This window comes from Mixophyes fleayi, chromosome 2, assembly GCF_038048845.1.
Source record: "Mixophyes fleayi isolate aMixFle1 chromosome 2, aMixFle1.hap1, whole genome shotgun sequence".
Lineage (NCBI taxonomy): Eukaryota > Metazoa > Chordata > Amphibia > Anura > Limnodynastidae > Mixophyes > Mixophyes fleayi.
In genome coordinates this window covers 70,978,964-71,267,321 of record NC_134403.1, presented here as the reverse complement: position 1 = coordinate 71,267,321, position 288,358 = coordinate 70,978,964, and the positions used below count along the sequence as shown (strand labels likewise).

General features: G+C 41.3%; 2 protein-coding genes across 3 annotated transcripts; one reads left to right on the top strand and one right to left on the bottom strand.

The window, feature by feature from the left end:
• Window positions 1–96,708: 96,708 nt before the first annotated feature.
• NCKAP1L (NCK associated protein 1 like) lies at window positions 96,709–259,915 on the bottom strand. The gene is made up of 31 exons (XM_075199242.1): window positions 259,605–259,915; window positions 235,008–235,118; window positions 233,471–233,563; window positions 212,795–212,851; window positions 211,434–211,576; window positions 206,873–206,963; window positions 204,900–205,037; window positions 204,077–204,125; window positions 201,226–201,382; window positions 200,107–200,163; window positions 197,839–197,935; window positions 197,645–197,754; window positions 195,717–195,849; window positions 194,826–194,907; window positions 188,547–188,605; window positions 187,090–187,235; window positions 185,631–185,763; window positions 183,920–184,039; window positions 182,387–182,526; window positions 178,054–178,185; window positions 177,046–177,264; window positions 175,311–175,447; window positions 168,077–168,174; window positions 160,870–160,963; window positions 158,938–159,020; window positions 158,030–158,110; window positions 132,175–132,268; window positions 130,878–130,994; window positions 129,057–129,166; window positions 117,773–117,862; window positions 96,709–97,501 (listed from the first exon to the last, which is right to left on the bottom strand). The coding sequence occupies exons 1-31, from the start codon at window positions 259,704–259,706 to the stop codon at window positions 97,382–97,384; spliced, it is 3,393 nt and encodes a 1,130-aa protein (XP_075055343.1). The 5' UTR covers window positions 259,707–259,915; the 3' UTR covers window positions 96,709–97,381.
• A 6,038-nt stretch (window positions 259,916–265,953) lies between these two features.
• Window positions 265,954–279,635, top strand: LOC142140146 (protein D7-like). Of its 2 annotated transcripts, none has more exons than XM_075198000.1 (9): window positions 265,954–266,041; window positions 267,541–267,648; window positions 270,337–270,463; window positions 270,919–270,990; window positions 272,670–272,769; window positions 274,419–274,477; window positions 274,875–274,935; window positions 277,858–277,922; window positions 279,467–279,635. In XM_075198000.1, the coding sequence occupies exons 1-8, from the start codon at window positions 266,033–266,035 to the stop codon at window positions 277,901–277,903; spliced, it is 582 nt and encodes a 193-aa protein (XP_075054101.1). In that variant the 5' UTR covers window positions 265,954–266,032; the 3' UTR covers window positions 277,904–277,922; window positions 279,467–279,635. The 2 variants fall into 2 exon arrangements, with proteins under 2 accessions (XP_075054101.1, XP_075054102.1); XM_075198001.1 differs by lacking the exon at window positions 265,954–266,041 and adding an exon at window positions 266,049–266,155.
• The last annotated feature ends 8,723 nt before the right edge of the window (window positions 279,636–288,358 follow it).

Here is a 288,358-nt window from a genome sequence, read left to right as displayed (position 1 = left end):
TGGATCTTACCTTTCTACTTCCTTCCTCTGCAGTTTGGCAGCTTGCTCTCCAATTGTCTCCAACAATCAGAATGTTTATTAGGAGAGGAACAGGCAGTCAGCACAGTGACTACAGGGGCGCATGCAGGATTTTTAAGGGGGCCCCCCCATCCAAAAAAAAAAGCGATTTCAGCAGCACTGTACTATACAGCAGCCGCGGCGCTGTCAAAGAGGCGTACAGCACCGCCGCAAATTCTTCTTTGACAGCGCCGCGGCTGCTGTATAGTACAGTGCCGCTATGTTGGGGAACTTCTTTAGCAGAGGGGAGGGGTTTTCTGGAGACCCAGAAACCCCCCTGCAGTGCGTCCCTGGACTAGTAGGAATAATTTGTGTCTGTCCTCTGATGCTGGCCACACACACTGCAGTATCTGTAACAATATAAGGCAACTTGCAATCGGGTCATTATTGGGCATGTCAGAAGAGGACCATAGATGCCCTCTATTGGCTGTGGGTACTTTCATGTTACAACAGCACTAAGAGGACTTAGGGCTAGATTTACTAAGCTGCGGGTTTGAAAAAGTGGGATGTTGCCAATAGCAACCAATCAGATTCTAGCTGTCTTTATGTGAAGGTACTAAATAAAAGAAAGTTAGAATCTGATTGGTTGCTATAGGCAACATCCCCACTTTTTCAAACCCGCAGCTTAGTAAATCTAGCCCTTAGTCATCATCCTCTGTGTTTATTTATAGGGCTCACAGGCAATCATCGTAAGATATAAATATATAAATACAATAACCATAATAACAGATATATGATACAAGTAAGCATCATAACACAAACATGGATAAGCTAACAATTGCACCTAGCATGGATAGAGGTACGAATTCCATGTGTGTCAGGAAACAAGCAGCAAAAAACTCAGCATTACACATGACATCAGGGACATATGAGATAGACGAACATGAGACATAGTGCAGAGTGGACCCTGCCTGTCAGAAGACAGCCAGCTGCTGGGCCATCCATGTGGAGATAGCAGAAAGACAGTTGGTTACACAAGATAGTACAAAAGTTGAGAGGTCAAGGGAAGAGATATAAATTCACTTAACTAGCTTAAATATGCAAATATATGTAGAATATACTATAGGAAAGTGGAACCGCTTTGCAGTTATGCCATATCTGTCAACATTTTAAAGTTTACATGGTTACAGAACTGTGGACGTGTGAGGACCTGACCATCCGGTGATCATGCCAAATAGGCAGCGAATTATGCTTCAACCCTGTAACACATTCCTCTTCTCTCACCTCTGTAGTATCACATTTCCCCCTGACTACTGTAATAACAATTCCCTTGCCCCCTTCACTTTTACCACCCCTCCCCTGTATCACATTTCCCCCTCACCGCTGTATTTAAACACCACAGCACCTCTGCAGTGACATATTTTCCTTTTACTTCACCTATTAAGTAACACATCATCTCTGCATTTCCACAATATACCCATCACTGCTGTAATAACACACTAACCTGTAACACAACCCCCTCACCTCTGTAGTAAGACATCCCCTCCATCACCTCTATATTAACAAAGACTCCCCACATTATCCCCCTCACCTCTACAGTAACACATGCTCCTCACCACCTCTGTAGTAACACATCCTCCCCATCTCCTCTGTAGTTACACATTCCCTCTACCCCCCTGTAGCAACACCCATTCTCTCTATATAGCAGTATTTGCTACCCCCCCCCCCCCCCCCATGACAACACATTCTCCCAGTCCACCCTGTAGCATCCCCTGTATATCATCTCACTCTCCTCCCAGGTTCCCTTTTTACTAATATGCTGCAATAAGGCTGATTTTTTTTTTTTCACCTAACGCCAACATTTTATCTATTAAAAATCACTGGGGCTGCTGAGTGTCAACTCAGAGTAAACATGCAGCTGCATCAAGAGACACTCAGGGCCTGAGTCATTAAGGAGAGCAAAGGGGAAAATAAGGAGTAACTTTGCACCTTGGCAAAACAATGTTGCATTGGAGAGTGAGGTAGATTTAAATTGAGGGGACAGAATTATAGTTGGGGTTGGACCGGTCCTAGATTAACTTTACATTTCAGTCTAAAAATAAAGCTGTCAAGTATTTGTGTAAATTAATTTGCACCCCTTGCCGGGTAACATGGTTTGTCCATGATCAAATTTACCCCTTTTTTTCCCCTAATGACTCAGGCCAGAGACCCCAACACAATGTGCATGCTTAGTAAAACAAGGCAGATTTTTGTGGCCCGCAGTTGATTTTACTTTACAAGTGGTTTTATTCTTTGTGAAAAAAACTAATTCATTCATGTACTATGTTTAGTGAACTGAGCTGCCACGGGGATCATTGATGAATGACTTTACCTCTTCTTGGTTCTCTTTTTACCCTCATTTTATTGTCTAATAACACTGACACTCATTTCAGGAAATCTCATTATTCTTCATATTTGCCACCCTTCAGGCTTCATAATTCTCCAATGGAAGATATGGTTTGCCACCTTATAGCCCCCCGATTACAAGGTTAAACAGCAAGCCGAGAAATCACATATGGATTATACACTTGTCACGCTCAGGAAAGCATGAGGTATTATTTAACCACGTTTGTACTATATAGACTGATTGTTTGCTAACTAATCCCTCTCTGTTACCTGTTTTATTCAAGCTGGGAAGCTAATCCAGGATTATCTGTCATTAGCGCAACTCCTTGTTCCCTATTAAAACAATATTAAGATAAACAGTTTATTTAGATTATCCTAAATGTATCATATATCATATCATTTTTTTTACAGTATATGTGAAAACAAAAGCAATAAAATATACATAAAGTGGATTGTGTGTGGACCCCACAAACACATTGGGGAGTGATAACTTTAAACTAATGGGTTCCTAATCAAAATAATTTTTTACACTGTCCCTCATTATAGTCACCTCAAAATAACTAAAATGATTTTAATTATTCAGACAGTTAACTGGCGATTCAAGTAAAGACCATACGGTTTGTTTTTTCAGCACGTAGTATTTTTCCTTGAGGCCTTCCATGCAGACACAGTCAGGTTCTGGTTTTAGAATTCAAAGATGCAGTGTATATCACTATGACAATTGTAACAGTATAGTACAGTTGACCAGAGGCGTCCAGCATCCATTGACTAGCGGCCACTTGCATCCATTGACTAGTGGTGCCCAGCACCCTTGGATCTTACCTTCCTACTTCCTTCCTCTGCAGTTGGGCAGTCTGCTCTCCAATTGTCTCCAACAATCAGAATGTTGCTTAGGAGAGGACAGGGAGTCAGTGACTAATAGGAATAGTTTGTGTCTGTCCTCTGATGCTGGCCACACACACTGCAGTATCTGTAACAATATAAGGCAACTTGCAATCGGGTCATTATTGGGCATGTCAGGAGAGGACCATAGATGCCCTCTGTTGGCTGTGGGTACTTTCATCTTACAACAGCACTAAGTGGACTTAGTCATCATCCTCTGTGTTTATTTATAGGGCCTCACAGGCAATCATCGGCCTCACAGGCAATCACAGGCAATCATCGTAATATATGACATATATGAATACAATAAACATAATAACAGATATATGATGCAATTAAGCATCATAACACAAACATGGATAAGCTAACAATTGCAGCTAGCATGGATAGAGGTACGAATTCCATGTGTGTCAGGAAACAAGCAACAAAAAAATCAGCATTACATGACATCAGGGACATATGAGGGAGACGAACATGAGACATAGTGCAGAGTGGACCCTGCCTGTCAGAAGACAGCCAGCTGCTGGCCCAGTGTCTCATCAAAATGTGCTCATTTACATGTCCACTTACTTGGGCTGAGTAGTAGGATATTACTGTGGTGGCAGCAAAACATCCCATTAGCTGCATTTGGCCACATTCTTAGCATTAAGTTTTTAGCCAAAATGAACACTCATTAATTTTTGCTGATAAATTCCGAGTAGTTTATATGACATATTTGTTAGCTACAATGTAAAAACTACAAAGTGACCTGCTTGACTGGTCATATAATAAACTGATCTTCCTAAAGCTATAACTGATGGCAAAGAAAATGACATAATATCATTGGATTAAAGGTCTCACTTTGCAATCTATTCATTTTCAACGGTTAGATTTTCTGAAATACCATGTGTGAAATTGTGCAGGGTTTCCAGACACAAGGGAACTCACAAGAGCTACAAATGTTATTACTTAATCTATTTAGTACAAGCATAATTCTATATTTCTGTATTTCTAAATGCTCACAGGAGGTCCACAATTTATTGGTCATGACATAATGATATATATTATAGCCGTAATGATGTTGAAGGTTCCTGTAGTGACATGGCTACCTTACTGCAAGCTTGTCTATAGGGATCCATTAACAGGTATATAGCTTTCTGAGTAGCTTGCAACATGTTAAGTGACACTAAAGTATAATTAAAAGCCTCTTCATTTTCTGCATGAGTCCATGTTGAAGTCTTATTTTCTGTCAGCGGACAGTAATTCAAACCATAGTGAGGCCTATATAATTAACACTCCGCAAAGTATTGTCAAGAGCTTTGTATCTTGAAGTAAAGTTGTTGTCTTTTTTAATAATAAAATTAGCTATCATTCATTACAGCTATCATTTTCCTCATTATTAAAGTGGGTGGAAAAAAATTGCATAAATTCAAATTTAAAGCAAGTGATTTCACAACTCACAAGCAAAGCAAAGTTTAAGATATGCTTAGAAAATATATATTTTAGAAAGAGTTATAAAATGTATATAATAGTAATTTAATCTTAAACAGAAAACAGAAAAACTATTTGTATATAGGGATATTTCAATTGCACCTTTTACAATAGCTACAGTTCCATAGTTTGGAGTTTGGAGTTCCATAGCTCCAAACAAAACTAGATTCACATAACCACACCCACAATCATGTGATGCCACTATCCACATAGGCCCCATTCCATTCAGGAGCTGCAAATCGGGACAGTCCTGACAAAGTTGTAACTATTGGGGTGTTTGATATATTGTATATAATCCTGTTGCTAAAGTGTTACAATGGTGTCACTTTGCAGGGAGATAAATCAATCTTTGTTATTTTGGTTTTATTTTACTCATATACTTTATATTAAGCCAATATTTTTGCTTTTGTTGGTTTGTAAAGTTTAAAATGCTATACGTTGCTATATTTATAGTTTTAAAGAAGGTTTTTCAAAATTGACATATTAAACTAGCAAACTTCTTGTGTTGGTGTAAGACTTGGCTCAAGAATTTCCTTGAAGTGGGCAAATTTCTGGCATATTACAAACTACGTAGAGTTGTTCGACCAATCTATAGGGTTGAGGAAAGAGTCAAGAATTGGCTTGCACATGGCAGGGGCGCACGCAAGATTTAAAAAAACAAACAAAGAGAGAGCTGCTGCGCACTTGGCCGCGCTTGCGCAGCAGCTCCATTTCAGCGGCACTACACTGAACGGCAGCCGCGGCACTGTCAAAGAAGCGTCCGCGGTGGTGCCGTATTGTAATACAATAATGCAACAATAATACAATACAGTGTCGCTATGTAGGGACACTGTTCTTCGCGGAGGGGAGGGATTTCTGGAGAACCAGAAACCCCCCCTGCGTGCGCCCCTTCTTGGGGAGCTATTCGTCTTACAGCTTAAATTTTATTTAACAATTGTCTGACACAAAGTGTGAATCAGGGTCTAGACAGATTATACTGATTACAGGACAATTTGGTAAAAGATGAAAATACAGTCAGCTTTTGAACACTTCACTTTCTCTGACTTACTGATTTAAGACTATAAATATATTGAGCATCTATAAGTTTGTAGGCCTTTACCTTATACTCTTGTTTGGTGATGGTTTAATCTTAGGAAGAGTGAGCAGTCAGGGAGAAAACAAAGCAGGGGATAAGTGTAGCCCCTTGTCCATCTTTGGGTGTGGTAAGTGAATACACTCAGGTGCCTACTTCTAGACATCCTCATACTTACCAATGTTAAACTCAATCTTATACTCCATGGTTACAGCAGGTAGTTAACCGGACAGATGCCCCTGCACCTGCAGATTTTGTAATAAGCAAGACTTAATTGTGAAACTGAAGCAGGCATGGCACAATAACAGTTATCAATCAGAAACACAGAAAATTCCCAATCAAATTATTTTTATTAATAACAAACACCAAAATATGTAAAATATGCAGTTAAAAATAATGCAGTACAATATATATAGGACATTTGTAAGGCAGTTCACCTCCACAAGAGACAGATCCCGGTTAAACAGAGAAGAAGTGACCCTATTTTCTACAAGTTTACAGGTAATCTCCTCTTTTAAAGGCTTAGGGCTACATTTACTTAACTGCAGGTTTGATAAAGTGGAGATGTTGCCTATAGCAACCAATCAGCTTCTAGATATCATTTGTTTAGTACATATTACAAAATAACAGCTAGAATCTGATTGGTTGCTATGGACAACATCTCCACTTCTGCAAACCTGCAGTTTAGAAAATATATCCCTTAGACTCGAAAGTAAAAGTGTGAGAACACCCCAGTATAAATAGGTCATCTAATTCACAGATTAAATGGACATGTTAAAACACTATAACATACAAATCATTAAAATCATAAAATCAGTAAAATCATAATTGTCATTATACCCAAAGAGGACTATGGTATTGAGATTATAAATCCAAAATGTCTCACTTTTTCTTAAGAGGGAAAGTTGATCTCCACCTCTGTAATAATAATAAATTTGTTAAATGCTAAGCATTTTAGGTAAGTAGGATAGCTATTATGATGTAAAGAGCTGGTATATTTTATGTGTGTCAGCATTAGATTTTATGGGGCATATTCAATTCTCGCCGGAAACGCTGAAAATCTCGCGGTTCGCGCACGATTACCGTTATTGCGATAATCGTGCGTGGAAAAAATGTTAACACGGTAATTTTCTCGCTGGATTTCAGCTCGCAGCTCCCTGAGCTGAAATCCAGCTACATATTACCGTATTAACGGAACTAGTTTTTCCGCGGCGCGGAAAACTAACAATTGAATATGCCCCTATGTGCTTTTGAAGCTCATATAATATGTGCTGTAACCTTCTGTTTGTTCTACCAACATATTGTATACCATATATACAGACAAAACAATAAATGTGCAACGTATGTGAATAATCAAGTAAGAGCTCTATAAATTTTAAATATGTTTTTCCCATTACTATGTAATATAAAATCAATTAACATATTAAAACAGAACTTACATTTTTTTTTATTACATGCAGATATTAGAGATATTATTATTAATATGCTTTAGAGATGATGCTAGCTTGACTTTAAAGTTAGAAGATTTGCTAGAAATAGATACAGGTGTTTTATTAATTATAGCATATAATAATAATAATAATAATAATAATAATAATAATAATAATATTAATAATAATCTATTTATATAAAAGACCAACACTGCTCCTCACTTTTATAAATACACACACAAAACACACAAACAAATTTTGTAAAATGCTTGGAATGACTCTTTTGTGTACTTGCGTATTCCTACTGACTAGATTTTCGTCATTTCTTGGGCTTTTTTTGTTTGGTTTATTTAGGTTTTTTGGGTGGGAGTTACCATTTATAACGACCTTTGCTATTTCAATTCGATTTTCTATCCATTCATTTTATTTGCACTTAGTGTTAAATTAATAGGAATATACTAATTAATTTAAGCAGTAAAGTGTAACTGTGAGGCCACCTAAAAGGTAAATGTCTGCTGTGGGAGTAACTGCACAGCAAGAAGCAGCAAAAAGACGAAGGGCGGAGCGGCATAAAGCCCGACGACAAACTATGAAGAGAACACGAAACGTGATCGTCATCACCATGCAAATCTGATTCCTCAACAAATTGCCCCCGCAGAGAAAACAATCCAAGAGCGAACAAGACAGAGGTAATATCGCGTCAACACCTACAAAGTCAGTGAAGAAGATGCCACGCCATTCTTGATATCGGTAACTTGGATGAAACAAATAATAATGCTCATAACTGTGGTCCCATGAATTGTATTTGTGAATTTTGACACACTAAGCAAACTATTCAATCAATGCAGCCACAAGGGTAAAGTTAAATTGGGTGCAATAAGCTTTGTCACTATTATTGAGCACTTAATAAAAAGACAGCATGAACATTCAAATAACACTCTTATTTTTTTCTGTCATTTTGACAGGCTTTTAACGAGTAATAATAATAATAATAATAATAATAATAATAATAATAATACTCATAAGGATTTTCCCAATGTTTTCTAATTATAGCCTCTATTTTTAAAGCTTCTTGTTAATCTCAGAAATAAAACTTTATGTTTCACTAATAAATTTATTGCAATCAATCTTATCTAAAATTTGTTTAATCTGTGTTAGTTTATATAAGTTATAATAACCCTTTACAACCAATCTATTATATAAACGTTGGGCTGGCTTACTGGAGCTCAGACATTTTGTATCCTGAGCAAATTATGGAAAATGGGAACTTTCGGTTTTCTTATATGTGAAAAAACAAATTTGCAAATGTAGTTTTCACAGAATTCGACAAAGCATGTCCCAGTATCAGACAGAATTACTTATTACACTCTAAGGTAGAATAATTGTTCATCTTTACATAATAATAAGTGTCACTTAATAATTATGAATATTCTTTGTAATAAGCTACACGGGTTAAAATTACAATACCCTCACCTTTACTTCTTTTATAATAAGACTTTGTTAGCGTATAATTGTTTTTCAGCTTGTCTCTATGGTTTAGATCGGTTCCCAAACTGTGCGCCGCGGCTCCCAGGGGTGCCGCGGCGCTGTCACTGGGGTGCCGTGGGCCAGACATAAAAACAAAACACAGAAACTTACCAATCCGCCGGACGCCGGGACCCAGCAGCCTCCTCTCTCCTGCAGCTGTCACTGAATATCGACGTCAGTAACAAGCTGCAGGAGAGAGGAGGTTGCTGGGTCCCGGCGCCCGACGGATTGGTAAGTTTATGTGTTTTGGTTTTTTTTATGGCTGGCGCCTGGCGCGTGGCAGAGTAAGAGGGATCATGGCAGAGGAGGGGGACAGAGGATGGTGACAGCGGGACAGAGGAGGAGAGCAGAGGATGGTGACAGCGGGACAGAGGTTGGTGACAGGATGGTGACAGCGGGACAGAGGAGGAGAGCAGAGGATGGTGACAGTGGGACAGAGGATGGTGACAGCGGGACAGAGGAGGAGAGCAGAGGATGGTGACAGCGGGACAGAGGAGGAGAGCAGAGGATGGTGACAGCGGGACAGAGGTTGGTGACAGGATGGTGACAGCGGGACAGAGGAGGAGAGCAGAGGATGGTGACAGCGGGACAGAGGAGGAGAGCAGAGGATGGTGACAGAGGTTGGTGACAGGATGGTGACAGCGGGACAGAGGAGGAGAGCAGAGGATGGTGACAGAGGTTGGTGACAGCGGGACAGAGGAGGAGAGCAGAGGATGGTGACAGTGGGACAGAGGAGGGGGACAGAGGATGGTGACAGCGGGACAGAGGAGGGGACAGAGGGTGGTGACAGCGGGACAGAGGAGGGGGACAGAGGATGGTGACAGCGGGGCAGAGGATGGTGACAGCGGGGCAGAGGAAGGGGTCAGAGAGCAGAGGATGGTGACAGCAGGGCAGAGAAGGGGGACAGAGAGCAGAGGAGGGGCACAGTGGGGCAGAGGAGAGGCACAGCGGGGCAGAGGAGGGGGACACAGCGTGAGAGGGGCAGTGGAGTGGGACACAGCGTGAGAGGGCAGAGGAGGGGACATTGTGAGAGAGGGCAGAGGAGGGGGGACAGCGTGACAGAGCAGAGGAGGGGGGACAGCGTGACAGAGGGGGCAGTGTGAGAGAGGGCAGTGTGTCTGGATGCAGAGGGGGCAGTGTGTCTGGATGCAGAGGGGGCAGAGTGCCTGAGGGCAGAGTGTCTGGATGCAGAGGGGGCATTTTTGTATACAACTAAATAAGTATTTCTGTCCTGACCTAAATACTTATTACAATTTTTTGACCCAACTACTTCTAAAACAGGACTGCTCAATAATTATTTTGGAGGGGTGCCTTGAAAAAATTTGGAGACTCTAAGGGTGCCGCGAACTGCAAAAGTTTGGGAACCACTGGTTTAGATGATCCTTTTTTATTTATTTTTATACTGGTGATTTATTTATATCTTATTTGTGAGTTCTAGAACATTTCTGTATAGGGACCTTTAGCATAAGATTGCTAAAACATTTATGGTATTCTAAAGAGGTTTTTTACACTTCAGTATTTCTGGATCTGATCCTATAGTATTTTCAGCAGGAGGGGCGTGTCCAGCACTGCATAAGGTGTGAGGGTGTCTAGAAATACAGCCAGTTCATATTATACCAAAACAGAAGTGCCCCAGTTCATATTATGCCAAAAAATAGTGTCCCGAGATCATATTATGCCAGATAGAAGCGCCCCCAGCTCCTATTATGTTACACAGTAGTGCCCCCAGCTCCTATTATGTTACACAGTAGTGCCCCCAGATCATATTATGTTACACAGTAGTGCCCCCAGATCATATTATGTTACACAGTAGTGCCCCCAGCTCATATTATGTTACACAGTAGTGCCCCCAGATCATATTATGTTACACAATAGTGACCCCCAGATCATATTATGTTACACAGTAGTGCCCCCAGATCATAATATGTTACACAGTAGTGCCCCAGATCATATTATGTTACACAGTAGTGCCCCCAGATCATATTATGTTACACAGTAGTGTCCCCAGCTCATATTATGTTGCATAGTAGTGCTCGCAGCTCATATTATGTTACACAGTAGTGCCCCCAGATCATATTATGTTACACAGTAGTGCCCCCAGATCATATTATGTTACACAGTAGTGCCCCCAGATCATATTATGTTACACAGTAGTGCCCCCAGATCATATTATGTTACACAGTAGTGCCCCCAGATCATATTATGTTACACAGTAGTGCCCCCAGCTCATATTATGTTACACAGTAGTGCCCCCAGATCATATTATGTTACACAGTAGTGCCCCCAGATCATATTATGTTACACAGTAGTGCCCCCAGAACATATTATGTTACACAATAGTGCCCCCAGATCATATTATGTTAGACAGTAGTGCCCCCAGATCATATTATGTTACACAGTAGTGCCCCCAGATCATATTATGTTACACAGTAGTGCCCACAGATCATTTTATGTTACACAATAGTGACCCCAAATCATATTATGTTACACAATAGTGCCCCCAGCTCCTATTATCTTACACAGTAGTGCCCCCAGATCATATTATGTTACACAGTAGTGCCCCCAGATCATATTATGTTACACAGTAGTGCCCCCAGATCATATTATGTTATACAATAGTGCCCCCAGATCATATTATGTTAGACAGTAGTGCCCCCAGCTCCTATTATGTTGCATAGTAGTGCTCGCAGCTCATATTATGTTACACAGTAGTGCCCCCAGATCATATTATGTTACACAGTAGTGCCCCCAGATCATATTATATTACACAATAGTGCCCACAGATCATTTTATGTTACACAATAGTGACCCCAGATCATATTATGTTAGACAGTAGTGCCCCCAGCTCCTATTATCTTACACAGTAGTGCCCCCAGATCATATTATGTTACACAGTAGTGCCCCCAGATCATATTATGTTACACAGTAGTGCCCCCAGATCATATTATGTTACACAATAGTGCCCCCAGATCATATTATGTTAGACAGTAGTGCCCCCAGCTCCTATTATGTTGCATAGTAGTGCTCGCAGCTCATATTATGTTACACAGTAGTGCCCCCAGATCATATTATGTTACACAGTAGTGCCCCCAGATCATATTATGTTACACAATAGTGCCCCCAGATCATATTATGTTACACAATAGTGCCCCCAGATCATATTATGTTACACAGTAGTGCCCCCAGCTCCTATTATCTTACACAGTAGTGCCCCCAGCTCCTATTATGTTACACAGTAGTGCCCCCAGCTCCTATTATGTTACACAGTAGTGCCCCCAGATCATATTATGTTACACAATAGTGCCCCCAGATCATATTATGTTAGACAGTAGTGCCCCCAGCTCCTATTATCTTACACAGTAGTGCCCCCAGCTCCTATTATGTTACACAGTAGTGCCCCCAGCTCCTATTATGTTACACAGTAGTGCCCCCAGATCATATTATGTTACACAATAGTGCCCCCAGATCATATTATGTTAGACAGTAGTGCCCCCAGCTCCTATTATGTTGCATAGTAGTGCTCGCAGCTCATATTATGTTAGACAGTAGTGCCCCCAGCTCCTATTATGTTGCATAGTAGTGCTCGCAGCTCATATTATGTTACACAGTAGTGCCCCCAGATCATATTATGTTACACAATAGTGCCCCCAGATCATATTATGTTACACAATAGTGCCCCCAGATCATATTATGTTACACAGTAGTGCCCCCAGCTCCTATTATCTTACACAGTAGTGCCCCCAGCTCCTATTATGTTACACAGTAGTGCCCCCAGCTCCTATTATGTTACACAGTAGTGCCCCCAGATCATATTATGTTACACAGTAGTGCCCCCAGATCATATTATGTTACACAGTAGTGCCCCCAGATCATATTATGTTACACAGTAGTGCCCCCAGATCATATTATGTTACTCAGTAGTGCCCCCAGATCATTTTATGCCAAACAGAAGTGGCTCCAGGTCATATTATGCCATTATAGCTTATTGTAATTTGTGCATTTGTCAACATACATTATTATATTCCATGCGTATTTATGTTATTGGTTATATGGTAGACAGATTTCTTCTTAAATGTCACTAGGTAGAATAGTAACTCGAGGATAAGACAGAACAAGAGGTCTGGGCTGAAGAATGAGTGCATACAAATACCATATCAACTTTGTCATCTGGCCAACAAGGTCATTGAATAATACTACCCTGGGACAGACTCCTAGGCACTCTCTCCCCAGGGAACCAATGGTCCCCAGCCAGCAGGAGGAAGACACTCTGGGGTTAGCACTATCATCTTGCTACCTATTAGAATATAGCTATTACCCTAGTCTGCCCTATTACTTCCATCCAGGGCTGCCGAGAGGGGGGGGGAGCGGGTAATAATTACCCAGGCCCGGGCATGTCAGGGGACCCGGCCCGGGCCCTCGCGCCAACCATTTTTTATTTTATTTTTTTCCAAAACTAATTTTGTTTTTTATTTTTTTGTTTTTTCGGCGGGGGGGGGTTTGGTCGTTGGTGGGTAGTTAAAAAAAAAACAAAACCATACTCACGTGATTGCGGCACCGGTGTCCATCCTCTATGCTGCTCTGTGCTCCATTGCTCCAGACTGACTGAATGACATCATCATGTCACGCCTAGCATTCAGTCAGTCTGGAGCAATGGAGCACAGAGCAGCAGAGAAGACAAGAAGTAAGAGAGAAGTAAAGGTAAGTGAAGGGATGAAAACGGGGGGGGGGGGGTTAAAAAATGGGGGGGGGGAGCATGACACAGACGGGTTAAAGAAAGGAGGGACAGTAGCAGCATGACACAGAGGGGTTAAAGAAAGGAGGGACAATAGCAGCATGACACAGAGGGGTTAAAGAAAGGAGGGACAATAGCAGTATGACACAGAGGGGTTAAAAAAGAGGGACAATAGCAGCATGACACAGAGGGGTTAAAAAAAGAGGGACAAGCAGCATGACACAGAGGGGTTAAAGAAAGGAGGGACAATAACAGCATGACACAGAGGGGTTAAAAAAGAGGGACAAGCAGCATGACACAGAGGGGTTAAAGAAAGGAGGGACAGTAGCAGCATGACACAGAGGGGTTAAAGAAAGGAGGGACAATAGCAGCATGACACAGAGGGGTTAAAGAAAGGAGGGACAATAGCAGTATGACACAGAGGGGTTAAAAAAAGAGGGACAATAGCAGCATGACACAGAGGGGTTAAAAAAAGAGGGACAAGCAGCATGACACAGAGGGGTTAAAAAAAGAGGGACAAGCAGCATGACACAGAGGGGTTAAAGAAAGGAGGGACAATAGCAGCATGACACAGAGGGGTTAAAAAAGAGGGACAATAGTAGCATGACACAGAGGGGTTAAAAAAAAGAGGGACAAGCAGCATGACACAGAGGGGTTAAAAAAAGAGGGACAAGCAGCATGACACAGAAGGGTTAAAGAAAGGAGGGACAATAGCAGCATGACACAGAGGGGTTAAAAAAAAGAGGGACAAGCAGCATGGCACGGGGTTAAAGAAAGGAAGGAGAAACTCAGAGGCACAGGGGGTTAAAGAAAAGAGGAACAAGCAGCATGGCACAGGGGATAAAAAAAAGAGGGGCAAGCAGCATGGCACTGGGGTTAAAGAAAAGAGAGACAAAAGCAGTATGACACAGAGGGGTTAAAAAAGAGGGACAATAGCAGCATGACACAGAGGGGTTAAAAAAAAGAGGGACAAGCAGCATGACACAGAGGGGTTAAAGAAAGGAGGGACAATAACAGTATGACACAGAGGGGTTAAAAAAAGAGGGACAAGCAGCATGACACAGAAGGGTTAAAGAAAAGAGGAACAAGCAGCATGGCACAGGGGATAAAAAAAAGAGGGGCAAGCAGCATGGCACTGGGGTTAAAGAAAAGAGAGACAAAAGCAGTATGACACAGAGGGGTTAAAAAAGAGGGACAATAGCAGCATGACACAGAGGGGTTAAAAAAAAGAGGGACAAGCAGCATGACACAGAGGGGTTAAAGAAAGGAGGGACAATAACAGCATGACACAGAGGGGTTAAAAAGAGAGGGACAAGCAGCATGACACAGAGGGGTTAAAGAAAGGAGGGACAATAGCAGCATGACACAGAGGGGTTAAAAAAAGAGGGACAATAGCAGCATGACACAGAGGGGTTAAAAAAGAGGGACAAGCAGCATGACACAGAGGGGTTAAAAAAAGGGACAAGCAGCATGACACAGAAGGGTTAAAGAAAGGAGGGACAATAGCAGCATGACACAGAGGGGTTAAAGAAAAGAGGGACAAGCAGCATGGCACAGGGGTTAAAAAAAAGAGGGGCAAGCAGCATGGCACTGGGGTTAAAGAAAAGAGAGACAAAAGCAGCATGGCACAGGGGGTTAAAGAAAAGAGGGACAAAAGCAGCATGGCACAGGGGGTTAAAGAAAAGAGGGACAAGCAGCATGGCACAGGGGGTTAAAGAAAGGGGCAAAGGCAGCATGGAGGGTGCAGTGTGATCATAAGGGGGCATAGCGTGGTGATGATAACGGGGCACAGTAATGTGTGTGTGATGGCACGGAGCTTTTGGCAATGTAGTGTGTGTGAGGTAGATGGTGGCTAATTAATGGCTGCTATTTTGTTTGCGGGGTAATGGGAATACTATTTTAATGTTGGGGCTGGAGGAAGGCCTAATTATTAATCATGGATGTTATTGATTTAACGGTGGGGCTGGCTGTAATTTTCTAAATGTAGCCATTTTTTTCCCAAATAGGTCCTCCAACATTCCATGATCCAGACAAGCCGCAACTAAAGAAACCAGCAGCCACATGTGGTAAAAGTGAGAAGAACAGGTAGGACAGAGCAGCATAGTGTGTGAAATGTTGTGATTCTAGTAGGGACAATGTCAATGTTTGGTGAGCCCAGTGGGCACAGGCCAAGACTGAACTCTTTCTGTACACACTGCATTCTTCCTATACTACACAAGGGTGCTAGGTGTCCTGAAAGTCAGGAGTGCTTGGACAAATGTCACGCTCCACGGAATTCAGGACCTAGTGATTTTATTGTGCTAGCCACGCCCCAACGGCGCATTGCCACGCCCCCAATTGTGTGACCATACCCATGAAAAATTTTGCACCAAAATTTTCTTGCTTACTCAACTATAAGGGGGGGCCCTATGAATTTGTTATACCGGGGCCCTGAATTCCTCTTGGCAGCCCTGCCTCCATCACCGTGGGAACAATGAAGAGTATATAACCTGAGCCTTTGGCCTGTATGGGGGTGATTGAGTGACTAGGAACTGTGCTTCCGTCCCATGATTACGCTGTGCTTGTAAGACATTTATCTGCTTGGTAACTCACCTGTGTTGTCGTCTACTGAATAAATTGTGATTTGGTTGCAACAATCTGCCTAGGTGAATTTCAAAGACCCCACCAGTACGTACGGTCTTCACATGCATTGTAAGTGCATATGTTGTTGATACATTTTGTTTATTAAGAAAACAGTACAAAATGATTTTCCTTTTTATAGAGTAAAGATAGTGTAACGCCCCCTAGTGGCGTTTTAGTAAACGCTGCACCCCAGTGAATACAGGAGGGGTCACCTATAGGGCAAGTTAGGTGTTTGTGAAAAGTGACACAAACTGGTTTATATGGTGATAACCCAGCCCAGCCTGTGAGAGACTGAGTGAGAGGATAGAGGGGCTGTCAGCAAGGGGGGAGAGAGACACCTCAGGAGAGAGACACCCAAGAGACAGACAGAGATAGGGGCAGGACCAGCAGAGATGATGTGACAGCTGGGGACTTTGGACAGTGGAGTTGGGTGTTCCAGGGTCCCCTGGCATTGCCCAGGAGCGGGTGAGTGGTGGCTGCTGCCTAGAGACAATCACTACTGTGCCCATGAGTGGGTGAGCCTATAAGGGGAAGGACCCCAAAAGAGAAATGGGGATTACTGCATGCAGTAGCGGGGCTGCATATACAAATGGCAGTAGTCCCTAATTCCAGAGAGGGGGAGAATCCCATATCACTAAAGAGAAACACAAGAGAGAGCGAGGAAAAGACCCTGGAGTGGTGGTTCCTGCAAAAGGTATGGTAGCTGAAGTGTCAGAGCCAGAGGCTGTGCATACACAGAGAGAAGTGTCAGAGCCAGAGGCTGTGCGTACACAGAGAGAAGTGTCAGAGCCCAAAGGAGAAATCATCCCCACAGAGGAGGTTTAAAGTTACACAGCGTGTGTCAGAGCTGCATTGAGAAGCTGCCTGCTTGTTATCATCCATGTGAATGCTCCTGCAAAGAAGGGGTGAACTGTAGTGAAGTATGGAGTACTGGAGTGTAAGAGACCTGTGAACTATGTTATATAACATCTAGATAACATTAAGAACTGTGCAGGAGGAGTAAGGAGCGGTATATATATTTCTTTATTGCTGTAACCATTATGATAATCGTGCTGGAGGAAGAGGAGTGTAAATAAAGAGCTCAGTTTATCATAGAGATGGTCTGGCGCCAAAATTATTGTGACTTTTATTGCACTGCTCCACAAAGTGACATCACCTGTGTCCCACTACTTACAAAGAAACACCTGCATGTGCAGGGACCCCCTGGTCATTTACACCCATACACCTCAGCTAAACAGGGCTTGAGAAGGAGGTGCATTGTGTATCCTTTGCACCCCACACTACACACAGTGACAGGGGGTTACAATGTTTTAAATACTATCTGACAGCAGCGAATATCACACCTTTTTACACAGTGTTTAAGGTTCTTTCAACTCATCTTTATATTGAGTGTTTTCTCATTTATTACACCTATTATTATTTAATTTATACAGAGAGCATTATATGTATACTTTTATTTCAATCACTTTCTGGAATAATATACAAGAGGAGAATTATATAACGCCTTATCTTATATTTAAATAGGTGAGTGTAATATTGTATTTTTGGAATTGTATGTGAGAAATACTCTTCAGCCAACATAGAGAAAAAAATCCTTTATTTCTTAAGGCACATTTCTCTCCTAAAATAAGGTAAATGTTGCATACCTTGGGAACACTGATATCTAAATTGTATACTACACTTTATATTTCTTACTTCTTTTCAGGGATCCATCTATACTGCGGGGACTTGTACCATGTAACCACCCACTGATTCCAAACCTATTTTTGTTTTGTGTTTTTATTTTTTTTTGGAAGTGTTTCAATTTCAAGAGCTATTTTCATCATTAGAGGTTAGTCCACTACAGGGCATATATATTGTAACATGTCCATTTAATCTCTTAATGATGATTTATTTCTATCTGGCTGTTCCCACAAGTAGCACACAAGTAGCATAAAGGCTTACTTCCCTGGTTAACAAGATTCTTTCTCTCTGTGTTTATTATACATTCCTAAAAATGTTCTACTTGTGACTTATATTGTATCATTTTATGCAGTGTACTACATGGTCTTTCCGATTCAGAGTCGAGTCTTAGCTGACCTGTTTGTAGGAGCTGTGGACTTCAAGAAATTTCTATCACTTATATGACTTTGACTACTGAACCTATACATTGGCCACTGGCCTTTTTCTCACACTTGTGAGTAGTGGTCCTGTTTTATCTCTTTTTATTCAGTATACAAAATAAATGTGCACCAGATGCTTTGATGACATGAAGCATGACATTTATTGCATCTTTTCCTCCTGCATAGCACTTAGATGCACAAGTCATAATTGCAGAACTTCACATGATGATCCCAGAGCTAACTAACCCCCTGGGATTGTCACTCTGCCTCTCATTCTTTCAGTGCCTGTGTTATTAAGGTTTCTTGTCTCACCTTTATCTTACCTCATTCATCATCATCATCATCATCATTTATTTATATAGCGCCAGCAAATTCCGTAGCGCTTTACAATTGGGAACAAACATTGATAAGACAATACTGGGTAATACATACAGACAGAGAGGTAAGAGAACCCTGCTCGCAAGCTTACAATCTATAGGACAATGGGAGTTAGAAACACAAGGGCACGTGCTACATCATATTGCACAATGGACCAGCTAGAACGCAAAGGTAAAAGTACTGAGTGGGCTGTGTGTGGCAATGTTGGTCAGAGGGTTGTTGTCTTGCGTTAGCAGTGTAGAGAATGGTAATAGGGTAATCTAGGGAAATTAAGATGGTGGTTGAGGAATATCATAACCTTGTCTGAAGAGGTGGGTTTTCAGTGAACGCGTGAAGGTTTGAAGACTAGAGGAAAGTCTTACTGTGCGAGGGAGGGAATTCTACAAAGTGGGTGCAGCCCGAAAAAAGTCCTGTAACCGAGATTGGGAGGATGTGATGAGAGTGGAAGAGAGACGCAGATCTTGTGCAGAACGTAGGTGTCGAGTTGGGAGATATTTCGAGACAAGTGAGGAAATGTTGGTATCTTATCTCCTGTTCTGCCCTCTGCCTCACTTGGCACTTACAGGTGGATAGGTCTAATACAGGGTCCTCACAGAATGTCTCTTAGAGGGGAGATGCATGTTGCTGCACACTCGGCATCCTGATGAACATGTGGAGTAGCTTTACCCCCCAAACTCTCACTGCTATTACTAGCAGCATAACAGACTAAATTCACGGTGGCATAGTGGTTAGCACGTCTGCCTTACAGCACTGGGGTCATGAGTTCAAATCCCGACCATGGCCTTATCTGTGAGGAGTTTGTATGTTCTCCCCGTGTTTGCGTGGGTTTCCTTCGGGTGCTCCGGTTTCCTCCCTACATACTGGTAGGTTAATTGACTGCTAACAAATTGACCCTAGTCTCTGTCTGTGTGTGTGTGTGTGTGTGTGTGTGTGTGTGTTAGGGAATTTAGACTGTTAGCCCCAATGGGACAGGGACTGATGTGAATGAGTTCTCTGTACAGCGCTGCGGAATTAGTGGCGCTATATATAAATAAATGGTGATGATGATGATGAACTCTGTGGCAAACTGGGTTGCGAGCCTCACACTTGGAACTCAGGCTCTCTTTTACACTTGAATGCATAATGCTGAGCTCAGCTAAGTCCTTGAGTCTCCCTCTGGGAAATCTTGCTGACACACATTTATCACACTATGTCTATCACTATCCACAGTCAATGCTGCATGTCAGAAACATACTGAGTTAGGAAGCGCTCTAACCATGAACCAAGTGTTTGGACGTAGATGCAAAGTGTTTGAACTTAAAGTTGAGTTACAACATACTCTCAAAGTTTTACTGTTAAACAGAGTTTTTACCCAGGCACTGTAGGGTACATCTAAATGCTCCAATCCCACCACCACACAGCTGACCCAGATGTGGCCCCACACATGCCAATAAACCAGGGGGAGATACAAAGGTACCAGGGGTGAAGGGGATTTGCATAAAAAACATAGCATGCTGGAAACATAAGGCTAGAAATAGTAGAGCAGCATTATGTATACGTATACACATACAATACTGTGCAAAAGTTTTAGGCAGGTGTGGAAAAAAATGTTGCACTACTACTTACTCCGCTTTCACAAGGGTAATTAAACTTTCTAATAATGCCTCTATCCAGTTACACTCCATAAAAATTGTACACATTTGTTTTTCTGGCTCATCCAGAGGTAAAACGGTACAGGGTAACCTGGTAAAGAAAGACATTCTGCAATATTCAAAGCATCACATTGCATAGGTTCTTGCATAACTGGACAATTAGCAATAACATGTCCTGGTATACCACACCTAAAACGTTTAAGCACATTATTGTCAAGTCTTTTGTGTGGCCGGGATCTTCCTGGCCTCCCTAGTCAGTCTCCAGGCCCGATGCAAACAGTCTCTTCATTTTTACCTCCTCTTAACTGCCCAGCACCCGTTTCCCACGGAACAGTCTTACTAGATGTTACTGAAGTCCGCTATCATGGATCTAAGGGGCGCTTTAGTGCAGCCAGTAGTTCCTCTGCCACCGGATACCTCTCCACCAACTTGTCTGTGGGTCCCCGTGGCTTTACTATTTGCACAAAACCTTGAGCAAGGACCTCAAGTAATGGTCCATGACAACTCTTTTCACCATCTGCAGATCAGTAATGTATTGGGCTCTAACCATTTCTTGGTCTGCTGGATAAGGTCATGCATTTGTGAGCAAGGAGGCTTGTCGATGGAGTAAACCCAGCGGTGCATAACTGGCAATCGGGGCAGGATTTTCATTTTTAGCAGTCCCTTCCCCCAGTCAGAGCAGCAACTCAGACTGAGACTGACATCCATTAAACACCTCTCACAAGTGCAACCATTAACCAATCTGCTGTCAAACTGGCCAAACAGAAGACCCAAAGTGGGCTTGTAAATGGAGCCCATCCTTCTCTTTCCACTTACACTCCAGGGATCCTTACCAGCTTTTCCCTAAAATTGAACACACACTTTGGGAAGCTCCTTTCCACACAAAACAATCTCCCTGGGATTTTTAAAATATGTAGGTCATATATCTGGGATAAACATATCTTCCTAGAAACACTATTCCAGATAGATAGATAGTGTCACAACTAAGTGTGAGGAGAACCTACTAATGCTGACGCAGTTCAAGTAGAAGGTGCGGAGTCCAACGCGCTCCCAGGTTTTCTCCAGGAACCGCGCAAGGAGGTTTGGGTTTTGCTGCAGATGACGTGCAGGTCGTGGTCCTTTACTGCGCCGTATATCGAGGTACAAGGTGGAGAGTGGTCAGGTAAGCTGGTTCGGTAACGTACTAGCAGCGAGGTACACAAGGAGGAGTCCAGAAGGATGGTCAAACAAGCCGAGTCGGTAACTTCAGAAAGTATCAATGCACAGGGACAATCCAATAGAGTGGTCAGACAAGCCGTGGTCAAATAGGAACACTGGAGAGCAAGAGAATAGTCAGAACTAGCCAAGATACACAGGAACGCAGGAGCAAGAATGACCCAATACTCTGGCACTAGCATGGTGTCAGGGTCTTTAAATAGTGTCAGGATCCAACGGGGAATGCCGGTGGCGTGATGTAATCAGCCGGAGCCAGGAATCCGAGTAGCATCTCGTTGCAGCACGGTGGCTAAGTGGTTAGCACTTCTGCCTAACAGAGTTCAATTCCCGACCATGGCCTTATCTGTGTGGAGTTTGTATGTTCTCACCGTGTTTTCGTAGGTTGCCTCCAGGTGCTCCGGTTTCCTCCCACACTCCAAAAACATACTAGTAGGTTAATTGGCTGCTATCAAAATTGACCCTAGTCTGTCTCTGTGTGTGTGTGTGTGTTAGGGAATTTAGACTGTAAGCTCCAATGGGGCAGGGAGTGATGTGAGTAAGTTCTCTGTACAGCGCTGTAGAATCAGTCACGCTATATAAATAAATGATGATGATGATGATGATGCCTTGCGCCACAGAGCCAACGATCCAGCCAGAAGTATCACGTCTGGTTGCCAGACACAGCGGGGGGAACTGACAGGCGGCCGTCCAAAAGAAGAAGAGGGACGGCGCCTGACAGTATACCCTCCTCTCTTCTCAGTCCATTGTTTACAAAATTCTTTGAGTAGATGAGAGGCGTGTAAGTCCTGTTTGTCCACCCAGGACCTCTTCTCAGGACCGAAACCCCTCCAATGAAACAGGAATTGCTGGCTACCATGCAGAGTGTGAGAGTCCAAGATCCGACTGATCTCATATTTTCACCAGAGGAAGACTGAATTGGTACAGGTCGAGATGAAGGCTGAAAGAATTTGTTGAGCACCAACAGTCGTAACAAGGAGACATGAAAGGGGTTGTGGCACTTAAGAGAAGGAGGTAATTTTAACTTGTAACAAACAGAATTTATGACCTGTGAAATGGGGTATGGTCCAATAAAGCGAGGTACCAGCTTCATGGAAGGTACTCTGAGTCTCAAATTTGTAGTGGATAGCCAGGCAACCAGACGCGGCGGGGAAAGTGACAGGTGGCCTTCTCGAAGGAGCGAAGGGAACGGTGCCTGACAGATAGATTGTAGAAGCTATGGATTTTTTTTCTGTTGTCCCCCAGAAAATGTATGTAATTTTCAATGAAAATTATAGGCTGAGTTTCAATTACCATGCAGTCACACACATGTTATGGCCATGGTTTTTGTACACTATGTCATGTCTCTTGAATAATCTATGGTTAGCAAATAGAGAACTAATACAAAATGTTATGTTAATCTGTTGACAGCCTTTATTGTATGCTTTTGTAATACCAGAATATAGTGTGAAAACAGCACAACAGTGTATTGGGATACAAATTTTAGGAAAAGTAACAGTAGAGAAGTCAGAAATGTGATAATATGGATAGCATCATTCATGAGGTTGAGATATTCTCCTTTATTATTTTCTGGGACTGATGTTTCAGAATTATTTTTGTTCTATGCTACTGCCATGACAGTCAATCACTCACACATGTACTCTCCACTAAGACATTTAATTAACACTGCTAAACCTTGCTTTATATACTGTATATATATTTAATATATATTTATAAGCATAGCAGGTTCACCATCTCCTGGGGCAGTCCAGTAGTTAAGGTTAGCTAGCTTACAGCTAGTTTTAATAATAGGTGATAATAGATGATGATGATGACTGGAAATAAGTTTTATGTTTGCATCCCCTCTGAGAGGGAGAATCTGCACTTAAGACAAAATGCTTGGCTGCCATCTCTTATTAATGAGCATTTCTCATGCCGTGAACAGGTCTCCTTTGCAAACAAATGCATCTTTTACTCACCACTCACTCACTGTGGTTGCATTATTAAGCCAGCATTGCCTCTAATCCTTGGCCTGAGCACAAAGTGTATGCTAACAGCCTCAATTTGTGTGCACTGGTAGCTGCATGGAGATACATTGGGATGGTACAGCCAGCAAGATGTGTAGTTCCAGCAAACAAACACAAAAAAAGGATTTCCAATTTCTCGTGGGAGGAAACCGGAGCACCCGGAGGAAACCCATGCAAACACAGGGAGAACATACAAACTCCACACAGATAAGGCCATGAGTTGCGGGAATTGCTGTACACAGAAGTGCTAACTACTTTGCCACTGTGCAATCTAAATGTGATTAGGGTCACTGTCAAGGATTCAAGCTGTTTTAGATAACTTGTGAGCTCACTGTGTAAATAAGATTAGCTTGTCTAAACAAAACCTGTGTACAAGTTTCTAACCAGTGGAACCAGCCACATGACATATGTCATCAATAGATACCAGTCCATAAGGAAGCTATAGAGCAGGAGTGCACTTAGGGGGCTGTGCAGTTACCAAGAAACCCCCCTTTCTCTAGTCATGGAACCTCCCAGTTAGTATGTATATTAAATTTATAATAGCACATTTACAAAAACCAAAGGTTAGTGAATATCTGTTCTAGTGTAAAAACACAAAATATGCAAAGTATATACAAAAAATTGCAAAGAATATACAAAAACAGTAAGAATGAAAAACAGAGAGTCCAAAAGTATAGTCCTTAAATAGAATATGTAGAGATGATTCTTCTTAACTCCGTTGTTAACGTATGAATAAAAGAGGAAACAAAAACAACATAGTGTAACCTATATCACTAAATATATTATCCTCCACAATGTTATTTAATTTACATGTGAATAAAACACTCTGCTAATTAGACTAAAATGAAAGAAAAAGGAAACCAAACAAATATTTTTTAGATCTCCCAAGAATCATGCTCAGTCCTTCACATATGCAAACCTTAGACCAACATATTGAGCCACAAGTTCTGTTAGTAATTAAAATGATATCTGGACATCCTTAAGGTGAAATTACATCCAACTGCAGGAATGATCCAAACAATGTATAAACAAACTAGAGATGCTTACTGACCCCCGTGAAGTGGTTTTGGTTTTGGATCTGGATTAGCTCGTGTTTTGGTTTTGGTTTTGGCAAAACCACCCTCGTGTGTTTTGGTTTTGGTTTTGTATTTTTTTTAGAAAAATTGCTAAATATGCTAAAATCACATAATTTTGCTCTTTTTTTGATCCTACATTATTATTAACCTCAATAACACTAATTTCAAGTCATTTTCAGTTAATTTTGACTTCCTCACTGGTCACAATATTATTTTCATACACTTTTGGACAAATACTGCAGCAACCTGGCTGGATGCTAAGCGACAGAGCAATGACTCAAACACACGGCAGTTCCTAGCACATCTAGGACACATTGGCACACAGCAGTGGCAGAAAAGAAAAGTCAGAAGAAAAGCCTACAATGCCTAGTATTTGTATTTCAGCAATGACAATTAGCAATGGAGCAATGGAGCTCTTCTCTTTGGGTCAATATAACACCATACACTTTTAGTGCAAATTTAGAAGAAAAGCCTACAAGGACTAGTAGTTGTATTTCTGCAATGAGAATTACCAATGGAGCTCTCCTTTCTGTGTGTTACCTATATAACACTGTAGAATTGGACTGCAGAATTAAATCAACCCTGTAAGCACTATTTGTATTTTTCTGCAATGAGATTTAACACTGGAGCTATGGAGCTCTCCTGAATGTCACTGATTACTTAGTTTAACACTGGTTTCACCCTCCTCTTTCAATTCTCTAACTTTGCCTGCCCAACTGCTCTACACTCTATGCCACCCCTTCTGTGTCCTTCTAACAAATGGAGCTAGATCGCCATGGAGGGCGGTATTTATAGATTCCAAAACTCGCGAGATCCGAGATCCGACAACGTCACGATAACGTTTTGCCTCGTTTTCGATTCCAAAAAAGCAGGAAGCTACCGAGCCAACTCTGCTCGGTACTCGGATCCCCAAAGTTCGGGTGGGTTCGGTTTTCAGGAAACAGAGCCCGCCCATCTCTAAAACAAACACACCTAAAAAATTTAAAAATGTGTTTAATATTTATATTATGGATAGTTGCTTTTCACTATTAATTACTCCCCAATAGGAAATAGAAGAGTCTTATAAATATCACTTGCTCGTTTGCATGAAAAAATATAAATTTTTATTACCAGACACATGCTGGAACGTGTTCCTATTAAGATAAAAACATAACAAACAAATTTCTCCATATGAAGTCCAGTATTAGTAGCGATGTCCGCTTACCACGTTTGATGAAACAAGGGCATGTATACGAACTGACGAATCTGAGGTATTAAACGGCCGGTCACCGCAGCTTTTTCTAGACCTCTGATCATCAGACGTTATGGGCAGAGCAACTGGACACGGGTCCCCACTTCCACCAAAGACTTTCAAATTCAATTCTTGTAAAGGTCTGGGGAACTTTGTTTAGGATTCAGTTTTAAATACCCCAGAACCAATCAAATATGCATCGATTTGTAGTTAAAATATATTCATATTTATACAACACACTGTATCGAATACTTTAGTACTAAACAATCAATGTCTAAATGTACATAATATACCAGAAAACATCTAAAAAAACAAACCTAGTTCAACATTACTTCAGCTGTTCGCTATATGCTAATTAGCAGCTAAAAAGCAAAACTTCATAAAACCTACATACAGAGTCATAGCAATAAGTATATTTATCAAAGGCTGTTATCGATAAAAAAAAATAGAAATATCAATTTATGCAAACATCATATTTATTACTTATACATTAATAAGAAAAAATTAAGATAAAATAAATTCAAACACAATTTTTATTTTTGGATAACTTAGGATTTGAACTCAGTCATTTATATATGCTAACCTTAGACCAACAAGTTGAGCCATAAGCACTATCAGTACTTGACATGATAGCTAGACATACATGAATAATTGAACAAACCCAGAAGTGTTTCTTCTTATATATGGGACAATTAATATAAAAACAATCATGTATCATCATGTAAAAAGCCTAATAAAAGTGGTCTTTAGTATGATCATAAAAATACCTGGACTCCTATGAGTAACCTAAAATACAATTTAACTAAAACACATACAGTATAAATGAAACTATTATATTGCATATGGACCAGATCATGAGTATCTACATAGGTTTTCATAAAAAGTCATATTTGTCAGCAGTCTCTATTTAATACAATACTTTGCACTACAAGTGCTTTGGGGTGTCCAATATTCCCCAGTGTGAAACATTAATTTTTCTGGCTGTCAAAAGTCATATCCGAGTACTCTTCCATGGTTGTTTAAGGTCCCTAAGATAAGTCACCCTACGATTGGGCCCACTCTGACTGTGTGGAATAAACTTCGCACCTGGAGTAGTGTGGCAGCCTTTCCCTCCCCTTTGACTCCTATTCTGGGCAATCCAGATTTTCCTCCTGGCTTGTCCAGAATTTCATTTGAGAAGTGGTCTAGAGCTGGAATTATCAACCTCGGCCAGCTGGTGGTCAAAGGGAAACTCTGTTCCTTTCGGGAACTCCAGTCTAAATACTCGCTACCCTCAAACGAGTACTGGAAATATTTTCAGGTGATGCACTATGTCAAGTCAGTGGGAGGGTGCAAATCTCTGGCTAGGGAACCTTCTCCCTTTGAGGCTCTGTGTCTATCTAAAAATACACCCTCTCATACCATTTCAGGTATTTACAAAATCCTAATGAATGATATATTTCAAGTGGCTCCATCGTATACAGGTCCATGGGAGCGTGACCTAGCACCTTATATATCACAAACCTCTTGGCCCCAGATTTATCAAAACACACATACCGTATTTCCCCATGTATAAGATGCACCTTTTTTCAAAAAATGTAGGGTCTAAAAACGGGGTGCGTCTTATACAGGGGAAGTGGGGGACCCAGAGAGGGGGGGTGCAATTGGCAGGTCCGTTCAGCTTTAGTGTGCTAAATGGCTTGCTGTCGGCGGCTGCACACTCTCCCTGCCTGTATCTGCGGAACGGACCTGCAGGGAGAGTGTGCAGTCGCCAGCTGCTCACACGGAATCATCCAGCAATACACCAGGGGAGGGAGAGATGGTTCCAGCGGTGTAGAGGGTTGGCTGTCTTACCGACTCTCCATAGCGCAGAGCAGCACAACCTCTGTCTCTTTCCTCCGGTGACTTGTGCCAATTGATTACAATCAGAGCAGCCAGCCGCAACATTCTCCCTGGCTGTCTCTGCCAAATGGACCTGCAGGGAGAGTGTGCAGTCGCCACCTGCTCACACAGAATCATCCAGCAAATCATAACAGCAAATATTTTTTTTTTGAGTTTCAGAGAAAAAATTGGAGGTGCGTCTTATACAATGGAGCGTCCTATACATGGGGAAATACGGTAGTTGCTCTGTAAGTGCCTCGGTTGTGGAAACTCATTATAAACTTCTGACAAGATGGTATAGATGCCCCTCCACACTACATAAATTTCACCCTCAGATGTCCTCATTATGCTGGAGATGTAATGGAGCTTTTGGTTCTTTGGTGCATATATGGTGGCAATGTCCTCGTATTACTCCCTTTTGGGATGAAGTTATTAGGCTCTCTAAGACTATTGTTGGTCACGAAGTTCCTGTTGATCCGGGTTTTTGGCTACTATCTCTTTCCAATATTCCCTCATCTAAATACAAGAATTCACTTTTAAAACACTTAAACAATGCAGCTAGAGCAGTTATTCCGATGCACTGGAGATCTCGATCCCCCCCTTCAATTAAGGATTGGTTCAACAGAGTGGAATTTTACATGTCAATGGATGATATTATTCTTTCTGTAAATGACAAATACTCAGATTTCACGGCCATCTGGTTTAGCTGGTTGGAGTTTAAGGAAACAGAAGAATTTAAGACCCTTCTTTGTACTCCAACCTCGACCGATTGAGGGATACACATTTAAAAATGTACCCCCTTTAATTCCTATACAAGGCAATTTAAATAGGTAGACCCCTCACCTTTCCAGGGATATGATCTGACAGTTACCAACATTCACCGTGAGAATATTTGAAGATAATTCGAAGAGCTTCTCATATTCTTCCCCCCTTCCTGCCCCTTACCTTCTTTTCTCCTGTTTTTCCCCTATTCCTATCTTTGTCAGCCCCCCTTCTTTTTCTTTTCTTCACCTGTGTCAAATTGTGTTCATTTTGATTCATACAAAAAAAAAAAAAAGAGAAAGAGGAAACAGAGTTGGTTTGCTTGCTTTATTGTATTTATTGACAGATGGACCTCTATCATCTAGACCTTGCATATGTTACGCTGACAACATATTACTGTACTAAATGTAACTATATGCATATTTATGTTGCTTCATCGATAAGGTGCATTGTTGTTTTTTTCTCTTCCTGATAAATAAAGAATTTATAAAAAAAAAAAAAAGTCATATCTGTCAGCAGTATCTACCAAATAATTTTTAGCACTCCCCAGTGCTTTTGGGGTGTCCCTCATAATTGTGCATAAATATTTATGGCTGTCAAAAGTCATATCTGTCAGCAGTATCTACCAAATAATTTTTAGCACTCCCCAGTGCTTTTGGGGTGTTCCCCATAATTGTGCATAAATATTTCTGGCTGTATCTTACCAAATAATTTTTACCACTACAAGTGCTTTGTGCTCAGAATGGATTCAAAGCAGTCCACATATGATCAGAATGAGCAACCAGGTTCTGTCACCAGTCCTGATGTTAGTGTTCCCAGTACGTCATCTGGGCAAGGCGATGTCAAACTACACAGTGTTTCGAAATCAGTCCAAAAAACAAAACCCCCCAAAAAATTTACTGTGTTGAAGCGAAAAAGAAGTGTTACTGAGCAAAAGTTAAGTGCCGATAAAAAAAAAATTGCCAACATGCCATTCTACACACGCAGTGGCAAAGAGAGAATGAGGCCTTCACCTTTGCCTATTAGTGGCAGATCCCAAAAAGTTACCGAGCCTACAAGTGGTGCACAACTACTGTTACGCGTCAAAGCCGAGCTGCAAGATAACAGTAAGGCATTAGAGGATAATGTTTGCTCTGATTCACAAATGACACCAATCCCTGTGGAGAGTCCATCCAACAGTGGTATGTCTAATCGTGAGCATTCTGTTAGTGTACCCATAAAGAAGGGCCCTTTCAGCTGTTCTGCTGATGTATACCTGAACAGCCCGAGTGTAGTCGCTGATACACAAATTGAGGATGCCACTTTGGAAATAGAAGAGGATGAGGGGGAGATTTGTGGAGGTGACGAGGGCGCTAATGAGGATGTTGATGATTATGATGCAGACAGATACCAATTTGCCTTTCTCAATTTCTATTTATATTCTAGATCATATAACGGCACATATTTTACTCCTAGTGGAGAGGGGATCTGATGCAGACAGATACCAAACTACCTTTGTCCATTTCTTTGTATATTCTAATTTCTAGTTCCACAGTCTATGCAGGCTGCTTTTTTTTCTATTTTACTACAAGTAGATGGAGGGGGGGGGTCTGATGCAGACAGATACCAAGCTGCCTTTGTCCATTTCTTTGTATATTCGAATTTCTAAGTTCCACAGTCTGTGCAGGCTGCTTTTTTTATATTCAACTACAAGTGGAGGGCGGGGGGGGCATGGGTAGCCACCAAACTACCATGGTCCATTTAATTTTACTTTCTAGTTCCACAGTCTGTGCAGGCTGCTTTTTTTAATATTCAACTACAAGTGTAGGGTGTAATATACACCCAAAGACGATGACTACATTGCCAATAATCAAAGATGAAGGAGGTAGACAACCAGGTTTGTCTGTATAATTTGCAGACAAGTGTTCGAATTAAGGACGGCCTACCAGGGATTAAACAGTTTTTTTCATAATTTATTAGCTTTAGAATTACCTCACTTATCTAAGAAACTGGTGGAGCACTAAATTAGGTTATTTTAGACCAAAAAAATTGTATTTTTTTCGAAAAAAGCAAAACAAAACCAAAACCAAAACACGCAAGGGCGGTTTTGCAAAACCAAAACCAAAACCAAAACACGAAGGTAATCCAGATCCAAAACCAAAACACGGGGGTCAGTGACCATCTCTACTAAAAACACAGCGGGTATCATGTAATTAGCTACTGTGCACGTGTCAATTGGCACATGCACAATCTGTGTTAAAGACGTGCCAATTCACACCACACTGCAATGACATCATCGCTGGTGACGCATTCGGGAGTGATCGCTTCTTTACAGAGGCACGCATACAATACAGGGAGGACCAGAGACACACACAAAGGGGGGAACAGAGATGCACACACATAATAAAGTGAGGAACAGAGATGCACACACAAAAAGGGGCAAATAGAGAGGCACACAAACAAAGGAAGGAACAGAGATGCACACACAAAAAGGGGCAAATAGAGAGGCACACACACAAAGGGAGTGACAGAGATGCGTACACACAAAGGGGCTAATAGAGAGGCACACACACAAAAGGAGGGACAGAGATGCGTACCCACAAAGGGGCTAATAGAGAGGGACACACACAAAGGGAGGGACAGAGATGCATATATACCAAGTGGCTACTAAAGAGGCACATACAAAGAGGGGGGCAGAGATGCATACACTCAATGGGGCTTATAGAGAGGCACACATACAAAGGAGGGGACAGAGATGCGTACACACAAAGGGGCTAATAGGGAGGCACACACACAAAGGGGGAAACAGAGACGCACACACACAATAAAGGGAGGAACAGAGTCACACACAAACAAAGGGGGGAACAGAGACACACACAAAAGGGGGACAGACTCACAGACTCAAAAGGGGGAACAGACTCACACACAAAAAGGGGAATAGAGGCAAACACACACATAAGGGGATCAGAGGTGTGCACACAAAGGGGGAACAGACTCACAGACTCAAAAGGGGAATAGAGGCTCACACAGAAGGGATCAGAGCCGCACACACACAAAGGGGGAACAAAGCCGCTCACACATAAATATGCACTCAGATGGCATAAATATTCAATTAGAGGGGTTTTATTGAAAGTAATTGCTGTCACCCAATCACAAGAAATTCAAATGATGAACAAAAATCAAATTGTGTATTACAAGTTGAGAGCATCACACACATTTAAAGCAAACTATCAACAACATAAAAGGCTGTGTGTGCCAAGTGAATCTTCTTTGTGTTTTCTTACAATCAGGGGAGGGCACAGGCGGATAGGTAAACAGGTCAGTGGAGGGCACAGCTGTGCTTATCTGTTACAGCCCATGCACAGAGCCTGCAATTATATAAGAGGTATAGGAACTAATTTTAAGTGCCCCAAATCACACAATGCAGACGAATGTTACAACTGTGTTCTGCACCCTCAATTACACCTCACGTGCAATACATGAACACAGCAGCTCTTTATTCTGACCCCCACCTGTGCACCGCAGTATATTTATAGCATGGCAATGCAGTACCTATTTTCCTGTGGACAGCCATCACACACCCTAGTAAACCAAACACCCACTTTCACCTGAGCCTGTTAATGTGGAGGGCACTGTTGGAATTGATACATTTGCTGTATCACATGAAATAAATATTTTCCGATGCAATCATTGTGGTTTCAAAGCACAAGGGTTTTATTTGCAAAATAGATTACCGGTCAAAATATTGCATGCATACGCCTGCGTGTTTGGCACCCAACAAGCTCCAATGAGAATGCTCTGGTTTCCAAAGCTAGAGGTGAGCAATTTATATACTGTACAATCATAAAAAGTAGTGACATCACAAAAATACACAGATACAGTATTAAGGTCCACATCTATAGGTCAATGGGTCATGACCTCCCAAGAACTCGACATCCCATTGGCTGATTCCTATGGGCATTGTTACTTGAGGTGGGAGTAATCTTTCCATGTGTGTCCAGATGTCCTTCCTCAGGCCTCTGCCTCTAAACCTGTATAAAATGGTTCTTTTATGGCATCTCTGGAGTTTTTCTTTGGTGTATGAAAAGTAATATTATTTATAACTAGCGCTTGGAACGTGCAAACGCTTCAAAAATACTACTGGAAACGTTCCCATGTGATTACGAACAGAATGAATGTTGGAAACATTAATTATCATCTTCACTATATTATATTTTATATAGCTGAAATAAATAGATTTAACTTATTTTCAAGTTGTAATTTGTAAAAGATAATTGTTCAATTGCAGACTAATCGCATTGCAACCGATATTAGTGTACAGATATTGCTGATTATCACTTTCATCCAATTATTAAACTTCAATCTCCTCAGTCTTCCATCATTGGGGACCTTTACATCCAGCTCCATTTTCTCCTGAGCAATTAAGTTAGAGATGTGCCCCATAAGTTCTCAGTTTAATCTGCATAGACAGAGCGGACGGGTATCTGCCCAAGTAAAGTACAATCAACACAGCCTTGGATAGACTGAACGAGTCCTTAGTGTTTAGTAAACTGCAAGGGCTGAAGGAATATATGTGACTGCAGATGAACAGCAGCATCTCCCTCTCACCAAATAAAAACATTATCATGCCAATAACAAAATATAATAGAATCCCACTATAAATAAGTCAGGTCTTTGACAACCTGAAATTTAAATACGATTGCCAATCCTATCAGACGCTGCTTCACTGCGGCACATGGCGTCCCCCTTGTGAACAAGCCTCCTAAATACCAGAGCAACAGCCCTAAACACTCCTGATTATTACAATATCCACCACATGCAACATCAAGCTTTGCTATAAATTCTATACTGTATAATGCCCTGCAGTGACTGCCCCACTGCTGACCCTATCTCCGTCAAGCCATCCATTGGGAACATTTCGGACAGTGCCTTGACCAAGTCATCTGGCTATTTACCATTTACTATTTGCCTTGAATGTATGCCCCAAACCACACTGCTCCTGATGCGTCCGTAAACAAGTATAGCTCCCTATATCCACACTTCAGCTTACCATATTATTTCCATCCAAAAAAGTCATTCATATCCCCAGGTCTTCTCTTATCTCCTCATTCACTTTAATAAAATAATAAGAGGACCACACACAACTCATCATTTACTTCCCTGTCTCCTTCCTTAGGACCAATTATAAGAAGGAGGTGAAAGCCTCAAACAGGGTACAATATATTGAACCTCCTGTAAGTATATCTTTATCTACATAGTGTTACAATGCAGGCAGATCCCTTGAAAGAACCACTTGGCTGGGGTAGCTATCAGAGAAACACCACTTCCGCCAGAGCTGCTTAGTCCTGAGAAGACTGGTAGAGAGTTACAAACTGAAGTAAAAGGATTGCAGAAGGTAGAATAGTGGGAAACAAAGCCAAGGTCGTCGTATTGGAGAAGGTAGAATAGCGGGGAACAAAGCCAAGGTCGTCGTATTGGAGAAGGTAGAATAGTGGGGAACAAAGCCAAGGTTGAAGTACTGGAGAAGGTAGAATTGTGATATAATCAAATAAAGCAAGTTTTCTTCAAAACACAACCAGAGAAATTCAAAACAAAACTCTGCTCCTGCAAAGGTTTGGAAGAACTGAGGGACTTTAAAAGGGTTACAAACAGGTGAGATAAATGTTCTAATTTGACCTTTTCACTGAAGGGCTAATTGCAGAGCAAGGAAAGCAGTGCAGTAGTCCAGGTGAGGTGACTAGCTAGATTACTGTTCTTAGCAGGGTGCTGATTACAGGAATTGAGAGAAGGTGTTTGTAGCTGTCATTCTGAACTTCTATCTGACAGTCGTCATATGGAGCTAGTGATGAATCCTCACTTAAAGATTATTTTTTTAAACACACTACTGCAAATAAAAACACTTCGGATGATCTAGGACCAAACAAAATGCAGATTCCATCTTTGTTAACAGCACTTCATGTTTCAAACTTCTCAGCCACTGCATTGCTGCATCAAAAGATATGTGTGACACTGACTACCCCGCCTCACTAATCCAATGATTCATTAAATGTCCCTCAGGGTAGGTGCAAACTTTCCAAGCTCCTTCTTTGGAACCACACCTAGTGGAGAGATCTGTAACCCTTCAATTGGTGGTTCCTCAAAAGGGCCATTCATTCTCCTCGATTTCACTTTGTTCTATATTTTTTCCCTAGCCAATGAAAGGATTCAAATACCCCCTCAAACCCAGTAAGTACAGTAATTTTTTTCATTTTTGTATGTTGTTTCTGTGTGCAAGCATTATAATTCTTTATGGCTTTGCTGTCAGTGAATGCACTATATTGTATCTGGTACTGTACGGAAGATTTCCTAGGTATATGGTTATATTTCCTTCTTGCACTGGGCAGTACTATGTTGTCCTAAATCAATTCATGTCAAATAACATGTTTTAATGTCTTTATCTAAATCCTTGTATACACAGGCATTATTTTAAATACTTTAATATGCATTGCCGCAGCATATTAAACAAGCTATGGTGATGTAAATACACACTTTATGACAAGTGTTTGCTTTGCACCAATTTCAATGACACCTGCAGCATTCACACGTTTCGATGCTCTGTAAAACATAATTGAGTTTTATGGGAAAGATCATTGAGTATATTGTACACTATGCTGCAGAGAAGCTTTGAGACACATTAATAAATACTCTGTTAAGGATTACACATGATTTTCTCCATGCTTTAACGGTATAACTTTTTATTACTTCAAAGTTGAGATAGTTGTCTGTATTAAATCAGTAAGTTAATATTGTAATACATTTCTTTCCAAACACAAATGATCACACACTAGAGAAATAGCCACAATTCTTCCTCATACATGCCTAACGATAGTCCCGCCTGTCATTCCCTATGTGCTCCAGGACATATAGACAGAATTAATGCAAGTACTTGGCAGCAGCAAGACAGGCTAGTCTACGTAGCTATATCCCCATAGTAAACCTGCTTCAAGTTTAAAGTTAACAGCGCATGAAAAATCTTTTTTCTTTGCTATTACACCTGAGACAAATGTCTGACAGTGCTTTTGTCCCAAGAATAAAAATGACCGGCCATATCTCTGGAGAGATTTCCATTATTGTCACAGGTACACGAAGCATGTCTATGGGAATCTTTATTTTTGTTTACATTTTTAAGTATTTCAAACAATCTACTACCCAAAATCTTGGGATTTCTGTTCCATGATTTTGTCGTGATCCAATACACATAAATCAATTGGTAAATAAAAATAAAGTGTTCTAATCAGGGATCCCAATAAATTACCTATTAATTATAGTTAATTAGTTATTAGTCAGTTATATTTATAATCCCTTAAGTTGCTTCAATAAAATATTGTATTAATCGCAATGTTTGATTTACAGTTTTATTGAAGTGCACTGAATATTATGATGTTTGAGTAAGTAAAGCTGCCTGCTGCAGCTGAGAAAGTGTAGTGGTCTGCAGGGAGGAGTACTTGGGGGTCTAGGTAGGCAGACAGCCAGGAGACTGGATCAGACACAGAGGTAGGAGCTGTATTGCTAGTGGTGCAATGGAATACAGACACAGTAAAGCAAGGGGTCAAACAAGCTACGGGTCAAAGCCACACGGTCCACCACGATACCTTGAAGAAGACTAAAGAGAAGTCACAGCAAAGCCGGGTCTGGGTCATAAGATGAGGTGCAAAACAAGGAGCCAAGCAGAGGTTAAAATCAGGAAGTCAATCAAGATTCATACACAGGAAAACCAGCAGCAGTAAAGGCAACAGATGAACTGGTCGAGGCTGCTAGGACAGGCTTGCTTCTATAAGCCAGGTGTTATGGCTAACGGTCTAACCATAAACCAGTAGAACCAGATGGAGAGGTCTTCACCTATAGCAGCCGCCTTTCCCGTAGAGCTCGTTATGCTCACAGGTACTCGGATGTCCCCAGGTCTTATACTCAAAGTAGTACAGAGTTATGAATGTACCGTAGCGCAGAGTAGCGGGGTGTAGAATAAGCTTAGTCAGGAAACAGACCAAGGTTGTAGGTCCGAAGCAGGTAATGTGGTCAGAAACAGGCAAGATGTCAGGGCTGGCAGCGATCAAGGGAGGCCTGGGTCACAAAGCAAAAGGTCAGGGCAACGAGCAATCAATCAAGGTCCAGGTTCAAGGCAGAGGGTCAAAAACACAGCAGTATATCCAGAGATCAGCAAACAGCACAGGAGCAGGCAAGAAGACAGGATACTGAGAGCTATAACCAGCAGAGAGGCTAAGCCCTCCCTGCCTTAAATACTTTGATGAGCAAATCAGAAAAGAGGAGGTCAGGGCTGACAATCAGCCTCAGGAGGCTGCTGATTAATTATTAGGTTAGAACTAGCATAGGTATTATCATAAAGCAGGAACATGTATAAATATATTTATTAACAAATTAAAATCATACAAGCGCTCCCCCTGGAGTTGGAGGATGTCCCTACACACTCCTACTCTATGCCACAAAGACAACCCCAAAAAATAATAACAGTTCATTGTAACTAATGCACGTGCCCGGCTGCTAGATTACGCCAGCTCGTGACACCAGGGACAGGTGCTAAGAATCCCAGCGTAATGAGCTAACTCTGGTAGGTAGGAGAGCAGTCCAAGTACCACAGTGGCCCCTTTGGAGGAAGAGTGGTACTGCAGGCTAGATACATACACATAATGGCAAAATCCAACAAAGTTCTTTGCAAATAGGATCTGCAGGAAGCAAGCAGCATGTCACTCACCGGACTGTGAGTGCTTCTTCCCGGACATTTAGGAACCGTGGCCGTCCTCCATCCTGAGGGACTGCGCATGCGCAGCCCTTTCCATACCTCCAGTGTATGTTCCTTTAACTAAATTGGCAGATCAGGCAACCTCCCTATATTAAGCACCTGTGGTCATCACCACATTGCCTGATCTTGGAGTCTCATTCCCCATGAGTCTCTGAAGGTGTTCCTGTGTTTCCTTGTTTATTCAGCCCTGCTGATTCCTGTGGTTTCCAAACCACCTCTACCTCTGTGGTTTCCAAACCACTTCTGCTACTGTGGTTCCCATACCACTTCTACCATCTACTGTATCATCGTGACTGTGAGCTGATTCCTATCCGCTGCCTCCGTGCACTACAGTCTTCTAATCACTTCAACTCTACCATGTATCATTGGGACTGTTAGCTGATGCCTATCCGCTGCCTCCGTGCATTACAGGCTTCAACCACATCCACTCACCTGTTCATGTTTGTGACTGCCAGCTGATTCCTATCCGCTGCCTCCGTGCACTACAGGCTTCAACCTGCAACTCGCCTGTGTTTCATCATCGTGACTGTTTGGCTGATTCCTATCCGCTGCCTCCGTGCACTACAGTCTTCAACCTGCAACTCGTCTGTGTTTCATCATCGTGACTGCTAGCTGATTCCTATCCGCTGCCTCCGTGCACTACAGTCTTCAACCTGCAACCCGTCTGTGTTTCATCGTGACTGTTTGGCTGATTCCTATCCGCTGCCTCTGTGCGCTTCAGTCTTCAGTCCTTGTCTACTCTCCGTGATCATCTGTTCCAGTTCAACTCTGCTCCGGTGTCCCATCGTTACTGCACCTGCTGGTTGCTATTGGTTACCTCCGTGTTCCCGCAGAGACCCGCTGCTGTTACTTCTCAGCGCTACTCATCCATCTACTGCTGATCCGCTCTCCACGCTTTCCTGTGTTCCCTGCTGGTCTACCTACCTGTGCGCTGCACCTGCTAGACCCCTGCTTCACCCATCCAGGGACTTGTATCCTGCTGGCCTCCTGCCCTTCAGGTATCTCTGCACTCCTGTCTGACTGCCTTCTCCTGAACCACGGTATGCATACTTCCCATTGACTGTGCTGTGTATTGCATACCTTGCTGGACTGTGTTGGTTCTCCTCTGGAGTGTACTATCCGCTGAGTCTATTGCCATCATTGACTGTGTTATCTTATGCCGGATTACTTCAAGAGACTTTCTATATTGGCAGTGTTGTTCAGTCATTTATACATTTATATTGTGCATATTACTGTGGATCAAAGTCAAGGTGCCCGTGTATATATTGTGTTGCAGTCTCTCCCCGGGCACCTCCTCACATATATATTCAGTAGTACAACTTGCTAGTGGCAGACCACTGACTCCTGTTTACAGTTTCACCTGTTCCAGTATCCTCTCACATAGCAGTGGTACAACTTGCTAACGCAGACCACTGACTCCCCGGATACCTCCACTGGGATTCCATTCCTTCACTCTGACAGCGGTACAACTTGCTATCCGCAGACCGCTGACTCTCATCACCTCCTCGTTTCTGTTGGACATTCCTCCTCACTATAGCAGTGGTACAACTTGCTACCGCAGACCACTGACTACCTTCACATGTCCTTTGTCCATACAGTTCCTCGTGTATTACTACCTCCATATTGCCAGTGCTGCTAGTCATAGACTTTCCTGAGCATCTCATCATCTGCTATTTCCTGTTCCGTGATCACCCTGCTACCAGAGTACCATATTACCACCTATACTGCTCTGGTAAGCCTATCACCTGGTGATCCCTGGGTAAAGACTCCTAGTGCCCGTGACAGTAAGATCAGGCCATGACAGACCCAGATACGGAACCTACTGCTAAAGAGATGCTGCAGCATCTGGTCAGCCGTGTGGAGCAACAGGATGCTCGCCAACAGCTGTTACTTCAATGTTACCAATCGTTAACCTCCCAAGGAACATCTGGACAGACTGTTACAGCTAGTATTGAAGCTCCTGTGCTTTCCTCCGTTTCCCCAGTGCCATCCCAGGTGTCTACAGCTCCTACGCTTCACCTGCCTACTCCGTCAAAATATGACGGGGACCCCAAAACTTGTAGAGGTTTCCTTAACCAATGTTCAGTCCATTTTGAACTCCAACCTCAAAATTTTTCTACCCATCGTTCCAGAGTGGCCTATCTTATCTCATTGTTTTCTGGACAAGCCCTGGCTTGGGCCTCCCCTCTGTGGGAAAGAAACGATCCAATTCTACAAGATAGTGCCAAATTCATTTCCACGTTCCGAAGTGTGTTCGATGAACCAGGTCGTGTGACCTCCGCTGCTTCCAGCATTCTTCGTTTGCGACAAGGCTCCCATACAGTAGGACAGTATGTCATTCAATTTAGGATCTTAGCCTCTGAACTTCAGTGGAACACTGAAGCATTAGTTGCCGCCTTCTGGCAGGGGCTCTCCGATAAAATTAAAGATGCACTGACTACCCAAGAGCTTCCTTCGTCACTAGAAGATTTGATCTCTCTTTGCCATCGTGTAGACATGAGATTTCGTGAAAGAGAATCTGAGAAAACAACTTCTGCTAAAGCACCTCTTCGTTTAAACCCTCAATTTCGTCCAGTGTCACCTTCTGTGATTCCCATGGAGATAGGACGTTCCAAATTATCTTTAGAAGAGAGGAAACGAAGAGTAAAGAATAGACTCTGTATCTATTGTGCTGATTCCACACATATGCTCAGTTCTTGCCCTAAGAAATCGGGAAATGCCAGGCCCTAACTAGTTCTGGAGAGGTGAAGTTAGGGTCCCTGGAGTCCTCTCCATTGTCTATGAAATCTAAAGTCTGCGCTTTCGATGTTACGATTTCCTTTGCTACCAAATCCTTTGAGTCACAGGCATTGATTGATTCCGGAGCAGCAGGAAATTTCATTTCTAAATCACTAGTGAATCAATGGTCCCTACCAGTGATCACTTTAAAAACACCCATTACTGTGACGGCTATAGATGGATCACGTCTCATCAATGGTCTCATCACCCAGAGTACGTCTCCAGTAACCCTTCAGATTGGTGTACTACACCATGAAGAAATTTCGTTTTTAATTCTTCCTGTTACGACAAGTCCGATTGTCTTAGGCCTTCCATGGCTTCAATGTCACTCTCCCCAGATTGACTGGCGCACCCCTCAAGTTACGTCTTGGGGGCCTGAATGTCACCATCGTTGTCTCTCTCAAGTTATTCCTCTTAAAGTACAGCAATCTTCCATCTCGTCTTCCTCCCCGGGACTCCCTCCTCAGTATGCTTCATTTGCCGATGTGTTTGATAAAGCTCAGTCTGAACGTCTTCCTCCTCATCGTTCTTGGGATTGTCCGATCGACCTTCTACCTGGCAAGACTCCTCCCAGGGGTCGGGTCTATCCTCTCTCGTTACCTGAAACTCAAGCCACATCTGAGTACATACAGGAGAATCTCCAGCGTGGGTTCATTCGACCTTCCACCTCTCCCGCTGGAGCTGGGTTCTTCTTCGTCAAAAAGAAGGATGGATCATTACGCCCTTGTATAGATTTTCGTGGACTCAACGCCATTACTATCAAGAATCGGTATCCCATTCCGCTGATCACTGAGCTATTTGATCGCATCAAGGGAGCTCGGATATTTACTAAGTTGGATCTTCGTGGTGCCTACAATTTAATTAGAATCCGTTCCGGTGACGAATGGAAGACCGCGTTTAACACCAGAGATGGGCATTACGAATATTTAGTAATGCCCTTCGGGCTGTGTAATGCCCCCGCGGTTTTCCAGGGTTTCATCAATGAGATCTTTCGGGACTTATTATATGTATGTGTCGTTGTCTACCTGGACGACATATTGATCTTCTCACAGGACCTGCCTTCTCATCACCAACATGTGGCAGAGGTCCTCTCCAGACTACGGAAAAACTCATTGTTCTGTAAATTGGAAAAATGTTCATTCGAGTTACCCCAGATTCCATTCTTGGGGTATATAGTTTCCGGAGTTGGCCTGAAGATGGATCCAGACAAAGTAAATGCTGTACTACATTGGCCTCAGCCAACTACTCTTCGTGCCATCCAGCGTTTTTTAGGTTTTGCCAATTACTATAGACGCTTCATTCAAGACTTCTCATCCATTGCATCTCCCATTGTGGCCTTAACTCGGAAAGGGGCTAATACTAAGCAATGGTCATCTGAGGCTCTCCAAGCCTTTCAAATCCTCAAAGAGTCCTTCTCGTCTGCTCCTATTCTGCGACAACCTGATGTGACACTCCCCTTCTTCCTAGAAGTAGATGCCTCTAATGTGGGCTTAGGAGCTGTTCTCTCCCAACGCTCGGAGCAACAAAAATTACATCCTTGTGCCTTCTACTCTCGGGGTCTTCTGCCCGCAGAGAAAAACTATACTATCGGGGACAAGGAGTTGCTGGCCATCAAAGCTGCATTAGAGGAATGGAGATACTTGTTGGAAGGAGCTCGCCATCCGGTGACGATCTTCACGGATCATAAGAACTTGTCATATTTGCAATCTGCTCAATGCTTGAACCCTCGTCAAGCAAGATGGTCTCTTTTCTTTTCCCGTTTTGAATTAATTATAACCTTCAAACCAGCTGCTAAGAACAAGAAAGCTGACGCTCTATCTCGAGCTTTTGTGACGTCCTCTGATGTAGAAGAGGTTCCCAACCATGCTATTCTAGACCCCAAATGTATTTCTCTGGCTGCTTCATCCACCAAAATGCTACCATTTGGGAAGACCCTCGTGCCTCCTACTCTGAGGAAGAAAATCCTTTCGTGGTTCCATGCCTCTCGTTTTTCTGGACACGCCGGTGAACATAAGACCTTTGAGATTCTCTCTCGTAGTTACTGGTGGCCTTCAATGAGGAGAGACGTCAAAGAGTTTATTGCTTCCTGTGATTTATGTTCTCAGTTCAAATCCTCCCGCAGAACTCCAGCAGGGTTGCTGCGACCACTACCCATCCCGTCCAAGCCTTGGACCCATATTAGTATGGATTTCGTTACTGATTTGCCACCAAGTAAGAATCACAATACTATTTGGGTAGTGGTAGACAGATTTTCGAAGATGGCTCATTTCGTCCCTCTGTCCGGTTTACCTTCCTCGTCTACTCTGGCTGAACATTTCATTAAAGAAATCTTCCGCATCCATGGATGTCCGTCTGAGATTGTGTCAGATAGAGGAGTACAATTCGTTTCCAGATTCTGGCGGGCCCTTTGTAAAACCTTGGGCATACGACTAGCACTCTCATCGTCTTACCATCCGCAATCTAACGGACAAACGGAACGAGTCAATCAAGATCTTGAGACTTTTATTAGGATGTTCTCTTCAGCCAACCAAGACAACTGGGTAGAATTGCTCCCTTGGGCTGAATTCGCCCATAACAACATGTACCATGAGTCATCATCCAAAACTCCATTCTTTGTGGTCTACGGTCACCATCCGTCTTTTCCGGAATTTCCTGCCCTCCCGCCCACCCAAGTTCCTGCTGTGGAGACTGCTTGTCAGACCTTCAAAAATATCTGGTCTCAGGTCAAAACCTGTTTAAAGAAGACATCTAACAAATATAAGTCTTTCGCAGATAAGAAGAGGCGGGCTATTCCACCACTAAAAATTGGAGATCGTGTCTGGTTATCTACCAAAAATATTCGTTTGAAGGTTCCATCTATGAAATTCGCCCCTCGTTTTATTGGTCCATATAGGATCATTCAAGTTATCAATCCAGTATGTGTTAAACTTCTTCTTCCTAAGAATCTTCGGATCTCCAATGCCTTCCATGTGTCCTTGCTCAAACCTCTCATCATCAACCGTTTCTCGACTCCTTCCTCAGCACCGCAGCCAGTTCAAGTTCATCAGGAGGAGGATTTCGAGATTACTGAGGTATTGGATGCAAAAATTTCGCGAGGAGTCCTCCGTTTCCTCGTTCATTGGAAGGGCTTTGGTCCTGAAGAGCGTTCATGGATCAAAGCTGAAGATCTTAATGCTCCTGCCCTTCTGAAGAAGTTTTATTCCAAAAATCCGGACAAGCCCGGTTCCAGGCGTTCTGTGCCCACCTTTAAAAGGGGGGGTACTGTCACTCACCGGACTGTGAGTGCTTCTTCCCGGACATTTAGGAACCGTGGCCGTCCTCCATCCTGAGGGACTGCGCATGCGCAGCCCTTTCCATACCTCCAGTGTATGTTCCTTTAACTAAATTGGCAGATCAGGCAACCTCCCTATATTAAGCACCTGTGGTCATCACCACATTGCCTGATCTTGGAGTCTCATTCCCCATGAGTCTCTGAAGGTGTTCCTGTGTTTCCTTGTTTATTCAGCCCTGCTGATTCCTGTGGTTTCCAAACCACCTCTACCTCTGTGGTTTCCAAACCACTTCTGCTACTGTGGTTCCCATACCACTTCTACCATCTACTGTATCATCGTGACTGTGAGCTGATTCCTATCCGCTGCCTCCGTGCACTACAGTCTTCTAATCACTTCAACTCTACCATGTATCATTGGGACTGTTAGCTGATGCCTATCCGCTGCCTCCGTGCATTACAGGCTTCAACCACATCCACTCACCTGTTCATGTTTGTGACTGCCAGCTGATTCCTATCCGCTGCCTCCGTGCACTACAGGCTTCAACCTGCAACTCGCCTGTGTTTCATCATCGTGACTGTTTGGCTGATTCCTATCCGCTGCCTCCGTGCACTACAGTCTTCAACCTGCAACTCGTCTGTGTTTCATCATCGTGACTGCTAGCTGATTCCTATCCGCTGCCTCCGTGCACTACAGTCTTCAACCTGCAACCCGTCTGTGTTTCATCGTGACTGTTTGGCTGATTCCTATCCGCTGCCTCTGTGCGCTTCAGTCTTCAGTCCTTGTCTACTCTCCGTGATCATCTGTTCCAGTTCAACTCTGCTCCGGTGTCCCATCGTTACTGCACCTGCTGGTTGCTATTGGTTACCTCCGTGTTCCCGCAGAGACCCGCTGCTGTTACTTCTCAGCGCTACTCATCCATCTACTGCTGATCCGCTCTCCACGCTTTCCTGTGTTCCCTGCTGGTCTACCTACCTGTGCGCTGCACCTGCTAGACCCCTGCTTCACCCATCCAGGGACTTGTATCCTGCTGGCCTCCTGCCCTTCAGGTATCTCTGCACTCCTGTCTGACTGCCTTCTCCTGAACCACGGTATGCATACTTCCCATTGACTGTGCTGTGTATTGCATACCTTGCTGGACTGTGTTGGTTCTCCTCTGGAGTGTACTATCCGCTGAGTCTATTGCCATCATTGACTGTGTTATCTTATGCCGGATTACTTCAAGAGACTTTCTATATTGGCAGTGTTGTTCAGTCATTTATACATTTATATTGTGCATATTACTGTGGATCAAAGTCAAGGTGCCCGTGTATATATTGTGTTGCAGTCTCTCCCCGGGCACCTCCTCACATATATATTCAGTAGTACAACTTGCTAGTGGCAGACCACTGACTCCTGTTTACAGTTTCACCTGTTCCAGTATCCTCTCACATAGCAGTGGTACAACTTGCTAACGCAGACCACTGACTCCCCGGATACCTCCACTGGGATTCCATTCCTTCACTCTGACAGCGGTACAACTTGCTATCCGCAGACCGCTGACTCTCATCACCTCCTCGTTTCTGTTGGACATTCCTCCTCACTATAGCAGTGGTACAACTTGCTACCGCAGACCACTGACTACCTTCACATGTCCTTTGTCCATACAGTTCCTCGTGTATTACTACCTCCATATTGCCAGTGCTGCTAGTCATAGACTTTCCTGAGCATCTCATCATCTGCTATTTCCTGTTCCGTGATCACCCTGCTACCAGAGTACCATATTACCACCTATACTGCTCTGGTAAGCCTATCACCTGGTGATCCCTGGGTAAAGACTCCTAGTGCCCGTGACACAGCATCTACAAGGGATATGCTGCAGAGCAGCATGAGGCAGAGCATGACAATAAGATAGTAACAAGGAATGTAAGGGGACGAAGAGCTTGAGGTGCTCTTTTGAGAATCGACATGTCACCTGGCACTGTCAGAGCCAGCAATCTGAATAGGCGGAGCAAATAGTCCTCTAATGGGGGGTCCATCAATTGACTTAGGAACATTGCGGATGCTGATGTTGCCTTCCCTGATTTTCTGCATCTTTTTGTTTATCTGCCAGTTGCTGTAGGTTATTTCTCATCTCAGCAAACTAATTTTTGGATAACTGATGAAACTGGATGTTTTCATTGTGTCTATTCTTGAGATAGACCACCCTGTTAATGAGACTAGAGCGGCGGTTCCCAAACTGTGCGCCGCGGCTCCCAGGGGTGCCGCGGCTCTGTCACTGGGGTGCCGCGGGCCAGACCTAGAAAAAAGAAAGAAAACAGGAACTTACCAATCCACCGGGCGCCGGGACCCAGCAGCCTCCTATCTCCCGCAGCTGTCACTGAATATCGACGTCAGTGACAGCTGCAGGAGAGAGGAGGCTGCTGGGTCCCGGCGCCCGGCAGATTGGTAAGTTCCTGTTTTCTTTCTTCTTTCTGTGGCTGACGCCTGGGGCGGGAAAGAGTTTGAGAGAGATCGTAGCAGAGGAGGGGGACAGAATGATGGCAGAGGAGGGGGACAGAATGATGGCAGAGGAGGGGGACAGATGGCAGAGGAGGGGGACAGAATGATGGCAAAGGAGAGAGACAGAATGATGGCAAAGGAGGGAGACAGAATGATGGCAGAGGAGGGGGACAGAATGATGGCAGAGGAGGGGGACAGAATGATGGCAGAGGAGGGGGACAGATGGTGGCAAAGGAGGGGGACAGAATGAAGGCAGAGGAGGGGGACAGATGGATGGCAGAGGAGGGCGACAGATGGATGGCAAAGGAGGGGGACAGATGGATGGCTAAGGAGGGGGACAGAATGATGGCAGAGGAGGAGGACAGAATGATGGCAGAGGAGGGGGACAGAATGATGGCAGAGGAGGGGGACAGAATGATGGCAGAGGAGGGGGACAGATGGCAGAGGAGGGGGACAGAATAATGGCAGAGGAGGGGGACAGATTGATGGCAGAGGAGGGGGACAGATTGATGGCAGAGGAGGGGGCCAGAATGATGGCAGAGGAGGGGGACAGAATGATGGCAGAGGAGGGGGACAGAATGATGGCAGAGGAGGGGGACAGATGGTGGCAAAGGAGGGGGACAGAATGATGGCAGAGGAGGGGGACAGATGGATGGCAGAGGAGGGGGACAGATGGATGGCAAAGGAGGGGGACAGAATGATGGCAGAGGAGGGGGACAGAATGATGGCAGAGGAGGGGGCAGAATGATGGCAGAGGAGGGGGGCAGAATGATGGCAGAGGAGGGGGACAGATGGCAGAGGAGGGGGACAGAATGATGGCAGAGGAGGGGGACAGATGGATGGCAGAGGAGGGGGACAGATGGCTGGCAGAGGAGGGGGACAGATGGATGGCAAAGGAGGGGGACAGAATGATGGCAGAGGAGGGGGACAGAATGATGGCAGAGGAGGGGGGCAGAATGATGGCAGAGGAGGGGGACAGAGTGATGGCAGAGGAGGGGGACAGAGGGCAGAGGAGGGGGACAGAGGAGGGGGACAGAGGGCAGAGGAGGGGGACAGCATGAGAGAGGGAAGAGGAGGGGGACAGCGTGAGAGAGGGCAGAGGAGGGGGACAGCGTGAGAGAGGGCAGAGGAGGGGGACAGAATGATGGCAGATGAGGGGGACAGAGAGCAGAGGAGGGGGACAGAGGACAGAGGAAGGGGACAGCATGAGAGAGGGCAGAGGAGGGGGACAGCGTGAGATGGGCAGAGGAGGGGGACAGAATGATGGCAGAGGAGGGGGACAGAGGGCAGAGGAGGGGGACAGTTGGCAGAGGAGGGGGACAGAATGATGGCAGAGGAAGGGGACAGCATGAGAGAGGGCAGAGGAGGGGGACAGTGTGAGAGATGGCAGAGGAGGGGGACAGAATGATGGCAGAGGAGGGGGACAGATGGCAGAGGAGGGGGACAGATGGCAGAGGAGGGGGACAGAATGATGGCAGAGGAGGGGGACAGAATGATGGCAGAGGAGGGGGACAGAGGGCAGAGGAGGGGGACAGAGGGCAGAGGAGGGGGACAGCGTGAGAGAGGAGGGGGACAGCGTGAGAGAGGAGGGGGACAGCGTGAGAGAGGGCAGAGGAGGAGGACAGCGTGAGAGAGGGCAGAGGGGGCAACATGAGAGAGGGCAGTGTGCCTGGATGCAGAGGGGGCAGTGTGCCTGGATGCAGAGGGGGCAGTGTGCCTGGATGCAGAGTGGGCAGAGTGTCTGGATGCAGAGGGGCATTTTTGCATACAACTAAAATAAGTATTTCTGTCGTGACCTAAATACTTATTACAATTTTTTGACCCAACTTCTTCTAAAACAGGACTGCTCAGTAATTATTTTGAGGGGTGCCTTGAAAAAATTTGGAGGGTGCCGCGAACTGAAAAAGTTTGGGAACCACTGTCATAGAGGTTGGAGCGAGAGGAAGACTAACCTTGTGGTGCAGCACTACATAAATTAGTTTATGATAAACACTGGTACACAAGATAACAAAAGATTTTTTTGAAAGGTTAAGAAAAATTCTTGTTCCACAGACTGTAGTTGCAACCTTTGAAAATGGCCTTAGGCATCTGTCCAGACCCGATTTAAAACTGCTGAGTGTGCTGGCAGGAGATGCAAAATTATGAGATTATAAAAATGTAATGATACCTTTTAATTCTTTCTCCCTAACAGATCAACTGCAGTGGGTCCTGTCACTCTGCCTGAACCTACTATTATTGGACTTATAGCTAATAAACATTTTTCGCTTCTTAGTCCTTCAATGTCTATTAACCTGTTTAGGGAAAGATTTACTGTTTAAACTAGATTGTGCTGTTTATTGTTCCCCTTAAGTATTACACCACTAAAATTAGCAAATTATACTAAGGTTTTCCATACTGATAAGGATAATATTGTATTAGGAGTTTTGAATCAGAAACATAAGAATACACACCAACCTGTATCTTACTACAGCATAATGCTGATCCTGTAAAGCAAGTATCTCCCCTTTTGTGAAAGGTGCAACTGCCGCTGCTATAATAGAAGTCTCTAGTAATAATATTTTAGGATCTACACTCATTGCTGTCCCTCATGTTGTATCCAAGCTTCTCCTAAAAACTTAAACTTGGTTCAATTCGCCCACAATTACTAATCTTACTAAATATGAACCTTCACTTTTCTCTTTATCTAATGATTCTATCTACAAATGAGAGTAGAGTGAACCTTGTGTTGCTAAGCTAAGTGTAATACCACAAATTTGTATATTACAAGTCACACAAAAGAACCAATTTGGGGGGGGGGCATGAAAAATGCAGAAGAATATTAACACTATAGACAGTACAACTCACATACCTAGGCATACATAGGCAGCACAGTGACCTAGTGGTTATCACTTCTGCCTCACAGCACTGGGGTGATGAGTTCAATTCCCGACCATGGTCTTATCTGTGTGGAGATTCTATGTTCTCCCTGTGTTTGCGTGGGTTTCTTACGGATGCTCCGGTTTCCTCCCACACTCCAAAAACATACTAGTTGGTTAATTGACTGCTATCCAATTGGCTGCTATCAAAATTGACCTTAGTCTGTCTGTCTGTGTGTGTGTTAAGGAATTTAGACTGTAAGCTCCATTGGGGCAGGGACTGATGTGAGTTCTCTGTACAGCACTGTGGAATTAGTGGCACTATATAAATAACTGATGATGATGATGATGATGATGATACCTCTAGCTGTGACTCCATGGCACGATCAACCAATGCTGACATTGTGGTTGCCCACCTAGCAATGAAAAATATGAATCAGACTATTAAAGTTGAAGTTGCCAAGACAATGTCTGGCCTTTCGTCGGAAGCCTCTAGTCCAGTGGTTCCCAAACTTTTGCAGTTCGCGGCACCCTTAGAGTCTCCATAATTTTTTCAAGGCACCCCTCCAAAATAATTATCGAGCAGTCCTGTTTTAGAAGTAGTTGGGTCAAAAAAACGTAATAAGTATTTAGGTCAGGACAGAAATACTTATTTAGTTGTATGCAAAAAAAAAACGCATAGATCCAAGGAAAAAATAATATTTTTATATTTTTTTTTCAATTATATTTCTGTCAAATTATAATTGACAACTAACTCACACTGTGACCTCCTTCATCTCCACACACTCTGTCCCCTCTGCATCCAGTCATGCTGCCCCCTCTCACGCTGCCACTCTGCCCCCTCTCACACTGCCCCTGAGCCCCTCTCACGCTGCCCCGTCTGCCCTCTCACTCTGCCCTCTCTCAGCGCTGCCCTCTGCCCTATCTCACGCTGCCCCTCTGCCCCCTCTCACGCTGCCTCCTCTCACTCTGCCCTCTCTCACGCTGCCTCCTCTCTGCCCTCTCTCACGCTGCCTCCTCTCACTCTGCCCCTCTGCCCCCTCTCACGCTGCCTCCTCTCACTCTGCCCTCTCTCACGCTGCCTCCTCTCACTCTGCCCTCTTACGCTGTCCCCTCTGCCCCCTCTCACGCTGTCCCCGCTGCCCCCCTCTCACTTTGCCACTCTCTCTGCCCTTCTCACTCTGCCACTCTGCCTCTGCCACTCTCACTCTGCCACTCTCTGCCTCTCTCTCTCTGCCACCCTCTCTCACTCTGCTGCCACTCTGCCCCCTCTCTCTCTGCCACTCACTCTGCCCCTCTCACTCTGCCCCTCTCACTCTGCCCCTCACTCTCTGCCCGTCACTCTCTGCCCCTCACTCTCTGCCCCTCACTCTCTGCCCCTCACTCTCTGCCCCTCACTCTCTGCCCCTCTCTCTCTCTGCCACTCTCTGCCCCTTTCTCTATGCCCCTCTCTCACTCTGCCCCCCCCCTCCGCCGCAGCCAGCCAGAGGAAAAAACAAAAAAAAGAAATAAAATTACCAATCGAGGCACAGCGCGGGACCCAGCATCCTCCTCTCTCCCGCAGCTTGTCACTGATTGTCGGGCGCGCTGCAGGAGAGAGGAGGATGCTGGGTTCCGGCGCCGCGCGGATTGGTAAGTTTTTTCTTTTTTTTTCTTTTTTCCTCTGGCTGGCCGCGGCACTCCTGTGACAGCGCCGCGGCACTCCTGGGAGCCGTGGCGCACACTTTGGGAACCGATGCATTAGCCTATTCATACAAAATATAATGTAATGAAATGTCATATATACAAGAGAGAATAGTGACTAGGGGCCTGATTCAATAAGGATCTTAACTTAAGAAACTTCTTATTTCAGTCTCCTGAACAAAACCATGTTACAATGCAAGGGGTGCAAATTAGTATTCGGTTTTGCACATAAGTTAAATACTGACTGTTTTTTCCCTAAATGTTCCGGTGGAACGTGCTAGAACAGTGTTGGCTAACCTGTGACACTCCAGGTGTTGTGAAACTACAAGTCCCAGCTTGCTTTACCAACATATAGCAGCTTATTGCTGGAAGGGTATGCTGGGACTTGTAGTTTTATAACACCTGGAGTGTCACAGGTTAGCCAACACTGTGTAAGGAGCACAATATATACCATATTTTAAATGTGTAATGCATTGACTGACCAGTCTGCACCACTTGTCATCAGTAATGTCAGATAATCCTACCTCAAGTGTAGCACTAATTAGCATAGGGTTTATTCCAGCTGGCATTTAAGAGGTAGAGTATGCTGTAAGACATGAGGAATAGTAACCTGTTTATATCATACTTGCCAACTCTCCCGAAATGTCCGGGTGACTCCCGCATTTTGCGAGAGTCTCATTGACTCCCGGGAGAGTGTGGCAATCTCCCGGATCTGCCCACTTCACTAGGAAGTGCCCCACTTCCTAGTGAAGTGGGCAGAATTAGGTCCCAAACACAGCGATTCCCGGTGAATCGCTGTGCTTGGCCCTGTCCCCCGCTGTCAAATGATGCATTTGTGTCATTACGTCACAGGGGCGGGTCCAAAATGACGCGCATTTCGGAGCCCTGTCCCCATCATGCCCACCTCCCCCGGCTGGCTCCCGGAAACCAACTTTCTAAAGTTGATAAGTATGGTTTACATAGAAATTGGAGTGTGAGCTACTGTACGGTGTATATAAGTTTCTATAACATATATTGTACACTAATTTGTGGTTTTCAGTAAATTTTATAGATATCACAAACGATTAATCTACAATAGCAATTCAACTAATAATAAACAAGCTTTTCTATCTAATGGGTGGGTGTTGGTTGATTGTAAATACAATCTGTATTTCCAATTTTAGTTACTGATTAAAGTTGCATTTAATGTTCCCGAGTAGCAATAGTAACTTTATAATGCACTTTTTTCCTGTCCTTGCTATGTTCACGTGTTGATGCTTGGAAAATTGTTTTACTTAATTGAAATATTACTACTTATTAATGCATTAAAGATAGTTAACACCAGCTTATTTTTTGCCAACAAGAGAAACACAGCAGCTGGCTTATGATCAGTTTTACGGGACTTTTATCTATATCATGTTTGGCAAAGGATATTTTCATGAGATAAGGACGGCTGGATCTTGTATGCTGGATTTCAACTTTCTAGCGTGATTGGAGACTAGTGGTAGCGGAGCAGGTGGAGATATTATATATACACATTATTTCCATCTTTAAGCAACATGCAATAATTTGGACTCCCGCATGTTGTCTCCTCCACAGAGATTTGTATATCTAGTTTGCATCTATGTGAAGGGGGACATTATTATATAAGCATCCATTGATTGAGGAATATGTATGTGGATTACATATATCTCATGTTATATTATTATTATTATTCATGTGATCCTAGTACACTTTTTTATACATTATATTTTTGGATTACTGATATATTTGAGATTTGTTTCTTTTTTTGTTTTGATATATATTTTCTGTGTCCTTTTTATGGGGACATTATTAAGCTTATTGTTTTAATATTTTTTAAATATACTGTGTATTTTTAACCATTTCACGAGCTTTTTTATGGTTATTGGGGAGTGGTTCCAGCACTGTTTGCTATTTAACTAAAATTTCATACTGGCCAATTCTACGATGTTTTCAAATAGTGAAAACATGTTGCACTAAAAACAGTTGTGCAGTGTTCTTATTTAAGGTAGAACTAGTGAGTAGAATTAATACTGGTTCTTCCAACTAACACATATACGTAATCTATACCATTTATTTTGCACATCTCTTATTTTGCCTGGTCACCCACTGCTAATTTTTTTGTTTGCTTGTTTTCTTCTGGATCACAACCTCTAGAATTCATAAATAGTTGAACTTAAGGAATATTATCACCTATTACTAATCTGCTCCTTCCCAGCAGCCACAGGCAGCCATTTTCTGCTTAAGTATAATTTTTTTCTATCAAGTTCTAGCTGTCATTTTGTAGAATGCACTAAATAAATGACAGCTAGAATCTGATTGGTTGCTATAGAAAACATCTCCACTTTTTCAAACCTGCAGTTTAGTAAATATACCCCTTAAAGTCTGCAATGAAGAAGATCATGATTTTCCCTTCCACTCAAACCACCCCTCCACAACCCTTATAAAAAGTGGTAAACTTAAATGTTCTGTCACTTAGGTGGTAATGCAGTTTTAATGGATCTTTGTGATTTTTCAAACTCAATAATTATGCCAATGTAACAATTTTATTTTATTTTATTTAACATGATATATTCCATCAGCCCAAGTTCATTACAATACACAACAACCATGTGCCTCTTGTTTGTGAATTACAACACTGAGCAAGACTATTAACCTTATTCCACTCCAAGGACAATCCCTTCCAGAATTTCATTACAATACAGATCTAACATCAAGATTTCTTTTTCACTCTTGTAGGAAGCATTCGAATTTGCACCACTTAAATGGAATGATGCAGCTTTTAGCCCCCAGCACTTTGAATGAATACTGTTGTTCCTTGGGTGAATTGGAAAGGTGTCTCTGCACTTAGAGTCTAGTATTACCATACTGTGTCCGCGCATGCACAGCAGCTTTATTTCGGCGGCACTGTATTGTACAGCAGCCGCGGCGCTATCAAAGAAGCGTCCGCGGTGGTGCTGTATGCCTCGGACGCTTCTTTGACAGCGTCGCGGCTGCTGTACAGTAAAGTGCCGCTATGTAGGGGCACTGTTTAGCCCCCGTTCTTCACGGAGGGGAGGGGTTTCTGGAGAACCAGAAACCCCCCTGCGTGCGCCCCTGCAGCTTGATTATAATTCTGAAAGTTTATAGTGTATCATCACTCACACTCGGGATTCAGCCATTTTGTAGGCAAAACCAACACTCATGAAAATGCAACCTATCATTTTGCTAGGAACTACTGACGTCACTGAGGGATCAATGATAGGCTGAATATCTTTAAATGAACACAACCAACAGTAGACCTTACACCTAGCCTATTAGAGACAAATTCTGATCTATGTAACCAGTACTAAGCACTAAGTTAGTGCTTAGTACGGAGAAATCTATGCTTTCTTGTGTTGTTTGTTAGATAAATTACTCTGATACTTAAAGCTACCATAATCATGTGTAAACAGCTGTTTCTGCATGATTTTGGGAAAACAAATGCTTAATAAAAAAGCCCCCAAATCCTAATTCTTTTTTACATTTGCACTAATCAACCAAATGCAGAACTTACAGGACACAATGTGACAATTTAATAGTATAGCACTCAGTAGCTCCCAATCTAATACATGTAATTATATGTCTAGGGAGTTTATGCTAACATGTAATTCTATGCAAAACATTAATGATTGTAGATGTGATTTAGTGCCGGTCAAAATGAATATTTATAAATAAAGATATTTAGGACTATGGCCTGTTATTTAAAATAAAAACCTACATTTTTCAGTAGTATGAAATAGCTCATAATAACAATCTGTTCTAAAATGCATTAAATCCTTGTTTGTACCGATTCTATTTTTTATATTATCCAAAACTGAATAACATATTGCAAAATATCATTTAGGTGTCGGGGGATCAGAAAAGACAAGGACAAGTTTTGTTTATCGTTTTTATCTAGGTAAAAATTAAGGTAATAATTTCAATGTTTAATGTACTTTTATGTGTATCGTTATTTTACTTACAAGTCAAGCATGCTAGGACATTTACACAAGAGCTGTTAATACACATTTCCTAGCTGCTGTTTACAGTTCTTGGGCTTGGGTCGGTGAAAAGCGCACACTTTTTTTAAATAAACATTTTTTTGAATGGGATGGAGGGTGATGAGTGTGCTTATTAGGGATGTGCACTGGCGACTTTTGGTGTCTCGTGTTTTGTGTTTTGGATTCGGATTTTTGCGATGTTTTTGGTTCAGATTTGTTTCGCAAAACACCTGCCGAAAGGTTTTGGTTCGTATTTAAGGTTTTGGATTCGGATTTTTTTTGAAAAAAGCACAAAAAGTTCAAAAATCAAGTTTTTTTGGCTTATTTTCACTCCTGCGCTATTATTAACCTCAATAACATTCAATAACAAGCATTTCCACTAATTTACAGTGTATTCTGAACACCTCACAATATAGTTATTAGTCCAAAACGTTGCAACGAGGTATCTTTCTGGACTGCGTAGTGGAGTGGTCCCCACAATATAATAAGAAAACCATCAACTGGTCTTAATCGCACCAAAAAATGTACCTGGACTGCGTAGAGGAGTGGGTCACCACAATATAATTTAAAAACCCTGAACTTGTATGAATCGCACCAAAAAATGTACCTGGACTGCGTAGAGGAGTGGGTCACCACAATATAATTTAAAAACCCTGAACTTGTATGAATCGCACCAATAAATGTATCTGGACTGCGAAGAGGAGTGGGTCACCACAATATAATAAGAAAACCATCAACTTGTCTTAATCGCACCAAAAAATGTACCTGGACTGCGTAGAGGAGTGGGTCACCACAATATAATTTAAAAACCCTAAACTTGTATGAATCTCACCAATAAATGTATCTGGACTGCGTAGAGGAGTGGGTCACCACAATATAATAAGAAAACCATCAACTTGTCTTAATCGCACCAAAAAATGTACCTGGACTGCGTAGAGGAGTGGGTCACCACAATATAATTTAAAAACCCTGAACTTGTATGAATCGCACCAATAAATGTATCTGGACTGCGTAGAGGAGTGGGTCACCACAATATAATAAGAAAACCATCAACTGGTCTTAATCGCACCAAAAAATGTACATGGACTGCGTAGAGGAGTGGGTCACCACAATATAATTTAAAAACCCTGAACTTGTATGATTCGCACCAAAAAATGTATCTGGACTGCGTAGAGGAGTGGGTCACCACAATATAATTTAAAAACCCTGAACTTGTATGATTCGCACCAATAAATGTATCTGGACTGCGTAGAGGAGTGGGTCACCACAATATAATAAGAAAACCATCAACTGGTCTTAATCGCACCAAAAAATGTACCTGGACTGCGTAGAGGAGTGGGTCACCACAATATAATTTAAAAACCCTGAACTTGTATGATTCGCAGTCGCACCAATAAATGTATCTGGACTGCGTAGAGGAGTGGGTCACCACAATATAATTTAAAAACCCTGAACTTGTATGATTCGCACCAATAAATGTATCTGGACTGCGTAGAGGAGTGGGTCACCACAATATAATTTAAAAACCCTGAACTTGTATGAATCGCACAAATAAATGTATCTGAACTGCGTAGAGGAGTGGTCACCACAATATAATTAATAAAAAACCCTCCACAGGTCTGAATTTCCCAAAAAAAATAATTCTGGACTGTGTAGTGGGGTGGCCCGGGTACTAAATTTGATACCTGGCCCACAATACCTCCTCCAAGTTCCAAGTGTAGTGTTTATAACATATTAACACTACACTAATTCTAGCATGTCAAACCCTCTTGTTTTAAATAATGATAGGGCATTTAACTTTTGATTAAATTTTTGTAATTTGTTGACATTTTCTTTTACTTTTTGAACATGGCAAACGACTGTTGAATGGTCACATAATGCCAAAAAAATAGTTGCAAGATGGAATTGTTCTTTCACCCTCCCACTCACCCTTATGTTGTTGAAATAGGACATGCACACTTTAACAAACCAATCATTTCAGTGACAGGGCCTAGCAAACAACTGTAACTGAAATGATTGGTTTGTTTGCGCCCCCACACCAAAATAACAATTCATCTCTCCCTGTACAAACTAAACAGGCTCTACTGAGGAAAGATGTCGTCCTCATCCTCAACCTCTGATTCCTCTCCCCCTACAGTGTGTACTTCCTCCTCCTCACACATTATCAATTCGTCCCCGCTGGACTCCACAACCACAGGTCCCTCTGTACTATCTGGAGGTCAGTGCTGTACTTTATTGAGGAATTGATTATTCATTTTTATAAACATCATTTTTTCAACGTTGTGAGGAAGCAACCTCCTTCGCCGCTCACTGACCAGGTTCCCCGCTGCACTAAAAACTCTTTCCGAGTACACACTGGAGGGGGGACAACTCAGGTAAAATAGAGCCAGTTTGTACAGGGGCTTCCAAACTGCCTTTTTTTCCTGCCAGTAACAATATGGACTGTCTGACATGTCTATTTGGATGGTGTCAGCAAAATAATCCTCCACCATTTTTTCAATTGAGACAGCATCCAATGCAGCAACAGTAGACATGTCTGCAATGGTTGGCAGGTCCTTCAGTCCGGACCAGATGTTATCAGCATTCCCGCCAGCGGCTCTTTTAGGAAAACTGAGCTTTTTCCTCGCAGCCATAGATGTGGAAGAAAATGAGGGTGGAGCTGTTGGCATGTCACGGTCCTCTTCAGAGGACAATCTCCTGACCAGAAGGTCTTTGCACCGCTGTAGACTTGTGTCCGCCGGAAACAGAGACACAACATACGCTTTAAACTGAGGATCGAGCACGGTGGCCAGAATGTATTCCTCTGACTTTAAAAGAGTGACCACCCTCGGATCCTGGCAAAGCGTACGAAGGGCTTCATCCACAAGAGCTACATGCTTTGTTGGATCTCAATGCTTTACCAGCTTCTCCCTCACTTTCTCCAGCTGCTTCTGCAACAGCCTGATCAGGGGAATGACCTGACTCAAGCTGGCAGTGTTGGAACTCACTTCTCCTGTGGCAAGTTCAAACGGCTGGAGAACCTTGCACAACACGGAAATCAGTCTCCACTGCGCTTGACTCAGGCGCATCCCCACTCCTTTGCCTATGTCGTAGGTGGCTGTGTAGGCCTGAATGGCCGTTTGCTGCTCCTCCATCCTCTGCAGCATATAGAGGGTGGAGTTCCAGCGCATCACAAGCTCTTGTTTGAGGTGATGGCAGGGCAGGTTCATGCTTTTTTGATGTGCCTCTAGTCTGCGGTAGGCACTGGCTGAATGCCGAAAGTGTCCAGCAATTTTGCGCGCCACCGCAAGCATCTCCTGCACACCCCTGTCACTCTTGAGGTAATGCTGCACCACCAAATTAATGGTGTGTGCAAAACATGGGACGTGCTGGAAATTGCCCATATTTAATGCCCGCACAATGTTACTGGCATTGTCTGACACCACAAATCCCCATGAGAGTCTAAGTGGGGTAAGCCACTGGGAGATAATTTCCCTCAGTTTCTCTAATATGTTGTCAGCATTGTGCCTCTTATTAAAGCCTGTAATACACAATGTTGCCTGCCTTTGCACGAGCAGCCATTTTGTAAATGCTGCTACTGATGCAGCTGTTGCTACGGAAGGCGATGCATCTACCCAGTGGGCTGTCACAGTCATATAGTCCTTTGTTTGCCCAGAACCACTTGTCCACATGTCCGTGGTTAAGTGGACAGTGGGTACAACCGCATTTTTCAGAGCACTGAGGAAACTTGATCGTACTTCTCTGTACATTTTTGGTATCGCCTGCCTAGTGAAGTGGAATCTCGACGGGATTTGGTACCAGGGACACAATACCTCCATCAACCCTCTAAATCCCACTCCACTGATGGCGGACACCGGGCGCACGTCAACATTGCAGTTACAGCTGCAGTTATACGCTTTGCAATAGGGTGACTACTATCGTATTTTGTGGTCATGGCAAACGACTGTTGGACGGTCAATTGTTTTGTGAAAGACTTAGCGGTCTTACGACTTCCCCTCTGGGAAGATGACCGACTAACAGCAGCAACAGCAGCAGTGGCAGTAGTAGGCGTACCGCTGCAGGATTCCTCGGATGAATCCCGTATTGAGGAGGACTCAGTCTGGCTGCTGACTTGGGCTGCAGGACTCAATCTGATGGAGATCGTGGAGGAAGTTGACGAGGAGGGTGTTGCTGGTGTGTATCCAACTGGACCACGGGATTTAGGTGTCCCTGTACCGATGACGGTCCTAGCCCCAGTTCCTGAACTAACCACTGAACTATGAAGGTTATTCAGGTAACGTATAAGGGAGGATGTCCCTAGGTGGGCAAGATCCTTACCCCTGCTTATTTGAGCTTTACATAAGCTACATATGGCCATACATTGGTTGTCCGGATTTGGATAAAAATAACTCCAGACCGAAGAGGTGCATTTTTTGGTCTTCTAACCAGGCATGACGATGGGCTTTTTCATTCCATGGACATCAGCTGTTTCCCCCCCTGGTGCCTCATTTACAATAACCACATCACCATCCTCATCATCAAGTTCCTCCACAGCGCCAGCTACATCATCAATAGCCTCCTCCCGAGCCACCATCTTCCCGTACAGTGATGGGAAGGTTAGGCTTGACAACCACCAACACCCTTGGACTCGCCTTGGGGATTTGTGATAATTTCTCTTTAGAAGGCAGTTTGCTGTTTTGTTGCTGACAGCATAACTCTCTTCAATTTTTTGTAGGGGGGGGGAGGAGGAGGAGGGCTAAGATCCTAGGGTGAAGATGGACCACTAGTCATGAACACGGGCCAAGGTCTAAGCCGTTCCTTGCCACTACGTGTTGTAAATGGCATATTGCCAACTTTACGTTTCTCCTCAGATGATTTTAAGTTTCTCTTTTTGCTTTTTTTTGAGAACTTGGGCTTTTTGGATTTTACATGCCCTGTACTAGGAGATTGGGCATCGGGCTTGGAAGACGACGTTGATGGCATTTCATCGTCTATATCATGACTAGTGGCAGCAGCTTCAGCATTAGGAGGAAGTGGGTCTGGATCTTTCCCTACTTTATCCTCCAAATTTTTGGTCTCCATTATATGTAGCACAAGATACGGCAGAATGTGTGAACCTGGTAATATTGCAGACAGTACCAATGGACTTATACTGCAGGAATGGTTTTGCAAATTTTGTTGTAATACATTTTTTTTTTTTTTTTTATAACTTTTTTTAAATTTTTTAAACACTTGGGAATAATGGGGAAATAACTATGCCCTTAGAAGCACAGGACACAGGACCACTGGACCATTGGACTGAACAGGACACAGCACAGGACCCAGCAGCACCACTGAACTCAAAATTGACAGAGCACAGCACACAGCACCACTGGACTGATACTGCAGAACACAGCACAGCACAGAACTAAACAGCACAGCACAGAACTAAACAGCACAGCACGAGATCTACCAGGACAGAGGACCACCTAACACACCCTCCCTCTACCCTGATCAATGCCCGAGTGAAGATGGCGGCGACTAGCGGGGAATTTATAGGATCCGAGTATCGCGAGATCCAACAGCGGGATTATGACTCAGAGCCTCGGTTTCAAGTTTTCATTTGGCGCCAATACCCGGATCTGTCTCGGATCCGACTCAGATCGGAAAGGTTCGGGTGGGCTCGGATTCACAAAATCCGAGTGCGCTCATCTCTAGTGCTTATCAAATTCAAATTTATTTATCTAAGAGGTGTAGATTTGTTTATTTCTAAATTTCTTTTCAGGTCTAATGGCCAGAAGTGTAAGGGAACCCTTTTCAATGGGCAGGGAATAAACTGGTTTCACTTGGATCCCGTTAGTTAAATCCATACCCCCACAGACCAAAGCTGATAACATCTAAATGGGGCACTTCTTTTTTCACCACCTGTCACGAAATAGTAAGATGGCCACTAGCTGGTATTGGCACAACTGTACAGGGAGGTGCGGAGTCTAATGCACCCCCAGTATTCACCAGGGATAGGAACCACATGTAAGTGCTGTAATATGTAGTGAAACCAATACTCTGGCACCCTAGTGGTCCCTAGGCTTGTATAAATACAGCAAGGTGAGCCCTGACAGGAGGATGCAATTCCGGTGGACAGACACAGCTGACCCTTAACAGGTGATTGAAAATAGAGTCCCTTTGCCTAGTAACGGGACAGAGGTCCTTCAGGCATGCGTGTGCCATGCATACCCTAAAGAACAAGGAAGCATCCCGTTACCTAGCAATGGGACGTGGCTATCAGCAAAAGACAGGAGACCGTCTCCTGCGCCTAGAGTCAGTGCGGAGATAGTGCCTGAAGAAGAAGGATTAGCAGACTGGCTCCTCAAAAAACTGGACAGGAGACGAGCAGCATGGAGATCCTTCTTATCAACCCAGGATCTCTCTTCAGGACGTACCCTTTCCAATGAACTAAAAACGGAACACTGCCTTGAATGGTTCGCGACCCTAAGATGCGCTTCACCTCGTATTCATCATCTAGAACGGACCTGATGGGAGGGGGTGGAGAGAGATTGTTGGAGAACTCGTTAAGAACCAGAGGCTTCAGTAAGGAGATATGAAAAGAGTTATGTACACGGAGGGAAGGAGGCAACCGGAGTCTGTAGGTGACAGCATTGATAACATGGGAGATGAGGAAAGACTAATAAATTGGGCCACAAACTTCATCGATGGTACTTTGAGTTTGAAGTAGCGTGTGGATAACCACACCTTATCCCCTACTTGAAGAACCAGGAGATTTCTGCAGTGACGATCCACCAAACGGTTATACCATTCTGAAGACTGTTGTAGTTTAGTAAGTACTTGGGACCATATACCGATATACTGGGCCCTTTAGAGAAGGTGGACAATACAGGGTGTCTACCCAAAAGAATAAAGTAAGGAGATACTCCAGTAGAATCGTGTTGATGGTTATTGTGTAAAAATTCTGCCCAGGAAAGGTGACTATACCAGTAGGTTTGGTGGTTGGAACGATAACAACTGAGGAAAGTCTCCACATCCTGGTTGACCCGCTCAGTCTGACCATTGGTCTGGGGATGGTATTTTGAAGAGAATTTCAACTTAATCCCAAGATGATTGCCGAAAGACCTCCAGAACTTGGAATTGTACCGCCCGATCAGAAATTATCTCCAGGGGGCAATCATGAATACAAAAAATATTTTCAATGAAGAAGAGAGCAAGATCAGCAACAGATGGTAACTTCTTAAGAGAGACAAAGTGTGCCCATTTAGAGAAACAGTCTACCACGATCCAAATGGTATTATAACCATGGCTGTTGGCAAGATGGTCAGTGATAAAAGCCATGCTAAAGCTGGTCCATGGAGAGTCTGGAACAGGAAGTGGGAGAAGAAGATCGGCCGGAGATCGCCTAGGCTTCTTGTGTCGGGCACATGCTCTGCAGGCCGCGACATATTCGTGGACATTAATACTTAAAGAAGGCCACCAATAATTACGGAATAAGAGAGCAATGGTCTTTTTAACCCTTGCATTTCCGGTGAGATTAGAGTCATGAGCCCAAGCTAACAATTTGGAGCAGAAACGGACCTCCGCAAATGAACGTCCCACAGCAGAAGCCTTGACAGAACACTTGGTCAGAGCCAGAATCTTAAACGGACTTATAATTGGTCTGGTTTCCGGAGGACAAGTATCTGAAGGATCAAAAGACCTGGGAAAAGCATCAGCCCTGGAATTCTTGGTACCTGCACAAAATGTTGAGATTATTTGGAATCTGGAGAAAGAAAGCCTGACTGAAGGTAGGTAAGATTTTTATGATATGACCCTCCAGAATATACCGCCATTCTTCTAGGGCTACCTTGATGGCCAAAAGTTCCTTGTCTCTTATGCTGTAGTTAGCTTCAGAAGATGAAAACTTCCTGGAGAGGAATCCACATGTAGTGAAAGTACCGATTTTTTTTGCGAAAACACTGCCCCAACACCAATGAAGGAAGCATCCACCTCAAGGTAAAACGGCTGATGCTGGTTGGGTTGTCTCAAGTTGGGAGCTACCAAGAAGCTTCTTTTTTAACACCTTGAATGCCACTACCACTTTCTGAAGCCAGTTGTTGACTTGGCCGTCTTTACAGATAAGAGAAGTGATAGTCGCTATAAGGGAAGAAAAGGCTAGGATGGAGCATTTCCCGGCCTCTTGGAACATGAGGAGAGGAGATGGTCAGGTTCCCCACAATAGAGACGGTTCTTGATGCGTTTGTTGAACATGACATGCCGATCTCTCTTGAGAAAGTGAGATTGGCCAATTTGCATCTTTTCCTTCGAAGTAGGTATGGGTGACTGTAACTGAGGTGCCAGCTGAGGAAAAGAATGACAAGACCTGTCCCATTCTTGAGTATGCTCCCTGTGGTGGATATCCACCTCGATGCAAAGAGAAATTAACTCATTGAGGCTTGATGGAAGCTCACGGGAGCCCAGGTCGTCTTTGATAGGCTTGTTTAACCTTTGCCAGAAGGTGGTTATCAGGGCCCAAAGAAGTTCAGTGGCTAGACAAAATTGTACGGCATATTGTCGAGCAATTAGAAACCCTTGACACAGGGCCTATAGATGGGAAGCAGTGGAAGAGACATGTCCTGGTTCATCAAAGGCCTTGCAAAATTTCTCCACGAAGATGGAGGAGTTTTGAAGAATGGGTCATCCCATTTCCAGAGAGGAGAAACCCAGGCCAGGGCCTGACCAGACAGGAGATAAATAGCATATGCCACTTTGTGTCTCTTGGGAACCAAATTTTCAGAAGCTAGTTCAAACTGGATGTCGCATTGGTTAAGAAACCCACGGCATCTCTAAGGGTTTGCATCATATTTTTCAGGAGATGGAATGTGTATCCCTCTGGAAGTAGGTGTACTGACTGTAGAGGTAGTAGTTACAGTAACTGCTAATGCTACTTGGCTTACCAGCAGAGACCCCTGAAGGGTGTCTAAGTGATATACAACCCCCTGGAGACACTGTAGGAGTTGGGCTTGATTGGTCTCCTGTTGATCCACCCTCTGGGCCAAATGAAACAGGAGGTCTCTGGCAGAAGGTTCATCCTGTCCACTCATATTATCACCAAAGTATACTGTCATTGAATAGCAAGGTGGTCACTAGTTAGCATTGGTGCAACTGAACAGGGAGGTGTGGAGTCTAACGTACCCCCAATATTCACCAGGGACCCCCGCAAGGCAGATTGGGCTTAGCTGCAAAGGGTGCTCAGGTCGCAGTTCTCCGAGACAGTCACCAGCATAGTGACAGGAGTAGACAGGTGTAGTCAAACAACCTGGGGCAGAACCAGCCAGGCAGGACAATGCACAGGGAGAATCCAGAGAATAGTCAGAACTAGCCAGGAGTCAAAACCAAACTGAGCAATAAGGCACCAAATCGTAAACCAGGAGAGGATTGTAGAGGAAGCAAGCCAAGTCAGAACTGATGAATGCAGGAGACAGGAACCACAGGTAAGTGCTGGAGCAGGTAATGAAACCAATACTCTGGCACCCTAGTGGTGCCAGAGGCTTGCATAAATACAGCAAGGTGAGCCCTGATAGAAGGAGGCAGTTCCAGTGGTCAGACACAGCTGACCGATAACAGGTGATTGAAAATAGCGTCCCGTTGCCTAGCAATGGGACTCGAGGAACTCCACAAATGGACGCGCCCTGGGTGCCCTAAAGAATAGGGAAGCATCCCGTTGCTAGGGACACAACTATTAGCAAAGGACAGACGGCCATCTCCTGCACCTATAATTAGTGCGGAGACCAGGCCTGACACCACCTTCCTGTAGAGGAACCAACCTTGCATGTGGTGACCTCAGAATACTGGTTTCTGCTATAGAGACAAACAGCCCAGGCTGGATAGCTCTTGGGCTGGTTGTAGAATTTGTTTAGGGGGCCTATTATTATTATTATTAATATTTATTTATAAGGCGCTACAAGGCATCCGCAGCGCCGTACAGAGACAAACAAAATCACAATACAATGGGAGACAGCACAGTACAGTAAACACAGCAACTCAGTACGCTCAATGCACAGCTAGAGAGGGCGGGGAAGGGGGAGGGAGGATCAGAAAGTGACGGGGCCCAAGAAGGGGGGCGTGGAAGACAGGGAGACCCCCAGGGGGGAGGAGGGAGCGAAAGTGGATGTGGGGTGGAGGACCTTTGAGGAGGAGGGCTAAGTAGCTGGAGAGCAGAGTTAGAAGTGGTGGAAACAGGAGGAGAGATGGCCCTGCTCAGAGGAGCGTACAATCTAAGGGGAGGGGTGGACAGACAGAGAGACGCAGGGGAGAGAGGGAGAGTAGGGGGACAGAGGCAGAAGATAAGGTAGGAAGTTAAGTGGGAGACAGAAAGGCTTTAAGAAAAAGGTGGGTTTTTAGGGCCCGTTTGAAGCTGGATAGATTAGGGGAAGTTCTGATGGAGGGAGGGAGCTTGTTCCAGTGGAGGGGGGCAGCGCGGGCGAAGTCTTGGATACGCGCGTGGGAGGAGGTTATAAAGGGGGAAGAGAGGCGACGGTCAGAGGCAGAACGGAGAGGGCGGGATGGAGCATGAATAGAGAGGAGGGTGGAGATGTAGGGTGCAGTGGAGTTGGCGAGGGCCTTGTAGGTGAGTGTGAGGAGCTTAAAGAGGATTCTGAAGGGGAATGGGAGCCAGTGAAGGGCTAGGTAGAGGGGGGAGACAAAAGAGGAGCGGCGAGAGAGGAAAATAAGCCTAGCTGCAGCGTTAAGGACGGATCGAAGGGGATCGAGATGAGAGTGGGGGAGGCCAGTGAGGAGGAGGTTGCAGTAGTCCAGGCGGGAGATGATCAGAGAGTGGATAAGGCATTTGGTGGCATCTTGGGAGAGGAAGGGCCGGATGCGAGCGATGTTGCGCAGCTGGAAGCGGCAGGATTTAGCAAGAGAGAGGATGTGGGGGCCAAAGGAGAGAGAGGAGTCGAGGATGACACCAAGGCAGCGAAGTTGGGGGACAGGGGAGATAGAGGTGTTGTCGACAGTGATGGAGAGGTCAGAAGGGGATGGGGTATGAGAGGGAGGAAAAACTATGAGCTCAGTTTTGGCAAGGTTAAGTTTGAGGAATCGAGAGGACATCCAGGAGGAGATGGCAGAGAGGCAGGCGGACACCCTAGAGAGGAGGGAGGGAGAGAGATCAGGAGAGGAGAGGTATAGTTGAGTGTCGTCAGCGTAAAGGTGGTAGCTGAAGCCGAAGGAGCTGATGAGTTCACCCAGGGAGGATGTGTATAGAGAGAAGAGTAAGGGTCCCAGAACAGAGCCCTGAGGGACCCCGACTGGAAGGGTGGATGGGGGGGAGAGAGACCCAGAGGTGGTGACAGAGAAGGAACGGTGAGTAAGGTAAGAGGTGAACCAGGACAGGACTGGGCCGGAGAGGCCGAAAGACTGGAGGGTGTGAAGGAGGAGGGGGTGGTCAACGGTGTCAAAGGCTGCAGAGAGGTCAAGGAGGATGAGAAGGGAGAAGTGGCCCCTGGCTTTTGCAGAGAGGAGGTCATTGGTGACTTTAGCCAGGGCAGTTTCAGTGGAGTGGAGGGGGCGGAAACCAGACTGGAGAGGATCAAGGAGGGAGTATTCAGAAAGGTAGGAGGTGAGACGGCTGCAGACGAGCCTCTCAAGAATTTTGGAGGCAAATGGGAGAAGAGATATGGGGCGATAGTTCGAGAGAGAAGTGGAGTCGAGATTAGGTTTCTTAAGAATGGGGGATACGAGAGCATGTTTGAAGGAGGAGGGGAAGATGCCAGTGGAGAGGGAGAGATTAAAGAGGTGAGCGAGGTGGGAGCAGGTGGTGGGGGAAAGGGAGCGAAGAAGGTGGGAGGGGATGGGATCCAGGGGGCAGGTAGTGGGGGGGGATGATAAAATGAGAGAGTGGACTTCCTCGCCGGTGGTGGGACGGAAGGAGTGGAGGGGAAGGTGGTTGGGGGGGGAGGACAGAAGAGTGGGAGGGGTGGAAGAGAGAGTGGAGGAGGAGATTTCAAGTCGGATGGCCTCGATTTTAGAGGAGAAGAAGGAGGCGAAATCAGAGGCAGTCAGGGAGGAGGGGGTGGGGGGGAGGGGAGGGGGCCAGGAGAGTGCTAAAGGTGGCAAAGAGGCGGCGGGGGTTAGAGGACTGGGAAGAGATGAGGGATTTAAAGAAAGATTGTTTAGCAAGTGAGAGGGCAGAGCTGTAGGATGAAAGGATGAATTTAAAGTGGAGGAAGTCAGCCAGGGAGCGGGATTTTCTCCAGTGACGTTCGGCAGAACGGGAGCATTTTTGGAGGAAGCGGGTAAATTTGGAGTGCCAGGGTTGGGGTTTGGAGCAGCGGGGGTGGACGGAGTGGGCAGGGGCAACCGCGTCCAGAGCGGAGGTGAGGGTGTGATTGTAGAGGGAGACCGCCTGGTTGGGGCAGGCCTGGGAGGAAAGGGGAGAAAGGAGGGTATCGAGAGAGGAGGACAGAGAGGCAGGGTCAAGAGCATCGAGGTTGCGTATGGACAGAGTAGGTTTGGGCAGGGGGAGGGGAGCAGGAGAAGAGGAGAGAGAGAAGGAGAGGAGATGGTGGTCGGATAGAGGAAAGGGAGAGATGGAGAAGTCGGAGAGATTACATAGGTAGGAGAAGACAAGATCAAGGGAGTGACCAAGGCAGTGGGTAGAGGAGGAGGTCCATTGGGTGAGACCAAGGGAGGAAGAGAGGGTGAGCAGTTTGCTGGAAGCAGGGTAGGTGGGGTTGTCGATGGGGATATTAAAGTCACCGAGAATGATCGAGGGGAGATCGGAGGAGAGGTAGTGAGGAAGCCAGCTAGCAAAGTTGTCAAGGAAGAGGGAGGTGGGGCCAGGGGGGCGGTAGATGACAGTGACGCGGAGATGGATGGGGTAGAAGAGGCGGATGGAGTGAGCTTCAAAAGAGGAGAAGGAGAGGGAGGGTTCAGGGGGAATGACACGAAAAGTACAGGTGGAGGAGAGGAGGAGGCCAACTCCACCGCCAGGGCGGGCACCAGGCCTGGCGGAGTGGGTGAAGGAGAGGCCACCATAGGAGAGGGCAGCGGGGGAAGTAGTATCAGAATCGGAGAGCCAGGTTTCAGTAACGGCAAGAAGGTTAAAGGAGTTGGATAGAAAGAGGTCGTGGATAGCAGTCAGCTTGTTGCGGACGGATCTGGCATTCCAGAGGGCACAGAAGAAAGGGGGAGAGGAGAGGGGGGAAATGGGGATGAGGTTAGCAAGATGAGCAGCGCGCGGGGGATGGCGGGGAGGAACGGGAGAGGTAGGGCGGGGGGAGAGTATGGGTATGGAGTAAGAGCGGGGAGGCATAGTAGGGAGAGAGAGTAACAGAACAGTGAGATAGTGGGGACAGTGAAAAACAGGTAAGAACAAAGGCAGGAAGACAATGAAAAGGTGGAAGATAATAACGAATTAGGGCGTGGAGGGCATGGAACAACAGTACAGTGAGATAATAAGGACAATGAAGACAGGTAAGAATGATAGCAGAACAGTAAGATAATAAGGACAGCGGATAACAGGTAAGAATAAGCAGGGAGACAATAGCAAGATGGAGGACAATAACCAATTAGGGCGTGGAAGGCAAAGAATAATAGAAGGAGAGGTAATAAGGACAATGGAAATAGGCAAGAATAATAACAGGTAAAACTAGTTGCTGGTAAATATAAAATCAGGAAAAACAAGATAAAGGCATATAAATAGTAGAATAATAACAGGTAAAAAGTAGAAACTTGTAAATGTACAATCAGGAAAAACAAAATAATGGCATATAAAATAATGTTTTATATGCAGTTGATGCAGTTAAGCCAGGGATTCAGCAGGAGAAGGGTTAACTGACAAGCCGGGTCGGTACACAGTTGATCAGTTGCTGCAGATAAGCCAGGGATTCAGCAGGAGAAGGGTTAATTGACAAGCCGGGTCGGTACACAGTAGATCAGTTGGTGCAGATAAGCCAGGGATTCAGCAGGAGAAGGGTTAATTGACAAGCCGGGTCGGTACACAGTAGATCAGTTGATGCAGATAAGCCAGGGATTCAGCAGGAGAAGGGTTAATTGACAAGCCGGGTCGGTACACAGTAGATCAGTTGGTGCAGATAAGCCAGGGATTCAGCAGAAGAAGGGTTAACTGACAAGCCGGGTCGGTACACAGTAGATCAGTTGATGCAGATAAGCCAGGGATTCAGCAGGAGAAGGGTTAATTGACAAGCCGGGTCGGTACACAGTAGATCAGTTGGTGCAGATAAGCCAGGGATTCAGCAGGAGAAGGGTTAATTGACAAGCCGGGTCAGTACACAGTAGATCAGTTGATACAGATAAGCCAGGGACTCAGCAGGAGAAGGGTTAATTGACAAGCCGGGTCGGTACACAGTAGGTCAGTTGATGTAGATAAGCCAGGGATTCAGCAGGAGAAGGGTTAACTGAAAAGCCAGGTCGGTACACAGTAGATCAGTTGATGCAGATAAACCAGGGATTCAGCAGGAGAAGGGTTAACTGACAAGCCGGGTCGGTACACAGTAGGTCAGTTGATGCAGATAAACCAGGGATTCAGCAGGAGAAGGGTTAACTGACAAGCCGGGTCGGTACACAGTAGATCAGTTGGTGCAGATAAACCAGGGATTCAGCAGGAGAAGGGTTAACTGACAAGCCGGGTCGGTATACAGTAGATCAGTTGGTGCAGATAAGCCAGGGATTCAGCAGGAGAAGGGTTAATTGATAAGCCGGGTCGGTACACAGTAGATCAGTTGATACAGATAAGCCAGGGACTCAGCAGGAGAAGGGTTAATTGATAAGCCGGGTCGGTACACAGTAGATCAGTTGATGTAGATAAGCCAGGGATTCAGCAGGAGAAGGGTTAACTGACAAGCCGGGTCGGTACACAATAGATCAGTTGGTGCAGATAAGCCAAGGATTCAGCAGGAGAAGGGTTAATTGACAAGCCGGGTCGGTACACAGTAGATCAGTTGATACAGATAAGCCAGGGACTCAGCAGGAGAAGGGTTAACTGACAAGCCGGGTCGGTACACAGTAGATCAGTTGATGTAGATAAGCCAGGGATTCAGCAGGAGAAGGGTTAACTGAAAAGCCGGGTCGGTACACAGTAGATCAGTTGATGCAGATAAGCCAGGGATTCAGCAGGAGAAGGGTTAACTGACAAGCCGGGTCGGTACACAGTAGATCAGTTGATGCAGATAAGCCAGGTATTCAGCAGGAGAAGGGTTAATTGACAAGCCGGGTCGGTACACAGTAGATCAGTTGATGCAGATAAACCAGGGATTCAGCAGGAGAAGGGCCAACTGACAAGCCGGGTCGGTACACAGTAGGTCAGTTCATGCAGATAAGCCAGGGATAGATGGTATGGCCTTGTCTTTGGAGTGATGATGACACTCCTTTGTACCCCCACAATAATTTCCCACTGTCTTCACAAGTTTTTAGATGTTTTATAATTGCCTATGGAGATATTGCAGTCCCTCCTGCCCTGTGGAGGCCAAAGTGATAAATGCATGTATGGGTCCCATTCAGATGGGCAACTTTTGCCACTCTTGCGGTCCATGCATAATGGACAAAGCTCTATAAGACCCCTGTCCACTATATTTAAAAAGTTAGAAATAAACACATCTTAAATAAATACATTTAATTGTACAAAATAATATTTGTGGATTTACCATTAGAAAAGTGATATTTGTACCTCTCATTGAATGCAATTATTCTTTTTTTCTATATGAGTGATGCTTGGTTCTTGTTGGAAATAATTGTCTGGTGCCCAACAGAAGAAAAGTTAGATAACCATCGCTGTACAGGAGAACAGTCACAACAAAGCTAATAACTAGGCATTGCAGTTATTTAGAAAGTAACCATGCATTTTATAGACTCATTTTATTAGGCATCAGTCATTCTGATTTAAAATGTTTCCTGAAACCCTAAGAAACACATAAAAGTTTTCTCTCTCGTCTAAAATTTTTAAAGCATTTTTTCATGCGACAGAATTACAGAGCACTTGTAACTTCATATGTTATATAGAGATGAGCGCACTCGGATTTTGTGAATCCGAGCCCACCCGAACCTTTCCGATCCGAGTCAGATCCGAGACAGATCCGGGTATTGGCGCCAAATGAAAACTTGAAACCGAGGCTCTGAGTCATAATCCCGCTGTCGGATCTCGCGATACTCGGATCCTATAAATTCACCGCTAGTCGCCGCCATCTTCATTCGGGCATTGAACAGGGTAGAGGGAGGGTGTGTTAGGTGGTCCTCTGTCCTTGTAGATCTCGTGCTGTGCTGTTTAGTTCTGTGCTGTGCTGTTTAGTTCTGTTCTGTGCTGTGCTGTGCTGTGCTGTGCTGTGTTCTGCAATATCAGTCCAGTGGTGCTGTGTGCTGTGCTCTGTCAATTTTTAATTCAGTGGTGCTGCTGGGTCCTGTGCTGTGTCCTGTTCAGTCCAGTGGTGCTGTGTCCTGTTCAGTCCAGTGGTGCTGTGTCCTGTGCTCTGTGCTTCTAAGGGCATAGTTATTTCCCCATTATTCCCAAGTGTTTTAAAAAATAAAAAAAAGTTATAAAAAAAATACAAAAAAAAAATTAATTACAACAAAATTTGCAAAACCAATCCTGCAGTATAAGCCCATTAGTACTGCAATATTATATTACCAAGTTCACTGATTCAGCAGTATAAGTCCAGTGGTACTGATATTACAAAGTTCACTGATTCAGCAGTATAAGTCCAGTGGTACTGATATATTACAAAGTTCACTGATTCAGCAGTATAAGTCCAGTGGTACTGCTATTACAAAGTTCACTGATTCAGCAGTGTATAAGTCCAGTGGTACTGCTATTACAAAGTTCACTGATTCAGCAGTATAAGTCCAGTGGTACTGCTATTACAAAGTTCACTGATTCAGCAGTATAAGTCCAGTGGTACTGCTATTACAAAGTTCACTGATTCAGCAGTGTATAAGTCCAGTGGTACTGCTATTACAAAGTTCACTGATTCAGCAGTATAAGTCCAGTGGTACTACTATTACAAAGTTCACTGATTCAGCAGTATATAAGTCCAGTGGTACTGCTATTACAAAGTTCACTGATTCAGCAGTGTATAAGTCCAGTGGTACTGCTATTACAAAGTTCACTGATTCAGCAGTGTATAAGTCCAGTGGTACTGCTATTACAAAGTCCACTGATTCAGCAGTGTATAAGTCCAGTGGTACTGATATTACAAAGTTCACTGATTCAGCAGTGTATAAGTCCAGTGGTACTGCTATTACAAAGTTCACTGATTCAGCAGTATAAGTCCAGTGGTACTGATATTACAAAGTTCACTGATTCAGCAGTATAAGTCCAGTGGTACTGATATATTACAAAGTTCCCTGATTCAGCAGTATAAGTCCAGTGGTACTGCTATTACAAAGTTCACTGATTCAGCAGTGTATAAGTCCAGTGGTACTGCTATTACAAAGTTCACTGATTCAGCAGTATAAGTCCAGTGGTACTGCTATTACAAAGTTCACTGATTCAGCAGTATAAGTCCAGTGGTACTGCTATTACAAAGTTCACTGATTCAGCAGTGTATAAGTCCAGTGGTACTGCTATTACAAAGTTCACTGATTCAGCAGTATAAGTCCAGTGGTACTGCTATTACAAAGTTCACTGATTCAGCAGTATATAAGTCCAGTGGTACTGCTATTACAAAGTTCACTGATTCAGCAGTGTATAAGTCCAGTGGTACTGCTATTACAAAGTTCACTGATTCAGCAGTGTATAAGTCCAGTGGTACTGCTATTACAAAGTTCACTGATTCAGCAGTGTATAAGTCCAGTGGTACTGATATTACAAAGTTCACTGATTCAGCAGTGTATAAGTCCAGTGGTACTGCTATTACAAAGTTCACTGATTCAGCAGTATAAGTCCAGTGGTACTGCTATTACAAAGTTCACTGATTCAGCAGTATAAGTCCAGTGCTACTCTCCTGTGCCGCATATAATTTTTAAAGGCTTTGCCGAGTGTGTGTGGCTTAGGGGTACGCTCTCTTGTGCTACATATAATGGAAAACCAAAATTTGGAGGATAAAGTAGGGAAAGATCAAGACCCACTTCCTCCTAATGCTGAAGCTGCTGCCACTAGTCATGACATAGACGATGAAATGCCATCAATGTCGTCTGGCAAGCCCGATGCCCAATCTCCTAGTACAGGGCATGTAAAATCCAAAAAGCCCAAGTTCTCCAAAAATAGCAAAAAGAGAAACTTAAAATCTTCTGAGGAGAAACGTAAAGTTGGCAATATGCCATTTACGACACGTAGTGGCAAGGAACGGCTTAGGCCCTGGCCCGTGTTCATGACTAGTGGTCCAGCTTCACCCAAGGATCTAAGCCCTCCTCCTCCCCCCCCTACAAAAAATTTAAGAGAGTTATGCTGTCAGCAACAACAACAAAACAGCAAAGAACTCTGCCTTCTAAACAGATGACATCACAAATCCCCAAGGCGAGTCCAAGGGTGTTGTTGGTTGTGAACCCTGACCTTCCCATCACTGTACGGGAATAGGTGACTCCATCCAGCATTTGCAGCACGCCCTCTGCATATGCTGGAAGGATCACCCACAGTCCAGTTACAGATTTGGCTAATGAAGATGTGAATGTTGTACACCGGGAGGAGGATATTGATGTAGCTGGCGCTGAGGAGGATGTTGATGATTATAATGCAGACAGATACCAAATTGCCTTTCTCAATTTCTATTTATATTCTAGATTATATAACGGCTGAATAGTTTTCTATTTTACTCCTAGTGGAAAGGGGATCTGATGCAGACAGATACCAAACTGCTTTTGTCCATTTCTTTGTATATTTGAATTTCTAGTTCTACAGTCTATGCAGGCTGCTTTATTTATATTCAACTACAAGTGTAGGGCGGGGGGGGGGGCATAGATAGCCACCAAAGTAACGTGGTCCATTTAATTTCACTTTCTAGCTCCACAGTCTGTGCAGCCTGCTTTTTTTTATCTTCAAAGTATTTATATTTACAAGCCTTGCAATCTAAATTAACTAGAGGTAGTGACGTGGTAGAACTCCAAAAGGCAGTTTGGAAGCCCCTGTACAAACTGTCTCTATTTTTTAACTGAGTTGTCCCCCCTGCAGTGTGTACTCAGAAAGAGTTTTTAGTGCAGCGGGGAACCTGGTCAGTGAGCGGCGAAGGAGGTTGCTTTGTCTCAACGTTGAAAAAATGATGTTTATAAAAATGAATAATCAGTTCCTCAATGAAGTACAGCACTGCCCTCCAGACAGTACAGAGGGACCTGTGGTTGTGGAGTCCAGCGGGGACGAATTGATAATGTGTGAGGAGGAGGAAGTACACACTGTAGGGGGAGAGGAATCAGAGGTTGAGGATGAGGACGACATCTTTCCTCAGTAGAGCCTGTTTAGTTTGTACAGGGAGAGATGAATTGTTTTATTGGTGTGGGGGCCCAAACAAACCAATCATTTCAGCCACAGCTGTTTGGTAGGCCCTGCCGCTGAAATGATTGGTTTGTTAAAGTGTGCATGTCCTATTTCAACAACATAAGGGTGGGTGGGAGGGCCCAAGGACAATTCCATCTTGCAATTATTTTTTTGGCATTATGTGACCATTCAACAGTCGTTTGCCATGTTCAAAAAGTAAAAGAAAATGCCAACAAATTCAATAAATTAAATCAAAAGTTAAATACCCTGTCATTATTTAAAACAAGAGGTTTTGACGTGCAAGAATTAGTGTAGTGTTAAGATGTTATAAACACTACACTTGGAACTTGGAGGAGGTATTGTGGCCCCGGTATCAAATTAGGTACCGGGGCCACCCCACTACGCAGTCCAGATGCTTGTTTGGTGGAATTCTGACCAGTTGAGGGTGTATTTATTTTATTGTGGCCCCGGTACGAAATTGGGTACCGGGGCCACTCCACTATGCAGTCCAGATAGAGGTGTATCAGATATTAAACAACGTTGACTGTTGCTGCAAAATTTTTAAATAATATTGTGGGGAACACTACACTACGCAGTCCATAAACTTTTAGGGTGGAATTCAGACCCGTGTAGGATTTTTTAATAATATTGTGGCCCCGGTAAAATTTAATTGATATTGTGGTGACCCACTCCTCTACGCAGTCCAGGTACATTATTCGGTGCGATTCATACCACTTGATGGTTTTCTTATTATATATATTGTGGTGACCCACTCCTCTACGCAGTCCAGGTACATTATTGGTGTGAATCATACAAGTTCAGGGTTTTTAATTTATATTGTAGTGACCCACTCCTCTACGCAGTCCAGGTACATTATTCGGTGTGATTCATACCAGTTGATGGTTTTCTTATTATATATATTGTGGTGACCCACTCCTCTACGCAGTCCAGGTACATTATTGGTGCGAATCATACAAGTTCAAGGTTTTTAATTTATATTGTGGTGACCCACTCCTCTACGCAGTCCAGGTACATTATTCGGTGCGATTCATACCAGTTGATGATTTTATTATTATATATATTGTGGTGACCCACTCCTCTACGCAGTCCAGGTACATTATTGGTGCGAATCATACAAGTTCAGGGTTTTTAATTTATATTGTGGTGACCCACTCCTCTACGCAGTCCAGGTACATTATTCGGTGCGATTCATACCAGTTGATGGTTTTCTTATTATATATATTGTGGTGACCCACTCCTCTACGCAGTCCAGGTACATTATTGGTGCGAATCATACAAGTTCAGGGTTTTTAATTTATATTGTGGTGACCCACTCCTCTACGCAGTCCAGGTACATTTTTTGGTGCGATTAAGACCAGTTGATGGTTTTCTTATTATATTGTGGGGACCACTCCACTACGCAGTCCAGAAAGATACCTCGTTGCAACGTTTTGGACTAATAACTATATTGTGAGGTGTTCAGAATACACGGTAAATTAGTGCAAATGCTTGTTATTGAATGGGTTTGAGGTTAATAATAGCGTAGGAGTGAAAAAAAGCCCAAAAACTTGATTTTTAAACTTTTTATGCTTTTTTCAAAAAAAATGCGAATCCAAAACCTTAAATCCGAACCAAAACCTTTCGGCAGGTGTTTTGCGAAACAAATCCGAACCCAAAACATCGCGGAAATCCGAATCCAAAACACAAAACACGAGACACCAAAAGTCGCCGGTGCACATCTCTAATGTTATATTATATTATTATTATATGAAAGCGTTAAAACATCAGTTATGTTTCTGTTATTGTTTGTTTTTTCTTGCAGCCTGTATGGTTTTAATCAGTGCTTAATTGCTCTTAAAAAGAGAAACTCAGATAAGGAAAAAATGGAGCATATGCTTGGAAGACATTAAATATATATTCAAATATTAAAATAATTTTTTTAACCGTCGACTACTTCAAAATGTAAATTTAAAAAAAAAACCTGTTCAAGTTAGCTCCCTAGGGACTAGACTTCACGGCTTGACACAATTTGATTGACAAGTTGTGTCAATCAATTGTGATTTTTCATGTGCAAAAGTGTGTCCTTGTTGACCTGTGCTCCAAACTAACGATGAGCGGGCTCGGATTATCGCAATCCGAGCCCACCCGAACAGGGCGGATCCGAGGGCGATCCGAGCACTGTTCGGGTATTTTCGGCGGGGAGAAACAGTGAAAACGAGGCTCTGACTCCAAATCCCGCCGTCGGATCTCGCGATACTCGGATTCTATAAATTCCCCGCTTGCCGCCGCCATCTTCAGTCGGGCATTGATCAGGGTAGCGTGAGGTTGGGTTTTTAGTGGTGCTGTGTCCTTCTCCTCTGTTCTGCTGAGTCCAGTGGCGTTTTGTCCTGTGCTCTGTCCTGCTGAGTCCAGTGGTGCTTTGTCCTGTGCTCTGTCCTGCCGAGTCCAGTGGTGCTTTGTCCAGTGCTCTGTCCTGCTGAGTCCAGTGGTGCTGTGTCCTGTGCTCTGTCCTGCTGAGTCCAGTGGTGCTTTGTCCTGTGCTCTGTCCTGCTGAGTCCAGTGGTGCTTTGTCCTGTGCTCTGTCCTGCTGAGTCCAGTGGTGCTGTGTCCTGTGGTCTGTCCTGCTAATGTTTTTTATTTAAAACTTGCAACATAACATTACATATGAAACAATAAAACCAATAAACTTTACTGAAGGTGGCACCAACCTATATTAAAAAAGACCAACTGAAAACAAAGGCTGATTTGCCTAACTTAACCGAAAGTCCAGAAGGGCTATTTGCCCAATTCATAAGTCCAGTAAATATAAAAGGATAAAATCACATAAAACAAGAAGGTGCCACCATACAAACAACAAACCCAACTCATATACATCACCGTATCCCACTAAGAAGCAAGTTGTAGGTGCATGTAAGCCATACTTGAAAAATTTTTCCACCACACAAAATCTAATGGGGTGAAAGGACAGCAAGAGAAGCCACTTAGAAAGGAGAGGCACCAGACTTTGACCCCCTAAGGAGGTCTCAGACTCTGCCACAGCCTGAGCCAGTTAGCATTGGACATCCGGCGACCCTCCATGCCCCTCAATTTCCCCACCTCGTGGAGAATATCTTCCACCACTACCTCACAGGGAAGGACATTCTGCCAGATGGTGACCTGACACCGTGCGTTCCATGTGAAATACCTGACCACTAAACTGACTAAAAAAAGTGTACAGAAATCAAAAGCCCTCCACCTTGCCTTGAATGCCCCGTAGACCCATTCAGGGTAACTAAGCCCCGAAAGGCAGGGGATCCCCAGCGACCTGGAGACTCTTTTATAAACCTTTACATTAAAGGGACACTCGAGCAAGAAATGGTCCATAGTCTCCTCCACCCCTAGACACTCCTCCCGTGGGCAGCCACGATCATCAGCATTTCTGTGCTTGAGGTTCCCTCTTACATAAAGTCTCCCGTGAAAAGAGAGCCAGGCAATGTCCTGAAGCTTCAACGGGATTCTCTCTGAATTAATCAAGGAAAGCCCCACCGAACTCACATCACCTGGGCAGTCTCTCAGTGACAGTGGAACCCAAAAGTGGGAGTGCAGGACTCTCTTCTCCAACTCCCTTCTAGAAGAGCTCCCAAATTCCCCCGCCCCTAAGCCCCAACGCCTTGTCACCTTCAATCCCAAGGAAACGTAGGTCGGGAGATACCCATGCCGGACCCGGAAACTCTTAACGGTGCCTCCCCCATACCATGCGCTGAGGAAGGGATCCACCCATACCCTGAAGCCTCCCACCCACTGAGGAGGGGTCTCAACTAGGAGACTACTAAGGTGCAACTTCAGAAAGGTTGACATAAAGAACAGCACAGGGTTAATCATACCCAGGCCCCCATCCTTCCTCAGTCGGTAGGTCACAGCCCGCTTGACCAGATTCAGCCTATTCCCCCAGAGTAACTGGAAGAAAACTGCATAAACCCTAGACCATAAAGACTCCGGCAAAAGGCACACATAGCTGATGTACAGGAATACCGGGATCATGAAGGTCTTGATCAGGTCCACCCTTTCCCGGAGAGAGTGTTTCCACCTCTTCCAGCTCACTACCTTCCGGGAAGCTTCCTCCAGCCTTAACTCCCAATCTTGCTTGGCATAATCACCAGGGCCGAAATGAATCCCTAAAATTTTGATCTTCTCACTCGCCCGGGGAGGACTGTCTGGAAGGTTGAATTCACAACCCTTCTCCCCCATCCAGAAAACTTTACTCTTTTCCTGGTTTACTAATGAGCCACTGGCCTCAGAATACCCACGGACCAGAGTCGTTACCTCCTCAGCTTCCGCGGAACTCGACAAGACAACAGTAACATCATCAGCGTAGGCCACTACCTTCAAGGGACACTCCGGACCCAACAGCAAACCTCCCAACGAGCTACCACCAACCCTTCTGACGAAGGGATCTATGGCAAACACATACAGGAGGGGGCTCAGGGGACAACCTTGTCTTACTCCAGAGCTGACCTCAAAGGACTGACCCACCCAACCATTCACAAGAGGGAAGCTCTCGGCTTGTCTATAAATGGTACGGAGCCAATTCACCACCCGCACTGGAAGACCATACCACAGAAGTAGAGCCCAAAGGTACTCATGATTTACCCTATCAAAAGCCTTCGACTGATTTAAGGCTAAAAGGTACTTCCCCCACTTCTCCGCACGGCACCGCTCAAAGGCCTCCCGCACCGTCAGGACAGCACTGAAAGTGCTACGGCCCTTCACAGTGCAGTGCTGAGAAGGAGAGAGCAACTGGCCGGAAACCTGCATCACTCTATTAAAAAGCACCTTCGCCAGAATCTTCCTGTCAGTATTGAGAAGAGCGATGGGGCGCCAGTTCTCAATACATGACTGATCTTTCCCCTTGGACAGTAAAATAAGGGCAGAGACCCTCATGGAGGGAGGCAATAAACCTCTGCCCAGGCTCTCATTAAAAACCTCCACGAGACGCGGAGCCAGGATGTCCCCAAAGATTTTAAAGAACTCAGATGTAAGACCATCTGGGCCTGGGGCTTTCTTGACAGATAAACCATCTATCGCCATCCTGACCTCGTCCACCGTTATTTCATCGCCCAAGGACTCAAGCAGGCCGCTAAAATCACCAAGGCCAGCAGTTTCCCTCAAAAACTGGTCCATCCTCTCTTTGTCAAGTGACTTCTCCGATAAGAGATCGGAATAGAAGGACCGCACAACACCAAGAATGCCCTCCTTCTCCTCCCTAAGGACACCCTCAGCATCGCGCAAGCCCCTCACCTCCTTAGCATCTACCGAGTTCCTACAGCTCTGGAAAGGATCGGGCGAATGGTACCTCCCATAATCCCTCTCCAGAACCAAGGATGCATACCGGTCATACTGTATCTCTCTCATCTGAGCCTTCACCCGGGGGATCTCCCCACTATCCCCCTGGCCAGAGATCAAGAACCCAAGTTTTTTCCTCAGGGCCATGTAGGTGCTCTCTTTTAACAAGTTATTTCTGGCTACAAGGCCCCGAAAAAAGCTCCGGGTCCTTTTCTTCAGCATCTCCCACCATTCAGACCTACTCCAACCTGCCTCCAAAAGTGATTCCTGGGATTCAAAGAAGTCCCTAAAAGACTGTCTTATCAACTCCTCCTCTAGGAGCTTAGAGTTCAGGCGCCAAAGACCCCTACCCTTCCGAAGAGTCTCCGAAGCATTCAAGGACATAGATAGGTAAACGTGGTCAGAGAACTCTACCGGCCTCAGCTCTGGAGCCAAGGTTTTCGAGCTCTCCTTAACAAAAAACCTATCTATCCTAGACCTACAACTACCTCTATAAAAAGTGAAACCCGTGTGGTCTGGAAAATGACGAATGTGTGCATCCACCAGACCAGCCTGCCTGACCATACTTACTAAAAAAAAAGGGAATCATAGCCCAGAGAAGTCCTTGAACCTCCCCTGTCTTTTGTCCTAGTGACGGTGTTAAAATCACCACCAAAGACTATCTGCCGGGCTGTAAAAAGGTATGGCTTTATGGCGCTGAAGAGGCATTTCCGACCCCACTTTGTCTGGGGTCCATAAATATTAATCAGCCTTAAGTCATGCCCCCTCAGTTTGACATCTATCACCATGCACCTACCTACCTCAAGCTCAATGACTCGCTGGATGGTTATCATGCCGGTAAAAAGCACCGCCACCCCACCGTACGGCTCGGCCGCAAGAGACCAGTAGGAGGGCCCACGCCTCCACTCTCTTTTGGCTTTATGTAGGTCGGCTAGTTGACCTAATCTGGTCTCCTGCAAAAATAAAAAATCAGCCTCAACCGTGCTGAAAAAATCAAAGGCCAGATAACGAGCTCGTTCGTAAAGAATAGATGCCACGTTAATAGTGGCAAATCTAATGGGCTGGGAAGCCATCCTTCAGAGCTTTAGACAGTAGTAACAACTCACTTCTTTTTTATTTTCCTCCCTGAATCCTCATCAGAGGAGCCAAACCTTTTATAACTAAAGCCTGCCTGCAAAGACTCCTCCCCCCTGAGGACAAATTCTTCCCCCAAGGGAGGGACTCCGCCTGACCCTAGCATCCTACCCGTTGATCCACCAGGATCACCGCCACCCAGGGGCCCTGCTCCCAACAACTTAACCGGATCATGAGGCAAACCAGAGGGTTTGCTATGGGGGACCTCAAGGGGTTTCTGATTAGGAGGTACAGGACACACGGGAGGATCCTGACTCTGAGGAACAAGGACCGGGTCACTCCCTGAAGACCGATCTCTCACCACCGGGGATTCTGGCACCCCACTAGGGTGGCCGGCTTCTATGGGATGGGGGGGATCCTGTATCAAGGGGGGAACTAGGTCTTCTACGGAAGGAGGCCCAGATGGGGTTGTCACCTTATCCTTCAAATAGTGCCTAGCAGTTTTCCTGACACTGGTCTTTCTCATTATTGTTGCTATCTCCCCTAAAGGCAGGTCCCTTGACTTTTGTGATTTCCTATTTTGCCTGGTTACTTGGACTAAAGCACCTTCCCTATTCACCCTAATCTCCCCCTCCTCCATACTTTCTTCCTCGCTTGACAAGAACTGGAACCTGTTTGATAGAACTAACCCTTCCTTCCCCGTACCCTTCTTCTTGCTTTTGCTCTTTTGCCTGGACCATTCATTTGTCTGAACTTTGGCCATCGAAGGTACTGATAACTTAGTTACAAGGGGCGGGGGATTTGGCGGAGGAGCAGGACTTTCCATGGGTTCTTCCGGTTTCTCCACTGGTTCCACATTTTCTACCACCTCGACTGCCCTCATTATTTCTTCATCTGTAACCGCGGCGTTATGAGCCGCATGGGGGCACTTACTGAAGGGGTGGCCTATTGTGCCACATAAATTGCACCTGATTTGGTTGCATGTCCTGGTTTCGTGGCCCATGCCCCCACAATGCCCACACTTTTGTTGGGGACAGTTGGCACTGAGGTGGCGGAAGTCCCCACATCTGTGGCACATCCTCGGCTGGCCCGGGTAGAAACATTGGATCCTATCGCGACCAATGAAAGCCGCGGACGGCAAGTGTACTAGGCCAGCCTCCGTGCATTTTAGATCTACTGTGGTGGACCATCCGCCACCCCCAGACGCCATGACTTGGGTCTGGCACTTTGACCAGAGGCGAAACCATCTTTGCAAATCTCCCCACCCAAAACCCAAGGTCCGCTGCTGGTATAGACTCGTTTCTTACCAATATAGTAATTTTAAGTAGCTCCTGGCGAGTTATGGCGATAGCCTTATAATTAACCCATGGATCTCTTGACCTGCACCCACCCCACCTGCTCCAGAAAGTCTGCAGGCCCTGATATGACACGAAGCTTACATCATACTCCGCAGTGTTAACAGGGTGGATGCAGGCAAAGAGATCCGCTGGGACAAACTTAAATGACTCTAGGAAAATTTTTAAAAAATCTGGTCTGTTAGGGGGGTCTTTCCCCATATATTTTAGTTGTACAACGTTGCGACGCCTGAAGGGCTGAGCCGCCGTTGGGCCAGGCCCTATATTCTGGGTATTCATACTGGGCCTTAAACCTAAGTTAGATACTGCACCCGCATATGACATCAGCCCTGGGTGAATACTTGGCCCCGGGAGAGGACTCTTAGGACTTGTATTTGGCCCCGGGAGGGAACTTGGATCTACCTGGCCTGACCCCGGGAGAGAACTTGTACTTGGCCCCGGGAGAGGATCTTTTGACCTCATAATCGAGCCCTGGACAACAATATCTCCCTGTACCCTAAGACTGCTACCCCCCCCACAAGTTTTGACTTGATGAAGGGCCTGCCTCTTCTGAGGCTGTCATACAGACTCCAGAACTGCTCACTAGTACATCACCACCAACCAACATGTTAGGCATAGTCTTAGACGCACTTTCTATTAAAGCAGCCGCTTTCCTGGCTCTGTCTGTTATGCATAAGGGACCATATGTAGTATCAATGATTTTGGCCTGAGTCGGGCTGAGTTCACTCCTCAAATTACCCCCCCGCTCCTTATGCTCAATCGCAACCACCCTCTCATCTGTACACACCGAGACAGCATTTTTAACTACTCCAACCGTATCAGTAGCATTAGCATTATCGGTAACATTAACATTATCTGCGACATTAGCATTATCAGCAATATTAGCATTGTCAGTAACATTAATAGCTACGTTAGCATTATCAGTAACATCAACATTATCTGCGACATTAGCATTATCAGCAATTTTAGCATTGTCAGTAACATTGATAACTACACCAGCATTGTCAATAATATTAGCATTATCAGTAACGCAAGCATTACCAGTGACATTAGCATTGTCAGTAATATTAGCATTATCAGCTACATTAGCACAATCAATAATATTAGCATTATCAGTAGCATTAGCATTGTCAGCAACGGATGTACTGATCGGGATCGCTGGGTCAGGCCAACAGCGAGACTGCGCCACGGAGGACAGCACAGCTGCTGTGTCACAGGCTACCACCCTGGTACTCCCTGGATCAGACCCCGCCTCAGCTGCTGCCACATTACCGCTATGTATTGCTTTTATTACATTAATCTTAACATTCTTTGAGTCCGAAGGGATCATGGAGCTTACCGGTCTCTGGGCCGATTTGTCACTTCCGGTATCTTCCGGAAAAGCCGCGGGCGGCTGGGAATACAATACGGTCCCCCCTACAGAAGCCCGCACTGTACACCCACCGGGGACACCTTCGGTTCCTACCTGGCCCTTCACCGACCTTTGCTCACCCTCCAACACACGGATCTCGCTGTAGAGACCGCCATCTTCGGTTACCTCCTGCGACCCGGCCGCCATGTTTGGAGGCAGCGGCGCTGAGTCTTCTAGGAGCGTTGCCTGTTTAATCACTTTTAATTTAACCAGCAATTCTTCCTTTTCTTTCAGGGTTTCGGCTAGCTCTTCAATCTCCGTCGAGTACATCGCTCTGTCGCGGCTAAAAGCGCGATTCCTTTTCTTTCTCTTTTTAGTGATAAGTCTGTCAAGACCGCTGATTTCCAGTTCCAGTGTCTTGATCTGAGCACCAATCTCCATCTCATCTGGCTCACTGTCCTCCGAATCGGGCAGACACACTGTTGCCGGATCCACCGCCATATTAGGCCCGTCCTCCACCTCACCCGATCCCGACTCCTGTTGCATCACAGAGTCAGATGCCTGGATCTCCCGGGCCCCTCCAGACCCCATCCTGGGTCCCGTACGGGAGGATCCTCCCCTAGCCTGTTGTATCAGCACAGGCTGCAGGGTTTCCAGGTCCACACATGGCTGCATGTTCAACCCCGCTGACGGTTTCACCCCGGGCCCCAGTTGCCTCACTGGAGTCAGGGTACACATCTCCACCTCCTGCCCCCCCATATTAGACTTCATACGGGATAGCTTAGGCCTGGTAAGTTCACTAGGCCCTGGGTGTACGTCCATCTCCTCCATCATGCTTAGGGAAAACACATCCACAGATCCCGGGGAAACCCCTTCAGTTGGAGGGACCAGATCCGTGGCCCGGTTGATATCAGGCCGGCTGGTAGTATTATTCTCCATACATAACTCCATAGGCCCAGAAGCCTGGGGGCTCTCCTCCACTCCCCCCCCCAGGATCCTCCATCAAGGCTGGGCTAGGCACAGAACTTTACCCTGCAGGCTTCTGGAAGTCAGAGCTGCAACAAAACACCTCCTCTCTCTGTCCTGCTGAATCCAGTGATGCCCCGCCCCGTGCTCTGTCCTGCTCAGTCCAGTGGTGCTTTTGCCAGTGCTCTGTCCTGCTGAGTCCAGTGGTGCTGTGTCCTGTGCTCTGTCCTGCTAAGTCCATTGTTATAAAAAAAATTATAAAAAAATTATACAAAAATTATACAAAAATAATAAAAAAAAAAATTGTAAAAAAAGTATAAAACAAATTTTACTGCAATATCTAACTACGTTCACTATTCCTGCAGTCCAGAAATATTATTACTGCAATAATTAACTACGTTCACTGTTCCCGCAGTCCAGAAATATTATTACTTCAATATTAAACTACGTTCACTGTTCCTGCAGTCCAGAAATATTATTACTTCAATATTAAACTACGTTCACTGTTCCTGCAGTCCAGAAATATTATTACTTCAATATCTAACTACGTTCACTGTTCCTGCAGTCAAGAAATATTAGTACTGCAATATTTAACTACGTTCACTGTTCCTGCAGTCAAGAAATATTAGTACTGCAATATTAAACTACGTTCACTGTTCCTGCAGTCCAGAAATATTAGTACTGCAATATTTAACTACGTTCACTGTTCCTGCAGTCCAGAAATTTTTGGCATTATGTGCTCTTTGGGGCCTAGTTTTTCAAACTGCCATCCTGTCTGCCACTGCAGTGCCACTACTAGATGGGCCACGTGTTTGTGCCGCCCACTTGTGTCGCTTAGCTTAGACATCCAGCTACCTCGGTGCAACCTTTTGGCCTAAAAACAATATTGTGAGGTGTTCAGAATAGACTGGAAATTAGTGGAAATGATTGTTATTGAATGTTATTGAGGTTAATAATAGCGTAGGAGTGGAAAAAAAAAAAAAAAAAAACTGTTTTTTAGAACTTTTTATGCTTTTTAAAAAAAAAATCAGAACCCAAAACCCTAAAAAAGAACCAAAACCTTGAGTGGGGTGTTTTGGCAAAACCAATCAGAACCCAAAACCTCAAGCTAATCAGAACCCAAAACCCAAAACACTAAAAGTGGCCGGTGCACACCCCTACTCCAAACGCTTGCTCACTTTATGGTCCATGGAAATGCCTTTGTTAAATCCATCTGCACCTACTTTTGCGGGCTGGAAAATGTGCAAGGTGGAACCAGTGAAAATGTCAAATCAAAGACCAAAAGGTTAAGCCCGCTTGATAACCCTCTCGCCTGCTTGGGACCAAGAGATATATTATATTGTATGTATTTTATATTTTATACACAGTGTTCTTAAATTTTGCCAGGTGTGTCCATTATGCTCTAGTTTAACATTTCCCCTAAATAAGTTACTGTCACCTGTGAACCTCAGAGCCCCAGTCGACCAGAGACACCCAAAGAGCTGCACAGAACACTGGCACTGAGACTTGATGGGACAGAAGTGCCAGTCAGCCCAGGACCATTCTCCCTGAAAAAGACTATGGGCCTGATTCATTAAGGAAAGAAAAGGGGAAAAAAATGAGTAATTTGAACCTTGGCAAAACTATGTTGCATTGGAGGGAAGGTAAATTTAAATTATGAGGACAGATTTATAATTGGGGTAAAGTATGTCCTAGATCAACTTTAAATTTCAGTGTACTAATAAGCTATCAAGTATTTGTGTGCTACATGAAAAACAGACAATATTCAGCTTAAGTGCAAAACAAAAAAACTAATTTGCACCCCTTGCATTGTAACATGGTTTTGTCCAGGAGAAAAACTTCATTTTTTTTGCCTTACTTTCCTTAATGTATCAGGCCCTATATGGTTAAGTATGGTGGACTGGAGGCTGCCTAGGGGCTAAGGTGATTTATGCTCCCTGTCATGATGATGTGGATTCTATGAGCATTATTTTCCTGTACACTGAGACTGCCTAGAGCCGCTCACCATGGGGAGTCTGCTGTTACCTGAGAACTGGGGGATTCTAGGGATCAGCCCATCCAATAAACAGATTCTAATCCAAAGCAGGTGAGTTATCTAAGGGTTGACCTGCTAAAGCCACATCACTATGGGAACAGAGTGGGCATAAAAAAGAAGGTATCGCATGAGCAACTCGCTATCTCTTGCTTGGACAGTCTGACTAAGGATTATAGCTCCTGTTGGACTGTTCGGAGCATCATTTTTACTTTACTCATGGAAGCCTTCGTCATCACTTTGTAGATAATTGGACTCAGTGGCGGATCCAGGGGGGGGGCGATCGGGGCGATCGCCCCCCCCTAGCAGGGGCTTGCTGCCGGCGGCTGCACACTGTGCAGGTCCGTTAAGCAGTGACAGTGTGCTGCCCGGCTGCTCTGATTGTGTTTTAAACACAATCAGAGCAGCGGGGCAGCACACTGTCACTGCCGAGCGGACCTGCACATACTGTGCAGCCGCCAGCAGCCTTAGAAATTAGAAAGGGGGCGGGGCCTAAATTGCCCCCCCTAAAATCGCCCGGGGTATAGCAAAAGTCTGGATCTGCCCCTGATTGGACTTGTCCACTACCTCGCGAGTAGAGGTGCATAAAAACTAGAGATGGTCACTGACCCCCGTGTTTTGGTTTTGGATTCGGTTTTGGATCTGGATTACCGTCGTGTTTTGGTTTTGGTTTTGGTTTTGCAAAACCGCCATTGCGTGTTTTGGTTTTGGTTTTGGTTTTGGTTTTGTTTGGTTTTGTTTTGCTATTTTGTTGGAAAATACATGTTTTTGTGCCTAAAATAACCCAATTAAGTGCTCCAACTGTTTTAGAGATAAGTAATCTAATTGTTGAGGTAATAAATCATCCAAAAAATTAATTCTTCGTTGGTAGGCCTTCATTTATTCTACACACAAAACAGATTATCTTCCTCTCCATCTATGCATATTGGCAATGCAGCCATCGTCTTTGAATCTATATTACACCCTACACTTATAGTTAAATATGTAAAGAAATGGAAAAAGACAGTTTGCTTTCTGTCTCTATAGGCCCCCTCCACTTTTTTAAAAAAACAAAAAATTCAGCCATTATAGACTGTACAATATTAATTGACATGGAGAAAGCCAGTTTGGTTTCTGTCTCTCTAGGCCCCCCTCCACTTGTATAAAATACCAAAAAATCCAGCCGTTATAGACTGTACAATATTAATTGACATGGAGAAAGCCAGTTTGGTTTCTGTCTCTCTAGGCCCCCCTCCACTTGTATAAAATACTAATAAATTCAGCCGTTATATACTGTACAATATAAATTGAAATGGACAAAGGCAGTTTGGTATCTGTCTGCATCAGATCCTCTCTCCACTAGGAGTAAAATAGAAAACTATTCAGCCGTTATATAATCTAGAATATAAATAAAATTGAGAAAGGCAATTTGGTATCTGTCTGCATCATAATCATCAACATCATCATTAGCGCCCTCGTCGCCTACACAAATCTCCCCCTCATCCTCTTCTAATTCCAAAGTGGCATCCTCAATTTGGGTATCACCGGCTACACTCGGGCTATTAAGGCACACATCAGCAGAATGCTCACGATTAGACATCCCACTGTTGGATGGACTCTCCACAGGGATTGTTGTCATTTGTGAATCAGAGCAAATATTCTCCTGTAATGCCTCACTGTTATCTTGCAGCTCGGGTTTGACGCGTAACAGTAGTTGTGCACCAATTGTAGGCTGGGTAACTTTTTGGGATCTGCCACTAATAGCCAAAGGTGAAGGCCTCATTCTCTCTTTGCCACTGCGTGTGTAGAATAGCATGCTTGCAATTTTTTTTTTATCGTCACTTAACTTTTGCTCAGTTACACTTCTTTTTCGCTTCAATACAGTAAATTTTTTGGGGGTTTTTGTTTTTTGCACTAATTTGAAAACACTCTGTTGTTTGACATCGCCTTGGCCAGATGACGTACTGGGAACACTAACATCAGGACTGGTGACAGAACCTGGTTGCTCATTCAGATCATATGTGGACTGCTTTGAATCCATTCTGAGCGCAAACCACTGGGGAGTGCTAAAAATTATTTAGTAGATACTGCTGACAGATATGACTTTTGACAGCCAGAAATATTAATGCACAATTAGGGAGGACACCCCAAAAGCACTGAGGAGTGCTAAAAATTATTTAGTAGATACTGCTGACAGAAATGACTTTTGACAGCCAGAAATATTAATGCACAATTAGGGAGGACACCCCAAAAGCACTGAGGAGTGCTAAAAATTATTTAGTAGATACTGCTGACAGATATGACTTTTGACAGCCAGAAATATTAATGCACAATTAGGGAGGACACCCCAAAAGCACTGAGGAGTGCTAAAAATTATTTAGTAGATACTGCTGACAGAAATGACTTTTGACAGCCAGAAATATTAATGCACAATTAGGGAGGACACCCCAAAAGCACTGAGGAGTGCTAAAAATTATTTAGTAGATACTGCTGACAGATATGACTTTTGACAGCCAGAAATATTAATGCACAATTCGGGAGGACACCCCAAAAGCACTGAGGTGTGCTAAAAATTATTTAGTAGATACTGCTGACAGAAATGACTTTTGACAGCCAGAAATATTAATGCACAATTAGGGAGGACACCCCAAAAGCACTGAGGAGTGCTAAAAATTATTTAGTAGATACTGCTGACAGAAATGACTTTTGACAGCCAGAAATATTAATGCACAATTAGGGAGGACACCCCAAAAGCACTGAGGAGTGCTAAAAATTATTTGGTAGATACTGCTGACAGATATGACTTTTGACAGCCAGAAATATTAATGCACAATTAGGGAGGACACCCCAAAAGCACTGAGGAGTGCTAAAAATTATTTAGTAGATACTGCTGACAGATATGACTTTTGACAGCCAGAAATATTAATGCACAATTAGGGAGGACACCCCAAAAGCACTGAGGAGTGCTAAAAATTATTTAGTAGATACTGCTGACAGATATGACTTTTGACAGCCAGAAATATTAATGCACAATTAGGGAGGACACCCCAAAAGCACTGAGGTGTGCTAAAAATTATTTAGTAGATACTGCTGACAGAAATTACTTTTGACAGCCAGAAATATTAATGCACAATTAGGGAGGACACCCCAAAAGCACTGAGGAGTGCTAAAAATTATTTAGTAGATACTGCTGACAGATATGACTTTTGACAGCCAGAAATATTAATGCACAAATATGGGGGACACCCCAAAAGCGCTGGGGAGTGCCAAATATGAAGAAAAAATAATAAACCTCTATCCTCCTCTCTGCACTATCGATTTTGGTTAGAGCAATTGCAAGAACAATATTGTATTCTCTGTCCCTGCTCTAATTAGCCTATGACTACACCCTGCTCTCTCCCTCTGTCAAATGGCGATGGATTGCTGTGGAGGCGTGTATTTATTAGAGATGGGCGGGTCCGGTTCTCCGAGAACCGAACCCACCCGATCTTTGGGTATCCGAGTACCGAGCTGAGCAGCTCGGTACTCTCCCGCCCATTCCGTATCCAAATCGAGGCCGAACGTCATTGTGACGTCGTCGGATCTCGGGACTCGGTTCTCGCGATACTTCAACTTTATAAATACACGCCTCCACAGCAATCCATCGCCATTTGACAGAGGGAGAGAGCAGGGTGTAGTCATAGGCTAATTAGAGCAGGGACAGAGAATACAATATTGTTCTTGCAATTGCTCTAACCAAAATCGCTAGTGCAGAGAGGAGGATAGAGGTTTATTATTTTTTCTTCATATTTGGCACTCCCCAGCGCTTTTGGGGTGTCCCCCATAATTGTGCATTAATATTTCTGGCTGTCAAAAGTCATATCTGTCAGCAGTATCTACTAAATAATTTTTAGCACTCCTCAGTGTTTTTGGGGTGTCCTCCCTCATTGTGCATTAATATTTCTGGCTGTCCAAAGTCATATCTGTCAGCAGTATCTACTAAATAATTTTTAGCACTCCTCAGTGTTTTTGGGGTGTCCTCCCTAATTGTGCATTAATATTTCTGGCTGTCAAAAGTCATATCTGTCAGCAGTATCTACTAAATAATTTTTAGCACTCCTCAGTGTTTTTGGGGTGTCCTCCCTAATTGCAGAGCCGTAACTAGGGTGGTGCGGGCGGTGCCGTCGCCCAGGGCGCAAGCCCAAAGAGGGCGCAGCAGCCGCCCGCTACCTAGCTCTGTTGCCAGTGATAAGAACGGCAGACCTGGAGGAGAGTGCAGACACGACGCAGCGGTGCACGGCAGCAGAGCCTTTCATTCAAGATGTGCCTTTGACTTCCGCAGTGGAACGCATGTGCGTTCCACAGACAGGAAGTTAGGTATTTGGAACGCAAATGCCGAACTTCCTGTCTGTGGAACGCACATGCGTTCCACTGCGGAAGTCAAAGGCACATCTTGAATGAAAGGCTCCGCTGCCGTGCACCGCTGCGTCGTGTCTGCACTCTCCTCCAGGTCTGCCGTTTGTCCCCTCCCGTGTCTGCAGGTCCTCACATGTAGGAGTATTTACAGTGTGTGGATCCAGCTTCCCTGGTGTAAAAATGCCTTTCTCTACCACACACCAAGGGGAAGAGGTTTACCTGTACTCTGCTTTCGATAAAGATTTAATGTGATGCTAATTATTCATGACAGAAGTAGACATAGTGTCTCTCTTGCTGTTGAACTGATTTACAAATATAGAATAATAATACATGCTGGGATTTGTAGTTCCATAATAACATGAGAGCCACAGTGGGCTGCCTCTGTTCTGCAGACTTGCCATTGTGTGTGATAACACCATTAAAATGTTCTTTAGCTACCATAGTACTTGGTTAATTATTAGCCTTAGTATTTAATATTTATTTCCATGTATAATGTTGTTGCAGTAAAATACTTTTCTTGGTGTTCAATTCCCATTGATTAGGTTTTCAAAATTACTTGAAGTGACAATTTACATATAAATTCATAAGCTCTTATATACAAGACAATTTTGTAAAAATTTTTACACACACAATACCACCTCATAATACCTATCACTATATATTTTTAGCATGCTTTAAATAGTCATTAGGGCAGAGAACCGGTTGTTAATTTATTGGAATCCCACCACTGTGTATATATATGTATATATATATATATATATATATATATATATATATATATATACACAAATTCTTTCAGTAAACTGCTGGACACACCCACATTAGGTTGGCCACACCCACTTGTCAAATGCCATTCCCACTTAGATGGGGGGCACCGGTGTCCTGTCTCGCCCAGGGCACCAAAATGTCTAGTTACGGCACTGCCTAATTGTACATTAATATTTCTGGCTGTCAAAAGTCATATCTGTCAGCAGTATCTACTAAATAATTTTTAGCACTCCTCAGTGCTTTTGGGGTGTCCTCCCTAATTGTGCATTAATATTTCTGGCTGTCAAAAGTCATATCTGTCAGCAGTATCTACTAAATAATTTTTAGCACTCCTCAGTGCTTTTGGGGTGTCCTCCCTAATTGTGCATTAATATTTCTGGCTGTCAAAAGTCATAACTGTCAGCAGAATCTACTAAATAATTTTTAGCACTCCTCAGTGCTTTTGGGGTGTCCTCCCTAATTGTGCATTAATATTTCTGGCTGTCAAAAGTCATAACTGTCAGCAGAATCTACTAAATAATTTTTAGCACTCCTCAGTGCTTTTGGGGTGTCCTCCCTAATTGTGCATTAATATTTCTGGCTGTCAAAAGTCATAACTGTCAGCAGAATCTACTAAATAATTTTTAGCACTCCTCAGTGCTTTTGGGGTGTCCTCCCTAATTGTGCATTAATATTTCTGGCTGTCAAAAGTCATAACTGTCAGCAGAATCTACTAAATAATTTTTAGCACTCCTCAGTGCTTTTGGGGTGTCCTCCCTAATTGTGCATTAATATTTCTGGCTGTCAAAAGTCATAACTGTCAGCAGAATCTACTAAATAATTTTTAGCACTCCCCAGTGGTTTGCGCTCAGAATGGATTCAAAGCAGTCCACATATGATCTAAATGAGCAACCAGGTTCTGTCACCAGTCCTGATGTTAGTGTTCCCAGTACGTCATCTGGCCAAGGCGATGTCAAACAACAGAGTGTTTTCAAATTAGTGCAAAAAACAAAAACCAAAAAAAAATTTACTGTATTGAAGCGAAAAAGAAGTGTAACTGAGCAAAAGTTAAGTGACGATAAAAAAAAATTGCAAGCATGCCATTCTACACACGCAGTGGCAAAGAGAGAATGAGGCCTTCACCTTTGGCTATTAGTGGCAGATCCCAAAAAGTTACCCAGCCTACAATTGGTGCACAACTACTGTTACGCGTCAAAGCCGAGCTGCAAGATAACAGTGAGGCATTACAGGAGAATATTTGCTCTGATTCACAAATGACAACAATCCCTGTGGAGAGTCCATCCAATAGTGGGATGTCTAATCGTGAGCATTCTGCTGATGTGTGCCTTAATAGCCCGAGTGTAGCCGGTGATACCCAAATTGAGGATGCCACTTTGGAATTAGAAGAGGATGAGGGGGAGATTTGTGTAGGCGACGAGGGCACTAATGATGATGTTGATGATTATGATGCAGACAGATACCAAATTGCCTTTCTCAATTTCTATTTATATTCTAGATTATATAACGGCTGAATAGTTTTCTATTTTACTCCTAGTGGAGAGAGGATCTGATGCAGACAGATACCAAACTGCCTTTGTCCATTTCAATTTATATTGAACAGTATATAACGGCTGAATTTATTAGTATTTTATACAAGTGGAGGGGGGCCTAGAGAGACAGAAACCAAACTGGCTTTCTCCATGTCAATTAATATTGTACAGTCTATAACGGCTGGATTTTTTGGTATTTTATACAAGTGGAGGGGGGCCTAGAGAGACAGAAACCAAACTGGCTTTCTCCATGTCAATTAATATTGTACAGTCTATAATGGCTGAATTTTTTGTTTTTTTAAAAAAGTGGAGGGGGGCCTATAGAGACAGAAAGCAAACTGTCTTTTTCCATTTCTTTACATATTTAACTATAAGTGTAGGGTGTAATATACATCCAAAGACGATGGCTGCATTGCCAATATGCATAGATGGAGAGGAAGACAATCTGTTTTGTGTGTAGAATAAATGAAGGCCTACCAACGAAGAATTAAACAGTTTTTTTGGATGATTTATTACCTCAACAATTAGATTACTTATCTCTAAAACAGTTGGAGCACTAAATTGGGTTATTTTAGGCACAAAAACATGTATTTTCCAACAAAATAGCAAAACAAAACCAAACAAAACCAAAACCAAAACCAAAACACGCAATGGCGGTTTTGCAAAACCAAAACCAAAACACGACGGTAATCCAGATCCAAAACCGAATCCAAAACCAAAACACGGGGGTCAGTGACCATCTCTAGTATTTATAAAGTTGAAGTATCGCGAGAACCGAGCCCCGAGATCCGACGACGTCACAATGACGTTCGTCCTCGATTTGGATTCGGAACGGGCGGGAGAGTACCGAGCTGCTCAGCTCGGTACTCGGATACCCAAAGTTCGGGTGGGTTCGGTTCTCGGAGAACCGGACCCGCCCATCTCTAATAAAAACATGGTTCGGCAGCTTGGACAGCAACTATAGCTCCCTTTAGATAGAGTTGTATGCTAGGTTTTGTGCAGGTATTTGTTCATTGTAAATCGGTATTTGTTCATTGTAAATTGTCCTAATGCTGTATGTTGTGTTTTACAATAAAGACCCATTGCTTTACACACTGATTGCCTAGGTGATTTTGTACACACTTAGGAAGTACCAGGAAAACCAGTCTGACACATACAGCTGCCTTTGGGCAAACCAGTGAGCTGGAAAGCAAAATAGCTCCTCACTATTATCCCTAGTATATTTACAGCATTTTCCCACAGAAGTGCATCTGAAGGGTGCAAAATGCTTCCCAATATAGGAAATAGGCATAGGGAAAAAAATTATTTTGCCAAAAGAAAAAGGCTTAGTGCCCTCATGCAAAGCAGGGAAAGCCACTGTGTCTTCTCCATTCTTTATTTAATTAAAATTATTTTAAAAAATGAAAAAAAATAATTGTTTCTGCACTCATTACAAAACTAGGTGCACACAGACACCTATTCTGTACTTAGAATGGAGCATCCTCAATCTTTCCAACCGCACCCATCACATGGAACAATCTTTTGCATTCCCATAGCCACTGTTATTTTTGCACACCAAATGAATATCCCTCTCCATAAGACATGTGATGCCACAAATGAAAAGCTGCACTGCAGTCTGGTTTATAAATTAATTTATTCTTCAGTAGTTGTGTATAAAAAAATGTAATGTGTACTAAAATTGCTGGTACCAAAAACTTAATGAAAAAAAGTTCCATTTTGTTCTAATTAGATTACATGGGTCACAGAAGTTCCCATATGGCGAACAGCTATTGGAGGCATGAGTTTCTTTAGACTCATTTGTTACTTAAAAGTGAATCTGTGTGTCAACGTGTATTCTTTATTTGTATACTAAAAGCATAGCCAAAAAGACTGATACCCTGAAAACTTTGTAGCAGCCAAAAAATGTCTCCTGTCAGGTCCAGATTTGTGCCAAGACCAATTAGGCCTTGGTTTATGGCAGCAGAATTACATTGGTGACATGTATATATACACATACACCAATTAGCCACAGCATTAAAATCACTGACAAGTGATTATCTCGTCAAGGGGTGGGATATATTAGGCAGCAAGTGAACAGTCAGTTTTGAAACTGATGTGTTCTTTTACATCATGTGGATGGCTGGGTGCATATGCATCATCTACCTGGGGAAGAGATGGCCCCTGATGCACTATGGGAAGAAGGCAATCCAGCGGAGGCAGTGTGATGCTCTGGGTAGTGTTCTGCTCAGAAACCTTGGGTCCTGGCATTCATGTGGATGTTTCTTTGACACGTACCACCTACCTAAACATTGTTGCATGCTAAGTACACTGCTTAATGGCAATGGTATTCCCTGACGACAGTGGACTCTTTCAGCAGGATAATGCGCCCTGCCGAATTGCAAAAATTGCTCAGGAATGGTTTGAGGAACATAACAAAAAGTTCTAGGTGTTGACTTGGCCTCCAAATTCCCCAGATCTCAATACGATCGTTCTGTGGTATGTGCTGAAAAAACAAGTCAGAGCCATGGAGGCCCCACCTCACAACTTACAGGACTTAAAGGATGTGCTACTAATGTCTTGGTGCCAGATACCTCAGGACTCCTTCAGAGGTCTTGTGGAGCCCATTCTCTATGGGGCAGAACTGTTTTGGCAGCATGAGGGGGACCTACACAATATGTGGAAGGTGGTTTTGATGGCTGACTGGTATATATATATATATATATATATATATATATATATATATATATATATATATATCTACTATATAAATGCCTAGTGGCGTGTGTGAAAAAAAAACCAAGCTGCAGCGCCACCTGCTGGGCAGAGTTATACACTGACCTATATATTTCTTGAAGGAGAAGTGACAGTTGGGAGTGGTTGGTGGTTGCTGGGGGTGACAGTGGGGAGTTTTTAACACCTTAAGTAGCTTGATGAAGGATGTGGCGATGAAGATGAAGGATGAAGTGATGGAGAAAAATGATGAGGTGGTGACATGTGGACAAAACCATGTTAAAAAAGGGCGCTTGCGTCGGGAAGTAACGCTCTTCCACTGAGGAGGCCTGGGCTAGGCCCAAATGCATGACAAGAACCTTTTTAACACCTTAAGTAGCTTGATTTGACTAGAATGCATGAGTATCATGCACGGGTTAACTTGTGTAATATATATATATATATATATATATATATATATATATATATATATATATTAGAGAAAAATAGTGTTCCAATCATGCAAAATAACTAAGGGGGAGGCTATTATAACGATAATGAACATATAACATTCTCCTATACACAGGAGGCCTGAGTCATTAAGGAGAGTAATGCAAACAAAGGAGTAAATGTTCTCTGGGACAAACTATGTTACAATGCAAGGGGTGCAAATTAGTTTGTTATTTTGCGCATAAGTTAAATACTGGCTATTTTTTCATCTAGCACACAAATACTTGATCGTTTTATTTTTACACTGAAATTTACAGTTGATCTAGGACATGCCCTATCCCAACTATAAACCTGTTCCGAACATTTTAAGTTTACCTCCCACTCCAATGCAACATGATTTTGCCCAGGTGCAAAGTTACTCCTTTTTTATGCTTTGCTCTCCTTAATGACCCAGGCCCAGGATATAGAGTTACCACATATCCCAGCATACACAACAAAAGAAGTGACAGTCATCAAAAACAATAATGACATGGGCTGTCTCAACAAAATGTTGGTTTCTTATGCATCTTACGTTAGTGATCGGTCTTTGTACTAGAGTTTAGGCATGGCTCAATTTATCCACTGTCTGTAGACCTGTGACTATACAGCATCATTATCATTTATTTATATAGCACCACCAATTCTGCATTGCTGTACAGAGAATATATGTCATTCATATCAGTCCCTGCTCAGTTGGAGCTTAGTTTCTATTTTCCTATAACTAACACATAGGGCTAGATTTACTAAGCTGCGGGTTTGGGAAAGTGGGGATGTTGCCTATGGCAACCAATCAGATTCTAGCTGTCATTTTGTAGAAGGTACTAAATAAATGAAAGCTAGAATCTGATTGGTTGCTATAGGCAACATCCCCACTTTTTCAAACCCGCAGCTTAGTAAATCTAGCCCATAGACTAGTGGTAATTTTGTTTTCCAACCACTGATTACTGTTTAAAGCATAATTGTATATTTCATATTCATTTCTATACCTCTTAAAATCGTATTCACTTGTGACCAAGCACAACAGAAAAATATATTGTTCAATGCCCATTATATGTTGTACATATACAGTATAGGCATGAATGTTGTATCATGCAGAGCTGCAAAATATGTCAGAACTTTATTTATAAATTGAGGTTACTTATATCTACAGCTACTAAAATGAGAAAAAAAAACACATGATAACTTGAACATTGAAGCTTTATTTATAGGAAGATTGTACAAGACACTCACTGCACTCATCTGTACAAATGATGTATGCAACCAAATTACAAAATACCAATAACATGAGAACAGTAACAAGATTCCTGCCTTCTCGGCACGTTACAGTTCATCAAATCATTGATGTCTGTGGTACAATTTTTGTGCAGTTACAAATTATATCATTTAGTAAATGCGGCTCAGCGTAATAGATTTCAATGCAGTGTCCAGAAAAACAAATGAGAATACAAAAAAACAATGACCACTTTGGCATTTTAAAAGCAATGCAGCATGAGACTTACTGTGGCTCAAGTCAACTCTAATTGGCAGCAAAATGTTCTGATGTTGTTATTTTGCCTTAGCTCTCGCTGAAAACACTCGTTTAGCTGCCTTATTATTAAAAGTGATATAGAAAAAACATGCTAGTTGTTACACATTGGGAGTTATTAAAGAATATGATCACAATATTCTTCACACTCGCAACAGAGGATCCAGAAGTTGGCCCTAAGGCACTGTTGTTCCCATTTACCAGAATGGAAGGTTCTTTTCGCAAGTGTTAGAATTCTATACATTATTCACTTTATCTGGTGCCTGTGTGGGAAGGGGTATAGGCTGGCAATATAGTAATACTGAAAAAGACCATAGTACGTTATAATCAAGATGATATCATAGTGTGAAAGGTCCGGTGGACTTCATGGTAGGCATTTCGGAGAAGCACATAGGGAAAGCAAGATTCCAACATGTCTACAGTAAGGAACGGGGACTCCTCGACAATCTGAAAGAAACCAAAACACACAATCAATTAACAAGATTGACAGGAAACTAAGAAGACATCTGCAGCATCATTGTAAGGTCAGGAACATGTTATATTAAGGATCCATTCTTCTCCTTGTGCCGAGTTTATAGATCGGTCATGGGCATGGCTTAGAGGGCAGTGACTGAAATACTTGTCACGATTCAAAATACATATTTGTCTCTAATATTAAATATTGACTAGTAAAATATTTTCTCTCACAAAATCTAGTGACTGGGGTTTTTCTCACTAGTACTTGGGGAGGAGGGCTCAGAATGGGGGACTTTCTCACTACTACTACTACTTTCTAGTTTTCTGACTTTTTTAGATAACTTATTTCTGGAAACGAGATCCCTATTGTTTTAGTTATCATCATCATCATCATTTGTTTATATAGCGCCACTAATTTTGCAACGCTGTGCAGAGAACTCACACACATCAGTCCCTGCTCCATTGGAGATTACAGTCTAGTCTAAATTTCCTAACATACACATACACAGAGTGATAGAAACTAGGGTCAATTTGATAGTAGCCAATTAACCTACTAGTATGTTTTTGGAGTGTGGGAGGAAACCGGAGAATCCGGAGGAAACCCACGCAAACACGGGGAGAACATACAACTCCACACAGATTAGGCCATAGTTATAAACCATTGTATTGATAATAATAACTCACAGCAACAAACGCACTTTAATTTCCCTGTGCTTGTTATTACATCCATATACTGTACACCCGGCCGGTGAGCATACATTGACTTGGAGACCTGATTTTTAAATAACTTGCATAGTATTATTTAGGTTTTTCAATAGGAATAATATACTACAATAGAAATATTGTATATATGCTGTTTGCAGAACAGGCCTATCCCATTCAGGTGTTATTTGTCTGCTCCCAAGATTAGAACTAACTGTTTTCCTTCAATCAACTTGGGCTAACTAACCAAGTCCCTTGAACCATGGCGGTGCAAGTAAAATACAATGAGGCTCATGTAGAGTTGGATGCATTTGTTCCCTGAACTTAATCAAGATGCATCCAGCTATACATCACTAGCACAATCTCCAGGCATATGTCCAGGAGTAACAAATGTGTATACTTCCATCCCACAATACTGGGAAAAAGCAATTCAATTCAATTCAATTCAATTCAATACAAACCCTGTTGCTTTCCCCTTTAAGATTCAAATGGGAATTTACTTTCCTGCAAGTGAATAGAGGGCCCGACTTAATATATCATAGCCATAACCTTAATGATTTAAGTACTATCAATTAGAGGAGTCAGTCTGCAATCGGCCCATCACAGGCGGCTAGCTAGCGCTGCCAATCGCCAGCATCGTCAATGCGTCTCACTACATCAGTCCGCCAACACCCGCGTCCTGACACGCAATATGTGTCTGCGTCTAGGTCTTTTTCAGTCCCAATTACTAGAACATACTTTTACTGTACTTGTCCTATCCCCTCTTACAACTTTTTTCATATTTTATGCACAATAAAACAGACGTATGTCCAGCTCTAGATAAAGCCAAATTTGAATAGATGTAAAATATATTAAATAAATGGAAATTAACATATTTGTCATTTAAAATGAAGCCAGCCCCGATGTTCCCTTGCTATCAGGAATAACATGAAAATGAATGAGGGTTAAATGAGCAGTATGTTGGAAGGATGACGTGAGTTGTTCTTAATGGTGGGGTGGGTGAAATGTGATAGAAAGGTGGACTTAGTAGTGTGAATTTCACTTGCGCTAATGATCATATGAGCAGATGGACTTTGACTATGCTCAATGTGGGCATATGTAAATGTTCCCACTGACTTCAAATGGAGGCGCTATTGTCCATATGTAATATCAACACACTGTGACATGAAAGTCTTTTGTTTAATAAATGTGTATAATATTTTATTTGGCACGGTGTGATATTTTGCAGATAATCTAATTTCTTCAGCCTGGAACAGAAGGTTATTTTAGAAACATTATACAAGTTTAACATGTGCTGGGAATACTGAGCAATGGAACAATGATCATAACCTCTGCTGTGCATTGATGACAAGTTGCTATATTTCCCTCCGGACCATGTTTATTCCTCAGTAAATGGGTAATAAGAATTATCATGTGTCTACATAGACAGAGCAATGAAGTGAGCTTTGGTAAATACATGTATTGATTTAGACAGCTTTGGTCATTTTCATCCCCACTGTGATAATATAGAGCTGCTCAGAAACAGGCCTAAACTTCATTATGTCTGTCACAGCGAGTACACATCAGTGCGCAGTGCAGGAAAGAAGCCTCACGGAATTAGCAATGTAATTGGCTTTGCTGAGCAAATCTAATGAAGCAAACAGAAAATATTTAAATTATTTACCTTTATTGGAAACTAATTATCTGTATTATTTTCTTACGCCTTGGTATAAAGAAGATTTTGTCCCAGAGAAAACTGCTGTTATGTAGCTGTGGTAGATCTGTCTAATGATCAAATAATGAAGTGTGCTTGATTAGCAGAAAGTGGCTCAAATTACCTTCTTCATGGACGTGGACACACAAAACGTGAACTTACGTTTCCACACTTGGCTTCTTTATGTCGGCTTATTTTTTGTTGAATAAATAATGACAAGGTAAAATCTGTTGTGTTATTTCTAACATGAGATTAGATTATTCATATTTCATTATTTGTCGAGGACTACATGACTGCTAATTCTGTCACGATATATAAAAAAGCAAACTTCATAGAACCATAGAACCTCTGTTATTAGATACCACACCTCCTGCTCCTTACTAGAGGGTGCAAAACCGTCTGGAACTTCTTCACTCAGATGTTTGCGATATCAAAGGAACAAACACATCCAGGATGCACACGTCATTGTTAAATAGATGGCTCACATGTGAGCTGCTTTATTGTCCTCCATGGTGAGACAAGTACATAGCGCCACATTTCAGAGTCCATACTGCCCCCCGTAGTCAAATGCTCATGCTATGAATGAAATATATATATGTAAAACATACTTTCCTACTATTTAAACTTAAACTCTGGGAGATTCTGGAGGAGAAGTCAAATGACGGGGTGGGAGGGAACATCATTGCGTCACCATAGCCCCGCCCCATGTTAGGAAATGCCGAAACTCACGGCATTTCATAGCAGGGGCAGGGCTTAGTGATGCGAATTTGCGTCATTAATCTCCGCCTCCACCACCTCTGAGTGGATGCCTTGCCTACTCTTCCAGGAGTAAAAACACATATTTGAAAGAGGCTATATTTTTGACAGGACTGTATGTCAAGGCATTCTAGATAGGTCACCTCTTTATCACCTTAAACAAGTCAAGACTATCTAACCCGAGGCTTCAGAGCTCCTTCATTATTTCTGCTGAAATAATGTGCCCCCCCCCCCCCCATATTTGAGATGTGGTGTAACTAGTGATCAATATATCAGTAAAACTATGCTTGGACCACATAGTGACATATAAATAACTGATCATGATGATGATGATATTCTATTAAATGTCAATATCATTTTGGCAATTTTCCAAAGTTTGCAGCTTTGCTGCTATTGTAGTTTCTCTACATTCTTGATCAATTTCTTTTACTTTCTTGCCAATCTGTAAGTAGGATAATATGATTAATTATGCCATGACTATTCTAGATTTGAGCAACAAGGCACTCCAGTCTTACTGCTGCTAGTTTAGAGTGAAGAGTTTTCAGACAGGAGCAGGTTAAAAAATCATCTTGGCATTGAAGATGATTCAGATATATGGAAATACTCAGACATTTCTTCCAGAGTATCCAAGATGCTGCTAGGAGACAGAAGGAAAATGTGCTGAAGGAAATAACATGCACATTTAATTATCAGCAGAGTATTATATACTATAATTAGGAATGCGCATTACATAATAACACAAAGAACACTTTAAGACACTGTTTTTCCACATGATTGAGATAGGATAGCCAGGACACACACAGACCAGTGCACATGCCTCAATGATTCATGTACAAATGCACCTATTTCTTCTATACATGCACAGACTGGAGTATGCTCTACCAGGTCTGTCTTTATTTCATTTTAGATTTTTGTTTTTCTATTATATTGGATCATCTGCCCATTGTTAAAATGAATTAATTGGATGAAGGAGGTAATTGATATTTTCTGTACACTACAATCAGTAGCGATGTGATCTATACGCAACATAATGATTTTCATAACAACCTTTTATTAAGCTTAACAATTACTAATCTTTTATATAAAATAAAGAGGCTAAATATGTTTCCAACTTACTAATTGCGTCGGGTTTGTTTTCTGTTAGCAATCTGTTTACAATTGCATAAGAACGTTTCCGGTATTATTTGTGTAGCGTTCGCACTTTGCGAATGCTAGTTATAAATAAACTCTTTTTCATACACAAAAAATCCAGCTTACAGGGATCATAAAAACAGTTTATACAGGTCTAGTGGTGGGAAACTAAAGGACACCCAGCAGTTTCAAGGAACAATGACCAGAGGAACCCACCAATGCCACTTCGAGTTCTTGGGTAGTCATGACCCGGCAACCTATAAATGAAGACCTTGACACTGTAACTGTGTATCTTTGTGATGTCACTGCTTTTTACAACTGTTCAGTGTATAAATTGTTAAGCTCTGGCTTTCTAAACCAAAGTGTTCTGATAGAAGCTTGTGCTAGGGCTAGCAGGTACATGCTTACACATACCAAAATTTGCCTTGTATTCTATTTGTGAATAGAACTTTTTGTGCTTTGGAACCACAGCAATCGCATCGGAGAAGCTTTATTTTAGACAATAGTTATGAACATAACATATTCACAATTCTATGAAGGATTGCACACAAGCAAAAAGTGTCCCACTGAATGTATTGGTAGACACCTCTAAGCTGATGGTAATTCTGCAGCCTATTAGAGCTTCTCAAATGTGTAGTCTCCATCCCTTGCAGTGAATGATTATATCCATCCAACAGAACAAAATCTCTTTTGCAAATAAATCTGCTTTTTAGTGTCTATTTTGCCTTTCACATTAGAGATCATATGGGAAGGACAGAGCCATAGTTACGGAAAAGCCATCATGAACATCTCCACACGTTGTCACACCTAGTGCTAAATGGTGAGCAACCTTCTTAAATTAAAGCAGTTCAATGTGAATTGGTTTGCTTACTAACTTTCTTCTAGTGTCTCAACTCTAAGGAGTATATCCACATCTTAAGTTAGAAAGATATTGGGGCTTATAGATAATGTTATGTTTTCATGTGCTGTATTCACTGGGAGGTTATACCAGAATTAGCGGTCCTGAAAATGACACAATATTAAAGGGAAGAAAGTAGTATGATGGCAACCTCCCCCTGCACTCCATGTGATCATCTATTGTGGCACACAGAACCACAATGTGATGTTTACACTACTTTTTCTATTGCATTTATTAAATGTACAACATATTTTGCCAAATATTCTGAGAATAACCACAGCAGCACAAATTATTTCAGGAGTAACTGTGCTGATCTCCCGGGAAGCAGTGACCTGGGTAATTATGTTAGTAAGAACAGATATTATTTTTCTCCAATTCCTCCTCGAACCTTAAGGTTCTTTAAAGGACACTATAATTTGTCATATACAAAAGGCAAAGGGTCCACTCTGCAGTACAAATATAGGTTTGGACCCGCTGTACACCTCAATTTGCACGCATGCCCCTATATTGTCCTGGGGTACATATGATTACAACACAAAATAGCTACATTTGCAGAGATACAAAGGTTTGCATAGGGATATAGGAGGAGTGAAGGAGTTCCCACTGAAATATGGAACATGCACACCAGTGTTAGGGTGTTATGTGTTAGAGTGCAGAAACCAGAATATATGGAGCAAAATTATTGTAATGAGATAAAGGGTTACAGAAGGCACATATTCAGAGTGATTCCCCTTCACAAAATTACTTGAATTCTTACTTAATCATTTCTTGAGAGACCGTGATTCAGTGCCCTGCAACAACACCCCCCATCCCATTATTATTATTATTATTATTATTGTTACTATTATGTATTATTTATAAGGCACCACAAAGGGTCCGCAGCGCCGTACATGACATATACAGAAAGCAGTGATCCATTACACATAACATGATACATGAAGAACAAAATACAAAGATCAGACATACTGAATGAATAAATATATAGGTAACACGGTAATGTAGATCAAATTATATGAGGGACAGTGAGTGAGAGTGATGGTAGTAATCAGCGGGAAGTAGGCCTAAGCTTAAGAAAACAGGGCTAGGGCAGCAGGCCAAGAGGTACAGAGGGTGATGGAATATTAGAAGGAGAACGCAAGGAAAGAGGGCCCTGCTCATGAGAGCTTACATCCCATGTAAGAATATAAAGTAATATAATTTAAAAGAGGGAAAAAAACCCGTACAAATATTACACGTCTCCCAATCACTCTCCCCAAATCACTAAGGCTGTGTCACTTATTCTGTGTGACTTTGCCAAATATTGTATATATGTGAACAATCTTGCAGAATGAATTTGACTCCAAATTCAGAGATAATGTTATTCCCCCACTTTATTTATTCCACCTCTGCCGCCTTTATTTCCAACCAGTATTTGCTCACACTAGTGCTATGTATCCCTGGGTAGTTACTGGCTGCCATTAAGGGAAAAAAAAAACAAATCTGTTTGAAAATATTCTACTAAGAAAAGACCTCTGTGTCCTGAAAAATATAAACTTTGAGTAAGCAAATAAATAACCATTGGAATGTACCCTTTGTGTAAATATGACAATTTGCTCTGTTTATGTTTAAGTTGCGAAAACACTCTGGTCTTCAAGCGTTAATAACACATCCAGTTTCCACCATTGTATTATGTGTTAGATTCTGTAGTGTGTACCCAGCCTTACTTTCTTTTTCAGTCTACTCAAGGGAATGACAAATAGGGCCCTCTTTAACTAGCATATTGAAATAAATATATTATTTTTTATTTATATACATTATGGAAAATACTTGCCACAAAATGTAACTTCTCAATGATTGTGAACATTGTTACTGTCCATAAATGGTTGCTAGAACAGACATTCATATAGGGAAAAGCAAAGGTCTAGACCAGTGATGGGCAAACTTTTTCAGAAGCGGGCCAAATAAAAAAGAAAAACTTTAGGCGGGCCAATATAATTTATTAAAGAACTCAAATATCGAAATATATAATACAAATTTTTTGAATGGGACGGGAGGGTGGTTATATAGCAGTGTTACCTCTATAAGTGCAGCGATCGTACAGACACAGCCCTTATTTCAGTAGGTTGTTTCAGATCCGTCTTTCTGGTGAGCCACTAACTGACAACTCAGCAGCCAATCGAAATCCGCCTTAGTATATGGCCCAGCCCATCTCTTCTCACATCACTTTCAGCCATTAGGGGGCGGGCAGGTGTTTGAGTGATTGACATACGAAGTGTCCGTTTAGGAAGGAGGATGAAGTGTAATGGAGGAAATAGCTGGGAAGGCATAAAAATGAAGGTTCTGACACACAGGGTCGGCCCTAATACTTTTATGCATATTTTAATGAAATTTTTTAAAATATTGGCGGGCCGAATAGAACCTCTAAGTGGGCCGGATCTGGCCCGCGGGCCGTAGTTTGCTCATCACTGGTCTAGAGCAAAAGTGTTGATTATTACATTGGTGACCAGATGAAGATTGTCTATCTAGCTGGAAAGATGAATGGCCAAGTCAGGTCTACTGCCTTTTATCACCAACACACCAAATAATTAATTAGACTTACTGCAGAATTATTGATGAAATATACCTTAGCTCTCCATATATATACAGCACAATTCCTAAAGGGTACCAAAATACAATTATGTGGGCAATTGGTACAGACAGATAAGTTAATTTATAACTCATTTTATATAATAATCTATTTAGCCCAATCATATTCATAGTCTTTAGCTAATGTATACAGTAAAGGCTTAGGATATCGCTTTATTTCAGAAATGGGCATAATTGAGAAATTTCACTATGCATGTTTCTACAATGTGTCATATATTAATCATATATAAAAGCTTCACTGTCTATTTCAGTTTGTAAAAGACATGTGGTGTCTCAGAAGTGTCTGTGCATGTCTAGTATTTTGGCAATATGTACATGCTCAGTATATTATGCAGTGAATTAATACTTTGTTATATAACGTTTCAGAAGATCACCATGTCCTATGTGTCTAACAACCCTTATGTTTTATTTTGTGTTTAGAATATAGGAAGTCTTGAGTTCTCTGTAAGAAAGGAAGAAGTCTTCTGGGTAACCATGCAGTTGGAAAAGTTCACTCGTGAAGACTGTGGCCATTTGTAAAACTGTTGTATCAATAGTACTGCTAGGGATCTCCATGGACTAGGAGGAATTGGAAGAGGATATAGAAATCCATCAGGGAGTGATCTAGGCACTGTATTACACACATGCCAAACAGGTGGAGAAGTATTGTTGGGCTACCTCCTTCATTTTTGGCCACCAATAGACATCAGCCAACAGGTCACATTTGAAGCCTGGGTGTTTGGCAGTCTTGTCATTATGATAGTGAAAAAGGACCTTTTTCTACAGTGATTCAGGTGGGTTAAATAGTCGTATTTTGGAGTGAAAACATCCATTTGCCGGGGCTACAACCTCATGATAGGCTGAAGAACAGGATGGTTTTTGTAAGTGTAAAGGATCTTATCAGAGTCATTCAATTGAAATGATAATGCATCTACCATTACAATCTAAGAGCCAAGGTGATAGGTACTGTGAATGTTACAGCAAGCAAAGAACAACCCAATGCACTTGATGTGAGTTTAACCTGTGATCAGACTTTATTTATTATCAGAAAAAACACAAATTGAATTTTGTCTCCTTCCTCCAAAGGAAGGCACATAGACGTAAGATCATTTTATCCCTTGTCTCTAGGACAAAAAGACCCACACCACTTTGACCAATGCAACTACCAGGATCAAAAGTTGCATGGGATCTGGATGCAACGATACAGAGTCAAATAAAAGGAACCTTTGAGTTTATCAAAAGCCCATTGTGGAGACATACCACTGGAAGATTGTTCCCTTTTTAATCAAAAAAGCAAGCAAGGTCCCAATACTTATCTGTAATTTTTGCACAACCAACAAAGCATTGCACGGCATTCACATCTTCTGGAACTGACAAATTATCAATTACATTAGTCTTGGAGGGGACCATCTGAAGGCCAGGGTAAATGATGTGACCCATAAATTTAACTGTGGGAAATTTAACTGTAGGAACTGAAACACATTATTTGAACTTGGCAACAGTCGATACACTCACAGCCTTCCAATTGCTGTCAAAGCACAAATGCAATGTGCTTGAATGTATTGGGAATAAATCAGAATTTCATCCAGGTATAGCACTACATACTGGTGTACGAGATCCCAGAACACATAATTAGAAAAATGTTGAAAACTGTCAAGAGAGTTGCAGAGGCCAAAAGGCATAACCGGGTATTCCAAATGCCCATATCTTTTGTGAATTTCTGTTTTCTTTTTGTCTCCAGTACTGATAAAATTGAAATCAAAGGCACCCGCAACTTAGTAACGAACTTGGTAGCACATAACTACTCTAATAATCCGAGGAATAACAGAGTTGGGAATTGATTCTCGCCAGTGATCTGGTATCGTGTCCCTCTGACAATTCATGGTCTCAAAGATCCATCTTGTTTTCCAACAGATTTTGGCGAAATACATCTGGCGCCAGGAATATTAGACATAGGAAGTTCTGTGAGCTGTCACTTGATTTTTTTTATTTTAAATCTTTATCTTAAATGGTCAGAACATAGTCATTGAGGTTACAGTGTAATATCAGAAACTGCAAATTGTTTATAGAACTTTGACCAAGCTTTTACAACCATGGGGTTCTTACACAACAGATATAATTGTGGACAAAGAAATGAGAGAGAAGATAAAAGGTGTGTGTGGGGGAAGGGGGGTAGTACCTGTGCACCATTTAATAAGTGAAGGGGCTCATTGTTTTCTCTCCTTCTAGATCTTCATCCCATCTTGATCCCGCTATCATTGTTAACAACACCACCACCTCTTCCGTTTCTCAACTCAACCGCCTGGGCATCACCCTCAACTCTTCCATCTCCTTTGCCCCCCCACATTTATGTCTCGCCCAATCCTACCGCTTTCAACTCTGCAACATTGCCCGCATTCGGTCTTTCCTATCTCAGGATTCCACGAAAACCATTATCCATTCACTCACCATTTCTTGTCTTTATTACTGTAAACCTTCTCCTCACAGGCCTCCCCCTCTCCCACCTTACACCCCTCAGGTCTATACTTAATATCTTCCTCTCCTGCCGCTATTCTTCTGCCTCCCTTCTCTGACTAGCCTTATACTGGCTCCCCTTACCCTACAGAATCCTTTTCAAAATGCTCACCCTCACCTACAAGGCTCTCTCCCACTCCACTGCCCCATACATCTCCAACCTCCTCTCCATTCACACTCCATCCCATTCCCTGTGTTAGGCCAATGACTGTCCCTCTCCTCTACTCTGATCACCTTGAAATTAAAGCTGCAAATTCAGGGAGATATAGCATTCAGGTATTGCTGTACATATACTTAAATATATATTATAACTTGAGTGGACTCCATAGAGGAGCGAGATTTGGTTTCCATGGTGTTTGTGTTGAGGTACATCCTGAAACTGTTTAAGGATTGCTACAAATTTGTACAGTGCAATACATATGTAGATCTTACACTTACTCCTCATTATGCTTGGAGAGCAAGAATGGGGGAAGGAAAGGGCATGCAAACACAGACCGAGTACAGTAAGGACTCATGCACGTAATTATCGAACTAAGGCAGATCTGAACCGAGCCCCAGATACACCTGTCAGCAGCTAGTATCCATTAAAGGTGCCTGAGGGCTAGTAGAAATACCAGCTGATGATGACAGTCGCCAGCACTAGCTAGTTGCTTTGAATTGACTGATTGCAGAATCACCTCTGAAGTTGATAGGCACTTTCTTCATTGCTCATGCCTCTACTATATGATCTTGTGGGAGTATTTTAGAATTCATTTTTTGTTACTTTCATTCATTCACAAGAAGAAATATTATACCTGCTGTATTATATTTTGTTTTTCAAAATTCCAGTCAAACCTAATAACGAAAAAGTTTTCACTATCAAAACAAATGTTAAAATTTTTTACTTGTGCTCATGACCTGGTTGGGTGCCAGTATATCTGGTTGTAGGTACACCTATAAACTTGCCGCTTATGTCATTGGTGCATCTTGATATGCAGCTCTTTAGAGCTTACTTTTTGGATGCATATGCACCAAACTCAGTATGAGGCCCATTGTCTTTAATCAAAACCAGAGAAATGCCAAATTGACTGCTGTATTGTTGGCCTGATAAAACCTCAGTCAGGGCATAAGACATCACCAGGAGATGAACCAGTTCACCAGTTAGAAAAGATTTTATACTACAGACTTTTGTTTCCAGAATACTGGGCTTTGTTCATATTTAAGTATCTTATTCCTCGCAGTCTTGATCATATATCTGACCTAAGTTTGTTCTACTTTTCTATCTTTTGACCTGGATCACTGACTTCTCTGTTCACCAGTTCGCTGACTAACTGTTTACTTAATACAATGAGTTTACCTACGCTGATCTTCTTAACTGCCTGTATTCCCTGACATCTTATGTGATACAAAGTGTCTGTTTAAAAATGGCTACAGGCTTGCACTATTGATTACAATGAGAGCCTGCTTACTGACACAATGTAGCTGCTTAGACTGATACAGGCTTACACAGCTGATCTTGTTAAGCACCTGTATTCCCTGTTAGATAGGCAGACGACAGATAGAAGGATTGTCAAAGGTATCCAGGGTTAGTAACAGAGAATCAATCAACAAATTCAGAGGAACAAGAGACTAAGGGAATGAATTACCATAGTCTCATAAATATAGCTGCCACAGGATATACTTTTCAGGGTGAAGAAACAGCATGGCTCCCAGCCAAATAGCATTTACCATCATGAATATGGGCAAATCCACCACACAATCGTACAACCAGTGCTCAGGTAACAAAAGTGCAGTCTGTGGAATGTACTGCTTCAATTATAGTATTACTAGATCCTACCTCCTGTATAAATGAGTAAACTATACATTAATAGGCGCATGACATCACAAAAACTTATTTACTCTGTGGCCTTCATAATGACCCTTAATCTGCTAATCTTGGGCCTGATTTATTAGTGATCTTATCTTGTGCAAAAGTTAAGATGCTTATTTTAAGAAGAATCAGGGAGATAAGAGTGAAGTTAAGATGGATTTTCATCTTAACTTAAGAAATTCTTCACTTATGCAGTGGATTTTGATTCTTATCTCTCTTTTCTGTGCATGATCAGAGTGGATTTGCTTAAGATAAGCAAAAAAACAGCAGATAAGATCACTAATGAATCAGGCCCCTTGTCTTTATGCTGTGTTGGTCCCTTATGCCTCTCTTACACCATATTGCTGTTTCATTATGTATGTATACATCCAATGTCGTCCCTTGTTTTCATCTGCATTTACAGTCAGGTCCATAAATATTGGGACATCGACACAATTCTCATATTTTGGGCTCTATACACCACCACAATGGATTTGAAATTAAACTCACAAGATGTGCTTTAACTGCAGACTTTCAGCTTTAATTTGAGGGTATTTACATCCAAAATAGGTGAACAGTGTAGGAATTACAACGGTTTCTATATGTGCCTTCCACTTTTTAAGGGACCAAAAGTAATGGGACAATCGACTCCAAAGCTATTTCATGGATATGTGTGGGCTATTCCCTCGTTATTTCATCATCAATTAAGCAGCTAAAAGGTCTGGAGTTGATTCTAGGTGTGACATTTGCATTTGGAATCTGTTACTGTCGACTCTCAATATGAGATCCAAAGAGCTGTCACTATCAGTGAAGCAAGCCATCATTAGGCAGAAAAATCAAAACAAACCCATCAGAGAGATAGCAAAAACATTAGGTGTGGCCAAATCAACTGTTTGGGGCTTTCTTAAAAAGAAAGAACGCACCGGAGAGCTCAGCAATACCAAAAGACCTGGAAGACCACGGAAAACAACTGTGGTGGATGACAGAAGAATTTTTTACCTGGTGAAGAAAAACCCTTTCACAACAGTTGGCCAAATCAGGAACACTCTCCAGGAGGTAGGTATATATGTGTCAAAGTCAACAATCAAGAGAAGACTTCACAAGAGTGAATATAGAGGATTGACCACAAGATGTAAACCATTTGTGAGCCACAAAAACAGGAAGACCAGATTAGAGTTTGGCAAACAACATCTAAAAAAGCCATTACAGTTCTGGAACAACATCCTATGGACAGATGCGACAAAGATCAACTTGTACCAGAGTGATGGGAAGAGAAGAGTATGGAGAAGGAAAGGAACTGCTCATGATTCAAAACATACCAACTCATCAGTGAAGCATGGTGGTGGTAGTGTCATGGAGTAGGCATGTATGGCTGCCAATGGAACTGGTTCCCTTGTATTTATTGATGATGTGACTTCTGACAAAAGCAGCAGGATGAATTCTGTAGTGTTTCGGGCAATATTATCTGCTCATAATTAGTCAAAAGCTTCAGAACTCATTGGACGGCGCTTCACAGTGCAGATGGACAATGACCCGAAGCATTATGCAAAAGCAACCAAAAAGTTTTTTAAGGCCAACAAGTGGAATGTTATGCAATGGCCAAGTCAATCACCTGACCTGAATCTGATTGAGCATGCATTTCACTTGATGAAGACAAAACTGAAGGGAAAATGCCCGAAGAACAAGCAGGAACTGAAGACATTTGCGGTAGAGGCCTGGCAGAGCATCACCAGGGATAAAACCTAGCGTCTGGTGATGTCTATGCGTTCCAGACTTCAGGCTGTAATTGACTGCAAAGGATTTGCAACAAAGTATTAAAAAGTGAAAGTTTGATGTAGGATTGTTTAGTTTGTCCCATTACTTTTGGTCCCTTAAAAAGTGGGAGGCACATATAGAAACCGTTGTAATTCCTACATCGTTCACCTGATTTGGATGTAAATTACCCTCAAATTAAAGCTGAAAGTCTGCAGTTAAAGCACATCTTGTTTGTTTCAATTCAAATCCATTGTGCTGGTGTATAGAGCCCAAAATATGAGAATTGTGTCAATGTCCCAATATTTATTGACCTGACTGTATGTTCTTGTTTATACAACTAAATTAGCATTTACCACTGCAGAAACAACCATTTATCCCTATGCACACTTACTATCATGCATTAAAAGATTACAGAAGGTGATGATTCCGCATTCAGTGGTTTGCAATTAAGAAGGGACTTCATTCTATCGTATTATACTACAATGCAGTAGACAATGATATTCTGAGAAGCTGATCTTTTCTCATGCAGGGATAGAGGGATATTGCCTTGAGTAAACCAAGATACCAAGTCCCCCATTAGATGTCCTAGTAATAGAGACTGAATTGCGTAAGGTTATAAAATAATCTCTGCCTCTACCCCCATGTATACTAGAAACATGATATAATGAAAAGAAGGGAGAATCATCTTTCATGCTAAGGAACATATAATATCTATATATGGGGCCTGATTCATTATGGGATGTAAACGGCAATTATGTCCATATAATCTGCACAATTACTCAGCCCATGCTCAGAAGCGGACCACATGCCACAGAACGCAGCAACATTCAATTCATCTTCAAGCGCATAGGACACTTACTACAGCCTTTGATTTCAGGGAGGGAACGGGGCAAGGAAAGGGCGTATGCCTGTACTCAATGTACAGTAAGGTTGTTCCAAGCTCAAGAGCACGTGGCGGCATCTCATTCAAACTCTGGGCATCTCTCAGGTACTTGCTTTTCCACTGTATCTTTTGCTCCAGCTACAGGTCTAGTCTAAGTGCCGATTACTAGTGCTCGGAGGCTAAAGCTAGGTGCACACTACCGGTTTGTCACCCGATTAGTGTGCCCATCACACAATAAACTACTGGTAGGTCCAATATTACTTTTGTGTGTACGCTCCCTCAATAATGTTTTATTGTACCAAAGCACATCATATCATTTCATTTGATTTTATAACCGGACTAAAAATCTCTATAAATGATAGAACAATGTCAGGCAAATTCTGAAGTGTGTACGCACTCACGGCCAGCAGTGTAGGCAGATCAGCATAGAGTTTATAGAGTCACGATCCTTTCAGCGGGTGGTTATGACAAACACAGATCTGAAGGTAAATCGCGTAAATTGCGTAAGTATATACGCACGAATCAGGATTTTCAGTCGGAAAAAAAATTGTATAATATTGTAAGATATTGCATTGGGAGAAATTTTCTGTAGTGTGTACCTAGCTTTAGTATGTATGCTAGGACCTGTGTTTGCAATCAAGAGGAGCTGTAAAAATGTATTTTATGTACAGAAGACATTAACTACATCCTGATAAATGTATTGCATGGAAAAAAACTAAAATACATTTTTTCAATGTTTTAATGTTTTATAAGTGATACCTATATTATAAACAGGTTACATTAATTGAATCAGTTTCTTTTTTACTGTGCATTCGTTTGTGAGTCTATATTCCACATATGTATTGAACGAATCCTGCAGTGTTTTTTGTCCTAGGACCTAGACCCGTAATACATCAAAGACATATCTTCACATCCACTCCTTGTTGAATACGGACGTGCATATAACCAATTTATGTGCATGTTTTAAAAAACGCACATTACATTTAGTATGCGTCCCTTATTGAATCAGACCCATAATATATAACATCTTTACGCCTAGAATTAGCACAAGCCATAGCCCAAAATCTAAACCTATGTTACTTCAAGGCAAACACTTAACCATAAACTTACACCAAGTTCTAAACCTATCCCTGGAAGATATAACCTTTCACCCCCACCTCTGAAAATGCAGAAAACCACTCACATTAAATAACGTTACCTAGTGAAAGGAAAAATATGTATCTTATTGTTATTTTCTGAGATCTTTGCTCTACTTCTGGGATATAGTTGCAAGTTACCACATTTATATGAAAAATTATGACGGGGCCCACAGACTCACCCTCAATAGCAATTATGTCTTTCTAGTCTGCTCTACCTTTAACTTGTACCTAATTCATGGGCTTTTCTTCCATCTCACAGAAGACAGAGCAAACATGCATTGATAAAATTAGGAACTTACTGTGAGAAAGAACTTGATGGTCCTGCTCACTAGAATTTACAATCTAAAATAAGTGTGGGCATGAATAATAGAGGTCCGCATGCATGAATGTTAATGTTGATTATGACTTAACGAAAAAGATATTTTATTATAATGGATGTGAAATATACAAAAGAAGATGACGTCCCATTTTATTTTGCTACCAGCAATGTTCCTCAAGTTTAGAGTATACAGGGCAGGCCTCATGCTAGCCCCACAGGCTGTAAACTGTTTAATATTCTCCATAAAGCTGCCTCAGATGAGCATTTCTGCTAATCCACCTTGTGTTAGTTGTCTGGAATACCTTTTATCAATCCCTGCCTCTAATAACACAATGTACTGGTGGACCATTCCGCCACACTAGGTTTTAAGCCCTCTGGCAGTGAAGATTAAGGACCTTTTGCCTCTTACCAATTTCCTAAGCTTGGATGTGAGGCTGGCGCATTAGCTCTTAACTTGTGCTCCTTCCTACAGTATCAGCAGTGTCCACTCTCATTAACAGCACCAGCCCTCTGCAGACATTTGCATTTAAATTGCTTTTGCCTGTAAATCTGTATGCACTTACCGAATATAAATCTGGAAAGGGAGAAGTAACAGAGGAAAAGGGAATTTTGCATGGAAAAAGAAGACAAGAACAAATGACAGAGGACGAAGTACAGAAGCAAATCAGGGTGAATACAGAACAGTATTTTACACCATCATCAAATAATCAGTAATTATGTGTACAAATTAAATATTTTATATACTGATTGTCTCATGATATATCCCTTCAATTTTTATCTTGCTCACTATGACTGTTTTTCTGTCCCATTTCCTTGATAAAATAATGGGAATTTAAAGAAACTCCACAATGTCCTTGAAATCCAAAACAGAACCGATCGGTCATTGCTCCCACTGCCTAAAAAACTTCAGGTTTCCACAAATCAAACACCTGTCATGGTTTTAAACCTCTTATAACAAGTTTGCAGCTCTATTTTTTTTTTCACAGTAAAGTTCTACTGGAATAATATTATTACACTGACTGAATAAATAATAATAATAATAATAATTATAATAATAATGTTATTATAATAATAATAATAATAATAATATTTTTTTACATGCTGAAATCAGCAGAACAAAACATAACACACCCAACCAGGGTCAAGTGATATAAATATATTTATAAACTACTGCAAATACCCATATAAATGTATACATAAATATACAGTAAAAATAAATATACATGTATAATCATTTTTCGCTGAATGCATTGTTTTGTGCACTAAAACCAAGCAGAGGCTTTCAAATCTCTAAAGCGATCAGCAGAACTCTGACAATTGAAATTTGACATACGAATGATGTATACTTAGCAATCAAGAGTCTGATCCTGTGTATAATGTCTTACAGAAACTGAGTTTCTGCTCATTTTTCCTTACTTGCACTACACACAGAGCTGTTTGAACGCATGGGCATGCTGGGCAGTTGCCTGTGGGCCCAACGGGCATAGGGGCCCCAGAGACTTGCCAAATTTTCAATATATTGTTCTGGGAGATGTAGAATGGAGCACCAATCTTCGTCTCCTAATTAGCAGCCAATTCCCCGGTGGTCTATTGGAGAGGAAGTGGGGCAGGATCCTCACATCCACATTGCACTACTGCGCATGCTTGAACACCGACACCAAAAGTTCAGACCTATAATGATGTTAAGACGGCCCTGACTACACACTCACCCCATTGTACCCAAAATTCTTAAGCTTTTAAGGATATCCTGCTTCCTATGTTTTTCCTGACTTTTGTTCTGCCTTTTTCTTTTTACACCATTAGTACAGGATTGCAAAGTATCTTAGCACTATATATATATATATATATATATATATATATATATATATATATATATAACAAGATGTGGTAATATGTACAGTATCTTTAAATGTTTTAAAGAGAGTCAAAAGGTATACAATGCTAGCTTTATGTTAAGAAATAGGTGTGTATAAAGGAATTGTAGGTAAGTTGTAGGTAAGGAAGGTCAGCAGGTGCTCCCCACCCCCTGCTGCTTCTTACCTGAGCAGGTGGGTGCTGGGGGGAGGTGGCATGTCCTGTTTCTCAGACTGGCAGTGTGGTGCTGGGCTGTGCCATCATAGCCCCTGTACCACACCATCAGTGTATTTCTTATGTTCACAAGTGTTTGTGTGGGTTTCCTCCCACATTCGGAAGACATACTGATAGGTTAATTGGCTCCTGAGACAATTATTCCTAGTGTCTGTGTTCGGTATACATACAGATAAGCTCCACTGGGGCAGAGACTGAGGAACAATGGTCAGTGATTAAGTACTGTCTGTAAAGCGTTTCATAATATGTAGGTGCTATATAAATAACTGTTTGTAAGAAGAAGATAAAGCTGCCAGTTGCTGTTCTTTCATGTGAGCCCCCCACCACCACCAATCAGTGTGGGGGTGCCACAGGGACATTATGTCACTGACCTCCTATTTATTAGTGCACTGGGCAACCCCTTAGGTTCACATAATGGTGGCTCTATATGCGCAAGAGGTTCTGGACAATCAGAATGTGAGTGAATATATTGGATTGGTGGTGAATGGGAAGAAGTACTGAAGGCAGGACCAGATGAAGGTGCTATTTGACCATAATCACAATATAATTTCTTATCCCCCCCAAAGTTTTTATTTCACTTTAAGACCATTAATTATTGAATTGGCTCTGAATAGACAAAACAGTGAAAAGTAGTGAACCAGTGATGGGGCCGGCAGCAATCTAAACTCTCTGTGAAAATAGACACATTAACTTTTAAACAATATCTCATCACTATTTATTTATATAGCGCCACTAATTCCGCAGTGTTGTACAGAGAATGCGCTCACATCAGTCCCTGCCCCATTGGAGCTTACAGTCTAAATTCCCTAACATACACACATACAGCCTAGGGTTAATTTGATAGCAGTCAATTAACCTTCTAGTATGTTTTTGGATTGTGGGAGGAAATCTGAGCACCCACAGGAAACCCACGCAAACATGGGGAGAACATACAAACTCCTCACAGATAAGACCATGGTAGGGAATCAAAATCATGACCCTGCTGTGAGGCAGTAGTACTAACCACTACACCACCGTGCTACCCAAACTGTAGATTGACCATAAATTTTGCCTACTCTAGGCAGTTGCCTAGGCTGTCTTGTTGGTATAATTCAGAAATAGATGAAAGACAAGGCAGAAGATATCAAACAATACAAAAATATGAGAGGTCTTTTCTATGGTTATTTTTAAAAAAAACATTTCTCCATTAAGTATTACAAAGTGAAGGGTTTGGACTGTCCCACCCCTCCTGGTGACACTTTGCACTCAAGCTGTTCCTCACTGCAGTTTAAACTAAAATGGAATGTTCCATCCCTCTGCGTTTCCATTGCATTTGTGATGGGGAAGAAGCAATAGGGTGTTTTCTACTATTTCACTATCTACTGCTTAAATCAAGTACGTAAACATTTTTTTTATTTTAAGTGAGTAAACTCATGAGAAACTAATTTCTGTACATATTGATGTTCCCTGTAACATACTGTATATTGATGTGCAGACTGGTAATGTTTATCCATGTAACAAAATATAGTAAAGTAAATAAAATCAGTGCATAATAAAGTAGTTAGACAAGTCTATGCAACGGTTTTTGTTGAATGCATTATTTTGGAACTTTGTTGTATGTGATCATTTCCCTCTCATCATTTGCAAGATAATTAAAAAATATTTCTTTTGAGTTTATTTGTTTCAGTCACATCCTAATATTACCATGAAAGTGTCCACTTGTGAAGTTGTGAAAGTTAGAATAAATAATTGCATCCTTCCCTGATTGGCTGGTAAACAAACTCCTGGGAGTAAATGTATCAGGTTCTGATTTCTGCAAGCCATCGCTGCTTTAAATTTTCCCTGCAAAGCCGCCGATTTCCGGTTCTGGATACATTTACCCCCTGGAGAGACTTTATGCTGAGACAGGGTGTTATTAAAGAGTTAAGTGCAATTTCTGCCAATAGGATGCAAGCAAGCAGCATGATACTTACGAGATGAAGCAGAAGTAAAATAGACTCTCGGTTTCTGGCTTTTAGCTTGTCTGTTTCCTCCCCGAGGTGTAGCAGGCTTCCTGATGCCATCTGGAAAAATGAGAACACAAGATAATTGACCGGAGATACCAGTTTGCCAATCAGTCAAAAATGGTCATTAAACAAAATTAAAAATTGTGCCCCTGCAGGACATTTACCATTTTGTGACGTAATATTCCAATTTTAACATAAGGTGCATGGATGTGTACAGAGGCAAGTGCAAGGTTTCTAGAGCGGTGTTTCCATATATGTGTTTCCAAAGAAAACATAAAATTAAACACTGTTGGGCATATTCAATTAACTTCCGGGATTGCGGCATTGTGCGGCTGAGCACATAAAGTGGAATTACGGTACCGCTATCATATAAAATCACTTTCCCTGTTACTTCTGGTAAACAAATCATACCAGTGTGCAGACCACACATCTGTGCTGTGTAAGGCTGCTCCTCGTCACTCTCAGTGTAGTAAATAAAGTTCAGGAGGCAACATGAGAAAGTTAATCATAAATAAGGTGAAAACAAAATATTTTTACTTTTGCAAATGAGAATTATTTTCCTCTGTGAAAAGGGTAATTGAAGAATTTAAATGGACAATAGGCCGATCAACGCTTGCAATGGACATAATTATGTGTTTTACCTGCCACTACATAAACCATAAGAATGGATGTGCAACACTGATTTTAAATGAATCTAAAGAAGCCCTGCCCTTCAGAAAGTTTCAGATGTACACTAGAAACATTTTTGTTAAAGTTGGAGTGTCCATAGAAAGCAGTTTGTGCATGATATGTCTTGTTTGTATCTAAATATGTGGAAAAGTCATTTATATATGGTGCAGAGTTCTTTTTCAGGAATGGAGCAAACCAGTGACCTACACTAGCTGCACTGATCACCTCTAAATGGATAAGAATGTTCATCTAAAAGAACTGCGTTATATCTGCAATTAAAACATTGACAATTAAGTGTCTGACAATTTACTGGAACACATCTTCTTTGTTTTCTTAACCTATTGTGGACTGAGGACTGAAGGAAGTTCACAGATCTATGACAAATCCATTTTTTGTAGATTCAGGGTGTTATGGTTCCGCCAAGAGTAGCTTTATTATTTCTCAATTTATCCAAGCAAATTTTGTATTTTTCTTTACTTTGCTAGCGTAAATAGATTTCCTTTATATTACAGTAATTATGGAAAAACAAAACCGAACCACTAATGATGGGGCAGTATTTTACAAACACTTTATCAAGCAGAAAAGACTAGATTGTGGGTACATATTATTGTTAAGAATATTACTACAACATGGCAGCACAGTGGCTCAGTGGTTAGCACTTTTGCCTCACAGCGCTGGGGTCATGAGCTCGATTCCCAACCATGGCCTTATCTGTGTGGAGTCTGAATGTTCTCCCCGTGTTTGCGTGGGTTTCCTCCGGGTGCTCCGGTTTCTTCCCACACTCCAAAAAAACATACTGGTAGGTTAATTGGCTGCTAACAAATAGACCCTAATCTGTCTGTGTGTGTGTGTGTGTTAGGGAATTTAGACGGTAAGCTCCAATGAGGCAGGGACTGATGTGAGTGAGTTCTCTGTACAGCGCTGTGGAATTAGTGGTTCTATATAAATTAATGATGATAATGTTTATTGTTCTGCCATGGTAGGTAAAAATTCTAACTTGAGAATAGAATAAGCTGTGAATTCATTGTTTCATCCTAAACAATGTTTTTGAAGACGAACACTTTATTGAGTATACTGTAATGAACAAAATCTGTCAACAATTAACATGATTCAAGAGATTAGCTGTAATTAATCTCAGCAATGATTAATTACTATTTGTACTAAATAATTATAGGCATTGTTTGCACTTGCTAGTCACTTTGATACTGTTGCTTGATGTTGATGGTTTTCAAGTATTTTTCTCAGTAAATAGACAAGATTGCCATTGTAGCAAATGAGAAAATGTCTGCTATCCAATATGTTCCATCAAATAAGTTGTGACCAAGCACAATTCAGACTAAGGGTTTAGCTTCTAAAATTGTGTTTGGGGGAAGTTTGAAACCGCAACACATCTCCACAAGTTCCTGTGGTTTAGTTCTCCAGATCGCCACATTTACTATAGGGCGTTTTGAGACTGGAATGTTAAACAGACAGAAAAGGAAGGTTTTTTTTAACACCTGTTTCTAAAAAGTTATATAGCTAAAAATGCTGTTTGAGCTATCTAGCCATTCGGAACATAAGAGGAGACACCAATGATATATGAATTATAGAGGCAATCATTATTTATTTATTAAGGGGACAAAATTAATTTCTAATTAACTTATGAAGGGAAATGTTATTTTTCATTGTATTAAGGGGGCAATATTTTAGTATCATAATATTAAATATTATATGAATATATAATTATATTAAGGTGCAATAATATTTGATTGTTAATGGGGACAATAATTATTTATGATGGGGACAAAAAGTTTTATTTCATGATGGGAACATCAGTTATACTATATCTATCTATCTATCTATCTATACATATATATATATATATATATATATATATATATATATATACATGATGCACTACAAGTGCCAGAAACAGAATGTGAAATAAATACACTTCCTGATAAGGAAAATAAAGTAAGTGACATTTATTTACTTCATCAATTACTCTTATTTTTTATTTGTATTTTAATGGAGCTAGTTCAAGGCTGCTCAATACATAAAATAATAGCAATGAGCCTTGTATATTTTATTATTAGAGACTTGCTACTGCAAAATTAGCTAATATTTACTAAGGCTGCATTATTGAAGTTTTTACAACTTTGCCAAAATGATATTAGCAGAAAATATATGTAAATGTATTTATGCATTAGCGGAATATTTTATTTTTTGATTCACAATAATAGCGAAGTATGGATAGTTCTCTTTCTGTGCTAAGGATGGATTTACACTATTGGCATCCATAGGCCCACAACACTGCACAATAACCTCACAACTATCCATACATCTTTTACACAAAGCATTCTCTACCATCACTGCTTCTCTCACAGAGCACAGTATAGTGACACAATCCCTTTCATGGACATATGAGTCAGTTTATCATTGCAGATGAAAGAAAACATTGAGCCTATAAGGTAGGTATGATTAGAGCAAAGGGAGTAATGATTGGAAGAAGCCACATTTCATCCTCATCATTCCCTGTGCACAAACTAAACCTTAGTTCTGCATAATCGTTAACCATATCTGAATTTTGGACTAGACATTAGCCAATGAGACTGGAGATTGCGGTATTGGATTCGTCTAGGTCTTCTGTGATGTCATTGAAATGTGTAAATAAATATTATTGTCTTAAATAAACTGCTGGACACTAGCGTGTACACATGCCCATGTGTCAGGAAGTCCATCCCTTGACTTGTGAGCACCTAAATTCACATTATCCGCGTCTCCATGGCTGTGCTGTCTCCAACAGCTAGTAATAGATATATTTTTACTTTGCTGCCTGCTCAGCCTCCTTCCACTCACTGAATCATTAATGAAAGCGGCAGATGTAGGTGAAATCACCAGTGTTGTGACCCCTGTGGGTACTTTTTTGGGGAGAGCCCAATAATGTCTCTTCCACACAGGTGCACTGCATTCATAAATCACATCTACTTCTGGAGCTCTCATGATTGGTGTTACAGCACACCACTTGGTGTTACAGCACACCACTTGGTGTTACAGCTCACCACTTGGTGTTACAGCTCACCACTTGGCGTTACAGCACACCACTTGGCGTTACAGCACACCACTTGGCGTTACAGGACACCACTTGGCGTTACAGCACACCACTTGGCGTTACAGCACACCACTTGGCGTTACAGCACACCACTTGGCGTTACAGCACACCACTTGGCATTACAGCACACCACTTGGTGTTACAGCTCATTTTTATTCAGTGGGCAAGTTTAGTTGATACATTTTTTTATACATTGCTGAAGGGGACAACTTGAAAAACTGTCTTCACATGAAAGCACCAGGGGATACAAAAAAGGCTGTTACATTGGTAGAATGACTCTCTCAGGTCTTGTTAGAGAAAAAGTCCATCAAAGCCCCTTATTACTGGCAGACAATTTCTGACTGCAACTTCCTCTAACTCGCTGGATTATTTTATTATTTATTTTATTTACAATAACTGCTATTTTACCCCAGTGCAATCCATTTTTATATATAAAGCATGAAGAAAACAGCAATTATGTAATTTCAATGTCCAGCAACCAGTACCGATCATACCATTACCTACTGGGCTTTCATAATGTCTACATTTGTGTGGAGAAATGCCAATAATTGTCCAATAATTACTTTCAGGGACATCACGGTTTTGATATGAAATTTCTCTTTGCTGTTAATTGAAAAACTCCATTGTTCTAAAATGTTAGGTTGGAGATTTGGTGGGAATATAAATGACATACAGGCCTTGAACAGATGATGAGTTGTCTAGCTAGCTTAAAGTGAACCAGTCCACCTGCACAAGGCAGCAGCAGCCATTTTGTGGCTGAGGACAATGTTCTTGAAACTGCAGCTATGTAGTCAGTGGTAACCAGTTACTGTATATCACTGAGGCAATCTTGGTGAATTGAGAGGCTTTTCATAAATAATAATAATAATTTAGCCTACAAGACAGCTTCTTTAAAATAAAAATGATGTCACTGTTTCCTAATACATTGTCAGACGGCATTATCATCAACATTAGTAGGTTCAGTTCACAAAATGTCTTCCTTCACTCTGTGCAGACAAAAGGTGGACTTTAATGACACCTCTAGTGGTTGTTTGATTTCAATAAATAAATGAATAAAACATTGCAGGTGATAAATCACTGCCAGGATTTTACACTTTGATATTTATTGTTGCACATCTTGTTAGTTGCTTATCAGAATAGTATTTCAGGACGCTGGAACAAGATATGCTTCTCATTTCTCTCTTTTTTTTAACCAATGTCCTCAATCTCTTCCTCCAGAACTTTAAATATTAATACATCAGGCCTAATAATATACTAAATTTGGACGATTATGCAGCTCTGAGAATTTCTGACAGATGTATTAATACAGAGCATGAGATCTCACACCATCATAAGGACTTTGCTCAATCTCTCGGGCTGAAGCCTGGAATTACAGGCCTGAAAGAAATGTACCTTATCACCTGTCTATGTTAATTTATACCGACCATGTCTACACCAGGCACGGCTAATCCTTATTTCACATTCAGTGTACTCTCTTAGAGCTAATGCGTGGTAACCATACCTGGCATGTAAACGATTGTCAGCCTTTTTCTATGGGAATTTATTTTCCTTAACAAAATAATTACGCTTTCATGTGTGTGATGTGAGCTGTGTAATGATGCCTTCATTTTCAGGTCTGTGTTATTCCAGCTCATTTAGTCTGCCTTGTGTGCAATTGTTTATACAGGAGCTTGCAACTACCCAGCTTTTAATTTAGTATTCCTCTTGTAATTCCATTTATAGCATTCACATTCACTAGAAGTCTGCACTTAGGTACTGATGTTTTGTCCAGAGAGGTGGCAATTTTGTAAACAGTCAAAGTAATTTTCTGAAGCCAGGAAGCACTTGTTTTATAGTACTTGGCAGGTTTATTGTAGCTGCAGTAATTGTTTTTAGGCTACTTGTCTAGTTATGCTACAGGAATCCAATTCCATGCAATAGGTTTTAGTTTGTAATTGCTTTCTATTAATCTTACAGATTATTTGCAAGGTATAAGACAGGAGGGGAAAACTTGATAAGCTGTAACTGGGAATTAGGAAAGTGTTTTATAGAGGAAGGGAAACAAAGTGTATGTAAATCAATTTGATGTTTCAGAAAGGCGGCCAATCAGTGGAGGAACAGTGCTTCGCTGAGCCTGAAAGTAAAAACTTGGGTAGAGGTCCTGAAATGCCATTCCAGCCTCCCAGACCCCCGGCTCTGCCCTTAATTCAGAATTCTCCCTTGTTCCCATCATCCAATCTGTCTCCAAATCCAGTTACATGGACTGTATATAAGAAACAGCTCTACAATATGCATCTCACACAAGACACTCCAAAATGTTTAATTGATGCATTCATAATATCCCGCATTAACTATAGCTATTGCATTTTCAGTCTTACAGGTCTTACATAACCAGACTTTCACCTATACTATCCATTTTGAGTGCAGCGGCTAAATTAATTTCCTTCACCAAATGTTCTGCTGCTCTGTTCTGCACCAACATATATCTCATCATGTGCCCAAAGACATCACAAAATATCGCTCAACCCAATTCCTCCACTCTTCCCAAGATTTGTGTTGCTTATGCTCGCTCATTACTTGCTTCCATTCCAGGACTTTTTTGTACATAGTACAGCAAGACTCTCTCCTAGTCTCCAAACCTTCAAGCATCCACTGAATATACACCTCTTCAGGTAAACGTATCATATTCCCAAATCACCTTCTTAACCTCCCTAGAATATTCTACCTGTTTAACATTCCTCTACATGCAAAACTTACATTTATTCTCTTTCTAAACTAAAACAGCCTATTAACTCCCAAACCAACAGTGCTGTATGAGTGGACCACCTAGCCGCACTAAACACATAAATTCCCATTGCTATCTGGCTTGACCAATATTCAATCTATAGCACTTAACCTCATGTATCAAGCTCGTCTTTTTCTATAGATCGTAGCTTGTAAGCAGAAGCCTTTTACCTTTTTGTCTATTTGTTAATACCCAGTCTTGTTTCATTACTGTGTTTGCTCACAATTGTAAAGCACTGAGGAGTATTCTGGAGCTGCATAAATAAATGTTATTATTATTATTATTATTATTAATAATAATAATAATAATAATAATAATATTAACTGAGAGCTTGGAGGGAGGCTGAGACAGAAACATATATAAAGCCTTGTACACACTAGATAAAACTGTTGGCCCAAAACAGTTGGATTTGCTCGAGCAAATAGTGCAAGTCTGAAGACCAGTCATTAGTATGTGCAAGAGGTCATCAGCCAGAACTTTGAACTACTGGATCTTCCCAATTTTGCCTTCCACATAGCTTGCCAAAATTTCCAAACAGCCAGGCTTTCAACGATCAGGCTAAAAGACTCAATCACCAAGTGCTGATTGGTCAGCTTTAAATATATTAATTTGTTTTGCTTCCCCAATTTGAGCGCAGAATAGCCTTAATTTGTTCGGCGATGAATTCAACAAGGTGTTGAAAGTGATGTTTGGCAATGCAGCCCTATGTCAACTCCATAATTGTTACAAGTTAGGTGACTGTGGATCAATTTTTAATGTTGAATTTGATGGACTTGTATCATCTATCAACCTCATTACCTCCATATCTATGTAATAAACATAACTTGTTCCATCTTATCCACAGATTCTCAATTTGTTTGAGATTTGGTGACTTCTGTGATGACTGCGGTAAACTGAATTCCCTGTGATATTCCTGGAAGCATCCAAAAACTTTTCCAGCTTTGTGGCATAGAGCATTATAATGCTGAATAAGCACATTACTACTGTTAAAATGTAATTTTTTAATAAACAGATATGATTGTATCTTTAATCGCTAGTTCATTGTATTTTACTAAGACACTATTTTTTGTGTTTAATAAGTGAGATAAATAAGTCTAAGGGGTATATTTACTAAACTGCGGGTTTAAAGAAGTGGAGATGTTGCCTATAGCAACAAATCAGATTCTACCTGTCATTTTGTAGAATGTACTAAATAAATGACAGCTAGAATCTGATTGGTTGCTATAGGCAACATCTCCACTCTTTCAAACCCGCAGTTTAGTAAATCTAGCCCCAAGATTCCTATATTGAATAAATAGCATTCATTCACTAGCTACTATGAATGTTAATAAGTGTTTCATTTGAAACTTGTGACCCCTTATCTATATGTAAAAAAAAATAGATTTGCACATATAGTTAATATAAAAAAGAATTTTGTTGTATTCACAAGTCATAAATAAACACCTAGGTGTGGAAAGTAAATTCTAACTGGAAACCAGCTTCTGATTAACATTTTCAGGAAGGCTGGAATCTCTGTTCAATATCTTAATAATAAGACAAGTATTATGTAAAAGATTAAGGGCTAGATTTACTAAGCTGCGGGTTTGAAAAAGTGGGGATGTTGCCTATAGCAACCAATCAGATTATAGCTGTCATTTTGTAGAGGGTATTAAATAAATGAAAGCTAGAATCTGATTGGTTGCTATAGGCAACACCTCCACTTTTCAAACCCACAGCTTAAGAGTCTTGTAAAATGTCACTATCATACATGTTGTTAAACCCTTAAAAATTTAAGACTAAATGTGACTTCACTAACTGTAATATTTCTATTTAAGATATACCTGTTTAAATTGACCAAAAAACCCAGATGTCATCATTGCCTGAGGGACCAAAACCAAAGATAACATTTTATCCACTCAGAGAGACAGCGCTTACTGCATATTATAATTAACTTCTTTTTGGAACATTGTATAACACTGCAATAATTTATGTATATTTGTGAACTGTTTCCATTGTTTAAATGATATAAGAACATCCCTTTTACTTACTATGGACAGAAAGTTAGTAAAGAAACTCAACGTTAACATGTTGGCTGCTTTACGTAATTCAATCTTAAACTAATGTTTTATTAAATAAATGTATTTATTTTCCCTTTAAGAAACTATGATGGGAAAATCAATTATTTTCCACTTTTAAACTACACTACTGCCATGAAGGACACGACCCACATATAGTGTGGCATTTAAATATTGATTTACTCAAATATATGTTTTGGTAACACACCCCACACCATTACAGCACCAACAACACTCTGACATCTAGCAGGATGGGTCCATGAACTCATACAAAATTCATCATTGGCTGATCTTCACATGAGAGTATCAAATACTGGCATTCATCGGATAGGACAAAGCTTTCCAAGTCTCCAGTGTCCACTGGTTGTGTTTCTTAGTCCAATGTGCCTGCAATTTCGTGTTTTTTCTCAGGCAACTTAGTTGAGTTGTCAGTTAACATAGTTAAGACAAGCATAATAATTTGTGTATCCTGATAAGCCTCTTTCAGCACTAGTGTATTGGCCGGCTGACTGTAGCCATACGAGCTTCCATGCCGCTCTTGTCACATGCAGGGCCGGACTGGCCATCTGGCACTTCTGGCAAATGCCAGAAGGGCCGATGGCAGTATGGGCCGGTCCAGCTCCCTGTGATAGCCCGATTAAATGTAGAAAAAAAAAATATTTTTTTTGTGTGCAGCCGTCATGACGTGTGACGTCATGACGGCTCTGTGCGCCGGCCCGGCTCCCGCGTAGGACGAGCTGCAGTGGAGGCAGCTGTCAGTGTTGAGGTAAGTGTAGAGAATATGTGTGCAGGGAGGGGGGGGAGACAAACGGAATATGTGTGCAGGGAGGGAGGGAGACAAACGGAATATGTGTGCAGGGAGGGGGGGGGGACAAACAGAATATGTGTGCAGGGAGGGGGGGGGAGACAAACAGAATATGTGTGCAGGGGGGGAGAGGGGCAATAAATGTCTGCGGGGGGGAGAGGGGGGGAGAGGGGCAATAAATGTCTGCAGGGGGATGGGGGGTGAGTGAAAGTTCAGGGGGAAGGGAGGAGGAGTTAAAATGTCTGCAGGGGGGTGTGAGTGAAAATGTCTGCAGGGGGAAGGGGGGGTGAGTGAAAATGTCTGCAGGGGGAAGGGGGGGGGTGAGTGAAAATGTCTGCAGGGGAAGAGGGGGTGATTGAAAATGTCTGCAGGGGGAAGGGGGGGTGATTGAAAATGTCTGCAGGGGGAAGAGGGGGTGATTGAAAATGTCTGCAGGGGGAAGAGGGGGTGATTGAAAATGTCTGCAGGGGGAAGAGGGGGTGATTGAAAAGGTCTGCAAGGGGGGGGGGGCAATGGCTGTGGGGGGGGGAAATAAAAATGGCCAATGTGTGTGGGGACAGCATATGACTATAATGTGTGTGGGGGACAGTTTATGACAATAATGTGTGCTATTAAGAGAATGTGGGGCTGTTTGGGGAAAATGAGGTCTAATTATTAAATGTGATTATGAATTATTTAATGCCTGGGATGTTTGTGGGAAATGGTTATTTTTATTAAACATAAATACTATTTAATTTCTTGCTGAGGTTGTTTGGAGGGAGGGAAATAGATTTATTTATTAAAATGGGAATACTATTATTTTAATTTTGGGGCTGGAGTGAGGCCTAATTTTATAACATGGGTGCTATATTGAGTTAACATCGGTGCTGTTTGGAGTTTTCTAACTTTCATGTACCCATTTTTTTTTTCCAAATAGGGCCCCCAAAATTCCAGTATCCAGACAAGCAGCAACTGATCTAAAGACACCAGCAGCCACAAGTGGTGACAATGACAAGACAGGTAAGAGAGACCAGGACAGTCTGCCAACTGTCCTGAATTTGGTGGGTGACTGTCCCGCTGAGTCAGGATTTGGTCTGACTGCAAGGACAGTTGGGAGGTATGTCCTACTTCACATTGTACTGCTTGTGAAGGCAGAACTGTGTGCACCTAATAGTAGTGCTCACAGTATTGCCTATGTATTTGTTGAAAATGTGTCTAATAACCATATTACATCATAGGAGCCCCCTGTCTTAAGTGCCTAGGGCCCCCTGAGACTAAGTCCAGCTCTGGATAGCAGGAGGGAGCGGATAGCTACTCCCAGTCCCTGGATAGGACACAGCCTGCAGGAAAGCCGAGGAGCTCTAAGTCTCATGAGATTTATTAATCTTGTGAGACTAAGAGTTTCCCTGCTCACTCTACAGGAAGTTCCCATCCTGATGGATGTCAGCAGCATCAGAAGCATAGATAAGTACAGTGGACTGGGGGTGTTGTAATGTGCTTCTGGGGTGGAGGGGTGGCATGATAGGGAGGGCCTGATAAATGTAATGTTTTATTATAATGTATGTAATGTATGTATCAATGCCCCATCTTGACCATGCCCCCAACATAATGTGGCCACGCCCTTAGCGGCACCCAGTTTTTTTCATGCTCATCAATAGAGATGGGCCTGTATGCTTGAAATGCCAGGGCTTATTTTTAGTCCCAGTCCGGCCCTGGTCACATGTGTGTGTGCAATAACTGGACCAGCATTGCTTGTCACATCGCACATTAAAACCCCAGCAGTGCTGATGTTCCAGGTGCATACCCACGTTTCTGGTGCCCAGTAACAAGGTCATATGGTGCCTTAAATCTTTTGCCTGATGCTGTAACTAGATGCAGTGGCTCCTTACCAGCAAGAATTCTTGGAGGTGGGTCTCAATGTTCTTACGGTAGATAGTGAAGAAGGCAGCTGATACCTGAATGATAGCCTTGGCCAAACAATGAGTGTTGTTATTGTAACCTGCAAGGTAAACACAGTTGATGAATACTGGCAGCCTCCATTTAATCCGTTGAGCCTGTATTTTGCTTTGGCATGCAGTATAATGATTATGTACTAAATACATGCTCAGATAGCAGATAAGATAACCCTTCACATCAATATACAAGTGAGGCACACATGTCACAATTGCGTTTTTTACAATCCTATCATTGTTAATCAGATACATTGTCAAACACAATAATTGGTTTAAGCACATCAGAAATTTAAGCTGTCAGAGCAGAAAGATTCTGCAGTACATTAGCAATTTAGAAAAGTTGCAGGATTGTTGCATGTGTAGGAGCACAATACACACACTTCTACCAGGTTCAACCAATCGATGTGGGCAGCCCTAGTCTACTTTCTTTACTCTAAGTTCTCCCCAACTCAAACCTGTCTTTATGCATTATCAGCTTATTCCTCACCATGTGTCTCTTGCTTTATGCTAGTCACACACCCTGCGATATCACTTTGTGTGTGGTTCCAAAATAACTGCGATCTCTGAAAATGATCCTAATTAAATTAATTACATTATTAATGGATATGTTGGTAAAAGTGGTTGAAAATGTATTGCTTTTGCGTATGGTGATCTGCTCACCTCACTAACAGGTATCAGTAACTCAAGAAGTTAACTTCTGCTTGGGGTGGATCTTAGAGGCTTACCAACCTTTCACCTTCAGCTAATGCAGTACAGTAGTGGCACTCTCGCTATTGTCAGTCCTTAGGACCCTGAATAGAAAGGATCCTCCTTTATACTTTCTGCATGGCCTTACATTTTTTTTATATACGAGTCTGTCACCATGTCCTCTGTGATGGAGACAGAACAATGTACCATGTCAGACGAAACAGAGCAAGTCTATGCAGTAATAAATTAAATGAGTGACATTGGCAACAATCACAATGCCGACATTAAATGAGCAATACAGCTGCTGGACCTGCCGACACAAGACAGTGTTAAAAAAAACAGTAATAAGAGTAAAAACTATCCTCCCTCCCTCCCTCCCAAAATACCAAAAACTTGTGCTAACAGCGTGCTCTACCCCGCTCCCTAATCAGATTAACCCTAATGCTGCCGGCCCAGTGCTAGTACTAGCAAAATCTAGCAAAATCTTCTTATTTTACAGCTTGACAACACCAAAATAATCCTCTGGAACAGGCTTGGCAACAAAACAAATCATAGAGACGACACAAACTTGCTTCTGTATGCAGAAACACCCACCACATACTAAAAATATGAAATACACACGGTCTGTTTAGAACCTAGAGCTTTCTAGCGCCATGCTGAGCAGCGTGGGGCTGGTTGGCATCATGGCAAGGGAGACCCAACACTCCGGGTTCTCCTGCTAAAGAGCCACCAGCCCCGGGTTTCACATCCTAGTGCTGGTTTGAGTAAAAGCGGGAGGGACCCCAAGCTTTAGGCTATATTACCACCGTGTCTGCTGGCTGCCAGCACAAGTTTTTAACACTGTTTTGTGCCGCCAGACCCGCAGGCATTGCTCATTTAATGCGGAAATAAATTGACCACCACTGATTCTGGGAGGGGGTTGGGGGAGGCGGTGTTAGATATACCAATAACATTTATTTTAAGATCAAGTCTGAAAAAAAATATTTATTGACTTTATTTTACATCTTCCTTTGCCTGCATAGTCAATACAGGATTTGTTTTTTATGCATCTTATTTAACCTTTGCTCTTACCATCGTTTTCAATATTGTAGAAGCACATGTGATCAGAGGCCAATAGAGGAAGGCAGACTGCCAGAAACACCTGAAGCAAGCAGGCCACTTTGTATTCTTCCTCCAGGGATGAGCTTTCTGTGAAGGAATGAAGACCTGTTTAACAATGGGGCAAGAGCTCCTGAAAGAAATTATAAAACTGAACTATACATGAAACATTTCCCTGGTCAGGCCCATGCCCATTAGTCTCATGTTTACGTACAGATTTCTGCACCACTATCCCAGTCTACCATATACATTCCTGCGCCTGGTCTAAAGCCCACTACTCCACTACCCCCGTGCCTACAAAATAGTTTTTTGTACACTTATCATGACCACTAGTCCATGTCTATGATATACATTACTACGACCAGGCTTATGCCCACTGTCCTGTGCTTACCATATACATTCCTCATGCTGTCAATGTATTATTTTAAGTCAGAATTCAAATATAGTTTTATTCACAAAGCATGTTCTACATGCTCTACAATCATCTGGCATGTGTAGTATGATCCTTTCAAAGTGCCATCTAATGGTAGTAAAATGTATTGCAGAGACTTTCAATACTACACTTTGGGAAACAAACTTGATGCAATGCGACATGTTTCCTTAACATGGCAGCACGCAAGAGATTGACATAAAGACTAGGCGTTAGAAGACACGCAGTACTTCTGTCATTTAAGTGGGTCATCCAGTCATCTCATCTACTTGAGCAGGAAGGTTCAGTATCCAAAAACATTTCACCGTGCGGTAACTGGAAAGTTGCTGTGAACAGAGTAATTCATCTGTTTGGAGTAAGCACCGGATGACAGGCCATGCGTCTGTATACACACACAGACCGCAGGATTGTCAGGGGGGGGGGGGGGGGGATTACCTTCTCTTGCTACTCATGCAACTCTTTCATTATTATATCATCCTCTTGTTTCACAACCCCATCTAAGCCCCCACAGTACCTTCATTTCATTTCATTATTTATTCCTATAATTTTACTTTAAATAGGAACAAAACCGTTCATAAAAATTTATTTTTATTACTGTTGCTGATTCAACAGAGATTACCTTAGGTCGGTGCACTCAATACAAACGAATCAATCAATCTAGTTAATCTATTGTAGTATCAATAAACAATAAACAAATTTGCCTAGAATAAAAAGTTGTTTGAAGGTTATGTTCGTCTTTGACAAAACATTGATTTGTACAGCAAAAGGAGAGACACATTATGGTACATAATACTAATTTATTATTTTCGACATCCTCAGATAATGATTTGTATTTAATACCTGTTTTCATGTTTGACAGAGCCACCACCAAGCTGGGGTCAACTTCACATGGGATACCTGCCGAGGTCGCCAACTCAAAAATACTAAGTGTCACCTAGAAAATGAATGTCACCATGTTATTGATGCATAACATTTGTAAACATAACATGTTATGCTTCGCCTGACAATCTATTCCATAAAACAATAACAATAATTACAAAGTTGAAAAACAAATAAATAAAACGCAAACTGCAAAAGAAGTATTGCCCCAGGAGGCCATGAACTAATTACCTAGTGGTAAATGCTGTAAATAGCTGGGGACGGAAAAATCATACTGTGCTATTGTCTTTGCTCAAACATGTAATAGGCTGGAATAACACCAGACTCAGTGAAACAGGTTAGCCTTAATGTGCTGCATGGGGATTTTTTTTTTACTGCCTAGAGGAAAATTAGTACATTATTATTAACTACTAGTGCACGTTCAATTACCCATTCATTTCACATGACTGTATGTTTTTAAGAACAACGCTGATGTACAATAATGGCCAAAAAGGGCAAGGCAATGGAAAATGAAAGGGCTTTTCCAGAGAAGCGTTTCTTCTTTGTTCTGAATGATGTGACAACATGCTGCATTGTTGTCAAGTGAATGGAACTATAGGTCAATATGTGGCAGAACTGTTCAGTTTTACATAGAACCGCAGGTAGAGTTTCCATTCTCCTGCAAAAAAACTCCCATTCTCCTCTTCAAAAACCAGGACACTAATATATTATATTTCTAAATGTGTAAATGCCTGCCTTCCTTTTGGATGCCAAAAGTAGTCAAAAAAAAAAATATCAATATATTACTATTTATTCAATATCAATATATTACTATGTAATTTAAACTAGGTGCCTCAGAGATGAAGATTTCTAGTGGCAAAAAACAGGAAACGTAGGAACCTTCAAGAGTTCAGGGTGCGTTTATGTCAGTGAGATTTGTAGATTGTATTATATTGTATCATATTATTGTATTATATATTGTACAAGTTAACCCGTGCATGATACTCATGCATTCTAGTCAAATCAAGCTACTTAAGGTGTTAAAAAGGTCATGCATTTGGGCCATAGCCCAGGCCTCCTCAGGGGAAGAGCGTTACTTCCCGACGTAAGCGCCCTTTTTTAACGTGGTTTTGTCCACATGTCACCACCTCATCATTCTTCTCCATCACCTCATCCTTCATTTTCATCGCCACATCTATCCAGATGTCTATCCAGACACAGGGATCTCTCTCAGCGGTCCTGATTATCACACTCCTCTCACTCTGTCACCCCCGGCAACCACCAACCACTCCCCACTGTCACCCCCGACAACCACCAACCACTCCCAACTGTCACTTCTCCTTCAAGAAATATATATATATATTTTTTTTTAAATCTTTATAAACACTTTTAACAATTAACAAATTAAATTAACAAATTAAAAACATCTTAGTATACCAAATTTCAGCCCTTTCTGATTTTTTTTTTCCACACACACTAAGAATTTAGTAGGTCAGTGTATAACTCCGCCCAGCAGGTGGTGCTGCAGCTTGGTTTTATTTTTTCCACACACACACAGACAGACTAACACACGCCACTAGACATTTATATTATAGATTGTATTATAAACTGCTGCCACTGCTTCCAGCTTCAAAGTGAAGGATGTAGAATTAAGGCCTCAGTCATTAAGGAGAGCAAAGCATAAAAAATTTGTAACTTTGCACCTTGGCAAAACCATGTTACATTGGAGGGCAAGGTAAATTTAAAATGTGGGGACAGATTTATAGTTGGGGTAGGGCATGTCATATACCAACTTTAAATTTCAGTGTAAAAATAAAGTTATCAAGTATCTGTATGTTACATGAAAAAACAGGCAGTATTTAAGTTAGGTACAAAATAATAAACTAATCTGCTCCCCTTGCATTCAAACATAGTTTGTCCAGGAGCAAAAGTACTCCTTTTGTTTGCTTTGCTCTCCTAAATGACTCAGGCCCTTAGTCCTTAAGTGTAAAAGTGTACCAGCAATCTGCACAGAATGGTGGCTGAACCAATATTCAGTATATCAGTTCACCCCAGTGGTCCCAGTATATTGGAGTGGGTTCCCTTTATTAATCTTTTCTATTATTATTATTATTGTTGTTGCTATTATTGTTATTATTATTATTTTCATCTTTCTTGATCCATCATAATAAAAATGGAAAATAAAATATTTTTTCTTCTTTCTACTTGCACAAAATAACTATAATTGTGGCTCTTTGTGACTCCCCTTCACCACCAGCCAAGTGTTTTCCAACACTGGTCACTTATGATTGACTTCTAGTTGTGGAGGGGCGTGGGGAATCCCAGCTTTAGCTGTGTTTAATGCCCCATCCCTATACCGGTACACTTATTGATCACTACTTGAAAATTGCTCTTTCCTGCTGCATTTAGTAATTGTCTTTATGAAACTTATAAAAGGGTGTCAGACTCAGACTCATCATCACTGTCTCAGTGTGAGACTTTAATTGATGTACCAGAGGAATTACTATAGTGGTTATTTTTTTGCCCACTGCCTAGTGGCTAACGCATCTACTGATCACTGTGAGAACTACTCTGTCCATGTTCTGTGACAAAATATGGACACTAATGTGTATGTGAATGCCTGCCATCATTAGAGGGGTATTAAATTAGGATTTGCGGCTGTGCCTATAAAGTGCCATTACGGTACCGCAACATCGAGGATTTCTGTGCACAGCTCTATGGGGTGCGCACAAAAATCTGCAATGATGTGGTACTGGGACCCGTGCGGCCGCGAATCATGATTGAATATGCCCCTTAGAATCTTAACAACGGGACAAAATAAACCCTGCCCCCTGTCCAACCAAACTCCTCCTACAAATGGGCACATTTTTGTAATACTCCACCTATTTTCCTGTTAAGCCCTAGTCCACGAATCAGGATGTCCCTCCAAAATCAGGACCATCGGGAGGGTATGGTATGAGTGTTGTGTGGAGGAGACTGTAAGCTCCAGTGTGAATGAGTGCAATATAAATATCTGGTAATAAATAATAAGGGGCAAAGAGTTCACTTACATTTGGATCAAAATATAAAAACACTGTTTGTTGTGGGGATGGTGATGATTATAACGGAGCAGTTAGTTTGCAATTTTCTTCCCAGCTCTTATCCCCAAGGCTGATATCCTCCCCTGATATCCCAGAATTTAGTGCTTCCAATACCCTTCCCCCAGGACTGTTATCCTCGGTGTGACCGATGATAGTGATATTATTACTGCGGCTGTATTGCTTAACACTGCTGCCAGTGCTAACAGTGGTGACAACAATGATGAATCAGTGAGTGTTAATATTGTTCATTGTATTTCTGGTGATTTAGATAGGTCAGAATCAGTCCAGTCTAGCAACAGTGATGATACAGTGATGATTAATGTCATCTGGATTGATAGGAATAGGGAAGATGGGATTAGATCAGAAGATGAGAAGTTCTGTTGTAGCTGCAAGGAATGTTCTTGAAATGACCTGGATCTATGCAAGTGCTTCCAGATCAATAGCAAAGTTGTTTGTTTAATGGCAAATACTAAGACGAGAGTCAGTTTGGATTCAGAAGTATCAATGATAGTGTTGCTTATTTATATATATATATATATATATATATATATATATATATATATTTTTTGCACAATAATCGTACACATTTACAATATATAACCTTTGTGAATATATTAGTAGTGTTCTTCTGACAATACATAACTATATTGTACGGCTTTAGGAGCAACAAAAAGTCATCAACATCTATAATGTCATGGACACATTCCAAGCTGACATAATAGGCAATTACAAATCATTAGGGGACTTAGCCGACTTGCTGAGAGATGCTGAGCTCAGCCTTGTGTTGTGCGCAAATAATAAGAATGTGCTGTAGCCACATCCCAGGAATAAATAAACAGGATCCCCAGGAGTGCGCAACATGTTCATGGCAAATAGACCGACAGATCCTAACTATGGTTCTGAATCTATTGCCTTCGCAGAAACCTAAGTTCTTTTTGCACTGCAAATAAAATAGATACTGGTGTATCGTATGTAGCTGTTATATTGCAATATTTCACAATCACAATAGCTTTAAATTCTTTAATTAATGTTTGCTGTTAACATTCACATTCCTATAGACGTCCATTTTGAGGGTCCAACTAAAATGATCACCATCTACATGTATAGCACCTGGCTAGGGCTTAACCACAACTTCCCCCCATTCCCAATATAAGTTAGGACCTTATCGTGCATGCTAGAAGTTACTTTACCATTTTTCCGTCTGGTTTCATCTAAGCTGGATGTTATATTTAAAGGTGCAGGGCTGGTAACTGGTAGCAAGAAAGTGTCAACAGGCTTTGTGTATAATAGCTAGGCAGGAGGAATCTTTCACAGCCTGAGAAAGGACGTGTATGGCCCAATTCCCCAGGGGCGCAGCATATATATAAACCATTGAAATTATGAAATGAATACTAGCTATAAAGTCCAGCATGTCTTATAAAGTAATATAGGAAGGGAGATCCAGCAAAAAAATAATGATCATAATTCATCCTAGCATCAATGGCTGCATATATGTATAAATCAATGGGCCCTTAACACATATCAGATGGGCCCCTAACACATATCGAAATTAAATACTAACTTCTTAGTGAAGTCATGTCCCCAATTATATCCCTAATATTGTCTTATTTCATGTATCTCTGTGTAAATGTGTCACTGGTTGATTAAAGGTAAAATTATTTTTTAAGAATTACCACTGAGTTGTGTACAGTGTAAGTCATAAAAGGCTGTTGTATAAACCTTATTAGCATACACACAGCCCTCTCCTAGTTACTTTATGGGATTGGAGGGCTGAGCTATAGAATCAGATTTATAAGGCCACTATACGTTATCAAGTATTGTCATATCCCAATAGGCCAATCTGTGTTGGGGAATAGGTCCATATTTCTGCATCCTCCCACAACGTATAAGAAATTGTGTAACTTTTTTTCTACTTCTGTAGGGTATTATTTAGCTAATTATAACTCAGGTTGATTTTAAGCTTAGATTTTAGATTGAGTTAGGGCATGGAGTGACCAAGAATTACTGTAAGAGTTCAGCCCTTGAAAGAAAACTGGTGGTGGCTGAATTTTGAAATTAATAGTAAGTGTGTCCTATAAAAAGTGGATTTTTCCTCCTCTGTCACCCTATAGAAGAGCTTGATACCCACTCAGCAAAACTAGTCTCACATATTTTGCTGGCCTCTAGATGTTTGGTAGGTAAATTATGGAAGCGGGCGGACCCCCCCCCCCCCTTACCCCCCTTTTATCTAAGATCCTATGTTTGGTTCAAATCACCTCCCCTCTACGAGATAAAAAAGACAAGTTTCACCAAGTCTGGGATCCCTGGTTCTATCTTTAGCATCTCCACCTCACCCCCTCCCCCCATAGTAGCCCCAAACCCACCCCTGAATAATCCTGGGCCTAGTGTTTTCTGAAGTCCCTAATCCTTTTATAGTGTATTCTATGTTTTATGAGAGCAAAACATGATCATCATCAGCTATTTATATAGCGCCACTAATGCCGTAGCGATGTGCAGAGAACTCACTCACATCAGTCCCTGCCCCATTGTAGCTTACAGTCTAAATTCCCTAACATACTCACACAGACCAAGAGAGACTAGGGTCAATCTAATAGCAGCCAATAAACCTACTAGTATGTATTGAAGTATGTAAGGAAACCAGAGCACCTGGAGAAAACACATGCAAACACGAGGAGAACATACTTATCTTTTCACAGCACTCACACATCTCCTGCTCCCTCCACTACTCTCGCTACTGCAACGCCTATCCATTTGAACTGGGGGGAGGAGTGCAAACTTGGACTGGGGGGGGGGGAGGAGATACATCATGAAGCAGAATGGAACCAATTAGGAAGAATTTTAAGCAGATCAAAACTGATAAGGGCAAATTCCGCTGGAAAAGCTTGCAATATTATGCAGGCCAATGTGGAATTGGGAGATATTTCCATAGAACTGTTCTAAAAACTTCACTCGGCTGTACCCCAACACCAGTAGAGCTATGGCATCAAAATAAATACTCTACTTTATTATTGTCATCTATTACTTTATACATCATATCGTGTGTCTGTGCATGGTGGGAGTGACTACCAATGTGGAGAACTTGGTTGGTTCAGCTGGGCACCAGGATTTTAAAAATGTAGCAATGTCCCTTGGGGTTGTTGAGAGGATTTTCTAAGTGAGATACTTGGTATTATACTGTATAATAATACTTGGAAGTTCAAACACTAGTAAAGAGAGTAGCAGATAAGACCCAGTTCACTTAAAAAAACATTTATATTTACATTAAGGCAATACAATCAAAGCCGTCTTAACACATGGGCACGCTAGGCAGTTGCCCGGGGGGGGCCCAACCAGCACAGGGGCCCCATAGGCTTGCCAACTTTTCAGTATATTATTCCAGGAGACTTATTCAGAACCTTCAAACTCTCATTATTAAAATGTTTAGATGGACTAATCACCTCAGTATCAGCTGTTATCTGTACATGTGATCTTGCTGTTGTGAATACATATCTTGACCTTGACGATAACAACGTATACGTACTAATTGTACATAAGCAAGATAAAATCAGCACACAATTTTTTCAAGCCGTAAAGCTATAATAAAGTTCTTCTAATATTTTTAACAGTCCATGTGAGGTGCCTCCCCCTGCTACTGACTAAAGGTAAATAATGAAAGAAATGGAACGGAACGCAATGACGTTTGAAGGCAATGAAGTGTTTTTTTAATGTTTAAACACTGATTTTGTTGGAGGTATCAATAAATATAAGCTTAATTTTATTTCTGTAAGTGGTTGTGTAGGTAGGGCCCCAGTGCGCCAGTTGTCCACTATCATGTATTGCAATATGTGAAACTAATTATATATATTATTACCCTTTATTTATACAGCACCAATTATTATGCAGCGTTTTATAGAGAACATATTTTTAACCACTCACATCTGTCCCTGACCAAATGGAGCTCAGAGTTTAAAATCTCTAGCACACACGCTCACACCCATACTAGGGGCAATTTTGTCAGAAGCCAATTAACCTATCCGTATGTTTTTTAGACTATGGGTGGAAAATGGAACACCTGGAGGAAGCCCACATGAACCCGGAGAGAACACACAAAATCCATGCAGATGGTGTATGAATCAGAATCAAAGCCACTACAAGACAGCAATGCTAACCAGAAGTAACAAGATGTCTCTGCTAAAATTAGAGTTCCTATTAGCAGAAGCACCTAGGAAGTGGTGGATGGTTTATTACTTAATGCAAATGCATCTTACAGAGACTAATATCTTAATTACTTGTTTACAAGCAGTTTTACTGTCTTTTTTGCAATTATTATTATTATTATTATTATTATTATTATTAATTATTATTGCTATTTCTGTTTCTGCTAATGCTAAGAGGAAACATGTTTATCTCATTTCATTTTGCCTATTGTGCAATAAATATACTATACTTAAAAAATTGTAAAGCAAGAAGACTGAAAGGTTGGTGTAAATCAGTACCTGATTGTTCCAACAAAGATTCCCATAGAAAATTGTATTTTTCCACTTTGATATGTACAAATAACATGTGTCACGCTGTGATTTACTACAGCATTGTCACTAGGTGGCTTTGATATACTATACAGTTCCATTGATTCATGCGGCGGTTGGTACTATATGCGACAAGTGACTTCACTCATCTCTGCAAGATCTCTTGTTGATATGTGGTGTCAGTTATTGCTTAATGCTCTCCCCATAAAGTTGTGGGAAAAGAAGCTGCCTGTGCACATCTACAACAAGGAAGCTCTCCTCAAAGAAACTCTGCATAAGGCAAGACAAGCTGTTTAGTATTCTTTCAAACTCTAGCCCCTGACAAGACATGTCTTGTGTCTGCTATCTCTTAGTCACGTCAAGTTCTCTCTCAACGCATCACCAGGCAGCTCACAGCATGGTATCACACGATGCAGGCAAAGCAGACACAATCCGTATGATTTCGCTGCCAAAAAATGCTGGGTCCACAACACAACAGTTGAAGATTTGGTTCTGTACCCTGTGGAAAAATATTGTTTTATCTCTAATACTTTGTCAAGTGCCAAATACATTTCTTCTCTGCTCAAGGAATGAAACACAATTTAAGGTCAAATGGTTACCTCAAGGGTGGCCTGGGAAAATGAGAAAAATAAAATATAACCTCTGCCTATTTCTTAATTAGTTTTCTTAATAATGTTCTTGAGAAATAAAACAACATCAATATTTGATTACTTTGAAGCCACAATAAGCTAAAAAAAAACACGACAAGGAGAATTTGTATTCTCTTGATGCTTCAGTGTTTTTTTTTACATTTTTACATCTTTAAATTACTCGCTGTAATAGTTTTGCATCATATTATTTTTAAGCAAGTTTTCAATGTCAGCTCGTGCCGTTTGTTCATATTTCATAGCTCTTTTAAGGACAGGTTGTCTTTGGGCAGGGGTGTTTTCTGAATGGCGTTGGCCAGTGAGAAGAAGGTTAAGGTCAGCAAAGCTGCATTGACCCCACTAAAGTGATTTTTGTATCCCCAGAACCAATTGGTATTATATGCCTGTCTATTTGCCTGTCTGACTGGGTCAGACTGTACTCATGGGCTGTGTTTACTTTGCATGGTATATATGCCAATATGCCAATGTCTTTGGACTAATGTACATGTTATACATAAATGCAACCACTTAAATGTTGCATTAACTCTGTATAGCTGCTATAATCAATCAACAATCATTGTGAATAATGAATATTTTTCTATTATTAAGGCTACTATGCATAGAATATTTACCACACATGTGATTTTTTACAACTATTTTATATAATTCTGTTTGTTTTTAAATAAACTCTGCATCAAATATGCACTTACTAATGTCAATGCTCTATGTGAATTACAGAATTTATCATTAGCTTTGCGGCAGGTCCCTATTGTTATTTGATTCATAAGAGGGGGGACACTCCTTTGTTTTTTCCTGAGCTGCATTGCATATATTCATCACATTTACGAGCAGCGCAATTTGGTGTTACTTGCATTTTTATAATTAACAGTTGTACCTCTAAGGTGTAGTCTAAAAGGCAGTTAGTTTACTCTGTCACTCTCTCTCATTACCTGGAGAAAGAAGAATCCTCCATAGGGAGAGACAACTGTTATTTGTTCATAAACTAAACTTACTGCAAATTATGTAACAGGAAGGATGTGCCAAGATGGTCACTGTCCCACCGTCCCTACCTCTACTTACTTTGGTATCACAAAGGCTACAGCTGCCTTGACACATGTAGTCTGAGTTGGGATAAAATATTTCCACACACAAGAGGTGCTTTTTTGGTCTTTTGCCCTGGCATGACATGTGCTTATCATGGGCATGAGATGGTACCATTGGTGGCTGCCTTACTTGGACACCATCATCAGCCTCCTCATTACCTTGTTCAAGTACAACACATTCATCATTTTCAGATCCACTATTACCCCACACACCCCCACCCTTGCACATTAGGAAGTTCCACAATAGCATCCTCAATTTATAGGTCTAAATCATCATCATTACTACTCATTCTCACATTTCTAAATGGTTGAATGGTTGAGAATTTTTGGAGGAGGCTGCTCTGAAATTGCAGTGTCAAATTCTAAAACGTCAGACTCACATAATGTTACCTTGCAATTCTTCAGACACTGCTCCACAATATTATTAAAATTTATACAATTGGATTTGAAAACAAAATGTTTTTTGGGGTGTGCTGCTCAGAGTCAAACAGCACCCCAAATAGTTCAGATGTCACTGATACTGATACGTGCACAACTGCCTCCAGGTTCAAACACTTTAATTTAAAAGCAAGAAATATTTTTTCGTCCACTTCTAATTATTTTACGAATATACTATTACTAATTACTACTACTAGATTTGTGCAATGAAATCATAGCTATTTCAAAATACATTGCCATCTTCTCCCTGTCAAACCCTCTACAACCCACTTTGTGAGCACCCAATTGCAGCAAACGTCCTACCCACATGCTATTAATTCTAACATCCCAAAACTCGCGGAATTGGACATTTTACCGGAAATGACGTTATGCCTCACTTTCAGATGCAAATTTGGCACGAGAAACAGTGTCATGACTTGGTACCCCAAAATTCTGATCTGTCTGATTTCTCCAAATCCAAACTGCTCATCTCTAGTTTTGATAATGAAAAATATACTCTCCTTTAGTTTTGATATAACACAGCAGATATAATGCACCTTCTCACATACAAATGGAAGTAGTAAAAAACATATTTTAATTCCCGGTATGGTGCCCATATTTGTCAGCTAAACCATTTATCGTGCACTGAATATTCACCAGTCTCTAATCAGTTCTGGTATTGAGTTTAGTCAAACCATCTTCTTCTAATATACAATATGAATATACCTTTCCCTTCCAAATCCTTTAGGAAATGGTTTTAATAGTGGACAGATAGACATTGCTACTCATTCTCACATTGTATGGAATGTACATTTTAAGAACAGAGATTCCATCAAACAAGCTTTATGGAGTCAGACATCTGATAAACAGCAATATCTCTTTCGTTATCCCCACACCCACATCCACATTTAATCATGTAGATATGTATATTATACAAGAGCACCTTATGGCTGGTCTTAGCATTTTTCAGACATTTTACCTTAATGCCTAAAAAAATTTTTTTATGTTTTTTAATTAAACAGACTTGCACTTCTTAGTTTTTGGGTTGTTAATAAATCGCTTTCTTCATATCCATATATCCATATCCTCATGTGAACCGTAAAACACCATTTTATTATTATGTTCTGTTTTAAGCTTTTTATTGTATATGCTAAAAATATTTGTGGAGATGTTTATAATGAGTTCATTTATTTCATTCTTTTCACAATTTATATTCTATATATTTCCATCAATTAGTTTTTGAATGATGTGATAATATATATCTATAAATTTTCATGTGTACTTTTCTATTACGAGATGGTCATTTGAGAGTTAAATCTTTCACCCAATTACCAGAAATATTACTTAAGGAATGCACAGACCACGGCAGTCATTACTCTGATGAAGTATTGTTGGTGTACGAAACACGTTGGGTGTGGCTGGTCTGTGAATGAAACTAGAAGTAACGTCCAGCTCTGATGTACCTTCATGTAATCACACGGCAGTGGAGGCTTGGTGAAGCACTCAGTATTGGGTACCTGCAATCTCTGAAATACTGCCAAGTCTGAGTCAGTCATGGGCAGGACTGTGGGTTATCCACAAGTGTAGCAGATGCTACAAGCACTGGAGCCTGAACAGCTGTGCTCACTTTGGACATTCCGGTAACTGATCAGTCTGTGCCAAAGCTCTTACGCTAGCATCCCATGATGCTGCAGCAGTGGAAATAGCAGAACAGAAGGAAATCCTCCTATGAAGTAGCCAAAACTGGAGCACCCTGAATCAGCCTAGCCCTGCCATAGGCAGGGGAGGGCTGGCAAATTTCAGTCTGGGGGGCAAGACTCGACTCAGCAGCCTATTTTACAGGTAAAAAATGCAGGTAGCCCAGTGACCCAGTCCAAGGTAGCCCTTCATGGGACCGACCCAGGGGGCAGACGCCTCCCTGCCACCCAGCCCAGCCTGCCCCTGGCCATAGGTGTCTTTATCGGATGCCACTCCATGGGCTGGATATTGCCATTGACGCATTGACTTACAGGCAATGCACAAATTGGTTTGTTGTCACTAGGATGAGTAGTGAACAAGCCTCCACACTTTTCATGGCACTCGCTGCTCAAACCATTATCCTCAAAATCGGGACTACCCCCGAGGTCTGGAAAGTCAATATCGCTTACCAGAACCTGGTGTCACTGATGTCATCAGACTTAACTAGGAGGAACACAAAAAATCCTGTCTAGTAACTTTCCTGGCCTGTTCACACTTATGTGCTGGGAAATGGGGTAAAAATGCATTTTCCAAATAAGGAGTAGAAATGCATTTTCCGTGAGCTTGTCATGCATTGCACTTCTATCAATAAAGTATATTGTACTGGTAGCACATATTGACAAATAAGTCATGTTCTGTTTTATCATTTTCAATGTGGCGTTAATATTTTCGAATGCAACGGTGGGGATGGCATAATTGACTCTTATTTGACATATTTTTAATGTGCTTTCACGCTGTTTGTTTACACCTATCTGCATTTTTTGCACTTTTCACAGGTTAATAAATACATAAATAGAGTCACTGGTGTGACCCCCACCCCCTCCGGCGCCAACTTTGAATGTAGCTTTTTAAACTTTAGAATGTGGCATGAGCTACATCCCATGCATTAACGCATGCTACTAGTGCAATCGGTTGTATTAGTAAAAGCACAACAAACATTTAATTGTTATTACCAGTGGAACAGACAAGATAATGTCGAAAACCATATTTGGAATTAGGGAATCAAGGCAAAAGCAAAATATTGACTTAACAGGTGACCCTTTTACTGGCACGCATTCACTAAATCCAGGTAACCTATTTCGAAGAAAGTGAGTCTACATCATAGCAGTTTATTTACAGCCCTGCACTCTGATAAAAACGATTGCTACCGCTCAAACACTAAAATTAGGTCACATCAAATAAGCTGAAGGCGAAACTAAGTGATGTGCTACTTCTCAGTCCACAAAAGACAAAAACTCAGTACGGAACAGAGTAGTATATTCAGTCCACCATAGAAATATATAATTGTCAGAACAATTTGACCATTCCCCTTACAAATTGGGTAGGCTAGCACTTGTGGGAGTAAGGATCCCGGGATACAGATCTGTCTGCGTTTAATCTGAGATGACTCTAAAATAAGGATGGCCTTGATTATTGTGATGATAAAAGGTTTGTTTAGAAAGACAACACATTTTTTGACACTTAACGTATTTAGTGGCACTTAAAGTGCCACTTAATCAGGACACTGTTTTAGTCTGTTCTAGTTCCAACAGGCAGGTTCTTGCTATGATGACATGTCCATACACTGTACAGGTCAATCCTACCATTACATGTGTAAAGATTAAATCAGTTCTTAGATAATATAGTTTTCTCCTGAAGTAATATAAGAGTATGATGATGAGTCCAATTACGGTTGTTATTTTGGTATATAATTACTTAAGTGAATACGGAGGGAACATAATGACCATTTTTGTTTTACATTACATTAGTGATCTTAATTGAGCTTGATGAATCTGGGCATCAAGTGGGCAGTGGTAGCTGAGCTCCAGTCCTAGCTATCTCTATGGATCTTTAGGAGTAGAGCGCTCTCTAGTGGGTGATGTAGAGTTTACATACATTGATGTGTATGTACTTAGGGTCATTTAGTAACCATAAAATTTACATGGTGCAGGGTGTTTACATTTTTACAATTGTACCAACTCATATGGATTAAAGCACTAATAAATGCACAGGTCTGTCTATATTCATCTACTTTGGGGGATCCTGGAGAGTGTAGGGGAATGAGGAGTGCACATTTCTATGAACAGCAGTAACAGTAAAAGCATCATCACACAATACTGTCTACTATCACATTTGCTCTCTGTAATTTTTTGTATTTGTTTATACATTTTTATTGAGGTTATAGTAGCAATACAACATTATTGCTCTCTGTATTTTTAACTTCCCATTTGTATCCTAAAATATGCTTACTATAGGTTAACCCATGAAAATTAGGCAACATCAGGGATTTCGTTATTTTCTGTGTGAAATATAGGTACTATAATGTAATGTTATACATTGGTATACTTACACCTATTTCTGTGGATTCCATACTGCTTACACCTTAATTTGCATTGAGACAAATTGTTCAAGTCAATTTGCATTTTTCTGACAATCTTGTAAAGTCTTGTTAAGTCAGGCCTTTAAAATAAAGAAGTGCCAATATTCTGATCCACATCCACCCAGCAGAAGATAATAGACTTAACGGCCACTATCATGATGTGCAAACCCATCCTTAGTCCTATATACCTATGCACATATAAATACTGTCCCATGACATTACTATGGTAGTCACAGTTTAGACTTGTACTTTACTCTCATTGTAGCTCATGCTGAGTTGAACATGCGCCAATTTACTTAGGTTAAATACAAATATTTGTACCGTGCATGCCCATAAAAAAGCGTAACCCTACATCCGTATGCAGATCTGACACTTACACCTCCTTATGGTGTTAGAGGCTGAACCTAGGAAGGAAGAGGCATGCAAACGCAGACAAAGTCCAGTTTGTGAACACGCAGAGACACAGATATGCCTGTCAGTAGCTGTATCAGTTGCGAGTGTCTGCAGGTTGGCGAAAAAACTCCTGGTGGTCATGACATTTGCCAGCAATAGCTAGCTTCTTCTGATTGGCTGATGATGCTTATGACCTGGTTGACTGTAAGTGTATCTGATGTATGCCTGACATGAACCAGGAACTGGTGCAGAGCTGGATGCGCGTAAATACTCTATTTTTACGTTCAGCTTTTAGAGCTTATTTTTTTAGGCATATCCGTCCAACTCTGCATGAGCCCCACTGTGCGCAACCCAATTTGCAAGCCCAGGTGACATGCCCAAAGAAACTGTTAGGGTTTGCTTATAGACCCACAATACATGCATAACAAAATCTATTGTGAGAAAGGGATCTGAAACTGTCCAGAAACATTTCTTGGGGTATATTTACTAAACTACGGGTTTGAAAAAGTGGAGATGTAGCTTAGAGCAGCCAATCAGAGTCTAGTTATCATTTATTTAGTACATTGTTCAAAATGACAGCTAGAATCTGATTGGTTGCTATAGGCAACATGTCCACTTTTTCAAACCCAGTTTAGTTAATATACCCGCTTGTCTTACACCTGACAGCGGTTTAGGACACAGAAGATACCTACCTCTATCTGTGTCCAGTGTTTGAAACCCTTTCCCATCTGTATTTCTCTGACCATTTCCCTATTGATGCATATCACTGTTCAGCTCTCCATGGTAAAATAAGTGAACATAATTGATAGTTTTACAATGAAAGCAGTAGGAGAAGTGGCGATATGGCATACCACCGTATACCAGCCCCCTTCCACCACTGACTACAAGCATGGCATAACCTTAGCACCTTGTAACAACATCAACAAAGTATAGATTTTCTTTTCTTTTACACGTACCTTCAGATCACTACATAGCACTGGATGCTGCAGACAACAAAATCTGGATCCACATTAACATTTCTGTCCCTTTAAGAACATACACATTTTTCTATTCTATATACTAACCAAATATAATAAACTAAACATGTTTTACCAAACTTACATCACAGAATATATAAAGAATATTCTATCTCGCCACCTTATCACATAATGTGACATTATTTACATATAAATTATTGGGCGATCAGGAAGCACTTCAGACTATAAAACACATGGAATCAACTCCTCAATGTCTCTGCTAACCTCAGGCATGGATCTCAGTATAGGAAATACCTCTAAGCAGCCAATTTGGAAACACTGATTATGTAGCAGGTGGCTCATTCCATAAAACTAAACTACAATCCCTATTAGAAATAAACTGTCTGGAAGAGGTGAGAGGCAGTGTATGATGCTCTAATATACATTTCTGTAGTGACCAGATTGTGGGACACATCAATGTGCTGCAGTTTAATTGCAAATGTTCTATTAAATCTGTCACCAGTGTAAATTCCATCTGATTCATGGTACAAATATGCCCATTCTATTCACAGGAAATAGCTGGTGAGCAATGAATAATGAGGAAGTCACTATTCATTGGTTAATTGTGCATCACAACCAGTCTAATCCTAAAAATCAGTAAGGATTTTCAAGCTGGTGGGTAGAAAATACAACATGTTGTGGTGCTTCCTATGGAATTCTAAATTCCTGGGGCCTGATTCATTAAGGATCTTAACTTAAGAAACTTCTTATTTCAGTCTCCTGGACAAAACCATGTTACAATGCAAGGGGTGAAAATTAGTATTCTGTTTTGCACATAAGTTAAATACTGACTGTTTTTTCATGTAGCACACAGATAGCTTATTTGTACACTGAAATTTAAAGTTGATATTTGTGTGCTACATGAAAAAACAGTCAGTATTTAACTTATGTGCAAAACAGAAAACTAGTTTGCCCCCCTTGCATTGTAAATGGTTTTGTCCAGGAGACTGAAATAAGAAGTTCCTTAAGTTAAGATCCTTAATGAATCAGGCCCCTGATATGTATATCAGGAATATATATATACAGTATATATAACAAACATTGTAAGCGCTATCTGTGCTATACAGATGTGTTATGCACCCGATCCTTTCAGGGACAGGCCGGGCTGGGGGGCAGGGGGGCATTTGCCCCTCAGGCCAGTCCCTTAGAGGGCTACCCTGGACTGGGTCACCTTTTTTTTTTTTTCTCTTAAAAATATTTCTAATAGGCTGCTGAGTCGAGTATTGACCCCCAAGCTAAAATTTGCCAGTCCTCCCCGGGATCCATTAAGTATACATATATACACATATGGGAATGAGGATATGGTGATTTCCAGAGTAGTTTTTTTTCTGTAATTAGATCACGTAAAATGTACTAAATATAATTAAAAATGACAGTCTTGTTTCACTACTTTGCCCCAGATATCCCCTTCTTATTACATTGTTTAGCTGTGCTCTTCATCATAACTGTCCTCATCTGTCCTACTGGTCTTTATCTCTGAGAAGCAGTAATTTGTCCTTCCTGGTTTTCAGAACTCTCTGTATAACCGGTTTCCAGATAAGAAGTCTGATATGAATGTACATATTCATGGGCATACACACAGTGGCTGTAAGAATGATTCACTTGTTTTGACATTTTTATATTTTATTCTGAATATTACAATACATCATGAAGTCAACATGGATTTATTAGGGAATTCTTACTGCTGATGAATTCAAAATACTCTGTGATTTCAAATAAAAGAAAACTCTCAAGCTTTTTCTTAATTAAATACAAATAAAACAAATAATAACAATTGATTACATAGGTATTCACCCATTTTGCTATGATACAGCTAAATAAACCCTGGCACAGTCAGTTGTCTTTAGAGGTCACATAAATAACTAAACAAATAATATATTAGCATTTATGCACTCATTAATCTCTCTTCTAGTATTCAATAAAATCAATTATGTGAGGAATCAAATATAAATGTCTAAAATAGATTTCTAATTTCTTATATATAAAAATCATTGGTTCGTTTGTCTGTCCGGTTATGCATTCAAACACCCCTGCACGATTATGATGAAACCAATGCAAGCTGGTCCAATTGGATCCTCGCCAGGTTATAGGGGGTTAGGGTCCCGGTCGGACCTCCTGTTGGTGTACGCTGGACAGAGCTCTTTTCCCCGGGGTGCCCTTTTTGAGCCTGCATTCGGACACCACTGCACCAATTGGAATGTAACCAACGCGAGCTGGTCCAGTTGGATCCTGGCCAGCTTTTAGGGGGGTCCCGGGTGGACTTCCCGTTGGTATATGCTGGTATTTGCTGGGCAGAACATATTGCAATGAGACTGGAATATGAATTTGTTAAGTCACTTATTAGTTAAACTATTAGTGTTAGATAGAACCCAAACACTGCAGAATAGAGATGAGCAAAACTGTAAAATATTCACCTTGTTCCTCATTTGCCTGCATATTTTGCCAGAGGAATTTGAATGTGGGTATGAGTATGCTCTGGCTATACGTTACTTGCTGTATGTAGACAGAACACAGTGCAGGATACACACATGCATATGTGCAGTATAAAGTCCCATCAGAACGCATGTTCTGTGCTATCTAGTAGCACGCATACATGTCACTATTAGTCGGCACTTACACCTGCCCTGTTGCTGGTGAAAATTATACGGCTAAAAAACATATACTTAAGACATACCCTGAACTTGAATCTCCTGCATCTGCGCTAGCACACCGTCAGCATGCCCTTACTGTACATTGCCTTTGCCCCTTCCCACCCCCATTCCGCCACTCAAGTCGTAGGCAGTTGTGTCAATTACATCCGGACATGAACTGAACGCATTCGCATTCATTGGCACCCAGCCCTTCCTATCTTAGGATGCCACCAAAACCATTATCCATGAACTCAACATATCCTGTCTTGATTACTGCAACCTTCTCCTCACCGGCCTCCCCCACTCCTACATTGCCGCCCTTCTCTCTATACTCAACGCGGCTGCGAGACTTATCTTCCTTTCACACCACACTTTTTCTTCTTCCCCACTCTGCCTTGCCTTACACTAGCTCCCCTTCTCCTACAGAATCATTTTCAAACTCCTCACCCTCATCTACAAGGCCCTATCACACTCTGCTGCCCTTTATATGTCCTACCTCCTTTCCATTCACAGCCCCTCCCGCTATCTGCAATGGCCAATGACCGTCGCCTCTACGCCACTGATCACCTCATCCCACGCCAGAATCAAAGATTTCTCCCATTCACTGGAACAATCTCAAACATTCCACTCGACTGTTCCCTAATCTGTCCTCCTTCAAACGGGCACTTAAAACTCATCTGTTCCTCAAAGCCTACCAGATATCCACCTAAACATCTCCATGTTTGATCTCCTCTTTCTTCTCCTGTCCCTGTCCTTGCTCCTCTTGTGCATGATCCACTCCACTGACTCACCATGTGCCTGCAATCTATTTGCCCTCCCTTTAGTATGTAAGCTCTTGTGAGCAGGGCCCTCTTCCTTCCTGTCTTTATACCATTTCTTCTCCTTCAACTTCACTGTACTTGCTATGCTTGGAGCTTTTGGAGTCTTGACATTACTCATTTATTGTTTTGTAATGTCTTACCCTGTAAGGTCCACTGTTTGTACTCTGAACGGTGCTGCGGAAATCAAAAATAAAAGATAATAACAATAATAATAATAATTGGCGTAAGTCCTGTTCCGGCGCATGAACAGAGCTATTTCAAGATACATCACGCAAATGGACTTCCATTCGGAACTCAAGTTTTGTACTTTTTTGACATATTGCTGATTTTACATTTCTCCAGGATGTTCCTTTATAACTCAGTTTTCCATTTGCATATTCACTGTAGTGGAGATGGATATGGATATGGCTGCCACTGCAAGGTGGATTTTCTAACCTGGAACACGTGCATTTTAGCTCTGAAACTTGTTCCAAGGAGAGTGAAACCTGATCTTTTGCCCAGAGCCATTCAGTAAGGAATCTCCACAATGGTCATATGATGACAGAGAAAGGGGGAGTAGGGCGCTGTGATATGAATGATCATGCTGAAAGGAATAGAATTCCAAAGCCTTTCTGTTCACTACATCATATATTGTGCGACTGTGGATGACATGGTAGACACATGATACTTAGCAAACTGTCAATCCTTTACAGCAGCTTGAAGAACAAAATATGAAAAAAAACACAATGGGGCTCAATTATAGTTGGACATACATCAGTTTTCTTGCGTAAAATACGCATTTCTGTACTGCACTTGCACACCAAATATGCGTATGCACATATCCTTGTGTAGACTTTTGTGTTTTGTTGTCTTGTGAACCTTTATGCCTGGAGAGGTGGAGGGCAAGTCTAGGCTGAGTACAGTAAGGTACTATTGCAACACAATTAGATTTGGACACATCTGCAAATACGCCTTTTTTCATGGGATTGCAGCTTTAAAGCGGTAATAAAAAAGAGCACCATATTTCTAAAGACTAATGAGAGTTTTTTTTATAAATGTCTATAAACATAAAACTTGTGTCTGTTCTACGCAGGCCTGTTCTATTAAAATAAGGTACGACGGGGGCGTGGCCTGACAGCCATACTGCACAGACGGAGATTCCCCTAGCTCTTCCCCAGTGCATCATAAATCTTGTGCCATTGGAGTCTCCAGGACTCTCGTGCAGCTTCTATAGACGAACAATATTGGAGTGCCTAAGCCCCATTCATTAGTGAACCTCAATTTTCCCCGGGGCCGCCCTATATACTAGGAACAAAATTCAGGCCTGGCTGCTGCATTTCTTAAACAGCCACTAAAAACTTTGCGCAGCAACGGAGGTGCTACGTCCTGCAACCTGGTGAGTGTGGGTCATAGCCCATTCATTCTACCACAGTTAGCACACTTTTATTTGGTCCTATACTGCTCTGGGCTCCTTAGGTCTCATCCTTCCTCCTGAGATCTTCCGGGATATAGGAACCAGACCCCAGACTTTGCCCTGCAGATTACCTGGGATTTTCTTCAATCCGTTTACACACGCTGTGCCTTCACTCTATCAGCATCCTCGACACGGTGCTTGTGGCATATTGCCCCGCTGCCTCTATTATTTGTATCACCTGTTGCTCCAGTACAGAACTATTCCCTATCACTCCGCTGTCATCTAGTGGTTGTTTTATGATACTGCACCAATTGCTATACTATACTGCATCCATCAGGCCCTGTTGTTCCCTAATCTGATTACTGGGACCTTTATTGCAGACACTGACTTTCACTCACTAATCCAGTACTGACTATGTGATCTCTTCATCTCAGCCTGGACCGAAGGGGACCCCTCTCACACTAGCCGATGTAAGTGTGCAGTTTCTCATTTTCTTTCCCTCCCCAGTTTTCTCCCTTTGTGCCCTTCTTCCCTTCATCTGTTACGGCTGACTGACTGCCCTCAACAATTTCATTATGTCCAACAAACCCAAAAAAATGACTTCAGGGGCCTCTGCCAATTTCTCCACCTCGTCCGGAAACGTCGGGCTCCCTGTCCTCTGCTGAAGTTGAGCTGGACCCTCAGATCCAAGCAGTGATGACTAAGCTCTTGAAAGGAGTTAAAGAGGCTTTTCTTTAGGAACTCTCTAAAGCCGTTAATGATTTCAAATTGGAATTGACCTCACTGGGCAATAGAATGGACACCTCGGAGACAAAAACTGACGACCTTTGCTGCTCTCAAACTATTTTGGACAAAGAACTCTCCCGTCTTCATAACGAAGTTGAGGCCCTGAAGGAAAAGCAGGAGGACTCTGAGAACCGATCCCGCCACAACAATATCCGCATCCGCAACATAGCCGAAGATGTTTCCCCGGCAGACCTGCAAGCTATTCTTAAAGGCCTTTTTCTTCACATCCTCCCGGACCTTTCTGATATAGACTGTCTTATGGTTCGTGCCTATAGGGCCATACGGGCTCGACCGGCCAATGGTCTACCTCCTCGAGACATTATTGTTCGATTACATTATTTTCACACTAGGGACCAAATCCTGAACGCCAATAGAGATCAATCTGTTTTCTCCTTTCGGAACATGGACATCCATCTGTTTCAGGACCTTGCACCTTCCACAATCCAAAAATGACGGGATCTGCAACCTGTGACTAGATTTCAAAGGCAACATAATATTCGGTATCACTCAGGCTTTCCGTTCCAGCTACAGGTCTAAACAGCCAACACTTCTCACTTCTTCAAAACTTTGGATCAAGGACAAGACTTACTGGCTTAACTGAAAATTCTCCCCGTGACATCAGCCTCACAGTCCGGCTCTCCGAAAGTCCAATGTGCAGTGCCTGCGCAACCTGACTGGACCCGTTTCTCCCGTCGCAAAGCCGTGAGCTTATTGTCATTGTTCTTGATTTCATCTACATTTGTTTCCCCATGTAAAAGGACCACTGTTAAATTCATATTTGTCCTTTGATATTTCTAACTCGGTTTGACTTTTAGCTGTCCCAAGCTCTCCTGACCTCCCATGGAGGGACGACCCTTGTTCCTCTCCCTTTCCCTTCCTCTTCCCTTCTCCCTTCCCTTCTCCCTTCCCTCCCTTCTTCCTTTCTCCCTTCCCTGTCTCACTCCTCCCTTTCCCCCTGGCACCCCCCTCCCTTCCCCCTTTCCCTTCATGCATAGATTGTTAAGTTTGAGTGCTAAAATGCTGATATTTACGCACACTGTTCATCGGTTAGTTAACATTGTTGTAACCTTACTTTAAGATTTATTTGTGGGTCTCCGGTCCTGGTTACCTCTCCATTCAGACACAGGACCACCCCCCACGCACCCTACGATATTGTCTACTTCTATTTGTATTCAATTTTCACTATATTTATGAACCCTTACTTGGTTCCTTTGAAGCAGGGTTCTCGCCCAATTTGGCTCTTTGCTTTTCTTCCTTCTCCTCTTTTCTCCCTTTCTTTTCTGTCTCAAGGACGGGCTATTTATTTATCTCTTTTTACTCCATCACTAGTCATACTGTCAAGAACCGGCTCCCTCCCAGCGACATGGCCTTAAAAATCTTCTCGGTCAACGTCAATGGTCTTAACACCCCACGTAAACGCACAATGCTTCTGGAACCCTTTAGGAGAGAAAGAGTGGATATTGTTTTTCTCCAAGAGACGCACTTCACTGGAGTCCACTCTCAACTCCAGGGTAAGCAGTTTTCTCAGACTTTCTTTGCCTCAGTGGACTGCAAGAAGAGGGGAGTGGCTATTTTGATCCATAACAAGGTCCCCTTCCTGCACTTCCACACTTATGCAGAGGATAGTTTCCTACTGTGGGTGGTACCCTTCGATCTGCCTCTGTCACTCTGGTATCAGTCTATGCCCCGAACCAAAAGCAGAAGCCTTTTTTTTACCAGACTCTATAAGTGCATTGAGCGGGTGGCGCAGGGACACATGATATTGGGTGGTGACTTTAATGTGACCCTTGATCCCATCCTGGACAGGACTTTCCTCACCTCCTGCTGCTCACTCATCACCCCATGTATGACTCCTGGCGATTCTACAACTCCGATGCCAGGGACTACACTCACCTCTGTGCCCCTCACCAACTCTACTCCCGTATTGACATATTATACGTCTCCCACTCCCTCACTCCTGATGTGTCTCAGACGGGTATTACTCCGCTCTCCTGGACTGATCACTCCGGGGTATTCCTCCTTCTCAACCTCCTTAAAACATCACCTTGATGCCTTGATGACTCCCTCCTGATTAACCAGTCCATATTTTTAGATCTCAAAAATTCAATCTCCAATTATTTGCTAGACTCTACACCAAATGTACCCCCAGGTGTTATCTGGGAGGCTCATAAAGGTACCATAAGAGGCTACTTGATTAGTCTGACTGCGGCCTCCAAAAGAGGGGCTGCAGAGGAGGTATCATCTCTAGAACGTAAAATCAAATCAACTCTCTCCTCTCCCAGCACCAGACCCACCATGACCCAAACATACTTTCTCAAATTACTTCATTGAAAGGCCAACTTAACTCCCTCCTCTCTCGTAAGGCTGCTCTCTCACCATGCAAAAACTCCAACAGAGGTATTACGACAAAGTCGATAAGGTTGACTCTGTCCTAGCTTGGAAGTTTCGCAAGAAAATGCCTTGGGTCATTTTGACAATATTCGTCACTCAAGAATGGGCGCCATCACATATGATCCGATGGCGATAGTCCACACGTTCTGGCACTTTTAACTCTCTCTTTACAATCTCTCCCCCCCTCCCTACAGGGAGTCCCCCTGTTACAAACATTAGAGGAGTACCTAGCCACCACCCCTCTTCCCATGATTACGCCATTGCAACAATTCTCCCTGAAGTCGGACGTTACCCTGACTGAGGTCCTGGCAGTCATAAAATTCCTTGAAAATTTCTTCAGTTCCAGGCCCCGGTTTTACTCCACAATACTATAAAAATTTGCTGGGGACCTGGGGGACCTTATCTTACCTCATTCTTTAATGAGATTTTGGAGGGGGCCACTTTTGACACTGTCACTACTAGAGCTGATATTAATGTTATACTGAAGCCGGGTAAGGTCCCTTCTTTATGTTCTAGTTATAGGCCTATATCACTTCTAAAAGTGGATTTGAATATTTTGGCCTCCAGACTGAACCCCCTTCTCCTTTCCCTCGTTCATCCTGATCAGGTGGGCTTTATTCTGGGAGGCCATGCCCCTGACAATTCATACTGGCAGGCTCCCCTCTCTACTTATGTTGTTCAATGCTGAAAAGGCGTTCAATCGCATCTCCTTGTCATTTATGTTCAGGGTATTGGGGGCGATGGGGTTCTCTGGTAAATTTATGACTGATATTTCTGCACTGTACCACTCAGATACAATCTCGACAAATGGTCTGACCTCGGCCCCCTTTACTATTTCCAATGGCACACAACAGGGCTGTCCCCTCTCCCCTCTCAGCTTTGCCCTTATAATAGAGCCCCTGGCTGCAAGGAACCGGGCCAATCAGCAGATAGCAGGAATACCAGTGGGTTCCTCTACTCGCAAAATAGCATTTTTTGCAGACGATGTCCTGATGACTATTACTAAGCCAACTACCTCCACTCCTCCTCTCCTGGATAAGTTAGGTCTAACTTATCCAGGAGAGGAGGAATGGAGGTAGTTGGCTTATGGTCACTTTTCAGGATATAAGATCAACACTGACAAGACAGAAGTCCTGGACTTTTACGTCTCCCCGGCTGACAAATTGTTGCTAGAGTGCTCGTTCCCATTTAACTGGCGCCTTCAAAAAATTAAATACCTTCGGGTATACCTCTCTAAACATCATCACCAGCTTTTCCAGACTAATTTCCCGCGCATCCTTGCTCAAGTCGAACTAGACCTCACTACATGGTTGCAACTATACATCTCCTGGATAGGATGTATTAATGCTGTCAAGATGAATATCCTGCCCTTAGAGACCCTCATGAATTTTGCCTGGGGGCGTGACCTTGGTGAAGCCCTACTGGATGAAGAATTGTCAGAAATCCATGAGAATGTTGCCTCCAGCTCAATCTGCGTTAAAATAAAAGAGAATGCCTATAAGGTGTTGTGCCGATGGTACTATGTACCCTCCCGACTCCACAGGATGCTCCCCGAATCTTCTGACTGCTGTTGGCGAGGGTGCTCCCATGAAGGTACCTTTTCCCCACATTTGGTGGACCTGTCCCAAGCTGACACTTTTCTGGTCCGGGATTAAACAATTGATTCATTCGGTACTCCAGATAGACGTACCTCTGGATCCTAAATTTTTTCTCCTTCCTCTGGGGGCGCCCTTGACGACTCGACACCAGAACAAGTTGGCCAGACATATCCTATCGGCAGCTACCTGCCAAACCGCAGCAGACTGGCGACAGCAGACTCCCCCATCCCTTCAGACTATTATTAACAGTATGGCAGGTACACAGAATGGAATACATGACTATTATTCTTAACAACTCATCTAAATCTTTCACCAAGGTCTGGGACCCATGGCTCTTGCAGGCTCGCTCTCCCTTTTCCTGACACTTCAACGTTACTAGTCCGCCTTTTTCCTTTCTCCTATATCTCCTATTTTAATTCTCTTCTCCACCCCTCTCTCTTTCTCTCTTCTCCGCCTCTTTCTCCCCTCTCTTACTACTTAAACCCCTTGGTCATTCTTAATGTTCTCAATACATTACCTCTGCATTGAGTTATTTAGACTCAATGCAGAGGTAACGTGCGGTGGTCGTACCATATGATGTCTAACTGTTTATGCGTATGCTTACTCTGCATATTGGTTGTTATTTTATTTGACCTTGCAAAAATAAATATTTTTTTAAAAAAAGAAAATAAGTATAGTTATATATAGTTATATATAACAAATCTTATACATTCCCATTTGCCCATTTGAGGTGTTAGAGGATATGAAAATGACCAACAGCTGATTATCACATTCTCACACATTAACTGCACAGTTTGTTTGTATCAATAAAAACCATTGTTTGTACAAAAAAAATAAAGTACGCCACTTCCCTGCTGGAAAATTGTGCAATGTCAATTTCATCATTACGCTGCAGTCTGAATAGTGTAAAGTTAATGCACTCATTTTGTTTCTATGATAAAGATAAATACTTAGATCATGTACAAGGACAGATACAACATACCTGAATGTCAAGGTCTGGCGTGACAAAAGCCTTTAGGAACTCAATTGGACCCATCAGGTAAGGACAGTGGTGGGTGAAAACCTACAGAAATAACATACAATACAAAGCTGTGCTGTTAATGAAATAATTACATATTATGATGAGCTCGTCCTGGCAATTACAACAATTCTATTACAATGGCTGAGTCAAGTCACTTAAAAACCATGAATTCATCTGAAAGTAATTCTTTTGTAATGGTCTTCATAGACTCCAAAAGCAATTTTTAAATGAAGCATCTATCAAAATGGAATTATCATTGTTTTGTTCAACTCTTATAAGAAAATATAATATCCTAACTAGCTACGATTTTATTTGTCATGTTGATTCTTACGTACTTGTTCTATTTTTATCTATGACTTTATATTTTATATGATTTGGCATTCTGACTAACCTGCGCCGCAGTTTTATGACGCCTTAGTGAATTGATGATGATGATTGCTTTCCCTGTGCTTTTATAATTTTAGATGCCATTAAAAAATAAAGGTTGTAAGATTTCACCTCCCCCTATTGTCCATCCCTGAGCCATTTTCTTTGGGTTCCATGGCCTATTATTTGATGATTAGGGTAAAACATTGGGGGTCTCAGCGTATAACCAGGAACTCCAGCAGCTTGACCAAGTGACAGGGGGCTCTTTTCCAAAGTCACTTGGTGGCACTTTTTTGAACAAGCCCATCTGAAACTTTGAGTACCACTCTGGCGTAAAACTCACAGAAGAGCTTCAGTGACAGTAATGGGCAAATTATATTCCAATTATGGGGCTATAAGGGCTTTATTAATATGTTGACATGGATGGTATTTTTGTTTTTCAAATAAAACGTGCTAGATTGCTACATTTCACTAGTTGTCTGTATTTGTTTATTGTCACTCACCTCCCTAAGGCCTTCCAGAGCCAGTGAACGGAAAGATAAAATCACTCCAATAATGGTCATCCTTTTCAGCAAGCTTTCCGGAGCTAATGAGATGGGAAGCATTAAAGCAATAAGGTTAAATACAGCTAGCAAGCACCACAGCAGCAATACAAAACCTTCACCTATAGAGCTCCTCTAGATTGAATCCCCTCATATGGATAGCCCTTATCTTTGACTGATGGGCAAGGTATTTATTTCCATCACAAATGGGCAAAATAGTAGGTGATATTAGGTTGGTTCCTGGTCCAGATACTGACTCTTCCTCATAGTCTATAGACTAGTGAGACACCTCTACAACTACACTAAGATGCTGGTGTGGAAGCACCAGGAAGTTAATATAGATAATGGCAGGGACAGTGCCCACTTAAGGCAGGGATGATCCCGACCCCATAGAAAATAACATATATACAGTATATATATTAAAACAATTATAACAATAACAGTTGTGAATAAAAATATGAATAAAAATATTATGTGAAGACCATGTGCAATTGACCCCATAATCACATGATTTAAAACGTTTTCATTCTTAATATTAATATGATAGAAAAATGATACACATGCCCTAGTAATGCATAAAACATAGAATCATATATGTATATATAATAGCACACATAGGGCCTTGTTTAGTGTAAATACAGTTAGAAGGTTCAATTTAGCACCTTGGCAAAACCATATGCTGACTGTTTAAGAGTCAGGAGGGGTGAACATCCTAGTACAGCTCTACATCATAATTGTTGCATCACAAAATTGCTTGTTCTGGTTCAGGATTGCACACTTTGGGCCTGATTTAAAGTTGGATGCAAGTCCTTCTGTTCAGCGCAAAAAGCACTTTTGGCCAAAGATCCGTCTCAGGTTGCACTCCGACTGAGATGGATCTTTCCCCTGCTCCTCTCTGTGCTTAGAGAGCTGGAACAGGGGAGGCAGTGGCCGAGCCTAGCAATGTAAAGGCGTGTTCACGCTCTTTACATGCTATTTTGAGTTGAAAGCAACTGCAGATAGGTCTCTAGGAGACGTATATTTTGCGGGTGCTTTCAGCTGGTGCAAGAGACCTTGATGTATTAAAAAACAAAGTAATAAATAATTTAAAAAAAAAAAAGTGTGCATCCCCTCCCAAACAGCATAACCAACCCTTGTGCTGTTTTATTTTTTTTTTACATTTTTTTTTATTTAATTATCTGCTTTACAGGGCGCTGTCCATGATACACTACTTTGCACAGTATTCTAAGTCGCAGGGATCTAAAGATCTGCGCCATTCTAAATACTGTGTAAATTACGGGATGCAATTTACAATGACGATTTCAGTGTAAATTGTGTCCTACTTTAAATGAGGCCCTTTACCTGGATCTGCTCCTAAATCTTAATGAGGCACAATATGAGAAATGGGGAAATCATGAAACAGGGTGCACAGGATAGGGTACGTTCAGACATACAGATTTTCTCTCCATACCCAGAAGCAATGGAAAATCAACTAGTCCTCATTTTCCACACCCGTACCTGGAGTGTTCTCCAAAAAAATGTTTATAGGCATTTATAAGCATTTTTGTTTTGTATTCTATCCATATCTAAAAAACCCATCTTGACATATATTTACTGTAGTAGAAAAAAAGTTGCAATTACCCATAACAACCAATCAGATCTAAACCTTTGTTTTTAAAACTGTACCAGAAAATGACAAAATATATTTGGTTGCTATGGGTTACAACACATCTTTACAGTTAGTGCATCATTTTCCATAAATATCCCTACTGTATCAAATTCTAAAGAGCACTGATTATGAGAAACCACCAAATAAAAAACTATAAGGAATGTCTGTTCATTAAAAACAGCAATGTGTAGGAACATCTGCTGTATCGATTCCCTTGGCAGTAGGAATATCCAAATGTAACTTACAGGTCAGCTTGGGTAACAGTGCTGGCATCAGCTCGGGATTGCTGAAGTTGGATCTGATTTGTACCAACACATCCATATTCTCCACAACAAGTTTCTGGAAGAGAAACAAAAGCCATATTCTAGAGTCTCTCAATATATGCTCTGAGATGCAGCTTATGGCCTGTGGTAGATGGAATTCTATATATACTTTTATATTCTTTATATACTTTTAAGCATGCATGTAAAATAAATATTACAGATAGAACCATGGTTTTATTTTATGTGAGCATAATGTTTGTGAGATAAACATGGCCACATTCAAGTATTAAGAAAATATACAGTAAGAACCTGGTAAAAATAAGTGAAGCTCTCCAGATTGTTTATAAGGAGGTCCCAACGTAACAGGATACATTGACAGTGTAAGAGACAGGTAGAAGACATGGTTTTTGGAGAATATAACTAGTATTCTTTTAGCTGTGTTAGTGTGTTCAGAGGCGCCAAGAGGGGAGTGGAGGAGGTGGGTACAAAGAACCCAGGTCACCCTTGGAGACCTGACGGTGGCGATTGTGATGGGGGCCAATGGGGCTCTGGCCCCATACACCTATCCATGCCCCTCTCTGAGACGGATTATGGACAGGGAAAGTGAATGTCTAAGACTAATAGCCTGTTGTTGGTAATATCTTGCTAGACTGTGTGCACGTCAACGTCAGTTTTCAAAAATCCTTGTGCAGCCCAGGAGGGTGGGTAGTCCAAGAAGCGGCCACACTGGGGCTCAAAATTCCTTAAAGCAGCCCTGGGTGTGGTGCAATAAATAAAGAGATTTAGGAGCAAGCAGGTTTAGATTATTTTTAATACTTTACTCATGAGTTGATTTGGATGTACCGACATCTGCAGGATACATTATTATTAAAGCCCAGAGGAGTTCCAGGGTAGGTGTTTCAGGACATGGACATGTAGATCTTGAAAGTACCCAATGTCTGTCAACTGGGCATAAAAAAATGGCACACTCCTCATGTCGCAGCTCTTATCAAGATCAAGACCTAATGCGTTACCCCAGTGATGGACACCAGACGGTCCAAGGGCTGCTTACCACCTACCAAGCCTTCATCTGTGGCTACCTGTCCCTTCTTTATGTCCGCACCCTCATTCTTTGCTTTATGTTCTGCTCTTAAAATACAAAGTCATAAGCGGTGCATCAGACTTGTGCACCACATGACCTTCTTCATACCACGCTGTACATGTAAGATCAGAAGAGGAAGAGGAGGGAGTGCAGTCTGTATAACGTGGTCTGTCTCATCCCTCTGCAGGAGACATCTGCAAACGTGTTTCCTAGTTTAGAGGACTTTTTCAGGCAGGGTAGTATTAGAGACTTGTTTTTAGTAGTGAGTAATCATTGATATTCTCAGTGAGGGCTCAATGGGGACATTTTGTATGTCTGAGTAGCATGTAGGGAAGACTAAAGGACATTTTGGAGTAGATATGGGATTTGCTGGTATGTGGCCATATTGATGTTAGTGGCAGGTCTGAGTGTAATGTGCCCCATGAAGTATATCAGGCAGAGCTGTAAGTTCAAATTTTAGCACCTGGAGCGAAAAACAAAAATGCCGCCTCCCTAGCCCTCAATTGTAACCAAATGAACCTAAAATATTGATAAACTGCACCCCCTTCAGTGTTGCGCCCTGGGCGGCCGCCCCTATCGCACAGCCCTAGTTACAGCCCTGATATCAGGTTCCCAGTAACTATTTTACACTAACTGGATGCCAAGGATTGCTTTGTAGGGAACCTTCTTCTCCTCATTGGTTACTTGCACCAGCCAATAGAGAATCTGCAGAATTTGTTAAGCTATCTTTACATGTCTTAACCAACTAGTGATGCAAGAAAATATTAACTCTTGAGAGGCCAAGCAAACCAAACTATTTTCATGGCACCCTCTAAGCACATAGCAATAGACCTCTAACAAGCCACTTACAAGTAAACTCTCGTGGGGTGGCTACATAAGGCATTTACAAGGTGCCAGACAGCATTGTGACACTATACCGTGACCACAAGATAAAAGTAATTTATGCCTATATGAATTCTTGACAACTTGACAACCAATTCATCTGCCTCTGCTTTAGCACAAGCTTTTTTACACTAATACTCAGGATTGCTACAGGCTACGTTTGACAAGCAGACTTCTTACTTCTGCCATAGCATTAAAGAAGAATTAAACCTTCCAAACAAACAAAACATTTACCTGTGGTATAGTGCTTTTTATGTTCAGCAAAGTGTGTAACAAGATTACTTCACTGACATTTCAGATGTGTTTGCAATTTTATGTAGCGGAATTACAGCTGCCAATTCTGATGTTGTCTGAAAGTGGGAGTCTTTCCAAGAAGCCACAAACCCTTCTGCATAATTATCCAACCCCACGCATCTACAAGTTTCAGAAAGAGTTTGCACCATGAAGCTAAAACTACTGTATATTCTGCAAATTAACAGTCTGTACTACTGCCATGTGAATAAAACATTTTTCTTGCTCGATTCCCGCTCAGCAGACTATTTTTCTCTGTTTCAGTATCTTAATTAATAGCAGACGTGACACGGCCATTGCTATGCGTTATCATCATAGAATGAAGATATATAAACAAGAAATGCACAGTGTCAATACAGAGAGGGAATTCCCCAATACAAATAGGGGCCTATTCAATTCTGCGTAAAAACGTTTCCTGGACGTGGATGTAGAACACACTTTTGTGTACAAATTTCCACTTATTGCACCCAACGTGTCCCCTAATTCAGTGGACGTGCCTGCCCAACAGATGTCACATGAAAAGTGAAGGGTTTGTCGGGAAACTTGGACGCAAAGCCACATCATAGCCACTGTCCTCAGCTGTGTTCTGCGGATTCACTCATTCAGGTTTTGTGGAACTACATATTCCAGCATGCATTGGCATCCATTGATGTCCGTACTGAAACATGTAGTTTCAGGGGCAAATGCAGGTTTTCTAGAGGAGGGGTTTCCTGTTCTGTTAGATTAGTATCAATAAAAAAAATGCTTTATTCTTTGAAAAAGAACATTTCTTAATGAATGGAGGTTTTCACTTTTTTTTTAATAAATGTCATTTATTTTTTAAATAAAATATTTTTTTCCACACACAAATACAATGGGGTCAGAGAGAAACACGTGTGACAGAAGGTGTAAGAGAGAGGTATGTACACAAAATTGGAGAAAGAAACACTAAGGGAAAACAGAGCTCAAAGAGCCATAAGAACGAGGGCAAGAGACATAGGGAAGACACAAAAACACAGGGGGAGGAAAGAGTCAGTAGCGGGCTGGGGAAAAAAGTGAAAGTGAACGAATCACATGAGTAGATGTGGAGTAGGGATCCAGGATGTTTAAACTAACTGACCGCGTGCTGCATTCTTTATAGTAGTGCATGGTGCGTAGGAAGGGATTACTCCCGTTAGAGTGCAGAAAATTAGGAATTGGATGGGGTAAAGGGTAACAATGTATTCCTTATCCACACATGAAGCATTATAGCAGCTAATTGTATAGCTCCTATAGTGGATACATTGCTGCAATACACAGAGAAAGTCACTGCTGTAATACACCGTGAGAGAGACACAGCAACAGTACAGTGAGAGGCACTGCTGCAATGCACACAGCAACAGTATAGTGAGAGACATTGCTGCTATGCACACAGCAACAGTATAGTGAGAGACATTGCTGTAATTCACAGAGAGAGAGACACTGCTGCAATACACACAGCAACAGTACAGTGAGAGGCACTGCTGCAATACACACAGAGAGAGAGACACTGCTGCAATACACAGAGAGAGAGACACTGCTGCAATACACACAGTTACGGTACAGTGAGAGTCATTGCTGCAATACACACAGAGAGAGACAATGCTGGAATACACACAGCAACAGTACAGTGAGAGGCACTGCTGCAATGCACACAGCAACAGTACAGTGAGAGGCACTGCTGCAATGCACACAGCAACAGTATAGTGTGAGAGACATTGCTGCTATGCACACAGCAACAGTATAGTGAGAGACATTGCTGCTATGCACACAGCAACAGTATAGTGAGAGACATTGCTGCTATGCACACAGCAACAGTATAGTGAGAGACATTGCTGCTATGCACACAGCAACAGTATAGTGAGAGACACTGCTGCAATACACAGAGAGAGAGACACTGCTGCAATACACACAGCGACGGTACAGTGAGAGTCATTGCTGCAATACACACAGAGAGAGACAATGCTGCAATACACACAGCAACAGTACAGTGAGAGGCACTGCTGAAATGCACAGAGAGAGAGAGACACTGCTGCAATATACACAGTGACAGTACAGTCAGAGACAATGCTGCAATATACACAGTAACAGTACAGACAGAGACAATGCTGCAATATACACAGTGACAGTACAGTCAGAGACAATGCTGCAATATACACAGTGAAAGTACAGTCAGAGACAATGCTGCAATATACACAGGGACAGTACAGTCAGAGACAATGCTGCAATATACACAGTGACAGTACAGTCAGAGACAATGCTGCAATATACACAGTAACAGTACAGTCAGAGACAATGCTGCAATACACACAGGGACAGTACAGTCAGAGACAATGCTGCAATATACACAGTGACAGTACAGTCAGAGACAATGCTGCAATATACACAGTGACAGTACAGTCAGAGACAATGCTGCAATATACACAGTGACAGTACAGTCAGAGGCAATGCTGCAATATACACAGTGACCGCACAGTCAGAGACAATGCTGCAATATACACAGGGACAGTACAGTCAGAGACAATGCTGCAATATACACAGGGACAGTACAGTCAGAGACAATGCTGCAATATACAAAGCTGCATTACAGTGAGAGGCACTGCTGCAATACACACAGAGGCAGCACTGCTTCTACCACTCTATTTGTATACTGATCTTAAACTATAGCATAACACCCATATACAATAGTTATCATGATATACAAAAAAAAAATCATATTATTTGGAGAACTAGAACAATGCCCCTCTGAGCCATACTTCCACAAAGGAACATCTTAAAAAATATGGATTTGTAATATGGATTTCTGAATTTTATAAGGGACATTTGACAAGTTATAAATAAGGTGGAGAAGTTTTAGTGTCATAATTGGAATTCAAAAATCCATATAGTGACTTATTACATTCAGTGATAAACTTTATTTTGCTGTTACAAGGTGTTCTTTAGGGCATTTCGGCTGAAAACAAACACCGCATCTTGTGTCATAGGGGAACAGTGTTTCCCATTGTATGTATGATATTACTATATGGGCTAAAAAAAATATGATACCACCCTAACAAGGAAGAATATATAATATCAAGCAAGCACCACCATATTCACTCATCTGTCAATCGATCTGTCATACTCAACTATGACCTGCTCACTTGTAACATCTTTTTTAGGTGTTCCATGAGTGATTACCTACAGTCAATAAAATAAAAATACCTGCACACCTGAGGGTCATCTCATTTAAACATCTTGTTTAGTATGACATTAAAACACAATTGCAGAAAAACTGTACATTGCTTCACTTAAACATAACAAAAACACAATGCTTTGCAAATAGCACTGGCACGTCGTATTGATCTGACTTTGAAACATTTTATTGATCTAGCACTTGTGATAAGAGGAAATTGCACCAGTCTATTGATCTTTCATTGTGCTCTGCAGAATATTTACAGTCTATTGATCTGCTATTTGTGTTATGAAAACATTGTCACATTCAGTGACAGGCAAGCTGTGCCTTTGTATCATGTTGTATTATTACGAATGTTCTATAGCAGAAAACAAACACATCACAGGCAATGCAAATAATTAAGGGGCAATAATAAAACTGGCATTCATTAAATTGGTTTGTTCACAACATGTTGTAAATGCCAAACTTCCAAAAAGAAATTAATAGCAAAAAAAATAGTAAACTGACTTTGTTAATGATAATAATAACGTTAACGTTCAATAATAAAAAAAAAACAGAACAACCAACAACACAAAATAATTTATTCCTACTACTGCTGAATGCCTGATAATTTAAGGTCCTAGGGAAATTGCTATTAATTTAATGTAACATTTAATCGAATAAATGCATCTAATAATATTATTAATTAATTGTTTGCTCAATATGTAAGACTCAGATCACCAAAACAATTGGCAATGTTATCAGCTAATTAGTGATGACATAGCTACAGGTCACTTTGTTTAGAGCAGAGCCAGAGGTAACAAGCCTGTGACACTGGGGGAGAAAACGCCAGTGATAACAACTGCAGCTCCACAAAGCAGCAATATTTATTCCAAGAATAAAATAGCCCTTTTTAATGCTAAATGAAACCATTACGAGTCTTGAAAACTGCATTTTTAAACCCGTTTTTGTAAATGGTCTTATAAAATTAAGTTGTTTATATGTTGATAATATTATTAATATTAGGCCATTAAAAAGCTGCATGTGCACTTCCAAAATAGAGATGATTATATGAGCAGGGTCATATAAGTTGCATGTAGTCACATGTCACTACTAAAATCGGGACCTGAGTTACACCAAAGTTTTCCTTTGGCAAACACTTTTTGATAACATATTGACATGTAAATTGGGCACAATTAAAAAGAGTAGTATTTTATTTCTGTTTCTGGTACAGTAATATGATTTCAATAAATCTTAATTAAAATATGTTTCTTTATTCAAAGTACTTTGCTTTTTCATTTTCTTCGGAGTAGTCGGCATAAACCATTATCTCAACGGAGACAAAGCGAGAGAGGATTTGACGAGCAGATACAGAGTTGAGGATACAGTAAGAGAGGACGGGAGAGACTGGCGATGGGTTACAGGTGTTGGAATTGAGGCTTAATATGAATCTGTCCATCCTCTTGTCTTTTGTAGTTCTGCAGTTACAACTATTACAGCTAACTGGTACTTAAACTTGACATGAATAGAGAAATGAGGGTGAAGGAGGAGCAGTGATTGTTCAAGATGTGGCCTAGATGTTACAGGCATACACATATGTACATTATTAAACAAAAAAGTGATACTGTCAAAGTGGGAAAATACTGAGAGATTGAAGCTCATATGCAGAATGTATATTGTTGACAATAAATACAGCTATTCTTTCTTGTATTTCTCTCTCATCCAGGTGCCCATTGTAATTTGAAATCTTTTAGACTTAGATTTTCTATGTCAAATACATGACTTACCTTTAACTCTGCAATCTGAGATGTCACGTGCCACATAAGGTTCTCACTCAGAAACTTCATCCCAAACGGACCAATCATCTCAGCCAAAGCTTTTATTTCTAGAATAATTGTAAAAAAAAAAACAACAACATGAAAGTAAAGAACATATGAATATAATGGGCAACATATATGTGTGCCAATATCAGTCAAATACATTCTACATTCTAATCTATAATCTGCTATAAAATGCCACTTTATCTTTCTAGCTTCCTGCTGTATTTTCATCCATGTATATATACTATTAGAGTTGTTCATTTCCATGTTCCTGGGGTATGACAGAAAACTGCTATACTCCCTGCATTGCAGAAAGCAGCTTTGTGTTATATCCCAGAACCACTCTGCCAAGGGGCAAACACAGGATTTGTAGAGGGGGGTTTCCACACCACGCCGCCAGTGGGTGTGACCAGCATGCGTGGCTATAAATTTAGACAGTACTTGGGTGCTCTCCAGCTCTTTCTATCCCTATAATATACATGGGCAATGCTGCGTGCACTACTGTTAGGTGCACGCAGCTCTCCCTTTCCAAGCAGAGCTATGTGAAGAGGTGGCAGGGTCCAGCCACCTCAATTATACAGTGCCCTAGGCTAGGAGGGGGGTTTCCAGGCACTAGGAACCCCCCCTGGTTTGCCTATGCTGCCTGAAGACATCAATGAAAACTGGGCTCGGTGTGTGAGCCCAAAACATCCAGATATCCTGACCAAAGTCAGATAGGGATTTATCAGATTTCCTTTGGGAGAGCCAGAAAAGGTGTTATAATAACATATGGAATAGATAGTTTTGCGTGTGTCGGGGGCATTGGCAGCCGCACTAATATGTTCCAATGCGATCTTATCATGAATCATCACCAAACACACAGGTGGCGCTTAGTCTGACCGACTGGTTCTGCTCATGCTGGGGCAGATTTAATCATACTAATATTATCATTATACAGAACGATACAATTATAACTTTGTCTTGGTAACAGGCTTAGAGTGTCTCCATAATAATTGAGAATATTTAAAACACTCTCAACTGTTTGGACAAAAATTTATAGCAAAATCTTTGTCCCAAAGAGTATCTGAATATGGTCATCAAATCAATGTATAGGATTTATCAAACACTTAAGGTACCGGCCATTCTGCCTTCCATTACATTTTAAAATGTTACTTATTAAGTCAGTTTTTCAATATCTTTTGCAGTTTGCATATTCAATCTAAGAATAAAACATGTAATTTTTATCTCAATGTGACCTGTCATCTCCCTATATAACCACACTGTAACATGTCAATGCATGATTTGTGTAGATGAATTTGTATTAAAATCATTTGCATTCCTCCCAAATGTCCTTATTTTGGCTAAATAATCCCGATTAACACCCTGATAGCCAGTAGCGTAGTCACAACTGCTAGTAATGTTGGAAGCTGTGCCCAACTGAGGTGAGCGGGTGACATGTGCACCTGACACTTTAACGTCTTGCAATGCAAGGGTGTTTTTAAGAGAGGGGGTTGTGAGCAGCGTAATACTTAAGAAGTACTATACCAAACCCCTAGGGGGACGTGGCATGCCCCAACATGACACAGGCACACCACCAGTGTACAGCGCCCATGCTACTTTTTGCACACAGAATGGCCTGATTTGCAAAGTTGGGAAGCATGCAGGTTAAATGTTATATAACAATGAATTTTCTGGTAGAACTAGCTTTAATTGCTGTGATTTCTGATAGTCTCCTGGAGTTCAATGAGGAATAAGTTGAATGTATGAATTATGTTCCATAATGGTGCATTTGAGACAGCAATCGTCCTGCATCAGACAGAACCCTCACATCATTACGCTGTGCTGCTCCTTCCACGGTCAGTCTGAGGTGTCCACTGCCTCCAATCCCCTCCTTGTATAATGTCACTGCCCCGTTACACATGACGATATCCTCATTAACATAATCACAAGAAATTCTGCACTCGCCCCTGAACTTCTGCAAATCTCCAATTCACATCTGTCTCCTTGTTTCTCCTTCAGTCTATCGCAATAAGTTCCATATTTATAATCAGCAGTTTATATTTACATATCTGTTTATTACAATATATGTTAGAAATGTATTTTCTAGATTCAAGATATTCTTAATATGATACTCCTGGTGCTTTCAATTCCGTGTGATTTCTTCTGGCATGCTAAATTGTCAACAGAAACCGCCATACATGCCAAACTAAAGGCCGCTTATTATTCTTCTACATAAAATGCTTTGTAGATAAAAATTCCCCCATCAAGATCCTTCTGCTAAATTTCCCATCTAATCTACAGTATCTGTATATTAAATTCACTAGTTACTGACTATTCAACCACCTTCCATCACCTATTGGTTTCCTACAAATGCTAATCATGGGCACATATCAAGTTTGCAGATGGTTTGCCCTACAGTGATCAGACCTATGTTAGAGGAAACCATTGATGAAATCAAATGTAAATAGGCAAAGGCACAGATAGGGACAAATATAAATATATATCCACCTTAAAATGTCAGATGTCAGATTTAATTTAGACCAAAACAAATTATATCATCATCATCATCATCAAGTATTTATATAGCGCTACTAATTCCGCAGCGCTGTACAGAGAACTCACTAACATCAGTCCCTGCCCCATAGGTGGAATTCAGAAAGAGCTACCAAAATACATATAGTACTAGGAATATTTTCCTGTTCACACAAATATGTAGTATGTAATCTAATTATTTTAACAGTTAACTAGTGCATTGCCTTATATTTGATACATATTACTTTTATATGTATTTATAACATTTATATTAATAAAATCTAAGTCCCTGATTCCCATCTTGCTATACTAAATAAGCCTTAGGTTATAATATTCTATGAGTTAATGTGTACTTGGTAATAGTTTTCATTCTGGTCTTGTCTTTTGTATAATGGGTTATAAAGAAAGTCTAGATTAAAAGAGAGAGACGCAGCAGAGAACAATTAAATCAGAGAAAATGCATTTCCCATCAGGACTGACAATACTGTACATGTGGTTACAATGTGACAGCTGTAATGAGTATTTGTACTCAAGGTCAATATTGAGCCAGTCTGCTCTCAGTAAGAGGGGAAAGCTACAATATTTCCTTACAGTTCAGCAGCGAAGGCATTGCAGGGCATTGTCATAATAAAAGTTCCATATTATTAAACCTGGTGCAGCTTCAAAATGTTAAATACAAGTTCAGACACCTCAACGTCAATCATAGCCTCATTTCTCTGCAGCCAATCTCATGACATCACTCTACCTGAGGTCTGACCTAGAGTTCAGGGGCGAACCGGGCATTGATGGGCACCATAGCAAAGTTTGGGTAAGAACCCGCTCGCTCGGCTCTGAAAAGAGCAGAGAGTGGCCCTATTCTGAGCATGGGCGACCGGCACATGCGTCAATCAGAAGAGTATAAAGCTCTGTTCTTTTCATATGAGGTTAGACTTGGCGTTTACACTTTTGCACAGTGCCCCTATTCATACTGTCCTGCCTCTTTGCACACCTAGGCTGACTTCTAGTTAGTGGAGGCATACGCTGAGACCAAAAAGTAGGTGCACATCTTGATGCAGGGGAGGGCTGGCAAATTTTAGCCCAGGGAGCAAGACTCAAAAAAAAATGCAGCTGGCCCAGTGACCCAGCCCAAGGTAGCCCACTATGGGACCAGCCCGGGAGGCATATTTGCCCCCCCAGTCCAGCCTGCCCCTGCGTGCAAGGGACCATTTAGGTGCTCCGGAGTGTTATGCAGTACGTATAAATGACACCCTCTGCATGCAAAAAAATTTAAACTGATTTGGGGAAAGCCTTTTGCTTGTACCCCTCTATGCCCTGTAAAATACTTATTTACTTCTATTGACCTCACAGTATAATGGGAAATGAAACTTCTAATATCTCTATATCATTCTATATAAATACATATATCAAATCAATAATTGCTCTGGGTATTGGAGGATCCCAGTGTTTGGTGATCCTTGAAATGCATTTCTCTGCTGGGTGATAGATTAACAGAAATTACTGCTCTCCCATCATATGTGAGAGTCTAATAACAGTAGACAAGAACTAAAACTCAGTAAAGATTGGAGTAGGGAACCATTGCTATGGCAACATGCTCTGGGGCAGGCTGCTCAGCTCACATACACGACTGCGGCATCCTGGAAGAACCACGGTTTTGCCTGTCTCTGCTTGCTTATCATTAGAGGGGGTGGGTAATTGTCTGCTAGTGATATCTGCCAGAATAGTGTCTTCCAGTTTCCTGAACTCTAGTAGGTTAACAATAGTTTAAGAGGAGATTTAAAATATTACAATGCTTTGGGAGCACACTTTCTACTTTTAAAGAAAGATACTAAAGAATTTAAAGTGAAAATTATTTTCAAGCTGGTCAGATACGTAGAAATCTAGTCATTGATTCTGATTGCCACAATGGTCAGATCAGTGAATGGACGCATAGGTGAAAGGTCAAATTGGAGATATTTGGTTATTTGGGAGGGGTCATCATAAGAGGACTGTATATACATCAATGTGGTCATTTGCCAATTAAATTATAAAAGCTGTCAGATCAGATACAATTACAATTTAGGAACATCAAGTCACTGTGGGTCCATACACACAATGATATTGGGACAATTCGATCTATAACAAGTTGGATGTAAGACTTTGTTTTATATAGAGGAGTGTTTAAAAACACAATTTGGATTAGTTGAAATTACTTGAGAAGTATTGACCACCATCACCTCTGAGGTTTTAGGTCAACTTGAGCTGCTAAAAAAACATTGTGGTGCTCTGCAAAAATAGAAATACCCTCAAACATCTCTACACTCCACTTATGTATAGATTTCATTGTGACAAAACAATTTTTTATTCCAATTTTTTGGTGCATAGTTCATTTATTCTGTAACAGGGAAAACAGACCTGATCCATCCAGGACCACTAATCATATTGTGCAAAATATGCTCACTTTGCAGTTCTAATCCATGTACAGTCCTGTAAAAGGGGGTACACAGTTCACAAATACGCCTTTGTCTAAACAGCACTTGCTGGATTTGCGGCACCGATGGTTGTCACATGATGTTTATGAAATCCCACTGAATGTTAACTCACTGCTACTAAGATGCGTTGTTAGGAGATTATGTGAGCTTTCCATACATGCAGCATGAAGGTAAAATGCACTCCCAATTCTTACCCTGACAATGCTCTGGTAAAAAGTCGGTCAAAGTACTTTTTCCACCTTTCATCAGAAATAGGCCAACCAAAGCCACGTTCCACAACTCTAAGTGGCTATAAGCAGAAATTAAATGCCAACCCTATAATGTTAAATATTTACATTTTGGATGACAGTTTGGCACAGTGGTTAGCATTGCTGTTGGTGTTGTGGTCATGGGTCCATTCTGACCAAAGTAAGATCTACGTGGAGTATGTATGTGCTCCCTGTGGGGGTTTCCTTAGTGTGCTTCAGTTTTTTCCAGCAGTCCAAAAGCATACTAGTAGGTTAATTACCTTCTGGTGTAATTGACCCTACAGGACCTGATTCATCAAAGAACGTAAAACGAACGCATTGTGCGTTTTTTTTAAAACACATGTATATAGGGCATACGCACGTCCGTATTCAATAAGAAATGGATCTGAAGACACAACTGCTGGTGAATACGGGTCTAGGTACACTCTGCTCTAACAGACAATACACTGCAGGATAGGTCCAGTCAGGGCCGGATTAAGGGAATGGAGGCCCCTGGGCTAAGGGCGCCTCCATTCCCCCGTGAGGCCCCCAATGTGAGACACCCGCCACCCCCCCCCCCTCCGTACCCCGTGAGGGCCCCCCCCAAGCGCTTACCTGTCACTGTAGTCCTCCGTCCCTAGCGCGCTGTAAGCTCCTTACTGAGGAGATCTCGCGAGAGTTCACTCGCGAGATCTCCTCAGTAAGCAGATTACTGAGCGCCGGGGACGAAGGACTACAGTGACAGTGCTTAGCAGCATTGATCGGGCTGGGGGCGCCCCCGCCCCCGGCTGAGGACTTTGAAGGGCCCCCTGGATGCCCGAGGCCCCTGGGCTATAGCCCAGTTAGACCTCGGGTTAATCCGGCACTGGGTACAGTACATAAGTGGAATATAAAGTCCCAAAAGAATGCACAGGAAAAAAAAGTTCAATTAATGTCACCTGTTAACAATATAGTAATTAATGACAAAATATTTAAAAATTATAAACCTGTTGTTTCTTCTTTTTTCCCCATGAAATACATTTACTGGGATGTTCTAATGCCTACTGTACGTAAAATACATTTTTACAGTTGCTCCTGATTTCAAACACTAGTTCCAGCTGTATACACAGCCGTCGTGCAAGTGATACGACTGAAAAGCATATATCTACGAGATGCCCAAAGCATGAATTGGACGCCCTTACTGTACATTGACTACATGTATACTCCCATTCCCCTCCCCGCTCTACCTCTGAAATCGAAGGCTGTAGTAAGGGACCTTAGCGGTGCAAGATGAATTGGTCGTTGCTGCGTTCTCTGACGTATGGTTAATTTCTGTGCATGCGCAGAGTGATTTTACGCAAAATATGGCATGTATCGGCGTTTACGTGTCTTAACGAATAAGGCCCACTGTGTGCTTGTGTATTAGTGGAATTCGACTGTAAACTCCACTGGGGCAGGGACTGATGGCAATGATCAAACATTCTCTACACTGCCTAATATGTAGGTGTTATATAAATAAAGAATATTAATATGTAAAACATGAAATTAAGACGCAGTGCTCACTCTAACTCTGACCTGCAATTTTTTTTCCCTTTCCATCACAAAAAAACTCTTACATAGTGTTGAAAGGGTGTCAGAAATGAGACAATAGGCTAAAATAACAATGCTATAAATATCAGTTATGTGAGCTGTGACCTCACTTGCCACGCCCCTGTATAAGAATTCACCAATGCGCTGCAATCATACATATAAACATATACATAGCAATCTTTTTATCTAGGAGACTGCAAGCCATCCATTATCCACTCAGGCTATGAATATTGCACTGTGCCAAAATGATGGATTTCATCTTGAACATGATGGCCGAATTCAGCAATCTTAGACATTCCATAGTTTATCAGATGTGGATATTTATAAAATAAATCAAAGCTGACAATTGTGCAATTTGAGATAAAACCAATAAAATATCCATTTCTTTTATTTGTGGTTCAGAAAATGTGTCTTAAATTGACGCACCTGAAATATCTGTGTACTCTTCAGCATTTAGACCTTGCTCCCTGCTCATTTCCGCCGGTAGATCCATAAAACATTTCATTCTTGGAGAGTACACTATTAACCCAGTGCTAGCTTGGCGAAGAAGACTTTCCAAGTACCTTAACGTAAAGAAAAAGCTAACATTTATTTATTTTGTACTAAAATGTTTAATGCAGTGAGATACATTGATTTAGTTGCCGGAATCAAAAAGATATGTCACTTTTTTCAAATGACTTTTCTTTGCAATCTATGTGTACAGGTACTCAAATAAATATACTAACCTACAAGTAAGTTTGGGTACAATTTATTAAATGACACCCATGATTTGACTTGGGTATAGCTATTTGTAAATAACTAAATGTGTTACTTTCACTGAATAAAACTTTAATACATTTAAGTATAAGAAATATTAATGAGTTAACACAGGAATACACATATAAATGAAAAGCTCACATGCCCAATGACACACTGCATTCAAGAACTATACACAAAGCACTGGTTCCTGCTTTGTACATAATCAGCAAATAGCCTGAGTGTTTAGGATACTCCAACTTCACAAAGATCATGAAGCTAAACACTGAAATTGTATTATAGCAGTGTTATTTGCGACAATACTATACTATATGAACTCTGTTATTAAAAAGCTAGAAAACCTAAAATACTAGTTTATCCACTACAAAAATGCATCTTATAATGTGCACAAATATATATGTAAAATTGTCATACCGTGACTGGAATAAACGTATCTGGCACTGTATCTCACTGTGAGATATGTTATAGTCAGAAAGGCTCCATGTAATATTCTTAAACACCCTTAATGACAAAAGTCTGATGTGCAAATGGAAAAAATGCCTAGCTCATAGTCAAACCCTTTTCTATCCTGCCACCAGTCATGATTCTCCCAAGACAGTCCAGATTTCCAGCAGCTGCATGGCCATCCAGGAAAGGTATGATCTTGTCCAAAAAGTGGTGTGGTTTGGGCATATCTGGGCATGGTTTGGGTGAAATTGGCATAGTTTGAGCATATCTGGGCATGGTTTGGGTGAAATGGGCATAATTTGAGAATATCTGGGCATGGTATTGGTGAACTGGGCATAGTTTGAGTATATCTGGGCATGGTTTTGGTGAACTGGGCATAGTTTGAGCATATCTGGGCATGGTTTTGGTGAACTGGGCATAGTTTGAGTATATCTGGGCATGGTTTCGGTGAACAGGGAATAGTAGGAGTGGATCAGGCTGTGGCCTATTTTGACCTAAATTTACAATCGATAATGTTGGCTTATCTCATATACTATGTAACTCTGATAAGGACTTGAAACCTTTACAAAATTATTTTAATAGCTCTTTCATATAATGCAATTGAATTTAAGGTTAAACTGTCCTTTAAGGATGTGAGCATGTCTTTTCAAATGAACACCAGAAGGCAGTAGTACACACATATTAAATGGGGTTAAACCTAAATGTCCTTTTTGGGTTAAGTTGACAACCAAATATAATATTTAGTAAAACCTGTATTGACGTTCTAGCATTATACAATAGAACACATCCTGTGAGACAACTAAGGACGAAGTCCCACTCTCTTCTACATCCCACACTGTGTTCTAGCTCTCACTGCACATTGTTCAGTTCTGTAGTCCCATGTAACCTATCCAGTTTATTCTCTCTACACAGATAAAGATGGGTTGTTGTGTCTTGTTTCGTGTCCACCTGCACGTACCAGTTGTTGTAAAGCGAAGTGATGGTTTGTTCTCCAGTAGCATCTGTCGGCTGTGTCTGTTGCAGCAAGGTGTTCCGGATACAGTATGTGACATCAATATTCACTACGTGGGCGACAGACTGTAGAGTGCAGAGATACGATCGCATCCCACTCAGAACCTCTGATGGACGCTGGATCTCACGTGTGACTGGATTCCAGTTCAGCAATGAAACCAAAGCCCTAGAAATTATTAATCTGTTAATGCTTATAATATTACATAAGTCTATATGTTAAAGACTGAAGATACTTCTATATACCAAGGTGCAGACAAGTTCCACTCCATTAAAGGTTCAGGGTTAGGTCACTTTTAGTGGATAACATATTTATCCTCATTAAGTGCATGAGCGCAAAAGCACTGCTGGAATAAAACATATTTGTGTGCATAACAGATAGAGAACTTGTATCCGTTGTCCTGAATACAGAAAAGTGTGGATGGAATAAAAATTGTTTCTGTGTGTGCATTATTGGTGAGAAACATCTATTCACAATCAATGACTGAGGGGGCTGTATTCAAGTTGACAGCATTGTGGATTACCTTATAGATTAAACAAACAATTGCAGTATCATATTTAATTACATTAAAATCCTTAACTAAAAAGTGTGCAACGTAAGTAAAGTTCTAATACTGGGAGCCAAGAGTGCATTCTCATACAGAACCTCTGAGGATCGATAGGGAACTCATCTTGTCTCCGGAACCAATGTTCCTAGGAAAGCAGCCTGCCAAATAACAGGAATCCAATGGCCATAGAGTGCCTCAATGATGTCATTGATTTGTAGTACATGTATAGGTTACAGTCCCATGAGTACAGTATTAATTCAATTCACAAAATGACTACCACCAGATGAGACAGGTGCTCTTTAAAGAGAAACGGCGAACAAGCAATATTATTATATGAAGAAAGCAATAGAAAAAATAAGCAGTAACATGGTATGTTAACATATTACATAATATATATGTAAAAAGCATACCGATTAAGTCTCGTCTCTAAGTGCGAGCTGAGGTACTCGGCTGGGGTGATCACATGATCAAACACCATGATAGTCCTGACATGGTCTAAAGTCATGGAGAGTTCACAGAGAGTCTGGTGTAGTTTGTCCATACTGAAAGAAGGAGATACATTCAGATATATCAATGATTAGAAATAATATATAAGAAAGTGAGCTGAAGCACATAATAAATATTTACAGTTTGCCTGTGAGACAAGTTGTAACAATGACTTTTCAGCCAAAGCTTTACTCTAGCTCTGTGATGTTATCACAGCTGTCAATGAGAGACTCGGATTCATACACAACCTGCAATAGTAGGACACTGATGCAGAGGACGTAGTCATGTTTGTGTAGTGTATCTTGTGTGAAATCGCTCTGTGCATGTCCAGGAGGTGGACGCATGCACATGCAGCTACACAGACTTGGAGAGGCGAGATGTGGGAAGGAAGGGGTATACTAACATTGGCTGAGTACAGTAACGCGGTTGGGCTCATGCAGATCTGCAGAAGCACGCATAAATGCTGTTAGGAGGTGGATCTTTTGCACCTGCATAAGGGCGGTTGCAAATACTCGCTAACGATGAAGACTTGTCATAAACCAGTACAGCTATGCATTTATTCAGAGTCATTTACTCCCATCTGGCTACAGGGCCGGTGCTAGGGTCCATGGCGCCCTAGGCATTTTTACAAAATCGGCGCCCCCCCCCCCCCCTCACTCCGTCTTTCCTTACCTTGTCTCACCACGCCGCCTCTCTGCTCCGTCTCCTCCCCTCCACTCACTGACACTAGTGAGTGGAGGGGAGGAGACGGAGCAGAGAGGCGGCGGTGGTGAGCAATAGCCTCTTCCCCCCCCTCCCCGTGCATCTGAATGCTGTGCGGCGGCCGTGACAGGTATGGTCAGCGGTCGCCGCACAGTTTTAAAGTCATTTACCATTCTGTGGCGCCCTCCAGAGCCCGGCGCCCTAGGCAAGTGCCTAACCTTGCCTAATGGGAGCACCGGGCCTGTCTGGCTACTAACTCTGCATCAGCCAGTAGCTTTTCAATCTGTGGTATCTGTGCCCCATAGGGTACCTCCGATAGACTCAAGGGGTACGATATATTAGTATATTTTACTTTTTACTAATGAATGTAATGTTGTTTTGAGATATAATTAGTAGACTAATCATTTTGAAAACATTTGAAGGAATAAGGAGTGTCTTGGTATAAATGTACTCAGATTGGGGGGTACTTTGAATACAAGTAAAAACATTAGGGTTTACTTGGTAAATACTTACTCTCAGATGGTATACATGTTAATAAAACACTGAGAAAGGTCTATACCCACTGGTGTTTTTTTACGTGTGTTCTACTTAGAGATGCTCACTGACCCCCGTGTTTTGGTTTTGGCTTTGGATCTGGATTACCTTCGGGTTTTGGTTTTGCCAAAACCACCCTTGCGAGTTTTGGTTTTGTTTTGCTATTTTTTACAAAATTCCATTTTTTGGGTTAAAATAACATAATTTAAGTATTATTTTGTACCTACATTAATATTAACCTCACTAACACTAATTTCCAGTCATTTCCATTCAATTTTGACCACCTCACAGGTCACAATATTATTTTCATACACTTTCAAACAGAAGACATGCCTGCTTGTCTTCCTATTCATCAATGCCTCTTAGCAATGGAGCACTCTTCTTTGTCTGTTACCTATATAATCCAGTAGAATTTGCCTGCAAATTCAGAAGACAAGCCTGCTTGTCGTCCTATTCATCAATGACTCTAAGCAATGGAGCACTCCTCTGTCTGTTACCTATATAACTCAGTAGAATTTGCCTGCAAATTCAGAAGACAAGCCTGCTTGTCGTCCTATTCATCAATGACTCTTAGCAATGGAGCACTTGTCTTTGGGTGTATATTAGACCCTACACTTATTAGTGCAAATTCAGAAAAAAAGACTGCAAGGACTGGTATATTAGTATTTCAGCAATGACAAATTCAGCAATGGAGCTCTTGTCTTTGGGTGTCACGGGCACTAGGAGTCTTTACCCAGGATATCACCAGATGATGGACTTACCAGAGTAGTATAGTTGGTAATATGGTACTCTGGTAGCAGGGTGACAACGGAACAGGAGAAACAGCAGATGGTGAGAGAATGCTCGAGGAAAGTCTATGACTAGCAGCAACTGGTAATGAGTAGATGAATGTACACGAGGAACCAGATGGACAAGGAAACGTGAGGGTAGTCAGTGGTCTGCGTATAGCAAGTTGTACCACTGCTATAGTGAGGTGGAATGTCCAGAAGTAGCGAGGAGGTGGTGAGAGTCAGCGGTCTGCGTATAGCAAGTTGTACCGCTGTCTAGGTGAAGGAATGGAATCCAGGTGAAGGTAGGTAACAGGGAAGTCAGTGGTCTGCGTTAGCAAGTTGTACCACTGCTATGTGAGAAGATACTTGAAACTGGTGTCACAGGGAACAGGAGTCAATGGTCTGCATATAGCAAGTTGTACCACTGCAATATATATGTGAGGAGGGGCACGAGGAGATGAATGCAATGCAGAGTATACACGGGCACACAGGACTTGATCCCACGATGATATCCACAATACAATGATAACTGAGCAGCACTGCTACATATACAAAGTCACAATAACTATCCAGACAATAGTGAACAAAGTCAATGGTAGCAATAGTCTCAGTGGATAGGAGACTCCGGAGGAGAACACAACTCAGTCCAGCTAGATATGCAATACACAAGCAAAGTCAATGAAAAGTATGCATACCGCGGTTCAGGAGAGCAGGCTGTCAGAGAGACTTGCAGAGATACCTGAACGGCTGAAGGCCGGCAGGAGGAGAGACCACTGGAAGGTGGAAGCGGTAATCAGGTTGGTGCAGCACACGGCAGGTAAACCAGCATGAACGAGACAATACTCTGGAAGCAGTAGTAAGAAGAACTGGAACGTGAAGAACACGGGAGAGTTGAGGCGGTCTGATATCCAGTAGCAGAGATGAGAGCAGCGGAGCGCTGACCCGATAAACACAGGAGAATAGAAGTGAGCAGGAACTCTGTAGAAGCACGGAGGCAGCGGATAGGAATCAGCTGGCTGCAGACACGATGAACACAGGAGAGTTGAAGTGAGCAGGAACTCTGTAGAAGCACGGAGGCAGCGGATAGGAATCAGCTGGCTGCAGACACGATGAACACAGGAGAGTTGAAGTGAGCAGGAACTCTGTAGAAGCAATGGAGGCAGCGGATAGGAATCAGCTGGCTGCAGACACGATGAACACAGGAGAGTTGAAGTGAGCAGGAACTCTGTAGAAGCAACGGAGGCAGCGGATAGGAATCAGCTGGTTGCAGACACGATGAACACAGGAGAGTTGAAGTGAGCAGGAACTCTGTAGAAGCACGGAGGCAGCGGATAGGAATCAGCTGGCTGCAGACACGATGAACACAGGAGAGTTGAAGTGGTCTGGAAACCACAAACGAATAACAGGAATCAGCAGGAGCTGAATACACGAGGAAACACAGGAACACCTTCAGAGGCTCATGGGGAATGAGACTCCAAGATCAGGCAACGAGGTATTGACCACAGGTGCTTTAAATAGGGAGTGTTGCCTGATCAGCCAATTAACTAAAAGCAACAGGTACTGAAGGCTTGAAAGGGCTGCACATGAGCAGACCCTCAGGATGGTAGACGGCCACGGTTCCTGAATACACGAGGAGTAGCACTCACAGTCCGGTGAGTGACATTGGGTGTATATAACACCATACACTTTTTGTACACTACACCTACTCTTTTTCTCAATCTATCCTACCCCTTCTGTATCCATCTCTCAAATGGGGCTAGATCGCCGTGGAGTACGGTATTTATACATTCCAAAATTCGCGAGATCTGAGATCCAACTACGTCACAATAACATTTGCCTCGATTTGGATTCCGAATTGGCGCAAAAATACCGAGCTGACTCGGCTCGGTACTCGGATCTCGACTCGGGTTCGGTTTTCGGGAAACCGAGCCCGCCCATCTCTAGTTCTGCCAGTGTTTTACCAGACTTGTGTTGTATTCCATTTTGCTTCTTGCTCTATCCATACGCATTTGGTAAAGCTTACGGTGACCTCAAAACACACTAGTAACAAACGTATGTCAGACTTATTTGCATGTGACATGCATTTTCACTAATGATTTTTAACACACACAAAAAAAACGCAACTGGGTACATGGGTACAACGAAAGATATTAATTATGGTCTGAAAATTGCCTTATGCATGTGGTCAGCAGATGGCAGTAGAACTCACTAATGATGTTTTATCTTTGGGTAAAACAAACATTTTACTCACTTTGTGGTGACGCTGCGGTCTTTGCGTTGGCTTTCTGCCCCTGGTTTTTCTTTTTCAGGTTCTGCTTTCTTAGGGGGTGGTTTTTTCAGTCTCTTGTTCCTGGCTTTGCTGATGGTCGCTGCACAGTGCTTGGGAAGCAACTGAAAAATGAGATTTATGATACATTAGTTTTCTCCAAGTTCTTTGAGGGACACATGAACCCCCAAACAGGATTAAAACAACACAGAATAAATCCTTAAATTCTTTAAGAGTCACTTACTTATCACATGTCATCTGGGTGCGTAGTGCATTTAAACTCTTTTATAGATAAAGGACATCTTCAGTTTTAGTTTTGTACCATATAACAATAAAGACAATTTTCCAGCCAGAAAATCTTTACACTGTATATGGCCATGCGGGGACAGCTGTGAACATTACCTCTGTAGCCACAGCGTCATAACCAGTCTCACACAGGCAAATTTGCCTATTTTTGTTTGTAAAACCCAAATGTATATCTCAAACCACAAAGTAAATTTAAATCTATTGACACAATACATACTCAAATTCTGTGTATAAAACTCACATAAAACAAGTATGCAGTCAATATAATGTGGCAAAAAGGGCAGTTTGCAACGGACTGTTAAGGGAGAGACTAATAGTTCATCTGGCAGTCTGCAGTGGGCAGCATGGTGGCTTAGTGATTAGCAGTTCTGCCTGACAGCACTGGGGTCATGAGTTCAATTCCCGACCATGGCCTTATCTGTGTGGAGTTTGTATATTCTCCCTGTGTGTGCGTGGGTTTCCTCAGGGTGCTCCGGTTTCCTCCCACACTCTAAAAACATATTGGTAGGTTAATTGACTGCTTTTAAATTGCCCTTAGTCTCTCTCGGTCTGTGTGTGTGTATGTTAGGGGATTTAGATTGTAAGCTCCAATGGGACAGGGACTGATGTGAATGAGTTCTCTGTACAGCACTGCGGAATTAGTGGTGCTATATAAATAAATTGATGATGATGATAATGATAATGCAGACTCATGCTGCAGACAATCTTAAGTCTCTATACTTATCTACACACAGACCACAGGATCACATGTGCGACAATGGCACCGACAAGGATGGGGATGATTATTGCTTTCATTTTTTCATTTTGTATTGAAAAATGTTTTCTTTTAACTTCACAAATAAATTTGAGCTATTTACTAATATTACTTTCTTATTTATTTTTATACAAATGGAACTGAAGCACAAATCTGGGCAAGCATGCGCACATCTGTGGAGGATGACCAAGTGGAGCAGTAAGTTACCTCTTACCGCTCCAGGCCAGTATCACTCAGCTGCCTCAGTGATATTTTATTTTTTTCATAAATTGCAGTGGTAAGTGATTAATTTTATCCCTGTGATAAAAGCAGATAAACAAAATCAGACTTATTTCCGCAATAGGGGATATTTTGATATCCGTGTTCATATCAGCCAATGTTTTTATACATATAAATTGAATTGTTTACACGATACAATGTAATTGGAGTAAATGTACAGGTACTGTAGCTGAAGATACCTTCTCACTGAGGTTACACTGCTCCGCACAGATGTCCATTATACAGCTGCTGGCCTGCTTGCTGATTTCATCCAGAAAGTTGTTGCATAGCCCCAGGCTGCAGTTTTTCAGATGAGGATACTGCAATTAAGACATGAAATGTAGCATTTTAAATCACTTGAACCTGCACTACATGGGTAATCTACTTCTAAACATGGGTAATCTACTTCTAAAAGCATTTCGAGTTGAAATAAATTAACAAAATACTATAACAAAAATACAGCTATAATAACAACAGCAATAATGCTTATTTATATAGCACTTCCTTGATAAAAAATATGTGTTATATAGGGGATGTTATGTAGGTTTAAAGGTGAAAAAAACTGGCAGCCATTTTCAAAGGCAGGGGTCAGGGAACTTTTTCACCTTTTACCCCTAGATATATTTAGATACGCCAATGTTACCCCCTTGATTTGAAAGGAAGGAAATCATATATTATTAATTATTGGAATTCAAAATTTGATTGAATCTATTCAAAATTTCTTTCAAAGCTTCAACTTCAAAACTTCAGGTTTTGGAGAAATGATTCAGCGTCCAATCGATTTATCTGCTTTGTTTTTATGTTCGTTAGAGTGGAAAATCCTTGTTCACAAAGGTAGGTTGTTGCAAAAGGCAGCAACTTTTTGACTGCCTCCTCATGTGCAATTTTGAATGCCTTTGCAGCTGTTGACATCCAAAAATATGACAGATCTGCTTTGTTTTCAAATGCAATACGTGCTTTATAATTGCATCGAGGCTCAAGAAGTGCCTCTGCCAACCCTTGAAGCTCTTCTGGTACAACAGCAATTTCACATTTAAAGGGGTCTACAATCCAACTGACAGCATGTGAATCAGCAGCATTACCCCCAGGAATTTCATTTTTACCCCATTTGGGGTAATTTACCACTGTTCCCTGACCACTGTTCTAAGGTGAACCAATATTGATGAAAATGCAGCCTATCATGTCATGCCTTTGTGATTCCTAGAAAAGTGAAAAACTGTATTCACCTATTGGTTCAGCTCCCAAAATGGCTGCCTTTACTGGGCCTGATTCATTAAGGAAGGTAAGGCAAAAAGATGAGTAAGTTTTCTCCTGGACAAAACCATGTTACAATGCAAGGGGTATTTGATAGCTTTATTTTTACACTGAAATGGAAATTTGATCTAGGACATGTCCTTCCCCAACTATAAATCGTTCCCCACATTTTAAATTTAGCTCCCCCTACAATGCAGCATGGTTTTTCCAAGGTGAAAAGTTACTCATTTTTTTGCTCCGCTTTCCTTAATGAATCAGGCCTAATGTGTTTAAGTGAAATACACTTTAACAAAGCCTTGACTAACATTACCAACAAGCAAACTGATTCTCTGGAGCCCAATGTCTTCCTTTAGTTGTTTATTTTGCCAACAAATCAAAAATTGATGTGATCTAATTCAGCACCGGACTACATGAAGTAATGTGCAGGTTATAGATGAAAAAGCTAAAAGGCATTACTTTGTAATGTATCTGTAATACAATTCAATCTGCAGCCTTTAGAAAACAAAGGCATTAATGTATAATTAATAAGACAACTGGGCTCAAACAATAACGTGAGGAAGAGAAACACAATGTAGTCTAAACAACAAATGCATGGTAAGGTCAGCAGGGCTATTTAGTTACTATTGATGTTGCTTTCAGTACAATGTTGTGTCTCACCTCCTCCGGGCACATCTCGTGGGTGCAAGTTGAGAAGTGAGCACAGGCCAACGGAAAGGAAATAGAGTAACGCATAGCGGAGGGCTCGTCCATTGTTAATAGGAGCATCTTCTCAAACGTGCGAACATGAAAACTGGGAGAGAACACAAGATAGAATGTCAAACTGAGTGACTGGCATGATATCTGTATAGAAAAACTCAGAGGCCTGCTAAATTCTCTTCACCTGTATAAATATAACCTAAGAATTCTAAGTTTCATTAATGGCTATTTAGTAGGTAATTTAGTCCATCTAACAGTTCTAAATTCAAATGATTTCACAAACTATAATGAAATGTTAAATGAGAAATCTGGAGCAAAAACTATATGATGAAGATTCAACAGGTTCAAAGGTGAACTATATACACATATATATATATATATATATATATATATATATATATATATATATATATATATATATATACATATATATACCTCCATATGATACAGTATAACGCGCACCAGAGAAACTGACATTTATTGTTAGTAACATTATCTTAACCTTACTGTGTGTATGGCAGCATAAATGGTAGCAACCAGCAAAAGTAAAATAACAAAGTGCCCATTGCAATTAATAGTAGTCCCAAATGCTGGGCTACAACAATACAAATTGTAAGCTTTTTGGGACAGGTCCTTGTTTATTTATGCGTCTTTGTATTAACTGTAAGCTCCTATTTATTTTTATGAACATTTTGCACCCTTTTATTTATGAACTTTTGTTGTACCCTTTTTAGTTTTATTTAGCTATAGTTTTCTCTGTGGTTTTTGACGGCTATTGTGATGCTAAATACATGCATATATACATACTATAATTTTTTCGAGTGGAATAGGTTGGTTTATCTTTGTATAGGAATTAGAGGGAAATCTCTATCTCTCTCCCTCCATCCATGTGTTTTATTTATCATTAGTGTTCATCATTTATTATATAGACAATGAACATTCTTTTTGTTTTTGAATACTATACTACATTTTTATATTTTATTATAGATTTATTTTATAGATCATTTTATAGATAATTGCGTAAGATTAGGAAAACACACATTTTAGAGATAGCAGCTTCACTAATCATATCACACCACAATGATTTGTAGATTGCATAGGCATACATTTATTTTAGGAAATATAAGAAGATAATAGACTTGTTCATGCCATCAGCAATTTTGTATGCTGAATTCATGCTGATTTGCTTGCCTGTTACACTCTGCTGTTGCTGTGCCTCTGAAGAAATAAAGCTCAATGGAATGTCTTGTCTATTTTCATCATTCATGTTTCAATGCAGTTTAAGTTTTTAACAATTTACAGGTAATTACAATATGTTGTCTACATGAATCTTTATATAACGAGACACACCAATTTCAGACTCAACAATGTATCCATATACTCTTTCAGAATTGAATAATCAAAATGACATAGTACCAACCAAAATATGGAGAGGTCAGAGTTCTCTGTAATCAGCTCTTCCACAGAGTCCAGCATCCAAGTGTGAAACATGATCAGATTCATCACTTTGCCTAGGTCAGGGTTGTCCCGCAGAGATAGTGGAGCTTTTGATACACTGGTATATGCCTAAGGATAAGAGAGGTAACACTTGCAAAAGTGGACAATAAATAGAGTAATGAGGTTATTAAAAAACAAAATAAGATTGATTGCAGTAAAACCTATTTCATATAGGATAATGCACTGTTTAATGTTAAGTATATGGATATAAGAAGCAGCCAGGGAGTTCTATGACCATATCAAAATCATCTCTAGGCCAAGGTGAGTTCTAGCATCCATAATAACATTTTAGACACATTTTCCTAACACTGAATTGGTGACACTGTTGAAAATTAACTTCTGCATTAAACTAGAAAGGCTTTAGCAAAAGTGCTTCATTAGTGCAAACCCCTAGGGGTATATTTACTAAACTGCAGGTTTGAAAAAGTGGAGATGTTGCCTATAGCAATCAATCTGATTCTAGCTGTTATTTTGTAGAACGTACTAAATAATTGATAGCGAGAATCTGATTCGTTGCTATATGCAACATTTTCAATTTTCAAGCCTGCAGTTTAGTAAATATACCCCCTACTACTCTTTCATGGCTGCTGACATCATCAGGGCTAGAATTAGGATGGATCATTATCTAATGATGTAATTGTTTAATAACAAACTGTTAAATGTTGTTGAAAATAATTTTGATCTTGGTAGTTGCAGCTTGGTGGGGTTTGGGTAGGACTTAACACAGTTTGACATCTTTTTCTTAAGTGCCCAAAAAAATTATAACTACTAAGAGGTCTGTAGAAAACCTATAGAAAAAGCAGAGTAAGTGTTGCCAAAACAGTGACCTTCTCTATTATGAGAGCTGTACTATTGCCTTAGCAGAGGAGACAATAAAAGTAAGAGAACATCATGTTCCAGGCATGGCGTGCTTGTCTTTGATCCTTGAGGAATGGAATAATTAAGCCATTAATGTATAGCTTGATTTATCTGTTTCTATTACAAACACGCAGTCTGTTTCCTATTTTTATGAAAGTCATGGTGATCATGCCAAACATTACTATGGAGCTGTTAAGTAAATTCTGCACATTTTTATTTATATTGCCTATTAACAGGGAAATATTCACATACAAATAAACAGGCACTGCAGAGCAAAATGAGCAAAAATGTTTGCAGTAAATGTTTATTGTGTTTAATTTCACTGACATCTAGTGGTCAATAGAATTATTGCAGCTGGAAAGAAGAAAATCCATCAACACTTTCACCTTTGTAACAAAGTTGTCTACTATGAAAGGTTGTAAACTGTATTGAGTCAGATTCTCAATGTCAGTACTTTGCCCTGTATGTTAGAAGAAATTGGTGATAACTTAAAAATAATATGGGAGCATTCAGTCCTCTCACCTGCAGACGGAACCAGTCAAGTCTCAAACCTTTAAAATCAAATGTCTCCTTGTTGTCAACTGCAGTAAACAATACAATGAATGTAGAGATAATAATTAAAATGGAAAATCATGGAACTGAAAAGTATGCAGTATTTTAGACCAAACAGCAACTTTAAATGCAATTTGATACAATATGGCTATGTTACTACAATAGATGGTGTTGCATTGTTAGGAATAAAATTGATGAAAGTGTAGAGTATTTTTGCAAATAAAGATATCAAATGTTATATCTTTAAATATCAAGTACCTTTTAAGCATGTACATGATTTCATTTTTATTAATTGTCCTTCTACAAATCATTATCTCATTTTTGTAACCTCTGAAGGTTACAAAATATGGCTGCCAGTTATACAGACACAGACTCACGGCTCTCAACATGTCATGAGAAGTAGAGGGGAAGAAGGAGGGTGAGGATGTTACACTGTAGACAAAGCTCATGGAGAGTTCCAAAGCCTCTCTGCTTAATACATCATTTGCCATGTGACTGTGGTTGCCATAGCAGTCCATGACACTGTACAGAATTCTAAATCATTAATTGCAGCCTGAAGAAAATGGTAAAAACCAACATTCTTCTTACAGCCCGTCATACACTTAATTTTTCATGCTTTAAATAACTAAATATATTGGAAATCACTGCAAGCTTTCAATGCCCTTAAGCTCCGTTATTTGGCAAACATAGGGCTTGTCTTTCACATGAGACTGTCACCATAGGGACATCTCTTTTTATTTATTGTAGCACACCCAATATGTTAAGCATGTTTACCTGGCCAGTGCTTCTTTGTCAACACTCAGAAGCCCTGGGATAAATAACATAGGGGATGGATTGTAGTGCTGCCGAGAAAAGCCCAGCCTGTTTGTCTTATTATAAACAAAATAGCACTACTGACACTATACATCACAGCACTGGTAATACAACTCTGGAGAAAGACCAGGTAAGTGGTATCACAATGCACGCCCTTCCACAGTCAATGGGGATCTTTTAGAGTTAGACATATGCCATTTTTTTTTCCATAAAATACTGATTTCCTACAGCGTTTGTGCAGCAATAATGCTTATGCATACAGCGATGGCCAAAAGTTTTGAGAATGACACAAGCTTTTCACAAAGTTTGCTGCTTCAGTGTTTTTAGACCTTTTAGTCAGATGTTGCTATAGAATACTGAAATAAAATTACAAGCATTTAATAAGTGTCAAAGGTTTTAATTGACAATTACATTACGTTTATGCAAAGATTCAATATTTGCAGTGTTGACCCTTCTTTTTGAAGACCTCTGAAATTCATCCTGGCATGCTGTCAATCAACTTCTGGGCCACATACTGACTGATGGCCGCCCGTTCTCGTCTAATCAATGCTTGGAGCTTGTCAGAGTTTGTGGGTTTTTGTTTGTCCACCTGCATCTTGAGGATTTACCACAAGTTCTCAATGAGATTAAGGTCTGGGGAGTTTCCTGGTCATGGAGCAATGTTTTGATCCCCAAGCCACTTAGTTATCACTTATCATGCTGGAAAAGGCATTGTTCGTGACCGAACTATTTTTGGATGGTTAGGAGAAGTTGCTCTTGGAGGATGTTTTGGTAGAATTCTTTATTCATGGCTGTGCGCGCTGCATTTTTAATCTCATTCTCCTCTGTGGACACCTCCCTCTAATCCATGAAGAACTGCCAAACTTATATAGACACAGGAATGGATATTACAACTGAAGTGGCAATAGATCACACATTAATAATTCATCACCGCTGGATCCACCATTACAGAAGTCTTTGTATTTTGATGTAATTGGCAGAAAAGGCCTTCTTCGTGGAAATTGAAGTTCATTTTTATGAACATCATCTTTTCCACATTTTGAGGAAGTAGCCTCCTACTCTGATCACTGTCAGGGTTCCTGGATGTGCTGAAAACAAGTTGGTACATGGGTCTTCAAATCCCCTTTATTTCCTCCCAGTATGTAAAGGGACTGTCTGATGTGTCTATTTCTATACTGTCGTTAAAATAATCTTACACCATCATTTGGATGTTGATAGTAGGATCAGGTGGAGTTACAGCAGATGTGTCATGTTTTTTGGTCAATTCTTTTAGACCAGACCACATGCCAAAATGTTGTGCTGAGTCATCTGCATTATCCCTGGGTCTCTTGGAAAAGATAAGTTTTTTCCTAGAAGCATTTGACTGAGAAACTGTCACATAACACTTGAGCTGTCATCTTGCTCATGAGGAGCTCCTTGCATCTCTTGAGATCTGGGTCAGTTGGAAACAAAGAGAAGACATAGCTCTTAAACCTAGGATCAAGCACAGTCGCCAAAATGTAGTGATCCGATTTCAAGATTATGATAACTCTTGGATCCTGGCGAAGTGAATAAAGTACTTGATCCTTCAGTTTTTCAAGTTGCTTTTCCAAAAGTCTAATTAAGGGAATCACTTGGCTCAAGTTAGCAATGTCTGAACTCACTTCACAGGTGACTACTTCGTATGGTTTCAGCACCTTGCACAACATGAAAAGTATTCTCCACTGCGCTTGAATAAAATACATCCCCCTCCTTTCCCAATTCCATGGCATGTGGAGTAAGCGTGGATGGCTTTTCACTGTTCCTCCATCCTCAGAAGCACATCCAGGGTGGAATTCCACCTTGTTACCACCTCTTGCTTCAGTTGGTGGCAGGGCAAATTAAATTGCTCTTGTAGCTGCTGCAATCTCCTCCATGCTTTTGCCAACTGCCGGAAATGTCCAGATATTTACGGGCCACAGACAGCATCTCCTGCACGTCTCTGTCATTTTTTTAAAAGCTCTGCAGCACCAAGTTTATTGTGTGAGCAAAACAGGGAATGTGATGGAATTCACCCAGCTGTAATGCTATCACAATATTGGTGGTGTTATCAGAAATGACATATCTTGAGGAGAGTCCATGCAGGATAAGCCACGTTGCAATGACATCCCTTAGTTTTTGTAACAGATTGTCAGCTGTATGTCTCTTGGTGAAGACGGTGACACACAGAGTAGCCTGCCTCTGACAAATGTGATGTACTTGGGTACAAGCTGCTGCTGTTCCTGCTGGTGAAGGCGAATTACCAACCCAGTGGGCTGTCATAGTCATATAATCTTTAGTTTGCCCAGTTCCGCTTGTCCACATATCTGTGGTTAAGTGTACAGTGGGTAGAATGGCATTTTGTAGCCCAATAATTACATTTTTATAAACCTTCTGGTAGAGGTGAGGAATAGCTACCCAACTGCACTAGAGACTGCCAAGAACTGTGCTACCCCTTCTGTGTCTCTTTGTGAAATGGCGCTGGATCGCCATGGAGGGCGGTACTTATAGGATCCAAAACTCGCAAGATCCGACGATGCAACAATGACATTTTGCTTTGCTTTCACTTCCGAGAGCATGCAAAAGTACCAAGCCGAGTCGGATCGGCAAAGTTCGGGTGGGCTCGGTTCTCGGTGAACGGAACCCGAGCATCTCTACTTTCAACACATGGGTTTTCTGGTACAACCCGTGCAGACAGTGTTTGTATATTATTCGCTCTACTTCTTTATAGAGGAAGAGTAGGGCTGGGGTGAAAAAAATATGTTTTGCTTTCCCCGTCTCCCTGCTTGAAGTATCTGTCTTCTGTTCATTGGTGAAAAACTCGGAGAGGAGACGAATATAAATATGACTGGGTGAACGTAATCTAAAAGAGGAAATGACCATTGACCCATTTGTGGGAATGAAAAAACTGTTATAACGTAGCTTTCTTACTTCTCACTACTCTAATCCCTCGGCGAGGGGCATGATGACTGGGTCTCCTTCTGACCCTATCTGCATCTCTAATGGTACCCACCAAGACTGCCCCATTTCCCCTCTTATCTTCACTCTCGTCATAGAACCCCTTGTTGCAACCATTCCAGCCTGCCCTGACATAAAGGGTTTGCAGACGGGGGATCCTGAAAGTAAATGATCTCTCATTGCTGATGATGTCCTCTTGACCCTCCAACAGCTGAGAACATCTCTCACCAGCCTCTTCCAAACCATGCATCTTCATGGTAGTCTTTCAGGCTACAAAATTAACATTGCCATGTTGGAAGCTCTGATGCTTAATCTCCCCAGTCGAGATGGTCAAACCCTCACCTCCCAATTCAACTTTTGATGGCAAAAATTGAAGATGAAATAGCTGAGTGTTTATGTTACAACTCCTACGAGTCCATTTACCAGGAAATTTACCCAGTTCTTTTTGCGAAAAACTAAGTCAGAGCTCTTCTCTTGGCGCTTTCTAATTATCTCATGGCTGGGCAGGATCATTGCAGTCAAAATTAATCTCCTGAAATGCACAACTGGTCTGCCCATTTGTGCTTGATTGTAGCTTTTTTTACTTCTGCTGCATCTCTGTCGTGGATCGCCATTGAGACCACTTATCTCAAACTGCCATCCCTTTTTTGCATCTGGGGTCTCTCAGAACTCATCAGATCTCCCTCATCAGCCACTGTTTACACTGATCATTTTGGCTAAGACCTGGGAGACCTGCTAGCCTCATCTAAACATACAGCCGTCTCCCCCTTCTATTCTGCCTCTCTGGGAAAACTCTGACTTTCCTCCGGGTCTCTCCACTGTTTTCTCTAATGCTTGGATTCCTTCTGGTATTCGATTTTCTGATGACCTTTTACACCAAGGCACCTTTCTCTCTTGGGATCTGCAATCTAAATTTCCAGACCTCTGGAAATTTAGACACTTTGTGGAATCTCTCGGTTGGGTGTCTCTCCGGCCCTCTCCTCCCTCCTCCCTCCCCCTCCCCATTTGATGCTCTCTGCCTCTCTTCACTAGTTTGCAAAGGTATGATTTCCTAAATCTACAGTCTATCTCTTGACACCCTATTAACTCCTGGTCACAGACACTAGAGGCAGTGGGAGAGGGATTCCCACTCTCCCCCCTCCCAGCGGAGGACTATTAGGAATATATTAGGGAACAAGTGCCCACCAGTTCCATCTCCATATTGATCAAAGAGGATGCTCATAAGGTGTACTGTAGGGGGTACTTCACTCCCGATAAGCTCTCCAAAATGTTCTCTTCTATCTCTTCATCCTGTTGATGTGGCACATCTGGTGGTCCTGCCCAAAAATTTTGGGACCGAGAGGGGCCCTCCTCTCTCCTTCCGTGTCCCGTCCTGAAGGATCCTTGGTCCTTCATCCTTTGCTACCCACTTCTGGATGCTGGTGAGCAGTAAGTGACATTGGCTTCTCATGTCCTTGCTGCAGCACACTGCTTAATTGCTAAGACATGGAAGCAGACTGATCCCCCTTGAATATCTGCCGTGCAGGGCTATATTTGGTTCATTGCCCAGACGAAAATATTACCCATCACTTACATGATAAGAAAGACAAAGTTCACCCAACCTGGGCTCCCTGGATCTACCTGTATCCTACACACTCACCCACCCTCCCATGTTACTGTCGTACTTCACCTTAGTCTCCGCCCTACAGTGGATCCTTTTTGGTCTGATTTTCCGAGTTGAGTACAGTCCTGAGACCACACCAAACTCCGTTATATTTTTAACTCTGCTATATTTCCCCCACCGATGACAACCAAGCCGCCCCACCTGTTCTTTCACTCCCTCTTTTTTTACCCTAAAAATACTGTTCTAATGCTTGAACAATTATTGTAATATTGGGGGGGTTGAATGTCTATGCACAGCAGTTCCATGTACTGTTTTCAGATTATGCTTGTTTCTCTGATATTCCCCCTATTGTTCATTGTTTATGTTTCTATTTCAAAATAAATTGTAAAAGAAAAACTGTTAACACTTAGGGGGGTATTCAATTGTTCGGCTTGACGGCCGAAAAACTCGCGCTCTAAAACTATTACCGTTAATACGGTAAAATCGCGCTTAAAAACCGTTCATACGGTAATTTACTCGCTGAATTTCAGCTCGCAGCTTCCTGAAATTCAGCGAGTAATTACCGTATTAACGGTAATAGTTTTAGAGCGCAAGTTTTCCGGAGGTCCCCTCAGGGGGGTATTCAATTGTTCGTCCGGACCTCCGGAAAACTCGCGCTCTAAAACTATTACCATTAATACGGTAATTACTCGCTGAATTTCAGCTGCGGAGCTGCGAGCTGAAATTCAGCGAGTAAATTACCGTATGAACGGTTTTTAAGCGCAATTTTACCGTATTAACGGTAATAGTTTTAGAGCGCGAGTTTTTCGGCCGTCAAGCTGAACAATTGAATACCCCCCTTAGTGCGTCTAATATAGATAAAAAAATTAGGTTATTACCTTGCTTTACATTCAGTGCTGATAGGGTGCTCACAAATGAGGACATAATCACAGATTCCTCTTCAGGACAAACGGTAAGATTCTGTAAGAAATTTACATGTACAAAAGTTCACAGTTTGGAATACAGAGTATCTGAATTGGGGGGGTTGCTACACATTTTAGGTTGTATTTTTATAACAACTTGCAGACCATTCCAACTATAGGGTAAGGTGGTAATTAAGAACCTTGCCTGACACAGCACAATTCTAGGGAAAGCAGTGACACGATTCACAGTCTCCTTCTATCCCTTTCCCACACCTCTTGTTGGGCCAGTCACCGCTCTCCTGGATTACTAATGATACCAGCGCTTCCTCCTTTCCTCCTGCAGTAACTGTATTTGGAGCGAGGTGACTGACAGTACATGTGCTGGGGAGGAACCATGCTCTTTCCACTGTACCTACTCTACGCACACTGCTAAGATTACGGTAGAAATTAGAGTAAATAGAGGAGATAATAGAGTTGTAAGGTAAACTTTAATGGAGAGTGTAGCTAACCAATACACAAGTGAGTAATACTTTGATATAACTATGGTCTTAGCCCTGGGGGTAAATGTATTAATGTCCAGATTCTTCAACTTCGGCGTGTTCAGCGTCTTCGGCGATTAAATTTAAAGCTGCATTGTAAAGGGAAGTTTCCCTTTACAAGGGAGCGCCGTTTTTAATTTAATCGCCGAAGACTCTGAACACGCCGGAGTTGAAGAATCCGGACATTAATACATTTACCCCCTGGTGTTTAAATCTGATTATATTATTTATGTGTACACACATGTATGAATATATCTATGAATGTATGTATTTATTTTTAGACTTGATGTTAGTCTTCAACACCTCCCAAATTGATTAATTTAATTACCTGTATGATGTCACTAAGGACCAAGGCATCAAATTTTGCCAGATACTGGAGATGATATCTCTGAATGATGGGCTGGTGCTTCCTCACTAGAGCCCGAAGCTGCTCCATACAAAACATCAATTCAGCTACGTGTCTAGTATAAAAACATACAAATAAGGATCACTAAATAAATATATACATCTGTACACTATAACTCAATTGTCTACATGCGCTTCATATCTAGGCCACACAACTAAACACACACATACATGCGGTCTATTATATTTCCAGAATTGGTCTTGCTATTAAAATAATGCATGTGGTTGTTTTTAGTATTAGGGGGTATAGTTACTAAACTGCGGGTTTGAAAAAGTGCAGATGTTGCCTATAGCAACCAATCAGATTCTAGCTGTCCCTTGGATAAGCTGAGTCCTCATTTACATGGGGTACTTAATATTCTCCTCACCGGGTCAAATATTTGCACATAATTTTGCTATGTATATTTTCCTTATGTTGATACATGATGATACGGAGAGATGAAGGTCAGTGAGAAGACAACAGATAAGCAGTAATTGCTTTTACTGTTTGGTACACAGGAATTTGTGGCACCAAATTACAATTTTATTCTGTATTTACACTATCAAGGACCCTCTCCTCTATTTATTTTGGATCTGTACACTTACCTTCTGACAAGTGTTGGCTTACAATTACTTCACGTAAATTCTGATGCTGACTGCAGCATTCTAAAGCATTAACTCCACAATAAAAATGCAATGGAGTTCTGTGGATCTGCTCGAATACTTGTTTTCTTTTTTTTTGTAACAATTAAAAAAATACTTTTTAGTATAAATGGTCATGATTTGCACTCTGTCAACCTCTGTAAATGTAACATATCATGTCTAAAGCAAGTTCTAATTAATAATTCATCGAAGAACCCTTAAAATGAACAGTACCGGAGTACAGCGCACATGTTTTTGGAGACATTTTCTAAACATATTTCTAATCCTCTATTTATATAATATAAGACAGATTCAGATCACCTAGCCATTATAAATTATAAATACAACCATCAAAAGCAAAAAATAAATTCTTACCAAGCCCCTATTTCCTACAGATTAAAAAAAGCCCTAATTGAATTCATTATCTGTGCTAGTACATGGTGGTATACCAGATTGCTAGTACATGGTGGTATACCAGATTGTTAGTACATGGTGGTATACCAGATTGTTAGTACATGGTGGTATACCAGATTGCTAGTACATGGTGGTATACCATATTGCTAGTACATGGTGGTATACCAGATTGCTAGTACATGGTGGTATACCAGATTGTTAGTACATGGTGGTATACCAGATTGCTAGTACATGGTGGTATACCATATTGCCACCTCTCCTACTGCTCTGAACTTACTCCTACCGCTGACACTGTAAAACTATCAAATACCACTCACTTACAGTCAGGGCCGGATTAAGCGTATGGAGGCCCCTGGGCTAAGGGGGCTTCCATTCCCCCGTGAGGCCCCCAATGTGAGCCCCCCCCCGTGAGGCCCCCCCGAGTGCTTACCTGTCACTGAAGTTCTCCTTCCGTGGAGCGCTGTAAGCTCCTTACTGAGGAGATCTTGCGAGAGTGAACTCTTGTGAGATCTCCTCAGTAAGCAGATTACTGAGCGCCGGGGACGGATGACTGCAATGAAAGTGCTCAGCAGCATTACTGATCGGACCGGTGGCGGGGGCGCCCCCAACCCGATCAGTAATGCTGCTGAGGACTTTGAAGGGCCCCCTGGATGCCCGAGGCCCCTGGGCTATAGCCCAGTTAGACCTCGGGTTAATCTGGCCCTGCTTACAATTTCCATATCAGCACTTCTAAATTTCCATTTCGCCCACTGTGTGTGTTTTCTGGAGCGTTTTATAAACCCCATATAAAATGTTACTTGCTAGTGTTTATCTTACACATCTATGTAGTCTTCTGGGGTCTTTGTTTTGGTGACGTTTTCAGCATGCCGAACCAGCCAGTTAATCTCATTGCGGCAAAAGGATAAAGCCATAAATACAAATAGAGCCTGAAATAAATTGTGATATTGATCAATCCAATATGATTAGAAATATTATTCACTTCTCTATAGAAATATCCTAGAACCAGGTACCTTAGGGCCCAGCAGTCCAGGCTCATCTGCTAGAATAGTCTCCAGTTCCTTCACCGCCCCTCTGAGGAATGCACGTCTCGCACGGTGAAATTGTCCCCTTGGGAAACCAATCCATATCTTATTCAAGTTACATATAAGTATATATTATTATGTAGTGTATTTTTACTAATCTGTTTTATGAGTCTCTGCAGACTAGCACAGAGGAAGGAAATACTACAGTAAAACAAAACACTTTAATGCTTATAGTGACATAAATGGCATCTTGTGGTGTCAAATGGGAGGGGTTAAATGCCATTTTCCAGCTACAAAGTGCAGCTTTCATAAGAGTTCAATCAATATAATGGTAGTTTTAGGTTGAGGTGAAAGAAGAATGGACTTCTCCTGTCATGCTGTAGCAGGCCTGGCAACCTGTGGCTCTCTAGAGGTTATTATTATTAATAATTTTAATTTATAGGGCGTCACATGAGGTCTGCAGCGTCATACAGAGGGCAAACAACAAGACATGGTATAACAGTACAATACAGTAAACATACAAAACTACAACTCCCAACACAGCTACTGGGGTGCAAGGGGCATATTGAGCACAGATTGAAACCTGTGCCCTTTAGTGTGGTTTGAGCCACTGAAAGAGGTGTGAGGACAATGGAGGAGTGGAGTCAAGGAGCCCAAGGAGTCGGTGCGTAGTGTAGCTGGTGAGCAAAATATATAGGTAATTATAACAGGAGGAAGAGTGCCCTGCACACTAGAGATTACAATCTAAAGGGGACATGGGGGTGAGAAAATGTAAGGTGATCAGAGGGCAAGAAGCAATGAAGTATGAAAGAGGGTGAGGTATGCTGAATGGTGAAATGGTTAAGTGGAGGATTTGTAGTTTTTTTTAAACAGGTGGGTTTTCAATGACCGTTTGAAGCTGTACAGGCTTGGATACAGGAGTGAGGTGTGGTTACCAGAGGGATGAAAAGGTGATGGTCATTGGCCGACACGAGAGGGCGGGAGGGAGTATATATGGAGATGAGGTTGGAGATGTAGGGAGCAGTGAAGTTAGAGAGGGCCTTGTACGTGAGGGTGAGGCGTTTGAAGAGGATTCTGTAGTGGAAGGGGAGCCAGTGGAAGGCTTGGATGAGAGGCAGATGTGGAACAGCGAGAGAGAAAGATAAGTTTAGCTGCAGCATTGTGAAACGCAAATGAGAGAGGAGAGTCAAGAATAACACCCAGGCAGCAGAGTTGGGGAACAGAGGAGATAGTGGTGTTGTCAACAGTGGTAGAGAGCTCAAGAGAAGAGGAGACTCTTGAATGGGAGAAGACAATGGGCCTGATTTATTAAGGAAAGTAAAGCAAAAAAATTAGTAACTTTGAACCTTGGCAAAACCATGTTCCATTGGAGGTGGAGGTAAATTTAAAATGTGGGGGCGGATTTATATTTGGGGTAGGGCGTGTCCTAGATCAACTTTAAAGTTCAGTGTACAAATAAGCTATCAATCATTTGTGTGCTAGATGAAAAAACAGCCAGTATTTAACTTGTGTGCAAAATAAAAAAAAATAATTTGCACCCCTTGCATTGTAACATGGTTTTGTCCAGGAGAAAACTTACTCATTTTTTGCCTTACTTTCCTTAATGAATCAGGCCCAATGAGTTAAGTTTTGGCCATGATAAGTTTGAGAAAGCGTAAGGTCATTCAGAAGGAGATGGCAGAGAGGCAACTAGGCACCCGAGAGAGGAGGGAAGAGGAGAGATCCTGAGATGAGATGAGAGGTAGACTTGAGTGTCGTTGGCATAGAGGTGGTACTGGAGGCCCAAGAAACTGGTGGGTTCATGCAGGGAGGAGCTGTATGGTGAAAATAGCAGAGGGTCAAGGACAGAACCAGTGGGGAGGAGAACCAGAGGTAGAAACAGAGAAGAAGCGGTTGGCGAGGTAGGAGGTGAACCATGAAAAGAACGACAACAACAGATAACTGGCAGGGTATGCTGGGACTTGTAGTTTTACAACACCAGGAGAACCACAGGTTGTTATGGCCTGCATGCAGTTTCTTTAGAGCATAACTGTTCAAAAGAGGAGGAGCGTTTCTCCTTCATTTCATCCTGTCACCATGGTTAGAGGTGAACCACGAGCACTTATTAGAGCGCTAATTAAAATATCACATTCAAACACTCCTATGGGACAACACCTTTAACCACAAGTGACATAATAAAAGTAATGTAAAGGAGGACTGTTTGGGAATTGATGTGCTCTGCAGTATGGTAAGACCTTGCTATGTAGAAAGACTTACCTGTGCATCATAAAATGCTCTTTACATTCCTTCACATCTGCCACACGTTTCCCGTACCTAATCACAAAAAATAATTATATGGAGAGATTATATGCAGTGGTTTCCTGTTACATCAAACATAAACTTTTGAAGATATAACACATGGTAATTGTTCTAAAATGATATTAATTTACATATAAATTATTTCCCTATAAAAAGTGACTTGTGATGTCACCACTTATAATCAGCAAGCTAATCACTGCCAGATTTATAAAGAATATTTAGGGGTATATTTACTAAACTGCGGGTTTGAAAAAGTGGAGATGTTGCCTATAGCAACCAATCAGATTCTAGTTATCATTTATTTAGTACATTTTACAAAATGACAGCTAGAATCTGATTGGTTGCTGTAGGTAACATCTCCACTTTTTCAAACCGGCAGTTTAGTAAATAATATACCTCTTAGTGTTACATGAAGTGATTGTAGCTAATAATAACATTAGACATTATGCCAAAATCATGTTCTCTGTATAAAAGCACTGCCGCGGATATTAATGATGCAGACAATAAAGGTGGTGTTATCTACAACAACTAATCAGATGATAGCTTTCATTTTCCCAACTGGTCTGGAAAAGTGACAGATTCTGATTGGTTGCTATGCGCAAATGCACTTTTTACTTCTGCATCAGTTTTCATAAATGTAAATCTGATATAATTACCATTCAGCTTCCTCTACTTTACTTCTCATGCCAACCTGGCTTTATTTTGGTGAATCTTAATATTTCAAATAGCATAATAAGTTAAATATAGGAAAAATAAATACAAATACTGTATTTTTTTACACCTAACACCTTCCCCCAACTAGCAGAAACCTGGTATCCGCACACTGTTTGGGAGACGGCAGTATTCCTTGTTGATTTTTCCAGGTATAAGAGCCTGGAGAATTTGGAATCTAAGCCAGACAAAAATTGATTGTACAATCAGCCGTCTCCAACACAATAGCTCAGTTTAAATTACTTCCAAAATTGCAGACATTGATGCATGGAGTATACAGTGAACAGAGGGCACAGTGGGATGAGTATCATTATAATGGGGAGTGCTTGGACTAGAATCTTTTTGCATATATAATTTATAACACACCCTTTTATGCTGCCAAAGAAATCCTCAGTAACACGGTGTATTAGCAGAACGTCATCCCGGATCAATGTGATACACTGTGAACCCTGAAGAGCCAATTTCCAAAGCTCTAAGCTTGCCTGGTGTGTGCTCAGCGCACTGTGCGATAGCAGAAATCCAACTAAAAAGAGAGAAATGATTTGGTTACTGCTGAGTAAGTGTCAGATAATTCATGTTATCATTTCATCAGCCCAAGGCAGCTTTAGACCATTTCAATAACTTGAACAATTCTCTCAAAATAAAAAGTAACACCCAAAACTATGTTGCTATGTTTTAGAGAAGGGTGAGCTGTACTACCTGGTTTACAATGGCATAACAGTTCTGATTAATCAAAAGATCAGTTAAAAGTTATTCCTGCCCTAATTTTTTGAAAGTCTATCCCTTGTCACTGACTTATAGGGACGCTAACCTCAAACGTTAAACATTTTCGGTGCTTATCTGAGAATAGCACAGAGGAATCTATGAACCACAAAAAATGCTTTCATTTTGTGCAAAGGCACCTAATTGTCCCCCCTAGAGCATTTCAAGGAGCATGTCCTGTGAGGATTCACAACACTAGCTCCAGATGAGATCTGTCAGAAAACTATTCTCTGTGGTCCAATCAGCAACCACTGTGACGAGCCAATCTGAATTTTGGCACTGTGGTGAGCCAATCAGTGACTCGCCGCATCATTTCCCCGCCCACTTGCAACAGTTTATATTTAGCCGTCGCGAGTGAGTCCGACTGTGGAGAGAGACCTGGAAGAAACTCCAGAGAGAGGACGTCGGATCCACCACAGAGGACAGCAGCAGACTTGTGAGGACGGCGGCAGTCGGTGAGTCGACCCAGAAGATGTCAGGTTCAAGAAAGAAGACATCACCTGTGCACTGAGAAGGGCGGGGCCGGCATGGTAAGGCAGAAGACTTTTGGAGGTGTATACAGGAGAAGCAGCAGGGGGAACGCACTGTGTCCTCACGATTCCCTCCTGCTGCCTATGAAAACTGCCAGAGACAGGTAAGGCCTTTGAGCACCACTCTTACAGGCCTGTGGCTATCTGCCAACTAGGAATAGCCCTGTGCCAGATATTTTTCTTTGGCGTCATGTTTGCTGTTGGACACAGAGTCAGGACACTTGTTTCCCATGCTCAAAGGAGCAAGAGGAATAGAGATGGCAACAGCAATGACAGTTAAACTTTGTAGGTCCCTGAGTGGCACTGCAATCAGACTCATTTACTGCAGGTCTGACATAAGGAGTTGCCTATGAGTAGATGTAGAGGGTAGATTTTTAAGAACATTTGACAAGGGAGCAATTTAGTCTAGTCAGATTATGTAGATCAATATAAGGCAACCTTCTGCCCTCTAGTTGTTGTAGATCTACAAGCCTGAATATAGCTGTCATGCTGGGGCTTGTAGTTCCACAACTACTGGAGCATTCTGGGGTCGGCGGAAGGGGGGGTTCTCTTTGGATATATAATGCCTGGCTGATGATGAGTGCTAAGGGGCAGCAGAGAATTTATTTCTGTGACTTGTCTATCTTCTGCATTAAAATTAATGGGTCAACAGATTAAAGGTAATCGAATATTATATTTATCTTCCTCCTTATTGCTTGCTGGGTCATATTGTTATGGATAGATGGTGCAGTGTTGGGACTGGGGACCATAATAATCTTCGGAGAGGTCAAATTAAAATGATTATTTCTTTGTGGGTGAGGGAGTACTTTGGGAATTTAATGATGTCTGAGTGGGAGGCAGCAGGAAATTAATTTCAGTTCTAGGTGTGAGTGACACAATGTCTGAGGATTGGATAAGGGTGATGAGGAACAGAGTTTTATGGCTATGTGTGGGGACATGTGTGTGCTCGGTGCTAACTGTCTAGAAGACTGTATGTCCTTGGGTAAACACTGTAAATAAGGTGGTTTAGTGGAAAGGTGTCGGGGAAAGCCGTGAGAAAGGTGTTTTGGCATGGGAGAATTATCGGTGGAAGGTTGGGGCAGCAAACCAATACCTCTGGCTCTGGAAACAACAGGTGAAGGGGATTCATTGTAAGGGCAGAGGGGGGTATGCATGGATTGGAGAGTGGCAACAGAGGTGGTTTCCCCAGTAACATTAATTCATTTTTACAAGTGTTGTGTACCCAAAAGACTGAGGGCTTGCTGCTGCTAGAATTATGTGTTACTAAAAACTGGATGATTGTGATGTACATATTTACATTTTGGTTAGTAATCCAATTAGAGGACCCAGTCATAAGCAGGGTTTTGACTAAAGTTTAGGAAGTGAGATAGACACTAGTATGATGTATTATGTTTGTTAAGTAAAATTAAAATGCAGCTTTGTTTTTCTGTAAAATAATAAATGCGAGTTGAATAAAGGTCCTGCTAGAAAATTTTTGTTACTTGCGTCTTTCCATAAAAGAATGGTGGGGAAGAGTCCATCAGATAATCCTTCCACAGAGGGCTATGTGCACGTGTACTCCCCCCCAGTCAAGAAATAGTGCATGGGAAGCAATAAAAGTACAGTTGCAGCAAAACAATTCTAACCAAGGTCACTGCATTTTGCTTACCGACTCTTTGCACTGTAGTCAACTGAAGACAAATATATTGAGCATAAGGTGCTTGTTTATGTTTTAGAAATGGTGACAGTGAGTCCCCACACCACCATCAGCCCTCAAGACAAATTTCTGTTTGCTTCATGCTCTATGGAAGCAAATGACACTAGTCGTGTGTGTGTGTGTGTGTGTGTGTGTGTGTGTGTGTGTGTGTGTGTGTGTGTGTGTGTGTGTGTGTCTTGTTATCTACATCTCCATGAGGCACCAATAAGAGTGTTGTTATAAAACTTACTCAGGATCCATTTTTCCATTGTCTCAAAGGGTAAATATTCACACGGCATCTGAAGAAGACATTAAAATACTGGTGAGATAATGGAAATTAAGGATTTAATGGAAATATAAATATAGTGACAGTAATGAAGTGTTTGGACAGTGTTACTAATAAATGCTCCATATAAAATGTAATTACATACAAAAAAAATGTACAAAATATACAAAAAAATGTTTCCCTCCAAAGAGTAAAATGGGAATCTTCTTTCCTGCTGCAGCTCAAATGGAAATATCAGTTCACTAATGCTAAGTAAGCCCCTAAGACCAGCATGTTTTTTCAACATCGTTCATATAGCTTGTAGCCCTCCTGGTTACCCACTGGTGTTCAATTGCTGCATCTGATTTGCATTTTTAACACAAATACAATGCAAACACTTCTAAAAATAAAACCTTTTCTATTCTACTGGCCTGACTCATGTTTGGATGTACGCATATTTGCGTGCAGTATCTTGCATGAAATAGCTCTGCACATACTCAGAAATGGACCTTATACCAATCAACGCAATGGCTTGCAATTCATGTCTACATGTAAATGAAACTTACGACTGTCTACAACTGAGAGGCGGATATGGGAAGTGGTGGGCTAACCTAGATCAGGTACAGTAAGTGCTTTCCGACTCAGATGCAGCTGACTCAAGTCCCGGGATTCTCGTAAGTACGCTTGGTTTCAATACACAATACAATCTACTGAAATATAATTTCCCTCTTTAGCTTCTAGAGAGCAGAACCAAACCCCGACCAAACTGTACACCTCTGTTCTACTGAACCCTGTTTTCTTAGCTTACCGTGTCTGAAGTACATGGAGAGATCATTGCTGCTGGATTGCTAAGGAGACTGAAGAGTTGAGCCGCTCTCCATTGATCTGCTGAGTGAGACCTCCGACAGAAGAGGAAGTGTGTGGACATCAAGGCGTCAGTTACTGTCTGGGTTACAGCAGGACAGATTTAATGCCAATTCACTGAACATGAGCAAAACATCTAAGGAATCTGTGACAGTAATTATGAGCGAAATTCCTGAACCTCAAGACTACGATACTTTGACATTCAGGTAAAATGTACCAAGGATGGAATAGATCAATGGTTAATGTCACTGTAACAATGACACTGAAATAATTGCTGGAGAACTTTGTATGAACATTGATGCCATTTAGAACACCGGGAGACAGGGGCAACGTTTTCTTTATAGCTGATTTTCTCAAGAATGTGTTTAATAACTGTACATTGCAATTATGCTTTTACTCACACTGTACAGTTAATGTTAGATTTTTTCAAACCTACATGACAGATACACTTAAATACTAATTAAAGTAAACAATTGAGGGCCCCAGACAAAATAACCAAGGTATAGGAAGCACTATATATTACTATATATTTCATTACCACCTATATAGGATAAGGCAGAAAAGAATTTTAAATTCCTGGATATCACTGAAATATAATAAATGTATTTATTTAAAAACATATATTATAAAATAAATGAATAAATGTTAATATAAACTTCACAATTTAAAACATTTTAAGATGTGAAAAAAGTGCACATTACAAAAATATGATTGGTTAATATCAGAATGCAAATGATGTTCTAATTCTGAAGAACTAAGGGGGGGGTTTAGTAATGTTAGCATACAGTCCCAAAGTCAATGAATATTTATATTCCCGCTGGTATTAGTGTAAGATTTATATGAGTGACCAGCTCCTCTAAATTTTTCACAAAACATTATATAGATGTAATAGAACCTCCCTCTAACGCATTATAGATGCACAAATCCCATCAATTATAATACTACATAGATGGACCTGTTCTGAAAGCTGTTTGTACCCTCTCTGTATAAAGTGTTTTAGTTGTCTGTATAGGGCAACAAATTCATAAGAACAAATGTGCGGTAAATCTCGCACCAATACAACCTCTCCTTTTTATGTACCTTGCGAGTGGTTTCCGTTCCAACTGTGAACACTTAAATACTAACTATTAGCGACAATCAACAATTTACCAGTCTAACATATTACTAATTTAGCATTGATCTTGACTTGCGCTATTCGATAATAAATTCAAAATTATTACCAAAGAAAGAATAAACGTTTTAAAAAAAGAGTTGTTGAAGAGAGACAAATGACACAAGTGTCTGCCACTCAATGACTGTGAAAAATGTTACAATAGATTTAGATATGACATAGACAGACCGAAAATAGATATAGTGTATGTGTGCATTCATCTCCTGCTGTAATTGGGGTGATTTTTATGCAAAGAGTCGCTAGTAAGCATACTTGTCAACTGTCTGACTCTCCGCTCTGGGAGATCCCGTAGGGGAGGCTACATGACAAGTGCAGTTAGCATGGTGCCGCAAATGGGGACACATTGTCCTGCCAGCACCATTACAATCTGTCAGAGGTCTGAAATATGGGACCATAGTGTATTTTAGTAAGTATATTCCAGCATTACCTTAGAACCGTGATGGGCGAGCTGATACACTTCTACCTTTCAAAAGGGCCGCACAGTACCCTTAATCTCATTAATAAGTTAAAACAATTAAGTTAATCAAATAAAGAGACACCTATCTGTAATAACATATCAGTAGGCATTTAAATCAAGTGTTAGAAGCTGTAACAAACAAATCTGACAAGAAGGAGCAGGGGGCCATAGATGAGGCCCTAGAGCAATCTGTTACTCATTACTGTCTTAAAACATAGGAGTAAGCTGGTTTTTATTCACCAAAAGGGAAACAAACATATTTAAAATCAAATATGAAAGACCTGCTCACCTTAGTGTGAGGTCCAAATTCCTCACTTAACTTTTTCAATGGATTGTCGTACTCCAGTAACATCTGTCCCAGCCGTGCATATGATGGGTCACTGCAGAGCAAATATTACATGGAAACAAATGATATGGGTAATTGCAGCAGTCTCACTTACGATAGGAAACATATATTATTGTGTGTACTTGTATTTTGTGCAGTTGCCTAATGGCAAAAGTAGTCCATACTGAAAAAAGGCAATATATCTGGTTATTTTTAAAGTTACACTACCATTAAGTACAAGGTGGTAGTGTAACCTTCCCTCAGCTGAAGACCAGGGGGAATGATACATCAAGAGATTGTGGCTTGTGATTGGCCGCCCCACTCACATCCCCCCTCTTTCACAATTTTAAGATGCTTAACAAAAATGAATTACAGAAATGCAGCCATTTTTCAAGTGGCTTCCGTTAGGATAGGTGGAAAGGGTGCTGAAATACCACCTCCTACTAGGTGGCAAAGTACCTTTAAACAAGTAGGGCCGGAGTCATTATGGAAAGTAAGGCAAAAAAGGGAGTATGTTTTCTCCTGGACAAAACTATGTTACAATGCAAGGGGTGCAAATTAGTTTTTTATTTTGCACATAAGTTAAATACTGGCTGTTTTTTCATGTAGCACACAAATACTTGATAGCTTGATACACTGAAATTTAAGGTTGATCTAGGACATGCCCTACCCCAACTATAAATCTGCCATCACATTTTAAATTTACCTCCCTCTCCAATGCAACATGGTTTTGCCAAGGTGCAAAGTTACACCTTTTTTTGTTTTACTTTCTTTAATAAATCTGGCCCGTATTGTTTTGTACTTATAGCTGTTCCAGATTCTGAAGAATAAGTTGTGACAAAGGTCTGTACAGTCTACATGATGTTGAAAAAAACGTAATTTAAATTTGTGGCAGTGAGAGAAGGAGTGATTTGTCTGGCAGTGTTAATCGGTGGTGCTTCCGGTACAGTGTTGCCCTAGTGTGTAGTGTCTTTACTGTGCATATATATACAGACCTTGCATGTACTCAATTTCATTGAATACATTGGACTTAATTTGGACTAAGGGCTAACACTTGTTCCTAAATGAGGACATCTATGGCAGCCATTTAAATATGAAATAAAAGCACAGCACTTGGTGAAAAGTACTGACATTTGCTGCATCACGTAGCGGGTCGCAAGGCCATGATGGCACAGTTCTCAGTGAACCACATCATCAAACCCCACCCACTTCACTAGGGAAGTGAGTGGGGTGTGGGAGGATCCACTGCTCTCCCAGAAATTCTGGAATCTCTCAGACATTCCATGAGAATAAGCAAGTATAGTTTAGCATTGAGAAGCTGGCACATCCTAGTTTAACTTTAAATTAGAACTTGAAAATAAAACTGCCCAAGTATTTGTGTGCTATATGCAGAGCCGGACTGGGACTAAAAATCAGCCCTGGCACTTATAGTCCACAGGCCCACCTCAGTTCCAGCAGGAAAGAAACCGAGGTGGGACTGCGTGGCGGCACCGAAAAAGGCGTGACCACATTGTGTTGTGGGTGTGGCCAACATGGGGCAATGATACATTCATTAAAATAAAACATAACATTTATCACGCCACATCCGAGGCACATTATGACAACCCCAGCCCACTGTACTTATCTATGGTGCTGCTGACATCCATCAGGGTGGGAACTTCCTGTAGAGTGAGCAGGGAAGCTCTTAGTCTCACAAGATTACCAAATCATGTGAGACTTATAGCTCCTCGGCTTGCTCTGCAGGCTGTGTCCTATCCAGAGACTTGGAGCGGGTATCCGCTCCCTCCTGCTAACCAGAGCTGGATTAACGCTTGGGGGGCCTGGGGTATTTTAGACAGGGAGCCCCTATTATGTAACATGGCTATCATTTTAGACAAATGTTACACAAATACACAGGCAATACTGTGTGCAATACTGTTAGTTGCACGCAGCTCTGCCTTCACAAGCAGTACGGTGTGAAGCGGGACTTACCTCCCAACTGTCCTTGTAGTCGGCCCAAATCTCACTAAATGAGACAGTCACCAAAATTCGGGACTTCCCCACCAGATTCAGGACAGTTGGCAGACTGTCCTGCTCTCTCCTACCTGTCTTGTTAGTTTCACCAGCTCTGGCTCCTAGGGGTAAATGTATGAATCTCCAGATTTTTCATCTCCGGCGTGTTCAGCCTCTTCAGCGCTTAAATTTAAAGCGGTGCTGCATTGTAAAGGGAAGTTTCCCTTTACAATGCAGCGCCGCTTTAAATTTAAGCGCTGAAGAGGCTGAACACGCCGGAGATGAAGAATCCGGAGATTCATACATTTACCCCCTGGTGTCTTTAGTTCAGTTGCTGCTTGTCTGGATACTGGAATGCTGGAGGCCCTTTTGGAAAAAAAATGGGTACATGCACTTTAGAAAACTCCAACCAGCCCTGGTGTTTAATCAATACAACCCATGTTTTATAATTAGGCCTCCCTCCAGCCCCAACAGTAAAATACTAGTATTCACATTTAATATAAATAGCTGCTGCTGCTGATAAATAAACCTATTTCCCTCCCTCCAAACAACCCCAGCAATAAATGAAATAGCATTTAGATTTAATAAATATACCTATTTCCCGCAACCATCACTGCCATTAAATAATTCATATTCACATTTTTTTCCACAAACAGCCCCACTTTCAATTAATAGCCCCCAAACCACCCCATCATTAAATTAAAGGTCCAATCACCCTATCTTAAATTTCTAGGCCCTAATATAAAATTAACCCACATCACCCCATAAATAAAATAGCACTTATTAAATAATTAGCCCCCACCTAAACTTCACCATTAAATTACTAGCCTACCTCCCACATTATATTAACATTCTCCTCCTTCCCTCATGCCTGAGTACATGCCCCCAATTGATATTATGCCACACAGTAGTGCCCCAAAATCATATTATACCAAAAAGTAGTGCCCCAAAATCATATTATGTCACACAGTAGTGCCCCAAAATCATATTATACCACACAGTAGTGCCCCAAAATCATATTATACCACACAGTAGTGACTCAAAATCATATTCTACCACACAGTAGTCCCCCAAAATCATATTTCACCACACAGTAGTGCCCCAAAATCATATTATGCCACAATAGTGCCCCCAGTTGAAATTATGGGACACAATAGTGGCCCGAATCATATTATCCCGTTTTTTGTGTGTCACCTTTTCTCTCCCCCCCCCCCCCCACCGTTTTTTGTGTGGCACCTTCTCTCTCCACCCCCCCTGCCTGTTATTGTGTGGCACCTTTCCTCTATCCCCCCCCCCTGTTATGTCTGGCACCTTTCCTCTCCCCCCCTGTTATTGTGTGGCACCTTTTATGTTCTCCCCCCACCCTGTGTTTGTGTGGCACCTTTTATGTTCTCCCCCCCCCCCTGTTATTGTCTGGCACCTTTCCTCTCCCCCCCCCCCTGTTATTGTCTGGCACCTTTCCTCTTCCCCCCCCCCCCCCGTTATTGTGTGGCACCTTTCCTCTCCCCCCCTGCTATTGTTTGGCACCTTTTATGTCCTCCCCCCCCTGTTATTGTCTGGCACCTTTTATGTTCTCCCCCCCCTCCCTGTTATTGCCTGGCACCTTTCCTCTCCCCCCCCCTGTTATTGTCTGGCACCTTTCCTCTCCCCCCCTCCTGTTATTGTGTGGCACCCTTTATGTTCTCCCCCTCCTGCTATCATCTGGCACCATTTATGTTCTCCCCCCCTGTTATTTTCTGGCACCTTTCCTATAACCCCCCCCCCCCCCGTTATTGTGTGGAACTTTTTATTTCCCACCCCCCCTGTTATTGTCTGGCACCTTTTCTGTTCTCTCAACCCCCCCAATTTTGTTTACCTACCTTCTTCTCAGCTTCTTCTGTTTCTGTCTCCTGTCAGCTCTTCAGCTGCCTTCCAGGACCTGTACTGATCACATGTGCCGTGCGCAGCGCTGCGTGCGGCACATGTGACCAAGAAGTGTCAGTGCATGGTCAGTGCACTGACTGTTTGAACCGGTCCTACTGACCTTCGGCCCTTCTGGCAATTGCCAGAAGTGCCAGATGGCCAGTCCGGCCCTGGCTATATTCAATAGCAAACAGTGTTCATACCGTTCAACATTTATAGAGGCAAAATAGGACCCGATTAAACCATGCCCTTGATCCCACATTCCACCAAATTATCCCCACTTTAGGATAAGCTCCAACCACTCCATTGCAAGCAGCACCTATTCCCAGTCAGCAAATCAATGAAATCAGGACCATTGGGGGATATAATGTGTTATACAATGATGATGATAGTTTTTGCAGTATTGGAGAAGAGTTTTTTGTCTGTTTATAATACACAAGTGATGTTAATATATGTATAAACTGCTGTAAATAATAGCCTGATCAAAAGAAAAACATATGTAATAATGTAGTACTGTTCTGATATGCTTATAATTTTCAGTGCAGAGTGAATTATCCCATATATAATGTAACGGTCTATATTGGTACCTGCAGAGTTTGTTTATTTGATAAGTTTAGTGCGTGTTACCTACCTGTGGCTTTGTACCATTTCAGAGGCGCAGTTGTAAAGAGCGACAAGCGTTTTTCTATCATCAATCCGTGACATTAGCATGATGACGGAGAAGTAAGTCACTATCAGGTCTAGATAATTCTTAGTGAAGGTGTAGTTTACATTCTGCAAGGTTATCACATAGGAAATAAATATTATGTTATATTAGGAAATATTCCTAGCAGGAACTTTCTGCTAAAATAATAATATATTGCATTAACTGGTCAATATTACTACTATTATTACATTATAACTAAGTATTACTAATATTACTACTAATACTACTATTACTACTATTACTACTATTACTACTACAATATTAATTAAGAGTACAAAACATTAACTGGAATAAACAAAGTGATCTTCAAGCTATTGGTTCAAGTAGTCCTAAATCTTTCTAGTGACACACATACATAACTATCACATAACTAGCTGGTCCATTGGTAAGTCGGTATGCACATTTTTGCAAATATAGAATGGTGACTTGTAAGCTTGATATTTAAATGACCAAAACCGGGGAGATGACTGGGCAAACTAGAAAGCATTATCTTCATTTGTAAAGGGTCGCAGAGATTTTTCAGAGGGTTACTGAGTTTTTTTTGCTTGTTCAGAGGTTGTGTGAACTTAGATTTGTTTTTAAAATGGAGTATCTTGCTTCATTGTACAAAGTGTGTAGTTGTGCACACTATGGGCCTGAGTCATTAAGGAAAGTAAGGAAAAAAAAGGAGTAAATGTTCTCTGGGACAAACCATGTGAACAATGCAAGGGGTGCAAATTAGTTTATTATTTTGCACATAGGTTAAATACTGGCTGCTTTTTTCATCTAGCACACAAATACTTGATAGATTATTTTTACACTGAAATTTAAAGTTGATCTAGGATATCTGCCATCACATTTTAAATTTACCCCCCCCCCCTTTTAATGCAACATGGTTTTGCCCAGGTGCAAAGTTACTCCTTTTTTATGCTTTGCTCTCCTTAATGACTCAGGCCCTATAAGTGTAACTAAGTGTAACTATAAGATTAAATATGATAAATTTAAAGCTGTCCGCACACACTGGCCGATCCAGGTGCTTTGCTCAAACACTGAGCGTCAAGATAAATATCCAGTTTGGCAACACATTGGTGAAAAAATTGAACTGGCTATTTGGCACCTGGCTAAAGAAACCAGATCACTCCCGGCTGTCATAATAAATCCTAACATCTGTATAAGCGTTGTTAGTAAAGTTGTCACAGTTATATATCATAAGGCTATCAAAAGACTCCTGGGATTTAAAAAAATATACTGATAATAACTGTTCATTTTAACTTTAACAATTATGGTAACTGAAAACATGTACTTACAATGTCAAAGTAACACTGACAAGCATCAATTGTGTTCAGCAACTCATACACATGATCCTGCAGGGAAAGATCAAAACATAATTAGGGCTCTGTTCTTTGTACCAATCAATGTGCTAGACCTGAAATTGCCAATATCAACATAAATCACAATTAATTTGGATGATGGGGCATGGCCAGGGCTGTAAAAGAGCAGATGTGTCTCAGCAGAGCTCCGATCTGGATAAAAATCCTTGTTTACATCCTGTTTCCCGGAACTCCCTTTGTGTCAGGGACCCCTAAACACTTATGATTACTATGAGTGCCATTTTGGATTGTCACTCCTGGCCATTAGCGAGTCAGTTTCCTATATTGAAGAGCAGGAAGCGGCACCGATTTCTTCTTGTGATCGAAAATCTCCCTGGAAACAATGATATACGGAAGCACAAAGCACCAAGTTGCCTCTTGTGGCTGGCTTATTACTCCTGCCCTTTCATAAGCTGTGTATGGATACTCTGATATGCATGCTAAGGGCTTCCTTTAGAGTTGAACGTAAAGATGCACTGGTTGCCTATGAGCAGTGGTGGAAGTGGGCTGATATACGGTGGTTCGCCATACTGCCACTTCTCCTACTGCTTTGTTTGTAATACTATCAAATTCAATTCTCTTACATTTTACATAACGCCACTTCTAAATTTCCACCATTGCGTATGAGCAAAGATGCATCTGCATACTTATATTTCCATATATGTATTTTGAGTTGCACACATCTTAAGATGTGTCTAAATAAACAGAACTCAGAATGATGGGTGCATAATATATTAGATCTATAATTGAACACTTACTGCCTTAATAAAATATGTATAATAAGTAATTATGTAAATAGCAGATGACTAGGCGTATAAACTGACAAATAGCTAAATCCAAAAGAACAATCTACAGTAAATACAATTAGATCGATTCACCTTAAAACTGAAAACAAAGATATATTTATTGCAAGCGATACATAAAAAAACAAGAAGAAATCACAACTCAGTCATTTAAGTTAGATAAACTAAACTTGATAGAATAGTTGCTATTAATGTTCAGTAACTCTCAAATGTCTGTAAGTCATAAAGTATTCAGTGCTAAATTAGAGGCGTTCCCTGGTGGCTCGCTGTTAACTTCTCTCACAAGAAGTTGTGAGTTAAGTTACAGGATAATTCAAGGGCTGGTTTGTTTCAAATATGTCAGATAATCAGTCTAAAATACAGCAATGGGAGAACTTTCCCTGACATCGCTCATGTAGTTGTAACACTGGAACATAAGGATCGTCTGCCCTTTCCTTTATGGAATCCAATTACTTCTTAACCAAAAGATGTTAATTGATCAGCCTTTTGTACAACTACATGAGCGATGTCAGTGAAAGTGCTCCCATTATAATAATTAGACTCACGTTCCCAAACCATAGAGATAAGTCTTCCGTCTTATATATAAAGATTGAACCATCTATTCAAAGCTGGCCCCACTTTCCTGCAGACTGTCATTAAAGCTTACATTATAATTGCCTAACATGTTTCTTTATAGACCTTGTGTTATACTCAGAACCATATGTAGTATATTCTGACCAAGTTTGCTCTGTTATTAAAATCCCAGCTATCCAATCTGTTCACAATTTATTCAATTAATATTTAATAACTCCTGTTAAGAACTTAATTTAAAGTGAATCAATCTAAATGTTAACTCATAATCAATAATATAAAAAGACAAACATTTATTAAAAATATATAACACATATTTCGCTCTATTCCCTATCTAGTGCCTATGCTTTTTCTCAAGAAGTTTTACACCATTGCGTTTAAGTTCATTTGGAATAATTGGCGTCCCAGACTCTCTAGAAAGAGAATGTTTAGATCTAAAATAAGAGGTGGCCTAGCCACTCCTAAATTGGAACCCTACCAACATGCTGCTATTCTAGATCAGCTTAGAGATTGTCAGTCTCCTTCCCCATTCAAAAAACCTTGGGTGGACATTGAGCAAAATAGTTCCTTTCCATTCCCACTATCAGACCTCTTATGGCTGGATAAACCCAGTAGACCGAACCCAGTATCTACACTTAGAAGTGTTAGAGATTCTCTTACTACTTGAGACAAGATGATGACCCTCTTACCAGAATATCATGCCCTTCCTCTAGTCTCTCCACAATTGCATTGTCACAACTGATCCCAGACATCCGTCTTGACTTTTGGTATAGGCAGGGAGCCAGACGAATACAGGATCTTTTGGATCCCAGCTACAAGACAAGTACGACATTCCAGCTCGAGACTTCTATATGTATCTTAAAATCAGACACAGGATACAATCCCACCCCTCACACCCACCGGTGTTGAGGTCGACCCCCACTGGTATCCAATTATCCCTCTCCCCTGTTTCCCAAGCAGGCGGCATCTCAACATGGTACCGGCTACTTTTAGCCCCTGTTGACAATCAAGACTTGCTGATTCAAGCTGTCTGGGAAACGGAACTAGATACTACTATCTCAGCAGATGTTTGGGAGAAAATCTTCCAAAACATATATAAGATGTATTAAACACTCGGAAATGTTGATTAAAGTGGTTCATAGGTTGTATCTTACCCCAGATAAGCTTAATAAAATCTTGCCTTCAGAATCTAAATATTGTTGGAGGAACTGTGGTGAGGCTGGCACGCTTATGCACATTTTTTGGACTTGCCCTAAACTTCAGTTATTGTGGGTTGAAATCTTTCATTTCATTTTTCAGGTCTCTAAGGCTAACATTTCTCCTTCTCCAGCTATGGCACTTCTATACCTATATCCTCCACACCTTAGGCTTCACAATCATTATGTCACTGGATACATACTTATCGCAGCTAGAGCTGCAATAGCACAGAATTGGAAATCCCCTTCAATTCCATCCCTTCCTAAAATTATACCTAAAGTTCAACATAGTTATGAGATGGAAACCATTGGTTTTAAATATTCTACAGCGGTCTCCTCCTCGTTGATAAAATGGTTTATATGGTATGAGTATTTTACGAAACATCGATCCATGTCAGACCCTTAAACTCTGAGTGTTCTCTTAGATGTGCATTTCTGTAAGAACCAAAAGTACTCTCCTGGTAATTTGACTGTCTCTTGATTTGTCTCTGCTCCCCCCTTCCTATTTGTCCACCCTCCCTTACCTCCAGATGTTTTTGTCATAAGTACTTAGCAATGTTTTGTGCGTTTATATATTTTTCTTTTCTTGATTGTATGTCGGCAGTGTTGATCGATCACTTTATTCTTTTTTCTGTATTGTAACCAGTAATCACTGCTATGTTTGTTACATGTGATTTTAAAAACTCAATAAAAACCTTTTAAGTAAAAAATATAAAAATATAAAATATATAGAAATATAATTAAAAAGCATCTGGCCATCCACTGCCATAGCCGAATAGCTAACTTAACATATCAATATAATTAACCATATTTCTATTCAGCAGTAAAGATGGTTGGCCGTAATCCTTTCTGCTGTTCATACCCTCTGATCGGTGGCGCGTCATTGTTATTTTCTCTTTTTTATCTTAAGATATATATAAACTTAAATCATTATGTGAAATATCTCATTGCCTCGTCAAGATGCACAACATACTAGATTGCTGAGCCAGTCCATCTGAAAGGAAGGTTGGCAATATGCGGACACAAATGCATCAATTGCATTGTCATCAAGATGACCAGAAAAACAGACTTCAATAATGTAATCTGAGGTTTGATGGCCACCTTAAGGGTTCTGAAGGAAGAACACCTAATCTGTGCCTTTGGAAATGCCAAGTTCTCAATAATGTTGGTGGTTCATCCTGGCAAAGAACACCACCTCTGGGTGCACCGCTGTGCACTTTCATTGCCAAATGACTTAACTGACATGATCAAGATGAAGTTCTACATTTAGCTCAACAGAGGGACCCATTCCACTTGACACCCGGATCTCAAATAACCTGATTCTGTTTTGAAAATTCCAAAGTAACAGGCTCAGTTTGCCTCCACATATCGTACGCCCAAAGACCTCATTTTGAAATATGCTGTGCAATATCATTCAAAGTCTTGTGTGGCGGCAGACAGCCAGGCAAGTTTCTTCACTCCCGTGAAGATATGCTTACATGGCTGGAGTAGCATGAGGCTGGACCAGGCAATCCATCACAATTGCCTTAGGACAGTGGGATGCCCCTACCGACATATATTTTCCCTAATATAATTTCAGTGTGAATATCTATTCTTGATGTTCTATTGTGGATACTTGGGGCTTTCTTCATTTTCAAAAGGAATGTGAATGCAACTTGCATTTTAAAAAAGAAAAACACACAAAATTTGTTTTCAAATTGTATTCAAATACAAGCGGATCTCAAGAACTGTTTCCATTTGAATCTGGGTATAAGTACTCTCTGGTTATATGTTACTTGCCATATGCAGACAGACACAACACAGTGCAGGATATGCACATGCATATGTGCAACATAAAGTCCCATCAGAATGCACGAAAAAAAAAATATTTAACAAAATCAATTTACAACTCTTAATACTGTAATCATTAATAAAAAATATATGTTTAAAAAAATGTATTTTTGTTTTACATGAAATACATAAATCAGCATGTTCTTTATTGTACATTTCCTAGTTGCATCCACCCTTTCCTGCCCCCATCCCCCCCTTTAAGTCATAGGCAGTTGGGAGTGTCATTTTCGTGTGGACATGAATTGCATGCAATTGCTTTCACTGGCATAAGTCCCGTTCTGGTGCATGAGCAGAGCAATTTCACGCAAGATATGGCACAGAAATGGACTTGCATTCAAAGATTAATAAGACCTTTGATGTCAGGGCTTGAAGCTATGGATTCTACAAGTGTGGGCCTTTTAGTTGTAATTTCGTACTCCAACCAGAGGTGCTACTGTATCTTGGATTTCTGCTGCTGCAGCAATGCAGTAGCTAATAAATCCTGCTGCTTAGCCCAGGAGTTAACAAGCTGAATCTGTTGCCTGGCTTTTAAAACTCTGACACTATCTGCAATCATGGTCAGTTCATTGGTGAGCTTGTGCTATCACATAGTTACAGTTTCTGTGATTCATTTCTGATCCTGTTTCTGCTATCCTGAGTTCCTGGAAGCCTGTTCCTAGTGTTCAATCCTGAGTTATTGGCTTCCTGCCACTAGTATGCAATTCTGAGTTCCTGATATCCTTCTACCAGTATGCAATCCTGAGTCAATGTTACTCTGCTAACCATGTGTGAATTCCTGTTACTCTGCTACTCATGTGCTATCCTGAGTTCCTGACATCATGTACCGTGTAATGTCGAAGTCAGCAAATTGGATTAAGTCATTTCAATTAAAGTCTAGCAAACTTGGTTGTCTTTGTCTGAAAAGATGCGTACGGTACGCATCGACGTACAAGGGCACGCTACGGCGTGAAAGGGCGTATGCATCCACTACACGTGGCAGCAACAGTAATTGGTCTTTTACCATACATTCGCACAAACACGCATACTTATAAAATAGTACACATTAATGGTAGTTGCAATACATAGTCAGTTATGTCGAAATATAGTAGTATTTATATGTTATATCAGAGTTACATGCATATTAGTGAAATACACGGAACGGGTTGAAGGAATAACATCATGAGTGGTATCATAATGAACCTTGTTACATATCCTACTGTTTGGTTCACTCTGCGAGGGAATCGCAGAGTGCATACGCAAGTTATGAATGATAGGGAATTATGAACTACTTAAGACTAAGGAATCCTGGCGGGAAGAGCAGAGCATACCCCCTGCAGAGATGACCCCCTCCTTTGGATTCCTTAGGATGAACCAGCCAATGATTGACGACCCCTTGGACATTCCTGAGACCCGGACCAATAGATGCAAGCTATACCATCTTCATTGTATTACTGTATTTGATTGTGTATATAAGCAGCATCTTGTGATCCAGAGTGCAGACATCTTGTCCCCAGACTTCAGGATTGAATGACTGCACTGGATCCAGAGCGCCTGTGATAAGTAACGGCTATATTTACTATTACTTCGCTTGAGCATATTATTCTACTTATTGCGAATAAATCTTTGTGCTTTGGAAACACAAATCGAGGTTCGACAATCGTTATTGGTTAGCGACAATACGCACATAACAATTTGGGGGCTCGTGAGCTTTGGAGGTTTCGTTGCCGATGATACGCAAGACCAACGGATTTCGGTTCCTCAACAAAGGGTGGTAGACGTGTCATAAACGGGTAAGAACGCATGGTGTTCAAAACCTGAATTTTACTCTGTGTTGTGAAACCGAATGTCCGTTTTGCATTATCTAGGGCACGCTAACTAGAACCTAGGGACAAAAGAGAAACCTGTTTCTTTTTTCTGTCATTGTGCGTTTTAACTGTATTGCATTGCTTAGCGTATGTGTATTTCCTGCTGTGCGTACGCAAACTTCCGGTAGACTTGCCACGTGGTTAAACAATCGTTTTGATAGTTATTATACATGCATAGTATAATTACTTGTGAAAGCCTCTGAGACATTATTACTATTGTTGGGAACTTTTGATTTTCTGCGCAGAAAAGGTGTATAGTGTGTGATGTTGTAACGTAGATACACTGTTTATTATTCATTGGTTCTCAGTTGCTGTCTGACGAGGCGGATTGCCCAACTGAAGGACGGTATACAGGGCAGGTATACCGAATGCGAAAACGTGTTTTTCGCAAAGCGCTACCAATAGATCGCAAGGTCTGCTAATAATTAGTATTGGTAGGCAGTGCGATCCAATCGCACCGTTAGTGCGAATTGGTGAAGCAGCTAGGAGGAATTATACTGGAAAGGCAGGTTAATTGTATTAACTTGCGCTCCCAGCGATAATAAACTCAGCAGATTTTTGTGGTTGAGCCAGGGTATCGAGGAGCTGATAGCCCTTGGGGCCCACAGTGATATTTCTGTATTAGGGATCCTCGCCTGGTGCGAGAAAAGCGAGTGAATGCGGCTAAAGGAAATACGTTCACCGAGCATTATAGATCTCTAGCGGTGAGTATAGCAACAGAGTTGAAATTATTAGGTGGAAAGAACAGAGTATTGCGGTGTGTCTGTATTTCACATTTGGCCGGAAGGAACAGAGCATTGCGGTGTGTCTGTGTTCCGGGTAGAAGGTATATTGTTCAACATGGGTGCTAAGCATATGCTAGAGATGGTCAGTGTACTGCCTAAGGAAGGCCCTATTGGTTCAGCGAGGTTTCTCATGTGTAAGAAATATGGTGCATACACAACTGTGTATTGTGACACGTGGGTCGAGATGACCAAAGCTTGTGATAGGCCTTTCCCAACAATAGGAAGTTTTAATGCAGAGGTACTAAATACTGTAAAAGATAAAGTATGGTTGATCAAGTCAACGAAAAAGAGAAATAGACATAATGATTGTTTAAAATTGTGGCAAATGGAAGGTAACACATGGCAGAGCAGCGAATGCAAACCGGAAGTAGGCGTGACGAAAAGCGCGCGCAAGTCGGATGTAACCGTTGCGAAGCGTGGCGAACTCAGCGCAAGCGCGCCCCCGCCACCTTATGTGGCGGGAGGGGTAAGTACAGCCGTTGTTAAAACTGAAAATAGAAAGATTGCTAAATTGTACCCTGTTTTAAGCCAGTTTCAATCAAGTGTATCTGAAAATGAAGATGAACCCACTGTGATTTCGGCCATTGCCCATGCTGTTAGTGTACTAGAGGCTCAGCGCAAGTATGAGAAAATGGCTGAGATAGGTGAGAGTAGCGTGATCACTAGGAGTGAAAGCGTTCTAAATCTAGGACCAGTAAATCCTGTAGTGTCCCCTGAAGTCAGTGTACCAGAGGGTGCGTTCCCAGTCCGCACAATATCAGTTCCCAATGGGAAACCGGATAAGGATGGTGTAGTTCCTTTAAGAAATGTTACAATGCATTGTCCCTGGACTAGATCAGAATTACGTTCCATTATGACTGAATTCCCAGACCCTAGAAAGGAGTTAGCTAAATGTCAGAAATTTGTTAAAGATTTAGGGAATGCTCACGAACCAACCAGTAAGGATTGGCGGGTAGTGTTGAGGGCGTGTCTTCCTCCCAATACTAACATACAAAAATTTATTGAAGATTGTTTGTTGGAGGAAGATGACACCTTGACTGATGAGATTAACCAACGGAATATAGAACAAATTGTCAAACACTTAGCCATCTGTTTTCCAGTAGTAGTAAATTGGAGTAAGATTTTCACCATTAAACAAAAGGATAGTGAAACTGCCTCAGATTACTTTGCTAGAGCTATAACAGCGATCGCACGATTTACTGGGATATCCAACATAAGTGAGGATCCACATCACAGAGATGTAGCTGTAGGAGTACTGATGGACGGCCTTAGAGAAAATTTAAAGACGAGGGTACAAACCACATTACCTAATTGGAGAGGCGTCACGGTAGACTCTCTTAGGGAGTCTGCTGTGGAGCATGACAAGAACCTTTTTAGAAAAAGGGAAGAGAAAAGTGATAAGTTAATGACGGTAAGTATACAGGCTCTAGAAGGGGTGCATACACGACCACCAGCATACAACCCATATAACAGGAAACCTAAAGTGATCAGGTGTTTCAACTGTAACGAGGAAGGACATTACAGGAGAGATTGTAAAAAGGAAAGACTCAATACACATAGGGGTGGGTCACATAGATATCCTCCAAGGAGGGATTCACATGGACTAGAAGACTCACATCTACCCGCTCATATTACGGCAGCAAATGCTGAGCGGGAAATCAATAGTCAGCGCTAGGGGTCAGGTCATACCTGTAGTCTACAGCCAGTGAGGTTAACTGAGAGTCAGAGTGAAGAACCAACAATGATGGTTGACATAGCTGGTAGGAAACAAACTTTTCTTGTAGATACAGGGGCGGCCCGATCTGTGATAACCTCTCCTTTCAATCTACAGGTGACCAGTAAAACTATTCCAGCTATGGGGGTAACGGGAAAAGTGTTACGTTATCCTCTAACTAAACCCGCTGAAGTTACTATCGGCCCTCTGCATACTAAGCATTCGTTGCTCCTACTAACTTGCTAGGGAGAGACTTGTTATGTAAAATGGGATGTGTCATATACTGTACTTCAGATGGTGTGTTCCTAGATATACCCGAGAAGGTTGCACATGAGGTACAGGACATATTGGACACCCCTCAAAGGTTAATGTTACACTCTCCTGTTATAGAACAAAGTCCATCTCAAGTAAAGGGGATGTTGCTGGAAATACCAGGTTCCCTATGGACCAGAGATGGACAGGACACTGGACTGATGGCAAACGTAGCCCCTGTCATGGTCAATCTAAAAAGTGGTAGGATAGCTCCAAAAATCCCACAGTATCCATTAAAACCGGAGGTGGAACTAGGGGTATATCCTGTTATTGAGAGGCTGTTACAACAAGGGATTTTAATTCGTACAGCCAGTACAGCAAATAGTCCCATTTTTCCTGTGAAGAAGAGTGGGGGGAGGGGCTATAGATTAGTCCAGGACTTAAGGGGTATTTACAAAGTTGTTGAGAGCCAATTCCCCGTAGTGCCGAATCCAGCTGTCATTCTCATGCAGATTCCACCGTCTGCCAGTCATTTTACTGTCATTGATCTATGTTCTGCTTTCTTTTCAGTCCCTCTTCACCCTGACTGCCAATACCTTTTTGCATTCTCCTACAGGGGAGTGCAATACACATGGACCAGACTACCCCAGGGGTTCATTGACAGCCCCAGTATTTTCTCCCAAGCCTTACATGACTGTTTGCAATCCTTTCAACCCCACAATGGGTCTGTTCTAATTCAATATGTGGACGATTTGTTGTTGTGCTCTGATTCTTTTATGTCATGTTTGCATGATACTAAATTGTTGTTGCTTCATCTTTCACAAACAGGGCACAAGGTGGCAAAGGATAAATTACAGCCATGTCAGACTAAGGTCAAATACTTAGGACACTGCCTCACTAAGGGGCTAAGACACCTGACAACCGACAGAATTGAGGCCATACAACACATGACCCTGCCGCAGAGCCAGAAGCAGATTCGTACTTTCTTGGGGATGTGTGGATACTGTAGGTCCTGGAGCCCAGGTTTTTCTATTCTGGCATTACCATTGCAGGAGCTAGTCTCTTCCTCAAAACCAGAACGTGTTGTACACACAGAAGAGTCAGAGCAAGCGTTCTTTAATCTTAAAGATAGTCTGACTAGAGGACCTGCATTGGGAATACCTGATTATGAAAAGCCTTTTGAGCTATTTTGTACAGAAGCTGATGGTTGTGCAGCAGGTGTCCTCGCACAGAAACATGGTGACGCTAGCAGACCGGTAGCATACTACAGTGCACAATTAGACAATGTGGCAAGATCACTCCCAACATGTCTCAGAAGTGTAGCAGCAACGGCTCTTCTGGTGAGTAAGAGCGAGGACGTAGTATTAGGACATATTTCAACTATCTATACACCCCATGCTGTATCAGCTCTGTTAAATTCAGCCCAAACCAGACATGTTTCTTCAGCTAGATTCACAAAGTGGGAACTAGCCCTGATGGCACCCTCAAACATCACCATCAAACGATGTAGCACCTTAAATCCAGCTACATACCTTCCGTATGTGTCTCTAGAGACACAAAGGGTGGGAGGTGAGGAGACCCTGGTTGATGATGAGTTAGGCAAGAATACTGACACGCATAACTGTATGGAACACCTGAATCAGACCTTTACTGCAAGGCCCGACATACGTGACACCCCCTTAGAAAATGTAGATTTTACGTTTTATACAGATGGAAGTTGCCATAGACATACAGACAGAGACAGGAGAGCTATGTACTGGTTACGCTGTCGTAGACGACCAGGATGTGGTAGAAGCTGAACCCCTTGGTCCACCTCACTCAGCCCAGGTGGCAGAACTAGTAGAACTAAGGAGAGCGTGTGAATTGGCAGAGGGTAAATCAGCCAATATATATATATACTGACTCTAGGTACGCCTTCGGGGTAGTGCACGATTTTGGGGCCCTTTGGTGTCTTAGAAACTTTACGACAGCAGCAGGTACACCAGTAGCACACTCACAACACATAAAAGGACTTCTGACAGCGATACAGTTACCCAGAACAGTAGCCGTCATAAAGTGCAAAGCCCATACCTTTGAAGAAGACCCAGTGTCATTGGGCAACAACAGGGCAGACGAAGCTGCTAAATGGGCAGCAGGGCAACCTATAACTGTATCGACCGAGACTATGATGGTTTTTTAGACATTAGACATGCAGAAATTAATTGAAATGCAAGATTTGTGTTCCCTGCAGGAAAAGGCGGTCTGGAAGGCGAAGGGATGTGGTCAAGAGTCCTCAGGACTCTGAAGGGATGGACAAGGTAAGCCTGTAGCTCCCCGAACATACTATCCAAGCCTGGCTGAAGCAGCACACGGCCTGACTCACCTGGGTAAAGAAGGTATGTGCAAACTGGTGAGAGCATACTGGTGTGCTCCCGGATTTTCCTCTCAAGCTGGTAAGAAAGCAATGTCATGTCTTACTTGTTTGAGGAAAAATGTTGGGAAAACTATTCCAACTGAGCCATCCCACATCCCTCCTACAGACGGACCTTTTCAGGTAATACAAATTGACTATATCCAATTACCACCGTGCAGGAATCTAAAGTATGTGTTAGTGTGTATTGATGTGTTTTCCGGTTGGGTAGAAGCATATCCGGCAGCCACTAATACTGCTGTGTTCACTGCAAAGAAAATTGTACAAGACTTTGTGTGTAGGTTCGGTATCCCTAGAATCATTGAAAGTGATAGGGGTACCCATTTTACTGGTGATGTCTTCCAAAATATGTGTAAATTCATGGGAATCAGTAGCAGACTTCACACCCCTTACCGACCACAAGCCAGTGGTAAGGTGGAGAGAGTAAACGGTACTATAAAGAACAAACTGGGTAAGATAATGGCTGAAACTGGGTTGGCATGGCCTGAGGCTTTTCTGTTGGTCCTCCATAGCATTCGAACCACTCCTAGACCTCCTCTTAATCTGTCCCCCTTTGAGATACTGTTCGGACGACAACCTCATTTGATCGTGAGTCCACAAGACGACTTAAAGTGTAATAATGAAGTGACTGTACAATATCTTATAAGAATGAGTAGACAGCTGAAACAACAACAACTTAAACTAAAAATGCTGTCACCTGATATGCCAGAGACGAACTGTCATGATGTTGAACCTGGAGACTATGTTATGATCCGCAATTTCTTACGTTCAGGTTGTTTAACAGACCGTTGGGAAGGCCCGTACCAAGTGCTGCTGACCAGTACTACATCACTGAAGGTTGCAGAGAGAGACAGTTGGGTCCATTCCACCCACTGCAGGAGAGTCCATAATCCGGAGAAAGTGCAAGACAAAACTCAGACCGACGACATAGAGCTGTCACTTGTGAGCCTGTTCCGGGAGACCTAAAGCCTGCAGTTGAGACACCTGAACCAGAGACGTTGCCTCAGAACTATCTTTCCAGCGATGGAGTGGCGGTTTTTGTTTTTCTTTTGTTCCAGGATTTTCCTTGTTTTTACTTTTTCTAGGACAATCTATTTTTGTGAAGGAGGATGGAGGACGGAGGAGAGTTCTGGGAGTGATACGGATGAAATGGAGGCCGAAGAAAAGTTAATAGGATACTCTGAACAGCCCATTATCAAACTTGGTCCAGGGGTTATGAAAAGGTCTGCTAGCTCAGGAACTCGGAGGCAGTGTGAGGGGCTATTGTCTGATGAGTATTGTATCTGCAAGTTCTGCGACTCCCTAGTTGAAGAGAGATGCATCCAACGATGCCAGTCCCCCAGTACTCTGAATATAGGCGGGCATCCTTTGGAGGATTATCACTCCCTGGTGGGTAAGGTGCTAAACCAAACCGAGTGTTGGGTGTGCTCTCACGTGCCTCAAGGGCAGCATAACATAGGACTAGTGCCATTCCCTCTAAACATATCCGAAATACTCGAATTAAGGGGTGGGAGGCCCATAGAAGGGAGGTACAATAATACTAGGTCCCCTAGTCTGACGCTTCCACAATACTCCATAGGCAGATCTTTGCTGTGCCTACACATATCTCATGCAAAGCGCCTGGAGAATTGGGAGGCTGACCTATCAGATCAGACAATGGCTCGCCGCACTCATTTTAGAGGGAGACTAACAAGGTCACTACTAGGCAGGAATGTTGATGGAGGTCACAAATTAGGGTGTATAACCAAACATAAGAAGGTATCCATTGGAAAAGTCTCTACAGATAAATGTAAAAATGTCATTAATGCCGACACGTGTCTAGAGCAGATGGAGACACTAGGCATGGGTAGTTTTATCAAAACTCTGTGTGATATAATTCATGGGCATACTGTTCCTTATGTTCTCCCTGAGGATGTGTATTTTGTTTGTGGAAGAAAAGCTTATTCCTGGGTAACTCCGAGTTCCAAGGGCTTGTGTTTCCTAGCTAAACTGGTTCCTGAAATCATGACTATTACTCATGAAGAAATGGTAGATATTCACAAGACTACATCACCACCATACATACACACACAGTATGAACACCGTGGCAAGAGAAATATGATTCCTGGTGAGGAACCCATAGCTACAAAATTGATTAGTGAAACTGTTGGTTTCCAAGTTATGGTTGCTCTAGATCTCACCAGGACCGCTCGGGGAACATTAAACTTTAAATATATCCAAGACCTAGCTAAATTAATAGATAATATCACCGAGATGTATGATGACACTTTCAGGTATACTGGAAGGGAGCTACAAGCGTACAAGAAGGAGTTGGTGCAACATAGACTGGTACTAAATTATCTCACCTCTATTACTGGTGGGTACTGTGTGACACTGGCCACCCAGTTCGGTGTCAAATGTTGCACGTACATTACTAATAATACTGATGACCCTAAAGAGGTTATAGACCGGAAGATGGATGAAATTTTGCAGCTGAAATGGGAATTTCGAAAGAGCCATAATTCTTCGTTATATGAGGTCGGGGAAAAGGTGGCGGGTTGGTTCTCATGGTTGAACCCAGCAAAATGGTTCTCCGGTCTGGGGGAGTGGGTACAGGAAATGATTGCGAGTGTAGGTAAGCTCCTTCTCCTTATACTGGGTGTCATCTTAGCAATTGGTTTAGTTGTCAAATGTGTTCCTACTGTGTTGAAGTGTGGAAAATGGTCTCATAGGAGTGACACTGAGAAAGAGACTGAAAGGGTGGTACCAGATACCGAGATCATGGTCTGTAAAGAAGTATTGTATAATCCTGAACTTGAGACGGTGATTGGGTGATAGTTTATTACACTATCAAAGGGTGGAACTGTCGAAGTCAGCAAATTGGATAAAGTCATTTCAATTAAAGTCTAGCAAACTTGGTTGTCTTTGTCTGAAAAGATGCGTACGGTATGCATCGACGTACAAGGGCACGCTACGGCGTGAAAGGGCGTATGCATCCACTACACGTGGCAGCAACAGTAATTGGTCTTTTACCATACATTCGCACAAACACGCATACTTATAAAATAGTACACATTAATGGTAGTTGCAACACATAGTCAGTTATGTCGAAATATAGTAGTATTTATATGTTATATCAGAGTTACATGCATATTAGTGAAATACACGGAACGGGTTGAAGGAATAACATCATGAGTGGTATCATAATGAACCTTGTTACATATCCTACTGTTTGGTTCACTCTGCGAAGGAATCGCAGAGTGCATATGCAAGTTATGAATGATAGGGAATTATGAACTACTTAAGACTAAGGAATCCTGGCGGGAAGAGCAGAGCATACCCCCTGCAGAGATGACCCCCTCCTTTGGATTCCTTAGGATGAACCAGCCAATGATTGACGACCCCTTGGACATTCCTGAGACCCGGACCAATAGATGCAAGCTATACCATCTTCATTGTATTACTGTATTTGATTGTGTATATAAGCAGCATCTTGTGATCCAGAGTGCAGACATCTTGTCCCCAGACTTCAGGATTGAATGACTGCACTGGATCCAGAGCGCCTGCGATAAGTAACGGCTGTATTTACTATTACTTCGCTTGAGCATATTATTCTACTTATTGCAAATAAATCTTTGTGCTTTGGAAACACAAATCGAGGTTCGACAATCGTTATTGGTTAGCGACAATACGCACATAACAGTAATCTCAAGTTCCTGACATTCTGCTATCCGAGTGCAATCCTGCATTCCTGACACACGGCTACCCATGTGCAATTCATACTCTGCTACCTGGCACTCTGCCTGCCATGTGCAATTCTGAGTCCCTGAGAATCTGCTACCTGAGTGCAATCCTGAGTTCCTGACATTTTGCTACCTGAGTGTAATCCTGCATTCCTGACACTCTACTACCTGGGTGCAATCCTAAATTCCTGACACTCTGCTACCTATGTGCAATTCTGACTCTGCTAGATGTGTGCAATATTGAGTTATGGACACTCTGCCATCCATGTTTCCTGACTTTTTGCTATCCAAGTGCAGTCATTAGTTCCTGATAGGCTGCTCTCCGTGTGTTCTTTTGAGCTCCTGATATCCTGCTATCAGTGTTCAATCCCAGGTATCTGACCCCCTGCTACCAGCATGCAATCCTGAGTTCCTGACACTCTGCTATCTGCATTCTATTGATATTCTGCTACTCGAGTACAATCCTGAGTTCCTGACACTTTGCTATCCGCATTCTATCGATATTCTGCTACTTGAGTGCAATCCTGAATTCCTGACACTCTGCTATCCGCATTCTATTGATAGTCTGCAATAGAGTGAAATTCTGGGTTTCTGACACCCTGCTACATGTGTGCAATCCTGATTTCCTGACACTCTGCCAAGCCATGTGCAATCACGAGTTACTGACACTTTGCTATTCTGAGTTCCTGACACCCTGCTACCATTGAGCTATCCTGATATATCTCCAGCACAAGGATTGCTAAACCACTGCCAAATCTTGTATGTATTCAAGTGTAAAACATTTCCGCACTTTCACAAGACCACTGACTCCACTAGTGGCATAGTTCCTGATAGACCTGACACATGAACTGAAGGTTTGATAACTCCCCATCCCCATTATTATTTTCTATTTGTCATTTTGAATATAGGTTCATACAGAATCCTATTGATATTTGATGCTTGATATGCTATACCTTCTTTAGATCATATACATGACTGGATAGTCTATCTATATTTGATTATTTGTGTGCTAGATATGGTGGTAAACATGTGCTGCATTGACAACTAAGACCCACCAGACATTTGCCCCATTTGATTATGAAAAATGCACACAACAGTGGAATGTAAGGTGGTTTGAAGTCTTTGGTGTTCCAATTCATTTAGTCTTGGCAATTGTTGTATGCAAGAAACCCACCTTGAGGGCAATGAATGGGCTGAGCCTATCACTAATCAGACTCCAGGGTGGTAGCCATCCTTATCAAGAGATACACATACTTTATCTATCATGACTTAGAAAAATTTGGTGATATAAGTTTGTTTATTCTCATACTTAAGTGATCCTACATCCTCCTGCTATCCAATGTAACGAAAGGGCATTTACTTTATTGCTAATTACCAAACATACTGATTGTCTGGTTAGAAGACTTCAACTGCCACTGGGATCACATGTGGGACAAATTATCCTCTGTATCTTCTCTTTCATTGCTTCATACCTCCTCTGTCCTGCAGAACATACTGTCAACTTTAAATATCTGTCATTCTTGGTGACACCAATATCCCACAGACCACATTAATCTGTTAGTCCAAGGCACAGAAAATTCGCTATCACTTTTGATTTAATGTTAGCATTGCTACTCCCCCAATTCTCACTCATACAATCTATCTATTAAATCAGTTTCTGATCTTTATTTAGGTATTCCAGAAGTTACAAGCCTTCTGGAAGAAGATCCTGAAGGTTGTAAATGTTAAAATGGATTCTCCGGTGCCGGATCACCCTAAGATCTGTTTTCTTAATATCAAACTTAAATTATTCAAAAGCAACTCAGATCCTTAGAACTGCAGTCCTTTTTCATGCTCAAAGGTCTGTTACCAGAAGGCTACTGAGTCCTATAACCCTATATTAAGTTAATGGTCTGCTTCGGTGTGTTCCTTCCAACCGAAACAAGAAATGGGTTTGTCAACACCATGGATGGCCCATTAAATTCTAAACTATCTTTCAAACTTGACTAGACTCCCCAGTCAATCTTTCCCCTCATGCATCCTATTCACCCTGATCTCTCGGTGAGGCCTGTTGCTCCCGAACTGGGTTGCACTACCTTATATACCCTCATATATATCCAATTATCCATCTTTTGTCAAATACTCTGTACTGGCTGCTATTGCTCTTGTTAGGTATGTGATAATACACTGTAATATGTAACTGTAAACCTTACAGTGCACCTGGTTTCTGTATGGTTTACTCCCATGTGCAAATATGCATTTCTGTCTTATGTGCAATGGTACTTTCTTTGCTAATGTTTATTTAAATCAATTTTCATTGAAACCGTGGTTTGTGCCCTGCACAGCAATATGCAACTTTTTCCAAATAAGCATTTGTTGAATCACACAAAAATAAAATCATATATATACTGAACGAGTGAAAAATGTTGCTAAACAGAGGATTATTTTAATTGCTTTGTCCTTTGTGGTGGGTTATTTTGCCTCCTGAGCGGTAGTGGCATACCTAAATACTTAACCCATACACAAGGTGATCCATGCTCTGACAGAATAAGTCAATCAAAGTTGGGTGCAGATTGCAAAGTTCACAGATTCTTGCCCTAGGCTGTAGACCCTAATTTCTTTAGAGTTATTATTATAGAAAGCAGCCCAATCATTGCTCGTTGCATGTCTGTTGATGGCGAGGTGTTACTAGGTGTCACAAAGGTGTAGATATGAGAAATTGTGGTCAAATCAAAATTTCATGTGGAACAGGCCATTTTGCATAAGTACAAAGTTCCAGAGATATAACCAATATCACTTTTGCACCACCATTCTTCATTGTTTGCACAGTTTATAGTCTATAAATAGAGCTGGAATGATGACTATGTTAATTAATTCTGTTCTGTAGTGGAAGAAGTGTGAGTGAAGCAAATGATAGGTGGAATTCTGCGTGGAAGAAGAAATTCCACTGGACAAATGTGCATAATTCAAGATACACTTTTCTGACCACAGAAGAAGTGGGGTAAAATTTGAATATTCAGCATGATTGCCAAAGTGTATACCATAGCATTAGCAGGCAAAGAGCACCCATCCTGAAAGTGGTTATGATGGAGGTACCCTGTGCTGATGAGAAGAACAGCTGCCAGTAGATTTGGCATAGCTGGTGAGAAGTGGTAGGGTATTTGGGGTTCTGCATGGAGAATCTGTGGAAACAGTTACTTACTTTGTAGATTGGATGTTACAGAGTAGAACAAAGTGTTGCCTGGTAACGGATGTTGGGAGTCAGTCTCCCATGTGATAAATGTTGTACAGTGTTTCATTTTCTTATGAGACTTGTCTCATTAGCTACAGGTCACTATTGTCTGCGTTCAGCAAGCATCAGTTATTACATGTCACAAACAGTAATATAGATTATTATCATCTGCCATTTTTATCATCTTCCACAGCTATGATAACCTAATCGTAATGGCTACTCTTTCTATTACAAATTAATATACATTACCTACCCATTCAATGTACTATGGAAACTGAAACAAAAGGTACAACCTAGAAATATTTTCTGCATTAGGAAATCTGATGCAAAGTTGGCACCGAGGGGTAAATGTATCAAGGTCTGATTTTGCCAGCGTGTTAAAATCACGGCAAATCGCGGGTGATAACCCGCGATTTTAGTCAAAATTTTCTGAAATGTATCAAGCTGCGATTTTGACCCTGATCTTCAAAATCGCTGGTCATCTCTGGCGATTTGCTGCGATGTAAAACACTCCCGTGTTAGCTAACTCTCCTGTGTTGTAGCAGCGAGTTGTATACACATCACTGTTACACTGCCTGTCATACTCCGGCAGCTGTAAAAACTGTAAAGAATAGATAAAAGTAAAAAAAAAAAAGCGTGGGGTCCCCCCTCTATTCATGCTTAACCATACTGCTGTCTGACTACTGCTGGTTCCGTGAAAATCGGGGAAAAATTTTGCGCGGGGTCCCCCCGATTTTCATGGAACCAGCACTAGGCAAACCAGTCAGGGTTGGAGGCACTATAGCAGGGGGACACGAGGCAGGGGTCCCCCTGCCAGAATGACAAACCAACCCCAGGCTGTTCAGCGCTGGGCAGGATTCACTAGGGAGAGGTGTCCGCCGAAAAAAATGAGCGGGCCCCCCCTCCCCTAGGGACACCCAGCCCAGTGCTGATAGCACTAGGGCTCTTCCTACAAAAAATTTTCCCTGATTTTCACGGAACCAGCAGTAGTCAGGCAGCACTAGGGTTAAGCATGAATGACCCCACGCTTTTTTTTTTTTTACTTTTATCTATTCTTTACAGTTTTTACAGCTGCCAGAGCTCCAGCAGCTGTATGACAGGCAGTGTAAAAGTGATGGGTTTATACAACACGCTGCTAGCAAGCAGCGTGTGGTATCTGGCGTAATGCAGCTTCATACATTTGAGACTTGTATAGCTGCAGTGGCTCCAGCGATTTTGGAAATAGCGATTTTGACAGAAACACATCTCTGGCGATTTTGCATGAAATCTCAGCTTCATACATCTGCGAGTTTCAACTCTCCAAAGAAAGTCGCTGGATTTGCAAAATCGGACCTTGATACATTTACCCCCGAATGTCTAAATGAGCATAAATTTGCATAGTTAGCACAGCCTTTATTATGTAAGGTGATATGTTATATTATATTAGCTCTGTTTTTTGTTTATTTATTTATCATTTATTTATAGATTGTAAGCTTGCGAGCAGGGTTCTCTTACCTCTCTGTCTATCTGTATTACCCAGTATTGTTTTATTAATGTTTTCTCCCAATTGTAATGCGCTACGGAATTTGCTGGCGCTATATAAATAAATGTTGATGATGATGATATAGGGCCACCAATTAAACTGTGCTGTACAGAGATATTAGTCATTCACATAAGTCCCTGCCCCATTGGACTCTAAGAAGTCTATTTATGACCCATCGTTTTTTTTCTCACATTAGTTATCATTTCTTATTGCATTAAAATTGGTAATCTGGGACAATAGCTCCGATAGGAGCCTGTCCTAGCAAATAGTTTATAGTAAATTGATTGCAATAGCAATCACTTTACTTACAGGTTCCTAAGGCCAGGCAGAATTTGCGATGGGGAGAGCATGACGTCTGCCAGGGGGGGTCTCAAAATCTCTCTCCTCTGTTGCCCTCTATATCAGAGTCTGACAAATAGGGCAAAATTGCACCCCCCATAGACACCTATGGGGACTGAATTTGCGATTGAAGAGGCTGGGACTGCTGCAGGTATCACAGATATCTGCTGCTGCCCTGTGTTAATAAATAGCCTTGTTAATATTTCAATATGGTAATCCCCAATATAGTTTTGTAAATAGACCCCTAAATTCCCTAATACACACAGACAGATAAACAGACACTAAGTACCACACAGATAAAGCCCTGGTTGGGAATCAAACTCATGACCTCCATGCTGTGAGGCGAAAATGCTAACCACAGTTAGCAGTGTTATGTAATTAAAAAGCTATCTATTCTATAGCAAACAATACTTACCCGAAATTCCATAACATCCACAAATGTCAGGTAATAGCCAGTTAGATTTTTCACAATCTCAGATTTTTCTTTGTGCACTGGTCCTAGATGTTGCTGCATTCAAGAGAAGAAAACCAAAATGTTATCGAGTTTACAGATGAGATGCGCTTAAAAAGATAAAGGATGTTCTTTATTATTATTGTTACTGTTATTATTACACAATAAATATAATCTAACTTACTTTAACATTCACATTTTTATATTAAGCTTTTTTTTTCAATATAACATAAACTATTACTTACCATAAAAGTAGGTATAATATAAAAGAGGAGGAATATCTAAAATAATATAAAAGAGAAGGAAGAAAAATGTTGCCTTAACTTATCTTTAGGATTGTTCTTTCTGCCACTTCTGCTGCCTCTTATACTAATCTGTAAAAAGTATGTGTGGTTTAGGTAAAACCAGTGGTCAAAGTGGGGGTGTATATGGTGGTATGACATACCGCCACTTCTCCTATTGCCTTTATTGGAACATTATGAAAATGCATACACTTACATTCCCATTACATTTTCCATACCACCAGTTCTACATTTCATGCTGCCACTTTTAAATTTACACTTCGACCACTGGATCAAACCACAATACAATGTCCCTTTTATAGAATAAACATTATATATTTGCATTTTAGGTGTACTCGCCATTTGAATCACCAACAAAAAAATAGGAAATGTTTCTCTCTAAAGAGAAAAAAGAATAACTATAAAAATAGTGTATGCAATTAGTCAATTTGCACATCATGAATAATAACTATAATAATAATAATAATAATAGAATAATAGAATGTGGTGTAAAATTATATACTTCTTCCATCAGACATTTACATGCATATTAGGGGCAGGCTGGGCTGGGGAGCAGGGGGGCATCTGACTGTTTTTTCATGTAGCACACAAATACTTGATAGCTTATTTGTACACTGAAATTTAAAGTTGATTTTTGTGTGCTACATGAAAAAACAGTCAGTATTTAACTTAGGTGCAAAACAGAAAACTAGTTTGCACCCCTTGGATTGTAACATGGTTTTGTCCAGGAGACTGAAATAAGATACCTCTTCATTTAATATCCTTAATGAATCAGGCCCAATGTTCTTATTCACTTAGATCTTCCACAGCTGTTTATTTGGTGGTGTTTAAAGCTGAAGTTATGGGAAAGAGGTGTAATTTGGGAGGAAGGGCTTGTCCCCCTGTCATTGTTTTTTCATTCACTTAAATCATGCACATCCCTCTGTGAATGGTTTGCGGGAAGGAGTAGGGCTACACCAATGTATCAGTTTCAGCTTGTAGGCAAGGTTTTTGGCGTGGAAGGGTAGGGAACGAGGCACAGTGCATAACAGCTTGTCAGCAAGGCTAACGGTTTGGAGCCTCTCTTATAATTATAAATATTTCCAGACTAAAAATGGGTTGTTCTAGCATTTAAGGAACCATAAAAAAGTATAATTAGTCCACTACTATATAAAAACAAACATTTACAAGATTATTTATAAGATTAGTGAAAAAATTACCGTGCTGCTTCGAACATCAATGTTTGGGAACTTCTTGTTGATGTATTTCAGAGATGATTCCATTGACTTTTCTGTGAAAAAGGAGGGTTTTGTCTTGGTATCTGAACATGTCTATAAAAAATGGAAAGAGGTGTAAGGAATTGTACAGTTCAATTTGCTTTGATCTGCTCTTAGTGTCATCTTTAATTTTATCTCAAACAATTCAACATAACAAAACAACTAGTTAGAGCAAGTTTTAGCGGCCTACAGACCTATACATATAAATATTAGAAGAGAGAGAGGGGACCCAAAATGTAATCACATTTTAATGAATCAAGGCTTCTAAAGAAATAAGAACAAATACTACCTCTAGCTATATCTGTGTAAAGGTAAAAGATAATGTAAATAAACTCCTATATTGCTGGTACCTAGTACCCAACACATTGAATATGATTTTTCCTAACACAGACCCTGCAGAGGTTGCTCAACAGACAGCTCAGTGTTTCACATATGGTGGTGATGCCCAAAACTAGCTCTATTCTGGTCAGAGCTTAGAAACTTTACGTTCCCCCTGCTACACATTGATGTTCCTCTCTCCACCAGGTTCTTCCTCCTTTCACTTGGGATCCCAACAGTCACTAATCACCAGAACAAGATGTTTAGGTATATCATCTCAGCGCCCACTTGCCAAATAGCAGCCGATTGGAAACAATTTATGCTCAACCAATGCAAACAGTATTCAATAGAAATTGTCCTTTATATAAAATGGAATTATATGACTAGTATTCTTCATAATACAACAAGTCATTCAATAAAGTTTTGGAATCATGGGTCTAATACTTTCACAGAGCTGCCCTTCTCAGTATAACTCCCTAACCTCCTAGTCTTGGTCCACCTGGTACCCATCCATTTTCCCTATCCCTCACCTACACTCCAAGGCAACAAGCCACACTGCAACCCTAACTTAATTTTCTTATTTTATTTCTTAGTTGCTTTTTCTAGTCCTTTTTTTATTATTAAAAAAAATAGATCAGCACATATTATTCCCAATGTCTTAGACTGATGATGTATTTATGTTTTGTGAATTTTCGCTTGTACTCATTACAAATGCTGAATGTATACTAATTTAAGGTATACAATAATATTCTTGACATTTTGTCTACCCTTGTCAAATGCCGTAATATTCTGATTGTTGTATATAGTCTTTAAAAGAAATAAAGGCTTCTAAAAATAAGATTAAACATGTATACACAGTTAAAACCCCAAATAGGCTTATCTATATTGCAGAGTTCTGAAGTGAACAGTTCAATATCAGAAGGACCTCCTTTGGCCAGTCCTGATAGAGGAAGTTCACTGACTGATCGAACCCTCATTCTGGTGTAAGGGTCATAGAGAGAGTCATGTCAGGACACAACCCAACACATTTCGTCACCTGGATTTCATCAGGAGTAGCTTGATGTGTAAGACTCTTTCATATAACCCTGAAACACTAATTGCAATTATCCAGTTTAACTGATTGAAATTCATGATCACAGTTCAAATATACATAACAAATATAGTTCCCTTGTTAGCAAAGTATAAATGTATGATTCTAATATATAGCATTTTTTTAATTGTTCTCATTCATAATTTATAGAGAATATAAAAAATAAAAATGATGATGATGATGATGAGGTTGATGATGATGAAAAATGGATTAAAAACAGAGAAACTTATGTCACAATAAGTAAAATTAGCATTACATTATTTTATTAATTTGATGCTATTTTAACATTCATTTCATTTTAATATCATTAAAAATGTAAATAATGATCAAAAAAAATGTAAATAAAAATAAATGTAAATGTTAGATTATTCCAACTATTGACTGATATAGTTTTATTTAACATCATATTCATTTATCAGTTGAATTTATTATTTTAATGATTAGAAGTAAAAATATTTTAATATTTATAATAAAAAGAAAACGCCAATTAAAACAAGATATAGCTGATTTTTTTTTATGATAAAAGCATTGATAGCTGTAAATTAACCTTGATTTCTAAAGGTAAGAATCTCTTTCACATTTCCTAACTTTAGCTGCCTAGTCTCTCCCATTTTTAACATTTCTTTAACTATTCATTTTATGAGTCTGAGTGTTGGAATTTTTGAAAATGTTTATGAATAACGTGGTTGCTCAATTTGTTTTTTATATTACATGCATGTTCTAATATTCTCATTTTCAAAAGTCTCTTTGTTTTACTAATATAGTTTTGCTGCAACCATCTTTGAGTAAATATATAACATATGATGTTTGATAATTTGCATACCCATGTCTTTCCCTTTTTATTGTATTATTATAGATTAGAGATGATTTTAGTTTCTTTATTGCATACAGTTTACATTGATTACAGGGATAGCCAACTTGAACCTTAGTAAAACAATTACTTTATTTCTAATGATGTCTCACCATTTCCAAAAGACTTAGTGAGAGTTTATTCTTTAGAGTTTTGGCTTTTCTAAAGATAGCACTCAATTTATCTAAAATATGATCACTCAGAATTAGACCAAAGTCCCCCTGTATAGTATTTTCATAGCTTTTATAATGAGTAATAAATGGACAAAAAAACTTGTATTACCCATTTCACTTGGTTGCATGGTATTACATTTTTATAAAGTTGATTAACTCAGGGCCTAGCTCTTTTCAAGATATTCTCAAGAGTGTTTATTACAAAGCCTCTATTTTTAAGCGTGTCTATATAAAGCTTAGATTAGTCTTCAAAAGACTTCATAATGCTACAATTCCACTTAAGGTGTGTGTTTATGTGTTTGTGTGTTTGTGTGTGGGAGGGGGGTGGTTAGAGGAAATATATATTATTCTTCCAAGTGTCAAAAAGATAGCTGGATAAAATGCACATAGCTTTTTTCTGTATGTATCCATTTTGACATAATCAATTTTATTTTAAGGACTAGGGGCCTGATTCATTAAGGATCTTAAATTAAGAAGTATCTTATTTAAGTCTCCTGGACAAAACCATGTTACAATGCAAGGGGTGAAAACTAGTTTTCTGTTTTGCACATAAGTTAAATACTGTCAGTTTTTTCATGTAGCACACAAATACTTGATAGCTTATTTGTACACTGAAATTTAAAGTTGATATTTGTGTGCTACATGAAAAAACAGTCAGTATTTAACTTATGTGCAAAACAGAATACTAATTTTCACCGCCCTAGATCTGTTAATTCAATATTGTTTGCATCCTATATCCTCCGTTTTCACTAGTTACTGTTTCATCTCCTGAGAGGTAAATAGTTTCAATAGCTTACCTATGGAGACAGGATGTTTACAGAGAATATGTATCTACTTTACACCATTTAAAATGGTAAAATATGGCTTGAAGCTATATATTCTTATATCCTTGATGTAACAGAGCCTATCCCTGATATTATAGGCCATCCAGAGGGATTTGTAAGTGATTTATGGCTTTTCAGGAAATTATAGAACACAGGAATCCTATGACATGTATTTAGAAGGTAGTTATATACTGTGTATATTATAACTTTTGTGGCCTTTCCATGCTCATGTACTAACTATCAGACATGCAGACCCACAATGCTTCTTTATGTGTCTCCTAGCACATAGCACACTACATGAACTTTGGAAACACCACTGTAAAACCATCTGCTTCTGCATTTGCAATCAATTTATGTGGAACAGTCCCAGTTTGAGGGCTCTGTCCCACCACTCTGTCCATGGGCATATTTGTCCCTCAAATGTGAAGTGTCAGGTAAGTTGCACTTGCACATGGAGAGACAGATCGTGGGCATGCAAATATAACTGAATTTTAGTAAAAGTGTGCACAAGTAAGTGTGGCACACCCTCCTGAAATTGTGTCCTATTCTGAGTAGGCTGCATCTCCAAATACACCTGTCTCCATATGTATCACTTGTGGTACTCAGACACTAGTGTAAAGATCCATGCTGATGATGATGAAAAACCTCCTCCCTAGCAATCTTTATTAGCAGGGGTCCGCAGCACCGTACAGGGTAAAACACTAAAGGAAAGACTGAACAATGACCAGATAGGCAATGTACGTCAATATAGATAGAACAATATAACCAGCAATGAGCAGGAAGAAGGGGGATAACCTCACCCTAGAACAAGAGGCATGGGAAGAGGGGGAAATAAAAGGGAGTAAAGACATCCCTAGCTGAGCCTGTACCCAGTAGAGTGGGTGCACGAAACAGGAATCAGAATCTGTGATTGAGATAAGGAGTATGGCAGAGGCATGTTGGTGGGAAAATACCTGATTGTGAGAGCTTACAATCTAAAGGGAGGGACAGATGAATGATGTAGAAACAGAGATGATGAGACAAGGGGAGTAGAGGTGAATTAAAAGTTGAGCTGAAAGAAGAAAGGTGGAAAGAAAGGTTAGACAGGCAGCAGCCTTGAAGATGGATTGTAGGTGGAAGAGGATGGAGAAAGTGAGACCAGTGAATGGATGCACTAGTCCAGACAAGAGATGACAAGCGAGTTAATGTGGTTTTAGTTGCCTCAATGGTGAGAAAGGGTCTAATCCTGGAGATGTTTCGAAGGTGGAAACAACAAGAATGGAAGAGGGATTGAATGTGGGTAGTGAAACATAGGAAGTAGTCAAGAATAAATTCAAGGCAGCAAATCTGTGGGACAGAGGATAGTGTAATATCATACAAATAAAGAGATGTGAGGGGAGATGAGAAGACTCAGCGGATGGGAACATGTCAAGTTCAGTTTTACATATGTTCAGTTTAAGGAAACGGCGGGACATCCAAGAAGAAGTAGCAGAAAGAAAGCTGGAGGCACAAGAGAGAAGAGAGGGGAAGAGGTCAGAAGTGGAGATGAAGATCGGCATATAGATGGTACTGCACACTGTAAGACTTGATTAGATTACCGAGGGAGGAAGTGTAAAGGAAGAAAAGGATAGGACCAACAACAGACCCCTGGGGGATACCGACAGATATTGGAAGTGAGGGGTCAGGGTAGAGACAGAGAATGAGAGGTCAGAAAGATATGAGGTCAGCCAGAAGAGAACAGTGTCATGTATGCCAAGGGATTTGCAGGAGGAGATGTGGTCCTCTGTGTCAAAAGCAGTGGGGAGATCCAAAAGGATTAGAAGAGAATAGTGACTCTTTGATTTTGTAGTGAGAAAGTCACTGGTTACCTTGGTGAGGGTGGATTCAGTAGAGTGGTAAGGACAAAAACCTGATTGAAGAAAATCATGAGGAGAAATGGAAGAAAGGAAGGCAGCAAGACTGTTGTAGACGATCTGCTCAAGGAGCTTTAAAGTAAATTGGTGGAAAGAGATGGGGTGGTAGTTGGATAGAGAGTCTGGGTCAAGGGATTTTTTTGAGGATGGGAGAAACTAGCACATGCTTGAATGATGACAGGAAGGTGCCTGAGTCAAAGAAAAGGTTGGACATGTTGGGGACAAGTGTTAAGGGAGTGGGAGTGGAGAAGGCGAGAGGGGATAGAGTCAAAGGGACAGGTGGCAGATGGTGAGTGGACCTGTATTCATCCCCAGAGACACGCAAAAAGGAAGACAGGGTGGGGAAAATAGAAGGGGTGTGAGAGGGTGGCAAGAGGGGAAAAAAGAGGGCAAAGGAGCCAGATGGGAGGCGAAATGCTGATGGAAGGAGTCACTTGTAGATGTGAAATGGGTGAAAAAGTCAACAGCAGAGAGAGTGGGTTGAAGGGTGGTTGGAGAGCAGAGGAAGGATCTGAAAATATCAAAAAGATAACGGGGTTGGAGGACTAAGAAGAGATAAGAGATTTGAAATATAATTGTTTACAAAAAGAAAGGGCAGAGCTATATGAAGAGAGCATGAATTTGAAACTTAAAGAGAGAGAGTGTGACAGCAGTATGAGATCAATTCTAGAGGTATCTGGTGCATTTGGAGTGCCAAGTTTGTGGCCTAGGTCTACGAAGTCTAGTAGTAACAGCAGGCGCAACAGAGTCAAGGACAGAGGAGAGGGAGATGTTATAGTGGGAAACAGCTGGGTCAGGGCAAGAAGATGAGGGAAAGAAGTGTGTCCAGTGAGGAGGAGAAAGTATCAGGGTCAAAGGCATCAATATTATGCTTAGTGAGTATGGTCTAAATGGGGAATTCAAGAAGTGAGAGATGTTGCAGAACTGTGTGAAGACCAGATTGATGGAATGGCCACTAGAGTGGCAGGGCGAGGAGGTCCACTGAGAGAGGCCAAGACGTGATGATAAGCAGATGAGTTTGGAGGCAGCGGGGTCAGGGGTGGAGTCAACAGGGATGTTGAATTCCCCAAGACGAGAGAGAGGAGGTCAGAAGAGAGAAAGTGGGGTAGCCAGGCCACGTAGTTATCTAAGAATTGGGAAGTAGTGCTAGATGGCTGGTAAATAACTGCAACATGAAGGTAAACACAGTAATAAAAGTAAATGGTAAGGACCTCAAAGGAGGAGAATGAGAGAGAGGACTCTGGGAAAATGAGCCAGAAAGTGCAGATTAAGAGATTTTGGAATAGGCAGTCTTATAATCCTATAGCATTCAAAGCCCCACCATTAGACAATCCTAAATTTTTTTTTACTGAAGCCCGAGATGCGGTGCTCCAAATCCCCCAGCCCGGTGAGAAAACATACTTTATTCTTCTGTGTTCTTACACAAAATTGTGAGTGAGCCCATTCCCACCAGTGCAGAGCTTGCTCAGGAATGGCAGCAGGCAGGTGTGAGTGCATCTGCATGCACAGTGAGGCGAAGAATTTTGGAGGATGGCCTGGTGTCAAGAAGGCCTGCAAAGAAGCCTCTTCTCTCCAGGAAAAACATCAGGGACAAGCTAATATTCTGCAAAAGGTACATGGATTGACTTCTGAGGACTGGGGTAAAGTCTTTTTCTCTGATGAATTCCCTTTCAGATTGCTTGGGCCTTTTCCAGCATGATGGAGCACCTTGCCATAAGGCAGAAGTGATAACTAAGTGGCTCGAGTATCAAAACATCGAAATTTTGGGTCCATGGCCAGGAAACTCCCCAGACCTTAATCCCATTGAGAACTTGTGGTCAACTATCAAGAGGCGGGTAGACAAACAAAAACCCACAAATTCTGACAAACTCCAAGCATTGATTAGGCAAGAATGGGCGGCCATCAGTCAGTATGTGGCCCAGGAGTTGATTGACAGCATGCCAGGGTGAATTGCAGTGATCTTTAAAAAGAAGGGTTAACGTGCAAATATTGACTCTTAAACTTAATGTAATTGTCAATAAAAGCCTTTGACACTTATGAAACGCTTGCAATTTTACTTCAGTAAACTATAGCAACATCTGACAAAAAGGTCTAAAAGCACTGAAGCAGCAAACTTTGTGAAAACCAATACTTGTGTCATTCTTTTGGCCATGACTGTATATGGTATATACCTTGCAGGTGCACTTAATACTATCACAAAATTACTTAAAACCTGAGAACCATGGTATATTTACTATAGAACATCCTTACCAGGCTAGGTGACATTGACAGTGATCAACCCTCCCCTTACAACCATTTGCTTCCTTTTTGAGCTCCTTCTTTCTCTCTACTCCCTCTAATACCCATGACACAAGAACCAAAAAATATGTCTGATACTGTTTTCTATTATTCTTTATTCTCATTATTATTTACTTGTCAACCATTGTTTATATGTGTACTTACTTGATGCAATGATATGCAAAATTAAGAGAGTGAAAAAAAAAAAGGTTACGGGACTCTGTAAAATAAATTATATATTTTTTTTCAATTTACATTATGTTAGTAATGGATGACTTTGGTAATTTTAAAGGGCAGATTCAATTCAGCGCAAGGTTCCGCTGAACATCGACTCGATTACGGGAAGAAATTTCTGGTCATTTTTCTGCGCACCTCTGTGGGACGCGAGGGAAAATGAGCGGAGATTTCTGTAAAAACTCAGAGGCAATATGTCTCTGCGGACTGTTCGGGAGACAATTCACGTCATCTCACGCCTAATTGAATCTGCTGGTAAATGCTGTGAGGAGCACAGTATGAGTACAGTATTCACATAAGCTTATAGTAACCCCCAGTCTCAACTGTCATTCAACTGTCCACTCAGCACATAGTGTGACACCGTTATGAAGGTTGCCATGGCAACTCATACTTTGAAAAATGCTCACAAGCAATCAGGACACAGCGTTGACCACAAGCAGCAACTGTGAATCAGACTGAAATACAAAGAATCACCAGGTACAGATTTCTAAATAGTTCCAGAGGTCTGAGGAGCCTCACGCAGCCAATCCCATCTCTTTTCAACTATTGATTCAATAACAAAGCTGTTCATTTGATTTCTAGACTCACCTCATTTTACAGGTAAAACGTTTTGGAATAGTAAAAGGTTTTAAGGCATGCATGTGCTACCATCTCATATGAACTAATATGAGTCCAAGCCAATTTCATGATTGTAACTCAGTACTTTTTTTCTAGAAAAGGTGGAAGATGTTGATTATCCAAGTTGTTGCTTTTGCCATAGCTTTTACTTTCAGTCTTTCCTCAAGGTAGATAAGGTGAATAAGGTGATAATTGGGTGATAATAAGGTGATAATTCACACATGTACCTTTTTAGTGCGTTTTTGGTGCAAATGGATTACGAGCATTGACAACGTATTAAACAGAAATAACTGTTGTACATGAATAGTTAATAGTATGGCAGTCACTATATTTTGACCTGGTAAGTTGGACGGACTCTATCAACAACCCTATTAAATTCAAGCTGTCAGATGACTTGCGGCCAATTCATTCTGTTGCATTAAGGGTAACTTTTTGCTTCTGTGAAAATACCTCGCCTTTTTGTGCCCAAAGTTCAACTTATCACACTTGGGGGGAACTTACTTAAGTGCGGTTTGATCAAACCGTAGGTTTTCAAGTGATTTAATGTGCGTTTGTAAAGCATGCAAATTACCAATAGCAAAAAAGCACATCAAATTGCATGAATCAAAACTGCAAGGTTTCAAACTGTATTTGGTGTTTGGAGACCATGCTGGGATACAAACCATCCCATGTATCATTCCAAATCGCATGGCAAACCGCCGCTTAATAGTTGAAAAAATAATATGTAAATAATATGTGGCAGAAACCGCATGATGTTTGAGATATCTCGCCTGTCAAAAAAAGGTTAAAAGAAATAAAAATAAAAAAATGTAACCCTCGATCATATTCCATAACAGCACAATCTACTCAGCATTAGGCTTGGTCCTTAAGGGGGCTCGAAAAATAATTGGGCTCCTGCACCTAGAGATTACCGTCCCAATGCTGAGTAGGCCAACCCCTTGCTCGAAAACAAGTGCATAAGAAAACTTGTACTGCCACAAACATGCACTGTAAATGGTTCCCCAATTATAAATAGTTTACTAATGGTCCTTTTCTTCTTAATAAAGTCATGCCCCGGTTTGTATTAATAAATAAAACCCACATTCTTATTGATGAAGTAATTTGCCCATTTTTATTAATAAAATAATGCACTTGTTTTTATTATCAGATAGGCTGGCTATTAACTAGCCGGGCTCACCCGAGATTCATTCATCTGGTGTTGGGTGCTCGTCGGGAGCAGGCTGTCCATTCCATAGGGTTGGGGGGGGGTTCTCCTTATGGGCACAATGTAAATTCAGTCTTGCAAGCTGTAAGCTACTACTATTAGGAATAAATCTGAATAAAGCTCAATTAAAAATTATTTCATAATATAACAGATTCAGTGTCATGCACACAACTGGATTAAATGGCTACAAGGCATGAGGAGACTATGTCAGTAATTTATGAAACTAAGTTGAAGCGCTTAAGACTCACATGTAAAACCATGCTTGAAAGCACTAGGGGAGAAAAGCAAGATAAAAGTTGCATGCTCAGCAAATAAACCCCTACCCACTTATGTCATCTCACTCATCTACATTTTTCAAGGTAATGGTTTGAAAGTTGCATTTCTAAATTGATATTAGCGACTCCGACTTTCCTCCAGCCACCTGGTATCAAACCATCAAGAAAGAATGTGCATGGAGGCAGAGCCGTAACGACGGCGGTGCGGGCGGTGCGACCGCCCCGGGCGCAAGCCCAAGGAGGCGCAGCCGCCCGATACGTGCCTTCATGCCCAGAGGAATCGCCGCTCTAATTCAGCTCTCCTACAAGCAACAATCCATTCCCGGCAATGCAGTGGAACGCATGTGAAAGCAGGAAGTTCGGCATTTGGAACGCATTTGCGTTCCAAATGCCGAACTTCCTGTTGTTGGAACGCACATGCGTTCCACTGCGGAAGAAAGTGAAAAGCTGAATTCTACATTATTGTGGGCGCTGTGGTGAGGAACAATTCGAAACTGTCACCGCAGCCAGGGTTCATTCTGTTTTCTCTGAGATCTGTTAACATATCTACAGGACGATGCACAATGTCCTTCTGCTTCATCTGCTTAGTTGCTATCGTTTCTCCCAGCGCAGGTCAACAAGGGACTCAGCCGCCCCGTACCTCCAGGCTGCGGGCACGAACACTTCGCTGTCTCAAGGTTGTGAAAGATTGGAGTGTGGGATCAGGGCGCTTAGCGGAACAGTCAGCTGAGCCATTTGAACCTCGGTAAATGGGCTTGTTTAGTGTGGAGCTGTCAGGCAGAATTTACATTCCGAGAGTGGTAAATCATATTTGTGAGGCGATGTGTTAAAAGTGATTCTGTTTACTGGATAGCAGGAAGCTTTCAAGAGAGAGACAGGGCTGACCTGCGTTTCCCATTTACATAACTACTTCACTGCAGCATTAAACATAGATGTATATTCTTCACTCTGCTGATATATATTAAAATGAGGTTACATTAATATAATATACAATGCAGTATATACCGATCTCCTACTGATACAGTGTAATACACAGGGTAATTGCTTTGTCTTGCCTTATATCCGGTGTTGACAGTAAGGGAACATTTTTTTGGCTATTCCTGAATTCTATGAAGAGAGAAATTGAAAGAATTGCTGCAGAAAGTGGTCAGATGCTAGCCACACCCCCACATTAGGTTGGCCACACCCACTTGACAAATGTCACTCCCACTTAGATGGGGGGCGCCGGTGCCCTGTCTCGCCCAGGGCACTAAAATGTCTAGTTACGGCACTGCATGGAGGTCCGTCTCAATATTATGTTACCTACATACTGCAAAACGTGTCCCAACCTCCACCACCTCACATCTGTGTAAACAAAATATATATTGCACCAATGATTGAAACTATTATGGACAACTACTTCTCATTCAGTAGTGACCCTCATTAGTTATTTGAAATGGGTTTCCCCCCTTCCCAGATCCATACCATTACCCTTTTACCACAAAGGTGCCATGTGGAACCTGAATGGACAGGATGCCCAATCCCAATCAGGTACCATGCTATAGATGGCTATGATGCTCAGTGAAGGCTGGAAACAGCTAAAGACAGGAGTCTGGTGGGTTCTCCCACTGTACCTATCACCAGTTGTTGTGTAGTGTATTTTACAACACTGATAAATAAGGGGATAGTAATCATATGGTGAATATGATATGAGGATGTAACATGAGACAAAAAGTATGAGAACCCTGCTTGCTAGAGCTTACAATCCAAACAGGAAGAAACACAGAGAGCATATGTTCATGTCTTGAGGAACTAAACTGTCTGTATATATATATATATATATATATATATATAATATATATAATTTAGTGAATGAGATGACAGGATCCTTAGGAATCGTAATAAGCCTTCCAGAAGAAATTACTTTTCAGGTACAACTTAAAACATTGATGGTTAGGGAATGGCCTGATAGGATGAGCATCACAGGTTATAGGACAAGTCTTGAAAATGGGATGGGATGATAAGGGAAGATTGTAGGCATAAGTCTTTATGGAAGAATTGAAGGCTTGATTTGGGACAAGAGAAGAGGAATAGACAAGTGCACCTTCTTGAAGTCCAGAATTTGTAATTGAAGGCAGCCATTGCAAAGTCTGGCAACCAGTATGTCACCAGAAAACAGTATGTTAAGAATAATGCATGAAAATTTGTTTCATGTAACATGAAAATTTTAATTTCAAACCACTTTGTAGCATTTACAAAACAACAAAAACACACTGAAATTTTTTTTGTTTGTATTACTATGTCATTTAACTCTATATGAAACTTGCCATTAAGTTGCAAAATATAAATCTTTAGTTTTGTGCTGAGCCATGGTTTTGGTGTCAATGTGACATACATATACACTATAATGTAACTACAGAGGGCTTTTAACTTCCTCCTCAACATAATTAGAATTTAACTGACAGGAAGTGAGAGTTTCTACATCAGGAGACACCTAAAACAAGTGCTGGTAAATAGAGTCAGTACTAGAGTGTAATAGTAGTATCATGCAGCGATGTTCACAGTTGAATTAAATATTCACTGGCAAACCAAGAATTTAATAGGGTAAAGTTCAACCCTGCTTATGTACTAAAGCTAACCTCAGCTGTGATGCAATATGCAGGATGACCTAATAGTTTACATAGTAACAATTGACTAATTTACATGTATGAAACTAAATCCCAATAGTTACATTTTATTTGGTAAAGTATGCATTTACCATACATTATCCCAGCAGCTTTATTAAATGGTAGAGTGGGAAGGAGCATGTGATCCTCTCTTAATTACAGACAGCGGAAGTCACATCAGACATCTTATTGATAGCCGGATATTGCTAGCGATAACAATGTTATTGCTCATTCTTGTATTGGGTAAAGCAAAAACGAGCCCCAAATTATCCCCAACAAGAACACCAATTCATCTTTGATAATTCTGCCCCTTAATCACCAACAGCTTTATTTTGCTTATATATTTGATTTAATTATTTGTTTTAACCAGGGGAGATCTTAAAGAGAGCCAGGAGCCTTCAGTAGGTCTCCCCTATTTCCATCACAATACAACTCATCTGTTCATAATCCCATGGTCCGTTTTGCACACCTCCCAAATGTCCCAATTTAGGCAGGACAGTCCCAATTTGAGCGCTTTATCCCGCCATCCCAATCGTGATAGCTTTGTCCGGCAGGTGGGAATGTTGGGAAGTATTCTCTGTTAATGGCAGTGAGCGGTTGCAGAGGTCTGATCATCAGGGAAAATGGGGTGGGGCCAACCAGTACTAACCAATCAAAGTGAAGGAGATGCGTGTCTATACAAAACCACCCACCTAAGAAAAGTTTAGGTCTGTCCCTGGTTTGAGGGGATGAGAGAATAGACCAGACTAGCGCCCAGGGTCATGGTCCATTGTGACGTGGTCACGACCCATTTGCCCCCTGTCCCGATGCTACCTACCCAAATGTTGGGAGGTATGATTTTGCATTACAAAATATCACTTTTTTGTGTGATATATAGTACTGTATCAGGATTGTCAGGGGGGGTTTCCCCCCCCTGACCCAAAAAACAAACAAAAAACAAAACACGTGAGAGAGCTGCTGCGCATGCACCCGCGCATGCGCAGCAGCTCCGTTTCGGCAGCACTGTACTATACAGCAGCCGCGGCGCTGTCAAAGAAGCGTTTGCGGCGGTGCTGTATACAATACAGCACCGCCACGGACGCTTCTTTGACAGCTCCGCGGCTGCTGTATAGTACAGTGCCGCTATAGTGGGCACTTAGTTAGCGGAGGGGGGGGTTCTGGAGACCCAGAAACCCCCCCCCCTGCGTGCGCCACTGTGTATGGGAGAATTCCTTCTCTGACTGCCAAATGTGAAAGTCTCTTAGATGCAATATAATAGTATGCAGAGATGACAGAACCAAATGGCTCTAACTCTGTACCCCCAGACAGATAGCGAGGGTACAGTGAAGCAGCTGTCATCAGAGCGCATTTATACTTATGACGCAGGCTCCTCTCATGAGTAGTTGTCGCCTTGATAAACATATAAAGAGGTAAAAGCACAAGTAACATGTACATTAAACAAATATCTGAAGAGATACCACATAAATAACTTATTATGCATACTGTGTTTTTTTTAAAATATTCATGAGTGTTAATTAAGGATGAGCGGGCTCGGATTCTGCAAATCCGAGCCCACCCGAACAGTGCGGATCCGACGGGATCCGAGCACTGTTCGGGAACTTCCGGGCACCAAACGGAGCCAAACCGAGGCTATGACATCCAAGTCTCGCGTCGGATCTCGCGAGACTCGGATGTCATAAATACTCACCTTGCGGGCGCCATCTTCATTCTGGCTGTGATCACTCATGAGGGAGGTTGTAGTTAGGGAGCTCCTGATCAGTTTAGTGGTTCTTTGTGCTTTGTCCAGTGCTCTGTCCTGCTGAGTCAAGTGGTGCTTTGTCCAGTGCTCTGTCCTGCTGAGTCCAGTGGTGCTTTTGTCCTGTGCTCTGTCCTGCTGAATCCAGTGGTGCTGTGTCCTGTGCTCTGTCCTGCTAAGGGCATTGTTATTTCAAAATTATTCAAAAGTTATAAAAAATGTAAAAAAAAATTATAAAAAACCTATACAAAAATAATTGAAAAAAAATATAAAAAAATGAGTTAAAAAATTCTAGGTACTGATATTTCAAAGTCAAACTACGTTCACTGTTGCTGCTGTACAAAAAAATAATAGGTACTGCTATTTAAAAGTCAAACTACGTTCACTGTTGCTGCTGTACCAAAAAATACTAGGTACTGCTATTTCAAAGTCAAACTACGTTCACTGTTGCTGCTGTACCAAAAAAAACTAGGTACTGCTATTTTAAAGTCAAACTACGTTCTCTGTTGCTGCTGTACCAAAAATACTAGGTACTGCTATTTAAAAGTCAAACTACGTTTTCTGTTGCTGCTGTACCAAAAAATAATAGGTACTGCTATTTAAAAGTCAAACTACGTTCACTGTTGCTGCTGTACCAAAAAAAAACTAGGTACTGCTATTTAAAAGTCAAACTATGTTCTCTGTTGCTGCTGTACCAAAAAATACTAGGTACTGCTATTTCAAAGTCAAACTATGTTCTCTGTTGCTGCTGTACCCAAAAATACTAGGTACTGCTATTTAAAAGTCAAACTACGTTCACTGTTGCTGCTGTACCAAAAAATACTAGGTTCTGCTAAGGGCATTGTTATTTCAAAATTATTCAAAAGTTATAAAAAAAAAATTAAAAAATTATAAAAAACTTATACAAAAAAAATCATAAAAAAATATAAAAAAATTATACAAAAATTATCCAAAAATAATTGAAAAAATATATAAAAAAATTAGTTAAAAAATACTAGGTACTGCTATTTAAAAGTCAAACTACGTTAACTGTTGCTGCTGTACCAAAAAATACTAGGTACTGCTATTTCAAAGTCAAACTATGTTCTCTGTTGCTGCTGTACCCAAAAATACTAGGTACTGCTATTTAAAAGTCAAACTACGTTCACTGTTGCTGCTGTACCAAAAAATACTAGGTTCTGCTAAGGGCATTGTTATTTCAAAATTATTCAAAAGTTATAAAAAAAAAAAAAAAAAATTATAAAAAACTTATACAAAAAAAATCATAAAAAAATATAAAAAAATTATACAAAAATTATCCAAAAATAATTGAAAAAATATATAAAAAAATTAGTTAAAAAATACTAGGTACTGCTATTTAAAAGTCAAACTACGTTAACTGTTGCTGCTGTACCAAAAAATACTAGGTACTGCTATATAACTCCAGTCCAGTGGTTCTCTCCTGTGCCGCAGATAATTTGTAAAGGCTTTGCCGAGTGTGTGTGGTTTAGGGGTAAGCTCTCTTGTGCTGCATATAATGGAGTACCAAAATTTGGAGGATAAAGTAGGGAAAGATCAAGACCCACTTCCTCCTAATGCTGAAGCTGCTGCCACTAGTCATGACATAGACGATGAAATGCCATCAACGTCGTGTGCCAAGGCCGATGCCCAATCTCTTAGTAGAGGGCATGTAAAATCCAAAAACCCAAAATCCAAAAAAAAATAGTGAAGAGGGCCAGGGAGTGGTCTCGGTTGGGTGTGGTGTCGGTAGGTCAGCTTTATGATACAAATGTACTTAAATCCTTCGAACAGTTGGTTGGGGAATTCTCTGTACCCAGAACAATGTTTTATTCTTACCTTCAGTTACGACACGCCCTAAACACACAATTTAAAGGGGAGACTTTGGTGTTTGGGGTGGATCCACTGAGGAAACAATTACAGGCCTTGGGTTATAGAGGTCTGATCTCTCGAATGTATTCATGTCTTCTGTATGAATCCACTGCAGATGATTTGGATGGTTTGAGGAATCAGTGGGAAATAGATATTGGCCCTTTATCAGACAAGGAGTGGGAAATGGTTACAGACAGTACTAAAGGTTATACTTCATCATTAAAATTTCAACAAATACAGGTGTTTATCTTACACAGGGCCTACTTTACCCCTATTAGATTGGCAAAATTTCGCCCGGATGCTACCCCTAACTGTCCGAAATGCAATTCGATCAATGCTAACTTTTGGCACCTTCTATGGGAGTGGTCATGTATACAAATCTTCTGGCGAAGGATCAGGAGATGTATTCAGGTTACTGGAATTGAAGTGTCTCTTAGTTCACCGGCCACTTGTCTCTTTGGGCTCCGATTGAAGGGGAAAGTTAATAAACTGACAAAAATGTACATTTCACAGTTATTGATGTTGGCTAAGGTGTGTATAGCGAGGCTGTGGTTGGCCCCGACAAGTCCCACGGTTAAAAATTGGAAGGCACTGGTCAATACCACCATAAGGCACGAGAGATTTGTTTATACTAGCAGACAGGCTCTGAAGGAATTTGAGAATATATGGTACAGATGGTTAGAGTCTCCATTCTATCCTAAGTCATATAGTACAGATGCTCTATCTACTTAAATGTATGGCTACCGCAGTTCTTATAATAAGTATCTGAGTCCATGTAATAAACCCTGCATGTGTAACATACTTATGTATAAGCATTTACGATGTATGATCCTGAATGAATATAGCACATTTATTATTATTATGCTTTAATGTAATCTTGTAAATTCCGTCATTTAATTCCGATATGTATGCGATTGTTTTTCTTTTCTTTTTGTTGTTTAGTATGTTTATATCTTAAAAAATTTCAATAAAAATAATGGATATAAAAAAAAAAAATCCAAAAACCCAAAGTTGACTTAAATTACCAAAAAAAGAAAATTAAAAACATCTGAGGAGAAACGAAAACTTGTCAATATGCCATTTACGACACGGAGTGGCAAGGAACGGCTTAGGCCCTGGCCCGTGTTCAGGACTAGTGGTTCAGCTTCACCCAAGGATCTAAGCCCTCCTCCTCCCCCCCTCAAAAAAATTTAAAAGAGTTATGCTGTCAGCAACTACACAGCAAACAACTCTGCCTTCTAAACAGATGACATCACAAATCCCCAAGGCGAGTCCAAGGGTGTTGGTGGTTGCGAAGCCTGACCTTCCCATCACTGTACGGGAAGAGGTGACTCCATCCACCATTTGCAGCACACCCTCTGCATATGCTGGAAGGATCACCCACAGTGTAGATCCAGATTTGGATAATCAAGGTGTCAATGTTGTACACCGGGAGGAGGCTATTGATTTAGCTGGCGCTGAGGAGGAACTTGACGAGGAGGATGCTGATGTGGTTATTTTAAATGAGGCACCAGGGGGGGAAAAAGTTGATGTCCATGGGATGAAAAAGCCCATCGTCATGCCTGGTCAGAAGACCAAGAAATGCACCTCTTCGGTCTGGAGTTATTTTTATCCCAATCCGTACAACAAATGTATGGCCATATGTAGCTTATGTAAAGCTCAAATAAGCAGGGGTAAGGATCTTGGCCACCTAGTGACATCCTCCCTTATACATCACCTGAATAACCTTCATAGATTAGTGATTAGTTCAGGAACTGGGGCTAGGACCGTCATCAGTCCAGGGACACCTAAATCCCTTGGTCCTGTTGGATACACACCACCAACACCCTCCTCGTCAACTTCCTACACGATCTCCATCAGATTTAGTCCTGCAGGCCATGTCACCAGCCAGACTGAGTCCTCTTCAATCCGGGATTCATCCAAGGAATCCTGCAGCGGTACGCCTACTACTGCCGCTGCTGCTGTTGCTGTTAGTCGGTCATCTTCCCAGAGGGGAAGTCGTAAAAACGCTATGTCTTTCACCAAACAGTTGACTGTCCAACAGTCGTTTGCCATGAGCACAAAGTACGACAGTAGTCACCCTATTGCAAAGAGGATAACTGCGGCTGTAACTGCTATGTTGGTGTTAGACGTGCGTCTGGTGTCCGCCATCAGTGGAGTGGGATTTAGACGGTTGATGGAGGTATTGTGTCCCAGGTACCAAATCCCGTTGAGATTCCACTTCATTAGGCAGGCGATACCAAAGATGTACAGAGAAGTACGAACAAGTGTCCTCAGTGCTCTGAAAAATGCGGTTGTACCCACTGTCCACTTAACCACGGACATGTGGACTAGTGGTTCAGAGCAAACGAAGGACTATATGACTGTGACAGCCCACTGGGTAGATGCATCGCCTTCTGCAGCAACAGCAGCAGCTGCATCAGTAGCAGCATCTCCACAATGGCTGCTCGTGCCAAGGCAGGCAACATTGTGTATCATAGGTTTTAATAAGAGGCACAACGCTGACAACCTCTTAGAGAAACTGAGGGAAATAATCTCACAGTGGCTTACCCCACTTAGACTCTCCTGGGGATTTGTGGTGTCAGACAACGCTAGTAACATTGTGTGGGCATTACATATGGGCAATTTCCAGCACGTCCCATGTTTTGCCCACACCGTTAATTTGGTGGTGCAGCATTACCTGAAGAGTGACAGGGGTGTGCAGGAGATGCTTGCGGTGGCCCGCAAAATTGCTGGACACTTTCGGCATTCTGCCAGTGCCTACCGCAGACTCGAGCAACATCAAAAAAGTCTGAACCTGCCCTGCCATCACCTCAAACAAGAGGTTGTGACGCGCTGGAACTCCACCCTCTATATGCTGCAGAGGATGGAAGAGCAGCAAAAGGCCATTCAAGCCTACACAGCCACCTACGACATAGGAAAAGGAGTGGGGATGCGCCTGAGTCAAGCGAACTGGAGACTGATTTCCGTGTTGTGCAAGGTTCTGCAGCCGTTTGAACTTGCCACACGAGAAGTCAGTTTCGACACTGCCAGCTTGAGTCAGGTGATTCCCCTGATCAGGCTGTTGCAGAAGCAGCTGGAGAAAGTGAGGGAAGAGCTGGTAAACCATTGCAATTCAACAAAGCATGTAGCTCTTGTGGATGAAGCCCTTCGTACGCTTTGCCAGGATCCAAGGGTGGTCACTCTTTTAAAGTCAGAGGAATACATTCTGGCCACCGTGCTGGATCCTCGGTTTAAAGCGTATGTTGTGTCTCTTTTTCCGGCGGACACAAGTCTACAGCGGTGCAAAGACCTGCTGGTCAGGAGATTGTCCTCTGAAGAGGACCGTGACATGCCAACAGCTCCTCCTTCATTTTCTTCAACACCTGTGGCTGCGAGGAAAAAGCTCAGTTTTCCTAAAAGACCCGCTGGCATAGATGTTGAGAACATCTGGTCTGGACTGAAGGACCTGCCAACCATTGCAGACATGTCTACTGCAGCTGCATTGGATGCTGTCACAATTGAAAAAATGGTGGAGGATTACTTTGCTGACACCATCCAAGTAGACATGTCAGACAGTCCATATTCTTACTGGCAGGAAAAAAAGTCAGTTTGGAAGCCTCTGTACAAACTGGCTCTATTTTACCTGAGTTGTCCCCCCTCCAGTGTGTACTCGGAAAGAGTTTTTAGTGCAGCGGGGAACCTGGTCAGTGAGCGGCGAAGGAGGTTGCTTCCGCAAAACTTAGAAAAAATGATGTTCATAAAAATGAATTATCAATTCCTCAATCAAGTACAGCACTGGCCTCCAGATACTACAGAGGGACCTGTGGTTGTGGAGTCCAGCGGGGACGAATTGATATGTGTAGGATGAGGAAGTACACACTGAAGGGGGCCAGGAATTAGAGGATGAGGATGAGGACGACATCTTGCCTCAGTAGAGCCAGTTTAGTTTGTACAGGGAGAGATGAATAGCTTTATTTGTGTGGGGGCCCAAACAAACCAATCATTTCAGCCACAGTAGTTTAGTAGGCCCTGTCGCTGAAATGATTGGTTTGTTAAAGTGTGCATGTCCTATTTCAACAACATAAGGGTGGGTGGGAGGGCCCAAGGACAATTCCATCTTGCACCTTTTTTTTTTCTTTGCCAGCTCGTTTTGTGGGGGTCCAAACAAACCAATCATTTCAGCCACAGTTTGGTAGGCCCTTTAGCTGAAATAATTGGTTTGTTAAAGTGCGCAACATCAGGGTGGGTGGGAGGGCCCAAGGACAATTCCATCTTGCAACTCTTTTTTTGGCATTATGTGCTCTTTGGGGCCTAGTTCTATCTCCATCAGAGATATTCCTGCAGGCCATGTCACCGGCACAGCTATGTTGGTGTTAGACGTGCGTCCGGTGTCCGCCATCTGTGCAGTGGTATTTAGACTAGTTGAAGGAGGTATTGTGGCCCCGGTACCAAATTGGGTACCGGGGCCACTCCACTACGCAGTCCAGATAGCTGCGTATCAGATATTATAATACGTTCACTGTTGCTGCCAAATTCAAAAATAATGAAAATGCCCTGTCATCATCGAAAACAAGAGGTATTGACGCGCTAGAACTACACCCTCTATATGCTGCAGAGAATGTAGGAGCAGTCATCTGTGCAGTGGAATTCAGACCAGCTGGAGGAGGTATTGTGGCCCCGGTACCAATTTGGGTACCGGGGCCACTCCACTACGCAGTCCAGATAGCTGCGTATCAGATATTATAATACGTTCACTGTTGCTGCCAAATCCAAAAATAATGAAAATGCCCTGTCATCATTGAAAACAAGAGGTATTGACGCGCTAGAACTACACCCTCTATATGCTGCAGAGGATGGAGGAGCAGAAAAAGGCCATTCAAGCCTAGACAGCCACCTACGATGGGCCACGTGTTTGTGCCGCCCACTTGTGTCGCTTAGTTTAGACATCCAGCTACCTCGGTGCAACGTTTTGGACTAAAAACAATATTGTAAGGTGTGAGGTGTTCTGAATAGACTGGAAATTAGTGGAAATGATTGTTATTGAATGTTATTGAGGTTAATAATAGCGTAGGAGTGGAAAAAAAACAAAAAAACTGGATTTTAGCACTTTTTATGCTTTTTTAAGAATAAATCAGAACCCAAAACCCTAAATCAGAACCAAAACCTTTCGTCAGGTGTTTTGGCAAAACAAATCAGAACCCAAAACCTCAAGCTAATCAGAACCCAAAACCCAAAACACTAAGGGGCACATTTATCATTGATCGGCAGAAATGAGAAATAGTTATCAATCCTTATCGCATGGATAAGGATTGATGTATTTCTCACATTTATTAAAAATGGAACACAGAAACAGCAGTTCCGAAAAACTGCTGTTTCTGTGATAAAAAAAATCACACTTACCCCTCTCTTTGGGACGCGCTGTCTCTAGGATCTCCTCCACGTCATCTTCGTTCCTCTTCTTCTTTCCATTGCGCATGTGCAGTTCCACAAAGATCCCGGTCTGTCTGCAATTCTGCGGGCGGTAAATGCAAGGGAGGGATCATGTGATCCCTCCACACATGCACTGTCCAGCTCTGCTCTTCGGAGCAGAGCTGACAGCATTGGGTTTTTTCATTTCTGATAATGTACGCCAGCTTCAAAATGTTTTTTCGGAACTTGTTAGATTGCAGCTGGGAGCAGTCACCATACTGTTGAATGGTGACTGCTCCCAAAAACGAAGAGGAGTGCAAAGCAGCAGATATCCATGATATCTGCTGCGATGCACCCTTAATAAATTTGCGGAGGACACGGAGGCACCTTAATTACCCGGTAAAAGCACTATTGTGCTTTCTTAAATATGCCCCAAAAAGTGGCCGGTGCACACCCCTAGTGTTAATGAGAGAGTAAGTCTCCTATGTACTGGCAAGAGTATGATCACTGTGTTCCTGAGAAACTTTCTGTGTCATCATCAATTTGTAGAAAGTATTACAGCTTTTAGGACCGGCTCATGATTGGCTCTGAAAAATAGCTAATTTAAATAATACCAATGGGATTATTGCAGGAAATATCAGATACTGGGACATATTTACAAAGCAAGCTGGATGCACAATGCAATCGCTTTGGTTTTACACCGCTGTACCTGGATGGTTCACACAGCGTTTATCAAAGTTGCCGCTTACTCTCTGCAGACACCTAGAAGTCCACCTAGGTGTTTGGAGAGGAGGAAGAATCGGAAGAGGTACATTATGCAAAACTGTCAATGTCACATCAAAGTCCAACCTCCTACTGCTTTAGAGCCACCCCTTTCATTAACTAAACTTTCTCTCCTAAAATACTACACAATCACATGTCACTTTTTTGAGACTGATGTTTCCTATTACTTTGCTTGGAGTGCCTATAAAAATGGGCTTCTCTGCCAAAGTGCAACTTTAAGGTGCAAAATGGGTCCCTTTAAAAGTAGAGGAAGAGAACCGAAGACCACCAGCTCTAGCCTAGTGCAAAATCCAAGACCCTTTGCTGAGTGAAACTGGCTGTGAGCCCCTTCTCAAATCAAGAAACTCCCCTAAAAATGTGCCTTCTCCATCCCTTTATCTCATTTCAATATGTTCACTCCACAAAATGAATACTTAGCGTATTTTGCATTGATCTCCCAACTCCCCCCAATGTCTGTGCACGCTTCTGCTCCTCTGCAGATGCCACCATCTTTCTTGATAGACCAGTGCTCTTTGATGAAAATGTAGGTGCACTTGTGCACAGCTGACTTTGCAATGCCCTTCGGTCGTTTTGGAGATTGTACATGACCTCCACAGAGGAAGTGGGCACAGTTTTTCTAGATTACTTTATCAAGAAAGGTGTGTTTGCTAATATTTGTACATTGTACACTACAAACTGCTCTCCTTGGTAGTGTCAGGGAAATTAAATTGAGGAAGCCAGAATTTACACTACGTGCTTGTCTTGACATCCAGGGTCTGTTACCCCGAGGCCTAGTGATACAACTGTGCAGGACTGCATATGACGGGCCAGTGTAATGATGTGAAGAAAGGCATGCTGATGCCATATACTGAGAATTAGATGGTGAAAAGAGCAGGCTCCTCCAATAGCACAGAAAAATGATAGGCAAAGAGCCTAATAGAAGATAGATTTGTCAAACTCACCTGTACATGAAACAAATTTCCACAAACAAACATATATCCAACTAAGACTAAAGTAATAGTTAACTATCGCTACCCTAGTCTATGCTACAAAAACTGAGAGTCTTATTTGTGAAGCGCAAAACAGCTGAGGCACAGCACAATATCCACGTTGGTGATGCTATGGGGAGAATTCAATAACCTGCAAAATAGGTTTATTTATTAGATGTAAATACTATTCATTTAATGTTGGGGTTGTTTGGAGGGAAATGGATCCTTTTATTAAAGGTGAATGACATTAATTTACTGTCTGGGTTGGTTGATGGAAGGCATAATTATTAAACGTGGGTGCTTTTGATTTAATATCGGGCTGCTTTGGGGGGCTCCCCTACTGTGTTCACTCATTGCTGGGTTTCTTACCTGTCCGTTTTCCAAACAAGGACCCAACATTCCAGGAACCAGACAAGAAACAACTGAGTTTAGGACACTAGTAGCAGAAACAAGTAGTAAAAGCAGCAATAACAGGTAGGAGAGGGCAGAAATTGGGAGAGCTGCGTGCACCTAACAGTAGTGCACTCAGCATTTCCAGTGTATATCATGGAGATAGGAAGAGTTGGAGTGCAGCCGAGCACTGTCTAAAATTATAGCCACGCCCCCATGCATGCTGGTGACACCCACTGGCGGCCCGGCGTGGAAACCCCTCTCTACAAATCCTGCGTTTGCCCCTGGACATGTATCTTGTAATATGCTGGATGAACCATCAAAGGGCACTAGTGCAAAATCAAGGCATTTTGTAGGGTGTATGGCAAATGAGATCCTCTAGTTGTAGACAGATTCAGTTTATATAGTACTGTGGATAAAATAGCGGTAAGCTGCTGCCTAGCACCACCTCCCTTGCCGTAGCATAGCAATATTTTAATTTGTATGTCTATTTTAGTTTAACTAAAATATCAGTCTCCGATGCACCACGCAGTGCACTTGGATGCAGTGTAACATGCCTGTTTTTTTGTATCTTTAAGCATTACATTTATTCAATCAAAAAATCAGTCTCCAATGTAACTGCAGAGCTGATTATTCTCTGAAAAATTTTAAGGAAAGAACAAAATATAATCAGGTATTTTACATTTTCAGGAAATAATTATCAAATCATGTCACAGTACAGTTGAAAAAATAAAGATTTTAATTTTTTGGGATGTACTTCCTAACTTCTTATTCCATCTTCAACCTGATCAGTAAGTTCATTATAAACCAAGGGTGTTGTCACTTCCATATTTCTACATGGCTGATTTACTTATTGAATATGCTATACAATGTTGTCACTTTAGCTACTGTGTTTTACTATTATAATTATTATCTGCTAAGGACATAAGGTGCAGTGTGGCTTAACAGTGGTAAGCAAACAAGATGTGGTAGAACAGGAAGTGCTGCAGAAAAGATTATCTTACCTTTTTGATGTTATAGATGCGTATTAATACTCCTTTGCCTCTGTCATTTAGTATCATGAGCTTTTCAGCCAGTTTGTGTTGGTAAGTTGAACCCAAAGCCATCTTGTGCAGCCAAAGGTTATTTAACCCACTCTTCAAGTCACTATACAACTCCAAAAGAAGTGACCACCACTGACTCCAATCGTATCAGTCACATCCGTAGCGCACACAGACTCACAACAGGCCCACTACTATGCAAATGGATACTGAAGTGCACAATTGTGAGGCTGCTTCAGCTTCCTTCCTGAAATGCTGCACTTGTGATACAGGCATGAGCTCACACAATTGCAGACACCCACAGATACTCAGGATACACAAAATATATAAGCTGATGCAGGGCCTTCCAAATATACCACTTCCTCTTTGTGTCTACTTCAGTATGTTTCATTTTGTGTATGTGTTTCAAAGTTTCCTTAACTACAGCAATAAGTATAGTTACCTAATATCCTGGGACTGCCCCAGGTTTGAAAGATTTGTCCCTGGATATTTTTCTCCCTGGAAAAAAATTCAAATTTATTATGAATGACCAGCTTTACAGTTCAATTCTTCCTATTCTGTGGGGACATTCTCGCTATCAGTATCGATTTTTTGTTATCTGTACTTTATATGTTAATATTTATTGAAGATGAGCATAAATGCAGTGGAATACCTGGGAATTACTAATTTGTTGTCAACATTGGTAATGTTGCTGTTCATTTTCAAGTGGTTTGGGACAACAACAGTGACAAATTTACTTAACTTATCACTGTGAGTTTTAAAAGTCAAGTCACTAACAGAGTGTACAGCTGGGTACACACTATTGAAAACTACTTCAGACGTGATTTATGTAACGATTTTACCAACGACTGAAGTCCCGATGATCATGCAGATTTATGCGTACACACCTACACAATTTACCTGCAAATCTGTGCTCTTCATCTCTCATAATCATCTGCTAAAAAGATTGTGGGGTAAATGTATTAATGTCCGGATTCTTCAACTCCGGCGTGTTCAGCGTCTTCGGCGATTAAATTTAAAGCGGCGCTGCCTTGTAAAGGGAAGTTTCCCTTTACAATGCAGCGCCGCTTTAAATTTAATCGCCGAAGACGCTGTACACGCCAGAGTTGAAGAATCCGGACATTAATACATTTACCCCTGTGACTCTCTACACTCTACAGATATCTGCCTACACTGCTGGTCTTGAGCGCGTACACACTTCCACATTTGAACAACATCGTTCCATCGTAGATTGTGGTTTTTAGGAAGTTTATAAAACCAAATCAAACGATACGATGTGCTTTGGTAACATAAAACATGATCGTGGGAGCATCACACTCTTGCAGTATCTGACCAAACGGTTGTTTATTGTGTGATCTGCACGATAATTGCATCAGTGTGTACCCAGCTTAATACAGGCAGGGAAAAACGAAGTGGTCTGTTTATAAACACCCTGGTAGATGTTTTATCGCTGCTTATCGCAACAATAGAAAATCTTTAGGCCGCACAATTGATCAAAAAAATGTCACTGGGGCTCAGCTCAGCTCCCCTGCGATACTGTCTGGCAGCGGAAAGAGGAGTCTTACCGCTTGCTAGGTTGATGCAAGATCCCTCTGCGCTTGCGTGAGCAAGCAGGTGCACTAAAGTCAATGTATACAATGGCCTAAAATGTTTAACCCACTTTCAGAAGTTGAAATGAAGTACACTGGTAGCTGTAGGTCACAAATGTGCTTGTTAAACGAATAGAAAAGTGTCTTAAAATGTATTAATTAAAAGAAACTGAGGGTCCCTTTCCTTATATTCAAACAAATTCAATAAGAAACTTTTTATATATATTTGTTTAGTTTCTTCAGATTTTTAGGGCCTGTATGTATTAATTTATTTGATATTCTGTAATATAGCCTTCATATAGCCTTTACCAAAATGAGTTAATCATTTTTGGTGAAGGCTATATGTCAGGGTATCATATAAATGAATAAATGTGGGCCCTAAAATATGATATAATAAGTTCCTTCTTGAATATTTTTGAATGAAAGGAATAATAAAAGAATGTAATTTAATGAATAACTTTCTTTTAGTTAATGAATGTATTTTAAGACACTTTTCTATTTTTTTCACAAGCACGTTTACTATATTTTAAGCAATTAGTTTTCTAATATTTTGCTAGTATATTTAACGGGGACTCATAAGATTGATTGTATATGCATTATTATTAACTGGGACTTTTAATTTTGTGGTTGGTGTTGACTTAGAGAGTGAGTGCCTACAATAGGAATAACTTTTTCTTCCTCTTTTGTGAATGTTGCATGTATTTAGGAGAGCACCCTGCAAATAATAAATGAGATGAGTTTTATATGATAATTTATTGTGATTCTATTCCAGTGCAGCTATACTTCTGTCATTCATAGACTGATCATGTGACTGACTTACATCATAAACAGCCTTTGTGATGTCACTCAGCATTGGTATAAAAGTGACAGCTTGGTATAGAACAGTCTGTTATCAGGTGTGTGAGTAACATATTATACACACACAATTATTTATTGCTGTGAACTGCTGACATCATATCTGACAGTCTAAGGTAAGCTTATTTTAACCTAAATGTTACATGAAAATAATGCTAAAACTAACATTGGTCATGTATTTATGATAATATATGATTAGTTTAACACTTTCATCCTAAAGTAAAACTTTCCAAATTATTAGGCTTAAACAGTTACTTTAAAGGCGGAAGTACCGCTGCGCAAAATGTATTACCGTTATTGCGGTAATTTTAACTTGGCTTTCTGCTCGCAGCTCAGGAAACTGTGAGCAAAAAGCTGGCGTTAAAACTACCGCAATACTGGTATTTAAGCGCACTATTAATTACCGTAATAACGGTAATAGTGCGCAGGCCGCGTTACTTTTTACAGTAATGCGGCCAATTGAATTCCCCCCTATATATTGTGAAGTTTTTAAGTATTACCAAAGAAATACACTACCATGGGTATCATTGAGTACATCCTACGCTATTTTGCTGGCAAAGAAGGATACATGAGTCAGTAGACTTTGCAATGAATGATGAAGACTCAGTAAACTACCCTATGCAATTCCTCTAGTCTGAACCCCCCAAGGAAAGCTTTCTCACAAACTGATACTGAAGACTGGAGCCCTTGTTATGTTACTAAGGAACCTTAATGTCCCAACTCTGCAACGGACTGCAAGCGCATGGCTTGTAACCCCATGCCATAACCCCCATACTAACAGGTAGTGCCATAGGGCAGGGTGTTTTCTCACCGTGCACCTTTTACTTCAAACATCTGTAGTTCCTCCTCAAGCTATGTCTTACCATCACCATCAGCAAGACTCAAGGGCAGTGCTTCAAAATGGGACTCACTGAGAGATTTGAAGAGGGGGCCTAGTCAGAGGCGGGCTGGCAACATGCAGCCCGGGGGGCACACAGGCGGCCGCATCACATGACACGCGATGCGGCCGCGTCATTGATGACGCGACCGCATTGCTTGTCATGTGATTCGGCCGCCTGTGCGCTGACGCGGCCGCATCGCGTGTGATGTGATGCGGCCGCGTAGTTATATATCGGTAATATTCCATCCAGAGGGGGGGCGGCTGGCCCTAACAGGGGTCTGACTGAGCGGCCCAGGGGGCCGGTGCCCCCCGGCCCAGCCCGCCCCTGGGCCTAGTGCTACTAAGGTTTGTACCATACATGGCTCTCTTGTGTGATCCTTTATGGCAGCCCTGGCACCTGACCTCAGAGACCCTTAGGTTCACCATTGCAATTTGGTGTATACCAACTATTTTTAGGTGCAGCTGTCTTTTTGAGTCTGATATAATTAAATATGATTGTCTATATTATGCATTTTTTGTAACTGAGTCTAACAAGTTTTTTTTTTTAAAACAAATGTTTTTATCTTATTAGTTTGTAAATGAAAGTCTGCCAAGGTGTACATGTAGTTCTGAAAAGGCAAGAAAAGCTTGTTGCCTGTTGTTATTCTGTTTTACAATAAATATCAAGGGGGATATTAAAATAATGAGGTGACGCGATATGTCTCCAAAACATTCTGTCTGAGTTTTTACTAAAATATCCGCTCATTCTCTATGGGATGTGAGGGAAAATGGGTGGAGATTTCTGTACCGTATTAGCTGTCAATGTGCACAGCCAGACATCCATGCTGCAATGTCCAGTGGCACCTCTCCGATAATTCAATCTGCCCCTTAGGGGGGAATTCAATTAGCCGCCATGATCCTCAGAACATTGCAGCCACAGGGTTTTTACAAAAATCTCTGCTGTTTTTTTCTCACATTCCATAAAGGTATAAGGAAAAATTATCTGAGATTTTACCGTAGAAACAGTAAAAATGCACTGCTGCGATCTTCTGAGAACACCGCGGCTAACTGAATTCCCCCCCTGATAGAGGAATTCAATTCAGCATGAAGTGTGGGCATTCCGGGCACACTTCACGCATATATTTTCATTGAAATAGCCACTCATTTTTTCTCGCACCTTGAAAACTGAGTGTATATGTTTGCCGTGGTATAACTGCGCAGCAGCGATGTTCCTAAAATCTTCACGGCTAATTGAATTCCCCTTTAAGGGGCAGACTAAAGAACATTGCGGGCGGCGCACTATTACCGTTAGTATGGTAATTTCAACACTAATTTTTGCTCACAGCTCTCTGAGCCGCAAGCAAAAGTCAGTGTTAAAATTATCGTACTAACGGTGATAAAGCGCACCTTTTGTTGTTCTAAAGAATTGAATCTGCTCTAAGTGTTTTTCTGTGAGTGTTGGGACAGTGCGGTGGCTAAGTGGTTAGCACTTCTGCCTTACAGCACTGGGGTCATGAGTTCAATTCCCGAACATGGCCTTATCTGTGTGGAGTTTGTATGTTTTCCCTGTGTTTGCATGAGTTTCCTCTGGGTGCTCCGGTTTCCTCCCACACTCCAAAAACATACTAGTAGGTTAATTGGCTGCTATCAAATTGACCCTAATGTGTGTGTGTCTGTCTGTGTGTGTGTTAGGGAATTTAGGGGCACATTTATCATTAATCGCCAAAAGTGAGAAATAGTTATCAATCCTTATCGCAAGAATAAGGATTGAACTATTTCTCAAATTTATTAAAAAGGGAACACAGAAACAGCAGTTCCGAAAAACTGCTGTTTCTGTGATAGAAAAAATCACACTTACCCCCCTCTTCAGATGCGCTGTCTCGGGAATTCCTCTTCGTTCCTCTTCTTCCTACTGCACATGCGCACAAAGTCCCCACTCTGTCTCTGCAACTATCGTTGCAGAGAGAGCGCGCTGAGTGACAGGGAGGGATCATGTGATCCCTCCACACATGCGCTGTCCAGCTCTGCATTCGGAGCAGAGCTGACAGCTGACAGTGGATTTCTTCAATTCTGATAATGTACGCCAGCTTCAGCTTCATTACAGTGGCGGATCCAGGGGGGGGCAGACACTTGCTGCCGTCGGCTGCACAGTATGTGCAGGTCCGTCCAGCCGTGACAGTGTGCTTCCCAGCTGCTCTGACTACAATCAGAGCAGCCGGGCAGCACACTGTCCCTGCCTGTCACGGCTGGACGGACCTGCACATAGTGTGCAGCGGTCAGCAGCCAAAGATGTTAGAAAGGGGCGGGGCCTAAATCACCCCCCCCTATCTCGTCCCGGGTACAGCATTTTTCTAGATCCGCCCCTGGTACATTATGAAGACAAGTTCCCAAAAAAAAAATTTCGGGACTTGTTTGATTGCGGCCAGAGCAGTCACCATTCTGTTGAATGGTGACTGCTCGCAAAAACGATCAGGAGTGCATATCCATGATATCTGCTGCGATGCACCTTTAATAAATTTGCGGAGGGCACATCGGGACTTTAATTCCACGGTAAGTGCACAATAGTGCACTACCGTGATTTGTTAAATATGCCCCTTAGACTGTAAGCTCCAATGGGGCAGGGACTGATGTGAATGAGTTCTCTGTACAGCGCTGCGCAATTAGTGGCGCTATATAAATAGATGATGATGATGTTGGTTGGGTGAAATTGTACAGTACAGTATTTTATGCTAGAGAACATCCTTAGGATACATCACACTGAATGGTTTGTTAAGTTTCCTACGGTAAATTATATATTTGTTTCTCATCTGGTAGATCTCACACATCAATTTGTGTATTTTTTATATATATGTTTATAATAACTTTGCTGCTGAAATTATAGCCGTGTGCTAAGAATACTATATGATCTAGCCCCTCTGATTAAACCACACAGCGGAAGGAATAAAATACTTCGATGAAAAAAGAATTTAATCAACATCCGCAACATTTATGTCTGTAGTAAAACTCCCCCTCATCATTATACCACACAGTATTAGCAGGAAACAATTGACAGGGGAGTACAAGGGACAGCGGAGTGAAGGCCGCTCTCCATGGATGTGGTGAGTTTAGTCTGAGAACTACGGTAAATCTGTCTTGGAATGTAACGCTTAAAAGAGTGTTGTGTCCAGAAGATTTCAGTATCTGCTTCTGCCGCTCAGTGTCCACCACGCTAGGTAAGAGGAACCTTGTTTGTGCAGCTACCGACAGACTCTTATTATAGTTGCAATGCGGTTTTGAGCTTAGCTGAAAGACATGGAGCTATTAACAGATAGCGGGATTCAAAATAAAATCGTGGTCTGTGTTTTAAAGACTGAGGACATGTAGCTGTTACGTTGGGCGTCCCATCATATTAGGGAGGTTTCCTTTATGCTACTCAACTGCGTCCTTGTATTTGCTGAAAATGTTCACTGTTCTCCCACCATCCGCAGCGGGAGGGGAGGGGATAATATTCTTGCACAGCTGTGGCTTGGTAAACTGCACTTTTCTATTTATCTGTCAAAAAGGAGCCATTGAGAAGCTTTGAAACAGGCTCCATCTCGGTAGTTCTGCCACTGATTTAAAGTAAAGGTTGGCAATTTGCTGGTCACCACCTGTGGAACAAGTCAGTGTATGGTGTTTAATAATTAGGTAGCTATCATGTACCTCTGGTACTTTCCCCATCTCCTTAAAACATGGTTTCCTCTCCCCCATACTTTCAAGAAACCCAAGCTAAAAACAAAAACATACCTTTCTTTATTTTTCAAAACTTATTGAATTGGGTTGTTCATCTCACTCCAATCTGGATTTTGCTCCCTCCACTCCTCCAAAATTGCCTTCACTAATAACCTATCCACTAAATCTAAGGACTCTTTTCCCTCTGCTCCTCTTTGGATTCTTCCCTTACCTGTTAAAGTACCCCACCTTGCATTAGGTTGGCTACCCACTGGTGTTGAAATGTTGCACCTGACTTCTAAAACACAAACTGTTATATGCTGTTATTACCAACCAATTGCTTCCTTTACTGTCTGCTGCAGCATTAAGTTTAGTGCTTGAGAAGTTGGGGTTGTTCAGTGAAGTTATTTATATGTTCATGTTGTGTTGCACAACTCCCCCAACACTGGCACCTGGGTCCACAGTAGATGGAAATGACACAAACACTGGTCATACATTATAACCTACCCACATTCCCAGACCCCCGAGAGCTATTCTGGGCAAACGAGTATGTGGCAGGAGGTACATTATTGCCAGACCATACACAGTGACCGGGAGCTACATAAAGGTCTACTATGGGATTACCTGTCCAACTATACTTTATATACAGCCAGTCTCTGCAGTGTAGAACATATTCCTACATTTGTTTAATTAGGGCTGTGTGAACAAAATCCTCACCTCCCTGTGTTTTTTTTTTTTGTTTTTTTTGTCAATGTGTAGTCGAAAAGATGGTAAAATCTTTTCCCCAAAATACTAGGCAAACTGGGGAGATTTAATCTTTGTATAATAATGCTCTTGGAAGATTACATTTGACAAAAGCTATGAAAGGGAAACCTGCTACTGATTCTAATGACCAACTCTTCTTTAGTCCCTTTCAGCTGCCATGGACTCAGAAGATCTTCTCCAGTGTCCGTATGACAAAAACCACATGATTCGCCCTAGCAGGTTCCCTTATCATCTTGTAAAATGCAGAGAGGTAAGAAGCAACTTCTTGGTCTTCATGTTTATATAAATACCAGGTTTATCTACATTTATATATGTGTCCATAACATACTCTGCTTTGATAGCTACCCTGTTAGTCTCTGATAACTGATGGTGCTGGAAACCACAAGTCCCAAACATTCCAGATAAGTGGGAAGCAGAACTGTCCACACTAATAAAACAAATTAAATTGTTACGATGAGCAGCATGGTGGCACAGTGGTCAGCTGGTGTATGGGTTCTGAGCCAGGGTTTCATCTGTGTAGGGTTTTCCAGGTGTCCTATTTCCTGCCATTCAAGTCCTATAGATGGTGTAATTGCCTAAACTGGTGCTAGTGTTTGTGTGCCTGTGGTTGGGAACTTGGTTTGCATCACTGTGGCAGGGACTGATCTGTCTGAATAAAATTCAGATCAGTTCCTGCAGATGAAAAGGTTAAGCAGGTTCTGCTCGTAAACTTACAAGTTATAGGCGTTTGAGGTTAAGTGCCAGATATTCTATATTGGTCTAGCCAGTTTGCTATGAGGAAAATGGCTTTTGTGGAGCTTTATGATCCAGTCCCACAACAATGTTGGAGGGGTGGTAACTGCGTAGAATAACTATGGAGGCTTTTTTTGAAACCTGAAGTGAGTTCTCGTGAAAGCTTGGAGGGTATTCTGCAGTGTGTGCAGCCTGGGAAAATGTTTTCAAACCAGGTGAGTGTGGATGAGACACAGGATGGAGGGGTAGAGTTGGGAGATATTTTGAAACTAGTAAGATGTATGTTGGTGCAGTTTTGTTTTTCTTATACAAAGACAGAAGTAGGTATTTATTTCATGTAGGTACACACTGTTATACAAGGTTTATATGCTTGTATAACTTTATTGATGTGCTCTTAAAGGTTTAATCTCCCCACTGAGAATTAATTTGTCTAAAAGCAATGAAATATATTAAGATTGATAGTCATGAAGGTGTATCAGAAAGAAAAATCGTGAATCATAAATAATGCCTAAAGGCAAATATTTATTTTATTTTGTTTACTTTCTGATACTTACTTTTAAAATACTTTACTGCTTTCAAAGTAATGTTCAGTGGGGAGACTAGTGATATGCTTCAAATATTTTACATTCATTTTATATTTGCCTGTGTAAATGTACCTACATGAAATAAACACCCACTCTAAAAAAAAATTTTTTTTGGTTTTTCATGGACTAAATGGGGTGTAAAGGTAGCACTTTATTATGCTGTTATCCAATATATAAAAGCTTATTTCCAGTGCAGGTAATTGCTCTTTGTAAGCACTAGAACGGAAATTGTTTATGAACTTGTAGGTTAAAAAGTGTTTTATAATGGATTTGGTGAAATACAGGCATCCAATTTGGGGACCGGCAGAGTGGAGCAGTAGTAGTGCTATCATTCCTGATTAATCTCAGGATATTTTGTTTGGGTTGTACCCATTCTGTGGAATGCTCTCCTTTTATACAACAAGTCTTTCCCCTTGCCTCCTAACATTTCAAATTCTCCATGAAAACTCATCACTTACCAAATTTTTGCGCCATCTTCTTAATCTCCCTTTGCTATTTTACTTGATTACCGACAGTTTCCACGAGCTTGCATCTATACTCCTATTTGCAAAAACTCTGCCCCCCCCCCCCTAACCCCACTAAGTACATATTCACATTGCTATCTGGCTGAACCAATATGCAGTAAGTGCATTTTTTCCTCATGTATCAAGCTCAGATTTCCCTATAGATTGTAAGCACAGTCCTCTCACCACTTAGTCTGTTAATACCCAGTCTGCTTTATTACTGTATTTGTCCCCAATTGTAAAGGGCTGTGGAATATGAAATGATATATAATGAATGCTCAATATAATAGCCACTGCATTCAAAATAGATTGAAGGGGTGGAAGTTTGATTAGGAAAAGGGAATTGCAGGAGATGAGTGCATGAATTAAAGTTTTTTTGCAGTATGCGTTCTGTGAATGGTTTTTATGAGATGTATATAACAGAATTTGGATACAGATTGGATATTGGAACAAGGAACCGATATGAGTCAAGGAGGGCAACTTGAGGGGATAGAGTTTTATGGTTGTGTTCAACAGAAACTGCGATACCTGGTATGTAGTTTCTGTTGGCTGGTAGGAATATTGACCCAGTTGAGTTTGAGGTGGCGAGAGGACATCCAGATGAAGTGGATGAAAGACCAGTAATGCAGGCCAACATAATGGTGAGGGATCCGGAGAGGATAGATACATTTGTGTATCATCTGTATAGAGATGATGGTGAAATCCATAGAAGCTTATTAGTTTTCCAAGAGAAGTGGTGTAGATTGAGAAGAGTAGAGGACCCAGTACTGAGGCTTGTGGTATTCCTACTCGGAGAAAGCGGACAGGAGGTGATTCCTGAGAAATGAACACTGAAAGAATTATTTGAGAAGTTGATTATTTTTTGCTACAGTAGAAGTAATCACTGTGTGAATAATGATGGAAAGATACCATGTGGGGGAGAGATTACAAATGTTAGGCTCTGATGACCAAAGTGACTGACTGATTCATGAGGGTTTAGGGTCAAGTGGACGAGGAGTAGAGAGAGGAAAGTAAATATTACTTGGCTTCTCTGGTGCTCATATGCCCAGTCTCCCAGTAATGTAAAACTATATATGTATATGCTGACATGCAAGAAAGTGTCTTGTTTCTTTCATGCAGAATAATAAATCCGTTGCAAAAGTTTTGGCCATCTGTCCATATAATGCCCGCCACAGAGTGCCCAAAAAGGAGCTTGACTTGCACATGCAGAGCTGTGAGAGCAAATGTCCAATGGATCCACTTCCAGGTAAACTTCTTGATTTACTTAATTTCTGTTGAATAATTAATTTTTCTACAATGGAGGCTGCCATTTTGAAACTAAGTGCCTCATCTGTGATGTTTGGTTGGCTAAATATTGGTTCAGGCAGTGTCCACTGTGTAGGTGAGAATCTACTTTATGAAGTAGCATGAGGTAACCAAGCAACTTCTATAATGGAATGCACAAGTGTTCTCTCAGCATAAACTGGGGTTGATGGTTTTTTTTTGGGTTTTTTTTTGGGGGGGGGGGGGGGGGGGTGTTTAAGCTACAGAACCACACATTGCTTTTCTTATTTACTCTTTGAGAATCTGTCAAACCATGAAGTGTACTATTTACTGCATAAAGTGACACTGTCTTTTTTTTTTTTTTTTTTTTTTTTTTTTTTTTTGACCAATGTCCTTGATGTCACTAGTTAATATTTATAAAGGTGTTTTACTTGACAGATGAAGCAGTGATGTACAAAGAGGATTTTTCAACCTGGCAAAGCCCTCCATGTGCGGAGAATTGGGAAGATGGTAAGAAAACTGTTCCACTTCTGTGCCCCTACATCTAATTTAGACGGTGCGGTTTACAGATTATAACTTGTCATGTTTTATACTGGTTACCTTCTTAGTAAATTTGTTGACTTGGTACACCTCCAAATGTTCTTACGTATAGATACAATAACTGAAATACAGGCGTTTAGAATGGCTAGGTGGCTTTGTTTGAAATCTGTTGCACCATGTCTAAAATATATTACACCTGTTCAATATTCAAAGAACAGATCTGCAAGTGCAACTTATTGGCAGACCATCAACACTGTGCCCACCTTATATGCATATTAACCATGGTTTAAAAATGTCACTGACTGTAAGTCACCACAGGCTCTGTAGCACTGGGTACAGAAGCAAGTAACAAATAGATGGGGTAATACACATAAGTAGTACAGATGAGTGTGAGTAATGCTATGGGGATTCGTACAAGGGAGTCAGACAGTTGAGATGTGGGACCTTAAGTAGAGAGGACCCTGTCTGTGAGCTTACATTCTAGAGATAAGGATGGTGAGAGACAATAGGACCCAACTGGGAGAAAATGGATCTGGTAGGATAGGCAAGCATGAAAAGGTGAGTTTGTAGCAAGCATTTGAAGAACTGAAGGCTAGGGGAGAGGCGAGTGAGACGGGGTGGGGAGCCCCAAATATTAGGGGCAGCAGGGCAGAAGTCTTGGAGGAGAGCATGGGAGTTGGGTATGGGGTTCGGTAAGTATGTATCTCCAGACGAAGTCGGAGATGTAACGGGGAGAGGTGTTGGAAAGGGCTTTGTAAGTGAGGGTAAGGATCTTGAGCTGAAATGAATAGGGAACCAATGAAGGGATTTGCACACAGGAGTAGCGAAAGATGTAGTGGGAGAGGAAGACGAGCCTAGCCGCAGCATTGTGTGTGGGTTGAAGGTCAGAAAAGTGAGCCAGGAAGGCCAGTGAGAAGGAGGTTGCAATAATCAAGATGAGAAATGTTTGGTGAATGGACCAGGATTTTGGTTGCTTCCTGAGAGAAAGGGACAGATTTTCGTGATGTTACGGAGGAGGAAGTGGCATGATTTGGTGAGGGCCTGAGGGGAAAAAGCTGAGGGGTGACTCCAAGGTAGCGGGCTTGGGTGTTGTCAAACAAGAGGGAGATATTGGGAGGGATGGCAACAATGGCAGAAAGATGATGAATCATCTTACTATCATACACATGCTTTCAACAGCAGTGTTGCAAATGCCCTGTTCATCCCGTTGTTGGTGTTAATGATTTTGCTAAAACTGGTGCACTGATAAAATGTTCACCACTAACCATAGCAGCCATAGACAAATTTTAGTCCCTCATATCTGCATAGATTGTGACCCTGCACATTGTTAGATTAGGGATTACAGTTTAAGATCTGTCTTGATATGGTGCAGTAGTTTACACTCATACTTTGACTAGTTGTGGTTGCCCAAGTTTGGTTCTTTAAATTCATGATGGCAAATTGCCTGCTCCATTAGTTTTGTGGAACTACGATCTCTGCAATGTTAGTGCAGCACTTAGACATTGCGCTTCCCAAAAGCCATCCTAATGGCCTGTTTAAAGGAAACTATTAGAGCGTATTTATAGTAGAATGCAAGAGCTCAGAAAAGGGAATGAGTAATTATCTTCACTCTATATTAAGTTTAACCTGTGAATTTTTTTTCTTAATAGAATCTTCCTCATGTGCACAACCTGCATTTGTTTTAAATGGATTTGGGAACAATAAGCCTTACAGCGCAGATGAAAATGCTTGTAAGAAATCTCCACCCAGGTCAGGATCATTATCATTGCAGTATAGACACAATTGGCAACAGCATCTTGAATGCTTTTGCTTGGTAACTTGCTATGTCGATAGAGTAACTGACTTCCTTTGCCTGCTTTTAGGGGGGGGGGGGGGGAAATGGGCGCCAGATCTCTCTGGCTGAAATCACACCCTGTGGCCATTTTCACATGTCTGATTTGGGATTATTGCAAGCTCCACTTCAAGACCACCTCCACTCATTCTCCTATGACTCCTCTCTGAGACAATCCCGCCTTTTCCCCCACGACAATACTCCTCGCGTTTCAAGACCTGGCAGGAGAGCGGTATCAAGATGGAGGGGGCGTTTTACATGCAAACTAATGTACTTCACTACCAATACTGCGGGAGAAGTTTGACTTTCGTAATGTTAGCCTATTTGCTTATCTCTAAACGAAACCCTATGTTGACTCCCTTCCTAAACCTGATATACCAAGACCTTTAACCCCTTCCCCCCCTTAATCCTCGTGTGTGCACTCGCCTCTGCAAAGGGGGGTTATTTCCACACTGCATAATCTCTTTATCTTCAAGCAAACCAACACTCCCATCCATGAACTCAGGTGGGAAACTGACTTGGGCAGGGCACCAGATGGGGACACTTGGGCAACAATTAGTCTAAGACATCCATCTCATCCCTTGTCAAGGAAAATGCATACAAAATATATTATTGTTGGTACCTGGTCCCCAGTAGGCTGAAAATCTATGGTTCCACTTCTGAGTCATGTTGGAGGGGCTGTAGGGAACAGGGGTCCTGTCTCCATCTGGCGGTCCTGCCCACGAACTGTCTTTCTGGGATGATGTTGCTGCTCTCATTAGTGATGTTACTACCGTTCAGGTCTCCAAATGTCCATGGTCCTTTCTCCTCGGCTCCCCTATTGAGGTCCTAGAGACACATGCTGACAAACTGTCCATTCAGATCCTCAATGCTGCCAGGTGTCTAGTTGCCAAAGCATTGGTAAAATCCTGTGCCACCCCTCTAGACAGCAACTACTTAATAAAATCTGGTACCTGGCGTCTATGGGAAATAATCTCCGCATATCTACATAAGGAAAAAACACATTCTCCCAAATTTGGGGCGACTGGTTTCTTTATATTGATACATCCAGATCTGCACACTCGCCTGACCTTCCTCAGTGTTTCAGCCCTCTTTCTCTGTAACTGATATTTAGTAGCTTACACACTGCATATGGTCACACCCTAGGTCTCAACACTTCCCTTATGCTTATGCATAATAGTGACATTATATTTGAATCTATTCAATGCTTTTAGTTTTATTACAATGTTTTGTTTTTTTTTGTTTCTCACAAACAAGTTGTATACTTCCCTGATTGCTTTACTCTGAGTTTTATACAATTAATTACATTTGAGGTATTGTAAGTGATCATTAATGTCTCCGTAGTAGTGAATGCAATCACTATTTGATGCAGGGCAGGGTTAATCATATAATGATATGGGGACTTTTGTGAAAGGTGGTATTGCCCATAGCAACAAATTTAATTAAAATTTTAATTTTCCTAGTACACTTGAGAAACTGAAATCAAACCTTTTGTTGCCTGGGTGTCAACTTTGTGTTGCATTGCATACCTCTTTTATTTATTTTTCTTCATTTATATATGCTTTAGAACTACATATGGACCAGGTCATGGAGGATACACAAATGCTTGGAAACCTGTAGCAACAAGTGAGTGTTCTTGATGTACTTATAGTATGTGCAACTAAAGTCGGACCAATACATGTAAAATTTATTGTATTAATTGACAATATCTTAAACATCTTATCAAGGTGCATGGGGGGGGGGGGGGATTCATTTGGGCACGTTACTTGTGAAAGTTACGTGACTGTGCACTATTACCGATAATACGGTCATTTTAACGTGGACTTCTGCTTGCGGCTTTCAGAGCTGCGAACAAAAATCGGCATTGAAATTGCCATACGAACGGTAATGGTGAGTGGGCAGCGTTTATTTTAACGAGTAATGCAGCCAATGGAATTCTCCCCCATTATGTCCACACTGCATGGGTAAATAGTTACAAGACCTCTAAATGTTTTACACTGTTTTGTTTGTTACACATTTATAGGTGGAACTAGAGCAGCTTGTAATCCAGAACCTGCGCCTTCCTATGAAGTTGAGTGGCCAAGGTAAGTAAGAGTGTACTAGTGATGTGATGTGGTTTTTACATTAAAAGCAAATCACTTTTTGCAAGAAAAAAACCTTTTTGTTATTACTGCTGTACCAAATACTGAAAAGGGTGAGTAACCAACTAAAATTAGTTTACCAGTCCTAGAGGCATAACATATGTGCAAGCTGTAGATTGAACTTCATGGTGATCTAGTGGCCAATAATGAAATCGAACAGATTCTTAAAGAGCAGTAAAGAGACTACTTGTCATTGATTATGTATGAAAAGGTTGTGCTTTAAGGCACTGGAATTGTATAACCTTCTTGGACATAATATAACTCCTTCATACTCTGTAACCCCTGCGGTAGGTAGTCCTGTTATGTGGGAATGCAAACTTGCTTTGCAGACCTGCAAAATGTGGATTGGTTAACTCGTACGTGGGCTCTGCCAGTGATGTCATAGCAAATCATTCTCTGCTATTTGATTATCCAATGTCACCAGGACACTGGGGTTTCAACTGTATATAATGGTGTTGGATGGTAATTTGCGAAAGAATTGTGGCAGAAAGTTAGTGTAACATTGACATTCCTTTTGTATCATATGACCATTGTAATTTTGAGGTTTAGTGTTCCTTTAACGTACTACGAATATTTTCTGTGCATACAGTACATTAAGTATATGGCTGCCTTGTCTCCTCACTTTATACATGATGCCAGTATGTTCACTTATAACAACCGTGATGCACAGTGGTCATGTGATCATATAATAAAGTGTTTTATTATCTTTCTGAAGCTGTGGTTCCAAAACCAGTATCAAGGTATCCTTGATTTAACTAATTTTAATATCTTCACATGTGTAAAAGAAAAGATCCCACGAAACATAAAGGGGGTATTTATGAAAACAAGTGTAAAGGAGGATGAGGTTGTACAGAGAAATTCAGTCTCTATCTAGTGGTTTTGTTTTATAAGTTTGCAAGTAGAGCCCGCTTACCTCTGTTATTGCCCAGTCTTGTTCCCAATTTGTGTAACGCTTCTAAATACTAGTTTGAAAGCGAACATTTGGAGCTATGGGCAACAATTATTTTTTTTATTTTTTTTAATCCATTTGTGCTAGTTTTTCATAAATGTCTTCCAAATTGCTGGTTTGCATTGTGTCAAAGTCAACTAATTGGATGAAAGTATATTGATATTTTACATTGCGATCAGTACGCCACATGTCATGACTCGATCGCACGATAAAGAACGCAAGCATACACTTTCACTTATATACAGTTCATATTTAAAATAGTTTCAATCCACAGTTGTTTATGGTGAAATATTATATATACAGGTTGCTGAGATCTAAGGTTCAGGTCACAGTAGACATATCGTGTCTGGTATCATTCTAATCCCCTATTTATCTGCATACGTCCGGTTCAATCTCCTAAAGGATTGCACCTTGTGTATGCTAGATATGAATTATAGGGAATACATGATCAGAATGGTATTGTCTGCGTAATGTAAATGGACCAGTTTGAACTAGTTCTTGGCGGGAAGATTAGTATGCATCTTCTGGAGAGTTGACACCCCCCCCCCCCCCCCCCCCACAATCCTTGGATGGCATTGTTTGAACTGACCAATGACCTGCATTACACTGGACCTTCCTGAAGCCTGAACGTATGGAAACATGCCAAATCATCTGTATTGTTTTCACTGTATCACTGAGAGAATTACTTTAATAATACAATCGTTTTTAAATAAGCATTGCATAGGCTATTGTATTGTGTTTCTAACGCACAAAGTGATTTATTTTAGCAGATGTAAATAGTCAACAATTCAATACATTATTATATTATGTTACAGTACAGCCAATACCAAAAGATAAATACATACCGCTTGCGCTACGCTGCGCTAACCACGGGCACCAGTGGACAGTGATTCACCCTTTGAATACTGTGATCAGTGAAGACTGAGGCTGGTGGGGGTGCAGCTATGATAATATATATATATTACAGTCGGTGTTACACAGTGAACAATAGAGATGACGTAGCTTGCTTCTATAGGTCCAGACAAGGGTGGTTCCAGGGTAAACAGGTCATAGGCTCCTTCAATCTAAGGAATCCAAAGGTGGGGGTCATCTCTCCAGGGGATGTGCTCCAGTTACAATGAGTTCATTAGCATATCACATGTCTGATATCAATCTGGCTATTTATTCCCTAATATCAATAACTAGAGTATGCAATCTCTTCGGCGATGGAACCGGACAGCTGCTGATGAATAGGGGATTAGTATGATATCAGACATGACACATTTCCCATAATCTGAACCTTAGATAACACTAAAGTGTACATATAATCATAATATATAAACTAAATACTGTCTGCTCATAAATTACTGTGTAATGGATCCAATATGAATTACATAAATAACTAAATGTTGTCGTGCATGTGTATTTTACTGTGCAATCGCCGTATGCCACGTGTAGCGTGGCATACTAAGTGCAATTGGCCAATAAAACAATATTAACCAATATACTGTCATTCATCCAATTATACGACTTCGACAGTATATAAGCAAGGGCTTTGGGACCAGCATGTAGTCTCTTTGACCACAGACTTCAGTATTGAAAGACTGTAAGCTGGATCCAGCAGTGCGCAGCAGGGAGTAGCATATGTATCGGCTGTACTCATTTATTTAATTGTTCTTTTGCTAATCACTTTGTGCTTTGGAACCACACAAATTTCAGAGACAATGATTATTGGTAAACAATAAAATAACTTTAATACTTGAGACCAAGTTTTATACAACCATATTTGGGTGTCTGTATGCAGCATAATGGCGAATGTTGTAAAGACTATTGTGTAACTGAATCATAGTTTATATGGCAATATGATGCAGACAAGTGGTAAATATATTTGGTTTGTTTTCTCCCTCCCCCTCTACTATGCCCATTCCATTGTACAGCCTTAGCAATCATCGGCATGGCAAGGAGCGTCGACAATATAAGTAACCATGGACAGTGGAAAGAGGTAAGATTCCCTCCCCCCTCTATGCAATGACAGCCCGATGAATGTAGGGATTAATTCAGGGTATTAAGGAAACTTGACCCAACATTTAAAATGTATTTTGCCTGAAGAGAATTGAGAAGTGCTGTTTTCTTCTACAAAACAAACATAATATGAACAGCTTAGCCAAAATGCTTCTTTTTAGTATAAAGAATTTAAGTTGTGACTAAACGATCTCTGGATAGCTAGAGTGAGGTAAGGGATTAACAAAATGCTATGTAGAAAGTGTTTCACAATAAAAATAGTTTTTCATAACCATTAAATGGATAATTATCCATTCTGCTGAACACTTTCAAAAGAGCGACACTCTTCAGTAAATCGCAAAGCTCAATATAAAATAAAACTCTTCATTACAATGTACAATCTGTGCATTATGGAACACATGCTCTAACATCTTGGTAACTAGTATGTGAGTTGGGTGAAATTCTGACTGTGAAAGGGACAGGCTGATATTAAATATCAGCCCCCCGCCCACCACAAGTTCCCTTATTAGATCTGGTATTGGCATAGTAAGTGGTAGAGTAGTGCAGCAAACTTCAGCATCTCTTGCAACTGCTGTGAATGTGGGGCCAGACCTGGGTGCCTTCACAGTGAAGTCTGAAAGCAGCTGTGTCTCACAGCTTGTACAACACCCTCTGCTGGTGATGTGGCCTCCATTGCCCAGTGACACTACTGACCCAGTGTGCTGAAAGTATTCTCAATGACCAGGCTTGCATCTGTGCTACTCCACATACTTACCCTTGTGTATCAAACCATTGTCCCATAGCTTGCAAGCAGGGCCCTCTTGCCTCCTGTATGTATGGTTTTATTACTGTTTGTTCCCAATTGTAAAGCGCTGCGGAATCTGCTGGCGCTAGATAAATAAATCATGTATATAATGAAGTGCACATGGTTAATGGAGAAGAGCAGACTTAAATGGCACTTTTGCTGTGCATGTGAATGGAATTGTTAGTAAAAAAACAAACTAAAGAGTAATATTGGACAAACAACTTTTTGAAATACTATGAATCGCTAAGTGAACCAGGCCTGCAAATTCTGTGCTTGAGAAATTATGGTAATGATGGTGGATGGCAGCACTAGCCAGTTGCCCCATCTGTAGAGGAAGATAGTGGATGGCATTAAGGAGCAAAGCTCTTCCAACGTTTCTTTACAATGTCACAATGTTAAATATGATGATTTAGCAATGCACATTTCTAAACTGAATGTCTGTCATTGGTTTTTAATCGTAGCTTTTTTTTTTTTTTCTTTGGATACCTGCAATAAGTTAATTATGCATTTTTTGAATTCCTGTTCTATAAGCTGTGTGAAGTAGCCTGTCCTCTGTGGCACAGCTTGGTGACAAGTCGAGCACTGGCTAAAGATTCAGGGTTTTAGTAAAGGACTAATTCTGAGATTATTTGGGCAAGAGGGCAATTTCTTACTATATTTCATTTATTATGGTTTGGGGAGAAGTTGGAATAATTTGTCGTTTTTGCACAATTCTGATGTGTTTTTTTTTGTTTTTTTAGCCTTCTGAGTCGCATGTAGCACCTAATCTTGTGGACCCGAGCAACATATTTTTTTACACCACTATTAAATGGTTTTTTAAATTTTACAAAGCGGAACGTGAAGGATATAAAATTTTAATGGGACTTTTTTAACAATGCCATTTTAATAAAAAAAATGTTTATACTGCAAGTCTTGTCTGTGTAGTTACTTTCAATACTTCATTAGTGTTCGTCCAATATAAAATTTGGTTATGCCAAATGTAGGCAACATCATTTTGATTTTACTGACCTCAAATTTCCAGCACTAGGTGGTAACTTGCTAGCAAAGTGCAAACATGAAGAGACCAATCTCCACCAATTGGGCATTACTTTCATTGCTAACTTGAGCTAAATCCATAGGAGCTATGGATTACTGCACATATAGTGGTGGATTGTAGTAAAAAATTATATGCAGTAGTTTTAAACCTCAGACAAACATTGCTACAAAATTCATTTGTGCCATTCAGAACAAGGAGGCACTGACTTATGAATTAAGGGGGAAATATAATGTATGATTATATTCAGGGGGCCATTTCATGGTGGGGGGGAAGGGTACCGTATATGTGCATACTAAATAGCAGCAGCTATTTATATAGCGCCACTAATTCCAGTGCTGTACAGAGAACTTGCATCATATGCACTAAAAGTACCAGCATGCACATGTACCTGTTAATAAAATTAATGTGCCACTGTAACAAAAAAAATTTTTTATTTTTTTTTTCCCAAAATCAATCATTGCTCCCATGAGTTAATGGTGCCAACTCTTATGTTCTGAATGGCAAGATTTTAGTGGTTTGGCAATCTATGGCTTGGTAAATCTGTTTTATGTTGTAAATATGGATGGAGTTTTGGTTTTCAGGCAGTTCTGTAGCAGTTTGACACTTGGTAAATCCAGTTTTGAAATTGCCCAGGAAAAAAAAAGTCAAAACAGGCAATTTCATGAAACTGCTCTTTAGAAAATATAGCCCACAGGCTTTGTTCCTAAATAAAAATGTGAAAAGGAGAATATATATATATATATATATATATATATATATATATATATATATATATATATATATACACAGAAACGGTGCGCACGAAAGTTAAAAGTTCAGTATTTGGTAGTGTTAATTCTTAATCGTTGTATAAGTCCACGATACTTTGAACACCAGCAGACTGTACTCTGCACGTCATTCCCTTCAAACACCCGATCTCCACGGGGAAACAGCAACACACCTATAACATCAAAAAGACAGGGGCGCTTCCATGGTGTAAAATCCAAGTAAAATGTTTATTCCCAAAACATAAAAATTACACGTACCATAACTGAGAAGTTTTCAGGCATAAATCAGTAGGTATCTAGCATCCAAGTGGGGATATCCTATCAGTGTGATCCTCACAGATATTCCACCATCACCTCTACGCGTTTCATCCTTGAGGACTTCGTCAGGAGGTGTGGCTCTAAGATTTAAAAAGCTGCTTCCACTCAGCAAACAGACAGGGTGTAACCTGTGTGTGTGTGTGTGTGTGTGTATATGTGTGTGTATATGTATGTATATATATATATATATATATATATATATATATATATATATATATATATATATATATATATATATATATACACACATATATACATACACAGAATTATATCTGGGAGGGTATGCTGGGACTTTTAGTTTTAAAACACCTGGAGTGTCACAGGTTAGCCAACACTGGTCTAGAAAATACTTAGGAAACCTATGGGTCCCAAAAAAAAAGTCCCAATATGAAATCTGATGGCTGCATAGGAACTGAATTGAATTAATCCTAAGCAAGGTAATCCAGTTTAATATGGGGAGACCTATCCCTCCTGGTGCAGATATGTTGTATGAAATGTCAATAAATGGTTATAAGTCCAATATGACAAAGTAATTACTGATCCTTAGATGAGTCCGTTCAGATGGAAGTATCTGAGAAACACTTGGATTGAGTAAGTGATGGGTTTATACAATCTTCTGTCTTCCCTCTTCAGACAGAGGCCAGCTCTGTATTGGCTGTTCAGACATTTGTAGAAGGAAATGGAGACGTGCAGTTCTCCATGAAAGTGTATACTAAAATAGTAAATTTCTTTTTAAAATTGCCTATCCGAATGATTTAAGGATATGGGGTGATGCCATCCCCTACGTTCATGGAAGGATCACCATTTTGAACATGAAGCTTTCTCATCCACATTTGTACCCCCTGCCTGTTACAGGACCAAGAAGATTTCTTTCTAAACTTATACCACACTCTTCTGTAACTGGATAGAGCATAAAGTATGAGAATTTGGTCTCTATACAGAATTTTCATTGGAACCTGAACAGTTAGTCTCCTTGTTGTAGACTGGAAGAGAGAGCGAGACTTTCACCTATGTCATTTATCCATCTAATGGTGGGTGGCAACAGCAGTTTTATCTCTGCTACTCTAAGCTCCTTACTCACCAGATTGACCGTCTGAGTTGATCTCCAGAACTGATATAAAAGTTTCCCCCCCTCAGGTGGATCGGAGTAAATGCACTCCACCCCTTGGTGCTCTGCTTTTACAGTCCATGTCACTTATCATAAGTAGTACCATAATGTCATGACATTGGTGCACCAACCAGCAGGGAGTGTACCTGGAGTTAACTGGTAAAGACAACACATATAAGTGGTTTTTCTGGGTTACCTCCCATCCCATAACCCACCTCCAGTACTGTGGACGTGAAAACACCTTTTCATGCCCAAGCAAATAGAATAAAGAATGCTTAAGTTTATTTAATAGAAATCGCCAACAGAGCTCCATTTAAATCAATAACACTGTAATTGTGTTCCCTTATGCGTTAAGTCTTTTAGCAAACTCTGGGGTATCCATTTCGGGCTTTATTCGGTGGAGCATGTTTCCAGCAGCTGTTCCAGTTTTTGGTCAGTCCAGTAGGAGCTGTAATTCCTCACTGGTCCTGACATCCACCAACATTTCTCCACTGGTCCCTTGGCACAACTGTGTATCCTGACTCTGGTTCTTGTGTGTCTGGGTACAGGAAGGGAGCGAATACTGTTGGCTACTCGATTAGCAGCCCATATTTCCCCTATGTTACGCAGGTGTACCTTTTATAGGTTCAAATATAAGACCTATCAATACACATACTCTGTGTTTTATTTTCTAAACATAATGGCAGACATATTAATGCTGGGCATAATAGGTTTATTTGTTAAAGTAGACAATATATATTTTACAGTGTATATTCCTACTGTGACTGGATCACTTATAAATAATTTATGGTATAAATTTATTTAAAGGAAATAGTGCAGGGTGCTTATTTATATAATTGCCAATGCACTTATTTTTGATATTGTGTATATTTTGATATAGGAAATCGTTATTTCTGAAATCAGGGAAGAAACTTGTTTTAACCTTGCTAGAGGAAATGCATGATTTCTTGGGTATATATCTGATACAATGAGCCTTTGTTTAGAAAGTCTTTTGTGTATTGTGATGTGGGAAAATTACTTGTTTGGGGTTTGTGCCTTTCTTTGGGAATGTTTGTCCTGCGACTGTCTGAAGAAAGTATTCATGTGAATTAGACCTTTTGACTTGCTAGATTTCCTGTGTCTAAAAACAAGATGCAGGACATCACAGAATTTTTAAGCTATCACAGATAATTGTAAATATTGTTAGATTTGCAATGCATGTAAATCCATGTTTGTGTAAACACATTGCATCCTGATTCTAAAAATAGCCTGTGTCCAAATAAGTATAAAAAGCACTGAAATGTATCATTCTGATGTTCCATCTGACCTGATAACCTGGTACCTTCAACCAGTGTGAGAGCAAATACACATCACTTCAAAGACCTGCTTGAAAACATCTTAAATATTGCTGTATTTCTGTGACCTGCAGATTAGACCCTAAATCTAATTTGTTCGCTGGCTGTTTCTGAGGTTGGACCCAGCTTTTCCGGTACCACCGCCCTGCAGCTCTGGTCAGTGTGATAGGCCAGGGGGGAGATCCATCCACAGCAACCGTGATCCATAGTAAGAGGTCCGGAGTACCAGCCCATGTAACACCAGCAAGGGAGTACCCCAGCAGTGAGTTACCCAGATGGAACGTGGTTCTGGGTGCCATAAAGGAGGCCAGTAGTGGCAGCAGGCTCCTCATACTGCGGCAGGAGGGGCATATTCGGAACAACAAAAGGGTGAAACTGTGGCAAAGTAAGCCCAGCCAGTTCCCAGCAGCAACAGACAGGGTGGCATAGGCAGTCCATACTGTCACACCTACTCTATTATATTTAAAAATAAATAAATACACTGAGGTATAGGAAAAAAAATGTAGTAATGTTAATATAATAGAGAATTTAAGAGATGGACACATGTCACAGCCGTTACAAAAACAATAGTTTAAAGAGAATATGTACTTTCACATGTGTTAACAATGCATGTTGTATACAGTCATGGCCAAAAATTTTGATAATGACAAGTATTGGTTTTCACTAAGTTTGCTGCTTCAGTGGTTTTAGGCCTTTATTTGCAGATGTTGCTATGGTATACTGAAGTAAAATTACAAGCATTTCATAAGTGTCAAAGGCTTTTATTGACAACTACATTAAGTTTATGCAAAGAGTCAATATGTGCAGTGTTAACCCTTCTTTTTGAAGGCCTCTGCAACTCGCCCTGGCATGCTGTCAATCAACTTCTGGGCAACATACTGACGGCCGCCCCTTCTTGCCTAATCAATGCTTGGAGCTTGTCAGAATTTGTGGGTTTTTGTTTATCCAAAACCTCTTGAGGATTGACCACAGATTCTCAGTGTGATTAAGGTCTGGGGAGTTTCCTGGCTATGGGCCCAAAATGTAGGAGTTTTTTTGATTCTCGAGCCACTTAGTTATCACTTTAGCTTTATGGCAGGATGCTCCATCATGCTGGAAAAGGCATTGTTAATCACCAAACTGTTCTTGGATAGTTGGGAGAAGTTGCTCTTGGAGGATGTTTTTGTACCATTCTTTATTCGTGGCTGTGTTCTTAGGCAAAATTGTGAGTGAGCCAACTCCTTTGTCTGAGAAGCAACCCCACATATGAATGGTCTTAGGATGCTTTACTATTAACATGACACAGGACTGATAGTATTGCTCACCTTTCCTTCTCCGCACAAGTGTCTTTTCCAGATGCCCCAAACAATCTGAAAGGGATTCATCAGAGAAAATGACTACCCCAGTTCTCAGCAGTCCAATCCCTGTACCTTTTGCAGACTATCAGTCTGTCCCTGATGTTTTTCCTGGAGAGAAGTGGCTTCTTTGCTGGCCGCCTTGACACCAGCCCATCCTTCAAAAGTCTTCATCTCACTGTCTGTGCAGATGCATTCACACCTGCCTGCTGACATTCCTGAGCAAGCTATGCACTGGTGGTGCCCGATCCCGCAGCTGAATCAACTTTCTCCTTGAAGTTCTTGATGATCCGATAAATGGTTGATTTAGGTGCAATCTTACTAGCAGCAATATCTTTGACTGTGAAGCCCTTTTTGTGCAAAACAATGACTGCACGTGTTTCCTTGCGGTTAACAGAGAAAGCACAATGATTTCAAGCACCCCCCTCCCTTTAAAGCTTCCAGTCTGTTATTCTAACTAAATCAGCATGAAAGTGATCTCCAGCCTTGTCCTCATCAACACTCTGGCCTGTGTGAACGAGAGAATCACTGACCTAATTTCAGCTGGTCCTTTTGTGGCAGGGCTGAAATGCAGTGGAAATTGTTTTTGAGATAAAGTTCATTGTTATTGCAAAGAGGGACTTTGAAATTAGTTACAATTCATCTGATCACTCTTTATGACATTCTGGAGTATATGCAAATTGTCATCATAAAAACTGAGGCAGTAGACTTTGTGAAAAATATTATTTGTGTCATTCTCAACACTTTTTCCATGACACTACACTTGTATAGAGGAAAACATGGAGCATGTACAAAAGGTTTATTATTGCTTCTCCATCAAAAGAACACTATTCCCATTTGATTGACAGCACACCATGTGACAGACGTAGACAACATAATTTTACATATACGGTTCTATACATAGTATCAGTACATATATGGAGAGACACATCATTAATAAATTAGTGGGGAATCTGAAGGAGAGCAAGTCTCAGCCCAAAACTTTATTTGTTGTGTCAATCATCATCAACATTTATTTATAGGGCGCCAGCAAATTCCGTAGCGCTTTACAATTGGGAACAAACACTGATAAGACAATACTGGGTAATACATACAGAGAGGTAAGAGAACCCCGCTCGCAAGCTTACAATCTATAGGACAATGGGAGTTAGAAACACAAGGGCATGTGCTACATCATATTACACAATGGACCAGCTAGAACCCAAAGGTAAAAGTATTGAGTGGGCTGTGTGTGTTGCAATGTTGGTCTTGTGAATGTGAGGAACATAAGGGTTAAAAAGTACCCTGGCTACAGTCCATTTAATGTGCAAGACACAGTGCAGTAAGAGTGCTGCAAAATAAGGGGTTAACTTTGACCTACTCTGTGGTGACAAGATTAATGTAGTAAGCCCCAGACTTCATCCTATAGTGTCTTATTACCATCTGGTTTTTACCGTAGTTCTACACTTTGCTATATGGATCAATACAATAGTTTACTCCCTCCGTTATATTTTCTGTGTATACCGCACACCCCTTAACCTAACTAAATTTTGCTCACTCCACCAAAGAATGTCCAAAATTCCCAATATAGCCAAAGTCATACATGCTGATCGGGACTTTTTTTTTTTCATTCGTAAAATTGTTAAGGATATCGCATCTGCATAGTGTGTACCCAGCCCTAGTCTGGGTGGGTGTTAGGGAATTTAGACTGTAAGCTCCAATGGGGCAGGGACTGAGGTGAGTGATAAATAGTCACTGTACAGCACAGCAAAATTGGTGGTGCCATATAAAAAAATGATGATGAGGATACATTCAGACATCTCAGCAGACTCATTTACAAAGACAAAACAAATACACCAGGTGCTAAACTTATGGTGTTATTATATTCAATAGAATATAGTACTGGCACAAATATTCCTACTCAATTCCCAACAAAATAAGATACCTTTTAATATCAATAGTTCATTATATTAGGTAAGAATCTCTGCCAGAGCACCCCTAGTGTTAGAAAATATGTCTACATGTTCTGATATATCACTATGGTACTGCATGTTAACACATGCTTAAGTGTTAATTCAATGAAAAATAAAAAAGGAAAACCACAAACACATTAGATATCATTATAAATGAAAGAAGGTACAGAGTAAATTAATTTAGTTAAAAAAAAAAGCACCCCCTCCTCTGTAAAATGTTACTCCCTATAAATCAAATGTAGTGTACAAATGCTAAAACATATCCTGGGTTTGAGAAGGTATCCAAATAATTTGTTCTATCATGAATGCTTTTTCAAATTATATCTCACTTGAACTGTTTTTGGATTATACTGTATTGCCCAAAGCAGTAAAAAAAAAAAGGGTACTGTTGTATTATCCTGCAATTGGAGTACTGAAGAAACTATATTACGAAACAATATTCAAAATAAACATATCAGCAGACATTTTAAACAAGTGTTACAAGGAATAACAAACAACTCTGACAAAAAAAAAAAAAGCAGGAATGAACTGGGGACCATAGGCGATGGCAAGAGAGAGACACAATGACGTCTTCTGCCCAAACTTATAATACCAAATATACCATCAGTTATACATATTGAATACACCTGATTCTTGGACTGTGAATTGCTTATTAGTAGCTACATATGTATAGACTGATACCAAATTACCTCCATACCCTCTTACAATGGCTGAAAAACACACTCAAACAGTGGGGTATTTAACACTGATATGAGAAATATGTTATGGATTACTAAAAGGTGTATGTATTATTCTGCTGAATCTGCATTTGCTTACTACATCCAATTAGGTTACGAGAAAACTGAAAAAAACTTTATTAGGCTTTAGATGCAAATGCATATCAGCTAAAATGTACGTCTGCATTAAATCATCCTTATAATGTCATTCATTTTCACTATAGCTATAACCTGAAGCTTTTTCAGTTGGGCTGTTGATAGGCTGATGGAGCCAGAGCCAACCCTGCCCCCACCCTCACTGGGCCCACATAGGAGGTCTGACCCATGCTGCTAAGTGATGTTAAAAATGACTAACTCCAGATAATGATTTCAGCCCAGGTGATTGCAGTTTGACAACAAGTGTGAAAAGCAGATATAGACCATTGTTAAATTATGAAAAGGAATCAGCTGCCTTGACAGGTATGTAAAGCTGAGTCAGTAGGCCATAGAGTTAATTTCCAATGTTTTACAGATAAACACAAATTGCATTGTAACTAAAATCAAATCTCACAAGATTCCAAAAGGCGAAAGAATGTTATGTTTATTATAAACTGCTGAAAATGTTCATATGTGAGAGCACACACTACATCACTATACAAGTATGTACACATTCACCAAAATTCACAAAAACACACAACACTTGCAATTCCACAGGGAATAGAGGACATTTCATGGCTTGATTACACATGCTCTGGGGATATGGGTAAAACAAATGAAATCTAATGAGCACTTTAGACACATTTAAGTGATGCATTTTCAACCCTTTTTTCCCATGCACTTTTTATCTGGTAAACTACACACAACATATAGGGGGGATTCAATTAGCCTCCGGTACAGTTGTGAAGGCATTCCGTGGCGATGTAATATCGCGGATTTCTCCTCGCACCCCACAGGAGGGAATTTTATTCTTCCACGAGTAACGCGGCGCTAAATTTATTCATATGGTAATTTTAACCGATTTCTGCTTGAGCACTATGGGGGGTATTCAATTGTTCCTCCGGGCACCGTTTATACTCGCTCCCTGAGCT

Excerpts from the sequence above, each read along its gene's own strand:
- NCKAP1L (XM_075199242.1), bottom strand. The coding sequence starts at position 259,706 with ATGGCTTTGGGTTCAACTTACCAACACAAACTGGCTGAAAAGCTCATG. Across the intron at positions 182,527-183,919 it reads AGTGTAACCTCAGTGAGAAG|TTGCTTCCCAAGCACTGTGC; the intron begins GTATCTTCAGCT and ends CTCATTTTTCAG. Across the intron at positions 159,021-160,869 it reads ACTGTTACCCAAGCTGACCT|CTCCGGAAAGCTTGCTGAAA; the intron begins GTAAGTTACATT and ends CCATCTCATTAG.
- LOC142140146 (XM_075198000.1), top strand. Across the intron at positions 270,464-270,918 it reads TCCAATGGATCCACTTCCAG|ATGAAGCAGTGATGTACAAA; the intron begins GTAAACTTCTTG and ends TTTACTTGACAG. Across the intron at positions 274,478-274,874 it reads TTGGAAACCTGTAGCAACAA|GTGGAACTAGAGCAGCTTGT; the intron begins GTGAGTGTTCTT and ends ACACATTTATAG.